Source organism: Heloderma suspectum, chromosome 4 (genome assembly GCF_057233095.1).
Source record: "Heloderma suspectum isolate Gila_16-S chromosome 4, 16-S_ref, whole genome shotgun sequence".
In the NCBI taxonomy this organism is placed as follows: Eukaryota; Metazoa; Chordata; class Lepidosauria; order Squamata; family Helodermatidae; genus Heloderma; species Heloderma suspectum.
The window spans coordinates 127,245,867-127,534,224 of NC_139461.1; the positions used below are offsets into that span (position 1 = coordinate 127,245,867).

The following is a 288,358-nucleotide window of genomic DNA, read 5'->3' on the forward strand; positions in this document are numbered from 1 at the left end:
GTGGCGGAACAGCCTCCCACCCCCGCCCCCCCACAGAATCCCCCCGGGATGAAGCTTATCTGGGGCAGATGTTCTGGCAGCAGCAGCTCTGGCGGCAGCTCCAGTGGCAGCAGCTGGTCTCTCGGTCAGCTGCTGCGGACTCAGATGGCGGCAACCATAGCAGCCGCCATTTGCGTCCGGCCAGGCTGCCGTGATAGGCTACCTAAGTATTTATATAGCCTATTCAGGCAAAGGCAGCTACGCAAATGGCGGCCACCACGCCATTTGCGTAGTTGCCTTTGCCGGGATAGGCTACGTAAATACTTACGTAGCCTATCACGGCAAGCTAAAAACAAACAAACAGCGTACGCAAATGGCGGTGGCTACAGTGGCCACCATTTGCATTCCTTTTTTCTCTGTTTTAGCCTACGTAAATATTTACGTAGGCTAAAACAGTGAAAAAAAGGGAACGCAAATGGCGGCTGCCGTAGCCACCGCCATTTGCTTAGGCTGTTTTTTTTTTCCCCAGAAGGCTGCCCAGCGTCCGGATGTCCAGGTGTGGGCGGCCCCAGCCAGAGGCTCTGCGGAATCTCCGCAGAGTGGAGCTGGCTGGATTAGGATTTCGGGGGGAGGTGCGGAGCGCCTCCCCCTCACCGCGAATCGCCCCGTTGAAAAGGTAAGTGACTTTCGTACATCCCTACTGAGAAGGCCCTCTTCCTGGTTGCAACCTTCCAAGCTTCCCTTGGAGTTGGCACATGGAAGAAGGCCTCAGGTGTTGATCATAGTGTTTGGGTAGGTTCAGGTCCGGAGAGGCGCTCCATGAGGTATTGTGGTCCTGAGCAAACGCAAGCCTTAATACAGCCGACAAGATTATCTTACTGGGCATATTCCTTGGGATATTGGAACATGTACTCCAGGGACATGCAATATCTTCTGAGCAGCTGTAGCATAAGAGTAAGGAAGAGTAGGGATGTACGAAAGTGACTTACCTTTCGTAGATTATGTTGATGGTGGGGGGGAGGCGTTCCGTCCCTCCACCCGGAATCCTGGCCAGGGGGGAGACGCTCCGTTCCTCCCCCCGGAATCCTTGAACGGCCGGCTGTGCTCCGCGGCAGCTCCGCGGAGCAGCCAGCCAGGCCTGGCCCGGCCAGGCCAGAGCCGTCTGCAGCTGGATTTCCGGCCGCGGAGGGCTCTGAGTAAAAAAACCCAACAACTGCATACGCAAATGGCGGCAGCTACGGCCACCGCCATTTGCGTTCCTTCTTTTTGGCCGTCTTAATCTACGTAAATATTTACATACACTATGACGACGAAAATCAAGGAGAACGCAAATAGCGTAGCGGGCGCTATTTGCATCCCTTTTTCATTCACCATTTTAGCCTATGTAAATCTTTACGTAGCTGCCACCATTTGCGTACACATTTTTTTTAAAACCCACCCCCAACCATGGTAGACTACGTAAAGATTTACGTAGCCTATCACATCTTTTTTTTTTTTTAACCTAGCCATGATAGGCTACGTAAATCTTTACATAGCCTATCATGTCTTTTTTTTTTTTTCACAAGCCTGGAAATGGCAGTGGCAGCAGCCGGTCAGAAGACTGCCCGCTGCTGCCGGAGCTGCCGCCGGAGCCGCTGCCACCGGAAGATCCGCCCCAGATAAGTCTTGTCCTGGGGGCGATCTGTGGGGGGGCGGGGGGGCAGGCCATTCCGCCACAGATTTCGGGTAGCCGAATGCACTGGCATTCGGCCTCACCAAGATCCGTGGCGGAATTCTCTGACATCCCTAAGGAAGAGGTACAGAAAGAGAAGAACACCCCTCTTGCTGGCTGTAGGTTCATAGGAAAGAAACTGCCTTATATTATATTATTTGGCTTTCTTCCCTGGTATGAGGAGTTGACAAATCCCTGTGTGGTCATGGAGAGAAAGGAGAGGTACAAAGCAGAGGTTATCAAGCTTCCAAGGCTGTCCTATTGCTGGAGAGCAATTCCAGAAACCGTGCAGAACTACCTGCTACAAGTGATGCCTTTTGGAATATGAAGAGTGGCCAAATGACCAAGACCTACAAACATTCCTGAGAAGGCCTCTTGAACTGAGAACATCTCCCTATGACTCAGTGGACCTCAAGGTGACACCCTAGAGCTGAGAGAAGTTGCTACACAGAGTCAAGACTACTGTGATGTCCTCACACTAGAGCAGATGGGAACATACTTCCATTTTGCTTGTTTGTTTTGTGTATGAGGTTCAGATTAGAGAGGGAATTCCTTGCAACTCTTTGTTAGGAACTTGTTGTGACCTTTTATAAACTCATATTCTACCCAGCTAAATAACTCAATGAATAGTGGCTAATGTGAAGCCCGAATCCCTATTTTGCAGACTCCTGTTTGAGCGCCATTTTAAAACCACTTAGCAGCCCCAAATGTTACCATAGATACGAAGCACTAAACCTAATGAGGTGGAAACCCCCAAGTTGTTTTTAAAGTGTTTTGCCTTACCACCAGTTTGCAGTCTTGTCTTCTTATTCATTTTTTAAATTATATAGTGTTGTAAGCTGCCTTGGAGGCCTGTTATAAGGCAGAAAGGTGGGATAGAAGTATAATGAATGAATGAATGAATGAATGAATGAATGAATGAATGAATCCCAGTACTGTCTGCTGTGACTGCAAGCGGCGCTCTCTCCAGTGTCTCAAGGCAGAGGTCTTTCACATTCTCTGCTACCTGACCATTTTAACTTGAGATGCCAGGAACTGAAACTGGGATCTTCAGTGTGCAAAGCATGTCTGCTTTACCACACACTGAGCTATAGATCCGCCCCCAGCCCCCGAACCCATATCCTTGGTATAATCAGCACCACATAACAATCATTCATTTGAGAATTATTTTGATAACCAGGTGAGATCCCCACATATCATAACTTTGAGGATTTATGTTTTTCACTAGTGGAAGGGAAAGGGTGGTGTTTGATGAGGGACAGTTTAGCTGAATTTAGTAGGATATCAATGTACTCTCCACCATTAAAAGCCAACACAAGCAGTGCAGTCTTACTTACTATACATTTTCATTAGCAGGGATATTGATCTCATCTGCCACTCCTCTTAGCATTCCTTGTTCCCTCTGAGCTTAGTGTAACCATTAATTGCATTAGATGGGGTAGTGGAGAGGAGTGGATTTTCTCAGCAACAATACTGCTGAGCTATCCCTGATAAGACAGTTTTATCTAACGGGTGGCATAGAAATGTAATATAAATAAATAAATAAATAAATAGTAATGTGAAGTATTTTGGGGTGGCCTAGTCTTGAATGGGCAATAAGGTACAATAGTTTTATAAAAGACCAGCTCCTGGTAGAGAAGAAAACTGCTTGAACTGGTTTGTTGATATGGATCAACATGGCTTCCTGCATTTTTGGCCTTTCTTTGGGGGCATGACTATAGAGAATGTCATGATGAGCACCTGCACTTCAAAATGTACCACTACGCCACTGGTTGTGATACAGCATAAGGCAATCTCTGAGATATATTGGGCCCAAACCACTACGGCCTTTATAATGTGATGTAACATTGCATTCTTCAACTTCCCCTTTTTCCATTTCCATTGGGTTTGCTAGTTGTATAGATTTGAATTATGTAGGGTGGATTGCTTTTGGAGACTGAGTTTGCAGTATATTGCTGTAACCTCACACTGTGTGTGTGTGTACATATATTTACACACACATACATACACACACACACACACACAGAGAGAGAGAGAGAGAGAGAGTTTTGTTGCAGAAAACTGTGTGACATATTTGTTTAGTAAGCATTCAAAGTGAGGTGCTACCTGTCATTCATAGCCTATCAGCATCTTTCTTGACACTCACCATATTTCAGATATTGGTAGAGATTGTAAATAAAGGTGAAGTATTTCATCTTTTTCTCTTCTACCTCAGCCCAAAACAATGAGGTGGGGGAGAAAGGCAGAAGTAGAACTTGTTTGGTTTATTTTACTGCATTTGCTGCCTTCACAAACCATGACACGTCTAAAACATACTGCTTTCAATGCATGAGATCAAGCTTCAAGGATGACATAGATATAGATTCTGAACCATGATACATTACTGAGATACACAGCATGCCTACCCCTAGGCCTGTCAAAATCAATGAAGTGTATCAAGAGTGCATTCAGCATAATGAGAAGTAACCAAATTCCAAAGTCAAGACCAAGCGCTACCTGACATTTAAGAAAATATGACCCACAATTGGTGTTCTAGAACAGGGGTGGGCAGAAGGTAGATCTCCAGTTGTTTTGGCCTTTAACTCTCAGGAACCCCTCCCAGCATGGCCAATGGTCAGGAATGCTGTGAGTTGAAGTCCTAACCATCTGGAGATCTACTTTCTGCCCACCCCTGGTCTAGAGACAAACAGGTGGTCAAGCAGGGATGGGCAATTTAAGAGCAGCTCATAAAGACACCTGGATCCCACTAATAGCATCCTCTGTTTGAGATCCCTGTCACCTTACAGTGTAAAAAATTTTCATTAGAGCTTTTACCACAAATGAAAAGCCTTAAGCTTCTGCAAGTGTTCTGAGCAAATGCTTGTAAAAGCTTGAGGACTATGTGAGTGTTCAGTGCAGATGCTTGGAAAGACTTGAAGGCACTGACAAGTACCCACCTCCACCACTGCCTCTCTCTTCCTTTGGCCCAAGGGAACAAAATTTACTTTTGAGGAAGATGAAGGCAATGGAGATGGTTGCAGATGCTCTCAGGGCCTCAGTGGAGTATCGTTTGCCAACAGAGACTGGGGTTGGAACTACACATCCCAGAGTCCCCAGCAGGAATCCCCAGCCTGTCATTTCCACCAAGGAGAAGCACCTGAGGCTCAAATGCTTTCAGCACTTCTATTCATGACTGATGTGCATTTGATTCTACTTCTGATCTCACAACTTATATTAATAGTCACTATGCTCTCACCAGTTCCCTTCTTCGTGCCAAGTCTGTCTCTACCGGATGACAGATACCATCCAAACTTGAAGTGTAGCTTCCTCCACAGATAAAATATTTGAAGATTACTGAGGGAAGCCAAATTAATTTTGATGAGGTCAGTAAAAATTCTCTGGGGGTTTCTGCAAGCCTCTACATTGTCATCAGATTACACCTGTAGTGAAATCTTAAGCCATTATGAAGAATAAAAGAGATTCCGAAGTAAGCCAACATAGTTTCATAAGAGTAGTGAAATTTATCAAGCAGGAATGGGGGGAAGGAGTGGTTTGAACATTGCTGCTGGGATAATAATGGGTAGGACATTTCGATTAAAAATGTGCCTCAGTGATCCATGAGCAAACCCCATTTTCTGAATGTGTGAACTGGCTTCATTTCAAAGCATTGTCTTTGAGGGGATTTGAGGGGATATGAGAGTTCTGTCTGTGGGGTTATACTTGTGACTGCTCCTTCACACCTGCAGTTAATTGTTTGATGTTCATACACATCTGTGTGTGATGAACATACACATCTGGAGAACCCTTATGTGGGATGAGGTGCTATGCTCTGTGTTATTTATTTACATGATGTCAAAATACCAGCACACCTATTCTTTGGAAAAGAAATAGTCACTGCAAGAGAGAGAGAGAGAGAGAGAGAGAGAGAGAGAGAGAGAGCTTGCTTTAATTCATAGGGCCCTCTAGGCAAAATACACTTTGGTGGCATTTCAACCACTGTCACTAAGTAAATGTTTTCTCTCTCTGTCTCGCAGGGAAGGAGGCTTTGCCATCTTGCATCAAAGAGTTAGTCATCAAGCCTAGTGTCTTGCCTCAGGCAAGAGCCAATACATGCTTCTTCAGATGAAAGTGCAAATAAGACATTAGTCATCTAGCCTGTTGACTGCAGATTCTGGGGTTCTATGCTGAGGACTTCTGTCAATCATTTTGCTGCCTGGTGCATAGATGTGAAGATCCTATTGCTAGCACTGCCTGGCCTATGAAAATCTTAGGGTACAATCCTATGCATGTTTAGGCAGAGAAAAGGCCCACATCTCCCAGCATTCCCCAGCCATGCTGGCTGGGGAATGCGGGGAGTTGTAGGCCTTTTCTCTGTCTAAACATGCATAGGATTGTGCCCTTAAAGAATTATATACTGCAAGACAAACATGAATACTGAGAAGTACATCCCACTGAGAGCACAACCCAGGGTGTCTCTATATTAATGGAAAATGCTGCAGCCCCACCAGAGCAACTTGCTTCTGTTTCTGTGCCGCAATGAGGATTGGCTCATTTAGACGACAAAGGTGATGTGGAATTGAAAATGCCCTTCCTCCGCAAACTTATCAGGTCGTCTTTCTATACTTTTAATGAAACAGTTCCATCTAGTGGCAGAATTATTGTGGTACACTGGGACGACACACTGCAGAAATGGTGGTTTTTTAAAAATATTCCAGCTTATCTCCAATCTTTTTTAAGGTGGGATAACCTGGAAAAACCATGGAAGATATCCTGGAGGTTGACAACATTGTGTAAAGGACCCTCAAACTTCTGTGAGTGGCCAATCACAAGTGCATGATAAATGCCCCGTGTAGAAGCAGCCTCAGTGATGCTGCTGAAAATTGCACCCATATGTAGGGATGGCAGAGAATTCTGCCACTGATTCCAGTGAGGCCGGATTCTTAGAATCTACCCCCCCGAGTCTGTGGCAGAACGGACCACCCCACCCCGCCACCCCGCGAAGTCCGATCTGGCTGGATCCTACCTGGCAGGCTGGCGCCACTGGCTCCGGCTCCGGCCGGGTCCGTCCACTGCCCCGTGCAGATGCAAAATGGCATCCAGCATAGCAGATGCCATTTGCATTCCTCCCTTTGACCGTGATAGGTTACGTAAAGATTTACGTAGCCTATCACGGCCAAAGGGAAGGATGCAAATGGTGTCCGCTATGCCATTTGCATGCCTCCCTTTTTGCCATGATAGGCTATGTAAATCTTTATGTAGCCTATCATGGCCAAAGGGAAGAATGCAAATGGTGTCCGCTATGCCGGACGCCATTTGCGTCTGTAGACCAGCTGCAGCCGGAAGTCCAGCAGCCGCCGGCCTTGGCCGGCGGCTCCACAGACTTGCCACGGAGCGGATCCGGCCAGGGAGGATTCCAGGGGGGAGGACCGGATCGCCTCCCCCCCTGCAGACCCCCCAGCAGACCCAGGTAGGTGAGGTCTGTACACTCCTACCCATATGTCAACTTCTCTTTGCCCTATGAAATCATTTAGCCCATGATTTGACATCATCATATTATGTGTTTCCCTGCCCCCATCGGTGGAATCCAATTATTTGGAATGGGAGCAAGAAAATGTGCTGTGTGTTGGTGTGATGTGACATCACACTAAAAGGCAGAGGAGGAGAACCTGGCACAGGGATCTTGGATGTTCCTGTGTTGCATGTAATGACTAGTTTCACACTTATCCTCTAAGAAGTGCACCTATGACCTCAGCTTTAGTTGATTAATGGTCTGCATTTCAGTACACATGCCTATTACTAGAAGCCTTTTGGAGATGCGGAAGGATGTGTAAGGTAACTTGCAGTTTAATAACACATTATTCAAAGAAAAGGCTACCTTTTTAATTGTCTCTTTTGTAATTCTCTCTGATGAAAGCATTCCACCATCAAAATAACTTCCAAAAATCAAACAAACATGCACTAACTCACAGCACCCCTGATTAGCATTTCCCTTCACCAGGTAATCAATAGAACCTTCAGTTAATTAATCTACTATATCTGCCAATTAAAGCTCACAGTGCTAATAAAGTTTTTTAGTTGTTATATATATATGTGTGTGTGTGTGTGTGTGTATGAATGATTCAGCCTTTGCTGGTTGTCCTGAAGGCAATATGAGTACAGCACTTTAACAGCATCATCTTTTAGGATCTTAAATAGCTCAGCTGGAAGGAAGACTGTCATCTCCGCTAGCTTTGTTGTTAGTAATGCTTCCTAAGACCCACTTGACTTCACTCTCTAGGATGTCCGGCTCAAGTTCAGTGACTGCACTATCATGGCTATCAGGGACATTAAGATCTTTCCTGGATAGTTCTTCTGTGTATTCTTGCCACCTCTTCTGGGTCAGCGGCCATTGTAGAACAGTGCATCCTAGAAAGGAAACTTTAAAACTATAAGTGTGTGTGTGTGTATTTCAAAAAAGCAGTTCAGAATTTATGGTTACTGCCTCTGAACTATTGCAAAGTTATATCTGATCCCTCCGTAGTTGTGGGCAAGTAGTCATGTGTAACAACACATGGTCCTGGATACTGACCAGGGTGGTTGCTTGGGAGGGATGATAGCTTTGCATGCAAATATTTGAAGTTCAATTCTGTTAAAAGAATCAGGAAGCAGGTGACATCACTGACATCACATGAACATTTCCTGCTTGAGACCTTAGAGAGCTGCTGCAAGTCATAGCAGAAAATACTCAGCTAGAAAGATAAATAGTCCAACCTCTTCTAAGACAGCTTCGTATGTTCTATGTCCTAATCCCTATTTCTTTTCATATTCAAAGAAGCATTCATCCAACTCAACAGGACAAGGATTAGAGGAAATTGCCTCTGAAAATTCTCCACCCAATTTGTGGGCAGAGAAATTGGGGTGCATGTGTGTCCAATTTCACAGAAATTCTTCAGTGGAAGGGGAAATTCTAGGGATGTATGAAACTCTTACCAGGCTTCGCGCCGGGCAATCCGCGAAGGGGGGAGGTGCTCTGTCCCTCCCCCTGGAATCTTCCCCAGCCGGCTCCACTCTGCAGCAACTCTGCGGAGCCACCGGCCGGGGCTGCCCACAGCCGGACATCAAGCCGCTGGGCTGCACAGGAATGCAAATGGCAGCCGCTGTAGCCGCCGCCATTTGCGTCCATGTCTTTAGCCGTGATAGGCTATGTAAATATATATATGTAGCCTATCACAGCTAAAGACAGGGGTGCAAATGGTGGCTGCTATGCCATTTATACCCCTGTCTTTTGCCTTGATAGGCTACATAAATATATACGTAGCCTATCACGGCTAAAGACACAGATGCAAATGGTAGCAGCTATGCCATTTGTGCCCCTGCCCTGAGCCATGATAGGCTACATAGATACTTATGTAGCCTATCATGGCTTGCCAGGGACCCAAATGGCGGCCAGCGTAATGGCCGCCATTTGCGGCCGCAGCCCGGCAGCAGCTGGAGCCGCCGGAGCCGCTGCCGGAGCCGCCGCCGGAGCCACCGCTGGAGCCGCAGCCAGGTAGGCTCCGTTTTGCAGGGCTTTCATGGGGTGGTGGGGTGGGTTGCTCCATTCTGCCACAGATTCCGGGGGACCAAATTCACTGGAATTCGGCCTCCCTGGGATCTGTGGCAGAATTTTCTAACATCCCTAGGGTCCCTCAGCAGTTTCTCACAGGCATGGCTCACCAGTGACAGGGATTGTAGCACACCTTTCTTTCTTTCTTTCTTTCTTTCTTTCTTTCTTTCATTCTTTCTTTCTTTCTTTCTTTTCCTAAGGGGTTTTGCTTTGTTTGTATTGCTACTGCAAGTTGCAACAGCATCAGCTGTGTTGGTGGCCTGGCTTTCAGTTTGCATCCACGATCCGCCACAATATAGGTGTGAGCACGACAATGTTGCATCCAGCCCCAGGGAAGAGTGCTTACCTAAAATCTGCCTTCCAATGTCCTGAACATTTTCTTCCCCCATGAAAGAGGTTTTCATTGTTCTTCCTCAATCTCAGGGTGTTCTATAATTTATTTTTGTGGTGTTTTTGAGCTTACTTAATCACTGCAAGGTGACCAAGGGTGTTGGGTGTGTTTTATCTTGCTAGCATACCTCTCTCCATTGCTCTGCAGCCTCCCGGGGTGCCTGTGAATCGTGATCTGAAAAAAAAAGCCCTATGGGAGGGATTACCCCCTGATGTCTTTCCCTGGGCTTTAATTGAAGTGTGGGAAGCCAAGGAGTAGGGATACATGAGTGCCCCCCATCCAAGTTCTCTGGGTGGCCACCCAGCTCCTGCCCACACTTGCACACCCCCGGACCCATGCTTGAGCCCCACGCCCACTCACCGAGCCACCTGCACTTACCCAGGCCCCATCTTCCTCCTCCTCCGTGATCGCCATGTTTTGAAAAAAACATGGCAATTCCAAAACTGCGCACATAGACTTATACATAACATGGTGCTGTGAATAGTGTGTATATGGGTGATTCACGGCACCATTTTGCATATAAGTCTATGTGTGCAGTATTCTGATCACCATGTTTTTTCACAACATGGTGATCATGGTGGAAGTGGACGGGGCCTGGGTAAATGTGGGTAGCTTGGCAAGCATGCAGGGAGGGGGTCTACCAGGGGCAGGGGCTCAGTGGGAGAAGCTTGGGGGCATGGGGGTCCACCAGACTCCTGGACCAAGACGGGTGCCCACACCATCCCTACCAAGGAGGCTACAGGCTGCCAGAGAGATGTTTGTACAATGACGACAGGACACTCATACACACTCCTCAACCACCTCCTAAGTAAGGTAAGCACAAGAACCCCAAACCCAACCCAGGAGAATTTTTCCAACATTTTCTTCTCCCTTGAATTTCTTTACAAAAGCAATTTATTTTCTATCAAATTGATAGAAAAAAATGTAGGAGAAATGTTCAGCACAGCACTAACTAGGATGAACAAATTAATCTATTTCCAGTCTGTGTCACTTTCGAATGTGTTTACCATAAGTCTATCCTGTCATGTTTAAATAAATCTGTGATTTCCCCCCTTAAAAACCCATGTAAATATTCACATTTAAATACATATTTTACATATATTTTCTCTCAAAATATTATTTTAAATATATTTCCTTTCAAAATACACATTAAAACACTTCTGTTAATAAATTTACACTGCCAAGAACTGTGTTGCAACATTCGGAGAAGTGTGAAATCTGGTGGTGAAGTTCTGAGTGACACATTCGTCAGAGAGGGTCAGATCAGGTCAGTTTTTAATGCAATTTGGAAATGCCCCTAGCATCCCTCAATGAGCATCATGATGTGGGTGGAAATGTGCATCCATGCTGCATATCAGCAATGTATGCAGAAGGCTGTTTACAAAAGTGGATCTCTCTTTCAGGATTGGCAGAAATTTTTATTATTTAACCACTGAATTTTCATTATGACCTGCACTTACAGTAGAATTAGCTTAATGCCCACATGATGGAGGGAATAAAGAGATGGTCCCTGCCACACCAAAATAGTGTGATTTAGGGTGCAATCCTATGGCCTCTAGACAGCTGCTAGATGGCCACAGGATTGTTTGGTTTTCTGGAACTTGGCACAGTGATACGTCATGGCAATGGCTGCTGGCCATATCGCCAGTGATGCAGAGCAGGCAGCCGGCTCCGCAGGATTGAAGCAGAGAGGGATCCGACCTGGATGGATTCTGGGGGGAGGCGGGGGGGAGTGCTCTGTTCCGCCACAGGCCCCAATGGGGCCAGATTCTTGGAATCCGGCCTCATTGGGGTCCTTGGAGGAATTCTCCCCCATCCCCACTCCCACGAAGGGAACCGCTGGCCTGCCCAATAGCAAAAGGCACTGTTTCATACATATGCACTCTGTTGCATCAGAGTAAGAAACTGGGTGGATAGTCATTATTCTTTATGAGTATTGTATTCAGAGTTCTCCATTTGCTGATCCTTCTGCTATGGGATCTATCTCTTTCTTGCATGATATCACATGAGGACAATAGAGCTTGTTCAGTGCTACAAAATGAAACCTGGTTATCTTTTTCTGTTCATGCTTTCTCTCAGGTTTCATTATTCTGTTCAAAACATGGGGAGAAATCTAAATTCTGTAAAAGAGGATCAGATTCTGTTCCATGTGTTGTTTAGCACCCAGATAAATCGGAAATACAAAGAAGGACAGACTGTGATTGTGTTTATTAAGGGAAATCTGCAATGATGCAAAAGAGTTGCGGAGCTGGTAAGAAAAGAGCATGCTCAGTCTCTCCCTCTGTAGGCAGTGCCATTACTCCATCCATACTTCTATTGGGGGTGGTGGAAGAGAACCCTTTATCCCAAAACAACAGCAGGAGTTAGGGGATGCCATGCATATGATTGGACTGTTACTGAATTCACCTGAGGAGAGGAGAGGGAGAGCTTTTTTACCTCACTATTTTAAGATTGTGCTGACAGTATGCCTGCAGTTGGGGGTGTAGAGGAAGTGTAAATACTCTTTGGTTTGGAACTTGGTAAATGCTGTAGTTTGGTGGATAGTTCTTACATAAGAGTTGGTACACAAGTATACCTTACCCTTTTGGAATTGTTTAGGTTTGCCCAGCCCCACACCACATATGGGAAGGGGGAAGGTTAATACATTCTCTTGGGGCACAATTCTATCCAGGTAGTCTGCAGCCTTTGAACTTGGAGATGCTAAGTAGTGCTGTGCCAAAAAAAATTCCCACATTTTTTCAACCATTCTCTCATTCAATTTGATAGAAGAAAAATGCTTTTGAAAAGAAATTCAATGTTGAAGAAATTTCAGAGAAATTCTTATGCATTGGGGTTGCATTTCTTGGGCTTACCTTACTTGTGAGGTGGCCAAGGAGTGAGTGCAGATATACCTGTTTTTCACTTAACAATCATCTCTCAGGCTGTTTGTAGCCTCCTCAGCTTCCTACACTTCAATTAAAGCCCAGTTTAAGGCACCATGAGGTAATTCCTCCCGTAGTACTTTTGTTCATTTCAGGACATGCAGGCAGCCTGAGAGGCTAGCTGTGATTAGGTAAGCTCAAAAACACCACACGGATAGATTATAAAACATCCCAAATGAGGCAGAACAATGGAAGCCTCTTTCATGGGTAGCGGGGAGAAAACTTTCAGGAAATTGGAGGACAGGTTCTGGTTTTGGCAGAGCACTAAGTCCACCTCATCCCTGGAGCTAAACAGAACACTGCCCCTGACTGCATTGCGGTGGATGCAAACTGGAGGTTGGCCTGCCAAGGCAGTTGATGCTGTTGCAGCACGAAGACCCCCAAAACCCTTACCAAAAAAGAAAGAAGCTGTGCTACAAGCCCTGCCAATGGGGAGCCCTACCTGTGAGACACTGTTGAGAATTTTCTCCTCCCCCTGGAGAATTCATTGAAATTGTCCCCCAAATTTCTCTGCCCACAAGCAAGGTGGAGAATTTCGAGAGGCCATTTTCACACAGCTCTACTACTGGACATCCAGTGTAGGGTGGGAGGAGAGCAGCAGCTCCACACTCCAGCCACCCTGCATTTCTGCTAGATGGGTGATTTTGCCTGTCTAGATGTAGTGCCTTGGACAGGGAGGGAAGGAGGCTGGGGTAGCCACAGGAAATGTTGTATGGCTGCTGCCCCAGGCTCCTCCCTCCCCGCCCCCAGGAATGGTCCCTTTTCCCTGCCTCCACACTTCATTTTCTAAGTGCAGAGATGTAGCTGGCATGGTTCTCTCCACTCCGGCTACAAGGGCGAGGGGCGGAGAGTGCAGTTTCCTGGCTCAGAGCCAGGAAATTGAACTATCCTATGCCCCCAGACGCTGTCTCATGGGCATAGGATTGCTGTCTTAGATACTGGAATTTGGTGGCCTGGCCATCATGGAACATTACTCCATCAGAATTGTTTGCATGTGCCCAGCCTCATGGATGATGACAAAAAGTAGGAAAATTGATGGCCAGAAAAAGGCCAGTATTGAAATATGACAGGGTAGAGATAAATGATGTTCATGGACCATCTGAAAGCATTAAAGAAATCTGGTAGGGTAAGGAAAAATGTTGTTACACCAGTACTAACATCTCTTCTTGACCACACAGTGGAAAGTGATGAGAGAGGGGGGCAAAAATTCTGCAGTTCTGTGATCTACATGCAGCCACAAGGAAAGCTCTCTCCTTGGCCCAACCAGTTGCACCTCTGCCATTGTTAGGTCATGGAGAAGGGCCTCCTCTTCATATCTTGAAGAGGGGGCAGGCTCATATGGGAGGGGACAGTCTCGCTTCAGCTGTTGTCCTTCCATTCTGGAAGTGGAGGCAGCATTAAACCTGATTAGATGTGTTTTGACGGCTTTGTTGAAAGTACAAAATACATCCTCAGAGCAAGGTAGGTGTGTGTGGGGGGGAGCACCATAGGGCAAAGTGTATAAGTGAGCAGTTTCTATGCAAGGTTCTTTATTGTGATGCTCTCTATTCTGGCCAATGTGTCTGGTTTCTTGTTATGAAGTTTTGATAAAATGAGGAGAGAATTTTGAGACAAGATTTCCAAGCTAGTGTTTGGTTGCTGAAGTGGACTAATGTTCTACACTTTGTTTGCTGGATATGTGAGTGTGTTTCTTGCAAGGAAATAAAGCTGCTGAAAATAAGAGGAATTCGGCTTGTGTCCCAATTTGCTGTTCATGGCAATTATGCAATTATAATCAGACAGCTAATAAATAGCTGGAGCTGAAACCATTGCTCGGTTAAATGTGACTAAGTCTAATTAATACTTAATCATAATGGCAGACATTGATACAAATTTACTGCTTTGCCTGGCTATAGAGAAGTTGAGTAGCAACAAACATGGGATAGATTACTGCTGATGTCAGCACAATATAGAATTTAACTCTTCTGAGGACAACACCTCAAGTCTTGAAATAACAAGCTAGCTAGGATTTAACTGTATAAAGTGATTATTGTTCTTAAGAACAGGGTCAGAACAAACTTCCATCTAGTCTACATCCTGTTTGTAACATTGGTCAGTCAGATGCCTCTGGGATGCCCACAGACCATGATATTCTTATTTTCCCCTTCACTTTTTAAAAGAATACTTGAGCCACAGTTAATATCATGGAATCTAGGGGAGGGCTATCATGATAGGAACTGGGGAAGGGTAACATAATCACAAAATGACATTTGCCTTGTGGATAGAGTTTGGGGGCTGGGTCTCATCAATATGCTGATGATGCCCAGCTCTATCTCTCTTTTTCAACAGATGCCAAGGAGGCTGTGGAAGTCCTAAATCAGTGTCTGAATATAGTGAGGTATTGGATGTAGGTGAACAAAATGAGGCTCCACCTCAGCAGGGGAAATGGGAAACTGGTTTTTAGCAACATCCAACTGGCAAACATAATGGGTAATCCAGCTGTCTGATATCAACATGAGCATGACAAAGAGAAAAAAAATCACCTTGTGGTTACTTGTCCACCCGAATAATCTGTAGACAGAGTTAATTACCCTACCACTAGTATCTCTCTCAAGGTGCAACTTGCGATAATCATGTCTGCAAGTTGACCGAGGGATGTCAGAGGAATTTGTTTAGGGGGTAGAGCTTGGTGGGTTTTCACCAGCTCGCCCCCCTGGACTCCGTCTTGCTCATCTATAAGCTAGCCCAACTTATCAGCTTGCAGTTTTAGGGTTTTTTTTAATTTGCGCAAAACATGGCTGCAAATATTTACAGAAATCACAATTTGCACAAAATTTACACCCACAATTTTGCACAATTTGTGCTATTTATGGCTGCAGTTTTTCATAAATCATGATTTCCATAAATATTTACAACCACAATTGTGCATGAATCACAACTCACATTTTCTTAAAAAAGCTGGCAAAGTTCCCAAATGACCCGCTGCTCAGCTTGCAAATGCAAGCCAAGTTGGAGGCACTGTGGGGATCCGTGAGGCCCCTCAAAAGGCCAGATTTCCCCACAAAGGACATCCCTAAGTTGACCAAGCTATATCCAGGACATGCCTAGATGAAACAGTAGGTTGCTTTACTCTTTTGGTTGACCAGAGCTTCCCTTTGGGGAGTATGTTTGGGTGGTGATAGGGCTCATGTGATTGTGTGGCTGACATCCTTGCTTCGGTAGTAGAGGTTCACAGCCAAACTTTGTCCCTACTATTGCTACATCACCTCATTTGACCTGACTTGTTGACTGCATGTAATGCTTGCAAACTCTGCAGTGAGAAGACCAAAGTGTTCCTTGATAGCAGGCATCATAAGTACATCTAAAAGTGCCCTTATGTTCTACCAAGAAATGGATCTAGGGCAGGCCTATGATTGTAGCAACTTGGGAAGGGCCATAGCTCAGTAGTAGAGTGCATGGTTTGTAAACAGAAGGTCCCAGGTTCAATCCCTGGCATCTCCAGGTAAGGCTGGTTAAACCCCATGTCTGAAACCATGGAGAGCTGCTGCCTGTTAATATAGATAATACTGGGCTACATGGACCAATGGTCTGACTTGGTTTAAGGAAGCTCCCTTTGATCATCTGGCTCACTGAATTCTATTGGGCAAAGTAAATCATCTGCAATTTGGGAAACAGTTGAGAAGGGGCCAAGGGAACCTGACCTGCACTCTGGATTCTAGGTTTGCTGGGATTAAGTGGTACATTTAGCCTTTCCACCCAAATGGTGTTTCTGAGTGCATCCTGTGACCATCCATCTATTTGAGAAAAGTAAAGTGCTGGACTTGGGAACAACACTGCAGTGGAAGATAAAACCTAACCTGCCCACTTCTCAAGAGGAGGTTCATTCTCCTTAAAGGGACCCTGTAGAACAGGTAAGGTAATACATTTCTATAGCTGGTGATCAATTGACCCTCTCCCCTGAATCCCTGCAATATATATCCTATCTATACAGACTCAGACACACAGTCCAACATTATTAACAGGTATTTGTGTAGTTGTACAGAGAGGAGCTCAGGGTGTGTGTGTGTGTGTGTGTGTGAGAGAGAGAGAGAGAGAGAGGTCTGTCTTTTTAAAATGACAAATCTTGCTCAACACATCTGTCTGAAATTGCCCCTTTGTCTGCAGCTCTGTCAGCCACCACATAGCACTCCATTATTGCCCGTCAATGCTTTTCAGTGCCACATCAATATGATCTTTTTCAACATCAGCTTCTTACAACCCTGTACGTAATGCTCCTGATCTTTATGCATCACCATATTAGGCAGCGGGAGTTTGCGTTGCATACCAGTGAATAAGGGAATGTGTCATCCACCTGTTTTAAGCTGAGGTGAGTCACCTCATCTGCTATATTTGGGTTGCACCACAACCATAAAACAAGCCTTTGTCATGTCTTCATTTCATAGATGGTGTCAGTCACAAAATTCTAACTTCTCCCCCTTCCGCCCCCCATTTTGCCACATTCTGCAAAAGCGTTTCCTCTGTTTACTTCACTCACATCAAGTGCAGCAGGTTAAAACCTTCTTGTTTATTTCTCCCAGGAGCCTGCTGCTATGAAAACAAAATGTGGGCTACGTTAAGTTCCTTGTGGTGACATTGTTTCAGTAACTAGCAATTCACAGTACAGGCCACAGTCAGTTTTGTTCCCTTCATCTGATTCTCTTCCTGGTTCCCTCCAGACAAAACATAGAGATCATTACCATATCTTCTGAGGTACTACCTGGTTTGATAGAGCTGTGAGTTCTCTGACAGATGTGCAATGTAACTTGTCAAATGTTTGCTTTATGGCTGCAGTGTAGCCCACTAATAGCAGCCTAGATTAGTATATAATGGAGAAGAAATTATTAGTGCTCTGACAAACATTTTGATTCTTCCATTTTTTGGCATTTCATGGGTGTGTGGGTGGGAAATGAAAACTCCGGTGGAAGAGGCTGGGAGAGGTGAGAATTTCAGAGAATTGTCTCCTTGGGAGGGGGACAGGGTTTCCACATGCCTTTTTAAGTGTAGGTGATTCTTGAGGAGTCTTCATTCTGTGGTTTTTTTTTTTTTTTAATGCCCCCTGCCCTTGCAGGAGCCCAGGACTCTTCTCCAGTGGCAGTTCTTCCTGAATGCCTATTCGAGAGGGAGAGGTCACATGGTTTCCTGGGAGTTCAGGAAGAACTGCCAGGCTGGAGAATGCAGGGTTGTTGTTTAAAATTAAAAAGAAAGAAAGAAAGAAGACCCCTCAAGAATTGCTGACACTCAGAAAGGTATATGGGAACCCATCCCCCTCCCCAAGGATAAAATTATCCAAAATTCTCCCCCCTCCCTGAAAAAGAGGCAGAAAATGCAATGCCTTTTTCACAGGGAGAGAAAATGTTCCCAAAAATAGGGGGCAGGGTTCAGCACAACATTGATTATTATTCCAAGGAAGGAGAAAATAGAGGTCATGCCCCAGTGACCCATATCTAGGTGAGACCTAAAATAAGGCATATAAGCTAGACACAGCCTACCTGGCATTTATAGCAGCCCACCAGGGGCTGGATCAGGCCTGACATCAGCACATTCTTGGGCAACTGTCAGGGCCCCACTCTCCACCCTCAGCAGGGCCTATTGCTGATGCCTGCCCTAAGCTCCCCTTTAAACCATTTCCTCCCTACATTCCAGTCAGTGCTGGGCTGCAGGGTCTGGGAGCTGCTTTTTCAATTCCTCCACCATGCCCTCAACATAGAGCCTTTCTACACAAGGCACTTATTGTGTGCTTGTGAATCCTTCGGTAGTTTGCGGGTGCTTTACACAATGTTGTCATCCTCCTGGGCCTCTCCCGTGCTTTGCAACCATTTTAATGTTCCTTTTTTAAGGAGGGAAGTCTTGTGTTTCTGTGAATGGTGAATTGTATTTCCACAATTCTGCTATACCACAGTGCCACCTAGTGGTTGTGTAATGGAATAGATAAAAAGGCAGAGAAAGAAAACCCCCAGAAAACAACAACAACAAAACCACAAACAAACATGCATAAAGGAACTGATCTTAATCCCACAAAGAATCCAGAAGTAGAAGCCTCAGTAAGTAGCAGGTTAAAAGCCTCATGTAGAAAAGCTCATAGTGTCATTCTGGGCCATTCTGGCAAGATAAAATGGCAGTCCCCCAATGAGGGTCTGGGAATCTTTCCTGTAGTGTCCTCGAGATAGTGACTCTAGGACATTGTGGACGGCACGTAGACTCAGCTTCCTGGTGCTAATCAGAACACTGCTGCTGCTTTCCCACACCATTCGGGCCTTAGTAATATAGGAACTGCCCCATAAAACCTGGAGCAGGCCCAGGGCTAGATAAAACTCCTGTGTGAGGGGAGCAGCATCAAACACTCAGCAGGCCTATGGGCTTGATCGGCTTCCTAGGTCACAAGTTGTGCAGGCCCATTTTAAGGATTAAAATCTGATGTTTGAGCTCAGTTCATCTCTAAAGGCATGGTGAGCCTTGAGGGCGGCTCAGGAAGTCTTCTGGGGTCAGCCTGCCTTGCAAGAAAGGTTTAGAGCTAATGAGGTTGAAGGGAGCATCATTGTCTTAACCCCCCCCCCTTAGTGTGCCTTTAATAATTGTATCCATGAAAAAATCCTGAGTGGTCTTGAGCAACTACTATGAATCTCTGAATGAGGATGGTTTCACCCTCAAAACAGGTACAATGCAAGAACAATGCTCTGCTTTGAGGGAAGAGGATTCCTGCCCTAGGGAAGCCGACATGAAATTAAATAAATGTTTGGGGTTTTCCCCCCTCCGCTCTGTAGATTTGTTGTTCAGTCGTTCAGTCGTGTCCGACTCTTCGTGACCCCATGGACCATAGCACGCCAGGCCTTCCTGTCCTGCGCTCTCTCCCGGAGTGTGCTCAAGTTCATATTCATTGCATCAGTGACGCTATCTAGCCATCTCATCCTCTGTCGTCCCCTTCTCCTTTTGCCTTCAGTCTTTCCCAGCATCAGGGTCTTTTCCAGAGAGTTTTCTCTTCGCATTAGGTGGCCAAAATATTTCAACTTCAGCTTCAGTATCTGTCCTTCCAATGAGCACTCAGGGTTGATTTCCTTTAGGATTGACTGATTTGACCTCCTTGCAGTCCAGGGCACTCGTAAGAGTCTTCTCCAGCACCACAGTTTGAAAGCATCAATTCTTCGGCGCTCAGCCTTCCTTATAGTCCAGCTCTCACAGCCATACATTACTACTGGGAAAACCATAGCTTTGATTAGATGGACCTTTGTCGGCAAGGTGATGTCTCTGCTTCTTACTATGCTGTCTAGGTTTGCCATAGCTTTCCTCCCAAGGAGCAAGCATCTTTCAATTTCATGGCTACAGTCACCGTCTGCAGTGATCTTGGAGCCCAAGAAAGTAAAATCTGTCACTGCTTCCATTTCTTCCCCTTCTATATGCCAGGAAGTGATGGGGCCAGATGCCATGATCTTTGTTTTTTTAATGTTGAGTTTCAAACCAGCTTTTGCACTCTCCTCTTTCACCCTCAACAAGAGGCTCTTGAGATCCTCTTCGCTTTCTGCCATTAGGGTGGTATCGTCTGCATTTCAGAGGTTGTTGATAATTCTCCCAGCAATCTTAATTCCAACCTGTGAATGATTCATCCAACCCGGCGTTTCTCATGATGTACTCTGCATGTAAGTTAAATAAGCAGGGTGACAATATGCAGCCTTGTCGTACTCCTTTCCCAATTTTGAACCACTCAGTTGTTCCATGTCTGGTTCTGACTGTTGCTTCTTGACCCTCGTACAGGTTTCTCAGGAGACAGGTAAGGTGGTCTGGTACTCCCATCACTTTAAGAATTTGCCACAGTTTGTTGTGATCCACACAATCAAAGGCTTTAGTGTAGTCAATGAAGCAGAAATAGACATTTTTCTGGAATTCTCTTGCTTTCTCCATGATCCAGCGAACATTGGCGATTTGGTCTCTAGTTCCTCTGCCTCTTCGAAACCCAGCTTGTACTTCCGGTAGTTCTCGGTTCGCATACTGCTGAAGCCTAGCTTGTAGGATTTTGAGCATCACCTTGCTGGCATGTGAAATGAGCGCAATTGTGCGGTAGTTTGAACACTCTTTGGCGTTGCCCTTCTTTGGAATTGGAATGTAAACTGACCTTTTCCAGTCTTGTGGCCACTGTTGAGTGTTCCAGATTTGTTGGCATATTGAATGCAGCACTTTAACAGCATCATCTTTTAGGATTTTAAATAGCTTGGCTGGAATACTGTCATCTCCGCTAGCTTTGTTGTTACTAATGCTTCCTAAGGCCCACTTGACTTCCCTCTCGAGGATGTCCAGCTCAAGTTCAGTGGCCGCACTATCATGGCTATCAAGGACATTAAGATCTTTCCTGTATAGTTCTTCTGTGTATTCTTGCCACCTCTTCTTAATCTCATCTGCTTCTGTTAGGTCCCTGCCTTCTTTGTCCTTTATCATGCCTGTCTTTGCACAAAACGTTCCCTTGAGATCTCCAATTTTCTTGAAGAAATCTCTAGTCTTTCCCATTCTGTTGTTTTCCTCGATTTCTTTGCATTGTTCATTTAAGAAGGCCTTCTTGTCTCTCCTTGCTATTCTCTGAAACTCTGCATTCAGTTGGATATATCTTCCCCTTTCTCCCTTGCTTTTCGCTTCCCTTGTTTCTTCAGCTACTTGTAAAGCCTCATCAGACAGCCACTTGGCTTCCTTGCATTTCTTTTTCTTTGGGATGGATTTCGTTGCTGCCTCCTTAACAATGTTACGGACCTCCATCCATAGTTCCTCAGGCACTCTGTCTATCAGGTCTAATCCCTGAAATCTATTCCTCACCTCCACTGTATATTCATAAGGGATATGATTGAGGTCATACCTGAATGGTTTTCCCTACGTTCTTCAATTTAGGCCAAAATTTTGCAAGAAGCAGCTCATGATCTGAGCCACAGTCAGCTCCAGGTCTTGTTTTTACTGACTGTATGGAGCTTCTCCATCTTTGTCTGCAAAGGACATAATCAATCTGATTTCGATATTGACCATCTGGTGATGTCCATGTGTAGAGTGGCCTCTTGTGCTGTTGGAAAAGAGTGTTTGCTATGATCAGCGTGTTCTCTTGGCAAAACTCTATTAGCCTTTGTCCTGCTTCATTTTGTGCACCAAGGCCATGCCTGCCTGTTATCCCAGTGATTTCTTGACTTCCTACTTTAGCATTCCAATCCCCTATGATGAAGAGGACATCTTTTTTGGGTGATAGTTCTAGAAGGTGTTGTAGGTCTTCATAGAACCGATCAACCTCAGCTTCTTCGGCATCAGTGGTTGGGGCATAGACTTGAATTACTGTGATGTTGAATGGTTTGCCTTGGATTCGTACTGAGATCATTCTATCATTTTTAAGATTGTACCCCAGTACTGCTTTTCCCACCCTTTTGTTGACTATGAGTGCTACTCCATTTCTTCTAAGGGATTCTTGCCCACAGTAGTAGATACGATGATCACCTGAATTGAATTTGCCCATGCTTGTCCATTTTAGTTCGGTGATTCCCAAGATGTCGATGTTCAATATTGCCATCTCATGTTTGACCACCTCCATCTTACCTTGATTCATTGATCTGACATTCCAGGTTCCTAAACAATATTGTTCTTTACAGCATCGGATTTTCTTTTCACCACACCAGACACATCCACAGCTGAGTGTCCTTTCGGCTTTGGCCCAGCCGCTTCACTCTTTCTGGCGCTATTTGGAAATACCCTCTGCTCTTCCCCAGTAGTATATTGGACACCTTCCGACCTGAGGGGCTCATCTTCCGGCGTCATATCTTTTAGCCTTGTGATATGTTCCATGGGGTTTTCTTGGCAAGGATACTGGAGTGGGTTGCCATTAGGGGTGGACGAAAGTCTCTTACCTTTCGCCGAAGCTTTTTCGTGGTGGGGGGGAGCGCTTCGCTGCTCCCCCCGCGAAGTTCAGGCCGGGGGGGGAGGCTTCCCGCCTCGCCCGGCCGAAATTCAGGCCGGGGGGGGAGGCTTCCCGCCTCGCCCGGCCGAAATTCAGGCCGGGGAGGAGGCTTCCCGCCTTGCCCGGCCGCGAACTCGAAAGTAAAAAAAAAACAAAACACGTCCCCTGATAGGCTACGTGACGATTCACGTAGCCTATCACGGCTAGATCTGGAAAGTCAGCCGTGATAGGCTACGTGAATCGTCACATAGCCTATCACGGGTGACTTTAAAAAAAAAAAAAGCGCGTACGCGAATGGCGGCCCCCATAGGGAGCCGCCATTCACGTTCCTTATTTAGTTGCTGTAGTCTACGTCAATGTTTACGTAGACTACGGCGAAAATAAGGGCAACGCAAATAGTGTTGCCCTTATTTTTGCCGTAGTCTATGTAAACATTGACGTAGACTACAGCGACCAAATAAGGAAGGGGAATGGTGGCTCCCTATGGGGGCCGCCATTATCCGTACACACTTTTTTTTTTTAAAGTCACCCGTGATAGGCTACGTGACGATTCATGTAGCCTATCATGACTGACTTTGCAAATCTTGCCGTGATAGGCTACGTGAATCGTCACGTAGCCTATCAGGGGACGTGTTTTTTTTTTTCTTTCATTGCAATGGCGGGGGCGGCAGCCGGTCGAAAGACCGGCTGCCGCTCCCACCCCGCTCGAACACCGGATGAACCGCCGGCCAGACCCGCCGCCAGGAGGGACATTCAGGGAAGGTAAGTCCCGTCCCGGGGGGGGGGCGGGGGGTGGGGGGGCAGAAGATTTCTCCCCGAAACTTGGTGGTGCTCGGCCCCCCGAACACGAAACACGTTGGTGCTCGGCCCCCCGAAGTTTCGGGGAGAAATTCTCCGCCATCCCTAGTTGCCATTTCCTTCTCCAGTGGACCACATTTTGTCAGAACTCTCCGCCATGATCTGTCTGTCTTGGGTGGCCCTGCACGGCATAGCTTATGGCTTCACTGAGTTACGCAAGCCCCTTCGCCACAACAAGGCAGTGATCCATGAAGGGGTCTCTGTAGATTATGGTATGCAATAAAGCTGTGGCTGTTATAGGATCTACGTTAGAGTCTGACCTCTTGAGCCTGGGCATTGTTCAGTCTAGCCTAGTGCTGCACCAAAACAGTGGGGGGAACAACTTTGTGAACATTTTCAACCCCCAAGAAATTGCATAAACTTCTCCCACCCTTTTTTGGTGGTGATGGTGGTGGTGGTAGGTATGAGGGGAAACAACGTCTGAAAAAGGATATAAAAATGTACAAAAATGTATTTTTCTGTAACAGTTGCAGGTAGCAGCAAAACCAGAACACATGAAAATTTGGTGCAGCACTAACATAGCCCAGTGATGTCTATTGAAATTGATACTGGCTCTCCGGGTGCTCAGGCAGGGGTCTTTTCTAGACCCGCTATCTGAGATCTAAAAACAAACAAACAAACAAACTAGTGCTGTGCTGAATCCTGCCCCTTCCTATTTTCAGGAACATTTTCTCTCCCTGCAAAAGAGGCATTGCTATTTCTGCCCTTTTTGGAGGGAGGGGGGGCAATTTTGGAGAATTTTCTCCTTGGAGAGGGGGACAGGGTTTCCACATACCTTTTTTTAAGTGTAGGCAGATCTTTTCTTTTCTTTTCTTTTCTTTTCTTTTTTTTTTAAAGAAAACTCCCCCTGCACTTGCAGGAGCCCAGAACTCTTCTCCAGCCCAACAGTTCTTTCTGAACTCACAGGAGACCATGTGACCTTGCCCTCTCCAACAGGCTTTTAGGAAGAATTCCTGGCTGGGGAAGATTCCTGGGCTCCTTCAAGTGCAGGGGGTGTTGTTGTTTTATAATAATAATAATAACAAAACAACAACAACAACAACAACAGAAAGAAGACCCCTCAAGAGTCACGTACACTTAAAAAGGTATGCGGAAACCCTGTCCTCCTCTGCAAGGAGACAAGTCTCTGGAATTCTCACCACTCCCAGCCTCTCTTTCGCCAGAGTTTTTGACCCCCCACCCCCGAATGCTGAAAATGGAAGAAACAAAATTTTCGGCACAGCACTAGTAAAAACACTGTGCAAGCTGTGTTATACCCAATCAAGCCATTGATTTACCTAGCTTCATGTTGTCTGCACTGACAGGTAGCAGTTCTCCAGAATTTGTTTCAGATAGGGGTATTTCCCAGCCTTACTTGGAGATGCCAGGGATTGAACCCAGGACCTTCTGCATGCAGAGCTTGTGCTCTACTGATGAGCTACAGCCCTCCTCTAACAAGCAACTCAAGAGATTGACCATTGGATGTTCCTTATAGATCTAAAGCACTAAGCCATGTGTTCTATTACTAAGCTATCTCCCCCATTCTCCAGCTCCTGTTTTTCTTCAAAATTGCTTACATTTTATTTTCCACTAAGCGCTGTATAACATTTTCCAGTGATATGACTTTTTTGCAATCACCTCATGATAGAGGATGCTGCAGATCCTGGACATAGGAATAGTTCAACACATAGTCCTATTTTGGAACAAGATACATGAAGCGGTTTTATTTTTTTAAGATCACAATCCATATGGATCACCATTAAGATGGCTGTAAAAGCACAATGGCTATTAGTGCACACCTACACATATTTATTAAGGCACCTACTTCTGAGTATGCACCCATAGGGTTGCACTGCAAAAGACTGAGATGGGAACCAGGGAGTCTTCTTTGCTTTAATTTCACCCATGCCACAAATTTTCATTTTTGAGGGATTCCCCCACCTGACTTCCTCTCTTCCAACATCATGTCAAGCAATATGCTACAGTGCAATATGCTGTATGTATGGATTGTGAAATCTCTGCCAGCTCACCTAAGACTGCAGCCCTAATCACATGTGCAGTGCAATCCTACGCAAGTCCCTCAGGTTCAGTGGTACTACTGAGATACGGAGCATCTCTGCACCAGCCTAAAATCCCACATTTAAAAGGGAGCTTTCTGCTTCCGTTTTATAGGCAGGATCACAAACGGACTCTCTTTGCACATGCTTCCTTTCCCCCCTCCCCCTTCCCCCCCTTCTCCCCCTTATCTGAGACTTCCATATAGGGATGTACGAAAGTCACTTACCTTTCGTGGATTATGTTGATGGGGGGGAGGCGCTCCGTCCCTCCCCCCAGAATCCTGGACAGGGGGGGAGGCGCTCCATTCCTCCCCACCCCCCCAGAATCCTGGCTGGCCGGCTGTGCTCTGCAGGAATTCTGCGGAGCCGCCGGCCGACTCTGCCAGCAGCCGGACATCCAGCTGCTGGCTAGCAGGGACGCAAATGGCAGCAGCCATAGCTGCCGCCATTTGTGTCCCTGCAGTCAGCCGTGATAGGCTACATAAATGTTTACATAGCCTATCACGGCTGAGTAAAAAAAACAAAACAAAAATGCACGTACGCAAATGGCGGCGCCCATGGGTGCTGCCATTTGAGTTCCTTATTTTGGCACGTGTTATGTAAACATTTACGTAGACTAAGATGGCGAAAATAAGGGGAACGCAAATAGTGTAGCGTCTACGCTATTTGCATTCCCCTTATTTTCGCTGTCTTAGTCTACATAAATGTTTACGTAGACTAAGACGTGCCAAAATAAGGAAAGCAAATGGTGGCGCCCATGGGCGCCGCCATTTGCGTACGCGCGTTTGTTTTTTACTCAGCCATGATAGGCTACGTAAACATTTACGTAGCCTATCACAGTGTTTTTTTAAAATCTAGTCGTGATAGGCTAAGTAAATCTTTACGTAGCCTATCACTTTTTTTGTTTGTTTGTTTTTAACTGGAAATGGTGGCGGCAGCAGCCGTTTGGAAGACCGGCCGCTGCAGCTGCTGCTGCCGAGCCGCCGCCGGAGCTGCCGCCGGAGCCGCTGCCGCCGCCGCCGCCAGGAAGATCCGCCCCAGGTAAGTCTTGTCCCGGGGGGGTGGGGTGGCAGACCGTTCCGCCACAGATTTCGGGAGCCGAATGTGCTGACATTCGTCCTCCCCAAGATCTGTGGTGGAATTCTCTGACATCCCTACTTTGAACTCCATACATACTATAATTTAAGCAGTATTATTAAAATGTGGTAGGAAGTGGATCCTATAATGCTACCAAATTCTATCATATTGTTACTACAATTCTTGTTAAACTATAACCTCTGAGTGGCTATATCAGAAAAACAAAGGTGATTATTTATTGAATGATAGTATTGGAGCAAATGTCTCCTTACATGTGATATTTAACTTCAGGTGATAACCTCAGGATACAGAGGAGGCAGCAAAAATGTATAGATCCAAATATAAAAATGACATGTACTTTACCATTTTCACATGTGCATGTTTTATTAGTTATTTAATGAAGGACTTTTACTGTGCCACATGATAGGTCACAATATTAAAACATATAACAACAAAAGCACAACATTGAACACTAAAACAGAAGAGCAGATTAAAATGGATAATCAGCATAAAATGAGCTGAGAACTATACCTTGGGTTAAAAAGATAATATAAACAGGCCCACAAATGCCTGACATAAATAACGTTAATGGTAAGTAGGCCACTGGTGTCCCTCCACTGACAGAAGGCATCCATCAACAGACTTGGGTGGGGGTGCAGTAATTTTCTCACCCCCTATCCCCTGTGCCACCTCCAATGTTGTTCCAAATGGTCCCCCAATTTGAGCAGATTTTGTGGACTGTGGGGGTTGTAGTGGGAATGGGGAGTAGTGGGAATCACCCCCTGTTCTGCTGATGGATGTCTTCTATCAATGAGGCTGGGGGATGGCCAACAACTGGACACTAACCAATAATAATACTAATCCTACTAATAAGTATTTAATATTACTAATCCTACTACTGCTGCTAATCATAATACTCAATGAAGTCTTAACCATTGTCCTAAAAGTAAGAACTGGCTGGGCTTAACTGATTTTTTAAGGGATGGCATTCCATAATGAGGGTATGTCAGTGCTGAAAAGGCACTGTCTGGCCTCAGCAAAAGAAAAGACTGTATCTGAAACAATGACTTAACTCAGTGCACTGGGCTGAGGCTGGGGGGGGGGGGTCTCACAGGAGAAAGTGCTCCCTATTCCAGATTTTTTGGCTCAAGAAAAGTGTCAGACTTAAGCAAGGTTCCAATGCAGATCCCACTAGAGTGAATGAAAGCCTCAATTCATTTATAATTGACTTTAACTGGAGCCAGTGTGGTGTAGTGGCTAGAGTGTTGGACTGGGAATCAGGAGATCTGGGTTCTAGTCCCCACTCAGCTATGGGAGCTCACTGGGTGACTTTGGGCCAGTCACAGACTCTCAGCCCAACCCAACTCACAGGGTTGTTGTTGTGAGGATAAAATGGAAGATGAGGAGGATTATGTATGCCACCTTGCGTTCCTTAAGGAGGAAAAAAGGCAAGATATAAACATAATAAATAATAATAACCATTGGTCAAGGAATGTGATGAAGGTGTGTGTTTGCTTTTTTAAGTGATAGAATGGAAAAGTGGCATAGTAGGATGAGAAAGTCAAGAAGTAAAGTTTTCTGTGGCTTATCAAGCATGCTCTCAGCCAAGAAATACTTCTCGATATCACACAAGTCTCACACTTGAATAATCAAGTCCTTGCCAAATTCAGTACACACAAGCAAAACTCCAGAGATCCAGTATTTCACACATTTAGCCCTGACAGCTGGAGTGTACATATAACTGTTCTCTATGCAAAGCCAACCATTATTCCCCACACACCTGGGATTCAGTCAAAGCTCCCCCCTCCCCCCACAAATCTTTTAGCATAGCCTCCATATTGATAGATCTGTGCTCCATCACTTTGGCTGTCTGGCTTATCTTCATATCTCCATATCTTTGACAAAGCTCCCAATCATGCACTGCTCTTCCAAAACTACTCTAGCCAATATAGATCCCTACGCAGACCACTAATTGCTTCTGCCATCGTGTTAACCATTTCTTAAGCATGCTGCCCTCCTGACACATCTCTTCCAGACCTAGTGGGAAAGGATGGCTCTCAGAGCTGGGAAGAAAACATGCTGACTCTCCATTGTTGAGAAAAGGAGAGGTTAAATGAGCAGTTTGTCTCCATAAATGGCCAGATTTGGTCTCCCACATCTAGGCAGCTGCTGTAAGAGCTAATGAACTGGCAATGATGCAGCTAATTAGGCCCCATCGGTCTGGCTCGCTCGAGGCAATATGATTACAAATGACATTGCAATTTTGAAACAGGACATATATTCACTCTCGATTTGACTATAATTATTTTTATACTTCTTACCATCCATGCTGTGGTTTTCAAGCTGTGCTTCATCGTTTTATTTATTAATATGCCACTTGTCTTCTGTCATGGAAGTCAAGGTGGCATGCATAAAGTCCCCCAGCAGTCTCCTATCCAGACACTGATCAGAGCCTCAGCAGTTTGGCCCATACCACAGATATGGAAGGGAGGGAGGCATATCCACACTGGCAAACAGTACACTTCTGAGAAGGGAAAGAAGGGGGGCTTCAAATGAACATTCAGGCCCTGGGCCTCTCAGGATCTTAAATAGATCCTGTCAGCATAGTTGCTGCAAAATGTGCCTGCCTTTTAGACCATGTCCTGGAATTCCAAGTTCCTTTGAACTTATCATTGAGAGAAGATCAGTAACGGTACATGAGCATCCTTAAAGGACAGCTTGCTCATAACTTCTCATCTTCCTGTGCAATGCACAGCTGCAGGGAAAATGTTGAATGTGTCATAGGATGTACTGTTGGTTCAGATGGAACGATAGTGTGGTCCAAAAGGTCTGGCTAACAGCACCCAACATAACCTGTGTGTGGCCTAGAAATTCCCCCGAAACCTTTCCATGATATTGAGGTTCTTCAGCAAAACTCGAATGGGTTCCCTGGAAAGAGAATAACCACTGATCTGAACATGCATTATTAAAACCACTTGTAAATAGCTGGCATGTTTTGGTTGTATCGGTCCACGATAGCTGACTGTAGATCTTGTCATCGGAGGCCATGCCAGACCATGGGAAATAGAGCATTCAAGGAGGATGCTCATGCAAGTAGGAGATGCTACACTGAAAGATGAAAAAGGAAACCTACATTTTCCTGAAATCTGTTTCTCAAAAATCTGTTGACCCTGTGAATATTACTAATTTGCATCATTATGTGATAGCCATTATAAGCCTGAAATTCAATTACTAATAGATGCACATAGCCTCAATGGCTGTACAGGCTAAATCTGCTTGCTATAATTGTACATGACCTGTGTTACAATCACTGATGTAATTCTCTGTCTACCTGCCAGAAGCAATAAACTTTGGCATGATCTGTGGATACTTAGCATTCTCCTTTACTGCTAGAAGGGGGGAGGAGTATCAAAATAAATAGGTCTGGAGCTTCTCAGGGCTGGATTTGTCAGCCGATGACATAAATATGAGTGCTGTGCCAAACATTTCTCCCACATGTTTTTTGACCATTCTCATTCAATTTGATAGAAAAGACATGACTTTCAAAAAGAAAATCAGTGGCGAAGAACCTTTTGGAAAAATCCTCATGGGTTGGGTTTGGGGTTCTTGTGCTTGCCTTACTTACGAGGTGGCTGAGGACTGTGTGCAAGTGTCCTATCTGTCATTGTACAGTCATCTCCGTGGCAGCCTGTAGCCTCCTTGGCTTCCCACACTTCAGTTAAAGCTCTCCCGGGGAAGACATCATGAGGTAATTGCTCCCATGGGGCTTTTTTGAATGACAGCTGGCCTGGGAGGCTGCAGAGCAATGGAAGGATATGTAACAGAGAGAGAAAACACACACAGTGCCCTCGGCCACCTCACAGTGATTAGGTAAGCTCAAAAACCAAAGTTCAAAGTTCTGCCTCAGAAAAGTGGAAGCCTCAAGACAATTGATAACAGTTGTCACTTACAGAAGTAGTGCAAGAAACCAAAAACAACTTAGGAAAAAAGAATCTGTGCTACAACCACTGCCGATAGTGAGCCCTCTCTGTGAGAAGCTGCTGGAGAATTTCTCTTCCCCTAGGAGATATTTGGTGGAATTGTCCCCACAATTTCTCTGCCAACAAATAGGCTGGATAATTTTACGAGGCCATTTTTGCACAGCTCCAATAATATACCGGTCCAGTTTTAGATAAATCCATCACTCAATCTGTCTGGGGAAATGTTTTTTGTTTGTTTTTTCCTGCCATATTGGCACTATAATTACATGTATCCTGATTATTATTTGGTAGTTTGCATATCTTGCTTGTCCTGCTTCTGTCTCCCAGACAAATGCCATTTTATAATGCAAAATCACATTTAGACAAGTGTGTGTGTGTGTGTGTGTGTGTGTAATTGAACTAGCAATTGAGATTAGTAATTGAGATTCCAGTGGGTCAGGCACCCTTACTTCCTTTCTTTTTGGTGTGTGTGTGTGGGGGGGAGACTGGTCAAACACATTGGAAACCCACATTTTGAGTGGAATTGTGCCTTTGTAGAACACAGCAGTATAACATAACATAAAATTAGTAACTGAATTTCAGGCTTATACATCATATATACTGTGTGTGTGTGTGTGTGTGTGTGTGTGCGTCTGTATATGTATGTGTGTGTGTATATATATATATATATATATGTGTGTGTGTGTGTGTTTGTATATATATGATGAAATGGAAAAATGGTGTAGTATAGTGGGGCAAAGCTGCAATCCTACACACACTTAACTCTAAATAACTCCCATTAAACTCAGACTTACTTCTGAATAGCATGTATAGGATTGCACCATTAGAGTGGGAGATGTGAGCCACAAAGTCCCTGGTTTAAATCTAACAGTCCTCAATTGTTAATGCAGTATGTTGCCTTAGGCAACAGCATCTCTCTGCCTTACTGCAATATGGAATAATACTGGCCTACCCTGCAGGAAGGTTGTAATAATTATTGGGTAGGTTCCAGGTTTTCCTCCCATGAGCAGGATCATGCTCTGGCTTCTGCTCAGGATACTCTGGCTGGCAGGAAATGGGAAAGAAATTCTTATCAATTCCTGTCCCGCTGCAGCCCCCAGTGCCACCACCCATTCTATTCTGGAGGGTCCACCAACAATCTGGAGCAGATTTTTCAAGGAGTATCATGGATTGAAGGGTAGAATTGGCAAAACAACAACAACTCTTCCCCCATTTCGCCAGAGAAGCAGGGATTCAAAGAAATTTAGTTTTCTCCAATCGAAAACTCTGCTCACTACACCACACTGCCTCTATCCCTTTGCAATGACAATACTTCTATAAAACTCTAGAAGGTGCCTCTATTCTATAAAGCTACCTCTATTTTATAATAGGTTTGCTACTCTGTTTGTTAATTCTATAAAGCTCACCTTAAGGATTTTAGTTTCATTTAGCTGTATATACGACTTCCTCATGAACATTTTCAGAACTTGTCTCTTCTTTGGCATAGGATATGTGAGCGTACAATTAAATTATATTTGTGTGTAAATTAACTGCCATAATTGTAGCATTTTTCAACTTTAAATCTGCAAGTCCTTGATGCATGGTTTCCTCCTTGGTTATAAAAATATTCTGAGTCTTTTCAATTTCCTTTTCAGGTAGTTCTGGAAATTGAAATGCATATTCTTGTGCCACCTGTGTACTATTTTTCTCCTTTTACAGAAGTTCTACATGTAAATCCTGTACATTTTTTTAAATTTCATGGTTCTATAGCCAGCCAGTTTTAAAACTGAATTTTATAATTCATTGCTTCAACCGGAATAGTCTGAGGACAGAGTAACAATCTGAATTATTGCTTAAAGATTATAGGGGGAAATGAGTTCTCCTAAAGATTTAAACTGTTCCTTCAGACAAGAAAATAATCAACATAAGAGAGAAAGGGAGGAGGAGGAGGAAGAAGAGGGCAATGACTTAGGTCAGAATTCTTGAAGGCACTGGGACATGTGACAGTAGGTGGAGTTGCTATGAAATTCGACAAAGGCACAATTCCACTCAAAATGTGGGTTTCCAATGGGTTAGACCAGTCTCCCCACACACAAAGAAAGAAAGAAAGAAAGAAAGAAAGAAAGAAAGAGAGTGCCCAACCCACTGAAATCTCAACGTTTGTTTCTGTCTATGAGACAAAGCTGTGTGGTCTAAAAGGGCTGGATTTTCTAATCTGTGGAGGTGGGAATGATAATCTCCTATTTAAAATAATCACATAACAGTATAACACTCATTTGGAATGGTAATGTGGAGGATAAATGCTAAAGATGCACATAAAAATGGATGCTTCTTAGTGGGGCTTCGCAGTGTTGCTACAGGATTGGAAAATTCCATATAAACTAAAGATTCAATAGGCCATTATGGAAATAGTAGGAGTAACACATGATCTACTGGTGATCTTGTTATGATGCTTGTGTAAAATTGGTAGCATTTCTCATGTAGAAGGATATATATATATATTTCTGTAGCCATGGTAGTTTTCACTTTCTATCTATGGTTATCCAAAGTGTGGGAAATGTTCTACTAAAGCCATTAATAGGATGGCTAACCTACCAAATTCTTTTCAAATGGATGAAGTTGTGGATTATTGAACCTCCCCCCCACTCCAAAAAAAGAGAGAGTATTTTGGCACAATCTCGCCACTGTCAATCCCATAGATACCCAAGGGAATGATTTACGCTCGTGCTTAATTCTCTCCAGGTAAAATCAATGGGATTTAAAAATGCTCCTCTGTTGCTATCATTCCTACAGGGGTTAATGAAGTGCATACTATTGAGATAGCAAGTTCATTCATGATTTAAGTCAGCCTTCCCAAATCTGATGCCCTCCAGATGTGTTGGATTACAACCTCCATCATAGCAAGCCACTCTGGTACAACCAGAATGCAATCAGGGTTGACTGACTTTGTAGATCCTATATTGTCCTTCCAGAAGACTCTGTTTGACTGGTTGGACCTGCTGGCTGGCAGTCCTAAATCACACGTACATACCCCACCACATCCTACATCCATCATCCATCATCCAATAGCTATTGTGGCCATGTGTTTCTGCATGCATCTCATAACATAAAAATAACCCTATATTGGGATTGTCTAGGGTTGCTAGTGAGTCTACCTGTACATGCTGTTAGATCTAGACCTTTTGTTTAGTGGCTATTCTTCCAAATCTTAGTGCACAACTGCTTTTCTCAAGTCATATAGCATGTTTTATGATAACAATGGTGAATTCATTACTGGATACCCTAGAATGGAGGTTCTGAATTTCTTGTGATAGCTGCCATTTGTAATATTGCATTGGACCAATCTCACTGTATTCCGCACAATTTTCTTTGTGAGGTGATTGATTACAAAAGTGATCTTGTGATGGCAGAAAATTGGTTGTGTGAGAATATGCTCTTACTTCACTCACTTAAGGGAGACATGCTTAGAGTAGATTGATGGCTGCTGACAATATGGTACATACCTAAATGTTGTTGTACCCATTAGAGATAAATGAGTAAGACATTTATAGCTGCCCTGATTCTGACCTCCCAACAGCTCATTTAAATACTCTATGAAGTGCAAAACATCCGTCTCTGTCTCTCCTCTCTCCTCTGCAATTCCAAAAAGTCTATATAAAACAGGACTTTATTGACTGCACCATCCTGGCAGTAACCCGCAAAAGCATTCCTGTACATTGCAGGTTATGGCACAGTTGAAGAGAATCCAAAAACAACACATGAATAGATTGCAGCTAACCTTTAGCTAGATACCATGCTAATATTGTCAAACCTTACATTCACTAGGGCCTTTAAAATAGTGTGGAGTAAACAACTGAAAAGCCCCTTTGCAGTCTGGAAAACTCATGCCTGTGGGGAAAGACAGAATTGCATTTTTAAAAGGATCTTGATATGCAGAAAGTTACCTTCCAGCCTGTGGTAAAAATTGCATGCTGGCTGACTTGCTTGGGATTCATGAATGCAGGCTGATGCTTTCTATGGCTAAGCCTCAATAAAAATCGATTGTCAACAGGTGTTATCATCTACTAGCTATATTTCTGCTGAAAGCCTACTGATACAAACTATGCAGTAGGTTTGAAATTAATTGCTTTTACCAGTATCGCGCCAAGCCCACCAATACTGAGCAAACATGCTATAGTTGGGAAGACAATCATCCTCTGCTATCCAACCTCTCGTTCTTCCCTTTTGGAAAACCACATCCCAACAAACAGAAAAATGCTTAAGGTTTTTCTTCGTCTTCCACATTTCCAGCTGTAATGTCTGTCAGCCAGCTTCCAGCTGTTGAGGTAGTTTGGTGTGTGAGAGAATCTGAAGCTGCACCAGCCTTGGTTTTAGCAATTGTTCAGCCTCTTGCCACAGGCTGGCTGGATGAGACAGTAGTGAAAGATTCTGGTAGACCTCACACTATGGGCTGATTCAAACAATCACAGAAAACTACAGAGAGCCTCAAGCTTTCATATTCCCCTTTCCCCTTTCACCTCCTTCACATAGAAAAGGGCAGTGAAGGGTGACTTATGGGCAGTGAAGGGTGACATATCCCAGTGATCCTGATACATATCTTCCTTTAGCTGCTGCTGCTGCTAGGAACGTATGAATCAGCAAAACTCGCGTTTGAAGAAGTTCTCCATGTCCCATCTTAATGTATGCATTGATTGTGCACATCTTTGGGATGCATGCATTCTTCTCCCATTGATTAAAACAAATTTGTGAGCATTTTTAAAAGTACTTATTTTTTTCACGTGCATTTTTCAAATGTACGCATTTTTTTCTTTGGTCCATGAATCGCATTGGGAGCTCGGAAATGTACAGACTTTGACCACCGATGGTGTCTGAGTTCATGTTAGATTCAGAGGGTGTGAACTTGGTAGATTATTCTGATAAAAAATGAACTGACACTAATTTATCCTATGTCCCTAGCTGCTACTAGGATAACTGGGGGAGAGATTGGAGAGAAAGCTAGGGATCAGCAGTGAGAGTCACTGTAACTACAGCAGTACAATCATGTGGGGTGGGGGATGCTGAAGGGGAGAGTGTCAGGGCACCCTGGAGGATGCATTTAAGGCCTTGGCAGGCTTCATCTACCTCACTCTTGTCTACACTGACCAGCAGTAGCTTTCCAGGGCTCCAGACAGGACTCCTTCCCAGCTTTACCTGGAGTTGCTGGGGCTTGAACCTGGGACTTTCTGCATTCAAAGTATGTGTTCGACCTCTAGTCCCGCACCTCTGATCTTGCTCTCACTGCAGCACTTTCAGCCATTTTATCTCAGAACAGCACAGGTGTCACACTCCTCAGCAATTATCCCTCCTTACCTCACAGTAAAGACCCCCAAGCATATCAGCTTCACACCTAAGCATGTCCCCCATTTGTTATATTTTTGTCTCTCCCTCACCCCCTAACCCCATCATCCTTTTCAGCTCCACTTCCCCAGCAGAAGATACAGAAGGAAAGAAGCCTCCTTGATCATACATTTCTGCTATATGTCCTGCTACTTCAGGGAGGGGCAACTGTGATGTTTGATTGAAGTTATTGTTTTGGTATCAGATTTGTTCAGTGGAACATCGTGTGTCATTGTTCCTTTACTTGCTATAACCTGCCTTGAGCCTTTTTCTTAAGTGGAAAGGTGGGAGATTATATATACATACATACAAGCTGAAAGGACGGCTAGCGGCCGACGGTGCTGGTGGTGAACGACGAATCCAATGTTCTAAAGATCAACACACCGTAGGAACCTGGAAGGTGACAGACTTGAGCTTGGGGGAGCTGGGGGTGGCGACAGCCAACAAGAAGTTCTGGCATGGGCTGGTCCATGACGTCACGAAGAGTCAGAAGCGACTGAACGAATAAACAACGACAACTATATATATATATATATATATATATATACACACACACACACACACACACACACACACTTTTGCACAGCAAGCCACCTCTTGTTGGGGCAAAACAGTAGCAGAGAAAACCCAGCTTCTTTTTGCTCATCCAGCATGCCCATCATGATCATGTTTGATACTTGCTGGCTACTCAAGGAACTGCTACCAGGCTGCTGAAGTTAGCAGTGTACTCAGCATTCTGAAATTCTCACATGTTGTGCATGAAATGAATGCAAAAGTAATTGTACTCTTATGGATTCCTTTCATTCTCATACATACATGAGGATTCTAAGATATTTGGCAACACAAATGATCTTGTTCCTCCCAGTTGTTGTTGTTTTTTTGTGGGGGGGGGGGATTGGGAGATGTCTCGATTTTTGTGTGTGTGAATATGAACTCTTAGATTTACCATTCTTCATGTTTCACTCCCCCCCACCCCGCCACACACACTTTCCTGGATATTTAGGAGTTCAGTCTGAGGGGGTGGGAAATTTATCTTGACTCTAGTGCAGGGGTGGCTAATTTGTGGTCCTCCTAATATTTTGGCCTACAACTCTCATCAGCCCTAGCCACATAACCAATAGTGAGGGTTGGTGGGAGTTGTGGCCTTCAAGATGGTTTGACCTGCAAGTTGCTTAGCTGTGCTCTAGTGTACCTGTATATAAACCCAGGCACATGGACATCAAATGCAAGTGTACTACTTCCCTTTTATCATAGAATCATAGAATAGTAGGGTTGGAAGGGGCCTATAAGACCATCAAGTCCAACCCCTTCAGTTGCCCCAATATCTGCCTATCCAGATAGATAGTAAATGTTTCTGAATGTGTTTTCAGTTGCAACTATTCTATACCCCGCCCCCCAGGAATGAATGAATATATATACGTGTGTGTGTGTGTGTGTGTGTGTGAGACTTTTGGGAGCACTGGATTTGAGGCCTTGCAAAAGGATAGAAAGAGTTCGTGGCACACCTGTTTCTACCACCTTGTTTTTCTAAGAGTGCAGCAATTTATCTATATCAGCAGGGGCGAAGGAAGCAGTTGTTCCAAGAGGGCCAGTGGAGCAATGTCTTCCACCAGAGATGGGACTACTAGTCCCCAAATCCTGGGTGAGAAAATTATGCCCTCAGGGCACCAAATTTTGGAGACAGGTGCTCCCCTCCCACCCCATGTTTTCCCTTTTACTCATGTGAAAGGAGAGGTCACACAGATTTGACCTTTCCAAGTGGGTGGGGGGAGAAGAAAAGGAAGGTGGAGAGGTTCATATACCTATAAAACTAATAGGATCCTAGAGAACATTTTAATAGATGGGAGCTTGGATCAAGGATGAGGTTTGTGTAGGAAGGAACCAGTTATGAAATCTGGGGCCATGCAGGGACCCTATTTGACAGGACATCATCTGTTGTCCACCATTGTAAGAGTTAGGAATCTTTTCTCCTTCCTGTTTTATGTGTTTTCAAACAGAATCATTATGAGAACAGGGAGTTGGTGGCTTCCCCCCCCCCATGTGACTACTGCCCATGTCGTCAATTCCAGATAATTTATCTTCTTACCATCTATCAGGAGACTCCCCCATTGTCTTTTCCTTGTTCAACAGAAATGTTCTGTCTCACTTTATCTTTCCTTTCTTATTCATACATGTGCTTCAGAGATTTAGGTATCCCAAGCATGCTGCGTTCCTTGATGTTACTGATGTTCATGACCCATATCTCACGAACAGGAAAGCTAATTAAATGCACACAAGCACCCTGCAGATGGGTAGGAGCACGTTGTTAACATTACGCCGTGAAACAAAATTGCTGGTCTGTCAATTCACATAACTGAAATAACCAAAGCACTGAAGTTTTCTGAAATCAGAGGTGGTTCCTGTACGTTGCTGAAGGCTGAAAACTGCCACCGTGTTCCCCACCCCCACCCTCTCTTCCCTCTTCATGAAGTCCTGTAGGATTTATCTTGTGTCATGTTCTGCATTTTTCCCCCACTCCTCCTCCTCCTCTGATGGTTGGAAGCAGGTAAACACAGAACATTTCAATGTTACAATGTGAAATAAGTCCCAGTAGATATTGTTCCAGCAGGGAGGAGAAAAATTGAGGCATGCTGGCTATTCTCAATGGCAGCCATGTCCTGAGTTACAATGGGGGCCTAGTTTCCCCCAAATAGCAAAACAGATAGTAGAACAACCATTTCTGGCACAGATGGGGAACTGTGTAATCAGATAGTTCCCCAATGAGAGGGGAGTAGGAATCATCCACATAAGAACTAGGGATGTTGGAGAATTCCTCCACGGACTCCAGTGAGGCTGGATTCTTTAGAATCCAGCCCCCAGAGTCCATGGCGGAATGGACTACCCCCCGCCACCCCCCAAAATCCCCAGAACGGACCTATCTGGCAGTGGCTCCGGCAGCAGTGGCTCCGGCAGCGGCTCCGGGTCGTCTTCCAGGCTGCTGCAGCTGCGATTGGCAGCCATTGTAATGGCCACCATTTGCATCCCTGCCAAGCCATGATAGGCTACATAAGTATCTACGTAGCCTATCACGGCAAAAGACAGGGACGCAAATGGCGTAGCAGCCGCCGTTTGCGTTCCTGCCTTTTGCCGTGATAGGCTATGTAGATACTTACATAGCCTATCACAGCCTGACAGGGACACAAATGGTGTTCCCTATACAGGACGCCATTTGCGTCCACAGCAGCCTGGCAGTGGACGGAGGCCCCGCTGAGGATCGACCTGGCCGGCGGCTCTGTGAACTCACAGCAGAGTGGAGCTAGCCGGGCAGGATTCCAGGTGGGAGGAACGGATCGCCTTCCCCCCATAGAGGATTCCAGGGGGAAGAATGGATTGCCTCCCCCCCCCCCCGGCCAACCCCCGGTGAAAGAAAGGTAAGGGGGATTCGTACATCCCTAATAACAACCTAGCATATTTGGGAGAAGACTAGTTGTGAGGAAAGGAATACGGTGAGACTTCATCCCATTTGGCCTCAGCTAGAGAGAACAGCTGGTCTGTTCAACAGGTCCCTAATCTTCCTGGCTCCCAATCTGACTACAAGGGGTCATAGAGCTCCTTCCTCAGCTTTCCCTGTACCATTTATACTTAAGAATGGACTAACCCGCCTGTGCCTAGCTTCCTGAGATGCTCATCGAGCTCCTGCCACTGCCCACCCCTGCTCATAGCACCAAGGGAGCTTCTAGATGGCTCAGAGAACACCCCAAAAAGCTGTGCAGTTGCCCACCTTCATAGCAAGCTGGCCAGAGTCCCCATCGCCACCTACCAACTGCCCGTTCTGCCCTCTTTGCATGGAGAGCAGAACAGGCAATTGCCTCAGAGGCACCGGATGCCTCTCAAGCCTTCATGGGTGCCTTCCTTGCAAGAAGCCTGTGAAGGCAGATGAAGGCAGGAGTCACCCACCAACTGTGCTCTCTCCCCTCCTTGCAAGGAGTGGAGGGTGCATGGTTGGAGGGCGACTCCTGCCTTCACTGTGTCAAGCCTTCATGGGTTTCTTCCTTGCAAGGAGCCCATGAAGACTTGAGTCAGGCGGCAGCAGTTCACAACAAGGGTGGGCTGCTCCTGGACTCTCACCGAGCCCTGGAGTGCTTGGCAACTAGGTTTGTCAGTGCCTCAGGGCTCGGGGAGCAGGGCCCAGGGGGTGGGGAAGACAGAGGAGAGTCCGCCAGGCTTTTGGACCTGCCCAGGTGCTCACAACATCCCTATTTATAATGCTATTACCATTTTTCCTTGTTCCTTTGCCTTGCTGATTAGAGATGGACGGACTCACTGCCATCCGGTTTTGCCGGGCGCTCGCTGAGCTGCTGCCACTGCTTGCTCCCCCAGACCCACTCACTGAGCTTCCATGCTCATGTGGTCCCACTCCCCAAGCAGCCACATGCCTGGCAAGCAGGACTGGCAGCCGCCCATCCTCTTAGCAAGCTGCCATTTTGCATAAAAATGGCAGCTCGAGATTTCTGGGAAACTATTGTTGCATAAACGGTGGCCATAGAGGGGCCATTTATGCAACATTTCAGGTGTGAATGGACCATTTGCACCTCTAATGTTGTGTAAATTGCCACTTTATGGCCACCATTTATATAACATTAGATTTATGGAATTCTCCAAGCTGCCATTTTCATGCAAAATAGTGGCTCACCAAGAGAATGGGTGGCTGCTGGACCGACTGACTGGGCATGTGGATGCTCGACGATCAAGTCCGGGTGAGCACAGGGGCTCAGTGAGCAGGTCTGTGGGGGCAAGCCGGGGGGAGTCTGCCAGACTCCACCCCCTTCCTGGACTCTTGTGATATCCCTATTGGTGATGAGTAGGCCTCTGCTTACAAGAAGGCCTCATTCTATGTCAGAGGAATTCTGAGCCCCCATAATGAGAGTGTCTGTTTCTCTTCTGGACCAATGTACAGGGGAAAATAGCTGCTGTTATCTCTACTCCAGGGTTGGTGCTTCCCCTGTGACTCCCCACTCCAGTCAGCCCTCCTCATCCCCTTTCTCTTCTCATGGGGCTGATCTACACTTATGTTTTTTTATGCTTCCAATGAGGTTTCATCCCCATCTTTCACATTACTCTGTCCCTGCTTCGTATTGGAACTGCAATTTCCCTAGGGATGTCAGAGAATTCTGCCACGGATCTCGGGGAGGCTGAATGCCAGCGCATTCAGCCCCCCGAAATCGGTGGTGGAATGGTTTGCCACCCCCCGCCACCCCCGGGATGGGACGTATTTTGGGCGGATCTTCCTGGCGGCAGCGGCGGCTCCGGCGGCGGTTTGGCGGCAGTTTGGCAGCAGCGGCTGCGGCGGCCAGTCTTCCAACCGGCTGCCGCCGCTGCCATTTCCAGTTAAAAAAAAAAAAAAGTGATAGGCTACGTAAAGATTTACACAGCCTATCATGGCTAGATTTTTAAAAAACACCGTGATAGGCTACGTAAATGTTTGCATAGCCTATCACGGCTGATTTAAAAACACACACATACATGTGCGTATGCAAATGGTGGAGCCCATGGGCGCTGCCATTTGCATTCCTTATTTTGGCATGTCTACGTAAACATTTACATAGACTAAGACGGCGAAAATAAGGGAAACGCAACTAGCATAGACTACACTATTTGTGTTCCCCTTATTTTCGCCGTCTTAGTCTACGTAAATGTTTACGTAGACTAAGACGTGCCAAAATAAGGAAAGCAAATGGCGGCGCCCATGGGCACCGCCTTTTACATACGTGCATTTTTTTCTTTTAAATCAGCCATGATAGGCTACGTAAACGTTTACGTAGCCTATCATGGCTGACTGCAGGGATGCAAATGGCGGCGGCTACGGCCGCTGCCATTTGCGTCCCTGGTAGCCAGCAGCCAGACGTCCAGCTGCTGGCGGAGCTGGCCGGCGGCTCCGCAGAATCCCTGCAGAGCGGAGCCAGCTGGCCAGGATTCCGGGGGGGAGGAATGGAGTGCCTCCCCCCCTGGCCAGAATTTCAGGGGGAGGGACGGAACGTCTCCCCCCCAGCATCAGCATAATCTGTGGAAAGGTAAGTCACTTTCGTACATCCCTAAATTTCCCGCTTCCCTGCTACCACTTTCAATTAGGGGTGCACGAAAGTCACTTACCTGGTCTCGCAGCTTGCTTGGCGGTGGGGGGGAGGCGCTTCGCTGCTCCCCCCGAAGTTCAGGCCGGGGGGGAGGCTTCCCTCCTTGCCCGGCCGAAATTCAGGCCGGGGGGGAGGCTTCCCGCCTCGCCCGGCCAAAATTCAGGCCGGGGAGGAGGCGCCTCGCCTCACCTGGCCGCGAAATAAAAAGTAAAAAAAAAAAACACGCCCCTGTGATAGGCTACGTGATGATTTACATAGCCTATCACGGCTGACTTTGCAAATCTAGCCGTGATAGGCTACGTTAATCGTCACATAGCCTATCACGGGGGCGTTTTTTTTTTTTTCCCTTGTAATGGCGGCGGCGGCAGCCGGTCAAAAGACCAGCTGCCACCCCCACCCCTGACGAAGACCTGCCGAACCGCCGCCGGGACCCGCCGCCGGGAGGGACGTTTGGGAAAGGTAAGTCCCATCCTGGGCGGGGGGCGGGGGGGCGGAGAATTTCTCCCCAAAACTACTTCGGGGGGCCGAATACATTGGCATTCAGCCCCCCGAAGTTTCGGGGAGAAATTCTCCCCCATCCCTACTTTCAATACCCTGATATTCTGGTATTTCCTATTCATGTGCTCTGCTCTTCCATGTTCGTCACCGTATAAGGTCGTAGTCCCCTCACATGCCTGCCCATATATGGTGGTGTTTGTATTTCCCTCCTGTCCAATCACAGCTCTCGATGTCCCCATGCAGTCTTCCAGCTACTGATTGCATAGCTTCCTCAGCTCTCAAAGTTTCATCAACAACAAGCTTAGGGCTGGATGTACACATGCTTGTCTGATCTCGGAAGCTCAGCAGGGTTAGCCCTAGCCAGTATTTGGATGGGAGACTGCCTGGGAATCAGTCTTCCTGCATTGAGCAGGGGGTTGCTCTATCCCTTCAAATGACACTAAGTTTTACCTCCTTCTATCCCCTGCTTTGGCTTTAAAAATAAATAAATAAGGCATTATCTTCACATCTTCAAAGAATCGTAGCTTTTCCAGCCCGATTTCTGTGCACACTTGACCGGGCAAGCACAGGCAAGCGTAATTTCTTCCACAGTCCCCTCCATGCTTGCAGATACACATATCCAGGCAGACAGTCATCACTATTCATGGACTAACATCTATAAAAATGTTAGTGGACAATTTTAACGTCATCTCTTGAGCAGCAGACAAAAATAGGGCAGTCTTCAAAGCTTCAAAGCTTCGAAGACACCAGCAGCCCCCCCAAAACCCGAGCACTGGGTGCCACTGCCCCTTTTCCTCAAACCAGGTGTCAAAGCCTGCCATGGGGAAAAGAGCATCGGGAGACACCCCCCCCCCAGCCTCTCGTCCTGGCCTCCAGCAGGTGGGGGAGGGAGAATAGGATAGGTGCCTCCTTCTTCCCTCCACCCCCACCTGCTACAGCAGTGGTGGCAAGGGACAAGCTGGTCATTTCCCCTAAGGCCAGGAGAACTTACGGAAAGTGACCAGCCACTCCTCCTGCACCACTGCCACTGTAGCAATGATGGGGGGAGGATGAGAGGTGCTGCCTTCTTCCCCTCTTCTTGCTGAGGTAACTGGTGTCTGAGCAGGGGGAGTGGCTACTTTTCACTGGGCTTCGAGCCCCAACAGGATATTCATGCCATCCCTACACACACACAGGGATAGAGGGATGGTGGGCAGGGAATCAGCAGAAACAGGAAGAGTTTCTGCTCCTCCAATGAGAGCCGCCTTCTTTAAGAGCAGGAAAACAGCACAGCACTCGAGTGTGAACCGTGCTTGTGCATTCGATGAAGTACTGGAATGGGGAAACAGGGTGAGTGTGAATAGTTACATATTAATGCAATGGCATTTAACTCACCAGTCTACTGAATTCAATTCGCTAGCAGACACAATGTAGATCCTCCCATGGACACCCTTCCTGACTTTGAGGACCTTGGCAAAATGGGGCTGCCTACTGAACCCATGCTCTAGGTTAGAATTGTTTTCCTTAACCTTTGCTTTTCTACATGCAGCGCAGTTAGCATTCCATCAAATCCACACACCCCACCCCCTGCCGCCTGTAATCTGATATTCTGTAGTCCAGAAAGAGTTTTTTTTCACCATCTGATCTTTGTGTGAACTAGGCCTCAGTAGCTTCTAAATTTTGGTTATGTGTGGATGATGCCCTCATTTCAAATTCCCATCATCCGAATAATAAATTATCAGCATTGCTGCTCCATTTTATAAATCTCAGTGGAGATTGATTAAGGGAAATTTACTTCTGTTGCCATTCAGGTCCTTGAAGGGTAAGTTCAAATTAAGCATTCCTTACTTTTATAATTAACATGCTCAAAAAGGCATGCTCCACATAAACTGGTGCATTAGTTGAGTTAAATAGTGTCGCACAGTGTAACAATAACAGTGGCAAAGTTTGCCAATTGTCTTCATCAAATTTCACTGTGTGTGCATAAGACATCCCTTTCTGGAGCAAAATTTCTTCCCGGGCATATGTTAAGGTTATTGGCATATGTTTGATGTACTAAAAATGCAAAGTAGGCATATAAATGACCAGTGCAACTCTCATCATGACAACTAAGCACACCTGCTCACCCTTCAAGTAAAAGTGCCTCTCCGTCTGAGATGAGCAGCACCCAGGTGATGCATAATGCGCTGTGACTGGTGAGTACCCTTTATTCAGAATGATTTTTGGAACAATTACGTAGATGGAAGCACAGGAAGTGCAGGTGCACTGAAAGTAAAAGAAATATGCTGCTAATTGTTTGATCCCCCCCCCCTGCTTTAAGGAATGCCCACCTTTAAAAAAGATAATTCCTCTTCTCTCAACATTTATCTGTGCCAAGGGTGATCTCCCAATCTGCAAATACTGAATAAAAATTAGGTTGCAATCTTGCTAAAGCATAGTTTGCAATCCTTTTATACGAAAGTTTTTGAAGCACAAAGAACTGGGAGGGAACAGAAAGGCATTATCAAACACTGCTGTTCCATTTATGCTATTGATATACCCAAGGCCAGGGATGTCTGTTGCCAGCAAATCTGACCCTTTGGGGGCTTGCTGGACTTCCGTGTCGCACTTGACCCGGCATGGTTTTGTGAGCCGAGCCGTGCAGTTTTTCCACATTCCAGGAACTTTTTATATCGTTTTCTTTTGTTTCTCAGCTATAATTTGCACAGATAGAGTTGCACAAATTACAGCCATGAATTGTGCACATTTGCCTGATTTGTACAAATTACGGCTGAAATTTGCATAATTTGCGCAAATAGTGGCCATCATTTAAACAAATTCAAACACCCTGAAAATCCGCTAGCTGGCCAAACTCTCTGCAGACTGGGTCAGGCCAGCTAGCGGAAGACAGAATGGAATCCAGGGGGCTGAGCCAATGAAAGCCCACTGAGTTCCATCCCCCAACTGGATTCCTCTGGCATCCTTACCCAGGACCAAGATATTTTGCTGCTTGATGCAGAACAGCAAATGGTCGTCTCCCCCACACACACGCACACACATAGTCATGGTGCATAAAATGTTAAATAAAATGTTAGGGCTAGTCTCAGTCTAAGGATATGTTTAGATAACTGAGGGGTCAGGGACACCTTCCCAGCTGAGTTTCTATAGTGATCATGGGGATGTTCCGGCAGGGGCGGGGGGGATCTGCATTTTCCCCAGGATCTTTCCTACCCTCCTTATGGTGTATTACAAAAGTTCTTGTCTGGCAGAGGTGCCACCTTTTTCTCTCACAATCCTCCTCTACTTTTTAACTACTATAAGAGGGGCAGAAATCAAACAAACACAGATTTCCCCAGCAAGGAAATGCAATGATGATGATGATGTAACAACAGTAATGATAATACATCAGCGGCCCTTCTCCGTGAGCCCCTGCCAAAGGAAGTGAGGCGGGTGGCTACTAGGAGGAGGGCTTTTTCTGTTGTGGCACCCCGGCTCTGGAATGAGCTCCCTAGTGAGGTTCGCCTGGCGCCTACATTGTACTCCTTTCGGCGCCAGGTGAAGACCTTTTTATTTTCCCAGGCATTTTAGCTTTCTAAATTTTTATCTTTGCTGTTTTAAATCTGTATTTTAAACTCCTGTACTGCTGCTAGGTTTTATTGTGGTTGTATTGTTATATTGTGGTTTTAATGTTCTATATATTTTAAATTGTTTTATTGTGTGTTGTTTGGTTTTAGTTTTTGTGAACCGCCCAGAGAGCTTTGGCTATTGGGCGGTATAGAAATGAAATAAATAAATAAATAAATAATACAAATAGTGTTGCAATCCTATACCCACTTACCTGGGACCAAGTCCCAAGGAAATCAGTAGGCTTTTCTTCTGAGTAGACATGCATAGGATTGTATTAGCAATTACAGTGGGGCACGGGAATACACTTGTGCATTACACAACCAGAAGCCCTATTTTTACGTCTGCTGTGCAGGAATATGTGCCTTTTAAAATATTTATTTGAAAGTCACATGGCAATCCACTTCAACAAAAGGTGGAAAGCTCCTTTTAGAAGATTTTTCCCAAACCTAATATATGAATGTGTTGAGAAAGGACAAAGGCAGAAGACAGGATGGAAGGCAAGATCCACTTCTCGTATACCCCAGGGGATAGATTCTTGCCTTTCCGCCCCCCCTTCCCTTCCCAGTCCAAAATATCAAGCTTTGAACCTGATAGTACAGCTATAATAGAATATACATTGGAAACAGTGTGTGTAGGGGGGAGGATCATGAGAAACACAGCAGGACAGAGAGACTACAGATAAGTGATTGTGAAGGTGCAGGGAAGAAAAATAAACATGAAAAACCTAGGATGGCTAGGAACTAAAGATTATGAAAACCAGGAATGCCGGAGAGATTGTACAAACAATAGAAGAGAGCCAGTGTGGTGTAGTGGCAAGAGTGTTGGACTAGGAGCTGGGAGATCCGGGTTCTAGTCCCCACTCGGCCATGGAAGCTCACTGGGTGACTTTGGGCCAGTCACACACTCTCAGCCCAACCCACCTCACAGGGTTGTTGTTGTGAGGATAAAATGGAGAGGAGGAGGATAATGTAAGCTGCCTTGGGTTCCTTGCAAGAGGAAAAAAGGCGGGATATAAATGCAATAAATAAATAAATAAATAAATAAATATTCAGAATTACATAACAGCAGTTGTTGTTGGTGGTGGTGGTGACTTTTAATATTGCATTGCCATGACTGCTGTGCTACTTATGTCTTTGTTTTTAATGGATATCTCACTGTGTCAACAAGTGCAGGTCATTTACTTGCAGTCTGGCTTCTTGCTCTCTGTTTGTGATGCTGGCAGCAATGGAGGCTAGTGGCCCCAGTTTTGGAGGGGCAGTGATTCCATTCTGGGTTTTAGTTACCACCAGCCAGGCCTCTAAAGGTGCTGTCTAAGGCACTGAACCCATTTGGGGGATAGGGTTCAGCACCTTGGATAGTACCTTTAGAGTCCTGGCTGGTTCTAAGTAAAACCCGGAATGCATTCCCCTCCACTCTAGAACTAGAGCCACCAGCCTCCCCTGGCTGGCAGCTGCTGTGCACCAACACCTACTTCCCCTTCCCTTCCCCTTGTTGGTGACATGCAGCCCTGGATCCTGAGCACAGTGAGGATTGAGCATATGTGGATGGGTGGGGGGATACAATGCTTGATGAGACAGGAGAGAACTGACTAGTGGAGGCTGGTGGCTCTGATTTTGAGGGGCTGTGAATCCAACTCTGGGTTTCAGTCAGAACTAGGGATGTACGAAAGTCACTTACCTGGTCTCGCAGCTTGCTTCGCGGTGGGGGGGAGGCGCTTCGCTTCTCCCCCGGAAGTTCAGGCCGGGGGGGGAGGCTTCCCGCCTCACCTGGCCGAAATTCAGGCCGGGAAGAAGCGCCCCGTCTCCCCGGCTGCGAACTTCAACAGAAAAGTAAAAACAAAACAAAACACCCCATGATAGGCTACGTGACGATTTACGTAGCCTATCACGGCTAGATCTGCGAAGTCAGCTGTGATAGGCTACGTTAATCGTCACAGAGCCTATCATGGGTGACTTAAAAAAAAAAAAAACCCGTACGCAAATGGCGGCCCCCATAGGGAGCCGTCATTCGTGTTCCTTATTTGGTCACTGTAGTCTACGTAAAGATTTACGTAGACCACGGCGAAAATAAGGGCAACGCAAATAGCCCTTACGTAATCTTTACGTAGACTACAGCAACCAAATAAGGAACGCGAATGGCGGCTCCCTATGGGGGCCGCCATTAGCCGTACGCACTTTTTTTTTTAAGTCACCCGTGATAGGCTATGTGACGATTTACGTAGCCTATCACGGCTGACTTTGCAAATCTAGCCGTGATAGGCTACATTAATCGTTATGTAGCCTATCACGGGGGCATTGCTTTTTTTTACTTTTCTTGGAATGGTGGCGGCGGCAGCCGGTCGAAAGACCGGCTGCCGCCCCCGCCCCTGTCGAAGCCCTGCTGAACCGCCGCTGCGGCCCGCCACCGGGAGCGACATTCGGGAAAGGTAAGTCCCATCCCGGGGGGGGGTGCGGGGTGCGGGGGGGTGAGGAGAATTTCTCCCTGAAACTACTTCGGGGGGCCGAATACATTGGCACCCGGCCCCCTGAAGTTTTGGCGAGAAATTCTCTGACACCCCTAGTCAGAACCAGCCTAAACTTGAAAGGAGCTATCGAAGATGCTGAACCTAATTTGGGCATAGGGTTCAGCACCTTGGATAGCTTCGTTAGAGTTCTGGCTGGTTCCGACTGAAACCGGAATGGATGAACAGCCCCACCAAAGTCAGAGTCATCAGCCTCCACTGGAACCAACCATCCAGATTCCTCACTCATTTGAGCAGGAGAGGCAGGTAGTGGCAAGAGAAGTGGTTGGTGCTGGGGATATCGACCCACAACTTGACTCAGTCAGCTCATCTTAGCCTGGGGGTGGCGACCTGGCACCAAGTCCTGCTGCTGAGAGAGAAAGAGAATGAGAGAGAGACAGTAAGGGTCAGAAAGACCAGGCTGCAGCCAGAATTAGGGATGTCAGAGAATTCCGCCACGGATCTTGGTGAGGCCGAATGCCAGTGCATTCGGCCCACCGAACTCCGTGGTGGAATGGCCTGCCCCCCCGCCCCCCCCCCGCGGATCCCCCCAGGGACGAGACTTACCTGGGGCAGATCTGGGTGGTGGTGGCTCTGGTGGCGGCTGCGGCGGTGGCAGCTGCAGCGGCTGGCCTTCTGACTGGCTGCCGCTGCCGCCATTTCCAGTCTTGTAAAAAAACAAACAAACGACGTGATAGGCTATGTAAAGATTTACGTAGGCTATCATGGCTGGGTTTAAAAAACAAAACAAAACCACATACGCAAATGGTGGCAGCTATGGCCACCGCCATTTGCGTTCCTTATTTTTGTCCGTCTTAGTCTACATAAATATTTACGTAGATTATGATGGCAAAAATAAAGGGGAACGCAAATAGCATAGTGGGCGCTATTTGCGTCCCTTTTTGATTTGCCGTTTTAGCCTACGTAAATCTTTACGTAGGCTAAAACGGAGAATCAAAAAGGGACGCAAATAGCGCCTTCTACGCTATTTGCGTTCCCCTTTTTTTCGCCATCATAGTCTACGTAAATATTTACATAGATTAAGACGGCCAAAAATAAGGAATGCAAATGGCGGCGGCCGTAGCCACTGCCATTTGCGTATGCGGTTCCCCCCCGCCTTCCCGGAGCCCTCCGCAGCCGGAAATCTGGCTGCGGACGGCTCTGGCCTGGCTGGGCCTGGCTGGCTGCTCCGCAGAGCTGCCACATAGCACAGTCAGCCGTCGAGGATTCCAGGGGTAGGAAGGTATCGCCTCCCCCCTGTAGAGGATTCTGGGGGGAGGGACGGAACGCCTCCCCCCCACCATCAATATAATCCTTGGAAAGGTAAGTGACTTTTGTACATCCCTAGCCAGAACAATAGCAAAGGAGAGAGAGATAGCCAAAGCCTGAAGTGAGAGCAGAGTCTGAAGGGTGAGCAGGAAGAAGCAGCTTGGAGAAGTCTAAGTACAGCTAGGGTAAAGGAACTTGCATTTTGCAAATTTTATTTTCTCTTAATGCCTTTTGTATCACTCAGGTCTATTGTGTAAATACCTTCAGTTGTGATTGCTTGATCTAAACATACCAGTAAATTGTTGTTGCTAAACCCTGTGTCTAGAGTGTCAGTCACCCCACGTCTACAGCCTAAACCCCATGTTACTGGGAAGGGGAAATTTAAAAAATGAAGGTGGGACTCTTAAGGAGGCAAGGGATCCTTATGGAATTGCTCAGGGGGTCCAGGTCATAAGGGGAACCCTGACGGGGGTACAGTACCATGGCTGAGGCAGGCAAGCCAAGAAGCATGAGTGGCTGCAGGCAGGAGAATGGCGTGATCCTACCCAACCCAACTTGCAGCAGCAGCAGCACTGCCAACCCAACCCAACCCAAGCAAAGAAGTGGCTGTGGGGGGCAGGAAGGCAGGGGGCACAATCTGCTGCCATTTCTGCTCTGCTACCTGAATCATTTGCTTCAGTCTGCCTAGTGGTAGGAATGGCCCTGGATGGACTGCCAGTGTAAGCAACCTCTAGTGGTACGCCAATAGCATAAGCTGGTGCGGCTGGTTTTCCAAGAAACCTGTTATGCCAGCATATGCTACTGGTGTACTGTGGTGGTCACTTACATTAGTAGTATGTCAATAATGTAAGCAAAGTGGCACTGTTGCATACTACCTGAATGCTACTATGTTTAACCCCGATGTCCCAATTCCACACCAATTGAGCATTCCCTTTGGCTGAAACTATGCATTTAGAAAGTTGACATGATATAGATTTCCTGGGACTGTATGCTTAAGAATCCAGGTTACCTTCCCAATATGGCATCTGCTGAAAATCCACTTCCATATAATTGGGGGCTATACATCATAGTGGTAACATGTGCAAGCACAAATCATTTGGGGTGTCTAGATCCGATAGTTCCCATGCCAGAATTATGCCTCCATCTGAAATTGCTGTCAAAGAAACCATGTAATCTGGGTTTTATTTCTATGATCAGGGAGCCACAAATAAACTGGAAACTGTTTTTGGGTGGCTACCACATTGGAAAACTAAAGTATGCCTCGGGTTTACATTTCATGAAAATATGAATGGATAGTATACCCATGTTTGTTTAAAAATGTATATAATATTGTATTAAATTTCATAGGGATTTAGAACAATAAAAATTCATATGGATACTGTACTTTTGTGTCAAATTGTTTTCCATAAGCAGACATGCTTCTTGTTTATGTCTTATTGCAGCATCATGGGGCATTGTAAGAAAACGTTTCAGTTGGGTTTCCTATTGTTTAGTATTTCCTGTGCCACACTGTGTTACTGATGATTTTACTTGATGGAATCTCTTATCTGATATTAACACTTAATAAATGTGCTGCTCTGTGTGTTCTGTGGATTTCATTAAATGTATCCGATGACAAATTGTACACTTGAAAATGCCATGGAAAGAGATTTATATAGCAACACTTTGGGCTCTGATGTTCTTTCCCATCAGCAGTGGGTAGCTATCCTGTTTTAGAAATGCATCTCTGCTTTGCCTGGTCCATGGCAGGTGAAATACTGGATGTATTAGCTTATTTGTTTTGCAGGCGCTTGAGATAAGAATAAGATAGATTGGCCTGGCTCATGTAAAACTGCATAGTGGAAAAAGTAACCCAAGAAATACTGGAAATGTAGCCTTTTCTCCTCAAAATGCAATGTTTGCAGAAGTTATAGTTGCTTTAGAGCACTGTTCATAGGCCATTCACCTAGTCAACTGCCTTTCCCTGTACATACCCAATTGACCCCTGAGATCTTTCAAGGAGGCTTACTTGGTCATCCCATAACCCAGAGTGTATTGCCAGGTAACAGCATGTTAACAGTCCTTCTTGATAGTGGCATCCACCCTCTGGAATGCTCTCCCAAATGTGGTCTTGGAGACAGAAACTGGGGTGAGCTTTGAATGCTTCTCGAAGATGTATCTGTTTACTCTGACTTGCCCTGACTTGTAATTGACCATGATACTGCTCAGTTCTGCTATTTTTGTTCCAGTGTTTTTAATCTATTTATTATTTTATACTGTTTTTTACATTTAAAAAATGGTGTATTATTTATTTATGTAAACAATTTAGAGATCTTAGGATATCAAGGAGGACAAAAGTAGTTTCAATTAATCAATCAATAATAGCGGGAGGGAAACGTCCCTCAATCTAAGGAAGAAAGAAAGGGGCAAGGCAATTTTCTACAAAAAGAGACACCTTTTTCGGGAAACAACCATCACACACAAAAACAATTTGTAGCCTAGTTCTGCTAGTTTCGAAAAAGCTGCATTTCCTTTGTGTATATACTAGGGATGGCGGAGAATTCCGCCACAGATTCCAGTGAGGCCGGATTCCCCCTGGAATCCATGGCAGAATGGCCTCCTGCCCCCTGCCCCTCCGCAGAATCCCCCTGGGACGGCACTTACCTGGGGCAGATTTGGCAGCGGTGGTGGCAGCAGCTGGTCTCCTGGCCGGCTGTGGCAGGGCTGCGGCTGCCGCCATTGCTGTCCTTGCACCGTGATAGGCTACGTAAGAATCTACATGGCCGATCACAGCTAACGTAAAAAGACAAACAAACATGCAGCGTACGCAAATGGCGGTGGCTACGGCGGACGCCATTTGCTTGGCCTATTTTTCGCCAACTTATCTTACATCAATATTTATGTAAGATAAAATGGCGAAAAAAAGGGGAACGTAAATAGCGTAGTGGACACTATTTGCGTTCCTTTATTTTTCGCCGTTCTAGCCAACGTAAATATTGATGTAAGGTAAGTCAGTAAAAAATAGGCCACACAAATGGCGGCCGCCGTAGCCGCTGCCATTTGTGTACGCTGCATGTTTGTTTGTTTACATTAGCTGTGATAGGCTACATAATTTCTTACGTAGTCTATCATGGCTGTCTAGCTGGACACAAATGTTGGCCGCTACGGCGGCCGCAATTTGCATCCACACCAGGCCATCCACAGCCGGAAATCCGGCTGCGGATGGCCCTGGCTGGCTAATCCGCAGCCTGGCTGCAGAGTGGAGCCAGCCATCAAGGATTCCAGGGGGGAGGACCAGGTCGCCTCCCCCCCCCGTCGAGGATTCCGCGAGGAGGGATGGAGCAAAGGTAAGTGAGTTTTGTACATCCCTAGTTTATACCACTAAGTTCTGATTTGCTCAGACTAGGGATGTACGAAAATCACTTACCTTTCGGGGATTATGCTGATGGTGCAGGGAGAGGCATTCCATCCTTCCCCCCGGAATCCTCGCCGGGGGGGGAGGCGCTCCGTTCCTCTCCCCCCAGAATCCTGGCCGGCCTGCTGTGCTCCGCAGCGATTCTGTGGAGCCGCTGGCCGGCTCCACCAGCAGCCGGACATCTGGCCCCTGGCTAGCAGGGACACAAATGGCGGCAGCCGTAGCCACCGCCGTTTGCATCCCTGCAGTCAGCCCTGATAGGCTACGTAAATGTTTATGTAGCCTATCACGGCTGATTAAAAAACAAAACAAAAATGTGCGTACGCAAATGCTGGCGACCATGGGCGCCACCATTTGTGTTCCTTATTTTGGCACGTCTTAGTCTATGTAAACATTTACTTAGACTAAGACGGCCAAAATAAGGGGAACGCAAATAGCGTAGGCGCTACGCTATTTGTGTTCCCCTTATTTTCGCTGTCTTAGTCTACGTAAATGTTTACATAGACTAAGATGTGCCAAAATAAGGAACGCAAATGGCGGCACCCATGGGCGCCGCCATTTGCGTACGCGCGTTTTTTTTTTAATCAGCCATGATAGGCTACGTAAACATTTACGTAGCCTATCACGGTGTTCTTTTAAAATCTAGCCATGATAGGCTACGCAAATCTTTACGTAGCCTATCACATTTTTTTTTTTTTAACTTGGAAATGGCGGCGGCAGCAGCCGGTCGGAAGACCGGCTGCTGCAGCTGCCGCTGCCGCACCACCGCACCGCCATTGCAGCCGCCGCGGCCAGGAAGATCCGCCTAAGGTAAGTCCCGTCCCGGGGGGGCGGGGGGTGGGGGGGGCATTCCACCATGGATTTTGGGGGGCCAAATGCGCTGGCATTCGGCCTCCCCGAGATCCATGGTGGAACTTCCGTACATCCCTAGCTCAGACTGAAACTGGAGGCAGTCTTCTAATGGCCTAGTTCTGTTTGAAGGACAAGATAAAAACCCACCATAAACTGCAATATCCCTGACTATGGCTGTTGTGAGCTGAGAGGGCAGCTTCTGCTCTTCAGGCCAGGCCACTGGTTTTAAAATCCTCAGTCTTGACCTGAAGCCTCCCCCCCTACACACACACACACTGAATAGGAGGAGAGTTCTAGGGCAGGAAGAGGTGGCATTCTCTGTAGTCTGCTGAAGCCTTTAGCTACTGCTAGTTGACTTCCTCAGAACTCAGGAGGCCCGGTTGAGTCCTGGGTCCAATGTACATGGCCGATTTAGTGCGGAGCAACAGCACATCAGGATCATTCACAACAGATGATGCTGTCACCACTAGGGGTGGACAAAAGTCACTTACCTTTCCTCGAAGGACGTTCGCGGTGGGGGGAGGCGCTTCGCTGGTCCCCCCGCAAAGTTCCGTCCTGGCGGGGAGGCTTCCCGCCTCACCCCGGCAGAAATTCAGGCCAGGGAGGAGGCTTCCCGCCTCGCCCGGCCGCGAACGCGAAAGTTAAAAAAAAAAAATCTGCAAAGTCAGCCGTGATAGGTTACGTCAATTGTCACGCAGCCTATCACGGGTGACTTTAAAAAAAAAAAGCGCGTACGCTAATGGCGGCCCCCATAGGGAGCTGCCATTCGCGTTCCTTATTTAGTTGCTGTAGTCTACATAAATGTTTACGTAGACTACGGCGAAAATAAGGGCAACGCAAATAGCGTTGCCCTTATTTTTGCCGTAGTCTACGTAAATCTTTACGTAGACTACAGCGACCAAATAAGGAATGGGAATGGCGGCTCCCTATGGGGGCCGCCATTATCCGTACACACTTTTTTTTTTTTTTAAGTCACCCGTGATAGACTATTTTTTTTAAGTCACCCGTGATGATTCATGTAGCCTATCATGGCTGACTTTGCAAATCTAGCCATGATAGGCTACGTTAATCATTACGTAGCCTATCAGGGGGCTTTTTTTTTTTCTTTCATTGCAATGGCGGCGGCGGCAGCTGGTCGAAAGACCAGCTGCCGCTCCCACCCCGCTCAAACACCCGCCGAACTGCCGGCCGGACCCGCCGCCGGGAGGGACATTCGGCGAAGGTAAGTCCCGTCCCGGGGGGGGGTGCGGGGGGGTGCGGAAGATTTTTCCCGAAACTTGTTCGGGGGGCCGAACATGTTGGCGCTCGGCCCCCCGAAGTTTCGGGGAGAAATTCTCCGCCAACCCTAGCTGAGCAGCACCTACAGGGTTGATGGTGTTCAGTTTTACTCCCTGGACTCTGCCCACCCAACCCTGAAGTTTCAAATGCTGTGCGACCCAGGGAAGAGGGTTTTTAGGTAGCGTATACTCCACTTTTCTTGCTTTGTGTGTGCCACTGACAGACCAAAGTGATTTCATGAAAATCCAGATATAACCAGAAAGCATTTGTCATCCTGTTTCCATGCAGATTAGACCACTATGGATCTCATTCATACCAAGGTCTTCGGCAAGTCAGGATTCAAGATTCAGTTGGATTCTGACCAAGCAGGAGTCAGGTTTCCCAGGGAGGCAAGAACAAGATAGCAGCACAGAGATTGCTGGGTGGAGCTGGGTAGGGATGGGCGGAATGCTTAGCTGCCATTCTGCAGGGGGATCCATGGGGGGGTGATCCTTTCCTCCCCCCAGGAATCCTCTTTGGCCGGCTCTGCTCCACGGTGATTCCACAGAGCTGCCGGCCGGCTCTGAAGTGCCAGTGATAACGGCCGCCATGCTGTATCACTGGTTGAAGGAAGGGAAGTGACTGTGGATGCAAATGGCATCCTGGACACCATTTGCATCCGTGCTTTTACTTAACGCAATAGGCTACACAAATATTTGCGTAGTCTATCAGGTTAAGTAAAAGCACGAATGCAAATGGCATCCAGGATGCCATTTGTGGCCGTAAGGGCCTTAGTTTAAGGTAAATGCAGCCATTTACGGCTGCATTTACCTTAAACTAAGGCCTTTACGTCCACAAATGGTGTCCTGGACTCCGTTTGCATCCACAGTCACTTCCCTTCAACCAGCGATACGGCATGGTGGCCGTATCGCTGGCAATCCGGAGTCAGAGGATCCAGCCAAAGAGGATTCCGCGCGGAGGCAGGGGTAAGTCTTCTGTTCTGCCAGGGACTCCGGGGCCCCGGATTCATTAGAATCCGGCCTCATTGGAGTCCATGGCGGAATTATCCCCCATCCCTAGAGCTGGGAGCCAGACAAGCTTGCCTGTATGTTGCTCCAACAAGCAGCAGGTTGTGACTGAAACTTAAGTATGGTTTTGGATTCCTTTAGGCTGGTTAGCCCTGCCTCTACACTGACTAAGGCCTTCTTTTTTAAAGGTGTATGGTCTGTTTAAACAGCCTCAGTCTGCAGCAACATAGGAGAGGCTGTGACAGAATGGTGTCTTCATGGCTGGATTCCTCAGAGTCGGTATGAGGATGGTAATGTGACCTGCTCTGGATGCAGGAAGGGCAAGTCACTGGGATGAGGTCCTAAGAAGGTGGAAGCCTCATCATGCTTTCTGTAACTGAGTCCTTTCCCAGGACCATTAACACAAGAGTCTCTTCTTCTGAGGATGGGGGTTTGGGCTCCTCAACCATTACACTGAGGTAGTCTCATGCTGGCCTGTTGATCAGATGAAAGGGGGCTGAAATATTGTCAGACCCGTTTTTTGTGGGGCCTTGCAAATTTCAAGCAAGTCTTTCAGCATCATTTGGCAAGGGCTATTCAATGCCTCATCATACTTAGCCTGACCTCTGTCAGCCAGGCCTGGGAGCTCAACCCATGCCCCCGGGGTACAGGGGTACTCCAAGTATCCACTGGCCATCCGTTTGGGAGCTGGAATTGATTTTTTCATGCTGTCCAGTTTGGCAGTTTTTGACTTCTCTGCATTATTGCCTTAGCCATATGTACATAAAATCATGCAGATTATACATGTCACAGCTTTGGCAGGCAGGTGAGAAAGGGCCCATTGAAGGTGAGCTTAGATGTGCCCATTACTGGAGGTACAGGGGTGGAGTGGACACCACCCAGCAGATTTGGGGCAACTCTTAGATCTGGAAAACACTCTTAGTCCCTGATATATGCCCCAACTTCTTTTCATGGCAGAAGGCTGAGGCTTGAGGTATCTTCCCCAAACCCCAAAAGCACTATGGACAGATAGGCTAGCTCCTCAGGCAAAGAAGGGTTGTGATAGTCATGGACTTCTGCCCCACCCCGTGGCCAAGTTATACCCCAAGACTCATGTCCACCTCTTTCTTGTCGATGACAAGCTAGTGCCAAATCCTTTGTGTTCTAGCGGCAAAGCACTGATTTTTAGGATCAGTCTCCATTTAACCATCTATTTGAGGTAAGTTCCGTTGCAGTGGGTATCTCTTATTTCACGTAACGTTTGAGGATAAGGTTGTGAGAAACATCTCTTGGGTTTTAAGTGCTTGCTCCCCCTCCCTTTTTCTAGGTTAACAGCATGAACTTCAAGATGTATTTTTAGTGCTTAGCTCAGCTTGGTGTTCACTGAACTGGAGAAAACTTCTGTAAAATGCAATTGAATTAAATGAATTTAAAAGTTAGAGTTTTTGTAAATTGGTTGTTTGTGAGTTTTGCAAATATAAGCGTTTACGAAACTTGCCTTTTTATTTCTGCAGTGTTTTCTGTTTTGCCTCCCCGGGCTCCAAAATACGCACAAATAGATCACAGAGTGTCTCAGATATCCTTGCATTTTCCAAATGCTTCTGCACATGTAGCGTTCTTGTCTCCCCCCCTCCCTGAAAAAGTGGTTTGACAAATGGATGCACATTACAGTAGCTGGCTGGTGAATACATGACAAATGCAAAAGCATGTGAAATATTGCTGGTTGTGCATCAGTTTCAGTTCCATTTTGGTGCCTTCCCTTGATGCATAAGCATATAAACAATATGAGAAGAGCTTAAGAGCAACATTGGATTTGTGGGCACGTGCACATAGGCTATCCTGAAAAGTGGTGCCAGCCACAGGCTCATAAGAGTGATTGTGCTGCCATGGGCATTCATATTTCTATTGAGAATAATGCAATGCTGGCAGACACCCCACCCCCAGCACATCCTGATGTGCACTCTGATGCACATTCAGCCTCTTTTCTCCCTCACCTAGCTTGCACAATAAGTTGCACATCCAGGAGCACCCCCTCACCCACCCAACCCCCACAAAAAGTCAGTTGGATAGGTTTGGACATAAGAAAGGTTCAGGACCATTGTTGATTTATTTATGTATTTATTTTATTTGTACCCTACCTTTTAACCAAAAAATGGCACTCAAAGCAGCTTACAGAACCAATTAAATTTGATTAAAACAATAAATTAAATAAAAACAAAACAACGGCAGAAAAAAATATTAAAAACAGCACCCAACCCATCATACCAACTTAAAGGCTAAAGTAGGGGTGCACGAAAGTCACTTACCTGGTCTCGCAGCTTTTCGTGGTGGGGGGGAGGCGCTTCGCTGCTCTCCCCCCGAAGTTCAGGCCGGGGAGGAGGCGCCTCGCCTCGCCCGGCCGCGAAATAAAAAGTTAAAAAAAAAACATGCCCCCGTGATAGGCTATGTGACGATTAACGTAGCCTATCACGGCTAGATCTGCAAAGTCAGCCATGATACGCTACGTAAATCATCACGTAGCCTATCACGGGTGACTTAAAAAAAAAAAGCGCGTACGGCTAATGGCGGCCACCATAGGGAGCCGCCATTCACGTTCCTTATTTGGTTGCTGTAGTCTACGTAAATCTTTACGTAGACTACGGCGAAAATAAGGGCAACGCAAATAGCGTTGCCCTTATTTTCGCCATAGTCTACGTAATCTTTATCACAGGGGCGTTTTTTTTTTTTTTAGTTTTATTGGAATGGCGGCAGCGGCAGCCGGTCGAAAGATCGGCTGCCGCCCCCGCCCCTGATGAAGACCCGATGAACCGCCACCGGGACCCGCCGCCGGGAGGGACATTTGGGAAAGGTAAGTCCCGTCCCGGGGGGGGTGCGGGGGGGGCGGAGAATTTCTCCCTGAAACTTGTTCGGGGGGCCGAACACGTTGGCGCTCGGCCCCCCGAAGTTTCGGGGAGAAATTCTCCACCAACCCTAGGCTAAAGGCTTTCTTAAATACAATGGTATTTGCTTGCCGGCGGAAGGACAGCAGGGAGCACAAACCTATCATCCCTTGGGAGGGAGTTCCACAGCCTGGGAGCAGCCACTGAAAAGGTCCTCTCTGAGTCTCCGCTGGGTTCCGCTGGTGGGAGGAGACAATCCATTCCTCCCCCCAGAATTCTCGATGGGGGGGAGGCGATCCATTCCTCCCCCCCAGAATCCTGCCTGGCTGGCTCTGCTCCTTGTCCAGGCCGTGGAGTTGCCGGCTGGGCCAACCCACAGCGGGGGCCCCAGCTGCTGCCAGGCTGCTGCAGATGCAAATAGCATCCTGTGTAGGGGACATAATTTGCATCCCTACGCCGGCCCGTGATAGGCTATGTAAATATTTACACCATTTGCGTCCCTGCTTTAGCCATGATAGGCTACGTAAATATTTACGTAGCCTATGATGGGCTACCATAGGGACGCAAATGGTGGCCGCTACGACAGCCGCCATTTGCGGCTGCAACAGCCTGGCAGAGGCCGGAACTGCTGCCGCCGCAGCCGCAGCCAGAGCCGGAGCCGCAGCCCCGTAGGCTTCGTTTCGCGGGGCTTTCGTGGGGTGGTGGGGCAGGGGGCTCCTTTCTGCCATGGATTCCGGGGGGCTGAATTCACTGGAATTCAGCCCTCCTGGGATCCGTGGCGGAATTCTCTAGCATCCCTAGACAGATATTTACGTAGACTAAGATGGCCAAAAATAAGGAACGCAAAAATAAGGAAGGCAAATACGTAACGATTTACGTAGCCTATCACGGCTGACTTTGGAAATCTAGCCGTGATAGGCCATGTAAATCATTACGTAGCCTATCATGGGTGGGGTTTTTTTCCACTTTTTTATTTCGCAGCCGGGGAGACGGGGCACTTCTCCCCAGCCTGAATTTCGGCCAGGCGAGGTGGGGCACCCCCCCCCGGCCTGAATTTCGGCCGGGCGAGGCGGGGCGCCTCTTCCCCCGGCCTGAACTTTGGGGGGAGAACCGAAGCGCCTCCCCCGCACTGCGAAGCAAGCTGCAGGACCAGGTAAGTGCCTTTTGTACATCCCTACTATACAGTGGAGTTCAAGAAGGAGTTCTTTGTTTTTAACAAAGGTCTTACCATTGCCTCCTTTAGGGAAGATGGAATCACAGCTTGCCATAAAGTGGCTTTCACCACTACTTTTACACACTCAGCCAGTGCCCTCCATCCCAACTGCTTTCATAAGCCAGGAAGGGAAAAGATCCAGCACACAAGTGGTAGGTCTCACCTCTCCAAGGATCCTAGGGATGTACGAAAGTCACTTACTGTTTCACGGATCTGGTTTGTGGTGGGGGGGGAGGCGCTCCATCCCTCCCCCCAGAATTCTCAATGGGGGGACGGCGCTCCGTCCGTCCCGCCGGAGTCCTGCCTGGCCAGCTCTGATCCGCGGGGATTCCGCAGAGCTGCTGGCCGGTTCCGCCCACAGCTGGACATCCGGCTGCTGGGCAGCAGGGACGCAAATGGCGGCAGATGATAGGCTACGTAAATATTTACGTAGCCTACTACGGCAAAGTAAAAAAAAAATGCATACACAAATAGCAGTGGCTACAGCGGCCGCCATTTGTATTTGCTATTTTTCACCGTTCTAGCCTATGTAAATATTTATGCAGGCTAGAATGGCGAAAAATAATGAACGCAAATGGCGGCTGCCGTAGCTGCCACCATTTGCATATGCTACGCCCAGCCGCGGCTGGCCAGGAGACCAGCCGCTGCTGCTGCGCCCACTGCCGCACCTGCCACCGCACCTGCCACAGCTGCACTCACCACCGCCCTGCCTCACCCGCCGCCACCACCGCCGCACCTCCTGCATCCGCCGCTGCACCTTCCCTCGCCGCCACCACCGCCACCGCCCCATTGCCACTGCCCCACTGCCCCCGCTGCCCCCCTGCTGCTGCCCCCGCCACCCCACCACCCCCATCGCTGCACCTGCCACCACACCCGCCACACCCACCACCCCACCGCCACCGCCCTGCCGTGGGGGAAAACAAAAACCCAAGAACCACCAGAAATTATCTGGATCCATCAGTCTCCTGAGGCTGACCATCTTAATTGGCCCCAACCTCAGCAGAGGGTTTGAATCCCATCAAGACTAAATCCCACCGGGTAGTGATCTGTCCACAACAAAGGAACTATAGCAAGTTCCTCCACCGCCAGATCACCATCATCACACCCTACATAGGCATGTGCCCTGATGAATGAGTGAGGCCAGATAGTAATTGAGCCAAAACCATGGTTGCCATGGAGGCCATGATGTCCTGAGCCACACTTGACAAGGTGGCCTCAGCACATATGTTGAACTCATCCAGAACAACAAGCTACAGAGATTCCAGAACCAGCCCTCAGATAGCTCAGGAAGTGAGACTGTTGAGCAGGAGAGCAGGCAGTACACCAACAGAACCCTTATTCTGTCCCAAACACCGACCTTCAGATACACGCATTCAACAATGGAAGACTCCAAGATTTGTTGAGGTTTCATTCTCGTCCTCTACTGTGGGGTTCAGGATAATTTGTTTGCATCAGCAGAACAGAAATATCTGTATCAGAAATTTAACCTGGCAAATTACGAGTATTTCTATCATGTGTAAAGAAGCACAGAAATAAAATAAGGAATTAATATACCAACTCAGGCATTTGATAGCATGGAGGGGACAGGAAGTGGAATGAAATATATATAACAGGATGCCTAATAGCTTGCTTCTTACTAAAGTCACCAAATTGCTAAAGTCACGAATTTACAATCAACCAGTTAAATATACACACATATATGCACAGGTTTAAGATTTTGAAAAGTCTAGAAGAAACATCTTGTAAAGCAGTTTTGTAATCATATCCAGAAATAAAGAAGTGAGACATATAATCTTGAGTAAACTAGGGATAGAGATGTGGAAATCAGCAAAACCCAAGCTGGTCAAAATCATGTGAAAATGCATATTTTTTGAAAAATGCACATTTCCAAATGCACATTTTAAAAAAATGTGAATTTTTCAACATGATCTAGGGATGGGGGAGAATTTCTCCCCGAAACTTCGGGGGGCCGAGTGCCAACGTGTTCGGCCCCCTGAAGTAGTTTCGGGGAGAAATTCTCTGCACCCCCCTGCACCCCGCACCCCCCCCCCGGGACGGGACTTACCTTTCCCAAATGTCCCTCCCGGCGGCGGGTCCCGGTGGCGGTTTGTCAGGTCTTCAACAGGGGCAGAGGCGGCAGCCGGTCTTTCGACCGGCTGCCGCCGCCGCCATTCCAATAAAACTAAAAAAAAAAAAACAATGCCCCCGTGATAGGCTACGTGACGATTAACGTAGCCTATCACAGCTAGATTTGCAAAGTCAGCCGTGATAGGCTACGTAAATCGTCACGTAGCCTATCACAGGTGACTTAAAAAAAAAAAAAGCACGTACAGCTAATGGCGGCCCCCATAGGGAGCCGCCATTCACGTTCCTTATTTGGTCGCTGTAGTCTACGTAAAGATTTACGTAGACTACAGCGACCAAATAAGGAACGCGAATGGCGGCTCCCTATGGGGGCCACCATTTGCATATGTGCTTTTTTTTTTTTTAAGTCACCCGTGATAGGCTACGTGATGATTAACGTAGCCTGTCACGGCTGACTTTGCAGATCTAGCCGTGATAGGCTACGTTAATCATCACGTAGCCTATCACGGGGGCATTTTTTTTTAACTTTTAATTTCGCGGCCGGGCGAGGCGAGGCGCCTCCTCCCTGGCCTGAATTTCGGCCGGGCAAGGCGGGAAGCCTCCCCCCGGCCTGAATTTTGGCTGGGCGAGGCGGGAAGCCTCCCCCCCCGGCCTGAACTTCAGGGGGAGCAGCGAAGTGCCTCCCCCCCACCGCAAAGCAAGCTGCGAGACCAGGTAAGTGGCTTTCGTGCACCCCTAACATGATCACAAGTTTGGAATGTGTGAACATTTTTTTTAAAAAAAACATGCTTCTGTTTGCACGCACATTCAGGGATGTGAATGGGACAAGTTCGGATGATTTGCTAACTGAAACACAATTCTCATAAATATACCCTTTATTTCCCAAAACACTCAAAGCAATTTACTAAATAAATAAAAGAAGAGGAGGAGGAGGAGGAATTCACACAGTATAAAACAAAAAACAAGCAGCACATAAAACTTCCAATTAAGATAAAACAGTAAGGGCGATATTAGTGAAATTAAAATCCTGTTTCTTTGAGGGTCTTTTTTGGGTGGGGGAGGTAAATTAGGTCCTCTGTCTTGCCCAGGGGCATTGCTAGGTTCTTAAAATATCTCGGACACAGCACAGGCCGATAACACAAATTTGCATATGTGTGTGTATACACACACACACACACATACGAGTTGAAGTGGGGGTCAGTGCACACTTCTAATACGTGTATGTGTGTGTGTATTGGCCCCAGGAGCATAGCCAAGTCATTTATAGTGTTAGAGAGGCCTAGAGATCCATAATGCTTGCTTAAGTTCACTATTGTTGCAATTCCCTTGCTAGTAAGCCTCTGACCATGTGAAGATGATTCAAAGGGCCAATAACAGCCTTTTCAGATCATTCCTTGCTAATGAGGAGAAAGCCTTATCAGGCTGTGCCTGAGAAGTGAAGCTGTGTGTTTATGCTGAGCTGCAGGTGGCTGTGCTGAGAACCAAGTGCTGTTAGTCTATGCTGGGAATGGATGCTAGGGGTGCTTGCTGCTGTTATGCTGCCTCATGGCTAACATGTATTGTATAAAACCCATTGTACCCAATGGCTCTGGGTTCCGAGAAGCTGTCTGATCCAGTCATTAGGTACGCCTGTGTGCTGTAAGTTACCCAATAAAGTCTCCTTGTAAGCAGACCTTTGATTCTGATTTATCACTATCTTGGCACTTCTAACCTAAGAGTTCAACGCCCATGGCCGGGGCGATACATTGTGTGTGTCTGTCCATCTACCTATCTATATGCACACACAGAGAGAGAGCGATTGAGAGATTACTGGCATGAACTGAGCATCCCCGCCCCTTCAACTCAGATCCCAATTCAGTTGTTTGGAAAACATTCTATTTCTGCTGCTCCTACCAATTTGGATTTGATCCACTTCAGCTCAGTACCAAACCTGAGTCAAGGTTCAGAAAACTGAGGCTTTGTGTTCCACATTGACTATCATAGGAAATTTAAAAACAACAACAAAACAACAACAACAACAAAACAACAACACTGCAACTTTTTTTCTCTTGGTCCAAATTGGATTATAATTGCAGGCATAGTAGCCCCTTAGGAGGGGATTACACTTGCCCAATGTCAGAAAAATAATTGCAGGGTTTTTTTGTGGTATGTACCTTTATAATTTGCCTTTTCATGGTATGTTCCTTTTAAAGGGAACTGCCAATAATGTTTTTATTCCTTGGAAGAATTAGATGAAAATGTCACAATTTCTTGCCCCATCCGAGGGGATCATGTCTGCCAAACTGCAAAATGATAGCCACAGGAGTTTTTGTGCAAGGGTAGCCTTGACATTTTTTAGGGTCTCCAAAAGAGGACATACTTATCTCTCTATGTTCCTTGTGGACCTTGTTCTGAAAATTACAGACACCCTAGATGTGTCCCTAAGTAAGAAACTAGCAAAGTTTTGGAAAGATAGGTGCAGCAGATCATGTGGAAGGGGAGCTCTCCAATTTGGAGGAGGGAGTGATTTGCTTCCCTTCACCCCCACTCCTGATTTTGGGGTAAATTTGTATAAAAATTCTCAAGTCACAGAAGTGTTCCCAGGTAAAGAACCTGCAAAGTTTCAGAAGGATAGGAGCAGGGGCTATGGAATTATGATGCTTGAAATCCAGTTTAAGGCTTTTCATAATGAAGTGTGCTGACATTGGAAGAATGGCCATCTCATGGTCTAATCCTTGCCCTCCCAGAAAGCACAGTGATGGGAGCCCATGGTAAAAATAAAAAGGATTAGAAAGTGGACATGCAAGTCACTGAAACATACTACCTCCCTCCTCCTGCAGCGTTTAGTGAAACAAAAAAAAAATATTTTATTTTGAACATAAAGACTGCCCAATTCTGCTTGGGCTTCAAACCTGATCTGGATTCAATGCACGTGTGTGTGTGTGTGTATGCACGCAAATTTAGAATTACTGGAATTTATTTACATTGCGCCAATGTTAGAAGCAGGGGAACATGGCTGGCTGGGTGGGTAATTTTGCACTCTTGTCCTGCTTATGGGTTTCCCATGGGCAGCTGGTCGGCCGCTGTGTGAACAAAATGCTGGACTAGATGGACCTTGGTCTGATGCAGCACAACTCTTCTTATATTATCAGAGTGCCTCTGAGTATATGCAGAATGCTTTTCTTTCACCCCTGAGCACTTACAGTTCCCCCCTACCCATTCTGTTCCCCTCCATACAACGATCCCTTCTCATTCTTCCATCCTCCAACAACCCTTCATAAAAACAAATGTTTTGCTTTGTTCAACTCTCCTCTACCTCCTCCATGTTGTGCACAAGCTCTCATTGTATCTTCCTCCTTGTAACTTTATTTGTGTCAAGACTTCATCAGGATTCAGCCAATGAGTCTGTTTTCAAAACCAGGTCTAAGTTATGGAGAAACTTTGAGCATGTACTATGTGTCTGTCCCTCACCAGTGAAACTAGAATCCATGCAAAATGTGTGTGTGTGTGGGGGGGGGGCACAAATGGAAACAGGCTTATGTCTGAGTAGGCATATACAGGATTGTATAAGTGAGCAGGATTTATCTCCCCTCCTCTTCAAAACATAATAATAATTAACTGCTATATTATTAAAGCTTTCTGTTCATAGAAACACAGGAAGCTGCCTTATACAGAGTCAAACCTCTGGTCTGTCTAGCCCAGTACTGTCAACATAGACTAGCAGTGGCTCTCCAGGGTTGAAGCAGGATTCTTTCTTATCTCTACCTGGAGATACCAGGGATTGAACCTGAGACCTTCTTCATGCCAAGCATGTGCTCAGCCATTGAGCTACAACCCTTCCTATTGCTGGATAATGGCAACATATTTGCCATTTGTTCCTCTGTAACACATGAACCCACTTTTCTCAGAGACCTGGGTGAGGAGGAGAATGAAAACAAACCCTCTTCTCTGATTGTATAACATCAAATACAGTTCAGAACTTCTCTTGCCCACCAAAGCAAATTATTATTTTTTTAAATTCCAAGATATGTTCTGGGTGGAATAAAGAAGAGAAAGAAAATCCAGGACAAGGAAATGAAGGGGAAAAGAAGAAAAGTAGAATGGTGATTGGAAATTGGGGGGGGGGAGAGAATTCCCCAAGCCAAGTGGTTTCTTTCAGAGAGGTAGCACTTCAGAGGAATTTAGGAGGCCGTGGAAGGTTGGTAAGGATTACATGTACTTAAAGTATCTTTATGAGGTGAGATGACTGAGGGCTTCTTCTTGCTTAAAAAAAACAAAACTGTTAAACCTATTTAAAAGCCCCAGCACTTTTTGGATTATGACATCACATAGTCCTAATCCTCCTTTTGGTATAATCTGAGGCCTGCAGCTATTTAGGAAAAACTAAAGTGGAGGGAGAGAAAGACGTTTGTGCAGGCTTCCTGAATCCATTGCTGTGCTGAAGCTACTGAACTTCTGCAGAAGCCAAAGGTTCCAGTTTGGGGCAGTAACAGTATGTGAAATACCACTATTTCACATGGAGTTCTTCCTGCCATACCTTCTCCCTCTTGAAAATTTCAGTGAAAGCAAGTTCCCAGAAGTCAGCATGTAAGAGCAAAAAAGTAGGGAGAGAAAACAACAGCAATAACAACAACGATCAGACTGTGGAAGGAAATATGAGAATCTTCCCTCTAGTTTAAAAAGCTGGTACATTCATGCTACACTCTCTATTAGTCTGCTAAGGGAGCATGTCCTAAGGGCTCCTAGTAACTGCAAGGCTTCTGAGCTCAGAGGTGAAAAGCAGGCTTCTATTAAGGCAGATGATGGCAATTGGGAGATCCAGTGCACAGCTCAGAAGATCCAGGGCACATGCCCAGGTGGGCATCATCCTCCAACAATGCTTATGGTCTTGCCCCATGCAAAGGACAGAATGCACATCTGTTTTAATTGATGTTGTTTAACTGATTGGCTGGTAGTGTTTACAGCTGATATTTGGGAATGGGAAATTCTCTCAGAAGGACAAGGTTTGGGGGAAAAATAGGATTCTGCTCTGTTTGTTTGATAAAGCAGTTTGCTATTACATCCCCCACTGTGGCAATTGTGGGATATGTGCATTGCCCTGAGGATCACCCAACTGCAGCTTTAAACAAATGTTTATTTGGCACATTTCTTTCCCAGAGCAGCTTATTATCATATTTCCCATTGAGGCAATTGTGGGATGTGTCAGTTGCCACACGTTTCTTACTGAACGCTTTAACAGGCTGCAATTTGAATTATTAATTCATATGGATGGAATGAATTCTACAACAGCAATTTGTGAATCAGCCAGTTAAGAGACAAGGGATGTACTTTTTAACACAGATATGAGCAAGCGCGCACACACACACAGATTAAAATAATTTTAATAGAAAAATAACTCCAGGGAATGATCACTTTCTTTGTATCCAGCTTAGCATCCCTAAGTGAAACAATTTACATTTACATCTATATTGCAGGAATCCAGTGAGGTTTACTTCTGAGTAAACATGCACTTGATTAGGTTGCATTGTTTTATATCGAAGGAGACCCAGGTGTAACACCAGTGTAGTTACAGCAAACCTGAGTGCTACGTAAAGTATTAAGTTTCTCTAAGGGAGAAATCCTATGGCTGCTAGTCAGTGACTAGACGGCCATAGGCTAGGGGTGTTCAAAACACTTACCCTGTTCCAGCTGGCAGTCTGTGTGTGGGGGAGGCGATTCGTCCCTCCCCCCCAGAATCCTCCCCGGCCGGCTCTGCTCCGCAGCAAGGCCGCAGAGCCACCATCCAGGGCCGGTCGCAGCAGGAATTCTGGCTGCTTCTGGGCTGTGGCCACAGATGGCGGCCACTATGCCAGCCATCATTTGCGTCCCTGCCAAGCCATGATAGGCTACATAAGTATCTACATAGCCTATCACAGCAAAAGGCAGCAATGCAAATGGCGGCTGTTACACCATTTGCGTCCCTGTCTTTTGACGTGATAGGCTATGTAGATACCTATGTAGCCTATTATGGCAAAGAGCAGTGGCGCCAATGGCGTAGCGGCCGCCATTCGCGTCCCTGCCTTTTGCTGTGATAGGCTATGTTGATACTTAGGTTAGGGATGGCAGAGAATTCTGCAATGGATCTCGGGGAGGCCGAATGCCAGTGCATTCAGCCCCCTGAAATCTGTGGCAGAACAGCCTGCCCCCCCTGCCCCCCCCCGTGGATACCCTCGGGACGAGACTTACCTGGGGCAGATCTTCCAGGCAGCAGTGGCTCCAGCAATGACTTCGGCGGCGGCGGCTGGTCTTCCGACCGGTTGCTGCCGCCGCCATTTGCAGGTGTTTGGGGTTTTTTTTTACACCCACGTAATAGGCTACGTAAGTTCTTACATGGCCTAAAACGTCTGGGTAAAAAAAAAAAAAAAGGCATACGCAAATGGCAGCAGCTATATCCGCCGCCATTTGTGTTCCTTATTTTGGGCCGTCTTAGTCTACGTAAATAATTACGTAGACTAAGACGGCGAAAATAAGGGGGACACAAATAGCGCCTGCTACGCTATTTGCGTTCCCCTTATTTTCGCCATCTTAATCTACATAAAAATTTACGTAGATTAAGATGTCAAAAATAAGGAACGCAAATGGCAGTGGCTGTAGCCGCCACCATTTGCATACGCGTTTTGTTTTGTTTTTCCCAGAGCCCTCTGCGGCCGGAAATCCGGCTGCGGATGGCTCTGGCCCGGCCGGGCCTGGCCGGCTGCTCTGCAGAGCTGCCGTGGAGCACAGCTGGCCAAGGAGGATTCCAGGGGGGGGAGGAACGGAGCGCCTCCCCCCCATCCAGGATTCTGGGGGGAGGGACGGAACGCCCCCCCCAAACATAATCCGTGAACAGGTAAGTGATTTTTGTACATCCCTAACTTATGTAGCCTATCATGGCTTGGCAGGGATGCAAATGGTGGCTGGCGTAGCGGCCGCCATTTGTGGCTGCAGCCTGGCAGTGGCCAGAAGATGACCCAGAGCTGCCACCAAGTAGGTCCATTCAGGGGGGATTTTGGGGGGTGGCGGGGGGTAGTTCATTCTGCCACAGACTCCGGACTTCTTTGGAATCCGGCCTCACTGGAGTCCATGGAGGAATTCTCCTACATCCCTACCATAGGATATCTGGTTTTCTGGGTACTGATCTCAGAGCCCACCCTTCGAGGTCAGTTCCCAGAGAACTGACCAACCCCCCTTCCGTGCTCCCTTGCAGGCAGTGCGGAACAGCCCCGTGCTCCAAAGAGGGGTACAGAGCGACCAAAATGGGGTGCTCTGGGGGGCGTTCCAGGGCAGGAAAGGCAGAAATGCTGGTATGACACACCCTATGTGTCATCCGGCAGCCTCCTCCTCTGCTCTGCCTTCCTGCAGCTAGGCAGCCAAAATGGGCTGTCTAGTTGTAAATGCAGGGCAGGAGAAGTGCTGATGGAATGGTCCCCTCTGTGCTTCTCCTGGCCTGCATTGGATAGGCAGTCGCCTCCAAGATCAGAGGCGACCACCTATCTCCATAGGATTGCACCCTAAGATTATCTTCAAACCAAGATAGTGTAAAGGGTTTTACTTCTGAGTGAGCATGCATACAATTGCAAATGCTGTGTGATGAGCAGAAGGATCACAGGATTGGCTCCAGAGGGTGGCAAGGTTGGGCATTTGATAATCTATTGGCATGAATTTTTTTTTTTTCCTTTTAAGCCCCCACATGGTGGGTGGTGAATTTAAAGAAAAAAAGTGAGTGAGTGGGAAGGTTTGACACCCCTCCCCACAATGCACATCATGATCCTGACCCAGATTGGGACTGTGTGCTTACATGAAAGTAAAATAAAAAGTTAGGATCACATATGTGGTGCACATTTAATGTAGTGTGTAGTTTAGCCCCATTGCTGATCTCTCAAAATCAGTATAATATCCTCCCTGTAGCTTACTGCCATTAACAAAGGTCTGCCATGTTCTGAATCAGCTGTAGTTTCTAAACAAAGTAGCTCCACGTAGGGCACATTGCATGGAGGTGACCAAGGCGTACATAATAGTGTCAAGTAGGGCTGTGCATGGACCATCCGCTTCACTTCAAATGCAACTTTGGACCCTCTGAATCATCCCTGCTTTGACTAGGACCAATTTGGCCCCCCTCCACTTTGACACGGTTCCAGATCTGAAGTGAGATTTGGATATCCAGATCACTAATTTTGGGAGTTTTCCCATTGACTTGCATGGAAAAACACAAATGGCTATAACATTTTCAGTTTTCATGATAAATACAAGAAACTTGGAGGCCTCCCTGCTGACATGGAGGGGATCTGACTTGCCAAATTTCAGACAGCTTGGCCCAGTATGTTTTGTGCTAGGTGCAGCTGAAAATTGTTTTTTTCCCCCAAAACTCTCAAAGCAAAGAGCTCTACCTCTCAGCCCCATGCTGCCACCGCCTCCTGTCAAGGACTGCTAGCCATCTCCTGTTCATGAGGAGGAGACAGCTAGCAAGTGGCGGGGGGTGCGCCGTGCCTTCTCCTCCTCCTGGCTGGGCGATTCACAGCACTTTTTGTGTATAAGTCTAGGTGCACATAGACTTCCAAGAGCTGTGTTTTTTTGTTTTTGTTTTAAAACAACAACATGGCAATCGCAGTGGAGGCAGAGGGACCGGCGAGTGGAGCAGGGGCTGGGCGAGGGGGGGAGGGCTTCTAGAGAACCAGGATGGGGGTGGGTTCTCACATCCCTAAGTACACCACCAGAATGATCTCTGTCTCTGAAACACAGCCATTTTTCTCCAGTCATTCAGTCTTCCCCACGCCTCCACCACTGTTACTGTTTGGAGATTGCTAGGTTATGTTCAGTCCTGATTTGGCAACTAGAGTTTCCATTTGCCAAAGCTCCCTCCCTCCTCCTCTTCTTCCTCCCCCTCCATTCCCCCTCCCTCCTCCTCAACCCCTCACTGGACTTTCTCAAGTTGATACTTTGGCTCCAAGCTGTCTGGGTTACTCAAGACGAATCACAGAGTCAGATGAGGCACTTTGTATACAAGCCATTTCACTTCAGGGCACCTCACTGCTATTTTGCTCTGTCTCATCTCACATGGAGGCACCTCCAAAGCAGCCTGCTTCGGCTCATTATTTGGGCTTCGGGCCAAAGTGGTGCACAGCCCTAGTGTCAAGTATTGTTCACAAAATGGATGCAAAGACCATTTTAGTAGGGATTCATTTTATCTGGAGATGTATCCATCAGGTACGTTAGGGATGAGGAACCTCTTTCAGCATGAGGAATGGATGCAGTTTTAAAGAAGCTTTTGAGGGCTGCATTCCAGTTAGGGATGTCCAAGCAATCCATTTGGGGGTGGTGGAGTTCTATGAGTGTTCCCAGGTTTGGCCCCTCAAACTTCATTCTGGTTTCTGCTCTCGCACCTGACTCGGTCTGGAGCAAGTCAGGACAGTTCGTGGATTTTCCAGGCATTTTGCACTTTTCTGTGTGTGTGTGTGTGTGTGTGTGTGGTGTTCTGCAATTTGCGCATATTTCTGAGCAATTTGTGCAAATCCCTCTTTCTAGGCTTAGTTACTGGGCAGTAAGAGCTTTAAGCTACAATATGCTGGTACTTCTTGTATTCTGGGTCCTCCCCACTTTGCCTTAGACCCCACCCACTACTGGAATTAGGGATATCTGTCACTGGGAAATCCTGTTCTTTGTTGGCTTGACAGAGTTCCGTGGCATGCATGACTCAATGTATGTTTATGAGTCCAGTTGTGGGCTATTCCCCAAACTCCAGGAACTATTTTTTGTACATTGCGGGGGTGGGCTGTCAAGACATAATCTGTGCAAATTGCATCTCGACACCAAAAACACACACAGATAGAAATGCAAACAACACAAAAAAAGTTCCTGGAGTTTGGGGAACAGCCTCTATGGGTGAGCATTCATCAAATATCAAACTTTGATGTAAGTGGAATTCATCCTTCCACTCAGACTTACTAGCCTTCTGCCACAGGTTCTTAAGCTTATTAACTATATCTCAGTTACCACAGATCTCTGAGACGTATGCTGTACTTTCTCCTCATTGCAAGGTTAGGACTACAGAGAAGCAGAAACGTAAGATACATGGTTACTATCCTTTGGCTGTATGTACTATCCTTTCTTCCACTCAGGCAAAAGTTGTGATTCGGGTCCAGTTGCATTTCTCTTGCTGTATTCAGCATGGGACATACAGTCAGAATAAATAGGCATGAACACAAGCCTGCCGGAGAAATTGTGCTAGCCTTAGCAAAATCATTTTTCTTTACTTTGGTGGGAGGAAGTGGGAGGGGCCATAGGTTAGTGGTAGAGCATATGCAGAAGAGCCCAGGTTCAATCCTCGATATCTCCAGGAAAAAGCCCCAGAGAGCCACTGCCAGTTGGCATTGACAGTCACAGTACTGGGCTAGATGTACTAACCGTCTGACTCAGTTTACAGTAACATATTCCTATGTTCCTCTCTCTCTCTCTCTCTCTCTCTCTCTCTCTCTCTCCCTCTCTCTCTCTCTCTTAGAGATGTCAGAGAAATCTGCAAGGGAACCAAATGAGTTTAGATTTTGATGAATCTGACCTACAGATTCTGCAACGGACCAGCTTTTCCCCTGTTGGGTGGATCCTGCCAACTTGCAGACCATTTTTCTAACTCTCCCGATTTTGTACACATTTCGTGGTTGAAAAATATGCCCCAAAATTAAAATAAATAAAATGGCCAAAAGTATGCATTTCCCCATAGCCTAAAATGTGAAAATGCATATTTGGGGGGATTTCATGCATTTGGGGAGCATTTGCCCATTTTTTCAAGTGCGCTATTGTGCAAATGCACATTTGCACAAATCTCAAAACTAAGAAAAATCCAATTTCATCATGGGTGGACTATGGAAAAAAAGGTGCCTGATAATCTGTGAAACTCAGATGGAACAGATTTTACACAGTCCATCCCTTCTCTCTTTCAGCTATATTTGTGCTGCTGCTAGCGATGGTGGTAGCAGCAGAGCACTTATTCTTGGCATCCAGAAGCTGGTGCCCACCATTTCCCTACCCACTAGAGTGCCCACAGAATCAGGAAGCATTTTGAGTTGGCTTCTGGGGTTAAAAAAAAAAGAGCAGATGTTAGCTGGAGGCTAAAAGCTCCACTATCATAGGGAGTGGCAAAAATAGAATGGCTAAAGTGGGGAGGGGTGAAGGGGAGAAACTGCCAGTGCTCACTACCACAATACCCCCCCCCCCATTAATTCTGCCAAAATCTTGGTCCTTCTGGGGGAAAAAAAAGACAACATCCTCCCCTGAACTTGCCACCTGTGAATGGGTTGGCACTAAGGGAAGGGAGATTTTTGTCTCAACCTTTATTTTTGTACATAGACATTTCAACTGCTTTGCTCTACTCCAGCAAGGGAGATCATGCTTGTTTGAGTTCCATTGAATTTTGGCTGAATGTTTTGCAATGGTAACAGGGATGCAAGCCTGCATCCATGGCTTTTAGTTGTTTTGACAAAGTAGTTATCTGTGACTAGATCTGGATAGGGCTATAACTACGGATGTACGAAAGTCACTTACCTTTTCAAAGGGTGACATTCGTGGGGGGGGAGGCGCTCCATCCCTCCCCCTGAAATTCTGGCCGGGGGGGGAGGCGCTCCGTCCCTCCCCCCCTAAATTCTGGCCGGCCGACTCTGCTCTGCAGGGATTCTGCGGAGCCGCCAGCCGGCTCCGCCAGTGGCCGGACATCCAGCTGCTGGCTAGCAGGGACGCAAATGGCAGCAGCCATAGCCGCCGCCGTTTGCGTCCCTGCAGTCAGCCATGATAGGCTACGTTAATGTTTACGTAGCCTATCACAGCTGATTTAAAAGAAAAAAAACATGCACGTATGCAAATGGCGGCACCCACAGGCGCAGCCATTTGCGTTCCTTATTTTGGCACGTCTTAGTCTACGTAAACATTTACGTAGACTAAGATGGTGAAAATAAGGGGAACGCAAATAGCGTAGTGTCTACGCTATTTGCGTTCCCCTTATTTTCGCTGTCTTAGTCTACGTAAATGTTTACGTAGACTAAGACATGCCAAAAAATAAGGAATGCAAATGGCGGCGCCCATGGGCACCGTCATTTGCCTACGTGCATTTTTTTCTTTTAAATCAGCTGTGATAGGCTACGTAAACATTTATGTAGCCTATCACAGTGTTTTTTTAAAAATCTAGCCATGATAGGCTACGTAAATCTTTACATAGCCTATCATGTTTTGTTGTTGTTGTTTTAACTGGAAATGGCAGCAGCGGCAGCTGGTCGGAAGACCAGCCGCCGCCGCCGAACCGCTGCTGGAGCCTCCACCGCCAGGAAGATCCACCCAAGGTAAGTCCCATCCCGGGGAGTGGCAGGGGGGTGGCAGACCGTTCCACCACCGATTTCAGGGGGCCGAATGCACTGGCATTCGGCCTCCCCGAGATTCGTGGTGAAACTTTCGTACATCCCTAGCTGTAACATGTATGAAACTGATTTAGGATTTACCATCAAATAATTAAGTGTGCTGACTTTCTTCTATCACCATCCAAAAAAATAATATGACATCTATAATCATTTGTGTGCCTCTCTCCTCATACTAAGCAACAGAATTTTAAACAAAACAGGAAAATAAGATCTTTTCTCAGTCTGGGTAAGGTTTTTGTTTTCAATTTCATCTTACTAAGTAATGAAGACCACACTCCTTAATCGTATAATCCTTCCTCACTTTCTTCTGCAATAAGTCTAGGATCTTAAAAGCGGGTTATTGTTTTGTCATGTCTAATTATCACAGATTTTCACAGAAAGGAATTATTGCAAACCTGTGCGCCTCTTGTAGGCACTGGATCATGTATTATTACGTGAGGGATCCTGCTATGTGTTGGTTGGCAGGCAGTTGAACTTAATTTGGTGGAGCCTTCTGTAAGATGGCATGTGTGCTGTAGGCAGTCCCAAAATCAGGGCTGGCCCTCAACAGAAAGATTATGTGCTAGCATTAATGCATGAAGGGCTGATATCAAGGGTCAGCATAGGCAAGCACTTGCCGAGGACCCACACTCCAGTTGGGGGTCCACAGACCAGAACCCCCTGGAGTTGCTCCTGGTCTTCAGCACTGCAAACTGCTTGTTCACCTACCTCTGATCCTGGCCCAGGCAGTGGTGGTGGTGAGAAGGGGAAACAGTAGACATCACTCCCTGCTTGCTCACAGGCTTTCTGCCTGGCAAAGAACATGGTGATAGGAATGATGAAGAAAAGGAGCAGGAGCAATTGGTGACAATGCTGGCGAAAGGGTAGACTCACCAAGGGGGGGGGGCATTAAAGGAGTCTTTCTGAAGGCACACAAAAATCTGGAGGTGGCAGTGAATGCATGCTTGAAGTTTTTGGCTAAAAGTATTAATTTGAGAGGTTTGTGGGTTTTTTTTTTTAACAAGAACAACAACAACACATGGAAGTCTGGGAACAACATCTCTCCAGGTGACTTTGTCTATAGGCATATCTCCTCTCTGTCTGCACAGAGGGTTTACCATCATGGACAATGGTCAGGGATGGTGGGAGTTGCAGTTAGGGGTGTCGCAGGTGCCAGACCGGGTCCAGGAATTCATCAGGCTCCCCCTGCCCGCGACACCCAGACTGTGCCTGCCACGATGCTGTTCTTGCTCGTCCCCCGGTCGCCACCCACTCGCGCCCACTCGCGCTCTCCAGGACTCACTGCGATCCCGTTCGGTGAGCGCCCACCATTTTCGCGCTGTTGATTTCTATGTAAAACAGGAAGTTATTTTTTTTAAAGCATATTTAAATATGCACAATTTGAGCTGGGAAAGCTAAATAAGCACAATATTAGAAGGATTATACCTCTAATATTGTGCTTATTTAGCTTTCCCAGCTCCAAACTGCGCATATTTAAATGTGCACATTTTTTTATTTCCTGTTTTACGTAGCAGTCCACAGCACAAAAATGGCAGGCGCTCACTGATTGGGATCACAGTGACCTCGGGGATCTCACTGAGCTTGTGGGCAGCCCAAACGTGGGTCCAGGGGGATCCAAGTGGGGGCGCCGCTTTGGTGAGCACCCGGAGAAACCGAGCTAGGGTGAGTCCTTACATCCCTAGTTGCAGTTTGACAACTTCTGGAGGGCTACAGGTAGGGATGCTAGAGAAATCCCCAAGAATCTGACCTCCGGAGTCTGCAGTGGATCCCCCACCTGATCTGTGTGTTCTCCAGATTTCATACTGGGCAGTCTTCCAACTTTAAGAAAGGCAAGGTACACTAACGGTGGCTGCCGTTAGTGTACCATGGGAAAATTACGGCTGTAATTTGCATATTTTATTGCATGTACAGCCATAAAGCACTTACTTCTGCATGAATTGCAGCCATACAGCACTTACTTCTACGTAAATTGTGGCCATAAAGCGCTGTACAGCCGCAATTTACATAGAAGTAAGCACCCTATGCTGCAATTTATGTAGAAGTAAGCGCCCTATGCTGCAATTTACATAGAAGTAAATGCTTTATGGCTGCAAATGGCATAAAATATGCAAATAAGATGCCCAATGCAATCCAACGGATGCACCAGGACTCTGGGGAAATCCACTAAGTTCCATGCAGCCCAGATTTCCCTGCAGCAGATTCCCCTCCCAGACCAGATGTCAGGGGGTTCACCCATCCCTGGCTACAGGTTCCCCACTCCTGGTTTACTGGGTAAGTCAAACCGGCCATCTCTGTATCACATATTGTGCATCCCAGTCTTATTATATATAGCTTAGGGCCAAAACAGACATTCCTTCATATCTGTGTCCAGCAGCATTAAGGGGTAGGGGTAGGGATATATGAGAATTTCATTTTTGCTCACAAAACGTGTGAGCATGCCCTATCTGAAGCCTGGAATGCAGCCGCAAGCATGGACCAACTGAAAATATTTGCAAAGTGCAGGGCGTGTGCTCGCATTCGATTTGCGCAACTTCCCCTGTTCAATTTTGTGCAAATGTCCTAATTTGTGGAAATTTCCCCCTGAAGACTGAAAGCCCTGCTTTAGGCTATAGAAGAAAATTGCACAAATTTCACATTTGATCGCTGCTCTATTTAAGCAAGTTTCCTGTTCGTGCAAAGCAAGAAACCATCAGAATGGGGCACAAGACAAGTGGTGAGACAATGTTCGCGGTAGGGATGGCGGAGAATTTCTCCACGAATCTCCGCGAGGCCGAATCCCAACGCATTCGGCCCCCCGTAATTGTTGGTGAAATTCTCCGCCAGCCCCCCGCCCCCCCCCCCGGGATGGGACTTACTTCGTGCAAATGTTCCTCTCGGCGGCGGGTCCCGGCGGCGGTTCGGCAGAGTTTCAGCGGGGGCAGCGGCGGCGGCCGGTCTTCTGACCAGCTGCCACTGCTGCCATTGCAAAATAAAAAAGGAAAGTAAAAAAAAAACAACAAAACACCAGTGATAGGCTACGTAACGATTTACGTAGCCTATCATGGCTGGATTTCCAAAGTCAGCTGTGATAGGCTACGTAAATCATCACGTAGCCTATCACGGGTGACTTTGAAAAAAAAAAAGTGCGTACACAAATGGTGGCACCCATGGGGCGCCGCCATTTGCATTCCTTAGTTTGGCATGTCTAGTCTACATAAAGATTTACGTAGACTACGGCGAAAATAAGGGCAAAGCAAATAGCATTCCCTTATTTTCGCCGTAGTCTACGTAAATCTTTACGTAGACTAGACGTGCTAAACTAAGGAACGCAAATGGCGGCGCCCCATGGGCACCACCATTTGCGTACGTGCTTTTTTTTTTTTTCAAAGTCACCCGTGATAGGCTGACTTTTGAAATCTAGCCGTGATAGGCTACGTAAATCGTTACGTAGCCTATCACAGGTGCGTGTGTGTGTTTTTTTACTTTACTTCTTTTTTCGCGGCCGGGTAGACGGGGCCCCGGCCTGAATTTTGGCAGCAAGGGATGGGGCACCTCCCCCCGGCCTGAATTCCGGCCAGGCGAGGCGGGACGCCTCCCCCCCTCGCCTGAACTTCGGGGGGAGAACCGAAGCGCCTCCCCCCCACCGCGAAGCAAGCTGCAGGACCAGGTAAGTCCCTTTCGTCCATCCCTAGTTCGCGGTATCCTCGCAATCTCAAAGATCTTTTCATCACCCGTCCCTAGGTAGGGGGACTTTTAAGACCTGAATCAGGGTCCCTGCATCTACTCTACAGTAGAAATGAAAATGATGGAGCTGCTGGACACAGATTTCAAGTAATGTCTGTTTGGGCCTTACCATGATGATCGGCATTTTAGCTTCCCTGCTACCACAAAAATCTCTGAAGTTCTCACTGTGGATACTCACTAGTGCAAGAACTCCAGCCATTTGGGGAGAAAATGGCTTTATGTATTTATTTATTGTATTTTTATCTCACTCCTCAGCCAGAAAAGGCTCCCAGCTTGGCTTACAACCAATGAATAAACAAGACAGTCCCTGCCCTCAGGCTTACAATCTAAAAAAAAAGACACAACACACAAGGAAAAGGTGATGGGGAGGGAAGAGGAAATTAATTAAGTAGACTGTCAGCAGGGCTGGTGGGATGGCCCTGCTCCTCCTCTCATCTCCCAAAGGAGGGACAATACAACTGGAGGAGGCCCAAATGTTCCCTTTGCCTGTTCCTGTCTCCCACATTCCTCTTCCTCCTCTTCCTCCTCTTCCTTCTCGTCCTACTTCCCCACAGGGCCATGAAAGTTAGTTAGCCCTGCAAAGGGGGGGAAGTCCAACTGGAGTAGACCCTGATCTTTCCTTTGCCTGATCCTGTCTCCCTTGCTCCTTCTTTCCCACAGGCAAATGGATGTCAGTTAGCCCAGCGGTGGAAGGGGGATTCCAAATGGAGCAGGCCCAGATGTTGCCTTTGCCTGCTCCTGTCTCCCATGCTCTGTCTACTTCTTCTTTTTCCCCACAGGGCCATGGCATTACCCTCCATCTCACTTGAAATGCAAAGGAATCAAGCAATTTGAGGGCTTTTTTTAGCTACTAACAAGGCTTGCAATGGCAGTCTTGCCTGACACAAGGATTAATTGCTGCTAACTTACCAACTAACCCTTCAAAAAAAAAAATCACACCTCCTGCTGCAAGCAAACAATGGAATTAGGCACTTGAATGGTGTTTTTTTTCTGTCAAACAGCATAATGTCCCACCTGGCAGTGCAGCTGGTACAGGGCATTGGCAGCTTGCCAACACATCTTATACTTGTCTTGCACTTCAGTGAGGGGAAAAAACAACACCATACTGGGCCGGGGAGATGGACAAAGAGGGTCTCTGTAATGAAACTTGATTTGTTAGGGTACCATGTATCTCTTTATAAACTTCAGCCCACTACTGATAAATCTTCTGCAATGAATTTTGATGTTAAATATGTTCATTTTGCTTTTCCATTCACCATGTTTCTGTGAGTCTTGAGTGTCTAATCTGTGCTTGTAATGTGAAATTACACTGGGGGGTGGGGGAAGAAGATGAAGAAGAATATAAGGGCACAATTCTATGCATGTTTAGACAGTGAAAAGGCCTACAACAAGGGATGGACGAAAGTCCCTTACCTGTTCTCGAAGCTTGCTTCGCGGTGGGGGGGGAGGCGCTTTGGTTCTCCCCCGAAGTTCAGGCGAGGGGGGGGAGGTGCCCCACCTCGCCCAGCCGAAATTCAGGCCAGGGGGGAGGCGCCCCATCCCTCGCCAGCGAAATTCAGGCCGGGTAGGAGCGCCCCATCTACCCGGCCGCAAAAAAAAAAGTAAAACAAAAACACAAAAACACACACACCCGTGATAGGCTACGTAACGATTTACGTAGCCTATCACGGCTAGATTTCCAAAGTCAGCCGTGATAGGCTACGTAAATCGTCACGTAGCCTATCATGGGTGACTTTGAAAAAAAAAAAGTGTGTACGCAAATGGCGGCTCCCATGGGGACCACCATTTGCGTTCCTTATTTTGGCACGTCTAGTCTACGTAAAGATTTACGTAGCATTCCCTTATTTTCGCCGTAGTCTATGTAAATCTTTACGTAGACTAGACATGCCAAAATAAGGAACGCAAATGGCGGCGCCCATGGGAGCCGCCATTTGCGTACACACTTTTTTTTTTTCAAAGTCACCCATGATAGGCTACGTGACGATTTACGTAGCCTATCATGGCTGACTTTGGAAATCTAGCCGTGATAGGCTATGTAAATCGTTACGTAGCCTATCACGGGTGTTTTTTTTTTTTTTTTACTTTACTTTTTTTTTTTTTGCAATGGCGGTGGCGGCAGCCAGTCGGAAGACCGGCCGCCGCCCCCGCCCACGCCGAACCGCCGCCGAACCACCGCCGGGACCCGCCGCTGAGAGGGACATTCGGCCATGGTAAGTCCCATCCCGGGGGGGGGCAGGGGGCTGGCAGAGAATTTCCCCACCAATTTCGGGGTGCCGAATGTGTTGGCATTCGGCCTCCCGAAGATTCGTGGAGAAATTCTCCCCCATCCCTACCTACAATTCCCAGCATCCCCCAGCCAGCATGGCTGGCTGGGGAATGCTGGGAGTTGTAGGCCTTTTCACTGTCTAAACTTGCATAGGATTGCGCCCTAAGTGAAGTAGGTCATACCATCTGAAGAAGAAAGTGGCTTGGGACCGCCTTCTACTTCATACATGGAAAGCACGGCAAACGTGCAGTATGCTGCATGTGATCCACTTGTTGACAGTGGTGATTACATGTGATCACATGTGATTCACTGTGGGAAACATATAGGCCTTGCAACTTCTGTCGTCTTTCAACAAGGGTTTAGTTCTGCACATCATTTTCACTCTGCTCTAGGCTGTATTTACAGTTGCCAACGAGCCCAGCCCATTACTGTGATTTTAATGACAGCCTGAGGTACAGAAATCATAACATGAAAGTTTACACATCATGGAGACTAGATTAGCTTTGTCCCTGGCTAATGCCTACACATAGGGATGTCAGAGAAAACTGCAACAGAATGAAATGAGTTCCGATTTTTATGAAGCTGACCTGTGGATTCCACAGCGAGCCAGCTTTCCCCTTGGCAGGCAGATTCCACAGACTTGTGGACCATTGTTCTAACCTTCAGGAATTTTGTGCAAATTTCATCCTAGAAAAATACTCCACCGCCACACACCATAGACTAAAGTGTGAAAATGCCCATGGGGGTGGGTTGCACATTTTGTGGGAATTTGCTCATTTTGCACGTGCAAATTTGCACAAATTCAGAAACTGAAAAACAATCCAGTTCCGTTGATGGGTGGATGATGGAACAAAAGGTGCCTGACAACCCCCGAAACACAGACAGAACAAATTTTATACAATCCATACGTCCCGACCTACACATCACACTGCTATTAAAGGCATAGCTAAAGAGTCTGGTTTCAAAGTTGGCAAATCCAGTTGTACTGCTACACACACACACACACATATACACACACACCTAGCAGCATGGAGTTGGTGGTTATGAGGACCCAGTATTGGCCTTGCTCATCTGGCACTGCAATGTCTTTTCATATTTTTTCATCTTTTTAAAAGATAGATATTATTTACAAAATTACAACTTGTGTTCCACTAAGACAGCTTTCCCCAACTTAGTGCCCTCCAGATATTTCAGATTATAATTCCCATCAGCCCCAGCCAGCCTGGCCAATGGGCAGGGATGATTGACACTGTAGTCTAAAACAACTGGAAGGAACCAGGTTGGGGAGGCTGCTGGGGGCCCATTTCTCTGACACTGGTTCCACCATCTCAGTCCACTGGTTCCACTGTAACCTGCCTATTATGACGATCTCCCTATCAACTCTTCCTTAACAGTAGGCACATTTGCTGATATTCCAGTGTTGAGAATAGACCATCTTAGCAGCCTGGAAGAAGATTTAGAGCAACAAATCTAGGGGGGAGTTGATAATTATCTTGAACATTATCTTAATGACACCCCAGCAGGTCTGACCTGGTAACAGCCTACATCTCTGAGACCAGTAAGTATGAGTACAGTTACAGACCCACCAGAGATTAATAAAACCTGTGACACTGCAGAGTCTGACTGAGTAGCCAACCTGTCCATTGCCCAAGCGAACTGTTGTTTTTTCTCTGTTGTGTCCCTGCACTCCCATTATCTCTGCTTATCACTTGTTTTGGGATACCTGCCCCAGTAAACCTCTGTCAATGGTGGTGCAAGAAATGACGGCTCCCTGCCAGGGCTGAAACTTCAAAACAACAACAAAGATGTTTCTGCATCATTCCTGCCTTCACTTGTCCCCCCTCATGTCACCTGAAGCAGGTTGCTCCATCCTTCTTCATCCTGGCCCCATCCCAATCTCTGTTCTTATGTTCCTTTTGGAGATATTACAGTGGTGAAGTTGCTGTTTTCGAGGTTTCAGCCCACTCTCCCAAGTTCCCAGGATTTTCAGATCATTGAGGTGATGGGGGCAGATGTCTTATGTATCTAATTAGCCTGCATGTAAATGCATGCACATGAGTCCTTATGCACCACATATGGCGGCAGATGTCCCCTTTCACACTAAACAGTCCTCTTTTTTTAACTTCAGTCTGCTTTGGCAGCCATAGGGACGTCGGAGAAACCCGCAACATATTCAGACGAATTCCAGTTTCCATTAGTTCAACCTGCAGATTCCGCAGCTGACTGGCTTTTTCCGAATTGTGTGGATTCCACAGACTTGTGGACCAGTTTTTACTTTGGGGTATGTGTGCAAATGCGTACTTGCGCAAGTGCACATTGGCACAAATGTGCACTTGCACAACTGCATATTAGCACAAATCTGCACTTGTTCAACTGCACTCCAGCACTAATGCACATTAGCACAAGTGCAGATTAGTGCAAGGGCACATTAGTGCAACTGCGTATTAGCACGAGTGCACAATTGCCGGTGAACAAAATTCCCATACAAGAAGTCGGGCTCTGTGAATGAGTGGATGATGTAACAAAAGACACCTGGCAATCCATGTAACATGGGTGGAATGGATTTAACAAAATCATACATCCCTAGACTTCTGTTAGCTTTTTTTGTCCATGATGTCAGCTGCTATGCGCTGTGTGGCTGTGAAGTGTGGGGTAAGGGTTTTTGCTCTGCACAGAGCTGGCTGGCTTTTTATTGGCAGCAGCTGTGCACACAAATGGTTATGAAGTGGGGAGGAGGAGGAACGGAAGGGGAGGAGGAGGCGCAAGCAAGCGGGCACCTCACTCAGCAAGGGCAAGGAGCAGGAGTCAGAGAAGAAGGCGTTGTCACAGACCTTTGAGCAAGGTTGGTGCTGTTCCAGCAGTTTTAGCCAACCTTTCTTTTGTCTCAGAGTTTGAGACAGCACAGCAGCAGCCTTTGCTTACTTCTCTTAAAAAACAAACACAGACCTGTCCCAGTCAGAGGTGCTTCCAGACTGGCTCATCGGTGTGATTGCCTGCCTAGTGACAAGGTGTATGTTTTACTTGGGGGATGGGGTATCCAGGAACTGGTAGAAGGTCGGGAAGCCTGAAGATGGCTATTGATTGATGATGATGATACAGACCTGGCTGACCTTTTTGATATTCTCTCTGGAATTGGGGAAGAGACCAGAGGGCAGCTGGAGCATCTAGTCTCCCTCCTCCACAAATACCATCTAGGAGTCTCTGAGGACTAAACTAAGGGCGCAATCCTATGCATGTTTAGACAGAAAAAGAAAAAAAAAAGAAATCCTACAACTCCCATCATCTCTCCAGCCAGCCATGCTGGATGGGGTATGCTGGGAACAGTAGGACTTTTATTCTGTCTGAACATGCATAGGATTGTGCCCTAAATGTTCTTATTTACTCCAGTGGTAACAATGGAGGATTTTTTGTTTGTTTGTTTGTTTGTTTTCATTTGTAATCCCTCATGGTCAGGGTGGGTGGGTTAAACCCACCTTCCCAGACTGCCATGGTCCAATTCTGAATTGGGGCTATGTATTCTTACACTGAAGTAAATAAATCAGTCACACCTATCGCTGCTGCGCATGATCTATAGAAGGTTCAGTTTGGCCCTGTGTCCATGCACTCAGAGTGATTCTTTCTTGTGTGTGTGTTTGCGTTTCTCTGTGTGTGAGTGTATTGGGTGCACCATTATTTATTTACTTATTTATCTATTTGTAGTATTCTTTTACTGCCTTTCCACAAGTGTCACCAACAAACCAGACAAAGCAACGATCAAAACCAGAAGAAACTGTCTAACACTGTTGCGTTTGCATCTGTGTGTCTGTTTGTGTGTAGATGATGGATGAATGGGGTGTGTGCTTGTGTGTGATAGAGAGACAGAGAAAGGGAGAATGTGGGGGAGAAAAGATGAAACTAAGGAAGGTTGTGGGAGAGGGAGTATGAAGAAACCCATAGAATAGACTGCAATTAAAGACAACTATTTATGTCTGATCCTACTTAAGTTACATAAATAGTTGTCTTTAATTGCAGACTATCTTGCCAAGAAAACCCTATGGAACGTATCACAAGGCTAAAAGATATAACTAGGGATGGACGAAAGGGACTTACCTTGTCCCACAGCTTGCTTCGCGGTGGGGGGGAGGCGCTTCGCTTCTCCCCCCGAAGTTCAGGTGAGGGGGGGGAGGCGCCCCGCCTCGCCCGGCCAAAATTCAGGCTGGGGGGGAGGCGCCCCATTCCTCGCCGGTGAAATTCAGGCCGGGTAGGAGCGCCCATCTACCCGGCCATGAAAAAAAAAGTAAAAAAAAAACAACCAACACACACACCCATGATAGGCTATGAAACGATTTACGTAGCCTATCACGGCTAGATTTCCAAAGTCAGCCATGATAGGCTATGCAAATCTTCATGTAGCCTATCACGGGTGACTTTGAGGGAAAAAAAAAGTGCGTACGCAAATGGCGGCTCCCATGGGGACCGCCATTTGCGTTCCTTATTTTGGCACGTCTAGTCTACATAAAGATTTATATAGACTACGGTGAAAATAAGGGCAACGCAAATTACGTAGACTAGACGTGCCAAAATAAGGAACGCAAATGGCGGTCCCCATGGGCACCGCCATTTGCGTATGCACTTCTTTTTTTTTTTCAAAGTCACCAGTGATAGGCTATGTGACAATTTACGTAGCCTATCATGGCTGACTTTGGAAATCTAGCTGTGATAGGCTACGTAAATCGTTACGTAGCCTATCACGGGTGTGTGTGTGTGTTTTTTACTTTACTTTTTTTTTTTTGCAATGGCAGCAGCGGCTGCCAGTCGGGAGACCAGCCCCCGCCCCCGCCGAACCGCCGCCGAACCGCCACCGGGACCCGCTGCCGGGGGGGACATTCGCTGAAGTTAAGTCCCATCCCGGGGGGGCAGGGGGCCAGCGGAGAATTTCCCCAACACTTTCGGTGGGCCGAAGGCGTCGGCCCTTGGCCTCCCAAAGATTCGTGGAGAAATTCTCCGCCAACCCTAGATATAACGCCAGAAGATGAGCCCCTCAGGTCGGAAGGTGTCCAATATACTACTGGGGAAGAGCAGAGGGAATTTCCAAGTAGTGCCAGAAAGAGTGAAGTGGCTGGGCCAAAGCCGAAAGACACTCAGCTGTGGATGTGTCTGGTGGTGAAAAGAAAATCCGATGCTGTAAAGAACAATATTGTTTAGGAACCTGGAATGTCAGATCAACGAATCAAGGTAAGCTGGAGGTGGTCAAACATGAGATGGCAAGACTGAACATCGACATCTTGGGAATCAGCCAACTAAAATGGACAAGCATGGGCGAATTTAATTCAGGTGACCATCATATCTACTACTGTGGGCAAGAATCCCTTAGAAGAAATGGAGTAGCACTCATAGTCAATAAAAGGGTGGGAAAACCAGTACTGGGGTACAATCTCAAAAATGATAGAATGATCTCAGTACGAATCCAAGGCAAACCATTCAACATCACAGTAATTCAAGTCTATGCCCCAACCACTGATGCCGAAAAAGCTGAGGTTGATCGGTTCTATGAAGACCTACAACACCTTCTAGAACTCACACCAATAAAAGATGTCCTCTTCATCATAGGGGATTGGAATGCTAAAGTAGGAAGTCAAGAAATCACCGGGATAACAGGCAAGCATGGCCTTGGTGTACAAAATGAGGCAGGACAAAGGCTAATAGAGTTTTGCCAAGAGAACATGCTGATCATAGCAAACACTCTTTTCCAACAGCACAAGAGGCGACTCTACACATGGACATCACCAGATGGTCAATATCGAAATCAGATTGATTATGTCCTTTGCAGCCAAAGATGGAGAAGCTCTATACAGTCAGTAAAAACAAGACCTGGAGCTGACTGTGGCTCAGATCATGAGCTTTTTATTGCAAAATTTCGGCTTAAATTGAAGAATGTAGGGAAAACCACTAAACCATTCAGGTATGACCTAAATCATAGGAATAGTTTTAAGGGATTAGACCTGATAGACAGAGTGCCTGAGGAACTATGGACAGAGTTCCGTAACATTGTTCAGGAGGCAGCAACTAAATCCAGCCCAAAGAAAAAGAAATGCAAGAAAGCAAAATGGCTGTCTGATGAGGCTTTACAAGTAGCTGAGGAAAGAAGGGAAGCAAAAAGCAAGGGAGAAAGGGGAAGATATACCCAACTGAATGCAGAGTTCCAGAGAATAGTAAGGGGAGACAAGAAGGCCTTCTTAAATGAACAATGCAAAGAAATTGAAGAAAACAATAGAATGGGAAAGACTAGAGATGTCTTCAAGATAATTGGAGATATCAAGGGAATGTTTTGTGCAAAGACAGGCATGATCAAGGACAAAGAAGGCAGGGACCTAACAGAAGCAGATGAGATGAAGAAGAGGTGGCAAGAATACACAGAAGAACTATACAGGAAAGATCTGAATGTCCCTGATAGCCATGATAGTGGGGTGACTGAACTTGAGCCAGACATCCTAGAGAGTGAAGTCAAGTGGGCCTTAGCAAGCATTACGAACAACAAAGCTAGCGGAGATGACAGTATTCCAGCTGAGCTATTTAAGATCCTAAAAGATGATGCTGTGAAAGTGCTGCACTCAATATGCCAACAATTTTGGAACACTCAGCAATGGCCACAAGACTGGAAAATGTCAGTTTACATTCCAATTCCAAAGAAAGGCAATGGCAAAGAGTGTTCAAACTACCGTACAATTGCGCTCATTTCACATGCCAGCAAGGTGATGTTCAAAATACTACAAGCTAGGCTTCAGCAGTATGAGAACCGAGAAGTACCAGAAGTACAAGCTGGGTTCCGAAGAGGCAGAGGAACTAGAGATCAAATCGCCAACGTTCGCTGGATCATGGAGAAAGCAAGAGAATTCCAGAAAAATGTTTATTTCTGCTTCATTGACTACACTAAAGCCTTTGATTGTGTGGATCACAACAAACTGTGGCAAATCCATAAAGAGATGGGAGTACCAGACCACCTTAACTGTCTCCTGAGAAACCTGTACGAGGGTCAAGAAGCAACAGTAAGAACCAGACATGGAACAACCGATTGGTTCAAAATTGGGAAAGGAGTATGACAAGGCTGCATATTGTCACCCTGCTTATTTAACTTATATGCAGAGTACATCATGAGAAATGCCAGGTTGGATGAATCACAGGTCGGAATTAAGATTGCCGGCAGAATTATCAACAACCTCCGATACGCAGACAATACCATCCTAATGGCAGAAAGCAAAGAGGATCTAAAGGGCCTCTTGTTGAGGGTGAAAGTGTAGCGTGCAAAAGCTGGTTTGAAACTCAACATTAAAAAAACTAAGATCATGGCATCTGGCCCCATCACTTCCTGGAATATAGAAGTGGGAGAAATGGAAGCAGTCACAGATTTTACTTTCTTCTTGGGCTCCAAGATCACCACAGATGGTGACTGTAGCCATGAAATTAAAAGACGCTTGCTCCTTGGGAGGAAAGCTATGGCAAACCTAGACAGCATAGTGAGAAGCAGAGACATCACTTTGCCGTCAAAGGTCAGTATAATCAAAGCTATGGTTTTCCCAGTAGCAACATATGGCTGTGAGAGCTAGACTATAAGGAAGGCTGAGCGCCGAAGAATCAATGCTTTCAAACTGTGGTGCTGGAGAAGACTCTTACGAGTCCCCTGGACTGCAAGGAGGTCAAATCAGTCCATCCTAAAGGAAATCAACCCTGAGTGCTCATTGGAAGGACAGATACTGAAGCTGAAGCTCAAATATTTTGGCCACCTAATGCAAAGAGAAAACTCCCTGGAAAAGACCCTGATGCTGGGGAAGATTGAAGGCAAAAGGAGAAGAGGACAGCAGAGGATGAGATGGCTGGATAGCATCACCAATGCAATGAATATGAACTGGAGCACACTCTGGAAGAGAGCGCAGGACAGGAAGGCCTGGCGTGCTATGGTCCATGGGGTCGTGAAGAGTCGGACATGACTGAACAACTGAACAACAACGACTTAAGTTAGTTTGGGTTTGGGGGCCAATATTTCTATTAAGTTATAGTGTTTCTTTCTAAAGTTGCATCTATACATATAAATTAGCGTATGAAAATTTGTGTCTCTCTTTTGTCCTCTTTTTGGTGATGAAAGCCCCTTTTTTTTTTTTGCTGATGGCTAAATGACGACCATGTGGTGTAAGGAAGGGATGGGTGAGCATTTCTTGTCAGGTCCATATTAATAAGAATTTCTGAAAATTGGCACTGGTCTCCATATTCGGGATAAAAAGAACATGAAGTTTAAAAAAAAAATGTGGGAGAAACTGAAATGGACAGACTTATCCATCCAGGCTCAGGGCTCTGAGTGCTTGCTCTTTAAATGTATGGGATGGAATTCCTTTGTATTCAACCGTATTAGTGCTGAATTGGGGTTGCCACATCTTTTTTTCTGGCAGGCTCCTCATCTTTAACTGCTTCATTGTGGGTAGGTATAACATCGTGCTTTCCATGGTGGGAATTGCTGAACCTACTGAATTTGGCTGGTGCAGAGATGGGTGAGATTTTTGTTTTAGTTCTTTGGGATAAGAATTTACTAAAATTCATAAAGTTCATTTTGGGAAGAGAAAACTTGAGGTTTTTTTTTAATGTAGGAAAAAGCAAAACTGACTAATTTGCCTATCCCTGGTATAAAGCCTGCAATTTTCAAGGCTCCAGTTGGTGTGGGTCATGTTGACATGGCTACTGGTCATGTTGGCTATATGTAGGGGTGGACGAAAGTCCCTTACCTTTCGCCGAAGCTTGTTCGCGGTGGGGGGGAGGCGCTTCGCTGCTCCCCCCGCGAAGTTCAGGCCAGGGGGGAGGCTTCCCGCCTCATCCCGGCTGAAATTCATGCCGGGGGGGAGGCTTCCCACCTTGCCCCGGCCGAAATTCAGGCTGGGGAGGAGGCTTCCCGCCTCACCCAGCCGCGAACTCGAAAGTTAAAAAAAAAAAAAACGCCCCCGTGATAGGCTACGTGACGATTAACGTAGCCTATCACGGCTAGATCTGCAAAGTCAGCCGTGATAGGCTACGTTAATCATCACGTAGCCTAACACGGGTGACTTAAAAAAAAAAGCGCGTACGCTAATGGCGGCCCCCATAAGGAACTGCCATTCTCGTTCCTTATTTGGTCCCCATAGTCTACATAAATCTTTACGTAGACTACAGTGACCAAATAAGGAACGGGTATGGCGGCTCCCTATGGGAGCCGCCATTAGCCATACGTGCTTTTTTTTTTTTTTACTTTAAAAAATAATACTTTACTTTATATATACTTTAAAAAAAAAAAAAGCGCGTACGGCTAATGGCGGCCCCCATACGGAGCCGCCATTCCCGTTCCTTATTTGGTCGCTGTAGTCTACGTAAAGATTATGTAGACTACGGCAAAAATAAGGGCAATGCTATTTGCGTTGCCCTTATTTTTGCAGTAGTCTACGTAAAGATTTACGTAGACTACAGGGACCAAATAAGGAACGCGAATGGCGGCTCCCTATGGGGGCCGCCATTTGCGTACACGCTTTTTTTTTTTTTAAGTCACCCGTGATAGGCTACGTGACGATTTACGTAGCCTATCATGGCTGGCTTTGGAGATCTAGCCATGATAGGCTACGTTAATCGTCACGTAGCCTATCACGGGGGCATTTTTTTTTTAACTTTTAATTTCGCGGCCGGGCGAGGCGAGGTGCCTCCTCCCCAGCCTGAATTTCGGCCGGGCGAGGCGGGAAGCCTCCTCCCCTGGCCTGAACTTTGGAGGGAGAGCAGCGAAGTACCTCCCCCCCACCGCGAAAAGCTGTGAGACCAGGTAAGTGGGTTTCGTGCACCCCTACTTGTGCCCCCCTTCTATTAGGGCAGCCTTCCCAACCTGTTGCCCTCTCGCTGTTTTGGATGACAACCCCCATCATTCATTGCTCATGCTGGCTGGTCCTGATGGGAGTTGAATCCAAAACATCTGGAGGGCATCAGGTTGAGGAAGTCTGTATTAGGGCCTAAGAGTGCTAAAAGTACCATTGTGCCAAGGAGGTGTATATCTGTCTTTCCTTAAAGCAGGGGTGGGCAGAAGGTAGATCTCCAGATGTTTGGGACTTCAACCCCCAGAAGCCCTGCCAGGATGACCGATGGCCAGGCATGCTGGGCATCCCAGACTTCTGGAGATCTGCGTTCTGCCCAGCCCTGCCTTAAAGTATACAAGGACAAGGCAAGCGAAGCAATCTTTTGTGTATATAGATTAGTCTGCTTGTAAAATGCCATTCTGTGTTAGCTATTTTGACAGAAGAAAATTAGTAACTTAACTGTAACATGGTTTGCTGACTTGTCATCTGTGTATCACATACTTAATTCAATTCCTGCCTTCCAGGCATTTTTAGTGTTAGCCCTTTGATCTCTCCTGCTCTTTTCTTATAGCAAGGTAATAATTCACTTTGATTGTAGGCTGTATTTTTTTTCCCCCATTACAAGGTTTAATGTGCTGGGGATTTGAGTTTTAATGGACATGTTATTGGCGCCTAGGACACTGCAAGACAACCCAGTCCCCACTAGCTGTAAACACAGAGGTAACATAAACCCTGACATTAGGGCCCTCGTAGCCTAAGCATCCATTTACCAGAGTGTATAATTGCAGTCGCTAATGTGGATTAGATTATAACTATGACTCCAGCATGCCCTGAAAGAGGGGAGTTTGTGCTGTTTGCCACACACATTCTAATCACACTGATACATATTGAGACAGAAACAAAGGGATTCTGTCTATAGCTGGGGCCAGCATTCTCAGAAAATAAGATTGTCTTATACGTTTTATGTCCTTTTTCAAGCTCCTCCTGAACTGTTGGAGAATTTCACTCCCCCTGCCCCACTGTCCCCTGGATAATATGCAGTTAAATGGCCTCACCAGTTCTGCTGTCCCCAAATAGGGTGATGAATTTGGGGTGCAATGGTAGATTTAGGGAGCAATCCTATGGGGATAGGTGGACGCCTCCAAACTTGGAGGCGACTGCCTATCCAATGCAGGGTGGGCAGAGCATGGAGGGGATCTTCGCATCCACAATCCGGCCACCCTGCATTTGTGGCTAGACAGCCAATTTCAGCTATCTTGCCACAGCACTTCAGAGCAGGGGAGGCAGCACAATGATGCATAGGAAACATTGTACCAGCCCTTCCGTGGTCTCCTCCCCGCTCTGGGAACACCCCCTTTCCTTCTGCTCTGCCCTGCTCAAACAAGCCCGGAGCCAGGGACAATCCATGCCACCTACGAGGCAGTGGGGGAGGGGGAAGGGAGGAGGTTTCGGGGAACTGAACTCGGAGCGTGGTCTCCGAGGTCAGTTCCTGAAAACCAACTAATGCTACAGCCATCCAGTTGCTGTCTAGTGCTTGTAGGATTGTGCCCTTAGTTTGAATATTGCTGAGTATTATTTTCATATGGTCTCGGCCCTTACTACTTCCAGTTCTCCTCTCTCCAGCTCCCCTTTATCCACTCCTTCATTCCATCCGCCTGTATGAACGACCTCACAATATGGTTTCATTCATTAACAGAGTCAAACATTTCTCAGAAGAGCATTGCTGGGAGAAGGGCTGGAGAGAAGGCCAGCAATCGGTGTGGGAGTTTGGCAGCAGGGGGTCAGGGCAACTATGGGGGCTGCAGTTAAGGCCTTAGGGAGTTGCACGCAGCCTGTGGACCACAGGTTGTGCACCCCTGCTTTAAAAAGAATCTTGATTTGAATGAAATTGGCAATGGCAGTCATAAATAATAGAAATGAAGCTACCTGCTGTCCTGCTCTTCGGCCATTTGAGTTCTAATCATGAAAGCTAATGACATATTTTATAGTTTTAAATGTTTTCCTAAAGGTTAATTTCCATATAAAAATGGGCAGTCTACCAAGTCTCGCATGATAGTCTCTCAGATAAACCTCGCTGGTGTGATCTGACAAGGCAGTTCTGATCATCATTGTTGTCATGTACCTGTTCAGCAGGCAACTCCTTCTTTTTCAGAGAAGCTTCAGAGAGCTTCGGCTATTGGGCGGTATTATAGAAATGAAATGAATGAAATGAATGAAGAATGAATGAATAAATAAATAAATTCTTAACATCTCCACTGCAGTTCCCCAGTACCTACATATTCTCCCATTTAAGAGCAAGAGTTAAGCTGGGAAATTCACATTCAACACTTGAACTGTTGGCACCTTTTGAACATGTGCAAAAATTGTAAATCAATTTTTCATGTATTGTTTCAGCTCTGGTTCATTTGCCTCTCCCCACTCAGGTATGTTCTCTGTACATGTGATGGGACACATGCAGCCTTACAATATGTAGAATGTCTGATGTGACTGTCACATCGGTAGATGCATCCCTATGCATAGATAACTGCCCCTCTCTTCTTCGTTTTTCATCCGACAGGCTGCATATATGAAGTGTGTCTAACATCACAATGCAGCTTGCAGATATAGGTTGGTTCACATTGTCAGGCTAGTGCTGTGGGTGGTTGTGCTTAAATCTAGACCTGGAGGGTGCGTTCTTCAGCTGAGACTCTCTGAAATCACTCACTGGAGCTGGAATGCTGAAGGTACTATTATGTTGACCAGGCAAGGATAGAAGACTATGCTTCTATTATTTATACTAGGCTTGGCCAATCCAGAGGGTTCATACTGCCTTCCAACTGCAGCAGCTAATATAGCATGCCTCTCTTCCCTTCTGTGCCTGAGTGGCTCTCTGAGGCCTGAATGCTTAGCCCCAGGAAGCTCTCTAGATGTGAGCATGCAGAGATGTGTCATGTGTAATTCCAGTCTCAATCCATGAAGTTTCTAACTCAAAACCCGAGTTCCTTGCACACAACCTAGAAAACACGTGAAACCACACACCATATTAAAACACACACACAAAGAAGAATTTATCTTTTCCTGCAAACCTAAAATTTATTTCAAAAGATTTGATCTTCCTGTTTTTGCACCTCACCTGATTTATGCTGTCTTCAATTATATATTACATATTTATTTGTTTATTATGCTGGGCGAAATTTTCATTGAGGGCTCTTCTATAGTGGCAGATCATCATTGCTTCAGGGCTATTCACCAAGAAGCCACCCACCTAATAAGTGACTTGTTAGAAAAGAAACACAGATGTTAGAGATGGCGTGGAAATTACAATATTAGATTTACTTCCCTGATGGTATGCCAGTCAGCCCCAGGCAGGAAAAATAGCAGGCATTATAATACTACATTTCAGCCTAGAGAAAATGCCAAGGGGAATTAATTAGTCCACCATTGACTGAGGTGCATGGGTGTTCCAGTTAGATAACATGTTAGCAATTTTATAAGCCCACCAGATAAAGGTTAATAAAGCTGCTGGACTGCAGTGACTTGCTTTATGGTTTGGAGGTGTGGGACACTGTTTTTCTGTACTCCAGAATTAATACACAGAAAATGAATGATTTCTATTAGTGGCAACTGCCTAAGGCTTTCAGAACTGGGGAGATTTTAAAAAAGCAAAAAGCAAAGCATGCTATTTCTTTCCAGGCGTGTGATTTCCCATCTTCCATTCTTTCACACAGCAAGCATTTCAGGAAAACAACTGAACAAAAACAACATGCTATGTTAAGAGTTCATGCCCTTCCCTTTCCTAGAAGAACCAGGGACGCTGAACTGAAAGGAACAGAACCAGGAAAGTATGCTCATCCTTACTAAAAGGAAGGCACTCAAACTACAGCTTCCCAAGATGTTAAACTATGGGAGGGATCATATGGGAGAAGGCACACAGAGCCGAGGGAATATCTCTTAGATGTGATTTGTAATGCTATAGGTATTGGTTACCAATGCATCAATACTTCTAAATTTTTATTATAATTATTATAATTACCAAAGTTAAACCAGCGGCATATGAAGTGCAATAGTATAATCATTACAAAGAAAGAAAACAGTAGGAGAGCAATCCTAGGGCCCCTAGAAAGCAGCTAAAGGCCCATAGAATGCAAGAGATCTCCCACTCTGAAGTGAGAGAGAGAGTTCCCACCTTGGATGAGAAGATCTGATGGGATCTCTCTCTCTCTCTCTTTCTCTCTCTCTCTCTCTCTCACACACACACACCTACCTACCTCTCAACTGCCACAGAAAGCTGTGTGGTAGCCCCCTTTCCCAGGTTTACGGCAATGACCTGGCAAAGGGAGGAAATGGGAGTGTAAGGGCAGAGAGGGGAGAGGCCATGGATCTGCTGGATCCAGTGGTCGATCAGCCCCTGTCCCTTCCCCCGGGAGAAAGAGCAGGTTAGATGGACTAAGAGGCTTGTCTAATGATATTTGTTGCAAAGGAGGATGAAAAGGCAAAAATAGCCCCCATCATTCCTCTTGCCCTCCCAGCAACAACTTGGCAGCCGTTGGACAGATGAAGGGCTCTGACATCAGTTTCCTCTGTCATTTTGGCTTCTAGCCCATAGGATTGCTCTTGTAAATATAAAAATATATAAACAAGTAAAGTTGAGAAACAGGTGGGGAAGGACACAAACAGGGAAAATGTACATATTTTATAACAGAAGGAAAAATATGGCTTCACCTTATTTTTTTTTTAAAAAAATTAAAAATGTATAAACAAAGACCATCTCTCAGTCTCAACAAATATGTCAACTTGATATTATCTTCTCACCAAATAGGGTAGTTTTGTCAATGAGGCAGTGTCCCATATTTGTTGGAACCGTTCTGAGGTATCTGTAGGATTTCCCAATAGTCTGTTATGGGACTGCCACTTAAGAATTAGTTCTAAGAGTACAATAAGTGGGAAAGAATAAAAAGATCAGCCGAGGAGCCACTGCGGCATCAGAAACTCTGCTGGCAGTGGCACAAGGAGGGAGATGGGGAGCAACTTCTCAATGTCCCCCACCTCAGTGGCTCTCCTGTTTCCCCTGCCCCTTTGTAGGGATGTATGAAAGTGACTTACCTGTTCGCAGATTATGTTTATGGTGGGGGGGAGGCATTCCATCCCTCCCCCCGAAATCCTTGACAGGGCGGAGGCACTAGGTTCCTCCCCCTGGAATCCTCGAACAGCCGGCTGTGCTCTGCGGCATCTCCGCAGAGCAGCCGGCCAGGCCCAGCCAGGCCAGAGCTGTCCGCAGCCGGATTTCCGGCCGCGGAGGGCTCTGGGTAAAAAAACACAAAAAACTGCGTACGTAAATGGTGGCTATGGCCGCCGCCATTTTCTTTCCTTCTTTTTGACCATCTTAATCTACGTAAATATTTACGTAGACTATGACAGCGAAAATAAAGGGGAATGCAAATAGCATAGCGGGCACTATTTGCGTCCCTTTTTGATTCCCCATTTTAGCCTACGTAAATCTTTACGTAGGCTAAAACAGCAAATCAAAAGGGGACACAAATAGCGCCCACTACGCTATTTGCATTCCTCTTTATTTTCGCCGTCATAGTCTACGTAAATATTTACGTAGACTAAGACGGCCAAAAAGAAGGAACGCAAATGGCGGCGGCCATAGCCGCCGCCATTTGCGTACGTAGGTTTGTTTTGTTTTTTAAACCCACCCAGCCATGATAGGCTACGTAAAGATTTACATAGCCTATCATGTCTTTTTTTTTTTAAGCCCACCCAGCCATGATAGGCTATGTAAAGATTTATGTAGCCTATCACATCTTTTTTTTTTTTTTTACCAAGACTGGAAATGGCAGTAGCAGCAGCTGGTCGGAAGACCAGCCGCCGCAGCCGCTGCCACTGGAGCCACCGCCGCCCAGAAGATCTACCCCAGGTAAGTCTCGTCCCGGGGGGATCCGCGGGGGGGGAGGGGGGTGGCAGGCCGTTCCGCCACAGATTTCAGGGGGCCGAATGCACTGGCATTCGGCCTCACCGAGATCCGTGGTGGAATTCTCTGACATCCCTGCCCCTTTGTCATGCTCCTCAGAGGAAGAGCTGGAGCACCAGAATCCATCAGATCTGTCTCAGATCTTTCTCCACCAGGGCTTGTGGATGGGAAAGAAGAGCATGAGGTGGCATAGATATTGGACTCTTGTCTCCACCATGGGCACCTTTAATATTTCATTGATTGGAAGGTTTACTGGCCAAAGGAGCATTCTTGGGACGATGCCAGGACTCTCCACCATTGTGGAGGGTGGGGGAACATGCAGGGGGGATAGTGTCATGCCCCCGCTGGAAGACTCTTCATAGGAGGAGGAGCTGGAGCACCAAGAACCACTTGCTACCAGCAATGCCCAAGGTCTGCCAGTAGACCAGGAGGAGTCCAGGCCCTCATGGATTATTACCATGGGGGCATGCATCACCTGTAGAGGACAGGGACTCTGCCTCAGAGTTGGAGGTAGAGAAACCCCCAAGCCCTCAGAAGACTGAGGGCTTGGGGCTTTCGCTTCCTGAAAAGGCAAGAACACAGAAGGAGTGCTAGGCTGAATCAGAGGCCTCCTTGTGAGAAATGGTCTACTTGCACACAGGAGGCTTGTTCACAAGGAAGACCTTCTCAGCTTTACTAATAGCTCACAGCTGAGGTTTGGGTGCTTCTGACAACCTCTGCATAAAAAAAAAACCAGCATCATAAGGCAAAGGGACTTGCTGAAAACAGTGTTAATCAGCCCTCCCTAAATCTAGCTTGTCTTGACTGATTCCTGGCATAAGTACTTCTAGACTGAACTCAGACTCTCCTTCTGCCTCCCCCTTGTCTGCTGTGTTGTCTTGGAACCTTGTTGCCTGCAACCTGGTCTGATGAGACCTTGCCTTTGTGTGATCCCTCTTTGTGGTGACTGCATTAGAACCCTTGGATCTGTCCACATGAAACTGCTAGGCTCAGACTTGGGAAATGTGACACCCTTCCCGCTGAAATCAATAACAGAGAAAATACTTGCATAGGTATGGAGCCCTATGTGTATAGGATTGCATCCTAATACTTTTTATTAAAAAAATACTCTCTTCACAAGCGGTTTCATGTTATAGGCAACACCCTAAGATGGTAAACAGTTGGAGTCAGTATAAGACCCCAGTGCAAATATCTGTTTAGTGTGTGTGTGCGCGAGTGCATGTAAATCTCTTTATCATTTCAGGCTGTTTCTTCCTAGAGTGTAAATATAGTTGCAAATACACTCAAATGCTGGCCATAAGATCTTTCCTAGTCTAGAATAATAGGCAAAATAAAATAAAATAAAATAATACAGTCCCAAACAAATAATTTCTCTGGCAGAACAATATTTTCTGCTTGGTTTCAGTTTTTCCTTATGAATATAAATAATATAATATTAGCCTGTTATCAAAACCTTCAAATTCCATCTTTATTCATTAAAATATGAGAAGAAAAGTAGTATTTTATGCTTCATTTCTATGGCAAATAGTATCCATTAGAATGTTTGGGGGCAGGCAAAGCACACAATTAATTCAAACTCAACTCTTGACATATCTTAATACAAAATTATCCTTATGGGTGATACATTGTACACAGCTCAGCATAAAGTCAGCGTGGAAACCTCCTAGAAACTGAGAGGCTTTTGCAGGGAAAGCAGGGTAATTATGAAAACATGAACACTTCAGCTGCATCTAGACATTATGGGAGTCACCTGGCTTCTCCCAAAAGCAACAGTCCCATGTCTTCTTGTCTCATCTCTTTAATGTCATGCTACCACATGATGGGCAGTATCCATCTGAGTCATTCCACTGGCACAAATGATGCTGTGCTAGTGGAAACAAGGTTCCAAACTATGCATGAGAGGATAATCCAAGTAAAGGTACATTTGCATGAATGCAGGTGTGCATTACGCTTGTGCAACCTGTTGCATGACTGTAATGTGCAACCGCTTGTGCAATGGAAACATTTGGCAGAGTTGTGCTAGCACTATTTGAGTTTGTAGAATGGTACCATTGGATATTACCCTGTGCTTGTCCCAGTCCCACCCCACTTCATTGGCTGCTATTTGCAGGCATGGTGAAACTCACAGTGCAGTGATGTCATGTCATACACATTTTGTGGTTCTAGGAATTACTGATGGGGAGGAAGAGACTCAGGGGTGCATTTCTGGTGATTCAGCAAAATAACAACTACAGGCAGTGATGCGTAGTGGTTATAGTGTCAGACTAGGACTGTGAAGATCCAAGTTTATTTATGTGTTTATCTGAAGCACTGTTTTTACTGCCCTTTATCAAATTCAGATTGTAGAGAGGTGTACAATTAATCATTAACACCAATACAGTAACCTAATAAGAGGTGGCAAATAAAACTACAAAAATGATGCAGAAGGGATTGACACTCTATAGACAGAGGACTCTAATCTCAGATCCCTCCATCTATCCTATGCTCCACTGGCCAGAGACAGGCAGAGCAGAAGGAGAGGCAGAGGCTTTTACAGTGTCCAGTTCCTCCATTTTGTGTTTTACATAACAACAACAACAAATCCAAAAGCAACAAAAAAAGGAGACCCAACTAGCTCACTTATTCATCTGGTGGTAGGACTAGGAGATGGGGAGGCTTATGGATGTGGCATATTCACATCTTCTCTGTTCCCTCCCCTTTCTGCCCACTGGTATTTTACCTTTTAACCCTTCCTGATCTCTTACAAGTGCTTTCCACTATGGCTGAACACAGTGGTGCGAGGAAATCCTCACTTGGATTTGCTTTCTGAGGTCTTAGCTGTGTCTACAGCAGGGCTAAGCAACAGGTTGCCTGTGTGCACCAATGTGCCCTCTGACACCTTACTTCGTGCCCGCCAAGGTGCCCTACTCTTCCCGCTATTTTTAATTAACAATGTTTCTTACTGGCAGCTGGGGAAAGTTACTGGCAAAGTGAGGTCCTCTAGCCACTGCCATCTTCATTTCCCAAGAATGCCTCTGGGCCTCAAATGGCACTCAGAGACATTCTTAGGAAATGAAGATGACAGGCAACTGTAAGCCAATACTTACAGTGCCTCCAGCCATCAAGAAAAAGAAGTGGAAGAAAGAAAAGAAAAAGGGACTGTTGTCACTTCTATCTGGCAAGTTGCTTCAAACTGGTAAGTCTATGGCCTCGGAAGGGGAAACCCACTATGTCCTATGGTCCTTAAGATGCTCTCGCAGGGAGCATAGCATTGACTCAAGTGATTAGTTCAAGGAACTTAGGGCACAATCCTATGGCCACTAGACAGCAGCTAGACAGGAATAGGATTTTTCAGTTTTGGGGAACTGACCTCGGGCCCATGGTCTGAGGTCGGTTTCCAGAAAATTTCCTCCCCGTCCCCACCCCACCCCACCTCGTAAGAGGTGCAGTTCATCCCGGGCTCCATGCTCATAAGAAAAAAGGGGGCACCCCTGGGGGTGGGGAGGGATGGGACAGCATCATTATGATGTTTCCTATGGACCACCCGGTCACACCCGCCCCTGCTCCCCCCACTCTGAAGCAATGCAGCTACAGACAAAATCACCCATATAGCTGCTAATGCAGGGTGGCTGGAGCGCAGAGGAGAAAATCACCTCTGCACTCCACCTGGGACCTGGCCTGCATTGGATAGGCAGTTGCCTTCAAGTTCAGAGGCAGCCACCCATGCCAATAAGATTGCACCCTTAACTCCTCTATTTTTAATTCAAACACAGCATAGTATATCCATATTGGATTGGTAATAAAGAAGGTACTTCTAGCCAATCCTTGGACAACTTAAAATAAAGCTGGTTAATAATGAGTGTGAATCATTTCAGGTTTTTTTCTCTGGCAAAGCATATAATGAATGTTCTTGAATCCTGTCAGGTTGATGAGTTGTGTTTAGGTCATGTTGTAACTCTGAACATTCACAAAAGCATCTAATTTAGAAATGCATCTCCAATCCCCCCCCCCCCCCGCTTCTCTAGCTTAGGTCACCGATCTCACGAATCCTGAACTGGAGAGCACCCCCCATGTGTCTTGATGCAGATGTAACTACTCTTGACAGGAACTTGTGCTTTTTTGATCTGCTTTAGGGGTGTGGTCCTCCTGTGTCTGTGCGACCCACCCATACTAGTATGGTCTGCTCACAATCTACTTAATAAAGGCTTTTAGTGTCAGAAGACCCCCAGCCTGCTGTGTTCCTTGGGAAGGTCTGAAAACGTTCCTCCTCAATAGTCTGCCAGGGGTGGACAGCACATGCAGCCCATGGGCCTTTTTTTACTGCCCTCCACTGCACCACCACTGCTGCTGAATTTGCTCTGCACTTTTTTAAAAGCAAAACTGTGTTCCCAGAAGCATGCATCCCAGGAGCCTGATTTTGCTTTAAAAGAATGTGTGCGCTCTCCATGTGCCTTGTTTTACAGCAAAAACACTGGGGGGGGGGCGCCTTTCAGTGGTAAATTTGGCAGTGGAATGGGAGGGGCAAAGATGTGGTCCCTGGTGGGTTCTGAGCCAAGGGAATTGCCCCCATTACACCCAGAAGGTGCCTGCCCTTGTCCTAGGGAATCGTTATCTTATTCTGTAAGTTAAAATAATCAAAATTCCTGTTTTAGAGATGGAGAAATAAGGCTGAGAAATATAGTAACTTACCAATGCTACCAAGCTGGTTGGGCTACCTACCCAGGGAGATCTGGGGTCATGCGTGCCCCCCCCTTCAAGTCAAGATTGATATCCAGGGGACAATACTGGTTCTCCGATAGTGATATACCCTATATTTCTTGCCTGTGAAATAATTTGTTTGCTAGCCCCGTACTGTTTGGGGCTTATTAACAACCAGCAGAGTGTGTTGCTGAATAGTTCAAGTTTGATGGTACATATTGAATAGCCAACTCAAATACCAATTGCCCACCAATCAGTTTAAAAACCACAGAAACCCACTCAACAGCCATACTTTTTTTCGCAGTCATGATGTGCAAGAAATCCCGTACCGGTTTCACAGGATGCCCAGGCGTGATAGCTTTTCATATGTTTCAGGTTGAAAGCTAAGTCATTCATTACTAGACTGAGCAATTTACTCCAGTTTTATCACTGCAAAGAAATTGGTCGTTAGAGCACAGTCAGCAGGGAGCTTTTTTTTTTTTTTTTAAAGCTCATTTATGCTACTAAACTTCCTAATAATAGTGTTTCTGATGAGTTATGCAAAATGATAAATAAATGGTTATTTCTAATAAGTAAATTCTACTTGGGGCTATTAGCAGCAGGAATACAAAATCTGTATTAATGAAGGGCTCTGCCATGGACTGATTACAGGTGATTGCAATGCATTAGATGTTTTCCCCCAATACCGATATTCATAGAATCATCTGAAAACTAACAAAATGCTTTTTAAATATAAAAAAGAATTGCTAGTTACACTGTCTATGCATTGCACTTTCAACATTAGGTTCAGATTCCGTGACATCAGAGAAACAGTGTTTCGCCATTTTGTTTCTGCATTAATCTGCATTTTTAAAAAGTTGGTGTGCAATTTTGCATTGAAATATGTATATAAATACATATTTTTAAACGTTCTCTCAAAATACTCATTTTGGTACATTTTTTTTCTTTTAGCTGAGACTCAAAACCTGCAAGAAGTGCAAAAGTATATTTGGTGGGCAAAAGCTGGTGGATAACTAATTCCCAGTCAATATATTAGTTCAGAAAGTGCTAGGGATGTCAGAGAATTCTGCCACGGATCTCGGTGAGGCTGAATGCCAGTGCATTCGGCCCCCCGAAAGCCATGGCAGAATGGCCTGCCATCACCACCCCCGCCCACGCGGATCCCCCCCGGGACAAGACTTACCTGGGCCGGATGTTCCGGACGGCAGTGGCTCCAGCGGCAGCTTTGGCAGCGTCAGCAGCAGCGGCTGGTCTTCCAACCGGCTGCCACCACCGCCATTTGCAGTCTGGTCACTTCTGTTTTTTTCTTTTTACATAGATGTGATAGGCTACATAAAGACTTGCGTAGCCTATCATGTCTGGGTTAAAAAAAAAAAAAGTACACAAATGGCGGCAGCTACGGCCGCTGACATTTGCGTTCCTTATTTTTGGCCGTCTTAGTCTACGTAAATATTTATGTAGACTAAGACAGTGAAAATAAAGGGGAACACAAATAGCACCTGCTATGCTATTTGCGTTCCCCCTTATTTTTGCCGTCTTAGTCTACGTAAACATTTACGTAGACTAAGACGGCCAAAAATAAGGAACGCAAGTGTTCCAATGTTCCAAATGTACCATTTGGGTACGCATTTGTTGTTTTTTTTAACCCAGACATGATAGGCTACGTACGTCTTTATGTAGCCTATCACGGCTGAATACAGGGACACAAATGGTGGCAGCTACGGCAGCCGCCATTTGCGTCCCTGCTAGCCAGCAGCCGGATGTCCGGCTGCTGGTGAAGCCGGCTGGTGGCTCCGCAGAATCTCCGCAGAGCGGAGCTGGCCGTCGAGGATTCCTGGGGGGAGGGATTGAGTGCCTCTCCCTCCAGCGGATGCCCCGACCAGAACAGGTAAGTGATTCGTACATCCCTAGAAAGTGTGGATTAGGTCAGTTCACATTGGAATTCACAAAGAACTAATTCCTGAAGCACCTCAATTTTGGCTGATTCTCCTTTCCCCAGCAGCCACCTGCCATATCCTGCATTGTTCAAGAGGGCATCCACTGGGGAGGACTGGGGGCGGGTGGGCAAGGTGGTACAGGAAGCAGGGGACATGAAACATTCCTTCTTTGAACTTACTTAGTATAGCTCCAACTTCCTCTAATTTTTTTCTAAGTTCACTTTTACATGTGTTACGTTATATGTTCTCTCTATATAGGGCAGCGGTCTTCAACCTTTGGGGGTTGATTGGCAAAATGGAATTTTGAAAAATTGTTGTAGACCTGCTCACAGAATGGCTGCTCTGGGGGTTGCCCATTCATAAAATGGCTGCCATGGTGGGCATGGCTGCTCACAAAAACACGCATTTCCCAGATGGCAAACTGATAAGACTAAGAGAAAAGTAATGTGTCCAAGAACCTAAGTACAAGGCAGAGGTGGGAGTCTGAGCTCCATAGCACAAAACCACTCTTTTGAACCCAAATAAACATGGTGCTGGAGGGTGGCTCTTCACTTTGCACTGTCCCAACCTCCCAGTTAAACAAAGTAATTAAAAGTAGGGATGCATGAAAGTCACTTACCTGGTCTCGCAGCTTGCTTCGCGGTGGGGGGGAGGCGCTTCGCTGCTCCCCCCGAAGTTCAGGCCGGGGGGGGAGGCTTCCCTCCTTGCCCGGCCGAAATTCAGGCCGGGGAGAAGTGCCCTGTCTCCCCGGCCGCGAACTTCAAAAGAAAAAACAAAACAAAAAACGCCCCTGTGATAAGCTACGTAACGATTAACGTAGCCTATCACGGCTAGATCTGCAAAGTCAGCCCTGATAGGCTACGTTAATCGTCATGTAGCCTATCACGGGTGACTTTGAAAAAAAAAAAAAGCACGTACGCAAATGGCGGCCCCCATAGGGAGCCACCATTTGCGTTCCTTATTTAGTCCCTGTAGTCTACATAAAGATTTACATAGACTACGGCAAAAATAAGGGCAATGCTATTTGCGTTGTCCTTATTTTCACCGTAGTCTACGTAAATCTTTACGTAGACTAAAGTGACCAAATAAGGAATGCGAATGGCGGCTCCCTATGGGGGCCGCCATTAGCCATACGTGCTTTTTTTTTTTTTTAAGTCACCCGTGATAGGCTACATGACGATTAACGTAGCCTATCACGGCTGACTTTGCAAATCTAGCCGTGATAGACTACGTTAATCGTTATGTAGCCTATCACAGGGGCGTTTTTCTTTTTTTTTACTTTTCTTGTAATGGCGGAGGTGGCAGCCGGTCGAAAGACCGGCTGCCGCCCCCGCCCCTGACGAAGACCTGCCGAACCGCTGCCGGGACCCGCCGCCGGGAGGGACATTCGTGAAAGGTAAGTCCCATCCTGGGGGGGGGCGGGGGGGCGGAGAATTTCTCCCAGAGCAACCTTCGGAGGACTGAATGCGTTGGCGCTCGGCCCCTTGAAGTTTCGGGGAGAAATTCTCCCCCATCCCTAATTAAAGGACTCTTAAGAAATAAAATAAAAATCAGGACTGACAGGGAGCCTGGCGACTGCCAAGTGACATGTATACAGTCATTTTCATGCCAATAAGCACAGTGATGGAGACCCCAGATATAGAAGGTAGGTTGAACTAGAAGCTGGCAGAGCTATACTTCAGTAACCCAGATATCTTCCTTTTAATACACAAGAAACCTGCTGTTCTTTAACTCGGTAGCTGATAGCACTTATTAATTCATGGGGTTATTTTAGCTTGGAATTAGCCCAATAGTAAAGCTGGAGTAATGAGATATCCATTCAACTTACTTAGGAAGCAATCTTATGGCTGTTAGACAGAGGCTAGACAGCCATAGGATACGTTGGTTTCCGGGAACCTCCTCCCCCCCATGCTGCCTCTCAGGCAGCTCGGAAAGGCCCTGCACTCCACGCTCAGAAGAGGAGTATGGAGCAGTGAAAACAGGGCATTCTGGGTGTGGCAGGAAAGGCAGAAATGCTGGTACGACACATCCTATGTGTCGTCCAGCAGCTCCTTCCCCCACTCTGTCTTCCTGCAGCTAGACAGCCGAAATCGACTGTCTAGTCACAAATGCAGGGTGGCTGAAGCACGGAGGGGATCATCCCTCCGTGCTTCTCCTGCCCTGCATTGGACAAGTGGTCACCTCCAAGTTCGGAGGCAGCCACCTATCCCCATAGGACTGTGCTGTTAGTGACCCATGGGGTGCCATTGTAAGGAGAGGGGTAAGTACTCTCTCAAGGCCCCAGGGATGTCATAGTCATCAAGAAGAGTTGAGGTTTAGCTTCTTTTTTGAAAAAAATAAAACCCAATGGCACGTTTAAAAAGCAAACTTTTAAAATGTTTTCCAGTTCTACCAGTCAAAATCAAATTTTGCCAAACTGCAAAATTGCACTGGCATTCGGCCTCACTGAGATCTGTGGCGGAATTCTCTGACATCCCTACATCTAGGGATGTCAGATAATTTCGCCATGAATCTCGGGGAGGCCGAATGCCAGCGCATTCAGCCCCCCGAAATCGGTGGCAAAACGGTCTGCCTCCACCCCCAGAACAGGACTTACCTTGGGCGAATCTCCTTGGCGGTGGAGGCTCCAGCGGTGGTTCGGCGGCGGTTCAGCAGCTGTGGCAGCTGGTCTTCCGACCGGCTGCCGCCGCTGTCATTTCCAAGTTTAAAAAAGAAGAAAAAAACATGGTAGGCTACGTAAAGATTTACGTAGCCTATCACGGCTAGTTTTTTTTAAAATACCATGATAGGCTACGTAAATGTTTACATAGCCTATCATGGCTGAGTTAAAAAAAAAAAAACCCGTGCGTACGCAAATGTCATTTGCGTTCCTTATTTTGGCACATCTAGTCTATGTAAACATTTACATAGACTACGGCAAAAATAAGGGGAATGCAGATAGCGTAGCATCTACGCTATTTGCGTTCCCCTTATTTTCGCCATAGTCTACGTAAATGTTTACGTAGACTAGACATGCCAAAATAAGGAATGCAAATGGCAACGCCCATGGGCACCGCCATTTGCGTACGTGCGGTTTTTTGTTGTTGTTTTTTAACTCAGCCATGATAGGCTATGTAAACATTTACGTAGCCTATCACGGCTGACTGCAGGGACGCAAATGGCGGCGGCTATGGCCACCGCCATTTGCAGACCGGGCCGGCCAGGATTCGCAGCGGGAGGGACAGGGCGCGTCCCCCCCGGCCAGAATTTCGGGGGGGGAGGGATGGGGCGCCTCCCCTCCGGCCAGAATTTCAGGGGGGAGGGACAGGATGCCTCCCCCCCTCCAGAATTTCAGGGGGAGGGACAGAGTGCCTCCCCCCCCACCACGAATCAAATTTCATAAAAGGTAAGTGACTTTCGTACATCCCTAAGTTTTGCTCTGCTGTTGCTGAATGGTGGGAAATTCAGGATGGACAAAAGGAATTGTTTCACATTGTGCATAACTAAACTATGGAATTCACTGCCTCAAGTTGTGGTGATGTTCAATGAGGATATTAGAGAAATTCATGGTGGATAAAGATATTAATGGCTACTAGCCAGGATACATTTAAGCCCACTTAAATTAATGGCTGCAGTGTCTTCCCAAAAGAATGTTTCTATTTTAAAAACATCCATTTTTGGCTAGAGCAGAATACTTACAATGATGTTCATATCTATTAAAGAGACAGCCAAGACTGGAAATGAGGGCTGAGCCAAAGGTTCTCCAGGTTCAATTTTTGCTTCAAAAGAATCAGTTTTATGGATCCATCTACTCTCCTGTCTTTGCTGCAAAAAGTCTAGCTCTGCCCCATAGTCATAGGCTAGAATCCAAAACAACAATGCAGTAATGGAAGTTTGGACCTGTTTTCCCTCAAAACCTCTACCACCTTGCAATACTACATAGCAAACAACTGTTAAAACTGTGGGGAGTTTTCAAAACAGTCTGTAATATAGCAGGGAGAATTACCCATTCAACTAAAAAGATAAATGGGTTTCTGGAAGCTATTAGGCACACCTGAACAGGTCCTGAAGGAGTTCTTTGGATTCCTGCTGCAGTATTTAGCATAGGTGATGGTGATTCCGTAATAGTTGGATGCTCTCCCTCATCTGCAAAGTGTGAAAATGTGGTTTCTATAGCTTTGGCTAGTGTTAACTAGTGAGCACACTGGCATAAATGTGTTAGCCAGAGGTGCCATCAGGACTGAGGTGGCCCTGGGAAAGCTTCATCTCCCTTCCCAGCTAGGGGTGTCAGAGGAATCCATCTGGGGGGTGAAGTTTGCTTACCCGGCATGCAGATTTGGGGGGTAAGGGTTCTTCTAAAAATTGCCATTTATGTAAATACCTACAATTTGCACAAAATTAAGCATATTATGGCCACAATTTGCACAAATTATTCAAGTTATGCCCAAAATGTGTGTAAATTGTGCAAATTGCAGCTCCAATTTGTGCAAATGACAATTTTAAGGAAGAAAAACAGCTGTGAAAGTTCCCGGATTTCTGGAAAAAGCCTGTGATTCAGCTTGCAAATGCAAGCTGAGCCAGGGGTGCTGGGGAAATCCAGTCAGCCAAAACTGAGCCAGATTTCCCTGCAATGGCCATCCTTACTCCCAGCCCTCTCCTTGTCCTTGCTTCCCTACCAGCCCTCCTTTTTTGTACCTTTCAGGCAGTTGTAGCAAAAGCAATGTCAGCTTGTCCGCCTCCTGCTTCAACTGCTCTGCTGCTGTCAGTGTCAAGCACCACAGTGGAGGCACCTTGCTGGCTGAGGCTGCAGCCCCGTAGTGCGCCATTTAAAATGAAATAATTTCCCTTTCCTAAACCTGTGTTTCAGTGAGCTGAACCACTCAGATGCTGCCTTTGGGGGTGCACAGCCAATGAGGGCACAGGAGTGGTGAGAAAACTTCCCCTTCACTGCTCTGGTTCCCTCATTGGCTGCGCCCCTGGAAAGGAAACATCTGATTGGTTCAGCTTGCTGCTGTTCAAACTTAGGAAAGGTGCATGTTTTAGTTTAAAATGGTGTGATGTGGGGCCACAGCTTCAACCAGCTAGCTACCTCCACTGCATTTCCCTTTGATGCAGTGTGACTTTCCCAGTTTATAGGGGTTCATTGGGCACTCAGACCTGGCCCCTATGGCCTGGTGCTAGTGGTGACACTGATGTGAGTTATTCCTTACTATAGTTCAATGTTTTCTTCTATAAGAAAAACATTTTCTATTAACAAGTTTTCCCTGTAAGCAGTTTTTTCCATTCCTCTCTCCAAGCTGTGCTTAAGTGTGCTTAGTGGAAGTAAGGGGAGAGAGATTCTGTCAGCCATCAGGGATTGGTTGTTCCCACCTGGCTTGACCTACCACCAGGAGCTGTCAAAAGGGAGCTGCTCCTACTTTTGGTGTGTGTGTGTGTGCGCTAGTGTTAGGGATGGCACGAGTGCCCAATCAGGTCCAGGAATCCAGAGGACACCTCCCTACCCACTGCCCTGAGCTGTGCCTGCTGAGTCCCCTGTATATCAGCCATTCAAAGCACCATTTTGCAGAAGAGTAAATGTGTGCATATCTGGTCCCACCATTTTTTTCTGCAAAATGGCGGGTGTGGGAATCTCTGGACAGGCCCGGGGTGAGTATGGGCAGCTTGACGAGTGGGGGGGGGTCAGGTGTGGGTCTGGCAGGCACCCAGAGAACCTGGACGCTGGGGTGTCCGTCCATGATCCCCAGTATGTGTGTACACACACACACACACACACACACACGTATACTTCTGCTGTGCTCCAGCAGACTATACCCTGAAGAGGACATCTGCCCAAGGAGAGACGTTTTCCATCTGGCCTCTCCCAGGGTGCTGCTGCCTAGAGATAGCCAGGTTGGAGTTGGAGTTGCCATGATGATGGGGGGGGGGGTCTTTGTTCAGGATATGGGATCCTAATGAGGAGGGTCTCTTTCTGTTGCTTTAGGGTGGACTGACTGAAGTGGCTTGTTATTTTCTTTTAATGTTCCTCTTTTTTGGCTGTGAGTGTGATGTGGGTGAGGTATCATACTGTTAGGTCACTTGAGAAGAATAGTTTAGGGCACAATCCTATCAAGATAGGCAGCCACCTCCCAACTCAGAGGCGACCACCTATCCTAAGCAAGGCAGGAGAGGCACCGGGGGGGGATTGTTCCCTCCCTGCCTCTCCTGCTCTGCTATTTTGCTCTAGACAGCCATTTGTGGCTGTCCAGCTGTGGGGGGGGGGTGACCGGGAGAGGAGGCTGCATGTATGACACATAGGATGTGTCATACATGCAGCCCTGGTCTCCCTGCCCCGGATGTGCCCCCCCCCCCGGAACGCCCCTTTTCAGCCGCTCCACACTCCTCTTGCGATGTCGGTTCCCGGAAAAGAGCATATCCTATGGCCCCCTAGACAGTTTCTAGTGATCATAGGATTGCTCCCTCCATGAATTTCTTAATGTGAGTATAATGTTGATATTGGTACTGGATATTGTTAAGTCACCTCTTGGCACGCCTTCTGCTTATTTAAACATCTCATCTGTTTTAAATGAACAGTAACTGAGTTAATGCTGTATCGTAATGTATTATAAATATGGTTACTGTGTTTCTTTCTTCTGCTTGAACTGCAATACGTTGTGGAAAATGTGGTGTTCAAAGACTATGACTAAGTAAGTTCCACTGATTCAAGGTGTTGGTTTTGACCTTTAAAACCGTATATGGTTCCGGCCCAGCCTATCTTAAGGAGCGCCTCCAGCAGCACCAGACAGGCCGCTTAACAAGATCAGCCTCGGATGGCCTTCTCTCTGTCCCATCAGCCAGGACAGCTAGACTGGTAGAGACGAGGAAGAGGGCCTTTTCTATGGTGGCCCTCACTCTGTGGAACTCCCTCCCTAGAGAACTCCACCATGCCCCCTCTTTAATGAGCTTCCGTCGTGCATTAAAAACGTGGTTGTTCAGGCAGGCATTTGGGGTGGGTTAGGGTATTTTAGAAAACGTTTTTAGTGTAGAATTGTATTGTTTTAAACTGTTTTATTATATGCTGTACATCGCCCAGAGTGGCTGGGTGGCCATCCAGATGGGCGATTAATAAATTTAATAAAATAAATAAATAAATAAATCTCAAGTAAAGGCTGTATTCTTATGTAAGTATACACAGGACTGCAGCCTCAGGGTGTTCTTTCTGAAAAAAATGCACCTTGATGATATCAGGAAAGCTGCAACTAGATCTGATCATATGAGTGTGAAAACCACTGAAAACCAACATCGTTATGATGTTCCCCCCTCCCACATAGTGACTACCTACCCATATTGACATGTTTTGTCATTATGCATTCCCTCGCTCCTGTTGGCTCCTGCTAGCAGAAAAATGCACAGTATTGTGCATAAAATGTGTTATTTTTACTGCTATTTAGATGATGATGATGATTTTGTATTTCTCTGTTGTTAGGCCTTGGTATGATTGTTTAACATTAATGGATTGTTTAATCTTACTGGGCAGCATCCATTACTGCCTCTCTGCTAGTTCTGTTGAACCTGCAGCACCTACCACACTTCTTAAACCAACCACATTAAAGCAAGACATGTTTCTGGAAATGCCCTACCCCATGTCTGGCTTGCCTGGTCACGGGGGGCGGGGGGGCGTTGCAGGTGTTAGGTGGAGAGGGAGACACGGGAGACTGCCATTGGCAGTCACTGTATGGTGCCACCAGCTTAGGGGAGGGTCCTGAGATGCGATTTAGCTCTCTGGGCCCCTCTCTCCTGCCTCTTTGAAGTGCAGCTCCCTCCCCCTTTCCCTGTACACAGTGTGGGTTTGCTGGTCCTCCTTTTGAGAGCCGAGCAGGAAAGTTTGGCTCCTAGTCTGATTGGCTGGGGACTGTGAGTCTTTTTGCCTACTTCACGCTGTGAATTGGGATGTATTGTTTATGGTTAGGTTAATTTGGTCAAATTCTGTTCCAGGTTGGCTGTTAGGGACAGGCACTGCTGTGGAGAACAGGGATGGTGAGTAGGGATGTACGGACTGCATAAAATCTGCTCTGTTGGTGTTCCGCAGATTGTCAGGGGCCTTTCGTTCCATCATCCACCCACAGACAGATGCGAATATATATATTTTGTCATGCAGAAAAAAATGGAAATAACTATGTCAATATTTACGTAAGTATTTATGAAAGTGTTTACATAATTTACCTCAGTACGTAACGTTTAGTGTATTGTCCCCCATTCCATTCAAGGTGCAAGCCACAGCATCCCAGTTACCTATGAGGGGGAGGATATCTGCCAGACTCCACCCCATTCCCGGGCTTCTTACACATCCCTAGCTCAGGGAATGTTATTTATGGATTAGTTAAGAAGTCATATTGGGCATGCTCCATAAACAGTTTAGAGTTCCATGCATATTTGGTTAGCCAAGTGATTGTTGTCAATTGAACTGTTACAAGTGTGGTGGGGCCAATCCTGCCCAAAACAGGATATGGGCTTAAATTGGTTTAACAGTAACTGAAATAGAGTTGCCAAGTAACTGAAATAAAGTTCTGTGACAACAGTATCTAATAGAATTCTCAGTGCCTCACTAAATTACAATTCCCAGAATGGTAGGGAAGCCATGATTTATATATATATATATATATATATATATATATATATATATATATATATTTAAGAGAGCTTGTATGTTTGTAGTATAGGTAGGGATCTCTGGAGGAAAAAAAAAAAATCTCATTGTACCCTAACCAGTGACTACGCCAGGTTGCATCCTCTGCGCACTTGAGAGTACCTTGAATGTTGACCTCATTGTTTAACTTGCATATCTGTGTGGTGGATAATAAATATCCTGAATAGCAATGGGCAAACTCTTCTTGGCTCAATTCAGAATCATCTCCATAATTACGATGAGGTTTCTTGGAAAGCGTTAGTGCACCACACTCACATGTGGCTGTTGTTATCACATTTGCATCCCATCTTTTCTCTAAGGAGGTAACAGTTGCATATAGGGGAATAGGAACCCTGTGAGGTGGATTAGGTCCATGGATAGAGTGAATGATATCACAGTCACTTTTACATTTGTTTGTGGTTAGTCTCTACTCAACAGCTGGCATCAACTGGGCCCTTTGAGGCTTCATTTTGAGCATTCAGCAGAAAGAGTTTTAGAGCATTCTGTAGGGATGCTCAAAAGGTCCAATTGATTTTTTGGGGTGGGTTCCATGCTGCTTACCTGGCCCTATTTTGTTCAAGAGATACTAACTAGTCCTAGATCACCCAGTGAGCTTTATGGCTGTGTGGGGATTTGAATCCAGTTCTCTCTGGTCTAAATCAATACTACTACATACAACATAGTGTCTCCCCGTGCCCTGCCCCCGTCTGAATCATTTCAGAAATTTGTGGCTAAATTTAGTTTTCACCACATTAGGATGCAGTCATATTTGCAAGTTAACATGAGGTGGGGGGTGATATGGTAAGGTTTCAGGTTAAGGTGAGCCTTCTTTGTTATTGCTTTTTAAATAGTGGGCTGAAATTGCCTTTCCTAACAGAATGCTAAACTTTCAGTCCTTGCCGTGTTTACTACTGCTGAAATACTATTGTTCCTAGTCTATTTGGTATCCTTCTTTACTATTAATGGTCCTTCAAAATGGTTCCCATATGATGACACCTTAGCAGATAACATTAGTGATACATGGTGAATAATATCACATTTGCTTTTACGCTTTAGTTTGTGGTTAAACTTCACTCAATAAATGTCACTAGCTACATATATATCTCCCAGTCTGCAGTGTTCATACATTAGAAATGTCTTCGGGTTGATTTTCTCCAATGAATAACTAGGCCCACAAATAACTAATGCAAAACCCGACTGGGTGGGTTGGAGCTAAGCTTCATTAAGATTTTTCTTCCTTTAAATAATGCCGCCTATTTTTGGTAAATAAAATAAATTAAATAAATTAGGGCCGCTGCAAATAGCTTGGGGGAATACTGAAATGTTTTTATTTATTATTATTATTATTTAGTATCCAGCACAGCACTACTAATAGTATTGTACCATTGTATGGAGTTTGAACTATTACTCTTGATGATAAATCATTGCAAACCTAACCAGAACGTTTCTCATGAGGTAGTCGCAATGATATCTAACAGGAATATGTGGGGCATGCCTAAGGAATTTTGTGTCTTACTAAAACTTTGCTTTCCTTGCCTTGAATGTTTAGATGTATCAGTGAATCAGCTTCACATTCACCTCAAAATTTAGCTTCAGATGAAATTCAGTGCAGCTATCATCTCTTATCACAAATGTAATGTGTATACATAGGGAAGTCTCCAGTGTGACACTGCTGCTAACTGAAATTACACTGCACTAGTGTAAACGAACTCTAGCACAACACCAATAGTGCTTGCTGGTGCAATAGGTTTTCCTGGAAAACCTAGAGGTCAATTATGGGAGTGCAGCATGATTTACCTTAGCAGTAGTGTCTCATTGGATGCTGCCCATGGTGTCTCTCTGAACATATGGAGGTTTGCTACATTCTTTTTCATGTATCCCTACTGCCATATATTAGTCCAAGGCAATATACTACTATCTTACATGTGGTTCCAATCTTAGAATGGGTGGTGACATTGATACAGTAGGGAATTCTTATTAGGAATGAATCAGTCTGTTCCAGTCCATTTCAGTTTTGCATGTGTTCATTCATAAGTTCATTAATCATTACATCCTGTTTCTGCATTAAACAAAAAACAAAAAACAGAATCTGCAAAAATGCATTTGAATGTTATTTAACAGTATTTTAACATATTTTCTCACAATACCCATTTCTAAAGGTATTTTCACTCAAAGTATGCTTTTCTAACCACATTCTATCTGAAAATATGCATTTTATATGCATTTTGGACTTATTTTGAGCTGTGAACCACATCACATAATTTGGGAGAGTGCAAAATCCGAAGAGTAATGACATTCCATTCCACATGTTAGTCTGGGAGGTGCAGATCAGCTCAGTTCACTTTGTATGTGGACTCAAGAAAATGCTCAGCCATCCCTAACTATTATCCGGGCAGAAGACTGCACAGGTTTCCACCATACTAACTGTGCAATTAATCCAGCTTTTTTATGAGACTACTATCCTTTATAGTTAATTCATTGCATTCTTGTTTTCCTGCATGCTGGGATGAAAGGCAGTTGGCATAAAATAGTGCCAATCACCAGAGATTATCACTGTCTGAATGATGTTCTTTTGCAGTGTCCAGTGGCTAGAACCATCTTAGGGCATAATCCTATGGCTGCTTGACAGTGGATAGACAGCCACAAGATTTTTCATTTTCTGGGAAACTAGCTCAGAGCCAGCGCTCTGAGGTCAGTTCCCAGAAAACTGTCTCCCCACCACCTGTCTCCCCACCACCATCATAGGTGGCCCAGTTTGCCCCTGGCTCCACACTTGGAAAAGCAGCATGGAGCAGGGGGAAAGCAGCCTTCCTGGGGGTGGGGAGGGGACAGTAGAAGCTTCATTATGATGCTTCCTATGCACCATCTGGCCTCCGTCCCTCCACAGCACCCCACCTAGACAGCCGGAATTGGCTGTCTAGCTGGGGTGGCCAGACCACAGAGGAGAAGATCCTCTCCACAGTCTGCCTGCCCTGCATTGTATAGTTGGTCACCTCTAAATTTGGAGGTCTATCCCCATAGGATTGTGCCCTTACAGCTTCTAGGCAGTTGTTAGGTGTGTTGAGTGTTCCACTCCTTTGCATGAATTCTCACATGCTGGCCTATTTAGTTCCAAAGGAACCCACTCCCTACTGTGCAATGCCCATCAGAATTTCAAGATCCAAAGAAAATATATAGTTGAGACTTTATCTAATAGTGTTTTGTTTTTTAAAAGAAATGGGCAAAGAATAGAGTAGCCACTGAACTTTATCTCAAGCAAAATTCAGGGCAAATTTGGAAATGCCTCAGTCAAAATATATATAGCAATTTTGAGAGAAGTATGAAGAATTTTTTTAAAAGGCTACCTAAATCCTCTTTAGAATGTGATGGGTGGGTTCACTTGCACATCTCTAATTTATTATTTCCTGATTCAAAATCTAAGGCAAATTGGTTGGGGAGGGTGGGGGGTCTGGCACAAAGGAAAGCGGAAGAAGGATGCTAAAAGACAGTTGACAAGTTACACAACAAAATGTTTTTTTGCGTGGGGGAGGGACATGTCTGAAACAGAATATTTTCACTGTGATCAGGGAAAGATGTGCCATGTACATTTCCAGAAACTACTTTTTTTCCCTTCCATGCCTGTTCTGTGATGGGTTTTGTGTGGATATGTATTTCTTTATTTGGACATAAATGCATATAGACTCTTGCGCATAACGTTTAAAACTGTGGATTTTTGTGCACATTTTTCAAATTACATGCATGCATCTACCATTGATGAAAATACACATTTTTGAAATGTACACATTTTTGAGGACTTTTCAAAAGTGTATGTTTTATTGGACACGTTCTTTTTAGTCCATGGAATGTGTGGCGAATACTTAGATGTACGGCTTTTCAGATGCAAAATGTGGCCAGTCCAGGCTGGTTTCCAGGGGTGCAGATTGAGGTTTTTTTTGTTTTTTTTTTTAAGATTTCTTCAATCAGTGTGGATTCCACACAGATCCCTAACAGTTGCAGATTTCTTACTCATAGAAATAATTGAAATTGCTAGCTTTTATTACTCTGCTGTGCTGTTTTCAATAAGCCCTTTTGCATTTGTTTTCACAGACCACCGTTACCAATTTCTTTTTATGACTTCGTGGTGTGAGGAGTTAAAGCTGCCGAGAACTTGGAGGATGTGGAATCGTATTCGCAGGTAGGAAAAAAAAAAAGTTAAATATTGCCTAGGGCCCAGAGACGTATATTAAGTGTTTCCAAAACGTTTTTGCTTACCTGGTGGGATTTAAGATTCCCCTCCTTTCAGCAGCAGGCCTCTCAACCTATACCGCACCAAATATATATTTTTTTAATGTCTTACAGTTTCAAAACTTATTTGTTGTGAATTGTGATGCATGGGGTGGGAAGGGGCTGCTATTTGTTCCACACAAGTCCAAAGCCTTTTCAGACATGGTCCTGGATGCATGTTTCTTTGGAATCCTAGCCATTCTCTTTTAAATAATAACAATTATATATTGAAAATGTATTTCCCCCAATATTCTCTAAAAAATGGGGAGGAATGTCAGAAAAGAAAAGAAACATTGGCTTGGTTCAGACATTGGGATAGCATCCTTCATATAACCAGAGCTGGGATTTAGTCTTTGGATCAGGCAGTCCTCACCCAGTGCAAATGTCACCTTGCATGAGCCAACAATGCCCATGCTATTTGTCGAATATGAATGATCCTTCCCATTCCCTATGGGAGTCAGAAGAAGGTCATAGAGATCAAGTTAATGGCATGTATATTTAGGAATGGACATATATGCCAGTTTCACTTTCTCCCATCTTTGTTAAAAACAAAACAAAAAACGCTCACGTGCTTTCCATCCTGTTCATGAAGAAATGTGCACATTTTGGCAAACCAAGCAGACAAAATCACACTCATCCCTAGATGCCATTTGCATGGTGTTAGAGATGAACGCTCCAGTGGTGATCATTGCATGAAGGATGTTACTGTGTGCCTAAAGGTTTGAACTAGGACAGTGTGCTTGGAGTAAAAGAAAACACCAAACCCACCAAACTGGATCTATAAGAGTGATTGATGTCTATGTGAAACAGGCTTACAGATGTTTTGGCCCCTTGCTATATTTTTCCAGACTGTTACATTGGTGGGACAGCTTGGAGGAAATGAGTTTCCATTTACAAGAAGTTACTGAAGGGTCAGAAATTCATTTATAAACATATGAAGCTGACATCTGTTGGGCCAGACCTTTGGGTTATTTAGGCCAGCCCAGCACTATCTACTCGGACTGGCAATGGATGGCTCTCTGAAGTCCCAGGCAGTGATCTTCCGACTTCCGTAGCCCTGCTGCTACACAAGGTCCTTTTAACTGGAAACCCCAGGGATTGATTCCGGGAACTTGTACGCACAAAGCATGCTCTTTGTCTCTGAGCTATGGCTTTCTCCTGGGAGCTCTCTCATGGTACATTTGCTGTCATAATTACAGTTACTGCTTTTGTCAAACGGGATGCATGTCCCCTTTCAAAGGCATACCTCAGAGTTTCCAAAGGAGCAAAAGACAGTCATATGCTCCCCAATGTTTATTAACAATGTGCTGTTTTTCTACTTGAATTGTCACTAACAGAATCCAACTGTAAGATGACTTGTGCTGTGTGTGGGTTGATGCTGGGGTGCAGAAACTGTTGACCATGTTCCATCTGCTCATTCTTTAGAGTCTGCAGAAGAAGGAAGGGTGCTTTAGGATAGCCATGTTTGTCATTTCTGCAGTGACAATGATCTTGCACTATGAGATTAAAGAGAAACAAATGTGGCGTCTGAAGCATAAGCTGAGGGATCCCACTCAAAAACATAGCTATTGGATCTGTTGAAAGAGTTGTAGGGGAAGGCAGGGTGAACAATCAACATTGCAATCCTGCAAGAGGCCTCTATGTTCTGAGCACTGCAGGTTTGCGCCTGAAAGAGGCATCCCTTTGTCAGGTTCTCTTTAGCTGTTCGCTTATTATATTCATATCCCACCTTTTTTCTTCTTGCAAGGAACCCATGTTCCTCCTCCTCTCTGTTTTTCCCCTCACAACAACCCTGTAGCTAGATTAGTCTAAGAGTCAGTCACTGGACCAAAGTCACCTGGTGAGTTTCATAGCCAAGTGAGAACTATTACCTAGATCTCCTGAGCCCCAGCTCAACACTTTCACCACAATACCACACTGGCTCTTTACCCCCGAACAGGAACACTTAACTTTTTATCATGTTGTCATCATGTTGCAGCTTTTCCCACCCATACTTTACAACATTCAGGGCCACTGCAGAGGCAATAATGTGGTAATGACACAATGCAGGGTAGGTGTTCCGGCACATTACAGGGAACAGAGGGAGAACATGACTCAGGGATGCCACTTTTGGCAGCATTCCCATGTCACCTCTAATTTGCACTTGTGCCTTCACATGCAAAAGGGCCCCTCTTCCCATTGATTCCCCACTTGATTAGGAACCATGCACACAGACCAGGTGTAACTGAGCATCTGAATACACATCCACATTAAGATGCACACCCAGATGCAACATAATCCCCTTTTGCAATGCACAGTTTCAATCTTTCACTGCAGATTATAATGTTAACTCCCCCTCGTTCATTGTTTTGAGCTACTAGTTATAATTCCTGGCAATTTTTCTAGTGTCTTCTAGAATTAGTCAGTAAAAAAAAAATAAAATCAGTTATGTGTTTTACATCACATGGACACAGAATAGAGTGCATAGTAATTAGGGCTGTGCACCACTTTGGCCCGAGTCCTGGGTCAAAGCGGGCTGCTTCATGTCACTTTCAGGCCCATCCGAGGTGAAGCGGAGGGGGCATGAAGTGACTCGAAGTGGGTTGGGGGCTCTCCAAACCACTTGGTGTGCTTTGGAGCTTCAGCACCCCCAGCCTAGCTGCGCCAGGTTCTTACCTTACCACATCTGCCGCTGCCTCGGTCGCTGCCGCCACTGCCGCCACCATCCTCGCTGCTGCCACCATCCTCGCCGCCTCCTCCTCTGCCATCCTCACCACTTTCTCCACTGCCATTCTCGCCGCCACCAACTCCTGAGGCCTGGACGCAGGGAGCTGCCATTTTTAAAATGGCAACCTCTTGGAAGTTCCTGTAAGTTGCCCCTTTTAAAATGGCGACTCCCCGTAATAAGGGTCGGCGTGCATGTCCAGGCCTCAGGAGTTGGTGGCAGCAAGGATGGTGGCGGCGGTGGAGGTGGTGGCGGCGAGGACAGTGGTGGCAGTGGTGGCAAAGACGGTGATGGTGGCGGTGGTGGCGTCGGAGGTGGCGGTAAGGGAAGGGGTTTGTGCAGGGGTGTCAGGGGGGACCTGAAACAGGGTTTGCCATCCAAATCCTGCTTCAGGTTCAGGGCTGAGGCAGGTTGTGCCCCCCCAAATCTGCGCGAGCTGAATCAGGTCCACCTCCAAAGCCATGAGGTGGCTTCCGAGTCAGATCGGGGGTTCCTGTCAGGAGCACCCTAGCTGCCTCTTACAGTCCCCTCCAATAGCCGACTCAAGACACAGCCGAAGAGGATTCTTTCCAAGGCTTTATTCCTTTACAACTTAATGACTCTTTCAGGTGCTAATCACCAGCAACTAAGCAAGGAACTGCATTGGGGTAGTTAGCAGAGTAGCCTAAGCTCCAGGTAAGGCAGTTGGTCCCCATTTGAGGGAGAAGAGAGGGAAGACTCTGAACTTATGGGCTATGGAGAGGTCCTCCCTCTTACCCTTGGGTCCTCGGGTCGCGACCGTTGTTTTAGCGCCAAGTGGGCAGAGCGCCTCCTCTCGGCACCCTCCATCTGGCACCGCTCCCTGCATCTGCTCCAAGCATCCAGCAAATCCCCTCCCCCGCTCTTTTGCTGCCAGGGTCAATATCTATCCCAGGAATGCTGGCAGGAGGAATCTCTGCCAGCTGCTGTGCTTGTGAGAGATGAGCGAGCTCCTCTCCCACGGATTGCTGTTCTTCCTCAGAATCAGAACTGCTCTGGGGCTCTATGGGCTCAGTTTCCACCCTGACACTAGGAGTGTTTCCAGATGGAGGGCTCCTAGCACACTCAATATAGTACATCCCTAGTCCAGAGGGGCGGCGATGCTGCCACACCACTCCTCAGGCTGTGTACGTTTTCACCCATTGTAGTGCCAGCTAGCAGCTGTCAGGAGTGCCCTAGCTGCCTCCTACAGTCCCCTCCAATAGCCAACACAGGACACAGATGATGAGGATTCTTTCCAAGGCTTTATTCCTTTATTTCTTTATGACTCTTACAGATACTAATCCCTAGCGCCAAAGCAAGGAACAGCACTGGGGAAAGATAGCAGAGTAGCCTAAGCTCCAGGTAAGGCAGTTGGTCCCCATTTGAAGGAGAATCACGAGAAGACCCTGAACTTATGGACTAGGGAGAGATCCTCCCTCTTTCCCTTGGGTCCTCGGGACGCGACCGTTGCTTGCGCGCCAGATGAGCGCTATGCCTCCTTTTGGCACCCTCCATCTGTTGTCGCTCCCTGCGTCTGCACCGAGCATCCAGCCAGCTCCCCTCCAGCACTCTCTCACTGCCAGGGTCACTATCTCTCCCAGGAATGCTGGCAGGAGGAATCTCTGCCAGCTGCTGTGCCTGTGAGTGATGAGCGAGCTCCTCTCCCATTGGTTGTTGCTCTTCCTCAGAATCAGAACTGCTCGGGGGCTCTATCGGCTCAGTTTCCACCCTGACAGTTCCCTGAACAGCCCTAGTAGTAGTGCATGATTGTGAGGGGTGTCTTTCCCTGCAATTGCATAGGCTGCCTTTACATTAAAGAAAAAATCGGCAGTCCTACCATTGTGAAACCTTTCCACTAGGGATGTCAGAGAATTCTGCAACGGATCTCAGTGAGGCCGAATGCCAGTGCATTCAGCCCTCCAAAATCCTTCATGGAACAAAGATCCCGCCCCCCCACCCCACGAAAGGCACGCGAAACAGAGCACTTACCTGCTCCCATCCACGCTGCTTTGCGAATGGCGGCCGTCCTGGCTGCCATTCACTTCCTCCTCTTCCTAGCCGTGATAGGCTATGTCCCTGCAGAGGCCATGTTAGGCTACGTAAGTATTTATGTAGCCTATCACGGCGGGGGGGGGGGAGGGAAACCCAGCATACACAAATGGCGGTGGCTACCGCCATTTGTGTACCCTGGGGTTTTTCTCCCTGCCGTGATAGGCTATGTAAATATTTACTTAGCCTATCATGGCTCAATACAGGGACGCAAATGGTGGCGGCTACGACAGCCACCATTTGCATCCCTGCAGGGCTGCCCAGTGGCCGGATGTCTGGCTGTGGGTGGCCGGAGCCAGCCAGGCAGGATTCCGGGGGGAGGGACGGAGTGCCTCCCCCCACCGCGGATGGCCCTGCGCGGAGCCAGGTAAGGGATTCGTACATCCCTACTTTCCACGTATACAGCAGGCTCCCAGACAATGACCATGTGATTGCTGAGCGGGGAAGTTTTTTAATTTCAAGGTTCCATAGAACTCAATGAAACAGCACCATCTAGTGGCTGTTTTAATAGTGCAACAATCCAATGTATTTTAATACTTCATTATTTCCGGATCTCTTTAACATGGAATAACCAGGACATACCTCTCTGGATGTGCCCTGGAAGTTGACGACATCATGAAAAGGACCCGCAAACTTCTTTGAGTGAGCAATCTCAATAGCAGGATAAAACCTCCATGTGAAGAAGCCCATAGTTTTGCTTTGTTGCATTGATAGGCATCTGGTGCATTTTAATATTGTTTTGCCCTGTTTTAACCAAGGTTTTTTTCTTCCCCGTTTGTACATGTTGTTGTTTTAATATATTATTGTATTCCTGTTTTAAATTATAAATTACTTTGAGGGCCCCAGTGGAGAAACAAGATTTATAAATACTTTTAAGGTAAAATCCTATGTGTGTTTGAACAGAAAAAAAGTCCTACAATTCTGGCTGGGGAATACTGGGAGTTGTAGGACCTTTTTCTGTCTAAACATTGCATCATTAATAAATTATAATTTCACAGTACTCATTCAACTTCTAATTGCTACCCCTTCTTCAGAGCAGTTTAACTGCCACCCCATCTAAGCTACTGATGAGGTCCATAACTGCTTAGCTGGGTCCATTCCCTGGGCCCCAGTCACACACCTTAAGCCTATCTTAAATGGGGCTGTGCCATCTAGCCTGGAAAAAAAATATGTATACTCCTCAAAATATTGAGCACAGGGTTTTATTATTGTAGGGGATGTGTGGCTTCGTTAATGTGTTGAGGGGAGGGGACTTTAAAAAACAAAAACAAACGAACAGTGCAACAGTTCCTTGAGTTCCAAGCTCAATTATCAGACACTTTGGAAGGCTGGATAGCAATATATGCATCTTATACCCAGTGCCTGCACAGTCCCTCCTTCCTGGTAATGGCCAGTTTACTCTGGTAATGTGCCAACTGTGTTTGTGTGTGTGTGTGTGGGGTGGGGGTAACAGATCTATGGTGATTCCTCGATGTCAGCCTTGCCCAACCAGGTGCCCTCCAGATGTTTTGGATTTCAACTCCCATCAGCCCCAGCCGGCATGACCAATGGTCAGGCTTCTGGGATCTGTAGTTCAAAACATCTGTAGGGCCCCAGATTGGGGAAGGCTGCTTAATGTATTTGTGCTGCACCCACGCTAGGCTGCAGGCCATGATGATGATGAAGAATTGGATTAATTGCATTTGAAAGTCAAACTACTATGCACTTTTTGACTTTGCTTTTACGCTGTGTTTTGGGGTAACAACAGAACCTAATTGTGACAGACAGATTACTAATCTAGGATAAGACAATATGATTAATATCTGATACTACTTGTACATCAGGCAAATCTTGCTTAACTTTTAATTACCCCGTCAGAAAGTAAGAGAGCTGGGTGTGTTCCAAAACAATAGAAGCTCATGTTTTCAGTGTGTTTGTTCTTCTTCTTGGGCTTGTACAGCTGCTGTCACAGTCATCTTGCTTTCAAGTAGGCATGACAAGTGATCATCCAGGGCATCATAATGCCACCCACTCTGACAGATATCACTCCTAGGGATGGCAGAGAATTCCACCACGGATCTCCGTGAGGACGAATGCCAGTGCATTCGGCCCCCTGAACTCCATGGTGGAACAGCCTGCCCCCCCTGTGGATCCCCCCGGGACAAGACGTACCTGGGGCAGATCTCCCGGGTGGCGGTGGCTCCGGTGGCGGCTTCAGCGGCGGCAGCGGTGGCTGGTCTTCCGACCGGCCGCCGCCGCTGCCATTTGCATTCTTGTCGTTTTTTTTTTTTTTTTTTACAAGACATGATAGGCTACGTAAAGATTTGAATAGCCTATCATGGCTGAGTAAAAAAAAAAAACAAAAACACGTACGCAAATGGCAGCGGCTACAGCCGCTGCTATTTGCGTTCCTTATTTTTGGCCGTCTTAGTCTGCGTAAATATTTACATAGACTATGATGGCGAAAATAAAAAGGGAACGCAAATAGCGTAGCAGGTGCTACTTGCATCCCTTTTTGATTCACCGTTTTAGCCTACGTCAATATTTACGTAGTGAATCAACAGCGAATCAAACAGCGAATCAAAACAGTGAATCAAAAAGGGACGCAAATAGCGCCCGCTACGCTATTTGCGTTCCCCTTTATTTTCGCCATCATAGTCGACATAAATATTTACGTAGATTAAGAAGGCCAAAATTAAGGAATGCAAATGGTGGCGGCCATAGCTGCTGCCATTTGCATACATGTTTCCCCACCCCCCAGAGCCCTCCGTGGCTGGAAATCCGGCTGCGGATGGCTCTGGCCTGGGCTGGGCCTGGCCAGCTGCTCCACGGACCTGCTGCGGAGCACAGCCAGCCGTGGAGGATTCCAGGGGGGAGGAACGGATCACCTCCCCCCACGTTGAGGATTCCAGGGGGAGGGACGGAACGCCTCCCCCCCACCATCAACATAATCTGCGGAAAGGTAAGTGACTTTTGTACATCCCTAATTCACTCCCCCACCCTAAACAACAACAGTAACAACAATAACCACCTTAATAGCCAAGCAGAGTCCCTTTGTTACATTCAGGGGCATGCTGCAGGAAGCATGAAGAAGCTCCATTGTTGTAGGACAACAATCCACAATTTATTTTACAGATGTCTCTGTAATTTAAGTGGCAGGCAGAACTACACAGTTGTAGATACTCTTGGATGCGGTGGGAAGCATACCTAGGGATGTCAGAGAATTCCGCCATGAATCTCGGGGAGGCTGAATGCCAGCACATTCGGCCCCCCAAAATTGGTGGCGGAACAGTCTGCCCCCCCACCCCCCCGGGATGGGACTTACCTTGGGCGGATCTTCCTGGTGGCGGCGGCTCTGGCGGCGGTTCAGCGGCTGTTCGGCGGCGGTTCGGCGGTTCGGCAGCAGCAGCTGCGGCGGCCAGTGTTCCAACCGGCTGCCACTGCCGCCATTTCCAGTTAAAAAAAAATTTTATAGGCTACGTAAAGATTTACATAGCCTATCACGGCTAGATTTTTTAAAAACACCGTGATAGGCTACGTAAATGTTTACGTAGCCTATCACGGCTGATTTAAAAGAAAAAAAAATGTGCATACACAAATGGCAGCGCCCATGGGCACCGCCATTTGCGTTCCTTATTTTGGCATGTCTTAGTCTATGTAAACATTTACGTAGACTAAGATGGCGAAAATAAGGGGAACACAAATAGCGTAGCGTCTATGCTATTTGTGTTCCCCTTATTTTTGCCATCTTAGTCTACGTAAATGTTTATGTAGACTAAGATGCGCCAAAATAAGGAACGCAAATGGCGGCGCCCATGGTGCCACCATTTGCGTAGGTTTTTTTTTTCTTTTAAATCAGCCGTGATAGGCTACGTAAACATTTACGTAGCCTATCATGGCTGACTGCAGGGACACAAACGGCGGCAGCTATGGCCGCCGCCATTTGCATCCCTGCTAGCCAGCGGCCAGATGTCCGGCCGCTGGCAGAGCCGGCCGGTGGCTCCGCAGAATCCCTGTGGAGCAGAGCCGGCCGGCCAGAATTTCGGGGGGGAGGGAGGGACTGCCTTCCCTCCCGGCCAGAATTTCGGGGGGAGGGACGGAGCGCCTCCCCACCACCGTGAATCACCCTGTCAAAAAAGTAAGTGACTTTCCTACATTCCTAACATACCCAGAGCCTCATAAATCATGGGGAGGATAAAAACAATGAACATTTACCTTCTTAACCCTGTAAAGCAAATGTTTCTCTCAATTGGCAGTGATGCATTACTGGCAGGGAAAGGGAAGAAAGAATATTGGAAATGAATTTGTTTAACACTCAGCAAAGACATTTTAAGGCTCAAACTAGATGTGATGTTAATTGTGCATCCAACACTGAAAATGGCAGCAATGTTCTCTACCTCTCCATTGCCTTCTGTAACATTTGTAGGACTTATCCATGCCACAGCATCAAGGTACTCCATGATTCTCTCTTATGGTGATCCTAAATCAATCAAGGTCTGTGTAAATTAAAAACCTCTGCCTATATGAGTCTACAATGTGTTGATCACTCCATGCAAGCACCATGTCTCTTAAGGTGCTAAACATCAATTGTGTATGATATTGATAACCACTCTTAAAGGAAGCAGGTAAGTGAAAGTCTGATTGGCAGAGGAACAAACATGGAGGAGGGGGAAACCACACACACCCTGTTGTGTGTAAAGGTGATCTAAGAAGTAACTGTTTTGTTGTTGTTGTTGTTGTTGTTGTTTTGACTTGGAGACTGGTAGTACTACAGAGAAGAGATTTCTAGCTATTATATTGTTTTGTCCACCCACCATTTTTGTTATTAGCTTTTTGCACTGACATGCAGATGACAATTTTACCACCCATTCTACTCCTCATTGGCAGCTGATGTGTGGCAAAATTCTCACTACCCTGGCAGGGTAATACAAACGTCTGAGCTACCTCGGGATGAGAGAGGTCACCATGGTATAGTTTGGTCACCAGTGGTTGTGAGTTGTGACTAGCGCTGTACAAGAATTTCATGTCTGTTTGCAAATTATGTGAACAAGCCCCATTCACAATCCCGAATGTGAGTATAGCCGATTCCCCCCGCTCCTGAGATGTTCTCAAATCCCCAAATTTGTGATTGTGTTGGAAAAAATGTTGGTGTGTGTGTGTGTGCATGCATGTGTGTGCAAATGTGCATGTTGACATGCACATTTAATCTTTTTTAAATGCATTTTCATACTTTAGTAAAGGATGTGTGTGCTCTTCTGAAAAAAAAAATATGCACAGGAAGGAACCCTTTTCCCCATTTGAAATGCACACTTTTCCTGTTCAGACATGCCAAAAAACAACAACAACACAGGTTGGAAATGAAACTGGGAGTGAGCTGAAACAAGCTTCAAAGTGTTGTTGTTTTTTGGAGAATTTCAGCAACCTGAAAAATCTCTGGTTCTCTGATCCCTAGTTATGACTGAACTTGAAAACATGACTTTACAGTCCCTATATAGTTAAAGATGAGGTGGTTGAGTGTTACTCCTTTATTTTTATTTACACACACACATACACACACACACACACTTTGCCACTGCTTTGCCACCTCAGCTATCTGGTGGCATTCCGTTGTCATTTGGGCAAAAATATAATGAACTATGCTTAAGTGGGCATCTCTCTTCCATTCTCTTTAGATTCCTCCATTTCCAAGGAGACAGGTCTGAAACCTGCCCTTCCTCAGCCGAGACTCCAACCTGGTTGTTTTCCTCAGAGAGTCTCCCAGACCGCTGCACTAAAGGCCCATTTTCCAAGGTCAACTCTTGCAGTTGGCAGGGAATATCAGACATCTCCACCCTGCTCCCCTCTAGGCTCCTACCCTCATTACATTCCAAAGCTTGGTCAGGCTTTAAATCAGCCTCCTCCAAATCTGAACTTGGCAACAGGGCCTGGGACAGGGAAAGGCATGACACTAGGTATGGTCACCCCTCCTGGTCTTACTGTTGTCCCCTTCATCCATGTAAATAGCATGGAACCATGGCACTCTGAATGGTACACGTATACTGTAGAGATCAAGTGGGCATCTGATCCACAAACTACAATTTATGAGGCCTGACAGACAGTTTATGGTCCAGACCATCAACACATCCTCTTCAAGTATAGCAAACTCAGTAAAGCAGATGGAGATATTATCCTTCTGGCATAGTAAATGATTATAACTATCTTGTACTTTCATTTTATAATACATTTGTCTCTGGCCATACAGATACTCAGACATGCCTCCTTATGGAGTTATTATTAGTTACTTATAAATGCTTAAGCTTTGTATGCTAACTTTGCAGACATGTTGCCCAAGGTGATTTACAGTAATATCAACAAGCAAAATAGACTACAAACAATAAAACCATAATACATCAACAGTCAGTATAATCAACATTTATATAGCGCTTCAGTGTATCTGAAGAAGGGATGGGAGAATCCATCTGGCTCCAGCTTATTGAGGTTCTCCATGTTCCACTTTGAAGTTCAGTTCACCTGGTTTCCTTTCCCAAATACTCGCTTTTTCGTGGTTGTTGTTTGGGCAGGAAACGTAATTACCCTTTTTCAAGCATGCACCCAAATGTGTACTTTCCCCCATTGGCTAAAGCATGAAAATATGACCCTCCCCCCAAAAAATGCATTCTAGGGATAGGGTTCAGCACCCTGGATAGATCCTTTAGAATTCTGCCTGGTTCTGACTGAAACTCAGAAGGGATTCACAGCCCCACCAAAATCAGAGCCACCAGCCTCCACTGTGCTCCACATATGTTATCTGATATGGAAACTTTGGATCATGCATGACTGTATATGGTCCAAAATCCGGGAATGCATCTCTGACAAAGTACACGGTTTCACTTGAGTCCTTAAAAAATATGGTTGTTTGTGCAGGTGGTTCAGCTATAAATAATCAGGCTTTCGTGTGACTTGACGGAACTTGAGTTGGAACTGATCACACATTTGCTGTGCATAGCGAGGTTAAATCTGGCAGCTAATTGGCAAAGTAATTGGCAAGGTTTATGCTTGTGTTACTAATATCTAGAAAGAAGAGGAAATTCACAAAATTATATTCAGCCTGGGAAGATCATCAATTAATGGACAAAATGTACTGAGGACTGGGTGTTGTTTGTTCAGTACTGTAGTGCTAGGTACAATAATCATATTCATTTGTTTGATTTGGTTTACTGTAAGCTTTGCACAGGCACTTCCTTTTAAATAATAAAATAGCCCTATATAATTGGGGACCAGAGGTATAGAACTCATTTAGGTCAGCCATAAACTGCCAGTAAACTCAGAACTGTAGACAAAGCTAGAAACTAAAACTGAAGCTTAAACAAACTATTGCTGTCCAGATGCTTATAGTGGTTTCTCAGGATCATTCCACACACACACACGCACACACACTTTGTTCAGAAAGTGGTTTGCCTCTGTGGCTGTCAGAGTTGGTGTCAAGGAAACTTTTTTTAAAAAAGGAGCACCATCTGTGTGCATAGCCCCTCATCCCGCGTCCCCACACCTGTGTTCCTAATTAGCTCTGTTTATATCACAGCCATTTTGGGTACTGCTGCTTCTATTCTTATCTGCACTCATTTTGTACTAGACCAAGTGCTAATCTGAACTATTTTGCAGATCCGGAATGTGCTAATTAACCCAGGTTTTAGGCATGCAAAAGTGCCACTGCAGTGTGCTCTGTTCTGAAGAAGCCCCCTGCACTTTGGGCTGGTTTTCCTCTAGTATTGAGCAAAAGAGCAGGCAGCTGCAGAGTGCAACTCTGGGGAGAAAAGCAGGAGCATTAAGCCTGACTGTATGCCACCGCTAGGGCCATGGGTCATTCTCCTGCTGACTAGATGTGCCATCAGTTCTTGTTGTTTTGTCACAGGTTGGCCACCTGTTATCTAATGCAGGGGTATCAGACTTCTTTTATCCAGAGGGCCAAATTCAATTTAGGGATGTATGAGAATTTTGTTTCAGTTTGTTTTTGATCAGGATTTAGCCAGTTCGTATCACCTAGGCCAAACATGGACACCAACATGATCTGCAATTATTAGGATTCAGACATGGGTTGAAATGGGCAGCCTCCAGATCAGTCTGAGCTCAAATGGGGTCTTGACCGAATCCTGGGGCTGGTGCACACCCTTATTTGGAACCATACCTTTTGGTCAGCATGATGTAGGGATGGCGGAGAATTTCTCCACAAATCTTCAGGAGGCTGAGTGCCGACGCATTTGGCCCCCCGAAATTGGTGGGGAAATTCCGCGCCGGCCCCCCGCCCCCCCAGGGATGGGACTTACCTTCGGTGAATGTCCCTCTCGGCGGCGGGTTCAGCGGCGGTTTGGCAGCGGTTCGGCGGGGGCGGGGGTGGCGGCCGGTCTCCCGACCGGCTGCTGCTGCCACCATTAAAAAAAAAAAAGTACAGTAAAAAAAACACACACACATGTGATAGGCTACGTGACGATTTAAGTAGCCTATCACGGCTAGATTTCCAAAGTCAGTTGTGATAGGCTACGTAAATTGTCACGTAGCCTATCACGGGTGACTTTGATAGGGATGGCGGAGAATTTCTCCACAAATCTTCGGGAGGCCGAGCACCAAGGCATTCGGCCCCCCGAAAGTGTTGGGGAAATTCTACACCGGCCCCCTGCCCCACCCCGGGATGGGACTTACCTTCAGCGAATGTCCCTCCTGGCGGCGATCCCAGAGGCGGTTCAGCGGCGGTTCGTCGGGGGCTGGGGTGGTGGCTGGTCTCCTGACCGGCTGCCGCCGCCGCCATGACAAAATAAAAAAGTAAAACACACACACACACACACACACCCATGATAGGCTACGTAGAGATTTACATAGCCTATCACGGCTAGATTTCCATAGTCAGCCGTAATAGGCTACGAAATCATCACGTAGCCTATCACAGGTGTGTGTGTTTGTTTTTTACTGTACTTTTTTTTTCGCGGCTGGGGAGACGGGGTGCTCCACCCCGGCCTGAATTTCGCTGGCGAGGGATGGGTCGCCTCCCCCCTGGCCTGAATTTCGGCCGGGCGAGGCAGGACGCCTCCCCCCCTCGCCTGAACTTCGGGGGGAGAACCGAAGCACCTCCCCCCCACCGCAAAGCAAGCTGCAGGACAAGGTAAGTCCCTTTCGTCCATCCCTAGCATGATGTAGTCACTTCAGTTTCTGAGACAGAACTCTTACAGATTCTAATATTGGAAATTCAGACAAGAGAACAAAGTCATATTATACTGCATAAGTCAACACTCAAGTCAGGCAAATATGAGTTTATGCAAATCGCCATATGTCTTGTGAAACAGGCACTAGCTAATAATATTTCACTGTCTTCTACTTTTGTGCCACATAAAAGTCAACAAGCCCATCTGATCACTATTTGGTATCATCATTTATGTAAAATGGAATGGAAGCGTCCTAGTGGCTGAAAGTGTTCCTCAAAGGCTATGATCAATACTAACACTAATTGGCACCTTCACTGATTCATCATTGTGTTTTTTTAAAAAAGTGTATATAAGAAAGTGCTTCAATTTGGAGGATTAAGGACAGCAATATCTACATGAATTTTTTCCTCTGACACAATAGGTTGAAAGTATTTCTATCTTTCTCTGCATTAGAAGAAGATTCCCAAAGGCTGGGAAGAATGTAGGGATGTACGAAAGTCACTTACCTTTTCGAAGGGTGACATTCACGGTGGGAGGGAGGCACTGTGTCCCTCTCCCCGAAATTCTCTCCGGCCGGCTCCACTCCACGGCCATTCCGTTGAGCCACCGGCTGGGGCCGCCCACAGCCAGACATCTGGCTGCTGGGCAGCCTGTAGGGATGGAAATGGTGGCGGCCGTAGCCGCCACGATTTGTGTCCCAATATTTTGCCGTGATAGGCTACGTAAATATTTACGTAGCCTATCACGGCAAAAAACAAAATAAAACAGCGAACGCAAATGTAGGGATGTATGAAAGTCACTTACCTTTTCGCAGATTCTGTTCATGGTGGGGGGGAGGTGTCCTGTCCCTCCCCGCAGAATCCTTGATGGCCGGCTGTGCTCTGTGGCGGCTTCGCAGAGCAGCCAGCCAGGCCCAGGCCAGGGCCGTCAGCAGCTGGATTTCTGGCCGCAGAAGGCTCTGGGTAAAAAAAAAAAAAGATGCGTACGCAAATGGCGGTGGCTATGGTCGCCGCCATTTGTGTTCCTTATTTTTTGCTGTCTTAGTCTATGTAAATATTTACGTAGACTAAGACGAAGAAAAGAAAGGGGAACGCAAACAGCGTACTGGGAGCTATTTGCGTTCCCCTTTCTTGTCTTCGTCTTAGTCTACGTAAATATTAACATAGACTAAGACGGCGAAAAATAAGGAACACAAATGGTGGCAGCCGTAGCCGCCACCATTTGCGTACTCTTTTCTTTGGCCATGATAGACTACGTAAATATTTACGTAGCCTATTACGGCAAAAGAGATGGGTGCAAATGGCAGCTACTACGCCATTTGTGCCCCTCTCTTTTGCCGTAATAGCCTACATAAATATTTATGTAGGCTATCACGGCCAAATAAAAAGGGAATGCAAATGGTTGGCTACGTAAATTATTATTACGTAATAGGCTACGTAAATAGTTACGTAGCCTATTACGGCAGCCTGGAAGGACACAAATGGCAGCCACTATGACTGCCACCATTTGCAGCTGCAGCAACCAGCCAAGAAACCAGCTGCTGCCACTGGACCCACCGCCAGAGCCGCCGCCACCTCCACCTCCACCCCAGGTAAGCTTTGTCCTGGGGGGATTCCGTGGGGTGGCGGGGGGGGAGGCCGTTCAGCCCCAGGTTTCGGGCATTAGGCCCCACTGAAATGCACTGGCATTCGGCCCCACTGAAATCTGTGGCAGGATTCTCCGCCATTTATAGAAGAATGTGTTCGGGCATAGCATGAAGAACTTTATCAGGAGGGCATTAAACTGAATGCTACGGGGAAGGGAGTCGTAAAGTTGTGGGTAACAATGGATGAAGGCTCATGCACCACAATGGAGAGAACAGCTCTAACATCACCCAATAATAGTCTTCAGAAACATGTAAGAAGAAAGCCAGACCATGAAGCACACGGTCTTCAATGTGTATCTACTAATGCCCAGAGTATGGGAAACAAACAGAACGAACTTGAACTCTTATTACAGGAGGGGAATTATGACTTGATAAGTATAACTTAGACTTGGTGGGATGACTCTCATGAAAGGAATACAGCAATTGAAGGATATAATTTGTTCAAAAATAACAGGAACAACAGAAAGGGAGGTGGGGTTGCACTATTTGTGAAAAATACCTATCTCTGAAATACAGGAGGATGAGCTTGGTAGCCCCATCCAGAGCATCTGGGTTAAAATAAATGGAGCAAGGAATAAAAGGAATATGTTGGTCAGAGTCTACTACTGGCCACCCAATCAAGTATAAGATGAGGATGAAACGTTTGAAAAGCAAATTGCCAAGGTTTCAAGGATACATGATGTAGTAGTAATGGGGGACTTCAATTTCCCCGATATTTGTTGGGAGACAAATTCTGCAAAACATGGCCCCTCCAGGAAATTCCTGACTTGTGTGGCAGATAACGTCCTCCTACAGAAAGTGGAGGAAGGAATTAGAGGATTGGCTATGCTTGACTTGATCCTAGGGGTGTACGAAACCCTGCTTTCCTGGCTCTGCCAGATTCCGCAGGTGGGGGAGGCGATCCATTCCTCCCCCTGGAATCCTTGATGGGGGGGAGGCAATCCGTTCCCCCCCCCCCGCAGAATCCTGCCCAGCTGGCTCCGCTCCATGGCCAGGCCATGGAGCTGCCAGCCAGGCCAACCCACAGCAGAGCCTCCAGCCGCTGCCAGGCTGGTGTGGAGGCAAATGGCATCCTGTGTAGGGGACACCATTTGCATCCCTACGCTGGCCCATGATAAATACCTAAATATTTACATAGCCTATCACGAAAAAAAAAACCCACAGCGAAGGCAGATGGTGGCGGCTATGGTGGCCGCCATTTGCGTTCCCTTTTTTTTTCCACCGTGATAGGCTACGTAAATATTTATGTAACCTATCATGGCTGAAAAAAAAGGGAACGCAAATGGCGGCTGCCGTAGCCACCGCCATTTGCGTTCACTGTGTTTTGTTTTGTTTTTCATGATAGGCTATGTAAATACTTACGTAGCCTATCACAGCTTCCACAGGGATGCAAATGGCATCCCTGTATCAGCCGTGATAGGCTACGTAAGTATTTACGTAGCCTATCTGGCTATATGGAAGAAGCGAATAAGCGAATATCTGGCTATATGGAAGAAGCGAATGGCGGCCGCAGATGCGGCCGCCATTTGCAATGCAGCATGCATGGCAGCAGGTAGGTTCTCTGCTCCAGTCCCATTTCATGGGGGGGGGGCAAGGGGCTTCGTTCCACCATGGATTTTGGGGGGCCGAATGCACTGGCATTCGGTCTCACCGAGATCCATGGCAGAATTCTCCGCCATGCCTACTTGATCCTAACCAACAGAGATGACATAGTGGATAAAGTAGCAGTTACAGGAACTCTGGGGGAAAGCAACCATGTTATACTTGAGTTCTTGGTTCTAAAGGAAGCAAAAGCCGAGTGTAGCCAAACGCATACCCCAGCTTTTAGGAAAGCCAATTTTAATAAAGTCAGAACAATGATAAGAAAGGTCCCATGGCAAGCAACTCTAATGAGAAGTAATCCAAGATGGGTGGGAGTTTTTAAAAAAGGAAATTCTCAAGGCACAATTACAAACAATTCCAACAAGAAAAACAGGTGGAAGACAACAGAAGAAGCCAATGTGGCTTCACAAAAAGCTTAGAGATGACCTGAAAACAAAAAAGGACACATATAGGAAGTGGAAGGAAGGACAAACAACAAAGAAAGAGTACAGGCAGATAGCACAGAATTGCAGGGATGGCGTCAGGAAGGCAAAAACTGAGAATGAGCTGAGGTTAGCAAGGGATGCTAAAAGCAACAAAAAGGCTTTCTTCAGCTACATGCATAGTAAAAGACAAGGGAAATAAATGGTGGTTCAGCTATTAAATAAGGATGGCAAAATGATAAGAGATGGCAAAGAAAAGGCAGAAGTGCTCAATTCCTACATTGGCTCAGTCTTCTCCCAAAAGAGGGTCTATGACCCCCCTGGCAAAAGCAAAATACAGGCTGAAGGGGCAGGATTGCAGCTTGAGATCGATAGGCATATGGTCAAGGAACACCTAATGACTTTGAATGAGTTCAAATCTCCAGGGCCAGATGAACTGCACCCTAGAGTAATAAAGGAACTGGCAGAAGAACTCTCAGAGCCACTGTCTATTATCTTTGAGCAATCATGGAGGACGGGGGAAGTGCCAGATGACTGGAGGGCTAATGTTGTAGGGATGGAAGAGAATTCCGCCACAGATCTCGGATCAGCTCCCTGAACTCCGTGGCGGAACGGCCCTCCCCCCCCACCCCCCACGGATGTCCCCCAGGACGAGACTTACCTGGGCGGATCTTCTGGGCGGCGGTGGCTTCGACAGCGGCTTCAGCGGCTTCAGCTGTGATGGCCGGTCTTTCGACTGGCAGCTGCCACCACCACTTCCAGTATTAAAAAAAAAAAAAAGACGTGATAGGTTATGTAAAGATTTACGTAGCCTATCATGGCTAGGTAAAAAAAAACAAAACCCGATGTGATAGGCTACATAAATCTTTACGTTGCCTATCACGTCTGACTTTAAAAAACAAACAAATGTGTGTACACAAATGGCGGTGGCTATGGCCGCCGCCATTTGCATTCCTTATTTTGGCCTGTCTTAGTCTATGTAAATATTTACGTAGACTAAGATGCCCAAAATAAGGAACGCAAATGGTGGCGGCTGTAGCCACCGCCATTTGCGTACGCGCATTTCTTGTTTTTTTTTTTTTTTAAAGTCAGACATGATAGGCTACGTAAAGATTTACGTAGCCTATCACAGCTGACTACAGGGACACAAACGGCGGCGGCTATGGCCGCCGCCATTTGCATCCCCGCTGGCCAGCGGCCGGATGTTTGGCTGCTGGCGGAGCCAGCTGGCGCCTCCGCGGAATCTCCGCGGAGCGGAGCTGGCCGGCCAGGATTCCGGGGGGGAGCCACAGAGTGCCTCCCTCCCACAGCGGAACCCGGCGGAGCCAGGTAAGGCCAATTTCATACATCCCTATAATGTTGTCCCTATCTTCAAAATGGGTAAAAAGGAGGAACCTGGGAACTATAGACCAGTCAGTCTGACATCAGTCCGTGGGAAAATTCTGGAGAAGATTATAAAGCAATCCATCTGTAAGTACCTAGAAAACAATGCAGTGATTACTCAAAGCCAACATGGATTTGTCCTTTGTGGACTGTAGGAATGTTGTGGACATAATATACCTCGACTTCAGCAAAGCTTTCGACAAAGTGCCCCATGATATTCTGATGAGTAAACTAGATCAAAGTGGGCTAGATGAAGCAATGATCTGGTGGATCCAGAGTTGGCTACAGAATCGGACTCAAAGAGTGCTTATCAATGGGATCTTCTCAAACTGGGGAGAGGTAACGAGCAGGGTACCACAGGGCTCAGTCCTGGGCCCAGTGCTCTTTAACAGTTTTATTAATGACTTGGAGGAGGAGGTGCAGAGAATGCTGATCACATTTACAGATGGCATAAAATTGGGCGGGATAGCTAATATTCTGGAAGACAGAAACAAAATTCAAAATAATCTTGATAGACTGTAGCACTGGGCAGAAAACAAAAGAATGACATTTAATGAGGATAAATGCCAGGTTCTGCATCTAGGAAAAAGAAACCAAATGCACAGTTATGAGATGAGGTATACGTGGCTCAACCACACTTCAAGTGAGAAGGATCTTGGAATTTTTGTCGATCACAAGCCGAATATGAGCCAACAATGTGATGTGGCTGCAAAAAAGGCAAATGCTATTTTGGGCTGCATTAATAGAAGCATTACGGATGTATGAAAGGCACTTACCTTTCGCAGATTATGTTTATGGTTGGGGGGGAGGCATTCCTTCCCTCCCCCCGGAATCCTCTCCGGGGGGGGAGGCGCTCTGTTCCTCCCCTCTCGGAATCATGGCCGGCCGGCTGTGCTCCACAGGGATTCTGTGGAGCCACCAGCCGGCTCCGCCAGCAGCCGGACATCCTGCCGCTGGCTAGCAGGGATGCAAATGACGGCGGCCATAGCCGCCGCTGTTTGCGTCCCTGCAGTCAGCTGTGATAGGCTAGGGATGGTGGAGAATTTCTCCCCGAATCTTCAGGAGGCCGAATGCCAATGCATTCGGCCCCCCGAAATTGGTGGGAAAATTCTCCGCCAGCCCCCCCCTGGGATGGGACTTACCTCCTGCAAATGTCCCTCTCAGTGGAGGGTCCCGGCGGCGGTTCGGCGGCGGTTCAGCGGGGGCCGGGGCCAGTCTCCCGACTGGCTGCCACTGCCGTCATTGCAAAAAAAAAAAAGTGCAGTAAAAAACACACACACACACCCGTGATAGGCTACGTAACGATTTACGTAGCCTATCACGGCTAGATTTCCAAAGTCAGCCGTGATAGGCCACGTAAATCGTCACGTAGCCTATCACGGGTGACTTTGGGGGGGTGGAAAAAAGCATAGACTACGCCGTAAAGTAGACTACGCCGTAAATCTTCACGTAGACTACTGGGACCAAATAAGGAACGCAAATGGCAGCGCCCATAGGCCGCCGCCATTTGCGTACGCGCTTTTTTTTTTCAAAGTCACCCGTGATAGGCTACGTAACTATTTACGTAGCCTATCACGGGATTTTGTTGTTTTGTTTCGCGGCCGGGGAGATGGGGTGCTTCTCCCCGGCCTGAATTTCAGCCGGGCGAGGCAGGAAGCCTCCCCTCCGCCTGAATTTCGGCAGGGCGAGGTGGGACGGCTCCCCCCCCCTCGCCTGAACTTCGGGCGGAGAAGTGAAGCACCTCCCCCCCACCGCGAAGCACCCCTGTGAAAAGGTAAGTGACTTTCGTACATCCCTACTTTTTACTCCTCTTCTGGAGGAGATGTGTGATTAAGAATTCAGTCCTACCAGAGTGACACTCTTTAGATGAAGGGCTCTGCCAGCAAGGTCCAGGCAGGGCCAGATGGATGATGGTGATTTTTTCACCTTCTGTTCCACCTTACAATCATTTTCGGCTAGTTGGGCCTTTCAGCCCATCTTGCTGACTTACCTTGCTTTGGGCAGGATGGGAGACAAAGAGTCTTGTAGTTCTAGCAGATCCACATCTCTCCTCTCCTCTCCGTTCTCTGTCCACTGGTAGAGGAAAATTCCCTGGGGCAAGAGGGAATTTCCACTCAGCTCCCCCCCTCCAGATGTGTTGGCAGCCTGGGGGACGTGGGATCCACACCTCCCATGGACCATAGGATTGCTCTGTTAGTGTAGCAAAATGGATGGTCATCTGTATCTACCCTCTGTCATTATTGCCTTTGAGATGTGGGGCTGAGATATTGCAAACTGCTCCTGGGATTTTTGCCAGCAAAACAGAAAGAAAATAGGCCCTCCACCCCTAAGGACTTGTAATCACCTCAGCTAGACTACTCAATCATAGCAACAAAATTTTTTATTTATTTATAATTGCATTTATATCCCGCCTTTATTCCTCTTGCAAGGAACCCAAGGTGGCTTACATTATCCTCCTCCTCTCCATTTTATCCTCACAACAACAACCCTTAGGTTGGGCTGAGAGTGTATGACTGGCCCAAAGTCACCCAGTGAGCTTCCATGGCCGAGTGGGGACTAGAACCCGGATCTCCCAGCTCCCAGTCCAACACTCTTGCCACTATACCATACTGGCAATGGTGAACCTTGTTACTATCTTAAATAGGGATGGAAGCATTCACCGTTCTTCATCAATATTTTCACAAGCATTAAAGAACATCTCTCCCCCATTACAACAGTTTTTAGCAATTACTTTGAAAGTGTCTGCTAATTTAGGAAATGTTCATTTTGATTTACTTAGGTATTTTTATACCACCTTGACAGAAGCCCTGTCAAAGTAGAACACACAGAAAATCCTAAAAAACTATCCAGCACATAAAACAACATCAAATATTAATAGTCCAATATTGCCCTCACTCCGAATAGATTTCATTTGCCCTCAATGTTGTAAACATGTAGCAGAATCTGATTGGCTGCATAATCCCAGTTTGTTAGGAATCACCAGCGTAAGTAATGCAGGAACGAAAATGAACCCTTAACCCAATGGTCTCTATGGGCACCAGTGTGCCCATAAACACCTCTCTTGGCACCCACAGGCTCCCTGCCCCTCCTGATTTTAATTTTATTTCTTAAGATGTTTTTAAATTTTTATTTTTAACTGGAAGGTTTCCATTCTACAAAGTAAAGGGATACCCTTCACTCCAGCACCATCTTTATTTGGGTTCCAAAGAGTGGTTTTGTGTTTTGGAGCTCAGGCCCACCTCTGCCTTGTACTTAGGTTCTTCAGTAAGTTACTTTTCTCTTAGTCTCACCAGTTTGCCTTCTCGGAAATAAATGTTTTGTGACTGGCCATGACCACCATGGTAGCCTTTTTATGAACAAGAAAGCCCCACCCCTTGCAGTCATTGAAGTCAACACTTCCTCAAAATGTCAAATGTGCCCACTATCGGGGACCCCTATCTTAACTAGGGATGGCAGAAGAATCAATTTGGGGGGTCAAATCTGCTGAGCTTTTGGCAGGGCCCAGGAGGGAGAAGAAGAGATTCATGCACAGCAACACCCCCACCCCTGCTGTGTGTGAGTTTGTCCTTCTTCCTCCTGGGGCCCAGGAGGGAGAAGGAGAGACTTGAGCACAGTGACACACTGAGGCTGGGAGTCCATGAGTTCCGGCAGGGAGCCAGGACTCCAGTGAAATCTGGCGGATTAAATAAGGGGGGTGGATTTCCCCATGCCAGACATCCCTAATCTTAACCCGAGTGAGAGAGGAATAGCACTGGAGCAGGCACCCACTGGGACAAACCATGGTACCAAATAGGCTCAGAGCAGGGGTAACTGTTCTCACCCTTAAATCATGATCTGAGACAAAAGTTATTATTTGAGAAATTTCAGCTCAGAAACTGGTGATGATGGGAAACTGGATGGTAGTTCTGGGTGGCGGAGTACTGCGATTTCTTAAGACCTTGCAGGACTTACTGGTGGGTCTCTTTACTAAAATTTCATCACCAGCAGCAATCCATTGCCTCATCTCATACTGAGTTATGTGTTAACGTATCGCACTGTGGGGTTTTCCACCTCTAGTCTACTCCCTTTCACCCCCACTCTGGTTCCTAGGAAATGCCATCTTCTGTATTGATTCTATGTTACAGTAACACAGCAAATCCACAAAAGCCTGGAACAAAATAAACATGGTACCCTTATTTCTGAGCCCTACTGATTAAAATTGGCCCACCATGATTAAGGCTGAAATCCTATGCACGCTTACCAGGGAGTAGGGATGTCAGGGATATCCACAATGGATTCAAAGGAGTTCAGATTTTGATGAATCTGACCCACAGATTCCACAGCACACCAGGTTTTTCTGAGTTGCATGGATTCTGCAGACTGGCGGACCTTTTTGTTTGTTTGTTTGTTTGTTTGTTTGTTTCCAATAATTGATTGCAAATTTAGTCATACAAAAAATAAATAGGAAACACACACACACACCCTAACCCAAAATGTACATTTTCCCCATAAGGCTAAGGCATGAAAATGCAGGTAGTGGTGGTAGTGGTGAAATATGCACATTTTTCTCCCTCCCCCACTTTTGGGGAGATGTGCTAACATTCACATCACCTAATGCACATTAGTGCTAATGTGCATTAGTATTAATGTGCATTGGTTAATGCAGATTAGCTCATTTGTGCACATGTGCACGTATGCATTAGCACACATGCAAATTAGCACAAGTAGAATGAATTTCTTGTAGAAAAAATCCAATTATGTCAGTGACAAATGATGATGGAATAAAACACACCTGACAATCCATGAAACACAGACAGAATGGATTTAACAATAGCTGTACATCCTGACCTGGGAATAAGCCCTGCTGAACATTGTGGGACATTTGAGAACACACAAAGGACTGTAAATCAATTAATGCTTTGATTGTAAATCGAATTAATACTTTGATATGTAGGAAGATTGTGTTAAGAAGTATTCTTTAATTTTCATGAACATGCATATTAGGTAAACCAAGCACACACATGAGGGATCTTCTGGCATTGAACTCTGGGTGCTAGGAAAACCTGACACCCCAAAAGGTGAGAGAGCCAGAAACCACAGCAAGGTCTGTGAAAGCAATTCTTTGTTTTATTAATGAAGAATTTAAAATGAATTAAAATTACAGATCAGGGGAATTAGAATCATACATCCAAAAGACATAAACACTGAGTAGGGATGTGCGAAAGTCACTTACCTTTTCAAAGGGGGTGATTCACAGTGGAGGGGAGGAACTCCGCACCTCCCCCTGAAATCCTAACCTGGCCAGCTCCGCTCCGCGGCAACTCCGCAGAGCCACCGGCCGGGTGCATTTGCAGGCGTGCGGAGCCTGTGGACGCAAATGGCGGTGGCTACGGTGGCCGCCATTTACGTTCCTGTTTTTTTGCCGTGGTAGGCTACGTAAATATTTATGTAGCCTATCACGGCCTCCGCAGGGATGCAAATGGTGTCCCTGCATTAGCCGTGATAGGCTACGTAAGTATTTACGTAGCCTATCATGGCAAAAATGGGGAAGCGAATGGCTGCTGCAGACGCGGCCACCATTCGCAAAGCAGCGCAAACAGCACCAGGTAAGTCCTCTGTTTCGCGTGCCTTTTGCAGGGTGGTGGGGCGGGGGGCTTCGTTCTGGCACAGATTTTGGGGTGCCGAATGCACTGGCATTCGGCCTCACTGAGATCCGTGGTGGAATTCTCTGATATCCCTAACACTGAGGCTGAATCTACACATAGCAGTTATACTGTTATCAAAACTATTGGCGCCCACTGGTATCATGTGCACCACCAATAGTTATGATAACGGTATGATAACAGTCTAACTGCTATGTGGAGATTCAGCATGAGAATGTTAAAATATAACACACATTAAAAAACAACAACACGGTAGTGAAGCTAGGAGCCATGGAAATTATGGAATGCATAGAAAATTGTGTGTGTGCGCGCGTGTGTATGCACATGCGCGCGTGTGCGTGCGTGTGTTCAAAAAGAGGTAGTGAAAGTGTTCCATTTTAAAGAGAACAATTTTAATTTGTAGCATGTTGTGTGTTTGTGCTTGTGTGTGTGTAGTTGATCATGGAGAAGAGGGAAGGGAAGGGAAGGGAAGGGAAGGGAAGGGAAGGGGGAAGGAAGAGAAAGGAGAAAGAAGAAAGAAAGAAGAAAGAAAGAAAGAAAGAAAGAAAGAAAGAAAGAAAGTAAGTTTTAGTCTAGGACCATTTGAATGAGGGAAACAAGCTGTTCTTGGAATTTTGAGTGTTTTGGTAGAGCAAATGCAGTGATTTTAGAAGAAAGTGGAAGAGAGGCTTAAAAGAGCAAAAGGGAGTCCCAAAGCCAAGAGTTTGGGGATGGGCTGGATTTTAGGAAAAAGAGAGAAAAGGAAAATAATTGGAGTATGGATCAATTAGAAGAAACATAGAAGTTAATGCAAGATTTACCTTACCATATCTGCCGACTTTTGAAGTGATGGAAGCTCTGTGGTACTCCTCCTAGACTAAGAAGGGAAACTAGAGAGAAGGAAGGGAGTTGCTCTTCCAAGCAGCAAGTATGAGGGGGTCTTCCTGGATGGAAAGAATCCTCTCCCAAATCTAGCAATTTGGGTTGCTCTTTTAATCATTCCTCTCACGATTTAATAATTGTAAAAACAAAATGAGTTCTCACTTTGAGATTGCTCACCAGATATTGGAAAATGGATTTTCAGGTGTCAGATATTGAGAGAAGAAAGAAGACAATGCCTTTCATTCTGCTTTGTGATGTGAGGAAAGGGGTGCATGGAGTTGATGGGTAATATCTTTGGCTCACACAGGTCTCCATGAGAAAGATAGCTAATTGTGAATGTCCTTAAAAAGGGGCTTCACTAAGGTATAAAAAGGAATCATGCAGGCATACTGGGGTTTCAGTGTGTCACAGCTTTAAAAGGTGCTGAATATTTAAAAGGTTAAACTAAGTAAACTGGCTGGTAATTTTCCCTTCCATCTGGCTTAAACACAAAGATTAGAAATCAGCATAAAATATTGATTTAATCTGTGGCTCTCACAGATTTGAAATTTGCATGTGTTAATACAGAAGGATAAAGAAACACAATGGGCTGGCAAAAAATTTGTTTGCAAGAGTTCTGCAGGTCCACCTGGGATATGCAGGGCATGAATATCCTAATACAACCTACTACTCTGCTTTTCTCCAAGAGCAAGAAAACTAGTCCCATTCCAGATACAGGCCACTTCTCCAAAACGTTAGGACTGGGGTGTGTGTGCGTGCATTGTAAGTAACAATACATAGTCCCAAATCAGCATATTTTATCCCTTAGTCAGAAACTAAATGTGTACTATGGTGTAGGGATGCTGGAGAAATTTGAAATGGACTAAAATGTGCTCAGATTTCTAAGAATCCCATCTGCAGAATCTGCTGCAGAGTGACCCCCTCAGGCTGCACAGAGTCTGTGGACTTTCGGATTTTTATTTTTATTTTTTTACTTTCCTGAAATTTACTCATATTTATGTGCAGGGAAATATCAAGTTTCTGCTGAGGAAACTTATTTAATATATCCTGAATAAGGCAGAAAAATGGAAGAGAATGGGGAGAGAAAACTTTCGGCAAATTGGAGGACAGATTTTGGCAGAGCAACTCCACCTCATCCCTGGAGCTAGACACAACACTGCCCCACCTGGTGGATGAAAACTGGGGGCCAGCATGCCAAGACAGTTGATGCTGTTGCAGCATGAAAACCCGGCAAAACCCTTACCAAAAAAGAAAGAAGTTGTGCTACAAGCCCTGCCAATAGGGAGCCCTACCTGGGAGAAACGGTTGAGAATTTATCCTCCCCCTGGAGAAATTCAGTGAAATTGTCTCCCAAATTTCTCTGCCCACAAGTAAGCAGGGATGGTGGAGAATTTCTCCACGAATCTTCGGGAGGCCAAGTGCCGACGCATTCGGCCCCCCGAAAGTGTTGGGGAAATCCTGCGCCGGCCTCCCGCTCCCCCCGGGATGGGACTTACCTTCGGTGAATGTCCCTCTCGGTGGCGGGTCCCAGCGGCGGTTCGGCGGCGGTTCGGCTGGGGCGGCGGCCAGTCTCCAGACCAGCTGCTGCCACCGCCATTACAAAATAAAAAAGTACAGTAAAAAAAAAACCACACACCCGTGATAGGCTACGTGACGATTTACATAGCCTATCACGGCTAGATTTCCAAAGTCAGCTGTGATAGGCTACGTAAATCATCACGTAGCCTATCACGGGTGACTTTGGGGGAAAAAAAAGAAGCGCATATGCAAATGGCGGTGCCCCATGGGCGCCGCCATTTGTTTTCCTTATTTGGACAGGGGTAGTCTACGTAAAGATTTATGTAGAGTATGGAGAAAATAAGGGCAACGCAAATAGCGTTCCCTTATTTTCGCCGTAGTCTACGTAAATCTTTACGTAGACTACACGTGCCAAAATAAGGAACGCAAATGGCTGTGCCCATGGGGTGCCGCCATTTACGTATGCGCTTTTTTATTTTTTCCCCCCAAAGTCACCCGTGATAGTATGTGACGATTTACATAGCCTATCACGGCTGACTTTGGAAATCTAGCCATGATAGGCTACGCAAATCGTTATGTAGCCTATCACGGGTGTGTGGTGTTTGTTTGTTTTTTACTTTTTTTTTCGCGGCTGGGGAGACGGGGTGCTCCTCCCCGGTCTGAATTTCGCCGGCGAGGGATGGGGCGCCTCCCCCCCTCGCCTGAACTTCGGGGGGAGAACCAAAGCGCCTCCCGCCCACCGCGAAGCAAGCTGCGGGACAAGGTAAGTCTCTTTCGTCCATCCCTACAAGTAAGGTGGAGAATTTTGAGGGGCCATTTGCACACAGTTCTAGTTTAAGCCTATCCTTCTAATCTTTATTCTAGATAAAGCAGAGCTTTCAGGCTTCCTCTTTCCTTTGTGTTAATTTACTTGTGTATGGGGCCAGGTTCTACATGTTCTGATTGTGGCTGAGGTAATTCAAGCAAAATTGCCTTATAACAAAAGCATATAAAATCACAGTGTTAACATTTAACAAGATTTGACACAAGTCTAATAGAGAGAGGTAGCAAAACCGACAGCAAAGTAAGTCTTCAAACAAATCCTGACACCCGCCATTGTCTACCTCCCTGCCCCCTCCAGTAATTCAGCAAACAATAAGAGCTTGAAGTCAGAAAAGCTTCAGATCACTAAGTTATGAGTGGTTTAGAAAAGATTGTTCCAGGGGAGGCTATACCTGGGTTCTTTTTGAAATCTAATGACTATACTCATCATAACAGTATTACTTTGTGTTAATTTTTTTTCATGTAAATGTTAGCAAGGCCAATATCCAACCACTTTGACTTTTTTTCTTTTCTTTTCTTTTCCTTTTTTTCTTTTTTGGCAGGGGCTGGGTGGTTAGAATGTGTTGGCTTCATGCAACCAAGTTGGAGGCCCAAGATACAAATTGGCTGTGCTTAAGAATGCCCCTGAAAAAGATCTTTGAAATGTGTAGGGCTCAATATTTCTATGCATCTGGAGGCTTCATCCCTTTGTCTGCCCAACATTATCCACTGGCAATCAAGGGGCAGTGCCCTGACTTTGGGGCAGATTTAAGGGCATGTGACCCAGCTGCCTGGTGTACCTGGTTTAGGAGATGACTATCATAGGCTACCTACCTATCATAGGCTACCTACTCAGTGTATCTACCCAAAAACTGAAATGAAAAGACCAAACATTTAACCTTAATATTTATTTGCCAATATTTATTTATCTATGGTCCATGGGGTCACGAAGAGTTGGACATGATTGACCGACTGAACAACAACAACAATTTATCACTTATATTAAAGACATTTCTAAGCAACATCAAAGGACAAGGTCACCTTCCTGGGAATGCCTGTTGAAAAAGGTATGTTTTTAGTAGGCACCGAAAACTCAGAAGGGTTGGTGTCTGCCTAATTTGTAGTGGTAGGGAGTTCCGGAGAGGGTGCTGTGACCTTATCTGAGATATCGTGGAGTGAACTTCTGAAATCTTTGGTACCATCATGACAGTATCTGCTGATTAGGGATGGTGCAGTTGTCTGGCTGGGGCTCAAAGCCTGGTGAGAAATCACCAACTCAGCCCCTGGATGCCAGCCCATGGACCCCAGCACTTGCCCAACTCAGTGCGTGCTGTGTCGGGCAAGCATTGGGCTGCCCACTCCCTCAGCAAGCTGCCTGTCACCACCACTGTAGCAGGGACATGAGGGGGAGAATGGAGCTCCTCTCCTTTCCTCCTCCCCTCCCTGCTATAGCAGTGGCGGTGGAGACAGCCCAGTCATTTTACATACATGTAAGAGACTTACATAAAAAGACTGGTCTGTCACCACTACCACTGCCACTCTAGAAGGGATGAGAGGGGGAAATGACCTGGTGCGCGGCTCAAGCAAGCCCGCCAATTGCTACTCCTGATGATTACAGCAACTGAGCAGGCTAGTAGGGAATGAGGCAATTTGTTAAATATCCTGGTCCTGAGTTTTTGAGGGCCTTGTAAAGAAGTACCCAAACCATAAACATGGCCCAGCTGTATATAGACAGCCAGTGCAGTTCCCTCAGCAGAGGTGCAATATGCTGGTAACAACCTACTCCTGTTAAGAACCTGGTGGTGGCATTTTGCACATTCATTCATCTTCACTTGTAAAGCTGGCAACACTACCCCGCCTAGCTAGCATTTTGTTTATGCTAGCATTTTGTTATGTTTACAACATCTTATATGTTCAGGAAAAGCCATGCATGCAAATTGTGCATCAGTGTTGTGAAATGAACTTCAAATGAAGTTAAAAAAAAAAAAAGTTAGACAAATGAGGGGGAACTGAAAACATTTCTTGTCTGGCACACTATTTCTTCTAGGGGTTATCCTGCCCTATTCCCTCTAGCAGGTTATTGATGATGCCCAATTCTGCAGCTTTCCCCAGGCCATAATGAACAGTACTAAGGCCTACACAGTTACTTGATACTAGTAGGAACAGTAGGGAGATTAAATGCTAAAAGCTAGTCTTCTTGAGCTGTGTGCAGACTCTTTGCAAAACCATTTATAGCATGAATGGGCTGAGACAAAATTACTTACCTTGTTTAATCTTTAATTCTCTGAGCATCATAAAGCACTGTCAAGAACAACGGGCTGGCTTTCTCCAGCAAGCCTATCCAGTTTTGTCAATGACATCATGCTGCTATGTGTGATATGATTATACACAAGACAATCATTAATGTGTGTGTGTGTTAGAGATGTACGAAAGTCACTTAGCTTTTCGCAGGTGTGATCTGCGATGGGGGGGAGGTGCTCTGTCCCTCCCCCCAGAATCCTTCCTGGCCGGCTCCGGTCTGCAGTGGCTCCTCAGAACCACCAGCCAGGGTCGTCCACAGCCAGAGTTCTGGCAGCGGCCGGGCTGCTGCGGCTGCAAATGGTGGCCACCGTAGCGGCCGCCATTTGCATCCTGCCAGGCTGCTGTGATAGGCTACGTAAGGATTTTTCGTAGCCTATCACGGCAAAGACTAGGAACACAAATGGAGGCCGCTATGCCATTTGCGCCACTGCTTTTTTCATGATAGGCTACGTAAGTATTATGTAGCCTATCACAGTAAAGGCAGCCACGCAAATGGTGTAGTGGCCACCATTTGCATGGCTGCCTTTACCGTGATAGGCTACGTAAATACTTACGTAGCCTATCATGGAAAGAGTAGTGGTGCAAACTGCATAGTGGCCGCCATTTGCGTCCCTGCTCTTTGCCATGATAGGCTACGTAAATATTTATGTAGCCTATCACGGCAGCCTGGCAGGACGCAAATGGTGGCCTCTATGGCGGCCACCATTTGCAGCCACAGCAGCTGGCCGAAAGACCAGCCGCCGCCGCCGGAGCCACTGCCGCCACCACCGCCACCTCCACCCCAGGTAAGTTTCATTCCGGGGGATTCTGCAGGGTGGCGGGGGGTGGGAGGCCGTTCTGCCATGGGTTTCAGGAGGCCAAATGCCAGTGCATTCGGCCTCACTGAAATCCATGGCAGAATTCTCCGCCATCCCTAGTGTGTGTGTGCGTGTATAATATGTAGTGTCAAGTTCCTTGTTCCTCTCTATTCGCAGTTACACTCTCCAAGGCACCAGGCTTCAGGCTCACTACTTTATTAGTTAGCTACCAGGTTCCTTCCAAATGCAAATACTCTGAGACTCTCAGGCTACAAAGGAAAACAGCTACTCCACACAATTACACATATCAGTAGAGGAGCCAAGTGGGAATCAGAGATGTTGCTGGCCGTTTGAATAAGAACTTGCCAGCCAGAATAACTTAGGGAGGATGCCCCTCCCTTACAGTTGTGGCCCCCTACGTAGGCTCTCACACATAGCCAAACAGGTGGAACATCTGAGCTCTGCCTATAACTTTTCTCGCTTCGCTCTACGCCGGACTCTAGCACCCTTCAGGTCACACCCTGTACTCTCCTCCTCCTCCTCCTCTGAGAACTGGGTTTTCACGTGGGAGGAAAGGGGGGGGGCTTCCAGTCGAGCCATCTGTGAGCCAAGTTCCTGAGAAGAACACCTATCCATACCTGAGCTCACTAGGGAGTAAACCTCCCCCATTTCTGGCTGTTCCCCTTCTGAGTCTCAGCTGCTAACTATCTCCACACACTCAGAATCATTCCTGATATGTAGGTCATCTCAACCAATTGGATTAATTAGCAAAGGTGTTCAAATGAGGCCACAGTGAAGGCAAAACAACATGACACTAATAAATGGAGCAGAAACAAAAGGGAATGGTGCCCCCTTGGTATAATGCAAATGCTTGAACAGGTGAGTATTTTACTTTGGGAAATTTGTTTGGCTATGTCCCATCTGCTGTTTTCAAAGAGAATATTGCTATAATCATGACACAGTAGCAACCCATCAGTCCCAAAGAGGACCTTTCTTCAAAAGAAAATTGCCCGGTATATAGGAAATACCATCGTGTAATTATACTTGAAAGTCACGGCTGTCATATATCAACCTGCTCAGCACCTATTTCTTAGGAAAACAGTTTTGCAGGAACCAGCAGCTGTGTGTGACTGTGAATATTAAGAATAATAGTCTTTGCAAAATCTGCAGAGCATTTTTATGAAAAAGTCAGAGACCACATTTTGTTCTGTCCATTGATAAACCTCCAGCTTAAAAAGAGATGCCATTACCTTACGATCAAAGCAGTGTTATTGACATATCTGAAAAGCCCAAACAGCCCTTTGTTGCAACAATGTGGCACCTAACCTATTCCATACTTTGTACACGCATTTCCATTTGCATGCATAAATAACACCATGGATTGCTTTGAAAAATGATCTAGTGCTATGGAAAATTATTCATAAATCTGAGAACTTGGGATCATTTATATTACAAAAATTCTACAGTGCTAAGGGAGAAGCAACCCTGGGGCTGGGTGGGATTTTTTTTAAGGTGTGTTTGAATGTTAAGCACAGAAGCACACAAAATAGTTAACATTTGCTTCCAGAGGTGCTGGATGATGGGATCCTCTGCCTTTATTTATTTATTTGAAATATTTTAATGTCGCTTCTCAGGCAACAAGACTCCCAGATAAGCTTACATTTAATCAATTAAACAAGACAGCCCCTGCCCACAGGCTTACAACCTAAAAATACATGACATGCAAGGACAAAAAGAATGGGGAGGGAAGGGGAGTAGGGTATTCTTTAGGAATGGAATGGCTCTGCTCTCCCTATCATTTATTTGTTTTATTTATTACATATCTATACTGCCCAATAGCCAAAGCTCTCATCTCCATCTGTACATTTAAGGTAGGAGAAGCCTTAATGAGGGAGGTCTCACTACAATAATTAATTGGTGCAATTGTTACAGTAATTAATTGGTGTAATACACTGGTGGAAAACAATGCTTGTTTATTGAATAGAGCCTTAACACCTGTACTATTTCCTGTCTAGTTACCAATTCAGCAATTGCACTGGTTGCCACAGATGACAAGGCCCCAGTCAGCTTTTCAGTGTTTGTTAAAACCATATGTTTTGTTCAATCTACTCTCCATTCTCTCCTGTCCCTAGCTAGGCATAACAATATTCTGGGACTTTGAATGACCATTATACTCCTGTTCTTGATGAAAGGAAATATATATGAAGGGGAGACACCAGTAACAGGGAGAGAAGGAGAGATGTCATCTCAAAGGTGCACTACAATGAACATTTAATAGCCCAACTCGTTTCCCAAATACCTTCCTCAAGGACACTTAAATGATAACACTATGTCTTCAACCATGCTCTGGAGCTAAAATGGCTGTTGTGCACCTTTGAGACTGCACCTCTGTTCCACTCTTATCTTGAGACACATGGATAAAGGGACAGAGTGAAGAGTTGAGACCATAGCCAAAATCCACTGCTACTGATGCACACGTGGGGCATTCAGTTCAGATGTTTGTCATGATCGCCCTGCAGAGGGGACTGAATGTCCCTCGGGACAGAGCCATGATGTGAGGGAAATAGCAACTGGGTTTGTGAGGGTGCAAATGGCTGAAGAAGGTATGATTGCACTCATGCCAATATCTGTGGCAAATGGCCATTGTAACTTGGGATATGCCAGGTCAGAGGTAAGCCATCTCCATTTGGCAGTGCTCCCAGCAATGTTGAGGTTGCTGTGTGTGCGCGTGCGTGTGTATGCATGTATGGTGGAAAGCAACACATTTCAACATCCACAGCAGAATGATTTCTTCTTCTTCAAATCAGTTCCTTCCTTTCAAGGGAATAGGGATCAGCAAGCCTTGAGTTTGTTGAGGTTCTCCAAGTTTTCCTTCAAAGCTCAGTCCACCTCATCCCTGTTCATGATTGTGAGCCCCCACCCTTGACTGGGGAAAAAGTATGCAGTTGGATGCACTTTTTTAAAATGCATGAACCCAAATGCATGGTTTCTGTTGACTAAAGCATGAAAATGCACATTTTCCCAAAATATACATTTTAAAGTGCACATTTTTTTTTTAAAGAATGCATTGTGCGGATGGGCATTGCAAGTGCAAAATGTAGGCATGGGTGAAGTCATCCAATCCCTCACCCCTTGCCAGACCCCCACTGGCCAGCCGACCCTACTCACTGCACCTGGAGAGTCACTGGGCAGTCTGTAGATGCCCAGCGAGTGGCACATGGACACCTCACTGAGCTGCCATTTTGCATAAAAATGGCAGTTTGGCATTTTTTGTAAATAATAGTAACGAAAAAGCTGTGCCACCATTTTGCAACTCAGCAAGAGATCGGGGATCTCTGCGCTTGCCAGACTTGGCTCATGTAGCATGGGATCTGCGGACTGGCATCCAGGAGGCTGAGCTGGCAATTTCTCGCTGGGTCTCAAGCCCCAGCTGGTAACCTGTTACATCCCCAAATCTTGCTGAAAGAACTTTCTGCCTCACTTACTTCTTCCCGGCAGACTCGTCGGAGTCTGTCATCACTTGGAATACAAAGGAATTGGAGGTAAGGAAAAGACACCAACAAAGCCAAAAATGATGGAATATATACAAGCCAAACAGTTTAAGGAATAAAGGCCAGCTTTCAAATCAAGAATAACACCAGCAGCATACCTGGGCACACCAAATATAGAGCAAAGAAAGTGGGACTGAACTCCTTCAGAATAAATTGTTGTGTTCTTTAGAGGAGAAAAGCATCTCCTAACTTTTAGAGCCAACCTCTGTGTTTGTTTCATTCCATTGTACTGGCTGTATAAAATTAAGCAAGCATGCTAGGGATGTCTGGCATGGGTAAATCCGGCCCTCTTGGCACTTGACACGTTTCCCTGAGCCCTTGGTTCAGCTTGCTTTAATGAGCAAGCTGAACCAGGACTCCCGCCACCGCCGGCACCACCTCCATGCGCAAACCCCTCATGCTCTCCTTGCTGACACCCACCGCCACTGGCACCACTGCCACCATGGGCAAATGGCTCCTTCTCCCCCTCCTGGGACCTGAGATGGGGAGAAGTAGCCATTTGGCCACAGTGGTGGGGTTGCTGTGTGTGAATCTCTCCTCCTTTCAGGGCCCAGGAGGAGAAAGAGAGACTTGTGCACAGTGATGCTGCTGTGTGCAAATGGACACCGGGAGGAAGGAGGAGACATTTACGCACAGCAACCCCACTGTGCACAAAATGGAGGATGAGAGGGGATGCGATGCTCCCCTCTAATCCTCCCACCCCCTGCTGCTCTGCTGCTATGCAAAGGCAGAAATTCTGCCAGGTGGCCCAATTTGGTGCGGGCCAAGTTGGGCCAGTTGGCAAATATCGGATCGGCATCCAGGGGCTCAAGCCAGTGAAAGCTCTCCAAGCTCCACCCCCTAAACAGATTCCTCTAACATCCCTAATGCAGGCCCAGCATCAACAGCCAGCATGGGTGGGCAGTTGCCAATGGGCCACATGCTCAGAAGATCCCATCTGCCCCTAAGGCTGCCACAGTTGCCACCATCCTCCTCCTTGCAGCCCCACTGGTGAAAGGAATCACCATGGTCAAGTCTGCAGGCCTTGTAATACCTAGGGGTGTATGGATTCCCCACTATCTGTTCCGGTGGGGAATCCGTGGGGTGGGAGGTGATCCATTCCTTCCCCCTGGAATCCTCCAGAGTGGTTCTGCTCCGCTTGGATTCGGGGGGGGGCTGGCTTGGGGGCACTTACTTTCACTCCTGCCAGCCATACGGATGTCAGAGAATTTCGCCACGAAGCTCGGGGAGGACAAATGCCAGCGCATTCGGCCCCCCGAAATCGGTGGCGAAATGGTCTGCCCCCCCCGCCCCCCACTGGGATGGGACTTACCTTGGGTGAATCTCCCTGGCGGCGGCGGTTCAGCGGCGGTTCGGCGGCGGTTTGGCAGTGGTTTGGCGGCGGCGGCTGCGGCGGCCAGTCTTCTGACCGGCTGCCGCCACCACCATTTCCAAGTTAAAAAACAAAAAACAAAAAAACGTGATAGGCTACGTAAAGATTTACATAGCCTATCACGGCTAGATTTAAAAAAAAAAATGCCGTGATAGTCTACGTAAATCTTTACATAGCCTATCACGGCTGAGTTAAAAAAAAATTTTAAAAGCGCGAACGCAAATAGCGTTCCCCTTATTTTTGCCGTAGTCTACGTAAATGTTTACATAGACTAGACATGCCAAAATAAGGAACGCAAATGGCGCTGCCATTTGTGTACCCGCTATTTGCGTTGCCCTTATTTTCGCCATTGTCTACGTAAATCTTTACGTAGACTACCCGTGCCCAAACAAGGAATGCAAATGGCGGCGCCCATGGGCGCTGCCATTTGTGTACGCACTTTTTTTTTTCAAAGTCACCCGTGATAGGCTACGTAACGATTTACGTAGCCTATCACGGCTGACTTTGAAAATCTAGCCGTGATAGTCTACGTAAATCATTACGTAGCCTATCACGTGTTTTTTGTTTGTTTTTTAAATTTACTTCTTTATTTCATGGCCGGGGAGACGGGGCGCTCCTCCCCGGCCTGAATTTCGGTGGCGAGGGATGGGGCGCCTCCCCCTCGGCCTGAATTTTGGCCGGGAGGGGTGGGGCACCTCCCCCCCGGCCTGAATTTCAGGGGGACAACCAGAGCGCCTCCCCCCCGACCGCAAAGCAAGCTGCGGGACCAGGTAAGGGACTTCTGTCCATCCTTCGTAATACCCATTAAATAACAACAACAAAACCTGAGCCAATGAAATGCTGTGTTTGCAAGCGTCACAGGGTGTCTTCTATGTTGCTCCAGTGCCCTCATTGGCCAAGTCCCTTCCCCACCCCCCTGAAAGGCAGTGTCTGATTGGTTCAGATTGCTGCTACTCAAAACATAGATGTTTAAAATAATAACATAACAATAACAATAACACCTTTACAAATTGTGCATAAGGCCCTCACTCAGCTGGCCAGGGGCTATGGAGCTTGGCCAGCAGGGCTGGCCAGGCTGGAAGAAGAGGAGTAGCCACTGACTACCACCTCTACCACCACCACCACCACCACCAGGTTTTGAGAAAATTGAGTTGGTGGGCAGGTGGGCAGGCTAAGGATGCAGGTGGGTGAGCTGCTCCAGCGAGTGGTTAGGCAGCAGGATGCATGGTGATGATGGGGGCCAATCAGGAGCACTATGCCAATGGAGCACTAAAGTCTGGTTTTAGCCCTGAAAGAAAGGGTACAGGCAACTTCACCGTATTGTGGATAGTTATGTTCAGTCAATGACTGAATTGTGTATATGCAGATTCCGACACTAGTCAATATAAATTGACAGCTCTGTACAAAATGAGGAGCTTATAGGCTGTTCAATAACACATGCAATTTGGAGCCACAATTGTGTGTGTGTGTGTGTGTGTGTGTGTGTCTATCATCTGTCTCTGTCTGTCTGTCTGTCTGTCTAAAAACAAACCTCCAATGGTTTTGGGAGTTCAGACCATGCACTCATGTCAATTTATGGCCTGTATATCTATTTGTGTGCCTGTTTGTATGTCTTTCAGATAGGATTATTTGTCGTACTTAAAAAAACAAAAAACAAAAACATTATGCCCATGACAAGTTGTATCGTTCACCAGAGGCACTCAGGAGTTTAATAACATTTTATATAATATCTTTTTTTTTTCTTCCATAAAGCTTTATTGCTATTTTTATAGGACACAATATGTACTCAATGGACCATAGCAAGCAGAATACCCATAATAGTCCATTATAGAAATGCCTATTTAAATAATTTCTAAAAGTGCATAGTGCACAATAATTGAAAGTCTATCAACTCTAATTCTGACACTCTTTTGCTGATTCACACAGGGAAAATAATGCATGAATTGGGTCCCCAGCCTCAGTAGTAAGAATTGCTGATGTAAGTATGAGTTTAACTGAGCTGAAAGCTTCAAGGCATCCTTTTTTATAAGTGCGTTTGCATTAATTTACATTCAGAAATCAATTTATAATTACCAATTAAAGGAGTAACAAAAATTAACTCAACACAAATTACAGTCACCCGTTATAATACTTTAATCTGAAATATGCTTTAATTTTACACCTTCCAGCAGCATGTCTCTGTGCTACTAATTCAGGGATCTGCTCTTATGCAATATGTCTTTATTGTGCACTTAAAATGGGGTGTCAATTAGGTGTGGCTGAATCAGTAAAAATCTGGTTTATGTCACTTTCCTTTGTGTTTGAAAGGAAGCATGTCCGGTCCCATTTCTGCATTAATGTGCAGTCACCCTGCCCCCACAAAGAAATCCTGCATGGTATTGTTCTTTTTAAAAATTACTTAGGAGGTGGTTTTACCTCCTCCTAAGTAATAGCTGTTCCACGTGGCCAGCAAGCACAGCTGATGGTGCACATGCATTGAAAATGGGTCCACAAATGCCCCTGGGAGCAGCAGTCTGTGATGACATGCTGTCCCTCCCAGCGACATTGTATGAGAACAGCCCATGGGGGCAGCCATTTTTCCCTCCTATAATGCCCCTGGGAGGGATGGCACATCATCATCACAGACTGCTGCTTCCAGGGGCATTGGCTGAGCCATTTTCTATGCCTGTGGTGGCAGCTGGTTTTCCAAGCTGTAAAAAAAGAAAAAGACAACCCTTGACCATGTCATAATATTGTGATTGTGGTGTGGATTCTGATGAACTATGTTTCAATCTACACATTAGTCCAGGAGGTGAATTTACTGCAGAGTGCACACCCAAATAATTCCTCGAGAATCTGTAGGTACAATATGAAAATACAAAAATGTATTTTCATATTGATGCAGCTGGATGCAGGCCAATAAAATGAAGCTGAATACTGGCAAGACAGAAGCCCTGTGTGTGAGTGGTTCCCAAGTCTGGGAGATAGGCTCATTGCCTGTTCTGGATGGGGTTGCACTCCCTCTGAAAGATCAGGTCTGTAGGTTGGGGGTACTCCTAGATCCATCACTGTCACTGGAGTCCCAAGTAGCCATGGCAGCTTGTAGTGCCTTTTACCAGCTTCAGCTGGTTTGCCAACTATGGCCTCTCCTGGACAGGGATAGCTTGGCCACAGTGGTACAAACATTAGTAACCTCAAGACTGGATTACTGCAATATGCTCTATGTGGGTCTGTCGTTAAGGCTGCTCCAGAAGCTGGAGCTAGTGCAGAACACAGCAGGTCGGCTGTTGTTGGGAGCTGCCCCTTTCCAGCACATAACTCCTTTGCTAAGGGAACTGCACTGGCTGCCTATTCACTACTGGGCCCGGTTTAAGGTTGTAGTACTCATGTGCAAAGCCCTAAACAACTTGGGACCAAGATACCTGAGAGTAGGGGTGGACGAAAGTCCCTTACCTGTCCTCGAAGGTTGTTCACGGTGGGGGGGAGGTGCTTCGCTGCTCCCCCCGTGAAGTTCAGGCCGGGGGGGGAGGCTTCCCGCCTCGCCCCAGCCGAAATTCAGGCCGGGGGGGAGGCTTCCCGCCTCGCCCGGCTGCAAACTCTAAAGTTAAAAAAAAAAAAAACACACCCCCTGATAGGCTACGTGACGATTAACGTAGCCTATCACGGCTAGATTTGCAAAGTCAGCCGTGATAGGCTACGTCAATCATCACGTAGCCTATCATGGGTGACTTTAAAAAAAAAAAAGCGTATGCTAATGCCGGCCCCCATAGGGAACCGTCATTCGCTTTCCTTATTTGGTCGCTGTAGTCTACGTAAATCTTTACGTAGACTACGGCAAAAATAAGGGCAACGCTATTTGCGTTGCCCTTATTTTTGCCGTAGTCTACATAAACCTTTACGTAGACTACAGCGACCAAATAAGGAATGGGAATGGCGGCTCCCTATGGGGGCCGCCATTATCCGTACGCGCTTTTTTTTTTAAGTCACCCATGATAGGCTACGTGACAATTGACGTAGCCTATTATGGCTGACTTTGCAAATCTAGCCATGATAGGCTACGTTAATCATCACGTAGCCTATCAGGGGGCGTTTTTTCTTTTCTTTTCTTGGAATGGCGGCGGCGGCAGCCGGTCAATGGCGGCGGCGGCAGCCGCTCCCGCCCCGCTCGAACACCCGCTGAACCGCCGGCTCGAACACCCGCTGAACCGCCGGCTCGAACACCCGCTGAACTGGTCACCTGTAGGCTCTTGCTGTGTGGTGGAATGAGTATGCTTTGCTTCCTTTCCGCAATTGTTGCATCTTCATCACATGCCAGCCTGCACGCACCAGCCTTCCTAACGTGGTGTCCTCCAGATGTGTTGGACGTCAACTCTCATAAGCCCCAGCAAGCATGGTCAATGGTGAGGGATGTTGGGAGTTGTAGTCCAAAACTTCTGGAAAGCAGCAGGCTGGGAAATGCTAGCCTACACCAATCATGATGGAATGTTCCTGGGATCAACCCATTGAGAGTGATGGACAACTGAGTGAATTTAAATGAAAACTTGGAAGAATATGCCATTATTACGTATAACTTACCTTGGTTTCAGTGGCATGTTTTTTGGCTGTTAGACTGATTTTTAAAAAGTTTTAGTTATAGAAAAAAAAATCACAGCAATGTACATAACTGGAAGTAACACTATAAAAATGAAAGAAGCTGGGGAGGGGGACTATTAAGAAATTGAAATCTTAACACACACACACACACACACTGTGAGGTGGTGGGTTGGCTGGGATCCAAACAGAGAGTGAGATCTGACCCATTCTGTTTGTGCTAATGTAGATCTGGGAAATGCAGTCTCTAGATCAAAGTTTCTCACATTTCTGACAGTGGAGAGAGCCCTTATTTCAGAATTAAAATTAGAGACACACTCTTGTTTTGGACCCCAGAAGTCTGGTGTGTGTGAAAGAGCATGAGCTATGTGCTCTCAGAACCCCCTTGCCCTATGTTTCTGCACCAGTCACACACTGTCCTAGGCAAGCCTCCTGATTTGAGAAGCAGTGACTCAGAAAGAGAAATAGCAAACAGACTCCTCAGCCAGGGCCTTGGATTAAGCAGGGAGGTGGCCAGTCTCCTCTGTGGATAGGTACCTTGGGTTTGCAGGAGACTTTACATAATTCATGAATATCTCATAGTGCATAGTTTGGGAATCATTGTCCTAGAGAATGCTGGCTCTTTCATACGAAAACTGCTTCAAGATTTGTTTTGAATGAGTTGTGGCATATAAATATTGTGAATTAATAAATATGTACAGAGACAGCTACAGGTTTCTGGGCCTTTGGGTTAGCTTAGGCTGCAGTCATATGCATACTTGCATGGGAGTAAATCCCATTGAACATCATGGGACTTTCTTCCAAGTAAACATGCATAGGATTGTGCTCCCAGTCCCCTCTTTTTCCTGTAGACTTGTGAAAAAGAACATGCTGTATCTGAGAACATATGGAGGGCTTTCCCTTACTACTGCACGAATACAGCTAGCATAAAAAATCAATGTTTTAAAGAAAGAAAAACCTTTTAAAATGACCATGCCGGTCCTGGAGTGGCAAGGTCATTTTAAAAGGTTTTTTCTTTCTTTAAAACAGCATTGCTTTAAACAAAGAGTTCATCGCTCAGGCACACCTAGGACAGCCTTCTTTTGGGAAGCCCCCAGGAAGAGGAAGTGTTTGGGCTGAAAGTAAATGGAGACAGAGGATTTCAATTTAAAAAGAACACCCACAAACAAGGTGGTGAGCACAATTCATTTTTTAAAAAGAACTTATTTATTATCAGATTATACTACACTGCATTTTTATTTATGGAAATTCTGCGACTCTTTGCAGACAACGAAAAAAAAAGCCTCATGACTGCTGGCTCCACAGGACCTCATTGTGCCATTCCACAGTGGATTCCGTAGCATGGACTGAAGGGAATTCAATCCCATTTCAGTCCATGGCGGAATTCTTTGACATCCCTAAATTTGATATGAACTTGGATCAGAATGAACTGACTTGGATTCCTGCATTGAGCAGGGGGTTGGACTCGATGGTCTTGTAGGGCCCTTCCAACCCTACTATTTTATGATTCTATGATTCTATGAAGTTTGAGAAGGAATTAGGAGAACTTTGGCAAGCTCAGGATTGCGGATTCACATCTCCCTAGGGGTCAGTGGTGGGCCAAAAACTGTCTGACCCCTGGCAAGTTCCTCTCTCTGCCCACTCTTGATGCCAGCTGTGAACATATGCCAGCTTTGATAAGACATCCATAGCTCACTGGGAGCTACAATCACAACTACTAATTGAACTATTTTCCCCTGGAAATTTGCCGAAAAGCATTTGGCAGTTTCCTCATCCCAAACTGTGGTCCTGCAAGTTATTGTTTGCTGTTTCATGCTGCTAGCACTAAACTGATGTGAATTCAGCTGTTGCATTATCAGCTTGAGTTCCAGATATTGAACAACGATGCAGATGCTATTAATCACAACCCATGATCTGTTGGATACACAGCTGAATGTAAATCCAGCACAGTTCTTCTTGGAAGCGTGGCCCAAGTAATTTCACACAGAGTTAATGTTCAGATTAGAACAAAGGAAATCCATTCATCGTCCTGCCATCACACATAATACCCCGGTTTTGCTAACACTAGATTATCCCATTTATGGGGTAAATCTTTAAGTAAGGATTTAGACCAATACTTGTATACATCCATATCCCATGGTTACCATGTATTAGTGGTAGAATATAGGTGATGACAGAGAATGCAATGTGTAAAATAGTATTTATTGCTTTCTGGTCTGCCTCCACTGTTTTTCTGCCTATGAACTTTTCTAACATCGCAAGTTTCCGAGGTCATTTTGATTTGACACCACTTGGGGCCAAGCATGTATTTTGCAAAGAAGATAGTGGTAGTTGTTTTGTTGTGCTTATATCCTGCTCTTCTTCCAGAAAAATCACATCAGTTTGGAACAGAGCAGCTTGCAAAAAGGTCCCAAGGTGCTCTGCCATCCAAGGACAGTTGAAAAGGCCAGACCAGCATCAAATTGCATCATGTGCCTTCAGACCATTCAGACCATTCAGACCAATGATATCAATGCAATAAACCAAGCATACAACTAGGTCTCATTGGCCCAGTCTGTACATCACAATGCCCCCACTTTTAATTGTGGGTTGCTGTGAACAAAGCACAGTACCCAATCCACTGAACAAACCACAGACCTTCCATCCATGGTATGTTTAGCATTATGTGCAGTAAAGCCATGCCTCCAAGCAGAGCCCCAATACTCAAGGAGCTGTTTTGATTCTTATCAACAAATCTGTTTTAGCAGTTTTCATCTCCACTAGGAGCAGGTCTTTTGTAACACTAATGGGTCTTAATTGCCCTCTCAAGACCAAGCCAACCAGAAATACTTTGCTTTATAACAGGGGATAATAAATTGTTCCTTGGAAAATGCATTTCCCCTAGCAACTGTGAGATCTGCAATTGCGTTAAGAGGAAACAGGCAAGTATGAGTGGCATGGCAGATGACATAATTGTATCTGCTGATCAAAAAGAGTTGACATGGCATCTACCAATGTACAGGTTTTGTTAAATCTGTTCTGTCTAGAATTTGAGGATTGTCATGCATCTTTCCTTCCATAATCAGTTCATTGATGGAAGCAGATTTCTTTTTACCAGAATGTAATTCTTGTGCTGGTGCTAGGGATGGGCAAACACTCAGGGTCTGGTCTGGGGGTGGGGTCCACCATGCGGAAATCTGGGCCACTTCACACTTACCATATGTCCTCTGAGCCCTGGTGCATCTGCCAGATTTCACTGTGCACCTTTCCAACAAAGAAGGTAGGGATGTACGAAAGTGACTTACCTGTTCGTGGAATTGATTCGCTGTGGGGGGGGAGGTGATCCGTCCCTCCCCCTCGAATCCTTGATGGAGGGGGAGGTGATCTGGTCCTCCCCCCCCCCGGAATCCTTCTGGCTGGCCAGCTCCACTCCATGGTGGCTCCGCTGAGCAGCCGGCCGGGGCCATCCACAGCCGGACTTCTGGCCATGGATGGGCTGCTGCGGAAGCAAATGGTGGCCAAGTATGTACAAGTATTTACAAGTATACTTGTACAATATGTACAAGTATTTACATAGCCTATCACGGCTACCCCCCAAAAAAAACCCCAATGTATGAAAATGGCTGCGGCTACGGTGGCCGCCATTTGCATTCCCTATTTTTCACCATTCTAGCCTACGTAAATATTTACATAAGCTAAAACAGCCAAAAATAGGGAATGCAAATGGCGGCTGCTGTAGCCGCCACCATTTGCATACGCTGATTTTTTGGGGGGAGGGGTTAGCCGTGATAGGCTATGTAAATACTTGTAGCCTATCACAGCTGCAAGGACACCAATGGTGGCTGCAGCAGCCCGGCCGCGGCCGGCCAGGAGACCAGCCGCCAGAGCCACCACCGTCGGAGCCACTGGCTTGTCTCTCCCCTGACCAGCCAGAGTCATAACCCAACAACAAACTATGGGTTATTGTGATGTGCAAACTGGGCCATTTTATGCTATGGAGAGTAGAGATGAATGAGCTCTTCCAAACTCAAATCAGTATTTGTGAGCAAAAGCAGCGAACTGTCAGGGGAAAAACAATCCCGGAATGCCCATTGCCACAAGCCGACTGCTCGCCATCTCCTCCTTGCAAGGAGGAGATGGCGAGCAGTTGGTGCACAGCAATGGGGACACTGTCTTGCAAGGTGACCAACAAAGCCGGAAATGGGTGAGTCCATCCATCCCTAACTTTAGATAATAGAATGTTACAGATAATCCTTGTGAGTTGTTGAATTGTATAACCATTTCCTTGAGTTACCACCACCACAGTTTCAGGACAATTTATTTACTTATTAAATATTATTTATAAGTCAGTTTTCTACCCACCAGAGAACTCAAGGTTGCATTCAATTTAAACAATAACAACAACGCTTAGAGCAACATTAAAATCCACTAAAAGCCGAGCAGAATAAAGCAGTTTTTCCTGCCTGATTAAAGCAAGGCAAAGATGAAATCACTGTAACCTCCCTTGGAAGGGTGCTCCTCCAATTGGAGGACTGCTACAGAAAAGGCCCTGTCTTGTTTACCTACCAACCTAACCTTTCTTGATGGTGAGACATAGAAAAGGCCCTCTGATGAAGACTGGAAATTTCAGGCAGGCTCACGTAGGAGAAGGTGGTCTTTCAGATATTCAGGGCCCCAGCCATTTAGGGCTTTGGAGGTAAGAACAAGAACCTTAAATTGGGATCAGTAACAAACTTGGAAGTCAGTGTAGTTGGTACTAACTGTAATTTCCAAACACTTTTCAAGGGTAGCCCTTGAATCTGTAGGCTCCACCTGAGGCAAAACATCTGAGAAAAAAAATGAGGGAAGCCAAAATAACTTCAATACAAGAAAAATATTGCAATTTTTCATAGTATAGGAGATTTTCATCAAAGTTTACCTAAAGTGAAATTGGGGGGGGGGGAATGGTTTGTTTTTTGATGGAACATCTGGGAAATTTCAAGGGAAGCCAAAAAAGTTTTGATGACTAGCAAAATTCCCTAGTGAGGTTCCATGTATTCAGTAACTGTTCCTACAAAGGCTCTGAGGAACATAGAGGAAAGCCTGTCTTTCTTTCTTTCTTTCTTTCTTTCTTTCTTTCTTTCTTTCTTTCTTGCCACCTGACTAGATGATATAGGACCAATAAAAACAGTTTAAATTCAATTGCTGCAGGAGAGTTTTCCCTGTAAATAGGTGCCATAAATTTTCAGTGCACAATAGAAATCATCATCTATACAGGTTTTCAATAGTTTTAATGAAGATTAGGACAACTCTTTACAACATAATGCAATTTGCTTATTTTTTCATTGCACTGATGTGCATATAGGCGACGATAAATGACACATACAAGTGGACAGATACAAAACCTCATGAAAAACATTCTTTTAAGTGACTGGAAAAAACCCTGTTTAGAATTAAAATGAAAATGTACTGGCTTTGATCAGAAGTCCTCAGATGTGCTCACTACTAGCAAGCACACTTTTTTATCTGATGAAACAAACTCAGTTCAATATCAGGGAGCATCCCCATCATTCTCCTAAGCCTAGAAAAAGATGGTGGATCTCCCTGACACTCAGAGACTGTGGAAGTGACTAAACATTTTACTGTTTTCTGAATGTCTACAAAGTTCATCCCAGCAACAAGGATGAATGATGCTTCTCAGCACATGGGGAAAACAGAAGAGGCCTGGCTAGGGAAAATAAGGCTGGCATTTAAACAAAAAAATCTGAGAAATACTGTATGGATGTTGGTATCCCTAGCAAAAGAATATAAGGCCCTGTTTGGCAACTTATTTTCAACACGTGGCATATCTTCAACTGAACAATGGCTGAAAGGCCTGCAACATTGGCTCCACTGGTTGATTCACTCTCAAAGGGACCAAGACAATAGTACTTTCTTCCTTCTTTAAATTTTTTCCCCAAGGTGAATAATTCCAGAACTATGTGGCAGGGTCCTTTCTTGAGGCACCTCAGCTTCTCACTTCTATTTCTATACCTTGGCTTGTTGTTGGGAGTGAGCGGCACAAAGGCATAATCAGGAGAGGGATCTGCTCAAGCCTCTCTTGCTATTCACATGACAAGTGAGGAGGTAAAGGACCCTTTTGTCCTCATCCTTATGTGTAAAAAATGGCTGATAGGCATAATAACATGGGGCTATGCTAGGGGCTGGATAGAGCACCCAGTTGGCTCAGTAGGGTAGTGGCAAATTCAGAAGTGTGGGGTCCCTTCATGACAGTCACAGCCACGCCCCCTCACAGCCATGCCCCCTTCTAAGATTATACAACCTTGTAAGTTATACAGCCTCCAAATGAGATCCAAAAACAGTGCAGCTGAGAATAAGGCAGTGGCATTTCAACTAGACATCTAAGAAAAAATGCAAGGGTACTCACTCACTCACTCACTCACAACATTTTAGGTCAAAATATGGTATTCTATGGAAGCATCACCCTCTCAACTCAGCCCTCAAGGACAGATCCCTTCTCATTTAAACAGCCCCCTTGCACCCTCCCTTAGTGCCCCAACATTACCCATTAGCCTTCCCTATGCTCCTTCATTATGTCTCCCCCTCCTGCTCCAACAGAAACATCAACATAACCAGCTGGATTGAACTACACACACACACACACACACACACACACACGTGTAGTGGTAAATTTGGAAATGCAGGAGCTCACTGTGACAGTCTCCAAGGGCAGTCCAAAAATTTCAGGCTGCTGTGTCGATCCATATCAACAAACCAGTTCTAGAAGTTTTCATCTCCACCAGGACCACATCTTTGGCAAAATGAATAGGTCTTAATTGCCCATTCCAGACCAAGTCATCCCAAATACTTTGCACTCCAACATGGAACAATATACTGTTGCTTGGAAAATTCATTCCCCTCACAGCTACAGTGAGGATCGCAGCTAAGCTCAGAGGGAAGGGAACAGGGAATTCTGTGAAGGGTGGCAGATGACATCAGAGTCCCTGCTAATGAAAAAGTGATGGGGCTGTGTCCCTGTGAGCCCTGCCTCCACAATACCACTGAGTTGGCTATCCATAGTATGAGAGAAGGCCACATGAAGAGTAGAGAAAGGAATCATCATACTAGGAGAATATGTGGAGGCAAGTTTCCTTTCCTTCAGCTTGGGGGGGGGGTTGTTTGTTTGTTTTTAAGTAGGAACAGTTTGGAGAGAGACCCACTTTGGAAATCTAAATCATATAATACTTAAGCACTGTCAAGATGTTTGGCACCTTAAAATTCCTAAGGAAGTGGTTTGATCTGGGTCAGAACTAATATAAAGTTGAGACAAAAAGGATTTCTATTTGTTTTACAGAATAACTGAATGGTTTCGCTGCCTTCTCCACTTTGTGCCTACAGAGGCTTTGTTGCTCAGAATCAGAATTTTTTTCTTCATTTCAGGTATCTGTTAATTACCCTTGATGGACTGATGACTAGAAGTCTCCATCTTGCCCCAAATTAACTCAGCTCTGCCATAGATCCTTGGCAATCCATTCTTCTTCCCATCTTTAGGTCATGTTCCACAGAGTTTCAGTGCATTGGCTTGTCAGTGTCAAATGTAAGATATATTTACAAAACCATTCAGTGGCTGCCCCAGAGCTCTGGAACTCCCTTCCTAGGGAGGCATGAGAGGCATCTTCCTTGATATGCTTTCACAGGCATGTCAAAACATTTTTGTTCCAGCAGGCCTTTCAGGATAGCTAGTCTGGACCTGTGAGAACATTATGGATGGACACTAGGGTTATATTTCTTGTTGTCCTTTAACATATTTATATTTTATACAATTTTAATGTTATTGATGATTTAATTATTTTTTTAACTTTTGTATACTTCTATTTATAGGTTTTAACTGTACAAGTTTTAATGTTGTAAAGCCACCTTGCGTCCAGTATTGGGGAAAAGGTGGGATATACATATGATGATGATGATGATGATGATGATGATATACTGTGGCTTTGAAGAATGACTCAAAAATACAATGCCCAGGGCCAGTAGCAGAGGTGAAATGGATGTGGTGGTACCAAGACTAATAATATTATTTGCCTTCACTCAGAGAGAGCTGAAGGTCAGCAACAGCTGAGCAGAGATAAGGGCAGGGGCAGCAGTGTGTGTGGGGGTACATCTTAGTGAAGAGGTAGTTCATGGTAGTCTACTTGAAAGACTACATATTGTAATATACTATTGGAAAACCAGAGATGTAAGATTAAATTCACTCAAACACAGAATGAAAGTGAAGTGTTTAGGGGCTGATTTTTGTTTGATGTAACTTGACATCCGTTTACTTTCTCTCATAGTTTCAGTTTTATATCCAATAGGTAATTGACAGAAAATAAAAGAAAAATACACATCTCTAAACACAGCTCATAGTTTCAGTTCCCTCAAGTGATTGTCAGTTGGGAAACAATGTTGGTTCTAAGTAACATTGGCTGGTTGCAATATTGGTTGCTATCATACTCAAACAACCTAAATAGGGATGGGAGAGAAATTTGACCTGAACCAATTTTGTACTTTTGATTTGAACCACTATGGGAACCAAAACCCAGTTATCCTTTGGAATTCGTAGTTCTCCAAATTTGGCAATGGAGTGGACCTCTGAAATAAAAAAATGCATACAAAAATGTGTATATTAGGGGAAATAATGATTAAATGAATTGCTTGCAAACTTATGTATATTAGGCAAAATGCATATAGAAATGCATGTATTACAAGAAATTTGCACAAAAATGCTTATGAATTTTATACAGACTTTAACAAACATCTCAAAGTTTGGGACAAACCATACATAAGACTGGATAAATTCTCAAATTTTGAAATGAACTGAATTTAAGATTGGAAAGCTGAGACTAAGAGAAACTGAGACTAAGAGATGTGTCCCTCCCTACTCCTATCCTGGGAAATTTTGCTAGTAGCTTCCCTCAACATTTCTTGGATGCTTTGACGGGGAAGAAACTTCCAAGTTCATCTCATAGTCAGTTTTAGCACTGACTAAATGAGAAATTCTGCTACTCTTTCCAGAGCTCCTTTGGCATCCTTTGAAATTCCTTAAGACATTTTTCTAGAATAGAAACTTGAATATTGGGCAGGATTTTGTGGCAACTCTAGACCAATTGACTTAGCTGTCACCTATTTTCTACTACATATTAGATGCACATATGCCCATTCATTTTAGTAGGCTTTAAAAAGCCTGACTCCATGGTAAATCATGACCACCATCTTTGATCCTCCTCTAATCAGGTGGGAATACAAAAGTCCCCCAATCGTACTTTATATTGCAGAATTTACACAGAAGCAAACTATCCTTGCAAGACAGTATTTTCTTCTGTTACCTGAAACAATGTCATGGCAGGACATTCTATTCCCAAATTTCATCTTGTTACCACTTGTTTTCTTTCTGGAAAAAAATTCCCAGTGGGGGACCCAAAATATCCCCAGAATATATTGATTTTGCCATTGGAGCATCTTTATGTCCCCAAAACAAAGTGATGTGACATATAAAATGTCCCCACGTTTTGTTTTTCCCAAATAAAATGTGTTTATAAAAGCAGGCTTTAATGCCCTGGGACTGGGCATCAGTAGGGATGGCCGTCATGGGGAAATCGTGTTCACTTTTGGCCCAGTGGATCCCCACAGTGCCCCGACTCAGTGAACGTTTGCAAGCTGAGTGGCTGGTCAGTTCCTGAAACTCACGAACTTTCCTGCCTGCTTTTTTTTTTTATCCACAAGTGATGATTTGTGCAACATCACAGGTATGAATATTTATGGAAATCATGATTTTCACAAAACGGTGACTGCAAATAGCACAATTTGTGCAAAATTGCAGGTGTAAATGACCATTTACACCTGCAATTTTGCACAAATAGCACTATTTATTACCCTGATCTGGGGCAAATTATGATTTCCATAAATATTCATACCCACAATTTGTGCAAATTTTAAAAAGTGGAAAAGTTGGTGCACACTGAGTCGGACCAGGTGAGAGATCTGTGAGCCAGAGTCGGGGGGGAGGCTGGCAAAAACTTGCCGAGTTCTACCCCCCAACCAGATTCCTCCAACATCCCTAGGTGGCCATAGGTTGGCCCAAACAATGGGATTCTATTGGGAAACAGTTACCTCACCAGAGGCGGATTTCTTATGGGGTTAGAGAAACACTGCACAAGACCAAAAAAGTTAGTTCTTAGTCATAATGCATTTTTACCTATTTTATCTTGACAATTTTGAGTTTAAAAATACCTCTTCTGACACCACATAATATGATAATACAGTTGTGTTTAGGGCATTTTGCTACCCCAGGATACATTGGAAAAATGGCTTGGGGTAGTTAAATGCCCTCAAACACATTTGTGCATATTTGTGTGAGAGTTGGATGAGGGTTTTAGAGAGAACAACCTCTTAAAATGCAGTTATATAAGATTCAAAAGAGATATTTTCCCCAAATGAAAATATCCACATAGTTATACAATCTGAACATATTCAGAAAATCTGAATATAATAATATGTAGGATCTTTTGTTCAATGAGCAGCATCCTTGAAAGATGATACTGTGGCTGTGCTACTAAAAGAATCCTGCTAATGAAGTCTCCCTGCAGATGAATCCACCAAAATCTACATTGTCTGCTTGTCCAATAGATCACATGGGATGAATGTGAGTGACTCCTTTAAATGAAGATTTTGGCAGGGGTCAAAAGGAAATTTTATGTATAGTATATGTATAGTACACTCTGGGAGAGAGTGGAGGACAGGAAGGCCTGGCGTCCTATGGTCCACGGGGTCACGAAGAGTCAGACACGACTGAACAACTGAACAACAACATAGTATATCCCCACCTCTGCAGCAGGACTTCTGAGGTGCCCTGTTCTGACTGCTCAGCAAGCTACTGATGAAACTAGGAACCCTTTTGTTGTTACCACAGCAGCATGGGAGCAGCTGAAGATCTTCTTCTTCCCATTCTGTTTCTGTAGTATGTCTAGGGATGGGGGACAATTTCTCCCCGAAACTTCAGGGGGCTGAGTGCTAACGCATTCGGTCCTCTGAAGGTTGTTAGGGGAGAAATTCTCCGCCCTCCCGCCCCCCCCGGGATGGGACTTACCTTTCACGAATGTCCCTCCCGGCAGCGGGTCCCGGCGGCGGTTCGGCAGGTCTTTGTCAGGGGCGGGGGCGGCAGCCGGTCTTTCGACCAGCTGCCGCCACCGCCATTACAAGAAAAGTAAAAAAAAAAAAACACCCCTGTGATAGGTTACGTAATGATTAACGTAGCCTATCACGGCTAGATTTGCAAAGTCAGCTGTGATAGGCTACATCAATCGTCACGTAGCCTATCACGGGTGACTTAAAAAAAAAAAAAAGCACGTACGGCTAATGGTGGCCCCCATAGGGAGCCGCCATTCGCATTCCTTATTTGGTCCCTGTAGTCTACTTAAAGATTTACGTAGACTACGGCGAAAATAAGGACAATGCAAATAGCGTTGCCCTTATTTTTGCCGTAGTCTACGTAAATCTTTACGTAGACTACAGGGACCAAATAAGGAACGCGAATGGCGGCTCCCTATGGGGGCCGCCATTTGCGTACGTGGTTGTTTTTTTTTAAGTCACCCGTGATAGGCTACGTGACGATTAACGTAGCCTATCACAGCTGACTTTGCAAATCTATCCGTGATAGGCTACGTTAATCGTTACGTAGCCTATCACAGGGGCGTTTTTGTTTTTGTTTTCCTTTTGAAGTTCGCGGCCAGGGAGATGGGGCACTTCTCCCCGGCCTGAATTTTGGCCGGGCGAGGCGGGAAGCCTCCCCCCCGGTCTGAACTTCGGGAGGAGCAGCGAAGCGCCTCCCCCCCACCGCGAAGCAAGCTGCGAGACCAGGTAAGTGACTTTCGTGCATCCCTAATATGTCCAAAGCCCTACTCTGCAAGGGAGGCATTTTGCTTTTGGCAGAGTTGAAGTTGGTATAGAAAAGTGACACTTTGCTGGCTCCTCTCACGTGCTATTGGAACGCCCAACTTTAATGAAACAATGCAGGAAGGAAGCATCCTGCTCGGATAACTTCACAAGGGACCCTTAGGAAAATTTGGGAAGGGTAGTCAATAAAAATTCCTCTAGTCCACGCATGGAAGCGATTGCACATTACCAGAGTGCTCTTTGGATCTTGATCATTAATTGGAATAGTAACAGGGCTTTAACAGGAATAGCAATGTTTAGTATGTATGTATTATTTCTTTCTAAGCACTTATTGTCTTATAGCATTTTGCACACAAGCTCTGACTAATCCCTGAAAGAACTCCATTCTCCCCCTCATGTCCTTGATACAGTGGTGGCAGTGAAAGGCTGCTTGCTGAGGGACCAGGCAGGCACCCACACACCTGCCCAACTCTGCATGCGCCGAGTCAGGCAAGTGCTGGGGACTGTGGACTGGCATCTGGGGGGCTCAGCTGGTGATTTCTCACCAGGCTTCAAGCTCCAATTGGACACTCACACCATCCCTATTAGCAACGAATGTGTGTGACAGTGGACTAGGGATGGTGTGGGCACCGAATTCAGTCTGGGAACTTGGTGGAACCACCCCTGCCCGCACTCCCGAGCCCCGCTCACTGAGCCCCTGCCCCTGCTCACCCCTTGCCCACGCTTGACGAATGGCCTGCACTCACTCTCGAGAGCCTCTTCGAGCTTCGTAGTTGCCATTTTTTGAGAAATAAAATGGCAATCGCGAAAATGCGCATATTTGTGCATACGCAAAAAATGCTCATTTTGCGAATGCTCATTTTGTGAATGGCCATATTCGCGTATGCGCAAAAATGTACATGTTTCATGCAATACGCATTTTGACACACACAGAAATATGCACCTTCACAAAAATGTGCATTTCACACATGAGAATATGTGCATTCGCAAAATGCACATTTTCATGCATGCAAAGACATGCACATTTTTGCTATCGCCATTTAAAAAAATGGTGAACATGGAGCTTGACGAGGCTGCTGGGATGAGTGCAGGCTGCTCACTTAGTGCGGGAGGAGATCAAGTGTGGTCCAGGGATCCATAAGCAGGGGCTTGGCGGGCATCTGGAGAACCTGGGCCGGGGTGAGTTTGCACATCCCTACAGTAGACTATATTTTGAGCTAAACATTAGACACATGCATAGGGAGACAATGAAGTTTATGAGCATATCCATCTGGAAGCAAGTACTGTGTGTGTGTGTGTGTGTGTGTGTGTACGTGTGCAATGCCCCTTATAGCATTTTCCTGCCTGAAGAGAATTCTAAATTGTCTCCCCACCCCCCAACTTTGGCTGACACTAAAAAGTCTTCTTGAACCACTGAGACACCAATTCCTCTATCCCTTCCTCATGGTGCCACCTGAGCAGGACAGTGTGCCTGCTGTGTGTGATAGTGTCAAGGGCTCCTTGGAGACCTCTCTCAGTCTAATCCAGTAGCCAAGTCCAGATACAGACAAAGGGATTCCTTTCAAAGCTGTATTCTTCTTTTACAACTTAACAACTCTACAGGTAGCAACTAGATATGAGCAGCAGAGTACCTATGCCCTTAGTTGAAACAGTTGGTCCCCATTTGAAAGGGAATTACTGTCAGACCCCTGAACTTAAGGACTAGGGAGAGTCCCTACCCTTTTCCCTTGGAGCCTCTGGGCACAGCCATTGTTTGCGCGCCAACCTGGCACTTCGCCTCCTTTCCGCGCCCTCCATCTGGCGCCGCTCTCTGCATCTGTGTCGCGCATCCACCAAGTCTGCTATCTCTGCTCGGTCACTCCCTGGACTGCTTTCTAATCTAGGAATGCTGGTGGGAGGAATCTCCATCAGCTGTGGGCCCTGGGAAAGCGGAGCGCGCTCCTCTCCCAGGAGCGACTGCTCTTCCTCAGAATCAGAACTACTCTGGGATTCTATGGGCTCAGTGTCCACCCTGACAGACAGCCCCCCTAGGGATGGCAGAGGATTTCTCCACGAATCTTCGGGAGGCCGAGCGCCAAGGCATTTGGCCCCCTGAAAGTGTTGGGGAAATTCTCTGCCGGCCCCCTGCCCCCCCGGGATGGGACTTACCATGGCCGAATGTCCCTCTCGGCGGTGGGTCCCGGCGGCGGTTTGGCGGCAGTTCGGTGGGGGCGGGGACGGCGGCCGGTCTCCCGACCGGCTGCCGCCGCTGCCATTACAAAATAAAAAAGTAAAAACAAAAACAAAAACACACACCCGTGATAGGCTACGTGACGATTTATGTAGCCTATCACAGCTAGATTTCCAAAGTCAAAAAAAAGTTCAAAAAAAAAGCGTGTACGCAAGTGGTGGTGGCCCATGGGTCCGCCGTTTGCATTCCTTATTTTGGCACGTCTAGTCTACGTAAAGATTTACGTAGACTACGGAGAAAATAAGGGCAACGCAAATAGCGTGCCCTTATTTTCACCGTAGTCTACGTAAATCTTTACGTAGACTAGACGTGCCAAAATAAGGAACACAAATGGCGGCGCCCAAGGGCCGCCGCCATTTGCGTACGTGCTTTTTTTCCCCCCCAAAGTCACCCGTGATAGGCTTAGGGATGGCGGAGAATTTCTCCCCGAAACTTTGGGGGGCCGAGCGCCAACGTGTTCGGCCCCCTGAACAAGTTTCGGGGAGAAATCCTCTGAACCCCCGCCCCCGCCCCCCGCACGCCCCCCGGGACGGGACTTACCTTCACCAAATGTCCCTCCCGGCGGCGGGTCCTGCCGGCGGTTCGGCGGGTGTTCGAGCAGGGCGGGAGCGGCAGCCGGTCTTTCGACCGGCTGCCGCTGCCGCCATTGCAATAAAAGAAAAAAAAAACCCTGATAGGCTACGTGACGATTAACGTAGCCTATCATGGCTAGATTTGCAAAGTCAGCCATGATAGCCTACGTCTATCGTCACGTAGCCTATCACGGGTGACTTTTTTTTAAAAAAAAAGCGCGTACGGATAACGGCGGCCCCCATAGGGAGCCGCCATTCCCGTTCCTTATTTGGTCGCTGTAGTCTACGTAAATCTGTACGTAGACTACAGCGACCAAATAAGGAACACGAATGGCGGCTCCCTATCGGGGCCGCCATTAGCATACGCGCTTTTTTTTTTTTAAAGTCACCCGTGATAGGCTACGTGACGATTGACGTAGGCTATCATGGCTGACTTTGCAAATCTAGCCATGATAGGCTACGTTAATCGTCACGTAGCCTATCAGGGGGCGTTTGTTTGTTTTTTTTTAACTTCCGCGTTCGCGGGCGGGCGAGGCGGGAAGCCTCCTCCCCAGTCTGAATTTCAGCCCGGGCGAGGCGGGAAGCCTCCCCCCCGGCCTGAATTTCAGCCGGGGCAAGGCGGGAAGCCTCCCCCCCTGGCCTGAACTTCGCGGGGGGAGCAGCGAAGCGCCTCCCCCTCACCGCGAACAAGCTTCGGCGAAAGGTAAGGGACTTTCGTCCACCCCTAGATTTACATAGACTACAGCGACCAAATAAGGAACGCGAATGGCGGCTCCCTATGGGGGCCGCCATTTGTGTACGCGCTTTTTTTTTTTTTTTAAGTCACCCCTGATAGGCTACGTGACGATTTACATAGCCTATCACGGCTGACTTTGCAGTTCTAGCCGTGATAGGCTATGTTAATCGTCACGTAGCCTATCACGGGGTCGTTTTTGTTTTTGTTTTACTTTTAATTTCGCGGCCGGGAGAGGTGAGGTGCCTCCTCCCCGGCCTGAATTTCGCCGGGCGAGGTGGGAAGCCTCCCCCCCCCAGGCCTGAACTTCGCAGGGAGAGCAGCGAAGCGCCTTCCCCCCACTGCGAAAAGCTGCGAGACCAGGTAAGTGACTTTCGTGCACCCCTAGATAGTCTACGTGACGATTTACATAGCTTATCACAGCTGACTTTGGAAATCTAGCTGTGATAGGCTACGTTAATCATTATGTAGCCTATCACGGTTTTTTTTTTTCACTTTTTCTTTCGTGGCCGGGGAGACGGGGCGCTTCTCCCGGCCTGAATTTCGGCCGGGCGAGGTGGGGCGCCTCCCCCCCCGGCCTGAATTTTGGCCGAGCGAGGCAGGGTGCCTCCCCCCCCTCGCCTGAACTTCGGGGGGAGAAGCAAAGTGCCTCCCCCCCACTGCGAAGCAAGCTGCAGGACAAGGTAAGTCCCTTTCGTACATCCCTAAGCCCCCCTCACACACAGTCTCACAGCAACCTGGAAGTATTTCCTCATAGTGGAAGTCTCACAACGTTATGGTGGGGTCTTTGTCACCTGATCATTGCCCTCTCCTCTAGTGAGATGCTAGTGGGCTGAGCTCCTGTTCTGCTCTGTCTGGGGTTCCATTGTCTGCTCTGGGCAACAGCTCAAACAAGGAGGAATGATGTGGATAGGTGACGGGAATACGGGCAGTTTTAGTAGCATGGCCAGCAGCATCAATCACAGGCATCTGCCCTGGACTTGGAGAGATTTTAGCTTTTTAGGACCACAAAAATGCAGTCCTGGAGTTAAAGTACTGATAAGTTAGCTCTGAGCAACTGGCAGGGATTTATAGTCAGGCCAGGAGAGTCTTTCTGGAAACCATATCTGGCTGTTATAGGGTCAGCATCCTTTTTCTGTAGGCATTGGCTTCTCCTGGAGCATGGAAGCTGGAAGAGTGAGGAGCTAGTTGGGGGCTGCTCTTCAGTGTCTCCCTATTCACTAGAGGGGAGTCTGAGGACTACTCCTCAAAGTCAAGGGGCAGTGGTACCTCATGGGGGGGGGTGTCATGTGGATACAATATTAGATCTGAGGCAGTGGGCCCCATTTCAGAAGGACCAGGACTTGTTCTAGGGCTTCCTTGGAGCCACTGTCACTGGAAGCTTTAGGATCTGAAGCCTCCTGGTCCTGGCCCATGACACCTCCACCCACATGGTTTTGTTATTAACATGCACACACTCGCCCGTGGCATGGAATCATATGGTAGGGAAACTGCTCCCAAGTTGCTTGCCATCTCTCTCTCTCTCCCCCCCTCCCTCCCCCCCCTCTGTATGTGTGCAAGGGGGGTGAGGGAGAGGGAGAGATGGAAGTAGTAGGCCATGGAGAGCATGAGAACAAGATGATTCATTTAGAAAACACCATTTCTTCCTGGGACACCAGTCAATACATGATGAAAAATGATTAAGGCAGTGAAGAAAAGGGGGCATTATTAGGTAGGAGTGTCATTTCATCATAGGCTATTAAGTGCTATGTGCTTTATTACCTTAATTGATAAGGCATTACACATGGTACTTAGGGTGAGCTCCTTCCAATTACCACTGAGAGTCTCCAGTTTCATTTTAAATGCCTCTATCTTCTGAATATTTTACTCCACCATTTCTTTTAAACATCCTTATAAATTCTACCTTTATGTTCCTGCTTTATGTTTCCACCTAAAAATGTCTGCTTAAAATGATACATTGTCACTATGAGATACGAACTCATAAAGATTCTGGATATTCTGGACTTCCTTGCTTAAGCCCATTTTGCTTTCAGTCACCATTCCTCCAGGCAATGGATACTTTCCCACAGTATCAATATTGTGCCTGAACTTATAGGCAGAAATGAAAAGGAATTGAACCCATTTGCAAGGACTGTGTGAAACATGGTTCTGAATTTTCAGTATTCTTAGTTTTTTTTTCTTTTCTTTACTTCCTTCAATCTTCCCTTTAAAAAAATGTCTAAGAAGGAATTTCAAATCTTAAAATGCTTACAATTTTACTTTAGATGAAATCTGGTGACAGCCTAAGGATCTGCAGATGCCCCATGAAAAATAGGCTTAGCAACAGTGTTGGGCTTTCCTCAAAATTCCTCAGACATTTCACCTGAGGAAGGGTCTCCATACTTTGAATTCTGCTCAGGCCAAAATATTGGTGGCAGCTCTACAACCCAACCATCTTTTTGAGATTTGGATTGGGTGGATCGGTATTATCATTGCTTTAAAGGCTTAGTCATATGACCCCTTCAGTATTCAGCTGTTCCCAGAATACTCAGCATGCATAATATCCCAGGCTCATAAACACTTTGTTGTTGTTGTTGTTGTTGTTGTTGTTGTTCAGTCGTTCAGTCGTGTCCGACTCTTCGTGACCCCATGGACCATAGCACGCCAGGCCTTCCTCATAAACACTTACCTGAGGGGTATAGAGCGCTCTGTGTATCCCTCCTCCTTTTTAGCATGGCTCATCTTTTAGCACTTTTAGCACTACCGATGACAGACATGATTGGGTCTTTGTGGCATCAGACTAAAAGCCATGGTGTGTGTGTGTGTGTGTGTGTGTGTGTCCGTGTGTACAGCAGCAGCTATTCATGAGGGCTGTGAATGTTTTCTCAATGTTGTGGCTGGCCATTTTATGGTGAGAAAGGAAAAGTATACATTGAATGAATAAATTGTAGCTGTCCATGTTTTGAAGCAGTCAATTACTTCACATTCAGAACTGTTGCAGTTTTACAAATTGATGTGGTTTATACTGCAGGCTGGGTATTATAAGGTGAAGCAATGACAGGATCACTTGAGCGTGTGCCAGGCTGTGTGGAGTAGACCCACTCAACCCACTTCTCTGCAGGTCAGCTTTGTTGTGTGGATTGGTCTTCTGGACAATGAGAAGTCCCACTCTTTAGCAGCATGCAGAATGCAGCAGCTGCCTCAGGCAACAGAAGATGGGTGGTGTGGGGAGGGCAGCAGTCACAGCTAGGGATGTACGAAAGTCACTTACCTGGTCTCGCAGCTTGCTTCGCGGTGGGGGGGAGGCGCTTTGCTTCTCCCCCCGAAGTTCAGGCCGGGGGGGGGAGGCTTCCCACCTCGCCCGGCCGAAATTCAGGCCGGGGGGGAGGCTTCCCGCCTCGCCCAGCTGAAATTCAGGCCGGGGAGAAGCGCCCCATCTCCCTGGCCGCGAACTTCAAAAGAAAAAAAAAGAAAAGCCCGTGATAGGCTACATAACGATTTACGTAGCCTATCACGGATAGATTTGCAAAGTCAACCGTGATAGGCTACGTTAATCGTCACTTAGCCTATCACAGGGGCGTTTGTTTTTTACTTTTCTTGTAATGGCGGTGGCGCCAGCCGGTTGAAAGACCGGCTGCCGCCCCCGCCCCTGACGAAGACCTGCCAAACCGCCACCAGGACCCGCCGCTGGGAGCAACATTCGTAAAAGGTAAGTCCCACCCTGGGGGGGGGCGGAGAATTTCTCCCCGAACCTTCGGAGGACTGGCACTCGGCCCCCCGAAGTTTCAGGGAGAAATTCTCCCCCATCCCTAGTCACAGCCCCCGTGTCATTCCCTTCTGTTGGAGGACAGAGTATCCTCATGCTCTGCCCTGCATCCCATTCCCACCCCCAAGAAACCCTGCTGTCTCTTAGGTGAGATAGAGGATGCTGCCCTACCCCCAGTGTAAGACTCAACTGTAGGGTGGAAATGTGAGAGGGCCATCTTCTCCTTTGACTCAGGCAGCGAAATATCTTAAGCTGGTTGTGATTTCTAAAATGAAAGATTTGGGAGAGATGTCAAGGTTGCCTGAAAATCACACCCTTTAACTCAGACGTTCTTTGTGCTACTGAAAGATATGTAGCACAACCAAAAGCACTTGGGAACAGGCAGACGGAAACTAAATGGTGATCGTAGTTTATTCTTAGTTTATTCTAAGATCAAAACCTATAGCATTAGTCAAAGGTGTCCATGTTGTGTTTTGGGCTACTACAGTGAAGAAGGAAAGCAGTTTTTGCTTTCAAATGTGGAGCCTAACTGACTGACGTAAGTTTGATGGTCTTGGATGATTCTGACAGTTCCTCTCCATGCCTTTTTGCTATTGGTGGTTGTAAAGCCATCAGGATAGATATGATCAACATGTTTTGCCTTGCCTTGCTCTGTACTAGTGGCATTCTAAATTGGAACCCTGTACACTGTGGGATAAACTGCCATGGCATTGAACTGCTTCATTGCAATTGATTGGAGTTGGTGCTGAGATACATAATTAGATGGAGCACATTTCATCATGCTAGGCTATACCCATCCGAACTGCAGGTCAAGGATCACATGACTACATGCTCCCCCATACTAAGAAAGAAAATACACTATTCCAGTCAAGTAGAAGACTAGTGTGGCAGGGGACAGCATATTGTTTCATTTAACAATTGATTCAGAGGCTTGCAATTTAAAACTCTTTCTGAAGGGAGCTTACTTATTTTGATTTAATTGATATTACTGTGTTTTATTATCTGCTCATCTTTAGATACAGCTTTGGGAACTTCTGGGCCAAAAAGTGGTTTGAAAAGTTTTAATTCCATCCTTACTTGCCAAGATAAACTCCAGGGTGAAGTATCAAAATATATTTATGAATTTTCTTTATTTATTACATTTCTATACCTCCCAGAGCTCTCTGGGCAGTTCACAACAATTAAAAACACAAAATGCAACATAATAAATAAAATAAAGGAATTTAAAAGCTCAGATACATAAGAACAGTTCTGGAGAAACACTAATACCAAATGAAACTTTATCACTGTTCTCATCATTTACTGGGGGGAGAATGAGGGATTGTGTTATAAAGAATTGTTGGTGATGCTTGTAGGAGCTGCGAGAATTGAGATTGCTAGAACTTCGAAAAATGCCCAAGGACTTTCATTCTGGAAATACCTTGATAGAATATGGTGGGTTGTGCTTGTGGAGAAATTAACCAGCCATTTTCATGTGGCTAGAGGAGAAATAAAGGAAGATACCTTTGTGGAAACCTGGTACCCATTCTTAATGTTTTCCCTACAACTTAATGTTGAAGAAGGAAGATGGACCTCCAACTAATCAGTTGGAATTTTGGCATAGCAGATTCTAATCTGGCATAGAAACAGAGCAATTAACAATAGATACAATATTTTAATTGCATTATCTACAGGTGTATTGAGAATGTATCTGTGTGACTGTATTTGACATATTGTTATAATTGTTTATGAATTTGTGGGATTGAGAGGGAGAGATTGATTAAAAAAATGAATAAGGTCAGTTCTGATCAGAGACCCCTAAAATTGCTTCACCTCCAATAGGATTAAAGACAAAGTAGTTTCCTCAGGGGAATATCTGAGATAATTTTGCCTTCCAGCTCTTCCTCTCATCCACTGCCATGTTTGTTTCTCTACAGTGCACATTTTTTAAAAAGGCACACAAATAGGAACATTAAAAATTGAATTCATATTGGAGCATGGCATTTTTTGTGATTTTTGGATTTTGTGATATTGGTGTTTTTGTGATTTTTAAAAATAACATATTTTAACAAAAATCACTGTTTGCCACTCAGATGAACCATGCCTGTCACCTCCTGGGCATGAATTAAGAAGATCACTGAAGAAAAAGGATTAACTTTCTTCTTAGATTTCATTTGATTTTAGCTCATATATTTTAGCTCTCTTTTTTTTTGCCCCTGGCAGGCATAATCCATACATTCACACTTCAGATATTTCCTTTAATAAAGCTTGAGAAATGGCAAGCTTGTAGGAAACAGCAAGCTTGAAAAAACAATAAAGAAAAATCCATTAATGTATTTCGATATGTGATTTGGTCCCCTTCTTATTTAATATGCAGAGTCAAGCAATGAAGAAAAGCTATATATTTGATATTCCATGCATATCACTGCAACATATTTTTTTGACACACAAATCTTATGGGGACCTAAAGATCTTCTGATTAAAAGATCATCAGGCTCCTGTGTTGTTAAAGCCTCATGCCCTGAACATGGAGAATAGGGTGGTTGACACCTCATTATAATGCAGACACCAGATGTATCATTTCAGAAAGCCAATATGGTATAGTGTTTAAAATGTCAGACTAGAACTGGGGAAACCCAAGTTCAAATCCCCACTTGGTCATGAAGCTCACTAGGTGAACATAGGACAGTCATTCTCTATCAGCCTGATCTCTCTCACAGGATGGTTGTGAAGATAAAATTGTTGTGGGGAAACTTGATGTTCTTGGAGGAAAGTTGGGATATAAATGTAGTTAATAAATAAAATAAAGAGGCAACTAAGGTTCTTATCACTCATTCACTTTGTGGACCTATCATCCACATTCTTCCCCACTTGCTATGTGTCCTGCTTGTCACAACCAATGAGGGTGGAGGCAGACAATAGATGGCAGCCTTACCACAAGCCTTTCAGTTGGTGCTCTCCATATCTGGCCAACATGCTTTTCTCTAGAGATGAGTGGACATTTCTCAGAAAAGCTGTTTTGGAGAAAAATTCTGAGAATGTTCTTTCTTAGGCCTCCTCCAAAAAAAGAGGGCCATTTTGTTGAGTAGTATTTTCCAAATATTCTCTGTTGATGCAAATACAATGGTGAGTCCCTCCCCCCCACCCACTATCATAAAAAGCTGTAGGAGAATTTCTCCCCACTGCCCTGGAAAATATTTGGCAAATCTCCACCTGCTCTATTCACCACCCATTCTCACTGAGCTGTTCTGTGTCAGGGAGAATGCAGTTGGGATTGTGTTGCTCATGGAAGATTCCGAATTGAGCTGGTGACTAAACTTGCAATCCTAAACAGATAACAATATAGAGCAAGACAAATAAAATTCAGAGAAATCTACTTGAGCGTAAGGATGGATGAATTTGACAATTCTGGTTACTCTCAGTTTCTAATTTCTCATCTTAAGTTCAGAGTGTCCTGAACTTTGAGAATGTTTCTGCTCTTCACTTCAGTTTGTCCAAAGCTTTGAGAATTTTTTTTTTAAGGTTGCATGAAAATTTGAATGCATTTTTGTGCGTATTTTTTCTGAATAGCTGCACTGTTATATGCATTTTTGCCTAACATATTGTTCCTGATATAATGCATTTTAATGCTATTTTCATTAATATATGTATTAATATTGTGTGCACTTTCCCCCAATATATATTAATTTTTTTACACATTTTTTCATTGGCAAACTCCATTTCAAAATTTGGAAAACTGCGAATTTCATAGGATAGCTGCGTTTCATTTCATATATTCATTCAAAAGTGTGAAATTAGGTAAATTTACATTACATGTATAGTGTGGGGTATATGCATTAACCTACCCTTTGCCTCATCCCTCTCCCTTCTCCCTGACCAAGCTGCCCAAAGCTTGAACCTTGAAATTTTTTAAGTTTCAAAATTTTCTGCACATCAACACTACTCAGGCTTCAATAATTAAAAAAAGAGCAAAATCGGTCTGGCAGATCTCTAGTAATAAGCTTTAGACTGCCATATCCTTATATAAGATTCCGGAAAGACTGCCATATTTATTTATTTATTTTGCTAGCTCAGTTATTGTCACTTTTAACAACAGCCTCACATGATGAATTAAGGAGGTGAAGCTTTGTTGTTATGGGCACAAGAGCAGGGTCAGGGAGAAGAAAAGGTGGCAACTAGGGACATATGGATTGTGTAAAATCCATTCCATCTGTGTTTTGTGGATTGTCAGGCACCTTTTGTTATGGTGTCCATTCACAGATACTTGGTTTTTTTAAAAAAAAATCATTATGCAGAAAAATATACAAATAGTTATGTAAGAGGGTTCTCAACAATTACATAATTCACCTTAGAATGTAACGTTTAGTGTTATCATCCCCATTCCATTCAACATTTCCCCCTGTATATTTACCAATCTCAGCAAAAACTTTCATATTTTTCCTACAAACAAATATACATGAATTTCAGGAAAGTCTTTTTTTAAAAAAGATCAAAAAGTCCATGGACTCTGCACAGCCTGAGGAGGTCAGTCTGCAGCGGATTCTGCAGGACAGAGTCTTAGAAATCCAAGCTCATTTTAGCCCATCTCAAATTTCTCCAGCATCCCTAGTGACAACCGTAGACTCCTCTGTCTGAACCACTCCTGTGTAGTCAGTGTGACCTATGTCACCTATGCTAAAAGGAGTCCATTAAAAGACAAACACCTAAGCCATTGATATATTTCACACTGATATATTTAGAGAATGAACAACACAAACAGCAGCCTCACATTAGGTAGTTGCTGTTCGACTTCCCTAATCACAGCTAGCCTCTCAGGTTGCATGTCCTGATCTGAAAAAGCCCCATGGGTAGGGATGGCGGAGAATTTCTCCCCGAAACTTCGGGGGGCCGAGCGCCAACGTGTTCGGCCCCCCGAACAAGTTTCGGGGAGAAATCCTCCTCACCCCCCCACCCCCCACATCCCCCCCCCCCGGGATGGGACTTACCTTCCCTGAATGTCCCTCCCAGCTGCGGGTCCAGCTGGCTGTTCGTCGGGTGTTCGAGCGGGGCGGGAGTGGCAGCCGGTCTTTCGACCGGCTGCCGCCCCCGCCATTGCAATAAAAGAAAAAAAAACAAAACGTCCCCTGATAGGCTACGTGACGATTCACGTAGTCTATCATGGCTAGATTTGCAAAGTCAGCCGTGATAGGCTACGTCAATCGTCACGTAGCCTATCACGGGTGACTTAAAAAAAAAAAAAAGTGTGTACGGATAATGGCGGCCCCCATAGGGAGCCGCCATTCCCGTTCCTTATTTGGTCGCTGTAGTCTACGTAAATGTTTACGTAGACTACGGCGAAAATAAGGGCAACGCTATTTGCGTTGCCCTTATTTTCGCCGTAGTCTACGTAAACATTTACGTAGACTACAGCAACTAAATAAGGAACGCGAATGGCGGCTCCCTATGGGGGCCGCCTTTCGCGTACGCGCTTTTTTTTTTTAAGTCACCTGTGATAGGCTACGTGACGATTCACGTAGCCTATCACGGCTGACTTTGCAAATCTAGCCGTGATAGGCTACGTGAATCGTCACGTAGCCTATCAGGGGGCGTTTTGTGTGTTTTTTTTTAACTTTTGCGTTCACGGCCGGGCAAGGCGGCAAGCCTCCTCCCCGGCCTGAATTTCGGCCGGGCGAGGCGGGAAGCCTCCCCCCCGGCCTGAGTTTCGGCCGGGCGAGGCGGGAAGCCTCCCCCCCCGGCCTGAACTTCACGGGGGGAGCAGCAAAGTGCTCCCCCCCACCGCGAACAAGCTGCGAGAAAAGGTAAGTGACTTTCGTCCACCCCTATGCGGGGCAGGAGCGGCAGCCGGTCTTTTCACCGGCTGCCGCTGCCACCACCATTCCAATCAAAGAAAAAAAAAATGCCCCTGTGATAGGCTACGTGACGATTAACGTAGCCTATCATGGCTAGATTTGCAAAGTCAGCCGTGATAGGCTACGTAAATCGTCACGTAGCCTATCATGGGTGACTTTTTTTTTTAAAAAAAAGCGCGTACGAATAATGGCGGCCCCCATAGGGACCCGCCATTCCCGTTCCTTATTTGGTCGCTGTAGTCTACGTAAAGATTTACGTAGACTACAGCGACCAAATAAGGAACGTGAATGGCGGCTCCCTATGGGGGCCGCCATTAGCGTACGCGCTTTTTTTTTTTAAAGTCACCCGTGATAGGCTGCGTGATGATTAACGTAGCCTATCATGGCTGACTTTGCAGATCTAGCCGTGATAGGCTACGTTAATCGTCACGTAGCCTATCACGGGGGCGTTTTTTTTTTTTTTTAAAAAGCTTTTTATTTCGCGGTTGGGCGAGGCGAGGCACCTCCCCCCAGCCTGAATTTCGGCTGGGCGAGGCGGGAAGCCTCCCCCCCCGGCCTGAACTTCGCGGGGGGAGCAGCGAAGCACCTCCCCCCCACCGTGAATAGCTTCGAGGACAGGTAAGTGACTTTCGTCCACCCCTACCCATGGGAGGAATTACCTCATGGTGCCTTAAACTGGGCTTTAACTGAAGTGCAGGAAGCTGAGGAGGCTACAGGCTGCCAAAGAGATGTTTGCAACTTTGCATAATGAAAAACAGGACACTTGTGCTCACTCCTCAGTCACCTCCTAAGTGAGGTAAGCCCAAGAAACCCAAACCCAACTCATGGGAATGTCTCTGAAATTTCTTCACCATTGAATTTCTTTTCAGAAGCCATTTCTCTTCTATCAGATTGAATGAGAATAGTTGAAAAAAAATGTGGGATAAATTTTCTGCACAGCACTACTTTTAATTCTGATCAGCTTTTGCACAGTCCCCCCCCCCCATTCTACATGGTTGAAATACCTCTCCTAAGGCTTAGTTACTGATAATAAGAACTTTACACTAAAACATGTTGGTATTTTTTGTATTTTGGCCCTGCCCCCTTTTGATTTTGGCCCCGCCCCTTACCTTCGGCCCCACCCACCACTGGAATGCAGCCCCCAAGAGCTTCCCTGAAATGAAATTTGGCCCTAAGGCTGAAAGAAGTCCTGCACCCCTCTGCATTAAGGGGTAGGTGAAGGGAATTGCGATGAGCGGAATGGGAGGGCCAGTCTTGGCTTGTCAGAAAGCAAACCCAGCACAAGCTAATATTCTATTCAGTGATTTTTATTTATTTTTAAAGGATATTTATTTATTTTTAAACTACCCAGGTAGTTTAAGACCAGAGTTAAGGCTATCTCATAAGAGCAGAAGAACATAGGAAGAGACATGCTGGATCAGACCAAGGGTCAATCTAATCCAGTATTCTGTTCACACAGTGGCCAATCAGCTGTTGACCAGGGCATGAGTGCAACAGCACCTTCCCACCCATGTTCCCCAGCAACTGGTGTACATAGGCTCACTGCCCCTGGTTCTGGAGGTAGCACATAGCCATCAGGACTAGTAGCCATGAATAACCTTTTCCTCCAGGAATTTGTCTAACCCCCTTTTAAAGCCATCCAAATTGGTGGCCATCACTACATCCTGTGGTAGTGAATTCCATAGTTTACCTATGTGCTGTGTGAAGAAGTCCTTCCTTTTCTCTGTCCTGAATCTCCCACCAGTCGGCTTCATAGGATAACCCCAGGTTCTAGTATTTTGAGAGAGGGAGAAAAATGTCTCTCTATCTTGGCTCTCATCTTGGCTCAAGCTCCACAAAGCCAGGATATTGGTAGCTAAGTCTGATGGGTTAACAGACCTGCCCTATGATCAGGTGTGCTGTGCCTTGTGACAAATTATGCTTGCTTACCACTTACCCTCCATGCACCCACACTTTTCCTTAGCCTTTCAGGTCCAAATTGAAATGGGCAAGATGCCTTTGCCCGGGACCAGCAAAGATGCCCCAGGTTGTCTTGGTCTTGTATTGCTTTATGCAGCATCTGAACCATACTCTATTGCTAGAGGAATCCTCCTGCGAAATGGCCTGTGCCTGTTCGTTGCTTGTAAGTTACCACAATTTATGACATTGCACAACATTATTATTGATCACAGGGCAAATCTGTTAAGTATCAGCCTTAGCTCCCAATTTCCTGGCTTTGTGGAGTTTGATCCAACATGATATAGCCTTAACTCTGATCTTAAACCAGCAGGGTTGTTGTTGTTGTTGTTTTTAATCACTGAATTTCCTTGGTTTTAAAAAGAAAAGTTATTATTACAGTGTTCTGAAAAACACCAAAACACAAACTAAAAAACCAAAGACAAACAAGTAATTAACTGAGTAGATGTGTAAAAATAAATAGATATGTCCCTGTATGTTCAGAATAGCTTACTTCTGAGTAAGCTTGCACAGGATGCCAGCATTGTTTGTTTGTTTGTTTTTGTCTTTTTATTCCCTCTCATTATTGGCAATTGAATCCCTCATTCTTATTTCAGTTGACATTTTCCAGATACCCCTCCCCCACCATTAGAATGCTGACAGGAACAGTGGGATTCAAAACACAGGAATACTGGCAGTGTTCTAGCTTCAGGGTGAAACTGAGCATGCCCAACATAACTTTGCCAGCAGTTGCTTCCCTAAGCTTTCAAGGGGGAGAAAAACCTTGATAATTTTAAACTGCTGTTCAGAATTTCACCAAATCAATGAAAGGTATACTTCCTCAACAAGCCTGAATAAAGTACATCAGTACTTTTCCCCAGAATTTGAAAGAAATATATGATATGTTGAACCACAACTTGAGTGAAAAGTACAAACATATCCATTTTCAGCACTATTAAGATTACTGTATCTGTGGCAATGTGTTTCGGATGGGTTTGAAATTTTGCATGATTGTAGAACACATAAGGTAGATTACAGATGCCAAGTTTCAAGTTATTAGCTCTACAAGTGTCATTATAAGCAGTCACATGTTGAGGTTTATACTGGAGGAACCTGTGTGTATGTGTGTGTGTGACTCACCTTAACTAAAGGGGCAGTCATACGGCATTTGAATAGTCACAAAAGACTGTCACTTGTTTTGGTAGTAATCTCCTCTCTACTATTAGGAAAAGAATTTATGTTCCAAAGCAATGTAGAAGGCAATGGTGAAAACTATACAAGACCTATTTTTACAGGATGGTATTCTTCCACATAGCCCAGAAGTAGGATTGTACAGTAAAAGAGTGCATGAATGGTTGCAGTATGATGTTTTGAATATGAAGGGGCTGATCTCTCCAGTGGAATATTCTCTTCCCATCATAATATAATAGATTTCCTGACATGTCCAGTTTGTGCCTCTGGGGAAAACAATGTTTTCCACAGTATTCTTTTATTTTCATATTGGCTTGTGGGCAATAGTTATCAATGTCACAACCTGTAAGCCATATTGCTATAGCATACTGTCCTCCCCCAGATAGCAGCCCCTGTGACAGATGGAAGCCTGAATCTAATAATGCTGGCATTTATATTGTGTGGCCTATATGAACGTTTGAACTATGAAAAATGCATAATATGTAATATACCATTTATTGAAGGTAGCCTGGGATTACAAACACTGTCTGGCTATTTATAAAGGATAAGAATGGGTAGAGGTGAGTGTGGTTAAAAGATATTAAATGCCACAGCATTTGGATTTTCAGTATGATCATCACATTTAGGTGTACATAGAAGGATCATAAATGAATGGATTCTAATATGACAGAATTAAAAAAAACAACAACAGCAACAACACAGAGGATTACTTCTGCAAGTAATTCCCATTAACAGATGGAAACGTGTTATGGGAATGGTTCATGCATGTGATCTCTCCCTCAGTTCTGTGATCTTCAGCTGGGATTCAGTTATTATCAAGAAGCATATTTCATGTTGGAGCCATTCACAGAGCATGCTTTCATGTATATCCAGTGAGGGGAATCACTTCTGGGAATCAGTTTCACATTCCCCCCCCCCAAGAGTAAATAAAATAACTGATCATCTATGAGAACTATTTTTCTTACAGTATCCTGCTTGTTTGCCTCTCTCCCATTTGTCATCTTGTCTAAAAATCTAGCCAGCACTCCCAGCTTCAGAGAAAGGCCTCTTTTCCTTTAAATACCTTCAGCATTTTGATGGGCAGGGGTGGAAGAGATAAAGATTTTAATTCAATTTGCTGAGGTACAGTTTAACATCAGGTGATAATTAAAGCAATAAAGTTAATGAACTTGATTGTGTTCAGGCGAAGACACTGTAAAATGAAGCAAACCACTGCATAGATATACTCCTGATAATCCAAACAGTAGAGTTTCCTTATCTAGGGATGGGTGAATCTGTCAAGCTCCATCTCACAGGGATGGTGGAGAATTTCACCACAGATTCCAGGGAGGCTGAATGCCAGTGCATTTGGCCCCCCAGAATCTGTGGCAGAGCAAAGCCCCCCACCTCCCACACTGCAAAATGTGTGCGGAATGGAGCTTACCTGCTGCCGTTCGCCGGTGCTTTGCGAATGCATTTGCCTCCCCATGAATGCTGTGATAGGCTATCACGGCTAATGTGGGGACACCATTTGCGTCCCTGCAGAGGCCGTGATAGGCTACATAAATACTTAAGTAGCCTATCATGGCAAAAGGCAGGAACGCAAATGGCTGCCACTACACCATTTGCGTCCCTGCCTTTTGCTGTGATAGGCTACATATTTACATAGCCTATCATGGCAAAGGCAGGGATGCAAATGGCGGCAGCTACGGCGGCCGCCATTTGCGCCTCCCTCTGCACATCCCAGCAGTGGCTGGATGTCGCTGTGGGCAGCCCTGGCCGGCGGCTCTGCAGAGGCATTGTGGAGTTGAGCCGGCCGGTGAGGATTTCGGGGGGAGGGATGGAACGCCTCCCCCCCCCACCGTGGATGCCACGTAACGAAACAGTGACATCACAGTAAGCCGTGATAGGCTACATAAATACTTATGTAGCCTATCACGGCAAAAGGCAGCCACGCAAATGGTGGCTGCTTCGCCATTTGCGTGGCTGCCTTTTGCCGTGATAGGCTATGTAAATACTTACGTAGCCTATCACGGCTTACTGCAAGGACGCAAATGGCAGCCACTACGATGGCCGCCATTTGCGGCTGCATCAGCCCAGAAGCAGCTGGAACTCTGGCTGTGGCCGGCCCTGGCCGCCGGCTCTGTGGAGCCGGCCGGTCAGGATTCCAGGGGGAGGGACAGAGCTCCTCTCCCCAACCGCAGATTGACCAGCACGGAGCCAGGTAGGGATTTCATGCATCCCTAGTTTCAAATACATTAATAGATTAAATAATACATGAGATCAAGTTTTACATATCTTCCAACACCAATGATTTAAAAAGTAGCAAAACAAGAACATATATTAATTTCTATGCCATGCTTATTTTCATAAAATTCAAGAAAAGGTTTCCATTCCTCTGCAGTGGATTTACAACATATATGATTTACCATCTTCACATTTGGTTTGTAAAATCTATGACTCTATCTATAGAAGCATGCTTGTTAACATTCTCAAGGAACTCTAAGAAGCCATGTTGATTCTTCTTTCACAACATGAGATCAGCAATTTCACATTTGAGTTCATTATGAACTGTTGGATAGATACCATCTGGACTCAGTGATTTGTTTGTTTTCAGTTTGTCAGTAAGGTCTAGAAATTCATCTCTTGTCACCACAATTTGTCTCAGTTCCTCAAATGCCTTTCCTGAAAGGAGCATTCAGGCACAGATATCTGCCTTACATCTTCTGCAGGGAAGACAGATGCAAATAATTCAGTTAGCTTCTCCGAAGTCTCCTGAACTTATCTTCTCTGCAGTCTTCTTATCATATTTAGTACTCCTCTAATTCCCTTGCCATCCAATGGTCCAAATGTCTCCTTCGCCCATTTCCTGCTTCTGAATATATTTTAAGAATATGTTTGTATTGTTTTTTAATGTTATTGGCAAGTTGCTCCTCAAAATGTTTTTTCCCCCCATCCCTGATTGGGTTATTTATTTATTTATTTATGAACTTTCTATATCACCCAATAGCTGAAGCTCTTTATTTTATGACATTCCTTTTGTACAAGTTTGTGCTTCTTTTTCTCCTCATTAGGAAAGACTTCCATTTTCTGAAGAAATCCTTCTTTCTCTAAAAGCTCCCTTGAGACTGCTTATTAACCATACTGATGATATCTTGGACTTTGTGGTAACTATTTTTATCTGTGGTAAACATTCTAGCTGAGCTTCTAATTAATGTGTTTTTGAGTAACCCCCAAGCATTCTGGGGAGATTTTACTCCCTTGACTTTTCCTTTCTATTTCCTTTACTAGACTTGCTGCATACCAGAGCTATGTTCCTCTCTCTTGGCCTGCAGGAAAAGAAACATGCAAAGCATATTTATTTAAGTGTGTTTTGCTTGGCAAATTAATTCAAGATTGTTTTGCTAGACAAACATGCTCCTCTTTCTATTTTTATTGAGTTGACTGCATTTGATGTTATGACATTAAAAGCCTTAATTTTAATATTTTCATTGAATTGTTTTATTAGTGGTTGTTAACTCCCTTCAGCACTTGAGGACGTGTCACATAATTATATATATATACACGCATACACACACACACACACACACACATACATACATATATATATATATATATATAATGTCCTATCAAATCATCCCCATACCATGAAAAGTGAGCTCTACTAAATTTCTGCACAACAGGCTGTACACGGCCAGTAAATCGTTGACATTATTATAACCCTAAATACGACAGGTGAGGCTGTGTGTGTGATTTTCTTTCTTCATTTTATTTTCAATATTATCTTACATGGATGTGGTTCCATCTTTACTGTCATAAGACTGGATTCTTCAGGCTATAAAGCATTATTCATTATCCCATTCATTCACTCTGTTGAATTCTTTAGAGAAATGGTATTGTAAGGTAAAAGAGATGACTTGGCCTCTAAATAATAATAAAAGAAACTGACTAAAGCTGCTGCATGGATCACAAATAGTTACTATGCAGCTGGGATGGAGGAGAGTGTTGTGCTGAGGCAAAAAATAAAAGACTATTCCCAGTTTGTACATTAAAAAAAGCTAACTTTGTCATCATATATTCATAATTTAATCCCTAATATATTTTACAGCCACTCTTCCAAAAAACAACAGCAGCAATGTTAAAACCCAGCAAGGTGCATGTTCGAAGACAATGCAATTGTAGCAGGATTTGAAATACCACTGAACAGATACCCTTAAGCTTTGAAACAGCCTCGTAATAAACAACCGGCAATACGATCAATAACAGTAACAGATGTAGGTACGGAAAGGGATTATTCATTGTGCATTCAACTGAAATCTTAAGAAATGCTGAACGTGCTCATGTTTTGTTTTTTCTTTCCATTGTGTTAAAAATCATCTGAAGTAATTAGCTGCAACAAAGTGAGTGCAAAGCAGGGCAGTTTTCCCTCTGTGATAAGTGCTTGCTTGTGAAATGTGGTATCACAATAGCTCCGTTCTTTAAATGAGAGCTAGACTTATGCACCATCTGGTGGTTGATAAAGAATGTGATGGTGCTAGACTCTTCAGTCCTGAACAAAACAGAACTCTCACAGCAGCACCAAATTCACCCATTTTGATTCTGTTCACTTTTTAAAAGCTCGTTTGCTTCCATTGTTTTCTGTCTCCGCTGCACTTTGTGGGTTGTCGTTGTTGCTGCTGCTGCTGTTTTAAAAAGCTTCCTTCTTCTTCCTAGAGTGGTCCCAGTCAATGAGGGATCACATACTGAATGTGATGTCACAGTGCTAAATAGGCAATCAGACTTGGCTACACAGCAAAATCACAGAGGGCAAATGACTCTATTATGAGTGAGGGCAGTGCTACTTGAATAACTGAGATAGGTGATTGCTGTAGAATCACTGATTGCCCTCACAATGTACAGTCTGTACTTCCATCCCCTTTCAGCATAATCCAGGGGGTGGGGTGGGGGATAACTGAGGGGTGGTACCATTCAGAACTATCAAAAATGTTTGTAAAAGCATCTCCTTTCAACTCAGCCTTTCAACCATTATTTTTCTCCATCTTTGATCTCTCTAACATTTTAGCCTACAACTAAAACAGAGAGGGAGGGAGGGAGGGAGGGAGGGAGGGAGGGAGGGAGGGAGACTGAGAGAAAGAGAGCGCAATGGTTTGCATGATTATTTTATATGCCATGGAACTATTCTCAGCTAAAGTCACCAGGAGCGCTATCCGACTGTATCATTCTGCAAGTGCAAATGATGTTGTGCTACCAGAATGTAGGTTCCGAAAAATGTGCAAGAGGAGAATCTAACTAAAGTTACATTTGCACAAGTGTGGTTATGCGTACTGCTGCACAGTCTGTTGTGCAAGTGGTTGTGCATTACGATTGCACAGTCCACTGTGCAATAGGTTGCACATTACACTTGCTCAACCAGCTGTGTATTAGCCTTGAGCAACCAGCTGTGCATTAGTCTTGTGCAACGAGTTGTGCAAGAGGTTGTGCAACCATTTGCACAATGGGATGTACAAACACTTGCACAATGGAAAGAGTTCGCAGAGGTCCGCTAGCACTTTTTTAGTTTGTGGATTGGCACCATTGGATCCTGGCCCATGTCCTCTGGCTCAGGCCCTGAGATTCTCATCTCACCACCTCATCTTTAAAAGTAAAACCTCCCTCACCTGAAAGTTCTTTAACCCCCTAAAAGTTACTAACCCCCCCCCCCACAATATCAAGAACTAATACTCATGTGAAGGGGGGGATTGCAGCCCTACCTGAGTAATAGTAGATGATCAAAAGTAAATAAAGTTTAGGAAACCAAACAGAGAGCACCTGCAGAGCAGGCATGGCCCACCTATGATACATCCATTGTAACAAACTTATATACCTGCTTCTGTAGTATCACTTCTGCTGCTTCTGCAAAGGGAACATTTGGTGAGCATATCAAATGTGTATCTACCACACAGACCTATGACACTATTGCAATAAATAGCATAAAAATAGGAGATGAGCCTAGGAAGTTTCCTGGATGATGATTTGGAAAATCTATGGGAAATGAATTTGAAGGAGGAAGGAACACAGCTTGTAATCAATGATGTCTAGATTATTCCATGGCCTTTTTATTGCCTGTTGGCATGTCCAGGATAAATTAAGTGTGCTGCAGCAACTGACTCCATTCTCTTTTTATTGGTGCTGGGCATGGACTTCTCAGACATTAGGTTCTTTATTATCAGGTGTGAGTTTTATGTGGAAGCCAGCTTGGAAAGGTTTTAAAGGAATATCCTAATGCATCTGGTACTGGTTTGTGAAAAATATCCTGATGTCAGATGCACTGCTCGTTCATTTGTTAAAAAAAAATAAATTAAAAAATAGTACACATGGATGGGTAGGAAACGATACGTTTTAATTCACAGCATGACACCTGATATGCCCCCACATTCTCTGCTTGACATGCCAGAGTGTTTCCAAATAAGGATCTAAAACTACTTTATAACCTGTGTACAGATTTCCCCCCTAGTAAAGTATTGGGAGAGTTGCTGGGAAGAACTGTGCAAAATTATCTGATGCTGAGCACATTTATGATATGTGTTGTATGCAAAACATAAAATTTTAGATAATCCTGGCTCAGATAAGAGGCATGTAAACCTTGCATACTGTGTCTCTTAAAAATTAAGTGCTTGTCAAATTGGTAGCCTTTGGAAATGAAGGAGCTTGGCACATACAATCTTTCTGTAAATAAATCTTCAATCGGAGGGCTGGTAGAGAGGATTGGTTCAGACATAATGCTACTAACCTTGCTTAGGTAACCAGGACCATCTGCCAGGTGCAGACTTTCTTCCTGCTCCATCCTATTACCTTCACTCTTCTTAAATAGAGATTTCCCCCCCCCCCTCACTCTCTCTCTCTCCTTTTTTGGAGCTATCTAGCTATGATTACCCCTTCATGGATCACTGCCTTGTTGTGGCAAAGGGGCTTGCGTAACTCAGTGAAGCCATAAGCTATGCCGTGCAGGGCCACCCAAGACGGACAGGTCATGGCAGAGAGTTCTGACAAAATGTGGTCCACTGGAGAAGGAAATGGCAACCCACTCCAGTATTCTTGCCAAGAAAACCCCATGGAACGTATCACAAGGCTAAAAGAGATGACGCCGGAAGATGAGCCCCTCAGGTCGGAAGGTGTCCAATATACTACTGGGGAAGAGCAGAGGGTATTTCCAAGTAGTGCCAGAAAGAGTGAAGCGGTTGGGCCAAAGCCGAAAGGACACTCAGCTGTGGATGTGTCTGGTGGTGAAAAGAAAATCCGATGCTGTAAAGAACAATATTGTTTAGGAACCTGGAATGTTAGATCAATGAATCAAGGTAAGCTGGAGGTGGTCAAACATGAGATGGCAAGATTGAACATCGACATCTTGGGAATCAGCGATCTAAAATGGACAGGCATGGGCGAATTTAATTCAGGTGACCATCATATCTACTATTGTGGCCAAGAATCCCTTAGAAGAAATGGAGTAGCACTCATAGTCAACAAAAGGGTGGGAAAAGCAGTACTGGGGTACAATCTTAAAAATGATAGAATGATCTCAGTACGAATCCAAGGCAAACCATTCAACATCACAGTAATTCAAGTCTATGCCCCAACCACTGATGCCGAAGAAGCTGAGGTTGATCGGTTCTATGAAGACCTCGAACACCTCCTAGAACTAACACCAAAAAAAGATGTCCTCTTCATCATAGGGGACTGGAATGCTAAAGTAGGAAGTCAAGAAATCACCGGGATAACAGGCAGGCATGGCCTTGGTGTACAAAATGAAGCAGGACAAAGGCTAATAGAGTTTTGCCAAGAGAACATGCTGATCATAGCAAACACTCTTTTCCAACAGCACAAGAGACGACTCTACACATGGACATCACCAGATGGTCAATATCAAAATCAGATTGATTATGTCCTTTGCAGCCAAAGATGGAGAAGCTCCATACAGTCAGTAAAAACAAGACCTGGAGCTGACTGTAACTCAGATCATGAGCTGCTTCTAGCAAAATTTCGGCTGAAATTGAAGAACGTAGGGAAAACCACTAAACCATTCAGGTATGACCTCAATCATATCCCTTATGAATATACAGTGGAGGTGAGGAATAGATTTCAGGGATTAGACCTGATAGACAGAGTGCCTGAGGAACTATGGACGGAGATCCGTAACATTGTTCAGGAGGCAGCAACTCAATCCATCCCAAAGAAAAAGAAATGCAAGAAAGCCAAGTGGCTGTCTGATGAGGCTTTACAAGTAGCTGAGGAAAGAAGGGAAGCAAAAAGCAAGGGAGAAAGGGGGAGATATATCCAACTGAATGCAGAGTTCCAGAGAATAGCAAGGAGAGACAAGAAGGCCTTCTTAAATGAACAATGCAAGGAAATTGAGGAAAACAACAGAATGGGAAAGACTAGAGATCTCTTCAAGAAAATTGGAGATCTCAAGGGAACATGTTGTGCAAAGACGGGCATGATAAAGGACAAAGAAGGCAGGGACCTCACAGAAGCAGATGAGATTAAGAAGAGGTGGCAAGAATACACAGAAGAACTATACAGGAAAGATCTTAATGTCCTTGATAGCCATGATAGTAATGTCCTTGATAGCCATGATAGTGCGGTCACTGAACTTGAGCCAGACATCCTCGAGAGTGAAGTCAAGTGGGCCTTAGGAAGCATTAGTAACAACAAAGCTAGCGGAGATGACAGTATTCCAGCTGAGCTATTTAAAATCCTAAAAGATGATGCTGTTAAAGTGCTGCATTCAATATGCCAACAAATTTGGAACACTCAGCAGTGGCCGCAAGACTGGAAAAGGTCAGTTTACATTCCAATTCCAAAGAAGGGCAACGCCAAAGAGTGTTCAAACTACCGCACAATTGCGCTCATTTCACATGCCAGCAAGGTGATGCTCAAAATCCTACAAGCTAGGCTTCAGCAGTATGCGAACCGAGAACTACCGGAAGTACAAGCTGGGTTTCGAAGAGGCAGAGGAACTAGAGATCAAATCGCCAACATTCGCTGCATCATGGAGAAAGCAAGAGAATTCCAGAAAAACGTCTATTTCTGCTTCATTGACTACGCTAAAGCCTTTGATTGTGTGGATCACAACAAACTGTGGCAAATTCTTCAAGTGATGGGAGTACCAGACCACCTTACTTGTCTCCTGAGAAACCTGTACGAGGGTCAAGAAGCAACAGTAAGAACCGGACATGGAACAACCGAGTGGTTCAAAATTGGGAAAGGAGTACGACAAGGCTGCATATTGTCACCCTGCTTATTTAACTTATATGCAGAGTACATCATGAGAAATGCCGGGTTGGATGAATCAGAGGTCAGAATTAAGATTGCCGGGAGAATTATCAACAACCTCCGATATGCAGACGATACCACCCTAATGGCAGAAAGTGAAGAGGATCTAAAGAGCCTCTTGTTAAGGTTGAAAGAGGAGAGTGCAAAAGCTGGTTTGAAACTCAACATTAAAAAAACGAAGATCATGGCATCTGGCCCTATCACTTCCTGGCATATAGAAGGGGAAGAAATGGAAGCAGTGACAGATTTTACTTTCTTGGGCTCCAAGATTACTGCAGACGGTGACTGTAGCCATGAAATTAAAAGACGCTTGCTCCTTGGGAGGAAAGCTCTGGCAAACCTAGACAGCATAGTAAGAAGCAGAGACATCACCTTGCCAACAAAGGTCCGTCTAATCAAAGCTATGGTTTTCCCAGTAGTAATGTATGGCTGTGAGAGCTGGACTATAAGGAAGGTTGAGCGCCGAAGAATTGATGCTTTCGAACTGTGGTGCTGGAGAAGACTCTTACGAGTCCCCTGGACTGCAAGGAGGTCAAATCAGTCCATCCTAAAGGAAATCAACCCTGAGTGCTCATTGGAAGGACAGATACTGAAGCTGAAGCTCAAGTATTTTGGCCACCTAATGCGAAGAGAAAACTCTCTGGAAAAGACCCTGATGCTGGGAAGGACTGAAGGCAAAAGGAGAAGGGGACGGCAGAGGATGAGATGGCTAGATAGCATCACCGATGCAATGAATATGAACCTGAGCACACTCCGGGAGAGTGCGCAGGACAGGAAGGCCTGGCGTGCTATGGTCCATGGGGTCACGAAGAGTCAGACACGACTGAACGACTGAACAACAAAAGCTATGATTAACATTGCATCTTCATTCGTATTAACAATAACCATTTAAAGCTCCAAACTGATTTGAAAACATGGTTAGAAAGGGGTTCGAAAACTGTGGTGTGAGCTAAACAAATGCAGCAAAAACTGGGATGCAGATGTCACACTAACCACAGTCAGCTCTGATAATTTAAGGGAAGGGAAAAGAAGACAGGAGCCCAAGGTGCTTCAGCTAGCGTCTCCTGGTGACCCCAACCTTCATAAAGGCAATTAATTTTACTTTACATTTCAGGCTGCAATCCTAAAACACTTGAGTGCCATTTAACTTAGTGAGGTTGACCTCTGATTAAACATGCTCAGGATTGCATTACACAAACAGTAGCCATGCTACTTCATTGTGACAAAAAGAACAGAATCCTGGACTATCTTGAAGATGTTTGTGAGAAGCAAACGCCACCACTTTCCAGGAAATTGACACGGTTTCGACCTTGTTAAATATCAATTTCTGCCCTCATCCCTATCCCTGACATATAATTTTCTATATGCAGGGACTTCTATTATACAAAATAACATTTATTCATGTGAACTCCTAGTAGCAATCTGAAGTGGTACAGCCCAGACACAGATTTTATTACCTCAACTAATGTTTGTAAGAACTAAGCTCCTGATCACCCCATTTTCCAGGACACTGTCATGAGTTCCTTGTTAAATATCTGTTTCTGTTGCTCTTCCCACAGATACAAGATCGTTAGATGCTGTGAACCTAAATTGCAAGAACTCCCCTCAATTTATTATGAGAATTAGTATTGCTGCTGAATTTCACCTAAAGAGAACTAATTTGGTGCACTTACGCATCTGTAGAACTCTTGAGGGAATATAAAGTTATTTCTGCTATAATTTCCAACAATTCTCCATTTTTTTCGCTCTCCCCCCCACCCATTTTTTTTCACACTGCCCTTGAGATTTTCAAGTGCAACCTGTAGTAAACTGGACATCTTCCTCAAAGGCTTGTAAGATTCTTTCTGGGAAGGAAAAAATTAAAAAGAAGCTAATTTTAACGAATTTTCTGGAAGAGTAGGGGCAGAGGCTGTGTATCTCTAAAGAACTGATTCCAATGACTGTTTTTGGATTTTGTGGATACTCTAATTTGATAGATAGCAGCACATTTTTTTCACATTAGAGGATGATACTGCAAGGTGGGAAATGTGATTTCTTCATAATCAAAATAGTTGAAGTGGCCAAGTGGGGAAAATAGGTTGCATCACAGAGATCTCATGACTGGAGTTCTGGTCACGGAATGCTCCTGCTTATGGAGGTGTATGTAGTGTGTGTGGGGAGGGGGGGGAGAGGAGGTTTACACCAATGTCCCCATTCCCCCTGCACCTCCATACATTCACTCTGGCAGGTTGGACGAGCCCCAGAAGAGTATGGGTGGTGATGTAGGAAACTACAAGAGGAAGGGGAAATTGGTGAAACTCACCTCTCCTCCACTTTCTGGGCAGAATCCAACAGTGTCCTTGTGCACGCAGCCATCCCACCAATTCTGGTCCGTGTGCAACCAGCCCTGCCATTTCTGGTCCGCAAGTGGTCCCTACCATTTTCAGAATGGTGACATAGCACTTCTGGGGTCAAGCCCCGAAACAAGGGAATATGCTTATTTTTGGAAAGGATCCTAAGCTGGATCTCAGCCCCTTCCATGAAGACAAGAAGCCCTTGATAAACCAACATATTTAGAAGTCCCAATATTTACAATAGGGGTGCTCAACCTTTTTGGCCCCATGGGCCACATGTGGTGTCAGCTTGTGGGCCGGGGCGATACATGTGTGTTCACCTCCCTCCTGCATACCTCAGTGCATAGGGATGGGGTGGTTTAAAGATTCCCTCCCTGCCCACTGAGATATAAGGATCACTGACTGGAGTGGACGGGGGATGGAGGTGAAAACTTTTCCCACCCCCCAGCAATCGCCACCAAGATTGTTGTTTCTACACCACTATTAGGAGAAGCCAGGGGACAGCAGATTTTGTTTCCCCCTCTGGGAGAAGTGGGTGGGGTCCTGCCACCTTTCGGGGCTTTACAAGGAGTGGCTAAGGGCCACAAGGGCCTCAGGGCTGCAGGTTGTGCACCCCTGATTTACAAGGCCTAATACTGAGAAAGAAAGACAGGAACACTTGAAAACTTTATATATCTTTAGCTGTATAATAAATGCCAATTACTCATTTTCTGAAGTAAACAATTAACTCTCTTTTTCACTATGCAACCATCCTGTCCTTGATAGGATGACAGGAATTTAAAACAGCTTACTTTTCACTTCATAATGGAAAAGCTTTCTATAAACTGCTTGCATTTTCCTATATAATCAGAGTATGCAAATACAAATATGATTATGTGGTACTGTTCAGGTATGTTTCTACTACTTGCCAGATAACATGCAATGTTGTACTTATAGTTTATGTGATTTTGAGATACCTGTTCAAGCTGAAGCATGATTCATATTTTTCTCAAGTGACCTATGTTTTACTTGCCATTCTTTTGAAGAACGTTCATTGGTTTTAGGTATAGACAAATGAGAATATTGAGATGAGAGTAACAAATATAACCAACAGATTTATAATGCAAGACAGAAAAAAAGCTGAATTGGGAGAATAAGTTTAGCCTTAAAAGTAGTAACAGTGCAACCCTATCCATATCTGCTCAGAAACAAGCCTCATTATGTTAAATGGAACTTACCCCCGCATAAATATGTGTAGGAATGACAGGTTCTTTGATTTATGAACATTTCCAAAATTCATATTACTGTAATGCCTTTATAAGGCCAACTTAAAGTTCCCAAAATACTGTGCAAGCTTTTGGGTTCTCCAGAATGTTTCATCGGGCAAGATGCTAAACCAGGCAAAAGTATGGAGGGGGGAGCAGAGGATAACAGTCTGATGTTCATGCTATGGAGTCTGACTTTAATTACAGTCTTAAGATGGATAGTGGGAGTAGACTACAGATATTTGTTTTAGGTTTTATCAGATACTGAGGTGGTTTCATGTTCTATCTGGGATCCTCCCAAGGGCTGGTGAGAAGAAACAAATATCACCCATTTCTGAAAATATAAAATCGAGCTGTTACTCATAACAGTCTCCATTCTTATGCAAACACACGGGTTCCATGGTAGGGAAGTAGAGAGAAACTGGACAAACTGGTGTTTGTTTGTTTTTACATTTACGAAGGGGGAGATAATTTTAGATGGTGTACTAGGTAAAAAAGAAGAAGACCCTAATTCTGTCGCATGGCTTTGTTTATTTTGGCCAATGTGGCTACCTTCGCTTTTTGTTTGACCTATGAAATATTGTCAAGGCTGGGTATACAATTACACAGAGTCTAGAGACTGGTCAGCTATGCTTGGTTTTGCTGCACATGCGTAAAGGTCTCCAGCACATGGCTGGGTCAATAATATCATCAACTTACTCAAGCCATGGAAGTATAAGTGGTTAAGGGCACAATCCTATTAGGATTCCCATCAGCATCTGAACTCGGAAGCCAATGGGGATCCTATGTAGCATGGGAGGAGCATGGAGGCAATCTTTGCCTGTGCAAACCTCCTGCTCTGTATTTCACGTAGACAGGTATTTTCACCCATCTAGCTGAGGCATCGGGGTAGGAGGGAAGGAGGCTGGGGAAAGCTGGGAATAGCTTGTTTCCCTGCTTCCACAGTCCCCTCCCCTGCCTGCCCACAGGAACATCCCCTTTCTGTCTTCTCCAATGTTTGTTTGTTTGTTTATTTCATTTCATTTAATTTCATTTCATTTCTATACCACCCAATAGCCGAAGCTCTCTTGCCTTTGCTACCTCAGAGAGGCAGCCGGTGCAGTTCTCTCCATGCCAGCTGCGACGGGGAGGGGGAGGGGCAGGGAGCTCAGACTCTTATGTTCGAGGTTGAAGCACTGTCTCTTACCTCAGATACAGGAATCTAAGGTATCATATCCCACCCACCCACCCCGACTCTGTCTAGGGAGCATAGGATTGCTCTCTAACATGATTAAAGGGCTAGTGAAATATGATGTTGCCTTCAAGTTGTAAGTGCTCCAGACTAGGGATGGCAGGGAATTTCTCCACGAATCTCAGGGAGGCCGAATGCCAACGCATTCAGCCCCCCGAAATTGGTGGTGAAATTCTCCGCCACCCCCCCCCCCCAGGATGGGACTTACCTCCCTCGAATGTCCCTCTCGGCAGCGAGTCCCGGAGGCGGTTCGGCAGCGTTTTGGCGGGGACGGGGGCGGCGGCCAGTCTTCCGACCGGCTGCCGCCACCGCCATTACAAAGTAAATGTAAAAACAAAACAAAACACACACACGTGATGGGCTACGTAACGATTTACATTGCCTATCACGGCTAGATTTCCAAAGTCAGCCGTGATAGGCTACATAAATCATTACGTAGCCTATCACGGGTGACTTTGAAAAAAAAAAGTACGTACGCAAATGGCGGCGCCCATGGGCCCACGGGTGCCGCCATTTGCGTACGCACTTTTTTTTTTCTTCCAAAGTCACCCGTGATAGGCTACGTAACGATTTACGTAGCCTATCACGGCTGACTTTGGAAATCTAGCTGTGATAGGCTACGTAAATCGTTACGTAGCCTATCACGTGTGTGTGTGTGTGTGTGTGCTTTTTACATTTACTTTTTTATTTCGCGGCCGGGGAGATGGGGCGCTTCTCCCCGGCCTGAATTTCGGCCGGGCAAGGTGGGGTGTCTCCCCCCCAGCCTGAATTTTGGCTGGGCGAGGCAGGGCGCCTCCCCCCCCGGCCTGAACTTCGGCAGGAGAACCGAAGCGCCTCCCCCCAACCACGAAGCAAGCTGCGGGACTAGGTAAGGGACTTTCGTCCATCCCTACTCCAGACACTACATCCTATTACTGTGTCCTCAGTTGCAAGTTCACACACACACACACACACACACACACGACAGTTACAGGAACACCAGAATACTAAGCAGAGGCATGGTGGACATATGGCTGATTATGCTAGATTACAACAGGGAAATTTGCTCACACATGCTAACAAAGAGAGGGCTTACATCACCACAAATATTTACAGAAAGAAAGGTGATGCCATCAAATGTTCATGTTCAGGAACCCTGGACCTAGTCTGGATAATGTGTCCACAAAATACAAGCCATGCTGCTTTTGTGAAGGAAATGGAAAGGCACATATGGGGTATGCAAACTGCTAGAGTTGTATGCGAATGGCTTCTTGAAATTCTCCACCTTATTTGTGGGCAGAGAAATTGTGGAAAAGATTTCACTGATTTTCTCCAGGGGGAGGAAAAATTCTCCCACATTTTCTCTGGGGCGAGGATCACCCTTAGCAGTGGCAGTGGCACAAGGTTTTTTCTTTCTTTCCCCAGCTGCAAGTGGCAGCAGCAGCAACTGTGTTGGCAGCCTGACCACCATTTTGCCCCAGACATAGCACTGTGTGGAGATGGAATGCCTCTCCCAGAATGAATCAACCCATGTATGACACTCTGCATCCAAGGACCTCCACTGGGTGCCTCCTCTGAGGGAGGCTCAGGGGGTGGCAACAAGGGCAAGGGCCTTCTTGGTGGTAGCACCCCATTTCTGGAATGATCTCCCTAAGGAGGCTCTCTTGGTGCCCACATTGTCATTTTTTTCGGTGCCAGGTTAAAATTGCCCTCTTCTCTCAAGCATTTGGCAGCATATAACAAGATAGATAGATGGATGGATGGATAGATAGATAGATAGATAGATAGATTTATTTATTTTGTCAACTCCTAGATTGTCTCTGGCTGATTGTTTTAAATTGTTTTATATATGTGCTGTTGTGTGTGCTATTAGTTTTATATCGTTATGTGAATGGGGTTTTTTATGTACTTTATATAATGCATTTTAATAGTTTTAATTTTTTGTGAACCACCCAGAGAGCTTCAGCTATGGGGCAATATAGAAATACAATAAATGAAATGAGAGGGAATGGCAGCTACCACCCCAAAATGGTGGAGAGCATTTGGAGAAAATTCTGTAATGCGTGCTACTTTTTTCTGAGATGGGCAGCTGGTGAAAAAAAAACACATATCTCAGGACTTTTCTCAGAAAAAAAAAAGTTTTCTGAGAAATGTCTGCTCAGCTCTAACTGATACTTTACACATCTTGCACAAAAGCACACCTCACATATGGAATAAACGGAGCAGACACTGTCATGCTTATGCATCTGGCAGCCACAGACATTTGGAAATCCTGAGAGTCAAGGCTGCTTATGGACTGAAATAAATGAAATCTATTTCAGGATTGGCTTCACTAAAGATAGGATGCTACCAGACTCATGTTAGGAAATACACTGCAATGTCTGCAGACTGGTTATGGCTATACCCACATTGGTAATTCACCCCCTGAAGGATTTTTAATTAGCAAAATAATAAATGTACAATCTCTTTTTGGCATGCTCCTTTAGAATCCTAGAGCAGTCTTTTTCTTCAGATAGTATACTGATTTTATCAGATGCATCCTGCATTTCCTGAAGGAGAGTCTACCACTGTAAATTCTCCAGTTACTATTCTTGGTCTACAGATATCTTTCAATGCAAAATATTTTTTTTTCTTTTGTAAAAATACAGAGAAACATCAACAAGTTCAGACCCCCTGCCCCCAGTAATCCATCTTTTTAAAAAGTAACTAATATTGGGAATTGCTTCTACACATGGTAATAGGCACCAAATACTTTTGGTCAGAGTGTCATGACCCAGGAGTTCAGCAGTGACATGCCCTTGGAGGCTGAAGAACCAGTGGTGCCAACAGACAAAACTCCAGGCCTAAGCACCACAACAGAGCTTGAGACCCTTGAGCCAAAACTGCCAGAGTCCCCTTAGCCTGATACGCCCGAGCCTAGCTCCAGCCCTGTACCAGAATCCCCCTCTTACAAGAGCTCTGTGTTCCATAGAGCTAATGTGCCAATGTTGGCATCACGCCAGGCATGAGCTGTTGGAGAGACAGAGGAGTGCTAGGTTACAGGGCAGAGGCCTAACCTGGCCTTTAAGCCTTCCATTTTGTAGGATAGGTTGCAGTCTGGGACTGTAGCATAGAAGGCATTGGCTTGGACTCAGACCTTGTCCGAGCAAGTTGCTTACTGGGAGCTCTCCTGGGTGCTGCAACTTCTTGCCTGACTTGTCTTAGTGGGTTGCTGCCTTGCACTGAGCCCCATGGGCTCCTGCTCAGACCAGAACTGGGCATAAAGGGCCATTAAGAAGATGGTGGTGGAGGTTAATGTGATGCTACATCCTCTGGAAATAATGTAGGGATGTTTTACTTGTTTTTCCCCAATAAATCAGAAATGCCTTCTTTTCCTTTGTTTTATTAATAAATGCTTCCCCTGGCTGTTTCTTTTTCTTCCCCCCTTTTTTTAGGGACGGCGGAGAATTCTGCCATGGACCCCAATGAGGCTGGATTCTAAAGAATCCCCCCCCCGAGCCCGTGGCAGAACGGAGCACTTACCTCTGCCTCCCTCCAGAATCCTCTTTGGCCGGATCCTGCTTGTGTCAATCCTACGGAGCCACCGGCCGGCTCTGGAGCACCAGTGATACGGCTGCCATTGACGTATTGCTGGCTGAGGGGGACTGTCTCCAGATGCAAATGGTGTCCAGTTTGCCATTTGCGGCCATAAAGGTCTTAGATTAAGGTAAATGTATCCGTAAATGGCTGCATTTAGCTTAAACTAAGACCTTTACGGCCGCAAATGGCATACTGGACGCGATTTGCGTCTCTGCTTTTTTTTCACGCAATAGGCTATGCAAATATTTCTAATTGCCAGGGTGTTGCAACCACAAGGAGAGGAGCAAAAGAGGGAGATAATCTATCCCTTTGCCATCTCTCTTATCTGTTCTTTTGTACTGTTGACACTGAGAATGGTATTGTAATAAGAGTTGGGGAGGCATTATTTGTGATTCCTCCTTCCCCCTGCAGCTCCCTGAGCCTCCTAAAAAGTTGTATTGGAGAGCTGGAGGGGGAGATCTCATGAGAGATGATTCAGGGAGCTGCAGGAGGAAGGGGAATTGGCAAAGATTGCCCCCTTCTCCAGTGGGGAGCCTCTGCTGGATCCCAGTGCATTCTGTGAATGGAAGGAGCCCTTTCATTTGCAGAACTGCCAATCTGGATCCAACCCAGTAATTCTGGTAGACCATTAAGTAGTTGCACAGTTGACACCTTAAATACTGATGGTGTATTTAGTACACGAGACAGTAATATTACAGAGGTAGTTATGCTATTTCTGTTCTTCTATGTTGTCACCTATGCTAGAAAGTAGGGGAAATAATATGTAAAGAGCCAGCTCTGCCCAGACCAGCAACAAGCATTTCCTACCCAGATGCTTGTTGCCATTTTTTGCAGCTTCTTATCTATCTGGTGTCTTCAAAAGCATTTTTACTTTTCTCAGCAGAATGTCAGTGCTTGCTATAGGAGGCATTCATAAGAAAGAATAAGGTCTTTTGATATCAAGCTTTATTTTCAAATTACTTACCAATTATCTTTCCTCAAGTCTTTTCTGCTTTCATTCCCCATCAGACATTTCGGTCTGAATCTTTCTTCAAGCAATTCCAGCCGGGTTTTCCCCACTCTCCTCTTTCTTCTTAAACAACAGCAAAAAAGGCCTCTTCTGTGAAGCAATATACCCTTTCAACCCTTAGAGACACTGTGCAAATGGAGACCAGCATGGCAAAGTAAAGAGTCACATTTCCTTTTGGAGACTCACGCTATCTTCAGAGGAAAGCACAGTAGTTAATCAAATTAAAAATATGAATGAAAAGACCCATGCCTGGTATATCATCATCCCAATCTAACCTTTAAGCAACCTCTCTTATCAATGGCCTGCACTACTGCAGGATGAAATGAGCAAGGCTTTTGAGAAGAGCCCCTGGCTTAAACCGTACCACTGCGATATCCATTAAAGCTGCACAGCTGTCCCCCATTAGAAGCAAGATTAGCAAAATTAAAGTTGGCCACTGCTGCAGAATACCAAGGCATGATTTATGTTTTTGAGTCACCTTGTGCATCCTGAACCCCTGGAAGGCAATAGAAGAAGAAATCGGGGGAATATTACTAGCAGTATATCTGCACAGTAGTTTTCTGCACTCTGGTGCTTCACCATGCTCTGGGAATTATAAATCTATGACTAGGGATGTATGAGAACTCCGTTAAAGTTCACAAATCACGCAACATGCCACAATCATAACCCCAAATGTACGTATGTTTTCCAAAAATGCTTGCAAATTCCAGACCTTCTGCTAAAGCTTGAAAAAATGCATTTTTAAAGTGTCTTTTTATGCTTTACTCTATGGGTGTGCGTGTGTATTTTTGGTATGCTGTCTTAAAAATGCACTTTTTTTCCTATTTGAAATTCACACTTTAACTATTCAACCAAAATGGTGGGGGGGGGGGAGTGAAAATGGATGTGGGAAAGAAGGCGAGACCTGGCTGCTTCAAATCAGTTTTTGGAGAGTCTGGGCAATAGCAAAAATTGTTTGTTTGTCCATTCCTATCTCTGACTCTAGAATAAAAATCTATGGCACAGCCACATTTGGAATACTGCATACAGTTCAATCACACACACACACACACAAAAGGATTTTGTATTGCCTACACCCCATGGGATCTCAAATTGTGCCTTTTGATGGAAATCACTGGCACTTCTGAATTATAGTATGTGTTAAAAACATTTCTGAAAGATGCTCAAAGTCAGGCTTTATGTGAGTAGTCATGGGTTACCAAGAATGTCTCTGTACATACACTTAGTGCCTGAGACCTCCTGCATACATATATGATACTGGCCACTGTCAATGTCAGTGTCGTGGCACACTTCTGCACCATGTGAATGGAGCTTGTACTGCAGCACCCAAGGATGTGTGAGAACTGAAGTCTGCTCCCTTGGAATTTTTTTTTTTTTAACAGACTTCTCTAATGCTCATCACCTGAACATGGATGTGGACTGCACACATTTTGCATTCGGAGAGCCCTATATTTCTGGACTTGCAATGAGTTCCACGGGGGGGGGGGGGTGTCTGATGAAATGAACACATTTGGAAAGTGTCCAAAGAAAAATGGACACTTGAAATGGAATAAATGAAATGGAATGGAATAAAGCAAACATGCTTTATTCAATGGGTGAATGTGTAAAAAAATGTGTACAATTTGAAAAAAAAATGCACAGAAATGCACCATTAAATAAAAATCCATATGGATTTATTTCCATTTTAAAGCAAAAGGTCTGCATTGGACTGGCATGGAACAGTCTTGGAGGTGGTGAATGGAGGAAGTCCATGGAACCAGACCTATTGCCCATCACTAGCAGCAGCTTTCCATACCAGCATCACTCCAGGTTCTTCTAGGAAGAGGGGCACTCTAAAGAGTCCCAAATCTTCTCATGTTAACCCTTCATGCAAAAAGAAGCCATGTTGCAGCGGCTCACACACCATAAGAGCAATGTAAGAAGCTGACTATACTATTTGGATGGGCTTGTTAAGAGGGTGCTTTCAGGTGATTATGAATTCCATAATGGGGGATGGGAGAGAAGATGATATTTGAAACATGATAGGCCTATGCAAGGTAAATTTATATAGATAGATCTAGTTCTTTCATTTCATCTCGGGGTGAAGGCTAAGAGGTTAGGCCAAAGGCTGCATGAGGAAGTGAGTTTTGTGAAGCCCTTTTGAAAAGGTCATGATGAATAATGCTCTAGGGATGGATGAGAGTTGTTTTTTGATTAATTTTTAACTCATATTTGCCCCATTCATAACCCTGAACACAAACAGGAGGACAGTTTTGGGGGAAAACTCACACATCCCTGAACTTGTGTTTGCAAAATTTGTACTTTAGAAAAATGGGCATTTAAAAAAAAGTGCATTTTTTTAAAGCCATTTCATGCTTTAGTCTATGGAGGGTGTGTGTGTGTGCACATTTGGGTGTGCATTTTGAAAAAAATACATACCAAAATGTGCACTTTTCCTGTTTGAATGAAAGGAAAAACAGATCACAATTGAAACCTGGAGTGAGGCAGTCCGAACTTCAAGGTGGAGCTCAGAGTATTTTAGTGAGCACAAGCATCACTGATTCCCCATCCTGTTTTTGGTCTGTGTGGGTCTGTGAGCAAACATCTCTCTGCCATCCATACAAGCTAAACACAAGATCCCTTTCTGCTTCAGGAGATTACAGCAACATTCACTGCTGTAAGAAATGTGGAACTCTTGATTCTTTACCTGCTTTAGATCACATAAAAGAACAGAAGCCCTCTTCTGGGCAATACTGATAATCTCAGAAGTTATTTGCCCATATCTTCAAACATCCTGATTCCTGAAGCTTGATTCTTGACCCTGAAAGTGGGCTGGTTCACATGACCAAACAGCCCACCATGGCTTATTTAAGCTACAACGAGTGGTGGGGTGTGTGCGTCTCCATTCTGAATATTCAACACCCGGCCGCAGCTTCACATGTCATGCAAACCTGGGGACAATAGGTTATGCGAGGGTTAACCAAACCTTGCATGACCCATGCCTGTTCATGGGTTATGATGGGGTTTTCAACCATCACATAACCCACAGCCCCTGGGTTTGCATGACGAGACAAGCCGCACCAAGTTGTTGAATACACAAATCAGCCCACCATGGCTTAAACATCCCATGGTGGTTGTTTTGATTCTGCAAATGTGTATTGTGTATTGTTCGGTGGAGGAATTGGCATTTGTGGTTGGTCTGCAAAGGAGGTAGGCACACAAAGGACAGCATGCCAATGGGGCTAGAGCTTACAGGGCCATTTAAGCCAGTGCTGCCTCTTCCGCGCTGCAGTTGAGTTTTCATTGGCACACGACTTCCTGACGTAGGGTAGGATTCAGGGTCGGTGATCCTGGTCTGAGAAGGATTTTTCTTTGTGTTTGGGATTTTTATCTTCTCTATGGAACCACCCATGGAACCACCAGGGCAATTGGTTAATAGACACTGGTGGTGCCATTAATTTGGGAGGAACCATTCACAACTATGGTGGGCAGTGTGCGTAGAGCACATATGGATGAGTTATGATCACTGAGCACCTTTAAGATGATGGGGGTTTTAAGATGAAAAGGGAGTTCTCAAGACCTGCCAGCAGCCACCTTGGTTTGTTTGTGGACCTCAGAACAGGGAAAAGAGGAACCCCCTTTGGGGCCTAATTGGCTCACACACTTACAGTTGAGGACTGGAGGGGTTAGGACTTAGCACTGCAGCCCTCCAACCCTTACAGGTGCAGCCAGAGGGTGGGGACTGACATTGTATTGTTTCTGAACTTGAGGCCTGGTCAGGCTCACCTATATTAAGCAAAGATATTAAGGCCTGCACCCTGTTACTGTTGCAGATTTCTTGTTACTCTTAAATCAGTATAGTTGTGGCACTAGTTTATCCAGCCCTCCAATCAGGTCTTGCCTCTCCATTTCTGGGTGTGGTAAACCTGGGGTTTGCCAAGGCTAGAAATGTATGAGCATTTCTTTTTTGCTGCAGAGCATGTGACCATGCCCTGTTCAAACCTCTGAGTGCAAGTGCAAGAACTTGTCCACTGAAAATATTCACAAATTGCCAGACACATGCTCCTAACTTGCACAAATTTCCTCCGAAGACTGAATCAACCTCGCTGTACTATATGGAGGAAATTTGTGCAAATTTGGGGGGATTTGTGCAAATTTGGGGAGATTTGTAGAAATCTCCCATTTGATTGCTGCTCAATTTACACGAGTTTCCATTTGCACAAAGCGAGCAGCCATCACAAATGTGAATGGGAAGTGGGAACTGGGCATGAGACCAGCGGTGAGATGACGTTTGGAGAATCCTAGTGAACTCAAACATCACTTGTTTGCTCAGGCTTTAATCCCTCATCTAGCAAGCAGTGGTGTTGGCACAGATTGGGGTGGGGCTTCACCTTCTGATCTTTTTTTTTTTTTCTAGGGATGGACAGAATCACTTCCATCCAGGGACACTGGTCACTTGCCAAGCTGCCACCGCTGCCCGTGTCTGCTTGTTGTATTGCACGAGTCCCTAAACAGCTCAGCAAGTGACCCGCAACTGCTACAGGGCTGCCTGCTCCTTCCCTGAGCTGCCTGTCATTGTTATGCAAAATTGCAGCTCAGGCTCTTCTGGGAAGGGAATGTTGCATAGATTGTGGCTGCAATGAGGCCATCTACACAGCATTACAGACATAAATGGGCCATCCACACTTGTAATGTTGCGTAGATGGCTCCTTTATGGCCACAGTCTACACAACATTAGTTTTCTGGAAAGACCGGAGATGCCAGTTTGCATAGCAATGGCAGCTCGGGGAAGGAGTGGGCAGCTGACCCCTATTCGCGGACTGCATGGCACTCGATAAACAGGTCCAGTAAGTGTTGCATGGTCCACAAACTGGAGTCCAGGAGGCCAAGTGGGGGGGGGAGTCTATTGGACTCCACCCCTGTATCAGGAACTCATGGCATCCCTACTTATTTCTATACCACCTTTCTGAGACCCTTTCATGCAGTGTACAAAAAAGTAAAAATAAAAACAATAATCAGATAACAACACCATAAAACAATAAAAGCACCATTGCACATTACACCCTTTGAGCTCCAGTTTGGAAGGGCTTTTGCATGAGGAGAAAAAAGCCATACTGAGTCATCAAACGATAGCTGGCTATAACAATTTCACACAGCATTGTTATCAAGTGATACGTACAATCACATGAATCCCAAAAAAGGCAAAGCTGTATTTATCCAACTTGTTCTTATCTCATTTTGTTGAGAAAACTTCACCATCTAGGATTATAATGAATGGGGAGAATTTTAATATAGACTTCTTCCTTTTCTCTGCAATATCTCAGCAATTGTCAAATATGGATGGAATCTTGTGAAACAAAAACAAATACTTATGGTTTAAAATGCCTTCTGATAGTAAATCTATGTAAACTTAGTCATCTGTCATTTCTTTGATAGAAGTCACCAGAGACAGTTTAATATCCACTATTTTGCAAGTGATCCATTAAGCTCAGCCTTCATGATGACTCCTGAGACTGAGTTCATTTTTATCATAGCTATTTACTCACTCAAATCTTTTTCTTTCCCCTGCTGGGAATCCAGTGCAGTATAGATGCTTGCATGCAGTGAAAAGCTGCCCTTGACGAGGTTGAGATGTTTGTTGTTTTGCTCTCCAATGTCTCCATCTGTGGAATGCACAGAAATTCTTTGATTTTCCTTCCGAATATGATCAGTACTGATAACTGATACTTCAGGAGAAAATAAGGGGAAATGGAAATGAACATGAACAGCACTATGTAGCCACCATTAAGCACTTTTAAGTCCCATTCATTTCAGAGGGAGCATTAAGCATATGCTTAAGTCATCCCCATTGAAATCAGTGGAAGTTAGATGTGCTTAACTTTAATTGGATTGTGCAGTATTTTATTACCTTGGAGAAAAAATGAGATACCTGTGAACTCAGGGAACTATACATGGCTTTCCCCTATTTTATATTCAGGATATCCCTGTGAACTAGGTTAGGGGAGAGATAGTGATGGCCCAATGTTACCCAATGAGATTCATGGCTGAGCAGGAATTCAAGCCCAGTCTCCTGTCAAATTCTATTTTATTCACTACACCACAGAGGCTCTCCAGTGAACACAATCAAATGTAATTTGAATATAATTTTTATCACCATTTTTATTGTTTCAGTAGTATTAGTATTTTAATGAAGTAGGTTTGTTCCCAAAAGATCAGCTTAAAAAACACCCTCCTTTTCATGTTGTGTACCGCCCATTTGGGAACTGCAGATTCAAACCAGTGGTGACCCCTTAGTTGTATTGGAGTAATTATACATATTGGTCAAAGTCTTAGTTTGGGCAGTATCCACATGTGTTTTACATTTGTATTTGACCAGTTGGTCAAAATTTCACTTTGAGCAGTATCCATATGTGCACCATTAGCACAAATGATGTTGCTCTAGAGGAAACTCAGTTCTGAACTATGCACAAGAGAAAAATCCAACTAAAGTTATGTTTGCACAAGAACATTTGTGCAAGCAGTTGTGAACGATGCTTGTGCAAACCGTTGTGCATAACTCTTGTTCAACCCATTGTGCAACTCATTGTGCATAACTCCTGTGCAACCCATTGTGTGACCTGTTGTGCAACTGCTTGCACAACTGGTTGCACAAGTGTATTGGGTAACAACATGCCCAACAGTGGCGCTCCAGTAGGGCTGTTTCAGTTCGCAGAGTGACACCACTGAATACTGCCCTTTGTCATTAACACAGGGGTGGAGATTAAGGATGGACGAAAGTCCTTTACCTGGTCCCGCAGCTGTGTTCGGTGGGGGGGGAGGCGCTCCATTTCTCCCCCTGAAATTCTTGGCGGGGGGGAGGCGCCCCGCCCCTCCTGACCGAAATTCAGGCCAGGGGGGAGGTGCCCCATCCCTCGCTGCCAAAATTCAGGCCGGGGGGGGAGCGCCCCGTCTCCCCGGCCGCGAAATAAAAAAAGTAAATTGAAAAAAAAAAGTGATAGGCTACGTAACAATTTATGTAGCCTATCACGGCTAGATTTTCAAAGTCAGCCGTGATAGGCTACGTAAAACTTTACATAGCCTATCACGTTTGTTTTGTTTGTTTTTTTTACTTCACGGGGAAATGGCGGCGGCAGCAGCTGGTTGGAAGACCGGCCGCCACCCCCACCGAAACGCCGCCAAAACGCCGCCGGGACCCGCCGCCGAGAGGGACATTCGACAGAGGTAAGTCACATCCCGGGGGGGGGGTGGCGGAGCATTTCCCCACCAATTTCGGGGGGCTAAATGCATTGGCATTCGGCCTCCCAGAGATTCGTGGAGAAATTCTCCGCCATCCCTAGCGGAGATAATATTTTGGCATGAATTGGCTATGCTAAAGGATGTCACCGTGACGCAGTCTGCATGCCATCAGTGCATGGGGCCACAGCCCAAAGTGGGTAGGGGCACCCTAATGCTGGCATGTGCCCCAGACACACTTGCTCTCCACATACATACTAACTCACATACAAAAATACATACACAGACACATACACACACGCATTCACATGCATACACATGCCCTGGTCTCCTCTCGTCTAGACTACTGTAATGTGTTCTACATGGGGTTACCCTTGAAGATGGTTTGGAAGCTGCAGCTGGTGCAGAATGCGGTGACTTGCCTGATTAAAGTAGGGGTATATGAAACCCCACTTACCTGGCTCTGCTGAGGTCCACAAGTGGGGGGAGGCAATCCGTTCCTCCCCCAGGAATCCTTGACGGGGGGGGGAGGCAATCCATTCCTCCCTCCTGGAATCCTGCCTGGCCGGCTCTGCTCCATGGCCAGTCTGCCGAGCCGCCGGCCACGGCCAGGCCAATCCATAGCAAGGCCTCCACCTGCTGCTGGGCTGCTGCGGACGCAAATGGCATCCTGCATAGGGGACGCCATTTGCATCCCTACCCTAGCCCGTGATAGGCTATGTAAATGTTTACGTAGCCTATCACAGGCAAGCGTAGGGACGTAAATGGCAGTCACTATGGCGGCCGCCATTTGCGGCCACAGCAGCCCGGCAGCGGCCAGAGACGTCCCTGCTGCCGCCACTTCATCTGCCGCTGCCGCCACCAGAGCTGCCACCACCACATCCTCCACCAGGTAGGTCCGTCCCAGGGGGATTTCGTGGGGTGGGGGGGCGTTCTGCCACTGCAGTCTGTGGCGGAATTCTCTGGCATCACTAAATACTTACGTAGCCTATCACAGCTTGACAGCCATGCAAATTCCCACACACACACAGACAATGGACTGGGGTGAGGGTATAAAAAAAAATAGTCTCCATCGGAATCAATAGAGACTTCTTTTTTAACTGGAATTTCAAGATGAAAATGGGAGGGGGAAACCTTAAATCTGTCAGGGCTGAGCCCAGGGCCATTGAGATTTCTGGGGACTCTGATTCTGAATCAAAGCTAGAACAGCTATTTTATTTATCATTTATCATTTATTATTTATTTATTCGATTTATAACCTGCCTGTATATAAATACTCTAGGTGGCGTACAAAGTTAAACACAATTTAACAAAAATTCCAACGATAAAAACAACATAGCATAAAAACAGTATATAACAGTCAACCAAGAGGAACAAGAGTTCTGCAAAGACAAGGCCTGCCGGAATAATAGAGTCTTTAATTCCTGCTTAAAAACCTTCAAAGAGGTCAGCAGGTGCATTTCAACTGGCAGGTCGTCCCACAGCTGAGGGGCAGCAAAGGAAAAAGGTCCTCTTGAATGTGGCTGCCAATCTCACATTTAGGCAGCTGCAGCAGATAACCCTCAGAGGACTGAGGTGGCGGACTGGGACATGGGGGAGAAGGCGGTCCCTAAGGTACCTTGGACCTAGACCATGTAAAGCCTTAAAGGTAAGAACCAGCACTTTATATTTTGCCTGGAAACAAAATGGCAGCCACTGTACAGATTTTAAAACCAGTGTGATGTGGTCCCCATAGGCTGTCCCAGAGACCAATCTGGCTGACATATTTTGTACCAGTTGAAGTTTCTGCACTAGATATACAGGCAGCTAGATCACAGAATTTCCCCCAGAGCCCCTAGATATTGGGAGAGAATCTTCCCAAAGCCTTGACAAATAGATGGCCCAGGGCGAGTTGCCGCCTCCCCCTCCACTTCAGGAAGTAGAGGGGCACAACTTGAGAGATGCCAGAACGCATTGCAAGTCAAAGGAGGCAGAGTTGGGGATGGGGCTAAGTAGGGATGGAGGAGAATTTCTCCCCGAAACTTCGGGGGGCCGAGCGCCAACGTGTTCGGCCCCCCGAACAAGTTTTGGGGAGAAATTCTCTGCACCCCCCCCGCCCCCGGGACGGGACTTACCTTTGCCGAATGTCCCTCCCGGCGGTGGGTCCGGCCGGCAGTTCGGCAGGTGTTCGTGCAGGGTGGGAGCAGCAGCCGGTCTTTTGACCGGCTGCCGCCACCGCCATTGCAATAAAAGAAAAAAAAAAACGCCCCCGTGATAGGCTACGTGACAATTAACATAGCCTATCACGGCCAGATCTGCAAAGTCAGCCGTGATAGGCTACGTAAATCGTCACGTAGCCTATCACGGGTGACTTAAAAAAAAAAAAAAGCGCGTATGGATAATGGCGGCCCCCATAGGGAGCCGCCATTCCCGTTCCTTATTTGGTCGCTGTAGTCTACGTGAATCTTTACGTAGACTACAGCGACCAAATAAGGAACGCGAATGGCGGCTCCCTATGGGGGCCGCCATTTGTGTACGCGCTTTTTTTTTTTAAGTCACCCGTGACGATTAACGTAGCCTATCATGGCTGACTTTGCAGATCTAGCTGTGATAGGCTACGTTAATCGTCACGTAGCCTATCATGGGGGCGTTTTTTTTTTAAAAAAAAAAACTTTGGAGTTCGCGGCCGGGCGAGGCGGGAAGCCTCCTCCCCGGCCTGAATTTCGGCCGGGCGAAGCGGGAAGCCTCCCCCCCAGCCTGAATTTCGGCCGGGTGAGGCGGGAAGCCTCCCCCCCGGCCTGAACTTTCCGGGGGGAGCAGCGAAGCGCCTCCCCCCCACCGCGAACAAGCTTCGAGGACAGGTAAGTGACTTTCGTCCACCCCTAGGGCTAAGACACTCTGCCAGAATAGCCACTCTTAGAAGCCAATGTAGAAGGGAGCCGATCTAAGGGAGAGGCATCACCATTTGGCAGGTTTGACTGTCCATAGGTAAACTGTCAGCAACTTCACTACCCTGCGGATTGTCTTCTCTAACCAACTCTTAGAATAGTTGTTTAGAGCCTGGGGCAGTTTGGGAGCATCCTTGAATCTGCATTGTGGAAAAGCTTGCTTTTAGCATAATGAAGCCATAATAGCTTAAACTACTAGTCTCTGTTTTGTTGATTGCAAAGGGGGAGGATGATCAAACATGACCAAATCTCCCCTTCCCAAAGCAATATGGTCCTGATCCAAATCTCTGCTATGCGTGATTTGACAAAAGTGTAGTTTGGCCCTCACATCCTATAGTAATGATGATTTCAAAAACTGCAGTTTGTGTTTACCTCAAGTTTGTTACATTCTAGCAAGTGTATCTGCTTTGCAGGTAAATGTCCTCTTTGTTGCATATGAGCCTGCCTGGGTTTTAAGACCTTCGGGGGAGGACCATCTCTCAGTACTGCTGTCATCAGATGTGCATTTGGTGAGGGTGCAAGAGACGGCCTTCTCAGTGGCTGCTCCTGTGATCTTGTCTCAACTACTGAGGGAGTCCATATTGACTCACTGTTTGTTGTCCTTGCACCATCAGGGAAATTTTTTTTTTCCTTCAGGCATATAAACTGGTCTATTGCTAAAGGCAGGTTTAAATAGTTGGTGCTGTTTATTTCTTTTATGTTTTTAATTGAGTTTTTCATCCATGTGTTTATGCTGTGATTTAATTAAGATCTCATTAATCTGAATTTTTTTCTTGGCTACCTTCAGCACCATTTTTTGGGTGGAAAGCTGGGATAGAAATTAAATAAAGAAGGAAAGAAAGAAAGAAAGAAAGAAAGAAAGAAAGAAAACCACTATTCTGCAAATCTACATGTGTTTTAATTTTATACTTCATCCCTCACTCTGCAACCACAGTAAATGCAGTAAAAAAAAGTGTCCAAAGCTGGCTTTGACTCTGCAGTTAAATATATGGGCATTATTTCCATGTAAAACAAAGGAAGCTTGTGGAACAACACATCTCAGTTCACAGAAAGGCTATGGACACACTGACAAATGTATTAAGAGAGCAATACTATGGCCGCTAGACACTGTCTAGAGGGCCATAGGATATGTTCATTTCTGGGAACCGACCTCGGAGCCCATGCTTCGTGGTCGGTTCCCAGAAAACCGACCACCCCCCTCGTCTGTGTCACCTCGGATGTAGTGCGGAGAAGCCCCGTCCTCCATGCTCGTAAGAGGAGTGCAGAGCGACTGAAAAGGGGTGGGGCTGGGGGGCATTCTGGGTCAGGGAGAGTGGAGCTGAGCATACGACACATCCTATTTGTCGTACGTCAGCTTCCTCTCCTGGTCGGCCTCTTGCCGCTAAACAGCTATCTAGAGAAAAATGGCAAGGAGAAGAGGCATGGAGGGAACGATCCCCCTGTGCCTCTCCTGCCTTGCTTTGGATAGGTGGTCACCTCCGAGTTTGGAGGCAGCCGCCTATCTAGTTAGGATTATGCCCTAAGTCTGGTTCCCTTTGTCCATGTACCCTCCTTTCTATCAGCAAGTGATTGTAGGTGATGGAAACGGGGGAGCTGGTCTCCACACATATAGCTGATCTGGGACGAATAAGATTTACTTTGTTAGTTATATGGGGAAATGTAACCATTGAAGCAAGAAAAAGAACTTGAACTGAGAAAGGAAGAGGAAACCATCCTTGTTGTGTTCTTTGGATCTATTGTGGTGATAGATGGCTCTATAAAACCTCTAGATAGATGAGTAGATGATTGCACTCATTATTAATTTATATTTGCAGGGCTATTAATGGACACTTAACACTAAATGCTGCCCCTGTGCAAGGCCCGTTGAGATTAATGGAAGCTGGTACTTGATAGGTTGTTTCCAAGTGTTAAAAGAATTGCTGCATCAGAACCCATATGATCCAGATTGCAATCTAAAATGGCAGAGATTTAATTTGGACGGCTATATAAATTGTGTACTTAACATTCATGATGACGTTGTCAAATAAAGCAGGAGCTATTTTTCTTCCTTCCCACAAGAGACTTGCAGCACCGCTGCCGACATATTCTTCTGCTGTAATGCTTCCTGTTGGCATACAGAACAACTTAACCCTGAATACTCGGATGGAGGGAGAAAGTATTTTTAGTTCACCTCTATCCCTTAACGTAAGAAGGTCAATCTGTGGTCTCTTCTGGCAAAGTTTCCACGGCATCTGTAGGTTTCAAATACATTCAGCTACAATAACGGAAAATGATGATTGGAGAGAAGTGTATTAGAGAACAATAAATGCATAAAATGAAAAGCAAAGCCATTCTGTTATTGGCATATAAGCAGGAAATAAGCACTGCTGTCTGGTTTTGTTTTGTTTTTTAGCAGATCGGTCCAGAGATACTCTGTATACAAAAGAAAATGATGCACAGTAAGTACCACTCCTAGCCCCAGTTCATATGCTACCTGTGCCTTTACATGGTAGGGGTGCAGAACAAGTTGATGGTACATTCTGACAACCCAATTTGCTGAGCCAAATTCTGTCCCACACTACTTTTATACTTCTACCTCAAAAAGAGGAGGCAGATTAATAGATTATATGGCCCAGGTGTCTGTACTGTTGGGTATTGGATATGGAGTGCTTAGCTCATATGTGATTACATTTATGGTGTGTGTGTGTGTGTGGGGTGTACCTGCTGGATAGCATATGATCTGTAACAAAGTAATTTGATGTGTACTCATTCATCCCTGCTTTGCATGCAGTTGACAAACTGAAGAGCAAAGTCACTATTTACACTACATCACCTTAGTACCCATCTCCACATGCACAGCTCTTTGCACATTGGGAAATGGATCAGCAATTTTGTATGATATTGCTTCACCAAGCGCAACAGAGTTTCCATGTGCAAAAGGCAGAGCTGTCATTTTTATTGTGTGGCACAACCCCATTAGTCTATTTTTCAGCTGGTCATTTGTGAGAAAGGTGATCTATCACTTGGGTATGATTTTACTTAAGATGGGTTGCAGTAGCAGTGCTGGATCCTATTTCGGAGAGGGGGCAGGAAAGAGGGAGGGAGAAAGGTGCATGTGTACATGTGAAAGAGAGGGGGGAGGAGTGATGGTAGAAAAGAGTGGATAGAAAAGGAGAGAGTTAAGAATAGATCGACATAGATCTAAATAAATAAATATAGTGAATGTATGTATGTATGTATGTATGTATTAATGTAAATGTATATGTATATGTATGAAAAAAACTAAAAAGTTTGATCCAGGTTAGGGTTAGGGGTGGACGAAAGTCACTTACCTTTTCTCGCAGCTTGTTCGCGGTGGGGGGGAGCGCTTCGCTGCTCCCCCCGCGAAGTTCAGGCCGGGGGGGGAGGCTTCCTGCCTCGCCCGGCCAAAATTCAGGCCGGGGGGGAGGCTTCCCGCCTCGCCCGGCCGAAATTCAGGCCGGGGAGGAGGCTTCCCCCCTCGCCCGGCCGCGAACACGAAAGTTAAAAAAAAAAAAAAAGTCCCCTGATAGGCTACATGACGATTCACGTAGCCTATCATGGCTAGATCTGGAAAGTCAGCCGTGATAGGCTACGTGAATCGTCACGTAGCCTATCACGGGTGACTTAAAAAAAAAAAAAGCGCGTACGCGAATGGCGGCCCCCATAGGGAGCCGCCATTTGCGTTCCTTATTTAGTTGCTGTAGTCTACGTAAATGTTTACGTAGACTACGGCGAAAATAAGGGCAACGCAAATAGCGTTGCCCTTATTTTCGCCGTAGTCTACGTAAAGATTTACGTAGACTACAGCGACCAAATAAGGAAGGGGAATGGCGGCTCCCTATGGGGGCCGCCATTATCCGTACACACTTTTTTTTTTTTTGTCACCCGTGATAGGCTATGTGACGATTCACGTAGCCTATCACGGCTGACTTTGCAAATCTAGCCGTGATAGGCTACGTGAATCGTCACGTAGCCTATCAGGGGACTTTTTTTTTATTTATTTATTTGATTGCAATGGCGGGGGCGGCAGCCGGTCGAAAGACCGGCTGCCACTCCCGCCCCGCTCGAACACCGGACGAACCGCCAGCCGGACCCGCCGCCGGGAGGGACATTCAGGGAAGGTAAGTCCCGTCCTGGGGGGGGGGGCGGGGGGCGGGGAGGATTTCTCCCCGAAACTTGTTCGGGGGGCCGAACACGTTGGCGCTCGGCCCCCCGAAGTTTCAGGGAGAAATTCTCTGCCATCCCTAGTTAGGGTTCAAGATAGGTTCTGAGTATGAAAAATGTAAAGCCCACTTCCACAGAGTGTAACACACATGGAACAGCTCTTCCAGCTGCATAATGTCCCCTCTTACTGTAAGTGGAACGAAATTACTGCACTATGGCCAATATAGGGAACAACTGTCTTTGCCAGTGATTTAGTCCTGTGTTAGGCTCCCTATCTGGTTGTAGTTTTGATGCAGCACCAGGCACCCATCCCTGACTATTCCACTTAAGGTAACTGGCATGACTTCATTGGTAATAGTCCATACATTGATATTTAGATTAGTGTTTCATGACGACTGAGTGATTCAAATGATTAGAAGACACAGTGTAGCTTCTTGGAAGCTTACTATATGGTAATTGTAACCATGTGGGGAAGTAGTCGTCTCTAATCCCTGACTGTGCAAGTAATTTCAGTGTTACCATCCTACTACTGTCCATAGAATTCCAGGTGTGAGTGTGTGTATGTGTGTGTGTGTATGCTTGGCTTAACCATGTGGAAGAAGCTGTAGATGATCATGTCCTTATGTGATATATGTTTGTGATATGATACACATTTAAGAGACTTTCACACAATGCTCCGAATCCGATACCTAACTTGCTTGTGACCTCATTACTAAGGATGTGCAAAACCTCCTCTTTTATTTTTGCAGCTATTTATTTTCACATTATCAAAAGTGTCATTTTGATAATAGCATTATTCTGCATTGTTCCTTAATTTAAAGACACAAGAACCTCTCTCTCTCTCTCTCTCAGCAGAATTTCTTGTGCATTTATACACATCCTTGACAAAAAAATATTAACTAAAAGGCTGTTCTATATGGTAGTAGTGGTTTAACTGTGCATTGTTTCCCAGTTAACCTACTGTCCAATTCACTATTGCTCATATAATTCCCCGTTCAAATTTGTCACTGACTTGGTAGTTTTTTATAGGTTGCCATTTCCAACTGCTTAGCTGTTGTAAAAGGTACTGCTCTGTTGCTATAGCTCTGTAGGCCTTACTTAAATGTGAAATGTCTTCTGCAACAAGACACCAACTTCATGAAAATTGATTTACAAGCCTATACTGCTATATTCAGTACTCTAATCCACAGTAAATATCCCATTTTAATTTCCAAAAATTAAAATCAGAGATCACCGGTGCTGCTGGCATAATTCAGTACTTGCAGCAAAGAAGTGATTGGCAGTCATGTTTTCTATCGCCAATGGAAGACCACAGTGCTATCTATAAAACAAAAACAAAACACACATACGAAGAACTACTGCTGTTACACTTATGTAAATTTATGCAAATTTTATGCAAATGTAATTGATTGACTAAACTCCACATGATTAATTGACTGATATTTCTGAATCGAGTGACAGCTCTAATCATAAGACTGGAGAGTAAGTCACTATATTAAAAAAATAAGACGCTTTCATCATAGTTTTAGTTCATCAGACTATCAGCTCTCTGTCACTTCATTAAGGTTTTGGCTAAATCTCACAATTGGAAAGTATTGCCATACTCCAGTGGTAGATTCCCTTACATATGAAACTGCTTCCTGAAGTGGCCTTTTTCATTCATACATTTTCAAAACATTTTAACTAAAAGTGGTTTTTTTTTTGTTTACTAATGATACGAAATTTGGGGAGAAAGCAACACAAATTGCAGATGGGAATATTAGAAGCTCCTCTAAAGATAGAGAAAATATAATGTTTACCACATATGTGGTTGTGATTGGCTCAGAGTCCAGCTGGCCTAATGGGAAAAAAAATAATATGTGCATGCAAAAGCCAACTAATTAGATGTAGTTAAATATCCTTTCATTTTTGCTAGTAATAAGAACATGAGCAAGATATTTCAATTAAATCCATGGTTGAAATGCAACATATTTTTTTAAATATTAATTTCACTCAGTACTAAACTTCTGTAAGCACTATATGAATCTGTGAAGGTTGGTCTAATTTACAGTGCTCTTCAAAAGTTATTTGAAAATTCATAAATCAAAGATACAGATCCTAAATAATAATAATGATAATAATTATTATTATTATCTAAAAAACTCTCTCTGATATAGAATTACCATAAGAAAGGCCCTACTGAAAAACCTGGTGACCATTCTGGACTTGGCTCCCCATAGACTGTCAGCCTGTAGTCCACTTTAGGGATGTACGAAAGTCACTTACCTTCTCACGAAATTGATTCGAGGTGGGGGGGAGGTGCTCCATCCCTCCCCCCGAAATTCTGGCCGGGGGGGAGGCGCTCCGTCCCTCCCCCCCCCGAATCCTGGCTGGCCGGGTGCGCAAATGGCGGCGGCTGTAGCCGCCGCCGTTTGCGTCCCTGAAGTCAGCCGTGATAGGCTACGTAAATGTTTATGTAGCCTATCACGGCTGAGTAAAAGAACAACAACAACAACCGCGCGTACGCAAAGGGGAACGCAAATAGCATAGACACTAGGGATGGCGGAGAATTTCTCCCCGAAACTTCGTGGGGCCGAGCGCCAACGTGTTCGGCCCCCCAAACAAGTTTCGGGGAGAAATCCTCCGAACCCCCCCCGCCCCCCCCCCGGGATGGGACTTAACTTCGCCGAATGTCCCTCCCGGCGGCGGGTCCGGCCGGCAGTTCGGCGGGTGTTCCAGCGGGGCGGGAGCGGCAGCCGGTCTTTCGACCAGCTGCCACCGCCGCCATTCCAACAAAAGAAAAAAAATGCCCCCTGATAGGCTACGTGACGATTAACGTAGCCTATCATGGCTAGATTTGCAAAGTCAGCTGTGAGAGGCTACGTCAATCGTCACGTAGCCTATCACGGGTGACTTAAAAAAAAAAAAGTGCGTATGGATAATGGCGGCCCCCCTAGGGAGCCGCCATTCCCGTTCCTTATTTGGTCGCTGTAGTCTACGTAAAGATTTACGTAGACTACGGCGAAAATAAGGGCAACGCAAATAGCCTCCCCTCCACCGCGAACGTCCTTCGAGGACAGGTAAGGGACTTTCGTCCACCCCTAATAGACACTACGCTATTTGCGTTCCCCTTATTTTCGCCGTAGTCTACGTAAATGTCTACGTAGACTAGACGTGCCAAAATAAGGAATGCAAATGGTGGCACCCATGGGCGCCGCCATTTGCGTATGCGCGGTTTTTTGTTTCTGTTTTTACTCAGCCGTGATAGGCTATGTAAACATTTACATAGGTTATCATGGTATTTTTTAAAAATCTAGCCATGATAGGCTACGTAAATCTTTACATAGCCTATCACGTTTTTTTGTTTTTGTTTTACTGGAAATGGTGGCGGTGGCAGCCGGTCGGAAGACCGGCCACCACAGCTGCCGCCGCCGAACCGCCGCCGGAGCCGCCACCACCAGGAGGATTCGCCCAAGGTAAGTCCCATCCTGGGGGGGCGAGGGGGTGGCAGAATGCGAGGGCATTCGGCCTCCCTGAGATTCGTGGTGAAATTCTCTGACATCCTTAGTCTACTTCTGGTGTTGTCTTCAGTGTTCTCAGAAGCCAGATCTATCTACTGTTAGCTAGTGCCAGTAAGGATTGAAAGTGACTTAGATTCTAATTTTGTGTTGTTTTAGTTTCCAAGACAAGATCTCAAGAACTGTATTCAATATACCCTAATGTTGGATTCCTGTCAGTTGATAAAGAGAGTGGGCCAGACCATAGGAAGAAGTGATACTTACTCCATGCTTGTGTGTTTCAGGCAGAGCTGTGCACAAACAGCCCCTCAAAATTCTCCAGCCTATATTTGTGGGCAAAGAAATTGGGGGGACAATTTCACCGAATTTATCCTAGAGGAGGAGAAATTCTCCAACCGTTTATCACAGATAGAACTCACTATTGGCAGGGGTTGCAGCTTCTTTCTTTATCCCTAAGGGTTTTTGGTTTATTGCACTGCTCCTGCAAGTGGCAACTGCATCCACTATGTTGAGGCTTCCACTTTTCTGAGGCAGAATTTTGAATTGCTTTTGGTTTTTGAGATTATTATTATTATTATTATTATTATTATTATATTTATTTATATCCTGCCTTTTTCCCAATACTGGGACTCAAGGCGGCCTTGAGTCCCTTTAGCTTACCTCATCCCTGCGAGGTGGTCGAAGGTGCTGTGTGTGTTTTCTGTCTTTCCATTGCTCTGCAACCTCCCAGGCCACCTGCACTTCCTGAACTGAAAAACCCCATGGGAGGAATTACCTCATGATGTCTTCCTCATGATGGGTTTAACTGAAGTGTGAGCAGCTGAGGAGGCTGCAGGATGCCACAGAGATTATTGTACAGTACACTCCATGGCCACTTCATAAGTAAATAAAATTACATTGCCACCTCATAAGTAAAGTAAGCACAAGCACCCCAAACCCAACCCATGAGAATTTCTCTGAAATTTCTTCTCCTTTGAATTTCTTTTTGAAAGGAATTTATTTTCCATCCGATTGAATAAGAATGGTCGAAAAAATGTGTGAGGAATTTTTGGCGCATCACTAGTTTCAGGTACTCACACAGAGATTTTTAATATTCACCAGCTGCTTACAAGGGGATGGCTAAAGCCCACAGCCATTTCCATCACTGCAGATGTCCTTATCCAAGCCACTGAAAAATGACCAAAATGGAAGGAGCTAATAGCTATTGCTGTCTAAAGCAGGTGGCTAATTCTTCACGTTGAGGCCACAAACCCTCATAGTACACAAACAGTACTTTGTGCAGAGTAGCCCAGAGATTGGGATCAAATGAACATTTCCTATCATGACTGCATATGGCTCTATGACAATCAAGCTTCTTCACTGCCTATCCCTCATTTTCAGAAAAATGGCATTGGATTTTCCCTCATTCCTTAATGGATATCAGTATGAAGACTGAGAAAACAAAGATATCAAAGAATGTCATTGCTATAATTTCTTTCAGAGCAGCTTTATTATATGGTCTCTGAGATTTGTTATCTAGTGTTTTTAAAGCTCTTTTGCTTTTTGGAGTTCTGGTGTTGGATCTAGAATCTGCCTTCTGAGAGAGGAATGAACTTTCCTCTGCTTGTATAAGGTCCCTCCACCTGATTTTTGGGGATCTCCCCTTCTACACAGAGTACATTTCACCTCATTCACCAGGGTCTTCTGGGTCTCTGACCCAGTTTGCATCTAATGGCAAGTGGCAGTTAACCCATGATTTCCCACAGTGCATGCCAGGAACGTGTCGCTGTCTCTTTAAATATGCAACCTTTGATCATGACATCCAAAACCAGACACTATGGGTTAATCATGGGCTAAACAACCAAAGTTTAACCTACAATTAGTTGTTAGGTTAACTCTGGGTTGTTTAACACACAACTTCCGGGCTGATCAGAGGTTGCATATTCAAAATGGCAGCACCACACACGTTTAACCCACAATTTGCCATTACATCTGAACAGGTCCAATGTGTAGTGTTTTCAGGGGGCTGGAGGAGCTGAAGTGGGAACGAAGGGACAGGGAAGTCCACTTCTGCCAGTGCAGTTGATCCAGCATAAATCTGGATACATTGTAATATGTCAAATGTTTTAGTCATATATCTTCTATGTCTTTTAAACTCAATAGTTCTCTACTATATTGCAGTTTACTAGGTTGGCATGCTTAGTTTTACCAGCTGAGAAAAAAAAAATTGGATCATCTTCCCTTTTGGGTCAATGCAAGATATTGGCCAGGATCTAAAGGGCTGATTGTGGAGTTCAGTTCAAGTGACCAGCTCTTGCTTCACATCCTAGTCCAACACAAATGTTAAAAAGCAGCTCCCAAAGGATCCTCTGAAGCAGTATCCAATAAAACATAAGGGGTCTGCAGTTGGAAATTATCCAAAGTTCCCACATGAGGATGTAAGCTCTTTAGGTGTGTAAGCTCTTTAGGATGTAGTGTTCTTCAGGATCTTGGGTATTTTCTTTTACAGTTATGTCTTTGATCTTAGTAGGGATGTCAGAGAATTCCACCATGGATCTCGGTGAGGCCGAATGCCAGTGCATTCGGCCCCCGAAATCCGTGGCGGAACGAAGCCCCCCCCCACAAAAGGCGCACGAAATGGAGCACTTACCTGCTGCTGTCCGTGCTGACTTGTGAATGGCGGCCGCCCTGCAGCTGCCATTCACTTCATCTTCATAGCCGTGATAGGCTACGTAAGCTATTACGGCGGGAAAAAAAGGAACGCAAATAGTGCCCACTACGCTAGGCTAAACAGCTAAAAATACGGAACGCAAATGGCAGCCGCCATAGCCGCCGCCATTTGTGTATGCTGTTTTTTTTTTTGGCTTGCCGTGATAGGCTACGTAAATACTTACGTAGCCTATAAAGGCTATGAAGACGAAGCGAATGGCGGCCACAGGGCAAGTCAGCGCAGACAGCAGCAGGTAAGTGCTCCATTTCGCATGCCTTTCGTGGGGGGGCGTGGGCTTTGTTCCGCCACGGATTTCGGGGGGACGAATGCACTGGCATTCGGCCTCACCGAGATCCGGGGCGGAATTCTCTGACATCCCTACTAAGATCAAAGACATAACTGTAAAAGAAAATACCCAAGATCCTGAAGAACACTACATCCTAAAGAGCTTACACATCTAAAGAGCCATAGCTGCCGCCATCTGCATATGCTGTTTTGTTTTTTTTTAGCTTGCCGTGATAGGCTACATAAATACTTACATAGCCTATCACGGCAAAGAGCAGGACGCAAATGGTGGCTGTGGCAGCTGGTCGAAAGACCAGCCGCCGCTGCCGGAGCCGCCACCGCCGGAGCCCCAGGTAAGTTTCGTTCCGGGGCTATTCCGCGAGGTGGCGGGGGGTGGGAGGCTGTTCTGCCATGGGTTTCGGGGGGCTGAATGCCAGTGCATTCGGCCTCACTGAAATCTGTGGCGGAATTCTCCGCCATTCCTACTGCTTTCCAAAAGTTGGACCTTGGAAAACAGAGAGGGCATTCACACACCACGTAATAACTCAAGGCCTTATATGCACATCTTCCACTTATTGATCTGCATGGGTGAGCAATGCCTGCCTTTCTCTTCAGCAAAAAGCAATCAAAATTCTGTCATTGATGGGTTCCACATTTAGATTGGGAATGTTGCTAGAAATGTAGAATGGCTAATGCATTGTCTTGGAGTGTAAACAGGAATTAAACTTTGACATATTGAACATGCTAATCATTATTCAAAACAGTGTTGTCACAGTAATGGAATGGGAAAGGGCTAGAAAAAGAGAGGCCCATCTACCATTAAAGTGGTTATTGACTGAAGGTTAATGTTGTGTGTCTAAGAGATCACTCTGCATCCCTCTGATAATCAAATAAGTGCAGAATTGAATGACTGGCTAAACTGCATGGGCGGATATCCATTGGATTCAATAGAGGATATCAGCATTGATTGTATAAACAAGTACCATAGAGTCTGAAAGGTTTTGACTCTTCAGCCCTCAAAACTACTGGTTGACTGGAAACGATCATATGCACACCAAATGGAAAATCCAATTTGCCTATATGTGCTCATTTTCAAGCTATATTTCTATTTATTATTAACACTTGAACATAGTTTACCCCTGTCTCTTGTTTTGGTTATTACAAAATAGACAGCCACGCTATTTTGTTCCACCAGTCTGGTTCATGGATAGGAACATAACATAAAAGCCCTACTGCACCAGACCAAAGGCCTGTCCAATATCTCGTTTCTCATGGTGGCCAGAATCGCCGGATAGCTATGGGAATCCCCAAAGCAGGGCCTGAATACAATATCTATCTCCTTCTGTTGTTCCCCAGCAACTGGTATTACGAGCAGGAATGTAGTTCTCAGGAATTTTTCACCATTTCCTAAACTCGTGTTTGTGTTTGATAGTGTTCACTAGTGCAAGTGTGCACTTCCAAAATGTACAGTTATGGATATTAGTACATGCATAAATGTGCATCCCTCCCCATCCCAGTCTGCATTTTCATGCTTTAACCTGAGGGGGGAGGGTTCAGTCACCCCAAACCTTTCTTTAAAATGCTTTTTTCCCCAAAGGGGAAAAACACAAATTAAAAAATGCAATTTTTACTCTATTGAAAATGCACATTTTTTTCTGATAGCGGGGGTGGAGATGTGAAATGAGCTTCAAGGAAGATTTTGGAGAACCTCAGCACGGGTGACAATGCAATATTCAACCTCATTAAGGTTCTTCAGATTCTTCCTCGTTCACATACCCAAATGCTAGAATTTCTTTTTCCTGAATCAGGAAAAATGTGTTTTTCACATATTCACCCATCCATAATTCAGAGGAATATTGCCAACATTATCTCAGAGTGAATATCCAAAATTTGTTAAATGTTTACAGCCATAAATGAATGCTAACAATCCAAGATGAGTTGCATTAATGTGTGTGTGTTTGTATGTGTGTGTGTGTATATATATATAATTCCAGAGATTATATATATATATATATATGTATGTATATATATATATATATAAATAATATCCCAGATATTTGAACATAACACCAGTTAATGTTGACAATCTTAATTGGGTGACTCTCAATAATCAGCGTATGACTGCATTCAGATGGCCTGTCCTTCTTCTCTTCCAGGCCAGTTGTGAGGAGAGGATTGGAAGCTTTTGCTTCCAGTTTTAACTAACTGCAGTTTACTGTTAAGAAGATAATAACATAAGAAGAGCCATGCTGGGTCAGACCAAGGATCCATCTCATCCAACATTCTGTTCACATAGTGGCCAACCAGCTGTTGACCAGGAAACCGCAAGCAGAACACGAGTGCAACAGCACCCTCCCACCCATGTTCCCCAGTGACTGGTGTACTCTGGTACTGGAGGTAGCACATAGCCATCAAGCCTCGTAGCCATTGATCGACTTCTCCCGCTTCTCAGTGTTATGCCTAAACCTGGAGAAACTGTGGTTAATCTTAACTATGATGTACTGAAACATCATAAACCGCCCAGAGAGCTTCGGCTATTGGGCGGTATAGAAATGAAATAATAAATAAATAAATAAACAAGTCAACTTCAAACCATGGTTTATGAAGTTGGCCTGTTTTAATAAACCATAATTAAGATTAAAAACAGCTTAGGAACTGGATGTAATGCTAAACTGTAGTTAATTGAAAATGGAAGCATAACGTCTGATCTTGCAGCCACACTTGGAGAGGGCGGGGGGAGTGCACAAGCCTAAGGCTAGTGCAGGTAATACTAAACCACTGTTTAGCATGAGGTCCAAACCAGGCCTTTATCTGTCAATAGTCCCTCTCCAAATGTCAGATATCCACTGTAACATACATAAACTCACCATAACTTTTTACTAGAGCCTGCCCTAATTTTTGCAGTTGCCAGTTATCTCTGAAAAGAATGAAGATCAGACTGAAATGCTCATGCAAAACACTTGTGTCAGGGAAAACTCAGGATGGTATCTTGAAGTGCTGAAAATCTAAACTGATTATTTTGGCCATTGTAATAACACAGTATTGGCTGGCCAATAGAAGCCAACATAAGTACTTACATCTAATAAATGTTATTATTCCACTCAACTAAAAGTTTGATGCCTCTTTTTATGATTTTGCCTTCTGACTAAAGTAGCATACAGCCTGCCCACAGAAGATCAAAGAATGTAGGGGGAAAAGGTACTTTTTATCTCAGAAGAGAAGCAAAAGATGAAAGGAAGATCATATTCTTGTTTTTTGTCTCTTCTGTTCTCTATGACTGACAAAGAAAATCAACAGCTTTTCCGCTTCCCTTCAGATTATGGACCAGAGGGAGCTCAATCTTGCACTGACCCAGTTTTATTAACATGAAATGTGTTCCTGGAGCGCTCAACCTCAGTCATGCATCTCGCCCTTTAAAAATTCTGAATTGGGGTCGAAATTTGCCTCTCTGTGCAATTCACACATCATGCAACCCTATGCCTGTTTACTCAAAAGTAAGTCCCATTGAGATCAATGGGTTTTGCTCATAGACTTAGAGTCTGACAGTGCAATCATATGCATGTCTCCTCAGGACCAGGGATGGATGTATCGTTCTATTTCTGGTCCATGTCAATTTTGCATGTGTTCATAAGTTCATTCCATCCCATCCCATTTCTGTATTAAATTTACTTTTTTAAAACAAATAATAATAAAAAAGCTTCACAAAATTGTTCTTATATTTTCTAGCAAAATTTACATTTTTAAGGGTTTAATCCTATGCATGTTTAGACAGTAAGAAGTCATATAACCCCAGCATTGCATAGCCAGCCATGGCTGGCTGGGAAATGCTAGAAGTTGTAGGACTTTTTTCTGTCTAAACATGTATAGGATTGTGCCCTTGGTATCATTTTACACAGCAGGAATTACTTCTGAGTAGGGATGATTGAAGAAAACGTTCTTTCAGAATTCTGTTATGAGCTGGCTGACCTGCACTTCCTGGGCTAATGTGCAGATTTAAATAAAGTTATCCTTCAGATTTTGCAGAATTCCAAATTCTGTGATGTACATAAATCTCAGCTCAAAACAACAACAGCAGCAGCAACAACATGTGTATAATAGCATCTGTTTTAGGATAAAATACATTTAGGGAGCAATATATGGCCACTAGACAGTGTCTAGATGACCATAGGATTTTTTGGATTCTGGGAACCGAGTTTGGGACCAGGGCTCTGAGCTCAGTTCTCAGAAACCTCACTGCCCTCCCCGTCCCCCACCGCCTTGTAGGCAGTGCAGTTCGTCCCTGGCTCTGTGCTCATAAGAGCACCATGGAGCAGGTGAAAAGGGGGTGTTCCTGGGGAGGGGGGGGAGACCACGGAAGTGTTGTTACCATGCTTCCAGTGCACCGTCTGACCTCCCCCCCGGGCCTGCTCTGACACGCCCCGGCTAGACAGCTAAAATCGGCTGTCTGGCTGCAAATGCAGAGCATCCGGAGCACAGAGGTGAAGATCCCCTCCGTGCTTTGCCCACCCAGCACTGGATAGTCAGCCACCTCTGACTTCAGAGGTGGCCAACTATCCCCATAGGACTGTGCCCCTAGGGTACAATACTATGCATGTTTAGACAGAAAAACGTCCTACATCCTGGCAGGGGAACGTTGGGAGTTGTAGAACTTTTCCCTATGCTAAAAGGTTGAACTGCCTCTCTTAAGGCTTAGCTACTGTAAGAGCTTTATGCTAAAACATGCTGGTGTTTTGCTTTGTTTTTTGTATTTTTACCCCCTCCCCCTTTGCCTTTGGTCTTGCCCGCTACTGGAATGCGACCCCCAAGACATTCTCTGAAGTGGAATTCATCCCTCAGACTGAAAGGGGTTCAACACCCCTGCCTTAGTAGTATCTCTGTTTAATATAGAGCTGGCCATGGACAGACATTATCAAGCACTGCAGTCACGAGTGCCAGCACCCCATAGCAAAAGCCAACATGCACACTGTTAGCTTTCTCACTCCAGTCTCTTGGCAGGTATATCAGAGGTGTCTAATGTGCCTGATATGAATTGCTTTAGCTTCATACATTTTGATGAGTTTAATATTTAGTGTTCTATAAATTACCCTGGATAACAATTAGCTTGTCTAAAACAAAGAGTCGATTTCCATTTTTATGCTAATGAAACGTTCTTTGAAAGAGGTGCTGAAGACAATCAACAAGCAAATGATATATTGTGCATGACCTGGGCATATATGTCACTCATATCATATAGATCAATTATTGCTGAAGGAAAAGTAGAGGGAGAACTTTAACTGAATATAAACATCTCAGCCTAAAGCAAGGAAAAGTGAAAACTGTTCTGAAGAAAGTTATATTTTTCATTTCAATAACATAATAGAATTCAAACTAATGTATGTATCAATTGGTGCCGGGATAATTATTTTTGCTCTCCATATATGAACATTCCCTTCAGCAGCAGCTCATAATTTCACTCTTTGACCCCCAAAATATTCTCTTACAGTGCAGCCCTATGCATATCACCCCAGAAGTAAGTCCTATTTAATTCAATGGGCTTATTCCCAGGAAAATGGGCATATGACTTAGGCTGAAATCCTATACGTATATGGTTATGTGAGAGTAAATCCCATAGGACTCAATGGGCCTTATGTCTGAGGAAACATGCATAGGATTGCACTGTTAGTGTACGTTTCCCCCTAAGTATAAGATTAAATTTTTGTTGTCACTTGACTTACTCCACATTTTGAACATTTATACTGTTCAAAACTTACTTGGAGCCAACCAAGGCTGCCAGAGCAGCAGACTAAGATGTGAAGCAATACAATAAAACCAGCAACAGATAAGAGTTAAAATAAAATGCTTTACCACATTTCATGTTCCCTTTTTTTTCTGATAAAGTGTATCCCAGTTTTCTGTCATTTTCAGACCTAGTTCCAAACACTTTTGATGCTGTTGTTGATTTGATGCTGTTTTTCTCTGTGTCATTTTTGCTTTCTTGTTCTCACAGTCCTTGGCTTCATTTGGCAATGCAGTCATTTAATCTTATTGGCTGTGGCTGGTGGCAAGCCACGTGATTATGTTGATAACACTATGCTGAATGACACAGACTGCCATTCAGATTAAGCGGTGCTGTGGGCAAAAGAAGCCAAGGGCTGTGATGGCAAAGAAGACGGAATATGGCACCAGCTAGGAGAGGAAATGGTTCCTGCCCATCCTCTAATTCTTCTTCATGGTCCCATGGCCAAATATGTGTCATGGCATAATGTCACCATGCTGCAATTACCTCAGGATGAAGCCCTTGTTTTATTTATTTTTATTTTAAATGGCACCAAAACCGTGCATAAGAGAAAGAAGCATCTTTGAACAGGCAGCAAAGAGTGCATGACAAAGTAACCAAATAGGGGTTTGGGCAGGGGGAGGGGGGAATCTCCTCAAACACCCCTGAAAATGTTATTGTGGGGGGAAATGGTTCAGCCTTAGTCTCTGATAACATTTCAAAGGCAGTCTCACAATGAAAATGTTCTAATCAGTAGATAGGTCCCTGACACATGGCTTTTCTTTTTTTCTTTTTCTTTTTTTACAGTTTTTGCAGTAACTCCATACTTATCTGGTTAGAGACACAGAAAAGTTTAATACATGTTTCATTTTGCCAAGTCTCAAAAATGGGGTGGCACCTCATCCTTGAAATGTTCTCCTGTGGAAGGTTCACCTAGTGCCTACTCTAATGTAATTGCAGGCCAGACAAGACCTAATTATTTTCCTGGCTGCTTTAACATTCATTATTTTTAAGCTGCTTAGTTTTAACTTCGTGATGATTTATACTGTGGTGTCAGTCGCTAATTTAATTTGATGCTTTATCTTTAATCTTTAATTGTTTTATTGAACTCATATAAGCCAAACTCGAAATACAGTGTATTAAAGGGTCAAAGAGAAATTATTTCACTAAATAAATCAAGTTGCTAAACTATGCATAAGATTCTTCTTCCTCATCCCAGTTCTAGGGTCATAGTATGTCAATTTTGTTTCAGTTTGCAAAGCAAATCATCCAAACTTGTGTCTTTTGCAATCCTGAACACAAACATGAACAGAAGTACATTGTTTTGAGAACTATTTGCACATTCCCAAACTTGTGATAATGTAAAGAAAAAAGAAAAGTACATTTTAAATAAAATATGCATTTTCACACTTTAGTCAAGGAAGGGGGAGTGTCCAATTTTGAAAAATGGACACAGAAATGTGCACTTTTCCTGTTCAATATGTGCATCTTTCTGGTTTGAATGAACAACAACAACAACAACAACAACAACAAAACAGGTCACAAAGGAAAATGGGAGCAAGTCAAACTGAGCTATGAAGAGAAGTTCAGAGAATTTCAGCAAGCTTGAACATCCCTGGTTCTCCCATCCTTACCCAGTTCAGTGTTGCAGATGGGGATGAAGAGAAATTTCTCAGATCTTGAATTTCAACGGTGCCTCCTGCATCACACTATATCCACATGCCATGTATGGAGGTGATGTCTGCAATGGCCTCCATGTAGTGAAGACCTTGGAGCAGATGAGGTGAATCACACCTTAGACTGAAGGGCAATGGTGTAATGGCAAGTTTTGAAATGCAGGTGCTCATCATGACAGCTATGCCCCCATGGAGAGTCCAGATTTCAGACAGCTGCATTGATGCATATCAACAAACCAAATCTAGCAGTTTCCACCTCCAGCAGAAGAAGGTATTTTATAAAGCTGATGGGTCTGAATTGCCCCTTCAGAAGCAAGCCACCACAACATAATTTGCATCACAACAGGCTATGATATATTGTTGCTGGGAAAAATCATTTCTCCCCAGCAACTGTGAGGACTGCAGCTAAGCTCAGAGGGAAATAGGAATGCTGAAAGGGGGGGCGGGGTACCAGATGATATTGGTGTTCCTGGTAATCAAAAGGTGCTGGAGCTGAATTCCTACATGCCTTGGCCTCACTACTACTCAACTGCTGAAGGGCATCCCTTGGCTAACTAGAACTAATTGCATCTGCTCTAATGCCTCCAACACATCAGGAGATGTGTTGCCAGTGCCACCTGCTTAACACAGAGAAAATCCTGGAGCATATGGAAGGGTTTGCACAGCCTGAGGATCTCCCTGGGTTATGTTAGGTCTCCTCTCATCAACTCTAACATCTTGAGGCATTCAGCAAGAGGCTTAGATGCCACAATCCACTCCACGTAAGGCAGATGTATTCTGCTCTGGACCAAAACTTTTGCTCATTCCCAACCGATACCAGGCCTGCTGAGCAAGGATGAGTTTGGAGAAAGGCAGGTTAGAATTCATCAAATGATCTTTGTGCTTTAAAAAGAGGAGACAAAATTAAGCAAGGAGATAATAAATGAACTGTACAACCATCAATGATAGTAGAGAGGGCAGAGAAACAGCTAATGGTCTCCCCATTTCTCATTATAAAAAGAAATATTCTGTGAAATACTGAATCAAAAATCAATTTTCTCCTGTCAAAGAACATGTAATGAAGGGCACAGTCCTATGGCCACTAGGAAGTGGCTAGACAGCCATAGGGTTCTTAAGTTCCCAGAAAACTGCCTCCCCACCCCCTTCCACACTGCCTCGTAGGCAGCATGGATCATCCCCATACTCCGTGCTCAGAAGAGCAGTGTGAAGCAGGGCAAAAGGGGACATTCCTGAGGGTGGGGGAAGGGCAGATAGTGTGGAAGTGCTGGTACAACACTTCCTACGTGTCATCCGGCCTCCCCCACTGCTCTGAAGTCCTGTGGCTAGATAGCCAAAATCGACTGTCTAGCTGTGAATGCAGGGCGGCTGGAATGCAGAGGAGAAGATCCCCTCCATGCTCTGCCCACCCTGCATTGAATAGGTGGTTGCCTCTGAGTTCAGAGGTGGCAACCTATCCCAATAGGATTGTGCCCTCCATTATTTTGCCAAGGTGATACTAAGGATAAAGTTTAAATATAAAATGTAGGTATAAAATTTGTGAGAAGGAGAGATATAATTTATACATTTTTCCGACGTAAAGAAAAATAGCAACAAAAAAGATGCAATTATAATGACCAAATAATATAAATATGCAGAGAGAGAGAGAGAGAGAGCGCTGTTACAGAAACCTGTCACAAACCACCAAGAGGTTGCAATTATTCAGAACTTATTTAGGCTGCAATCCTAAAGCCAAGCAAAGATAGCTGAGGAAGTTTTAGGGCACAGCAACCTGGCACTAACTTACTTACTTACTTATTTCTGGAGTCCCCTCACCCCACACACCCCTAGTGGAAAGCTTGGTGGACTTAGATGTCATGCCAACAGTGTTCCACTCTGAGGGTGGGGTGAAATGGGGCACTGAGTGGATTATTGGGGGTGTTTCAGGAGTGTAGGATTCTGCAGGACACCCTCAAATGCCACTGGAGCTGAGTTAGTTAATTCCCTTCCATTGACCACAGTGGGAGGGGAGAAAGGAAGAATGGCAAGGAAAAGCTGCACCTCTGTCTCCTACCCTGGCCGCCAAAAGCCAGCACAGCTTAGGAAGTGGCGGCGGCTCTGCTATATTATCTCCCCCTCTCCACAAACAGGATTGCTCTGCCCCATAACATATTCCACCTTCAAGTCTATATTTACAAAGCCATATTTATGCCAAAATAAAATAAATGGACACCCTGTGCAATAAATACATTCAAATGCAATCTTAATTCTGTCCTTTGGATAAGGTTATATGAATTGGTTCTGGTCTTGTATGACCTCCTTACTGGTTCTTTTAAGAACAGGACAGTATCAATCCAGTGTCCATCAAGATAATTTTGACATGAGATACAAAGTCATTGATTTTATTTTGCTAGCATATTACCTCCTAGGGATCTACAAATAAGCAAAACTTAAGCTTACTGAGGTTCTCCAGATTCTACCTCAAAGCTCATTCTGACTTGTGCCTGTATCAGATTGAGAGTTTTTGGGGGGTTGTTTCTTTTTTTCCCCCTTTTCACATGAAAATTTGTGTGTATTTTTGTCTGCATTTGATTTTTCAGAGTATGCATCAGTTGTGCACATTTTTGAAATGTACGCATTTTCTTTATTGATGAAAGTACATTTGTGTGCATTTTTCAAAAGTACACATATTTTCATGCACATGAAAAAATGTACACATTTTTGAAATTCATTTTTTCTTCTTCCATGAAATCCATTGCAAGCTCAGAAATGGATGGACGTCAACTGCAGATTGTGTTGAGGTCCATGGTTGGTTCTGAGAGGTGCAAACCGGGTAAAATCTGGTCAAAAACAAACTGAAATGGATTTATCATACTTCCCTATTACATCCATCATGCATGGGTGTGATATGGGAATTCTTGGGGCACTATGGTAAATGAGAACTCAAAGATCCTTTGGTCTAACACGGGACTTTTAAAAGAGGGGAAGGGAGAAAGAGGGAGGGCTGGAAACAGATACTTTAGAATAGGGTGCAGAAGCATTGACAAAGTAAAGGGAGCATGAAAGCTAGCAACTCGATTATTCATTATAAAAGTTTGGAGGAACCCTAGAGCAGATTTGGGGGATGCACGGGAAGAAGAGGAGGGGAAGTCCCATTGTGCAAGTGGAAGTCTACTCACATGACCTTGGAATTCAGCCTCTGTGCTTTGGAATGTACCACCTTTCCATTAACACCCCCTCAATATTTTATTCAAAGGCCCCAATTTCTCCCTACTTTACATTAAGGTTCTATACTTTTTGAAAGCAAGTCCTATCTTCTATGTAGGAATTTTGGAACTGGTATCCAGTGGAGCCTCCTCTCTGGAGAAATGGGTAGGGTGTCAGGTTTTGTGGCTTCCTTCTTTCCCCTGTAACCCCCAGCACCACCACACACATTGTTCTGGAGGGTCACCCACCCTTCACAAGCAGTTTGGGGGGCATGGGGGTTACAGGGGGTTGGTGAGGCTTGGTGGAAATTCCTCCCCCACTTTCCACCCATGGCATCACCTGGTTCATAGAGTTCTGCTCTGTGCAATTCTGAATCCAACCCAATTATTTATCTGGAAGAATTGACAAAAAGGTGGCTGTATGTCAAAATTCATGTTAAACATTATTTAATTGACCAGACCACCTTACCTGTCTCCTGAAAAACCTGTACGAGGGTCAAGAAGCAACAGTAAGAACCGGACATGGAACAACCGATTGGTTCAAAATTGGGAAAGGAGTACGACAAGGCTGCATATTGTCACCCTGCTTATTTAACTTATATGCAGAGTACATCATGAGAAATGCCGGGTAGGATGAATCAGAGGTCGGAATTAAGATTGCTGGGAGAATTATCAACAGCCTCCAATATGCAGACGATACCACCCTAATGGCAGAAAGTGAAGAGGATCTAAAGAGCCTCTTGTTGAGGGTGAAAGAGGAGAGTGCAAAAGCTGGTTTGAAACTCAACATTAAAAAAACAAAGATCATGGCATCTGGCCCTATCACTTCCTGGCATATAGAAGGGGAAGAAATGGAAGCTGTGACAGATTTTACTTTCTTGGGCTCCAAGATCACCGCAGACGGTGACTGTAGCCATGAAATTAAAAGACGCTTGCTCCTTGGGAGGAAAGCTATGGCAAACCTAGACAGCATAGTAAGAAGCAGAGACATCACCTTGCCAACAAAGGTCCGTCTAATCAAAGCTATGGTTTTCCCAGTAGTAATGTATGGCTGTGAGAGCTGGACTATAAGGAAGGCTGAGCGCCGAAGAATTGATGCTTTCGAACTGTGGTGCTGGAGAAGACTCTTACGAGTCCCCTGGACTGCAAGGAGGTCAAATCAGTCCATCCTAAAGGAAATCAACCCTGAGTGCTCATTGGAAGGACAGATACTGAAGCTGAAGCTCCAATATTTTGGCCACCTAATGCGAAGAGAAAACTCTCTGGAAAAGACCCTGATGCTGGGAAAGACTGAAGGCAAAAGGAGAAGGGGACGGCAGAGGATGAGATGGCTAGATAGCATCACCGATGCAATGAATATGAACCTGAGCACACTCCAGGAGAGTGCGCAGGACAGGAAGGCCTGGTGTGCTATGGTCCATGGGGTCACGAAGAGTCGGACACGACTGAACAACTGAACAACAACAACAAACTTTATGGTTATTTTTACATGATTATGTATTGCTTATATTTTGGTCTTTATCAAGTGTGAATGGTTGTTATTTTTGCAGGCAGGAGTGGTTTGTTTGTGTGCTTACTGTTTTTGGATAAATTCTGGAATATAGATCGGTTTATCCTTCATTTGTAAAAAAACAAAACAAAAAACACTTTATAAATACATATAAAATTAAATTGAAATGAGATGAATGTGATATATTCATTTCCAGTTTCATCCAGTGGTATGTCATCATAGCTAGCAAAGGATCCAATGTTATTATTTATTCATTTCATTTCGTTTCATTTCTATACTGCCCAATAGCCAAAGCTCTCTGGGTGGTTCACAAAAATTAAAACCAAAAAACACAGGAAAAAACAACAACAATATAAAATATAAAAGCATTAAAACCACAATATAACAATACAACCAGAATAAAACCTAGCATCAATCATTAAATACAGATTTAAAACAGCAAAGCTAAAAGACTAGGAAGCTAAAATGCCTGGGAGAATAAAAAGGTCTTCACCTGATGCTGGAAGGCATATCTGTGGTGTGGGAGATCCTTAAACCTAAGCACTGACCATTTCTGCCTTTAAAAAATAAAATTTAAAAAAATCTCGTTAGAGCTAAATTTTTCACGAACAGCCGAAAAGTTTTGTCCTAGTCCTGCTCCAGAGTTGAGTATGTGGACGCATCTTCACAAAGCAGTAATTTGTGCCAATCTGCTAACATCAGGGTCTCTTCCCTTCATGAACAGCTAATATGTGCTGTTTCACAAAAAGAACTCCATGTACACAGCTCTGTGAGTTGGAGGGAAACTGTGTACACAGCATCTGATTGTGCGTGTGGTGCCTCATCCATCAGGAACAAACCCAGCTAGCTGCATCCAGGTGATTAGGCATGGGGCCACAGCAGATTTAGGGATGCTAGTTGTTGTCAGCCAAAACCTTTCAGAGTAGTTGTGTGTGTGTGTGTGTGTGTCTGTATGCGTCATTTAAACTTTGCTCTACTACCATATATTTATTCCACGCTGTGTACCCAACCATAATCAGGAACCCCAAGCATAGACGTTTTAACACAGAAGTCTTCCACCCGTGCATTTTTAACACAATGATACTTACAGTGTTCATTTCTCAAGATACTGTAGTCTATAATATATCAAGCTAAGGGCTTAGTCATTACTTTGATTCATGAGATTCATTTTACTTGTAGCAAATGATGTGGCTGTTATGGTAGTATGAATCAAATATATACTTTAGAAGGAACAAGAACATAAAAGTACGGTTCTTGTAACAGTACTTTCACTGTGCTCTTGAACACAGTTTCTAACAATGCATGAAATAACAAGGAGTGTGTGTGTGTGTGTGTGTGTGTGTGTGTATAAGGTGCAGATCCCTCTCTTCTAAGGGCCAATCTGCATGCAAAGATTGGGGAACCCCAGCTGCCCGTACTCCATTGTAAAATAGCAGTGAGTGGTGGGGAGGGGGTAGCATTTCCCATGGAAGTGGGGTGGGCTTTCCTTCTCCAATTCCCCCTCCACACACACACAGCAGTGAGCACAGCAGATTTGCACATGGAAACCCTGTAAGAGGAAGAGTGTGTATGTGTGTGGGGGGGGAGATGGCATGGAAAGAGCAGCAGGCAAGGCAAGAGTTATAAGCACACCCACTCACTGTTTCCTCCCTGCATGTGTGTGACTGCTTGCTTCCAAATATGTAGATGGGTCCTAAATATTGTAGAGATGCATCTTCCCCTCCCCACCTCCACCCTCAGCATTGGTTTCATTGTCTTTAGAGACCCTCTTTAGTTGCACTTCCTTTTTTTTTTCTATTTCACACCCATCTATTGCAGAGACACCACTAGTTTGGGGGTGGGGGGGCAAGTAGGGGTGTTGGAGAGATCTGCAATGGATTCAAATGAGTTCAGATTTCTATGAATCTGACCTGCGGATTCCACAGTGGACTGGCTTTTTTCCAAGTTGAATGGATTCTGTGGACTGTTTATCTTTTAAACTTGGGGGATGGGGGATTTGCACATTTGCACAAGTGCCCATCAGCACTAATCTACATTAATGCAAGTGTTCATTTGCAAATGAATTAGAACAAGTGTGCATTTGTGCACTAATCCACACTTGTATAAGTATGCATGTGTGCACTAATTTGTGGACCAATGCACATTAGTGCAAGTGTGCATTTGCAAAGGAATGAAATTCTCATACAAAAAAAAAATCTGATCCCCACAATGAGTGGATGACAGAATGAAAGCTGCCTAACAATCCATGAAACAGAGATAGAACAGATTTAATAAATCTATACATCCCTACCCCCATGCAAGTTGCTTTCCCCTTCCCCCTCCACATTCACAACAGTTTCCACCCTGCCAGTCAGCCCTCTCTTTTTTTCTTTTCCTTATTTTACCTGGGGTGGTGGTGGTGGTGACAACTCCTCTTCCTTTTCCCCCTCCTAGACCACTGTTGACCCATCACTGTAAGTAGGTAGAATGTTTGAGAACATTTCATGACATCTGTGAAGGTTTGAGGCCTACGGGGGGGGGGGGGAGGAGGTCAGGCATAGAGGCCTGGAGTTTTCTGTTGGGAGGGGGTAACCTTGACAGGAGTGGTTTCATTTCTCCAGTTAAGTGTCAGTTTCATTTCTCCATTGAAGTTTCATTTCTTCAGATTTGAAGCTGTGCTTTCAGTTTTGCAGAAGGAGGGTATATAAAGAGAGGAAGAGAGCCAGTAAGACCAGGGTGCTGCCAAGCAGAGAAATAGCCAGAGCCTGAAGTGAGAGGAGAGTCTGAAGAGTGAGCAGGAAGAAGCAGTTCAGAATAGTCTAAGGACAGCTAGGGTAATGGAACTTTCATTTTGCAATTTTTATTTTCTTGTAATGCCTTTTGTATCACTCAGCGCTGTTGTATAAATAACTTCAGTTATAATTTGTTTGCTTTAATTTACCAGTAAACTGTTGTGGTTAACCCTGTGTCTAGAATGTCAGTCACCCCACGTCTACAGTCTAAACCCCACATTACTGGAAAGGGGAGCGTAAAAGAAGGAAGGTGAGACTCTTAAGGAGACAAGAGACCCTTGAGGAGTTGGTCAAGGGATTCAGGTCATAAGGGGAAACTTGACAACATCACAGCAACTCTGCCAATGGTGAAGGGAGACCTGCAGAGAGACTACTACAGGTAAGGCAACCATTCTGGACTGTAGGCACATTTGGCAATTTGAGAAACTGTCCTGGGAACCACCACAAAATGGCTGACATGGGAGGCATGGTAAAAGACAAGTAACCTGGCCAAATGACTGAATACAAGGCAGAGGTGGGGTCTGAGCCCTAAGACACCAAAAAAACTGCTTTGAACCCAGTTTTCAGCACCAGCAGAAACCTGTTTCCCAGCATTCCCAGCTGCTGGTAAGGAAAGTCTTTGTGTGTGTTTTAAGTGAGAGAGGTGGGGAATCTTGGTAAGTGCCAAGAAAGGTGTTGAGGGCACATTGGTTACTTGTCTGTAGGCTAGCACCATCAATATACATGGTGTTTACTGAGTGATATAAGCAGGATAGGCCTCTGCTGTTTGGAGTTTACAATCTGGCTGCCCCAGTGGTTATCGTGGAGGCAGCAGCAGGAACAGTGCCATTCTATGTAGCTTCATTCCAGGGACACTCGAGGTGAGGCAATGACAGTTCCAGTTCTCAGACACCCAGAAGAGTGTTCCTAGTGGTATAGTTTTTGTTTGGCTAAATCCTGAACTGAATTGGTATAGGCTAATTTTGACAGATTTGGCAGATGTCTGAATCAAAGTAGGGCTCCTCTGAAGTGGACCAGAGTCAAATCTGAATCCTCCTGAAGTTTTGTTAGCAATTTAGATTCAGTGGGGCAGAAACCCAGACAGTGTACCTGCAACAATGGATACATCCCCCCCCCCCGTGTTTCATATGAGAAAAACACAGGGCTGGGGAGAAGAGGGGAGGGAAGATGGGTGTTGTTTTCTCACTGAAATCTCTAGCTCCTAATCAGAGTAGATAGTTTGATCAGGCCTGTCCAATCCCAGTGGTTTAAGACCAGGTTGCTGAAGTAATTTATCACAGGACTGTTTCTGTTTTCAGTGCTCTTTGCTCATTTCCTCCTCCAGGAGCAGGAATTTTAAAAGAGTTTTTGTGGAGTCTGTAGGACCTGGGAGACTGCAGCATTGGGTGCTTGCTTGAAAAATGCTGGATGTTCAACCCTTCATGTCTCTGCCACTATATGCTCCACATCCATCATCCGCCTCTGTCCTATTGCACTTTCTGTGCCTTCAGTACCAATTGAACAGAAAACAAACAAACAAAAAGCCTTAAACTGGTTTTCATTCACCATAACTCCTTTGCCCCTGCCCTTATCTTTCTGAAATTTTGCATGTTTTCCATGTAGGGACATCTCTATGAGGTGAGCCATTTTCATACAAATCGCCAAAAACCAAACAACCAAACCACAGAGTGGTTAAGGGCACAATCCTATTGAGAAAGTCTGTTGCCTCTGACCTCCTCTGAAGTTAGAGGCAACTGACTATCCAAGGCAGGGTGGCTGAAGTACAGAGGAGAGGAAGATTCCCTCCATGATTTGGCTGCCCTGTAGTTTGCTTTAGACTCCCAATCTTGGGTGTCTAAGCACAGTTTCGGGGAGGGAGTGGGAAGGGGCTAGAGACCACATAGGAAGCTGTCTAAAACAGCTTCTACTGTCTCCTCCCCTCCCTGCCTGTCATGTTCTCTTGGCGCCCTCCTTCCTCATGCACACACACAAGAAGATAGGCTGCAGTTTCATGCCTTTAATTCGCTATCAACAGGTTCATTACAGATGCAAATCCCCAAAGACTCTCAGGCTACAAAGGAATAACAGCAGGGGATCCAAATGGGAGCTACGATGTTGCCAGCAGTTGGAACAGGGACTTGCTGGCTAGAGTAACTTAGGGAAGGAAACCCCTCCCAGTGATGCTCCCCTATGTTGACCTTCACGCATCGCCAACCGGGTCAACTGTCTGTGCTCCACCTCTGACTTTTCCCACTTGGCTCTGCGCCGCAGTCTAGCATCTCTCAGGTCATGCCCCGCACTCTGCTCCTCCTTCTCCTGGATTCTCATGGGGGGGGGGGCTTCAGGCCCAACCACCTGGGTGTTAGCATCCTGAGAAGCATGCCTATCCATATCTGAACTCACTCAGGAAGATGCCTCCCCCGGTTCTGGCTGTTCCTCCTCTGAATCTGAACTGCTAACTTTCTCCATATGCTCAGAATCAGTCCTGACACTGCCCCTGGGAACTCCCCATTTTTGCCCTCTCCATGCTCCGTGGTATGAGCACAGGGAGGCATGGAGGGAGAGCCAACATGGTTCTCTCCATACCAACTATGAGGGGGAGGGGAGTGCAGTTTCCCAGCTCTGAGTCTGTAGTGCTGTCTACAAGCTTGGAGCCAGGAAACCGAAAAATCCTATCTCCCCTAGATGCTGTCTAGGGGACATAGGATTGCTCTCTAAGGGAAAATGAATCACTCTTCCCAATTTGAAGCCTCCCATTCCACAAAAACAGCTCCACTTATTCTTCCAAATTTAATTTTCCAGGTTTCTAAGCTAGATCCACCTCTTTGCTTTTATGCCAGATTTTCCTAGCAACTGCCCACAATGAACGTAGGGTTGTCAGCACATTCAGACAGACAGACAATCAAATCAAAAGTAAATGCTGTTCTTGCACACATACACACACACACACACACCATCCTGAACCTCTTCATCCGAAATTCGTTATGTTTGATCCCCTCAGAAGGAGGAACAATGTCTGGAAATTACCTCTAATTTTGCAAAGAAAAAATAATTAAAAAGTTATTGGCAGTTTTCTTTAAAAATAAATAAAAACAATTTAAAGGAGTCTGGGGAGGACCCTCCCCAAAAAGCTGTTTGTCTGAAATGTAGCAGGTCAGCAGGTGCTATTGACACACCAGGGGCTACTATGCCTCCAAAAGCCATCCAGTTCTGTCAAACACCAAAAAGATTATAAACATTTGTTGATTCCAGTGATAGTCAATGGGAGGCACAAAGCTTTGGATGTCTGAATCAAGATTAAGATTCTCCCTGAGTTGAATGACACAGCTTCAGAATCAGTTCAAGGTGAATTGGGCTATTTTCCACATTCTTGAATCAGAGTCCATACAGAATCTTATGGTCAGTCAGTGCATAACTGTAACAGTAAATGCTACTTGTGCCGATTGTAAAGGAGATCCCAACTTCAAAGGTGGTATACTTAGAAAGACTTTCCTCTACTGCAATTTCCCCTTCTCTCCCCCCCCCCAATTATTTAATTTACATGATTTCCTTACATCCATTTTCAAAAAAGAAATTTGTAGGCAGCTGAGATCTTCCCCTTTTTGGCCAGCTTAATTAAAAAAAAAAATCTTCCCCAAAGGTTATCAGCCCCCTAATTTGATTATATTGGGATTTTTCTAGCACAAAAAGTCTCATTGGAAAAACTGAAATTGAGGCATTCTCTGCCAATGCTCATCAGTGGAAAGATCTTGATAATAAATAACCTGTTCATTATTCCACCAATTTAATTTGAACTAATTTAAAATTAAACTAATCTAGACAGATTTCCCATTGGATGATTAAATAAAATCTTTAATATATAAACCCCATGCCAAATGAGAGATAGGAGGGGCTAGTGTATGTCTGACTCTTCTTCATATGTTTAGGACTACATTGCAGTCATTTCTGAAGACCTCCATACATATTCTTTTTTTAATATATTTTTATTTATTTTATATGAATGAAATAAACAGTACCAAAATTACCAACAACCTTGTCAATGCTTCAATTTCCCAGCAATACAATATTCTGATGAGGACACCACAATAACAAAAAGAGAAGAAAAAAGAAAGAAAAAAAGATAAAGGGAAAAGGGAGGAGGAAAGGAAGCAAAGAAAAAAGAAAATTCCTTCCTCCTCACTCCCCCCTCCCTCTCCCTCCCCCCTAACGAATTGAATTTAAGCTTCAACACCCCCTGGTCTCCAATGTTGTTCTATTTTAAACACTATATAACCTTAACCATCTTACAATTTAGTATACAACCTTACATTTCTATATCATATCATCAATCTTATATCAAAAAAGAGGTCTAGAATTCATTCCCAAAAGCATAGTATTATTAGTAATATGTATGTATGTATGTATATACATGTATATATATAATATATTCTCAACACTTTTGACACAGAAGGTTCAGGCGGAGTAGATGCAAACTCCTTTCTTCTCCTCGGCACAGACATGTTTCTCTCAAGCAGGTCTTACAGGTCCTCAGATGTTCTCAAATATTGTTAAAATCATCCCTCAAAGGTTGTTGATATTTTTTGAAGCATATATTACATGGGACACATCAGCCCTGTTTTCTCCTATAAAATAGGAGTCCCAGAACAGCTTTTTGCATTGGTAAAGCTCTGGGGAGATAATCCTGGCATCTATTTTTGTGCCCTTTTTTTTTTTTTTTTTCAAATTGTACATATTTCTTATGTATCCACCCATTGATGAAAGAATATCTGTGGACATTTTTGAAATATATTATATGATTCTTCACACACTTTTCCCATGTGTGCATTTCACTGGACACATTTTTTTTTTTCTGTTCCCTGGAAAACATCACAAGTCTGGAAGTGAACGGATTTACAAATACAAAATGCATCAAGTCCACATCAATTTCTGGGTGTTGTGGAATGGAAAAACCCATACTAAAAATCAAATGGAGCAGATTTCTTACACATCCTTAGTGGGGATGCTAACAAAGTCAGACCTTCTTGGCTCATGGACCTTATTCTCCATGGACAGAGACAGAGATTCTCCACTATAATCTATGGCCCAGGGACTGTAGATTACCAAAAAATGTAATTGCCTAGTAGAACAACATGCTTCAATATTAGGTAGACCTAATCCTTTCTTTCTGGAGTTTCATTAGCATCTCATTACTTATTGTACCTAGGATATTTATCTGACTATACCTATGTCATCATTAATTGCTCACATCCTTCAAGTTTGGCTAGAGGAATGCACAGTGGTATTTTTTTATTGTTTGTAAACATATTTGGTGGAAAATACATTTTCATCAAAACTATTCTGCCTAAGCAAGAATAAATGCACACCTGTGTCCATTTAACTAATTCCTTCTTTAGTTCCTCCTCTAGAAATCCATAGGTAACCACAGAAAAGCTATCACAAATTAAGATTGGCCTTCATTCCCAAATATTTGACTGGCATGCTTGGAAAACCATGCTCATAAGGTCTCACATTTAGCCATTTTGAATGCCAAACCCAGAATCTATTACAGAGACCCATCCCTTACAATTTCCACCTGGCCATGCTAAGGAGGCTCAGACAAAGATAATGGATACAGAGGACACTAGTCTCAAATGCTCCAGTGTGTAGCATTAAACAAATGGACATTAGTTTGAAGCTTAAAAGAGCCCCATGGAGCCTTTGCGGGTAAAAAACAAAACCTGGCTATAAATTGAAAAGCAACCTTGTTTGCCCTCTGGCTGTCTTTAAAATGATTTGGCAGGGGTGGGAGGAGGAAGCCATTTAAATGATTGCCATTTGTTTAAATTCCAGCTGTGATTCTGTGTCATGTGTGCATACTCCTCCTGCCCACAGTATAAAAGATGAATCTAAGCCCTCTGGCTACAATGTTTTCACAGCAAGTCATCCATGTTTCTCCAGTCCCCAATACAAACTAATTTATTTTGTAGCAGAGATAGCTGGAGAAATGATTAAATAGGATACTAATAAATAAGCGTGCAAAAGCAGTGAGAGAATGGATATTATTTTGGGTGCTTTGATTCTTTCCTTAATGTACATTCCTGCCGCAGTATTGCCCTCATGAAGAGTATGCCTGGCTTTTAAGAGCAACCTGGTTATGTAAAGTGAAGGCGAAATACAGTGTTGAACTTGTATGCAATATAATGAAATGATGCAAATTCAAGACAGCGTGATTTTGTAAGGGGAAGTAACAAGGAGCAATGTTCCCTCCAGTGAGTGATGACTTGGATTGATTTGCACGACCTGTGATCCATCTACATACATTATGGAAATCCCCCCACCCACCCACACACATACACACACACGCAAGTTATCTAATGGTACCTGACAGGCCAATAGATATAGATAAAGCTGTAGATATGGATATAGGTACATAGGTGCGTGTGTGTGTGTGTGTGTGTGTGAGAGAGAGAGAGAGAGAGCGAGAGAGAGAGAGAGAGAGAAGTCACAAGTTCTGCAGGGCTATAGTATAATGAAAGGAGGCTCTACAGGTATGTAAAACAAAAGTTACAAAAGAAGCCTGAATAAACCAATGCAACCTGGGTTGCCTTTCTTTAATCTCTAAAATTATGTCAGCAATCAGCATACAGCAGTCAAAACTGTGTGGCTGAATAAACATTTGAATTATTATTATTACTGCTGTTGCTGCTATTAATTAAAAATGCTTGAGAAGTTTGATCTTTATGAATTCTTATTTATTTATTCTTATTTTTAAATGACCTGATCTGCATCTCTCTGACTATTTGCTGGTCAAAATTTAGTTCTCCTCTGGATTTTGCACTTCTTCAGATATTGTGATACAGTTCTCAGCTTTTTTAAATGTATCGAGATACTTACTCTGGGAGAAAATGCACTGTTAAATATATATTCTGAGAGGATGGGGGGATGGGGGAGAGATTACTATAGAAGAAAATGGAATTAAGGGTAAAAGTATGTAAGAGTGTGGGACACAGACTGGAAATACACAGATGTCCCCACCGCTAATACTTCTAGTAACAGCAGTAGTAATAATAATAACAACCATTTGTTTAAATGAGGTGTGGATAGAAAGTAGGCCTCCAAATATTTTGGACCAACTCCCAGCATTGACCATGCTGGCAGGGGCTTCTGGGAGTTGAACTCCCAAACATTGAGAGATCTAGCTTCTCCCCACTCCTGGTTTAAACGATCCAAACCAGAGCACAGCCCTACTACCATTAGGGACAGTGAGGGAACTGCCTCAGGGGGCAGTTGCTGGGGGCAGCAGCAGCAGCTCCATGGCCATCCTCCTGAGCTCCCCAGCCATTATCTTGTGTTGGAGGACAGAGCCGTGTATGTGCTACAGCCTACATGGCTTTTCCTAGTCCCCTAAACTAGCCTGCTGTCCTCACACCAGTGTTGAAGTAGAATTCAACTCCCTGTCCACGTCACCCCTGTACATGGAAAAGGGGTCACCATCTTGCCCTTTGCCTCAGGCAGCAAACATCTTGGGCTAGCCTTGAGTTTAAAAGACAAGGTGCATTTGTACTATACCTCCAAGGGAAAATGGTTTGGCTGTTGCTTGGGCCTTTCAAACCCCAGCCACCTATATACTGTGTCTGGCTACCAATAGAACTAGAGAGATTCTGGAAGAAATGGGAGATACTACTAGTACATTTCTCTAGGGCTGTGCACAGACATCCCCCCCCCCCCCCCGCTTCAGAGGCTGATTCGGAGCTTCCAAATCGGCCCTGAACTGCCTTGGCCCAATTCGGACACAATCTGACCCGCTTCGGACTCTGGATTAGAAATAGCCTACTGAGCTGCACGAGCCCCCTGCTCCTTTCCTGGACCTATTGTAAGCACCCATAGCTGTTGGCCTCTTCAAGAGAGTCCCCATTTTCTTTTAAAATGGTGACTCATCTATTTCTGTATATCAAATGTTGTGCAAATGGTGGCTGTAAGGCAGTCACTTATGCAACATTACAGGCATAAATGGGCCATTGGGCGCATCCTGGGGAGGGGGACAAGCGGGGGCAGCTGCTTAGTGGGCACCCAGGAAAGCCAGGCATGAGGTCTGGGCTTCGGTATCATCTGGATCAGACCAAAGTGATTTGGATTGATCGACCCAATTTGGACAGCTTCAGAACAATCCTGACTTGCTTTGGATCCAAACCAATTTGAGCCAAATCATTCCATGTCAGCTTGGAATTTGGATCTAGATCTGAAGTGGTGCACAGCCCTACATTTCATTAAATAGACAGTGCCTTCTACACTTCAAGGTGGTTGTTTCTCTAAGCACATTGAATTTCAGTACTGATATCTATCAAAATGGTCAAGTATTACAATAGGTTGTAAAGGTTCAGATGTAAGCTGTGACTACATAAGATTAGCAATATTTCACAGTTTTATTTAATTTAATAGTTTACCTCAGCATGGTTGCAGAAGAGTTTCAGGTTAATCACCTTTTTCTAGCTATATGTCTGTTTTAATTAGATACAAATTATATGAATAGTTTTATAAAAAGATAAACATAGGGTGAAGAGGAAAGTATGTATAACTCAACTCTTAATCTCTGAAATGTATCAGTGCTTTTACTAACTGGTAACCATTTGCTGTGAATGGCAATCAATGAGAATGCTGTTTATAATATCCACTCTGAGCTGTAGGAAAAAATGAATGTACATCAAGATGTTCAATATATGGACAATACACTATAATATGATGGGTTTAGATACAAACAAACAAACAGGAACAAGATTCTCTGAACAAGTAACAAAGCTGGGATGGCTACTCTCCATTTCCAGAAAGAAAGAAAAAATCAAGGGCAGCTGTACATATTTCTCTGTAATTCTGCTCTATGTCAGGTCAGGAGCCTGTGTTGGTCCAGCCAAGTCAAGAGTAGATCTGAGGCCTTTATGTTTTCAGAAATGGAGAACAGCCATTTCTTCTCTCTCCCAGAGACTGGGTCTAAAACAGTAGACCTCATGGCCTCAACATCTGGCCAAATTTATGGACTGAGAGGCAGTATGCCTGTGTACACCAGTATGCCTGAGAGGCAGTATGCCTGTGTACACACAGTATGCCTATGTACACCAGTTGCTGGGGAACATGCATGGGACTATTTCACTCTTGTGGGTTTCCCACAGGCAGCTGTTTGATCAATGTGTGAAGAGAACGCTGGACTAGATGGACCTTTGGTCTGATCCAACATGACTTGTCTTATTTTCTTACCACCTAGCCTGTTGAAGAGCTCTGGAGAACTCAGAACCTCGCACAGAGTTGTGGGATTTTGGTTAGTCCTAATAAAACTATTGCTCATCTATGGATTTTGCTTTTTCTGATGGGGCATTTCTACACCAGCCTAAAATCCTGCATTTAAAATAGGGCTTTCTGCTTCCATTTTAAATGCAGGATCACTGTATAGGGATGTACAAATCCCTTACCTTGCTCCGCTGAGGGGCATCTGTGGGTGGGGAGGCGCTCCGTCCCTCCCTGCAGAATCCTGCCTGGCCGGCTCCACGGCCAAGCCGCAGAGCCGCCGGCTGGCTCTGGCCACCCGCAGCCAGACATCCAGCTGCTGGGCAGCCCTGCAGGGACGCAAATGGCGGCTGTCATAGCTGCCGCCATTTGCGTCCCTGTATTGAGCAGTGATAGGCTGTGTAAGTATTCACATAGCCTATCATGGCAGGGGGAAAAAAAAAATTCCCCGTGCCGTGATAGGCTATGTAAATACTTACGTAGCCGATCACGACAGGGGGAAAAAAAAAACACCAGCGTACGCAAATGGCAGTAGCCGCCACCATTTGCATACGCTGGGTTTTTTCCCTCCTCCCTGCCGTGATAGGCTACGTAAATACTTACGTAGCCTATCATGGCTTGAAGAGGAGGAAGCGAATGGCAGCTGCAGGATGGCCGCCATTCGCAAAGCAGCGCGGACGGGAGCAGGTGAGTGCTCCGTTTCGCACGCCTTTCGTGGGGTGGGGGCAGCAGGGACTTCGTCCCGCGTGCCTTTCATGGGGTGGGGGGTTCCGCGATGTTCCGCGATGGATTTTGGGGGGCCGAATGCACTGGCATTCTCCCTCACTGAGATCTGTTGCGGAATTCTCTGACATCCCTAGGATCACAATGCCTTCCTTTCCCTCAATCCCTTCACCCTCCTTCTCCCCGTATCTGAGTCTTCCCTTATCTTTCATTGATCTCACTCCTCTTCTTGCCACTTTAACTCTTTTCATGGAGGAAACTGAAGTGGAACACAGCAGGGTAATTTGATATCTGCGATCTATTTAAAAATGGGACAAAGGGCATTTAGTGCAGAAGATGCCCGGGAGGATCATGGCATCATGTAAAGAGCCCGCAAACTTTCGTTAAGGAGCCATCTCAATTGCAGGATAAAAGCTCCATGTGAAGGAGCCAATGGACCAGCACTGTTATCCTTGTTATTTTTTTATGTACTGAAAATTAGATACTCCATTGCTTCATACATGTGATTCCAGCTCTGGTACCTCTTTGAACCAACTCATCGTTCAGCAGCAGACATGACCTGAGTTTCAAGGCAAGTTGTGACTTTAAAAAAATTGGTTGCTGTTATTTATTTATTTATTTATTTATTTCAGGGAAAAGGTACCCACTCACACATTCAGCTGTGATTGGTATTTGAACCTTATGGAGGATCAAATTAATGTTTTATTCCAGAAGTGTTACATTACAGTATCTAGATCAATTGCATCTTATTCCCTTAGGCACAAAGAAAATAAAAACCTCTGCATATACTCACCATTACTCTTTATTATCCAGAGTGTGGGCTGGGAGAAAGGGAAGAGCAGAGAATGAAGAGAGAAATACAGGGCTGAATTATGGCTTCATATCCTAAAGTGCCTGTTATGTAATACATACTGAATTTCATTTGCATCCTTTATGAATATATTTATTGTACTAAGACCAAGTTTTCTAAGTCTTTTGAGGCACTTAGTCAGAGCCTTCCAAAGTTTGCAAGCATATTGCTTCTGACAGTCAGGAGAACATTAATTACCCTGTATACATTAAAAATCAGCTTTATGACATGTGTGCTTTTCTAGTGTACATATTTCTGTAGTTGGTGTAATTACTTTGTAATTTCAAAAGACGCACTGTGGCGCCTAATTCAATTTAGCAGGATGCCACTATGTTCCCACCACAACACATATCATAAACGTTGACGTATTTGATAGTTAAGCCATAACAAGCTGCTGGTTCTCCTAACCATACCAGCGGGGGCTTGTGAAACATGGCTCCTGTCACACAATGATTCCTCTTTATCACACAGGAAAATGACTGTGCTTACTACTTCATCTAAAACAGAAAATATGGAAATGGCTATCGAGCACTGCTCATAATCCACCAGAATATCAAATGCAAGGACTGGCGGGAGTGTATTCCTTTCTCACTCCCAGTGGAGGCCGGTGGCTCTGTTTTCGGTGGGGCTGTGAATCCATTCCGGGTTTCAGTCAGAACCAGTCAGGATCTAAAGGAGCTATCCAAGGTTATGAACCCATTTGGGGGATAAGGTTCAGCACTTTGGATAGCTCCTTTAGAGTTCTGGCTGGTTTTGACTGAAACCCGGAATGGATCACAGCCCCACCAAAATCTGCGCCACCAGCCTCCACTGCCCACTCCTATCATTCTAGTCTTCCTCTGGCACTTTTTACTTGGACTTCCAACAAAGGCTGTGGCAACCTATTCTAGCCCTCCATCTCGCCTAGTTGTTTATCATATCTGACAAGTGGTGACGGCATAATCATTTTCCTGTAATTCTGCACCAATTTCCTGAAGGTATAAATGCACAAAGCACTTAAAACATTAGAACTCACAGATTCCTTCATTGATCTGAGGTTCACTGACCTCTACATAAGTACCAATGTGAGTGCCGTTTTCTTCTCTTTCACATATACATCCTATGGTCCATGAAAGAATGGTAGATCAATGGGAAAATTATTTGTACATTCACATTTAAAATCTTTCTGTGCGTTTGAGAATATTATCTGACTAGTATTCAAGCCCCTCTACAGAAAGGCTGCTTCTGTACATTGACCAGGATGACTAGTTAATGCAAAGCCCCAGCATCTGTGACTTTAAAAAGTAACCCCTTGTGTTAGCATTTCAAGGATCAGCTGGAATGAAGCACTGCCAACTATAAGCACTCGGGATTGTTATGCTTTTGCCTGGTATTCAACTTCCTTGAAGTCTACTCGGTGTAATTGTGTGTTATGGTTTAGCACTTATTACCCCACATCATGTAGAGTGGGAGGCAGAGGCATGGTTTATAAAATTACCAGGCTGTCAACTCCTTATGGGTGTGCACCTCTCCACCACGAGTCTTCCATAACGTGCACCCTGCGGGCTTCACGACACATACTACGATATGTGCAATGGCCCAGTTCATGTAATCATCCCCTCTTTTCCATGGGATAAAGATCAAAACAAATGGGCAGCACTGTCTCCAGGTTTTCGAGGGTCCTTGGGCAGGACACCCTGAGTGGGCCCTACCCTCAGTGAGTCTCACTGCCATTGTCACCGGTTGCTCTTGCCCCTCCTCCTTCTCCTCATTGCTACCACTTCTTTGCTTGACAAGGAAGAGCAAGTGAGCAGGTAGGCAGTGGCATCTGCTGCTCCTCTTTCTCACCACCACCATTGTCTGGGCCAGAGCGAGAGTCGGGTGAACAAGCAGGTCGCAATGGTGAAGAGGAGGAGCAACTCCAGGAGGCTTTTGTCACTGGCCCCCTGGTGGGGTATGTGTCTTCAGCAGGTGCCAACCATGCCTGCTTTTGGCAACATCCTTGGAACTAGGGATAGCACGGGCACCTGATTCCGTCTGGGAATCTGGCAGAACCCCCCATGCCCGCACACCCAAGCCCCACTTGACAAGCCCCTGCCCCCACTCCTCACTTCCCCCCACTCAGCAAGTGGCCCACACTCACCTTGGCAGCCTCATTGAGCTCCGCTGTTGCCATTTTTCGTAAAATAAAATGGCAATTGAAAAAATGTGCATATTTGCATATGCGAAAATGCGCATTTTTGCGAATGTGCGTATTTGCAGATGTGCAAAAATGCATACTTTTGCATATGCAAAAATGTGCGTTTGCAACATTGTGCATTTTTGCACAAACACAAATATGCAGATTTGCAAACATGCACATTCTCGCGCATATGCAAATATGTGCATTTCTGCAATTGCCATTTTAAAAATGGTGACTACGGAGCTCGATGAGGCCACTGAGGTAAGTGCAGGCTGCTTGCCAAGTGTGTGTGGGGGGGCTCAAGTGTGGTCTGGGGCCTGGCGAGAAGGGGCAAGGGCTGGGCAGGCAGCCAGAGAATCCGGACAGGGTGGTTTCACACATCCCTACCTGGAACTGGGCTATTATGCACCTGGAGCCCTTGTATCACCTCTGCTAGCCTTCTTTCACTAGGCTGTTTTATGAAAGGGGGAATAGTCCTACAGGCTCCCCCAGCCACAAGTCTCCCCCCAGTTTGGTCTTTCTGAGATTTCTCAGAGAACTCTTAGAAAGATCCCAAACTTTCCTCAAGAATTCTTCTAGAAAATTCTGCTCAACCAAGCTGTTTACTGGGCAAGCCAAGATGGAGTTCACCCATTGCTAATTCCCATATATTCATCACCATCTAAACCAAATAACATTGCATACATATGTGAATGTAAGTGTTTCTAGGCCAGCCGTATTAATTCATTTGATGTATCTCTGTAGGGTAACATATATGAACTTTTGGAATGAGAAAAGGTCCTTCATCTTGTTTCCTTTCAGTACATTAATATATTTTCATCCTGCATTAAATAACTTCCTTGAACATTATTGTGTTCAGTGTGAGCACATTTTGGCTGAATATTACACACTGCAACTTGGACCATATTTCCAGGAATTGCATGGTTAAATACCAATTCTCTTGATAAAAAAAAATAATTCAGAATTAAAGCACTTTTCATGTATGACTGGCCTTGAGAAAATCAAACTGCAAGTTTCATTAATCTTGGATGTCAGCTCTGTTCAACCTTAAGAAAAGTGACTACCTGAAGGGAAGGGAGAAAAAATTGCACAGAGAGGGTGAGAAAAGACTCCATGCTCTGAAGTTGGCTCACAACTGGAAATACTGGCATTGAATTAGTAATCTGATACTGGCTCTTATTAAATTTCTAGATGCTATTGACTTCCTATTGCTCATGCATCAAAGCAAGCCTCCACATAAGGGACGAAGAAAAAATAAAGCTAATGCCATTTAGGAATGGTGGAATTTTATATGCACCATTTTCTAACTGTTGATTGATTAAAGCAGTCTTTGAATGCTTGAATGTATTGTATATGTAATACTGTTTCAGCGTGTGCTCGTTGTAAGCTGTAGTGATTTAAAGACAGATCTTCAAATGGCATGACATTGCCAACATTTTATAGTTGATTGGTGAAATGTTACTAAGAGAGGGAACAGGCAGACCTCTCCCCCGCCCCCAAATGCAGGTCTGCAAAATTTGAGACCCACCAAGCCTAATGAAGGAGATCAGCCATGTTTGGTAGCTTCAGCTTGTTTTGTAATGTGACTGGCAGTTACAAGAACCTCCTGCAGAATGCTCAGGAAAATAATTTATTTTTTTCTTGGAGTTCTAAATTGACTCACAATGCTGGCTACGCTGCATCATATTGCCTTAAACGTTCATTTACTTTTGGTCCAAGCTCTGGACAGTAATAGCTGCTGAGAGAGAGAGAGAGAGAGAGCCAAAAACACTATTCAACAGTGATTTTTTTAAGCCTCCAGGTAACTGTGGGCAAAGCACAGGAAGGTTTTTTCCTCCCATGAGCCTCAGCATTAAACACATGTGCTGTAATTTGCATTTAATAACAACAAGGGGTATATCATTCAATCTCCATTGCATCCAAATACTACTAGCTGGGACAATTTGTTTTCTGAACCAGGCACGTCCAGCGTTCCACAACATCACTAATGGTGGTCCACCAAGGACTTGTTGGTTCTGCCTGTCTCTGACCTCAGGCACATGGCAGGCCACAACAAATGGTGAATGGGCTGTCCCACAAAGACAGACCCATGTAAAGTGCATTGCAGTAGTCTGAATGTAACCAGAACGTGAGTAACTCAGGCAAGATCTATCACATCTGGACCCTGTCGGAGAATTTCTCCACGAATCTCCAGGAGGCCGAATGCCAATGCATTCAGCCCCCCGAAATTGGTGGAGAAATGGTCCGCCCCCCCCCCGGGATGGGACTTACCTTTGCCGAATGTCCCTGGCGCTGGTGGCTCCCGGCGGCGGTTCGGTGGCATTGCGGCGGTGGCTGGTCTTCCGACTGGCAGCCGCCTCCGCCATTTCCAAGTAAAACAAAAACAAATAAGCAAACGTGATAGGCTACGTAAAGATTTACGTAGCCTGTCATGGCTAGATTTTCAAAAAACACCGTGATAGGCTACGTAAATCCTTACGTAGCCTATCACGGCTGACTTTGGGTGGGGAAGTACGTACGCAAATGGCGGCACCCATGGGCGCCGCCATTTGCGTATGCACTTCCCCCCCCCCAAAGTCAGCCGTGATAGGCTACATAAGGATTTACGTAGCCTATCGCGGCTGACTGCAGGGACGCAAACGGTGGCAGTTACGGTCGCCACCATTTGCGTCCCGGCCGGCCAGGAGGATTCACGGCCGGAGGGACGGGGCGCCTCCCCCCCGGCCAGAATTTCGGCTGGAGGGATGGGGCGCCTCCCCCCCGGCCGAATTTCGGCGGAGAAACGGAGCGCCTCCCCCCCACCGCGAAGCAAGCTGCAGGACCAGGTAAGTGACTTTCGTCCGTCCCTAAGTCCCTAAGCCCAGAAAGACACTGGCCATTCCACTCCAGGGAGGACTCTTATCCTTGGACCCAAGGACTCAATCCTCCCATCAACTCCAACCTCCAAGAATGGTTCTCCCAATGCCTCTGAGGCCCCCCAGCCACCTAGGCATGTAAGGCTATATAAATTAGCATGGGGCCTTTATGTTGCAGTCAATGCACAGTGGGAGGTGGTGCTTCTGAGAGACCTGAACTGATTGGCCTACTTAAGCCTTCAGTGAATGCTAGTCTCTTACCAGAACGACAACTCATTTCATGACCCAGCCTAGCAGCTCCTGCTGCATAGTGCTGCTGCCGATGGTGCTGTTAGTTGTCACCATACTGTTCTCTGACTCCTGTTAACTGGTATACTGCTGCTACCTGAGCCTTCTTGGGCACCCAACTGACTGACTGCTTCCCCCAGGGCCCAATCCAAGCCAGGAAACAGATAGTATTACAGCTTGTGCAGCAATCAAAAGGACCTCCTGGTTACTACACCACTCTGTGCTTTCACAGATAGCCCTGAATGCAGAAGAGCCACCCCAAACTGCAAACCTAGACGTTCAAAGGGAGTGCAAGTTCATCTAGAACCGGTTGGAACCTCTGTCTGGATCGTCTGGCTTTCCTACCCACAGTACTTGCATCTTGTTGAGATTAGGTTTTAGTTTGTTGACCCTCATCCATCCCAAAATGGCCTCATCCATCCCAAAACTAATTCCATAGCCTCCCCAGGATCAGTAAATGGGAATGTGAGGTACAAACCTTTCAGACGACTTCCCCCAGAAGCTCAAGTATTAAAAAGCATAGGGGACAGAACATAACCTTGTGATTCCCCCATAGGCTAAAGACCACAAGGCAGAACAGCACACCCCCAGCGCACCAACTGAGTACAGCCAGCTAGCAAAGACTGGATCCAGCTTAACATGAAGCCACCCTGGCTAGGTGACCCAGAGGCATGCCATGATCAATGGAACCAAAGACTGCTGAGGGCTGGTGGTGCAGTGCATCTACAAGGGAAACCAAGGTGGTTTATATGCAATGACTGGGCTGGAAGCCAGATTGGAACAGACCTAAATAATCAGCATCAACCAATACTGCCTGTAGTTGAGCTAGCACCACCCTCTCCAGGAACTTGTTCAAGAATGGAACATTAGACACTGGGCAGTAACTAACCAGGACCATAGGGCAAGTTCTCCTTCCCACTGCCATAACACAGTCTACCTTATATATGTATTACATCATTTGTATACAGCCCCAATTATCAGTGTCCTCCTGGGAGTTAACAATAAAAGAGCTTGAGCTGTATTTGGTGCAGTTTCCTTGCGTTATTAAAGAAGGCAAGATTAGACTCTGGGGAAGCTTTGCTGAAGTCAGCCACATGGACTAGAACTCAGTTGTTTTCAAAATTACTTAGATTTACCCTACCTGTATACATTTGTATTACATATAACTAATGTATAACTAACAAGGAACAATTAATAATTTGATCAAAAATAATGTGTAATTAATACATCAAAATATGCTACAAACAGCAACTTTCTAAAGGCAGCACCCAAATAAAATGGATCAACAAATGTTAAACTTTCTGGTGTCAGTGATCCACAGGCCTGTAGCCAGCCCAAGAGTTCGGCAGGGGTGGGGAGTGGGGCAATCTGTGTGCCTTTTAACAACAAAATTGTAAACTGTTTTTCAATTATTTGTTTGCTTAAAAAAATGGAGGGGCAGAGAAAAGATAGTGGGAGCAGCCTACCCCCACCTACCCCTGGCTGCAGGCCTGGTGAGCCACTCTGGGGAGAAATGTCTGTCTCCCCATTAGCCATCTGCCACACCTCAGATGGCAGGAAAACCTGGAAGAATAGTAGAGCTATAAATTTTAGAAACATTAATGTCAGGCAGGCCCTATCGGATAGGATTGTTAATAGATACGAATTCATTATCTCCTGAAGTTCCAGGATGTCTGGAAGACAATCTCATTATTATTCTGTAGATTTTTGGCCAGTTTGTGATGCCCCCCCCATGATTTTCATGTTCCCCACCAATTCCGTTATCCAAGCAAGCCCCACTGCTTGAGCAATGGCAATTTCCCACTTCCAGGGCAACCTGAAACAAGCAGAAATGCTCAGTTCTGGAAGAAAGCAGGTTGGGGGGGGGTGCATAGGGGGGACTCCACCGACCTGCCTTCTTCCTGAAATGAGTGTTTCCACTCATTCTGAGGCTTCTTTTAGGAAGTGCTAAACCTCCCTTGAGTATGCAGTGGATCCCACTTGTGCAATGGAATTGGCAGGTCCCATTGCTTGTGGAAAGGAATTGGCATGGCAGAAGGGAACCAGCAGTGGTGGAAGCATCCTGTTGGATATATGACCATTCATATGCAAGCCTAGAACAGAGAATGGCCCTTTTCTCCTCTAGCAACTTCTGTTGGCTCTTGAGCCTAACCCCAAGCTTCAAGATCAGCCAGCTTTACCAAAGGATAATCTAACAGCTGGTGTCACTGGTTCATGGACATCTTACTAGGGATGTGTGAATCAGCAAAACCCAAGGTTGTCAAGGTTCTTGGAATTCCACCTCAAAGTTCTGTTTGTGTCAGATTATGAGAGCTCTGGCTCCCCCCCCCTTCTTTTTGCACAAAAATCCATGCACATTTTCATAAATGGTGCATATTTTTTTGAAATGCACACATTTTCTATTGATTAAAATGTATCTGTGCACATTTTCCAAACGTACGTATTTTTAGCACTTTGTGAATTGCATCACAAGCTCAGAAATGTACCGACTTTGACCACAGATTATGTTTGGGTCCACATTTGGTTCTAGAAGGTAGAAACAATGTAAATTCTGGTCAAAAACAAGCAAAACTAATTTCTAGGGATGATTCAAGAGTCCACGGGGGGGGGGAGTCCGACTAACTCCCCCTCACCTGTGCATCTGGACCCCACATGCTGAACCACGGGTGCTTGTGGAACCACTTGATGAGCACCCCATGGCTCAGCAAGCCCCCAGCAGCTGCCTGTTCTCCCTCGCAAGCCACCATTGTGCGCAACAATGACGACTCGGGCACTTCCGGTAGTCTTGCATACTTGGCAGCCATAAAGTCCCCATTCATGCAACATAAATGGAGCATTCACACCAGCAATGTTGTGTAGAAGGGGCCTTTATGGCTGCCAAGTGTGCAACATTACATACCCAGAAGTGTCTGAGCTGCCATTGATGCACACAACGGTGGCTCACTAGGGAGGATGGGTGACCCCATGGTTTCATCAGGAGCTCTGCTCGTCACAGTTTTGCGAGGGGGGGGCAGTGGCGGCTCAGCAAAAGCTCGACAAAGCTGGGCGTTGGCGCGTCCATACATCCCTACTGATTCCTCATACATCCCTACACTTACACTGTCTGTAGCATTGCCATCATTAATGGTAGTGTTTGTCATGGTGGTTGCCAGGGCTCATCCCTGGTTAAATCCATGGGGCTTGATTTTCTGAGCTGCAAGCCACACCACATAGGATCTGGCACCTATCTTTTTTCCTTCTTTTGAAAATGGGCTGACCTATCTACTTCTTGGTACTTTCAGATTATGTTCTCTTTCCAACTTTAACTGAAACATCACGGGAAACTTCGATCTAAAATCTCAGTTGCTGCATTTACCTGCCAGACTCTCTGCAGAAATAAACAATAGCAGTAGCATGTCTCTGCTCTGCATTTTTACATATGTCAAGGGGGTGGGGGGTGTTGTTCTTGTTCCTCCAGAGGAGGTTAGTTCCGGGTTCGTGTAAATTAGCAAGAATGTCTGTTTTGTTTCAAGTGGATGCCGTTAACACAGATTCTTTGCTCTGATTTCCTTAAGTTTGACCCCCTTCTTTTGCATCCCAGGGCACTCATTTGCTTAACAGGCTGTGCAAAATGATTCTTCTGGGGCTCAGACGTTATCGTAGATTAGCATATTGTCACTTCACTGGCTTTGCAGACCTGCATTTTGCATATGGCCTTTGTTTCTTTCTGTGAAGAGTTAAACTGGTTTCGCTGAAGAAGAAGAATGTTCCTGTATTAATTGCACTGAATGCCAGCTTTATTTAGCCTCCTTATTTCTCTCTGTGACAATATTCTGAGAACTATTTCATACATCACATGTCCACCTTGGAGAATTATGTCTGTCTCTTCACAGAAAACATGGTGATGTTTGGAGAAAAGTCATGTGAATGAGAACAGATAATAAACCCAGGAGGTACCCAGGAGTCTTGGGATGCTTCTAATGGGGGGCTATTGCTAACAGTTAAAAGCCTTTGTGCAGCTTTTCCATCTTTTCTTCCTTAATTAGTTTGTTGTTTTCTGGTAAGAAAAAAGACAGAATCAGCAGTGGGAAAAGATGAGGGGGGGCTACAAATTGAAAATGACAATGCCATCCCCCCCCCCAATAAAATTCAATGAATGATGCAGTGTGATAATAAAACAATAAAAGCCTTCTCTGGAAGCACCTTTGACTAATCACTACCTCTGGGCATCTTTACTATATTTTCAGACCACCACCACCCTGACACACACACACCTACACACACACTACATGCACTACAGTGGTTAGTGCTGCTGGGTAAAATACACAATGGCCAAAAATGAATTTATATCTTTTGTAATGTATGAGACAAAAATGTTTACCCATCTGTCCAGTCACGGAGGTCATCAGAGGGCATGCTCCTGGTGGTTCCACATGGACCTATGGCCCAATTAGAGTCCACCAGGATAAGAGCCTTCAGTGTGGCGGCCCCCTTTCTTGGGAATTCCCTGCCTGTGAAGGCAGGGATGCTGGAGAAATTCAAGACAGACTAAAATGAATGAGCTTGGATTTCACATGCTGAATCCGCTGGGGTGCGACCTCGTCAGGTTGCTCAGAGTTCGTGGACTTTTGAATGATTTCTTTTTTAGCTTTCCTGACATTTACGCACATTTATTCGTAGGAAAAATGTGTGTGTGTGTGTGTGTGTGTGCGAGTGTTATCCTTCAGACTGTCCACTTCTCCAGTTTTTGTGATGCAGTTCTCAGCTCAAAACAACAACAAAAAAGCATACAAAACATGCATTTTAGGGGAAAGTGTGTGTGTGCGTGCACACACACACATACATATACATGTATGTGTGTGTATGTGGGGGGAGAGTACAAAAAACATATTTTTAAGGGAAAACACATATAATTCATTTTTTTCCCTGTTAAGCATCTCATTTCATTGTTACATTCTTCTAGCAAGAAAAAAAGGGTATTCTTTACATAGTTTTATTAGCTGGTGGTGTCGTCAACTGTCGCAAGGCGAACCACGGGTTTCTGAACTTGGGTCTTGGCAGAGAAAAAAGTGTTTCATCTAGCACTTATTAAATTAACCTTAACAGAATAGGATCACATAACCGCTGAAAAGGTCGAATGGGGGTCTCATCCTCTTTCTTAAAATAAAGTTCAAGTGTTAATGTCTTCTTCTCAAGAGTGTCTAACATATAAAGCCAAATCAGACAAACTGGAAAGAAAAATTATATAGGCAGAGAGAAAGGGGGACTGAAGGAAGATGGAGACTGATAGAGAAAGAGAGCATGGGGATGAATGCTAAATTTAAAAATAGCACTTGCAATGAATGAGAGCATGTATAGCAGGGATGGGGAAATATGGCCCTCCAGATGTTGTTAGACTGCACCTCTCATAATCCCTCACCAACCAATATGCTGGCTAGGGCTGTGTCACGCACCTGCTGAAGGAATCTTCCTCTGGGGAGGAGCTAGAGCTTACAGAGACAGACAATGCCAAGGAGCCACCCATGTCAGGAGATTTGGGGGAGCCTGGGCCCTCAGAGGACATCACCGCTAGTCCATGCAAACACTCAGGGCTGGATGCACCTGATCTCGCCTGATCTCCAAAGCTAAGCAGAGTCAGCCCTGGTTAGTACTTGGATGGGAGACTGCCTGGGAATCAGGCTTCCTGCTTTGAGCAGGGGGTTGGACTCAATGGTCTTGTAGGCCCCTTCCAACTCTATGATTCTGTGATTCATCCCTCAGGAGGAGGGGAGTTCCACCTCTGAGGCAGAGGCTGGACAACCACCTCTAGCCCCAGAGAGCATCACCACCCCAAGAAGCAGGCCAATAGGACTCCTCTGAGAAGGAGTGTTCAGCTACAAAGGAGGACTCCTTGGGAGCAAGGACTTCCTCCCAAGTAGGACTTTTTGCCAGAGGGCCTGTAATGCACTGCAGTTGAGCCCTGGGTGGGGCTCAGAAAGATCTGGCCAAATACGCCTTCAGTTTTAGCCTAGCTAATGCTGGAGCAACATTGTTCAGCTGTCCCTGTGTGCCTTGCTTTCTGGATCTTGCCTTGACTGATTTTCTGTGTTACTGGCCCTTGGGCTCCTGTTTGACTCTGCTATGCTTCTGGACTGTGTGTGGTAACTTACTATTTACTGTGCTTTGACCTTTGCTTGTATGTGGCCGGCTCCTTCCTTTGCCTGATCCCATACTGGGCTGGACTGTGCATGACCATTTGCCTGTACTAGGGGTGGACGAAAGTCCCTTACCTGTCGTCGAAGGACGTTCGCGGTGGGGGGGAGGCGCTTCGCTGCTCCCCCCGTGAAGTTCAGGCCGGGGGGGGAGGCTTCCCGCCTCGCCCCGGCCGAAATTCAGGCCGGGGGGAAGGCTTCCCGCCTTGCCCAGGCCAAAATTCAGGCTGGGGAGGAGGTTTCCCACCTCACCCGGCCGCGAACGCGAAGGTTTTTTTTTTTTAAACGCCCCCTGATAGGCTACGTGACGATTCACGTAGCCTATCACGGCTCGATCTGCAAAGTCCGCCGTGATAGGCTACGTGAATCGTCACGTAGCCTATCAGGGGGCGTTTTTTTTTTCTTTGATTGCAATGGCGGCGGAGGCAGCCGGTCAAAAGACCGGCTGCCGCTCCCGTCCCGCTCGAACACCCGCCGAACCGCCGTCCGGACCCGCCACTGGGAGGGACATTCAGTGAAGGTAAGTCCCGTCCCGGGGGGGGGGGTGCGGGGTGCGGGGGGGTTCGGAGGATTTCTCCCCGAAACTTGTTCGGGGGGCCGAACACGTTGGCGCTCGGCCCCCCGAAGTTTCGGGGAGAAATTCTCCGCCATCCCTAGCCTGCACTGTTGCCTTGCCTTTTGGATTGCTCCATAATTTGCTCTGATGTTGAGTCTGATTCAGCCATAGCAGGACATATGGGAGTTGCATACATTCCCCACCCCTGATGTATAGTCAAGGGTGTTGCATTTTAAACCTGGACCTGGCCTGGGCAGTCTTGGGCAAGTGACCCCAAGTCTCGGTTTTCTATGAGTAAAATGGGTAAAGGAGTGGTTTAATTACCTAACATTGCTCTTCTGAGGGTAAATGTCTAGGTTTGCATATTTAAAACAGGGGTCCCCAACCTTTTTTGGGTTGGTTGGCACATTTCACATTTTGAGAGTGTCATGAGCACTCTGACAAAATGGCTGCTATGGGGGATTGTCATTCATAAAATAGCTTCCATAGATGATCATAAAAAATTCTTTTCTCAAAGGGGTACTAGTGAGACTAAGGAAAAGTAACTTGCACAAGAATCTAAATACATGGTAGAGGTGGGATCTGAGTTCCAAAACACAACCACTCTTTTAAAACTCAAAGATGGTGCTGGAGGGCAGCACTTAGCTTTGCAGCATGGCAACCTGCCTGTGTGTGTGTGTGTGAGAGAGAGAGAGAGAGAGAGAGAGAAGAAGAAGAAGAAATACAGTAAAAATCACAAGGGGCAGGGGACCTGGTGGGGACCAAGAGAGATATCTGCAGGCACACTGGAGACCACAGATTTTTAAATTGACAGCATACACCATTGAGTAAATGAACTGCAATACCATGCAAATGAATGGCCAGTTTAGATCAGTCCTCTGGAACCCATGTGCCACCAATAACACAACCCTATGTATCATGAATTGCCAAGTGCTCAGCATTTTTTTGTTTGGCAATCTCAGGCAGATAGGAGATTGAGGTTGAGACTGAGAGAGAGAGAAGTTTGATGAAGTCCTAGGCAGCCTGCCATACCCATATGTGGGTTGTGGCCTGTGTTTGACTTGATAGGTCATAGGTTGTGCAGGCCCAATTTAGGCCCTTGTCTCAAATGACCCATACTGACACTGTGCCAATGCCTGGTGTCGCTAGGATTTGCTACTGTGTTGAGAGCTTATGCAACTGCTGGAATTTGTTTGCCCAGACAGATTCAGTGAGGTGATTCTAAGCGACTTCTCATCCGGATTAGGGATGTACGAAAGTCACTTACCTGGTCCCGCAGCTTGCTTCGCAGTGGGGGGGAGGTGCTTCGGTTCTTCCCCCGAAATTCAGGCCGGGGGGGAGGCGCCCCGCCTCGCCTGGCCGAAATTCAGGCTAGGGAGAAGCGCCCCGTCTCCCCGGCCGCAAAATAAAAAAGTGAATGTAAAAAAAACCCCACACACACACGTGATAGGCTACGTAACGATTTACGTAGCCTATCACGGCTAGATTTCCAAAGTCAGCTGTGATAGGCTACGTAAATCATTACGTAGCCTATCACGGGTGACTTTGAAAAAGAAAAAAAAAGTGTGTATGCAAATGGCGGCGCCCATGGGCACCGCCATTTGAGTACACGCTTTTTTTTTTCCAAAGTCACCCGTGATAGGCTACATAACGATTTACATAGCCTATCACAGCTGACTTTGGAAATCTAGCCGTGATAGGCTATATAAATCGTTATGTAGCCTATCACTTGTGTGTGTGTTGTTGTTTTTTTACATTCACTTTGTAATGGTGGCAGCGGCGGCCGGTCAGAAGACCAGCCGCCGCCAAAACGCCACCGAACCACCGCCGAACCGCCGCCGGGACTCACCGCCGAGAGGGACATTTGAGGGAGGTAAGTCCCATCCCGGGGGGGGCAGGGGGGCGGAGAATTTCACCGCCAATTTTGGGGGGCCGAATGTGTTGGCATTCGGCCTCCCCGAGATTCGTGGAGAAATTCTCCGCCATCCCTTAACTTGATCACAAACACTGATGATGTTTTCTCATTTCCTTGGGATTCACGTTTGCCATGGTATTCTTCTCTTTATTGTAGTACTCCTACCTGACACTCACACCAAAATATGCTACTAAATTAGATGGCTTCAAAGGAAGCCAGTATTATGTCTGTGGCAGCCCACAGCAGAATGAGATATTTTACAGTTCCATACATTTTGTGCTTACATGTTAAGACCTCCTGGATACAATGTTGTGTTTCAACATTATTCTGTGGATGTATTTGGAAATCAGGTAGCTAGCTGCTCTTTGCTCAGCTGGGAGGGAAGAGTGGGAGCGAACCCCCACAGTATGTTTCCTAACCATTTCCACGAAGGGCCCAGGTTCTCGTCTCTTTCCTGTCTCCACCGGGAAATGACAGAAATCATCTGTATTCAGTTGCAACAGTTCCTAGGATTTGGTGGGGTGGGAGCAGGGGGAGAAGGGCAGCATTACTCCTTGAAGCTCTTGAACATACATACTTCCCCAGCCTGGTACCCTCCGGATGGTTTTTGGACTACAACTCTGAGCATTCTTGACCACCAGTCATGTTAGCTAGGACTGATGGGAGTTGATGGGCAAAACATCTAGAAGGTTGGGGCAGCCTGTTCTAGACCATTCCAGGTTTTGCAGGTGCCAGACTGCCTGCTGGAGGACCACAGCAGAGGTGGTGAGAAGGCTGCACTTGAATAGGGTTGTTCATTATGTAGCATATTAGAAGTAATTCTAACTTTCTAGTTCTAACTTCAGTTCCCTGCTCTTTTCTCCAACAAGTTGCAGGGGAGGAGGGGAAGACATGGAGGGTGGGGGGATGACAGTTAAGGACACAGTTACAATCCTTGTATTTGGTGCCAGGATATATTGCATTATAATTATGGCCATCATTTTATTTATTTATTTATTTATTTATATACCACCCAATAGCCAAAACACTCTGGGCAGTTCACAAAAATTAAAACCAAAGACCGCACAATAAAACAATACAAAATATATAAAACATTAAAACCGCAGTAAACACTACAACCAGAATAAAACCTAACAGTAGTGCAGGGATTTAAAATACAGATTTAAAACAGAAAAGCTAGAAGTCTAAAGAGCTAAAGAGCTAAAATGCTAAAATGCCTGGGAAAATAAGAAGGTCTTCACCTGGCGCTGAAAAGAATACAGTGTAGGTACCAGGCGAACCTCACTAGGGAGCTCATTCCACAGCTGGGGTGCCACAGCAGAAAAAGTCCTCCTCCTAGTAGCCACCTCCCTCACTTCCTTTGGCAGGGGCTCGCAGAGAAGGGCCACTCAGGATGATCTTAAGGTCTGGCAGGCACATATGGGAGGAGGCGATCCTTCAGATAACCTGGCCCCAAGCTGTTAAGGGCTTGAATGTTAATACCAGCACTTTGAATCCGGCCTGGAAATGGACTGGCAGCCAGTGCAGCTGGAAAAGTACTGGCGTAATATGAGCTCATTTTGGTCAGTCCCTGTTAACAGTCTTGCTGCCCTGTTTTGGACCAGCTGAGTTTTCCAGACTGGTTTCAAAGGCAGCCCTACATGTCACACATTGCAGTAATCCAAATGGGAGGTTCCCAGAGAATGGATAACTGTAGCTAGGCTATCTCTATCCAGATAAGGGCGTAGTTGGTATACCAGCCTAAGCTGATAAAAAGTGCTCTGTGCCACTGAGTTCAGCTGTGCCTCAAGTGACAGTTCTGGATCCTGGAGCACACTCCCAAACTACGAATGTGATCCTTTAGGGGCAGTGCAACCCCCTCCAGAACAGGTTGACTATCACCTAGCCGGGCAGATGAACCACCCACTAACAGCACCTCTGTCTTGTCTGGCTTGAGTTTCAGTTTATTGGCCCTCATCCAGTCCATTACTGTGCCCGGGCCCTGATACAGAACAGCCACTGCCTCACCTGGGTTTGATGAGAAAGAGAGGTAGAGCTGGGTGTCATCCTCATATTGATTATACCTCAGCTCACACCTCCGGATAACCTCCCCCAGTGGTTTCATGTTAAACAGCATGGGGGATAAAATAGAGCCCTGTGGAACCCCATGGCATAATTGCCTTGGCACAGAGCAATAATCCCCCAGCACCATCTTCTGGAGTCTGCCATCCAAGTAGGAGGAGCAGAACCACTGCAGTGCAGTGCCTTCAACTCCCAACCCAGTCAACCTATCCAGAAGAATACCATCTTCGATGGTATCAAAAGACGCTGAGAGGTCCAGGAGAATCAGCAAGGTCACGCTCCCCCTGTCCCTCTCTCGGCAGAGGTCATCACACAGGGTGACCAAGGCAGTTTCTGTTCCAAAACCAGGCCTGAAGCCTGATTGAAATGGATCTAGATAATCTGCTTCATTCAAGAGTGCCTGGAGTAGGGATGTACGAAAGTGACTTACATCTGTCCGTTTGTCATGGTCAGATCACTTCCTGATGAGGTTTAGACTCCTGGCAGCCTTCCCCCTCTGCAAGGGTGGGGGACCTACTAAAATGGTCCGCCCCCGGAGGCTAATGGATTCCGATGGATTCCAGAGGGCTCTGGGGGATTGTCCTGCTGGTATGGCTGGTGCTCCTGTCGAAGCCCAGGTCACTCTGTGGAATGCAGAGATGACTTGGGTGGTTGTAGGGATGTACAAAAGTCACTTACCTTTCCGCGGATTATGTTGATGGTGGTGGGGGGGAGGCGTTCCGTCCCTCCCACCAGAATCCTGGCCGGGGGGGGAGGTGCTCCGTTCCTCCCCCCGGAATCCTCGAATGGCCGGCTGTGCTCCGCGGCAGCTCTGCGGAGCAGCTGGCCCGGCCAGGCCAGAGCCTCCCGCAACCGGATTTGCAGCCGCGGAGGGCTCTGGGTAAAACAACAACAACAACAGCACTGCATACGCATACGCATAAGATCTTTTTACCATCTTAATCTACGTAAATATTTACGTAGACTATGATGGCAAAAATCAAGGGGAATGCAAATAGCGTGGCGGGCGCCATTTGCGTCCCCTTTTGATTCCCCGTTTTAGCCTACGTAAAGATTTACGTAGGCTAAAACGGTGAATGAAAAAGGGACGCAAATAGCGCCCACAATGCTATTTACATTCCCCTTGATTTTTGCCATCATAGTCTACGTAAATATTTACGTGGATTAAGACGGCCAAATAGAAGGAACACAAATGACGGCGGCCATAGCCGCCGCCATTTGCGTACGTGTTTGTTGTTTTTTTAAACCCACCCCCAACCATGATAGGCTACGTAAAGATTTATATAGCCTATCAAGTCTTTTTTTTTCTTCTCACAAGCCTGGAAATGGCAGCGGCGGCTGCCGGTCGGAAGACCGGCCGCCACCGTTGCATTCGCCGGAGCTGCTGCCGCCCGGAAGATCCGCCCCAGGTAAGTCTCGTCCCAGGGGGGATCCGCGGGGGGGTGGCGGGAGGTGGCAGGCCATTCCACCACAGATTTCAGGGGGCCGAATGCACTGGCATTCGGCCTCACCGAGATCCGTGGCGGAATTCTCTGACATCCCTAGCCTGGAGCTGTTCTGCAACCACCCACTCAACCACATTGCCCAGGAAGGGGATACTGGCCAGTGGCCTATAATTGTTAACATCCTCCTGGTCCAGGTTAGGCTGTTTCAGGAGTGGTCTGAGTAAGTGCCCAGCACCACTCCCTGTCTCAAGGAGGAATTTACAACCTCCTGGACCCAGCCACACATCCCCTCCTTGTTTGATTTAATAAGCCATGAAGGGCAAGGGTCAAGCACACAAGTGGTCAATCAGACCTGGCCAAGAACCTTGTCTGCATCCTCCGGCCTCAAAAACTCATCCAATAGAACTGGACCAGACAGTGCTCCAGAGGCCTCTACCAATGGAACTGCATTAATCGTGGTGTCCAATTCATGGTGAATCTGAGCGACATTGTCTTCAAAGTGCCATGCAAACTCATCACAGCGTGCAACCGAGGAATCCAGTCTCTCTGTCTGGTCCAGAATGTAACAAGCCATGAACCACTTGGAAAAGCTCCGCTGGACGACACTGAGAAGATGCAATGCTGGTGGAAAAGAACTGTCTCTTTGCCACCCTCACTGCCACAGAGTAGGCTTGATAGCGAGCTCTTACCTGTGTTCAGTTAGACTCAGCACGAGTTTTCCTCCACCTGAGTTCTAGCTGTCTCCCCTCTTAGTTCATTGCCCTCAGCTCAGTTGTATACCAAGGAGCTGGCTCGGCTCTGCTCAGAGGGAGAGGGCACTTGGGCGCAATCGTGTCAACCACCTAGGGATGGCAGAGAATTCCACCACGGATCTCGGTGAGGCCGAATGCCAGCACATTCGGCCCCCCGAAATCTGTGGTGGAATGGCCTGCCACCCCCACGGATCCCCCCCCCCCGGGACGAGACTTACCTGGGTCAGATCTTCCGGGCGGCGGCAGCTCCCGCGGTGGCTGGTCTTCCGACCGGCTGACGCCACCGCCATTTGCAGTCTTGTAAACAACAACAACAACAACAACAACGTGATAGGCTACGTAAAGATTTACGTAGCCAATCATGGCTGGGTATAAAAAAAACCCAAAACGACGTGATAGGCTACGTAAAGATTTACATAGCCTATCATGGCTGGGTTAAAAAAACAAACAAACTGCGTACGCAAATGGTGGCTATGGCTGCCACCATTTGCGTTCCTTAGTTTTGGCCATCTTAGTCTACGTAAATATTTACGTAGACTATGATGGCGAAAATAAAGTGGAATGCAAATAGCGTAGTGGGCGCTATTTGCATCCCTTTTTGATTCACCGTTTTAGCCTATGTAAACATTTACGTAGGCTAAAACAGTGAATCAAAAAGGGACGCAAATAGCGCCCACTACCCTATTTGTGTTCCCCTTTATTTTTGCCATCGTAGTCTACATAAATATTTACGTAGATTAAGATGGCCAAAAATAAGGAATGCAAGTGGTAGTGGCTGTAGCCGCCGCCACTTGCATATGTGGTTGTTGTTGTTTTTTCCCAGAGCCCTCTGTGGAAATCTGGCTGCGGATGGCTCTGGCCTGGCTAGGCCTGGCCGGCTGCTCTGCAGAGCTGCCGCAGAGCATAGCCGGCCATGGAGGATTCCGGGGGGGAGGAACGGATCGCCTCCCCCCCCGTTGAGGATTCCGGTGGGAGGGATGGAACGCCTCCCCCCCCACCATCAACATAATCCGCAGAAAGGTAAGTGACTTTCGTACATCCCTACAACCACCCAAGTCATCTCTGCATTCCACAGAGCGACCTGGGCTTCGACAGGAGCACCAGCCATACCCACAGGACAATCCCCCAGAGCCCTCTAGAATCCATCGGAATCCATTAGCCTCCAGCGGCAGACCATTTTAATAGGTCCGCCACCCTTGTAGAGGGGGAAGGCTGCCGAGAGTCTAAACCTCAACAGGAAGTGTTCTGTCCATGACAGAGGGACAGATGTTAATTCCTCCACTTTCAGATCACCATCCTCCTGCCCAGTCGGGAAAACCAGATCAAGCATGTGTTCTTTTACATGCATTGATGACATGTTGGGACAGCCCCATGGTTGTCATGGTGGCCATGAAGTCCTGAGCTGCCCCGGATACAGCGGCCTCGGCATGAAAGTTGAGATCCCCCAGGACCATCATCCTAGGGGTCCTCAACACCAAGTCTGAGACCACCTCCGTCAGCTCAGGCAGGGAGTCTGATGGGCAGTGGGGTGGGCGGTATACCAACAGAATCCCTAATCTGTCCCAGCTACCCAACACAAGGTTCAAGCACTCAAGATCTGCACTCAAATGAGCAGGAAGCCTGGAAAGAGGGACTGAATTCCTATATACCACGGCAACCTGCCCTCCCCAACGCTCAAGTCGGTGTTGGTGCTGCACTGAGTACCAAGGAGGGCACAGCTGGGAGAGAGTGACACCTCCCAGTTCCCCCACCCAGGTCTCCGTAATACATACCAGGTCAGCCCCCTCATCCACAATCAAATCATGGATGAGGGAGATTTTATTTTGGGCCGACCTGGCATTCAGCAGCAGCACCACCAGACCCAAGGGCAAGCTGGTAAGGCTGCCAGGAACCACCTGGTTGGGGGAAGAACCAGAAGAGGGGACAGCTGTAAGGTGCCAAGCCCTTCTTCTCCTCAGCTGGCCTGTTAATCCCCCAATGCCATACCTCCCCCTACCTGTGACCACAGTTATGGTCACTGTTAACCCCCAATGCCATTCCTGACCCCCTGAGTTGCTTGAAGGACTTCCCAGGCACATATTAAAATGTTAAGATGTAAAATATAAAACAGTATAAAAATATTTAAAAGAGAGAAGCAGCTAAAAAGGAGCAGGTAGAATCTGTGTTTGCCCCTATCTTTCTGGTCTTTAACGCTGCTGCCCTCTGCTTCTGCTATTTGCTGCTAGTATCTCTGGCTGCTGATGTCTTTGGAGTAGGGATGCATGAAAGCCTTACCTGGCTCTTTGCTGGGCAATCCGTGACTGGGGGAGGCGCTCTGTCCCTCCCCCTGGAATCCTCCCCAGCCAGCTCCGCTCCGCAGCAGCTCCGTGGAGCCGCTGGCCAGGGCCTGCCACAGCCAGAGTTCTGGCCATGGCCGGGCTGCTGCAGCCACGAATGGCACCTTGCAGTAAGCCATGATAGGCTACGTAAGTATTTATGTAGCCTATCACGGCAAAAGGCAGGGATGTAAATGGCGGCCACTACACCATTTGTGTGGCTGCCTTTTGGCGTGATAGGCTATGTAAATACTATAGAATCCAGCCTCGCTGGAGTCCATGGTGGAATTCTCTGACATCCCTATTCTGGAGAGGCAGTGGGTAGATCTTCATATGCTCTTCCATGTGTCTCCAAGTAGCATCGCACTTGGTGCGATGCTGAGGTGCACGCTGAGGTGCTGCCTCTGGAAGCCCTGCCTAAGTACCTGTTTATTTGTTTGTTTATTTGGCAAGGGCAGAAACAGGCTCAGGATCCACCTGCTGCAGCTGGCTGGTCCTCCTTCCCCATAGCTCATATTTGTTTGTTTGTCAACACCACTTTGAGTACAATTTATTGTGGAAAATTAGGGATGGCACAGATGCCCAACTGGGCCTGAAAGTCAATCAGGCTCCCTCCACCCCTCCGAACCATGCCCACTGAGTCCCTGGCCTCGCTCGCGCCCTCCCAGGCCCTCCCCACACCTGTCCATGAGTGCCTGCCATTTTGCCAAGCTTGCTTTTACAGGGAAAAAAGGAGGTAATTAAAAATGTGCATATTTAAATATGTGCACATTCCAGCTGGGAAAGCTTGATCTATGCTGTATTAGAGGCACAATGCCTCCAATATTGCGTAGATCAAGATTTCCCAGCCCGAATGTGCGCATATTTAAATATGTGCATTTTGAATTAGCTCTTTTTTTTGTTTTTAAAAAAAATTCTTGGAAAAATGGCAGGCACTCATGGATGGGACCCAGGATGCATGTGGGTGGCTCGTCGAGCTGAGGGGGGCTCAAGCACAGGTACGGGGGGGGCTCGAGTAGGGGCAGTGCTTCAGCAGGCCCCCACCGATCCTGGGCAGGGATGGGCTTGCACATCCCTAATGTCAATTTATTTGTAAACCACTACGAGTAGGAGGGTGGAGTGAGTCCTGATTAGACACAAATACAAACCATTTCCTTAGCTGTTCACAAGCTCAAGTTGAGCAGCTTTCCCCATGTTAATGTTTTTGCCTCAATCTGCTTTTTGAACGCTGGATCATGTCTTATAAGTATGATGGGAGTGCTACATCACAGTTTTCTGCCATTGAAAGGAGGTGAGACCATAGTTATGTATGCAAGACTGAAGAGCCAGCAGGGTGTAATGGTTAGAGAGTGGGACTTAGATTGGGAAGACCTGGGCTCACATCCCTACTCTGTGACCATTGCTCAGCCTATCCTATCTCACAGGGTTGTTGTGAGGATAAAGGTGAAGAAGGAACATGTACGTTGCCTGGGCTGTTTGAGGGAAGGACAGGTAAATAAAAGTCAGTGTGTTGACTTTTACACCAACAGTGAAAGACGTTGCTTGTCATACTGATGGATATACTTCTGTTACCTTCTATAATAGAAGGTATCTTCTATTAAACCTTCTAGATGATTTGTACAATTAAAAGAAACTTCTGTTACCCTTTCACCAAGCTCAAGCCTCCACAGCAGGAGTGGGCAACTTGTGGTTCTCCAGATGTTATGGCCTATAACTCCCATCAGCCCTAGCCAGCATAGCTAATGGGGATGGATGATGGGAGTTGCCCCCAAGACATTCCTCAGGAGCCCCGTAGGGCTTTCGCCTATCTTAGGGGAAAAATTGTGTGTCCTGCATCCTCTAAATTAGGCTGCTTTCCTCAGGTGTTCTGGAGGACACAATCTCATTGCCAGTGTTAAAGTAAATTTCTGTTGCCAGTCCAGTTGGCTTCTGAATGTGAAATGGAGTGGGGAGGGGCTGCCATCTTGTCCTTTGCTGCAGGCCGCAAAAGGTCTTGAGCTGGCCCTCCAGATGGTGTGGGCGTCTGGCTGGAGCTCGAAGCCCGGTGAGAAATCGCTGCTTTGGCCCCCTCGACACCAGTCTACAGACTTGAGCTCTTGCCCAACTCACTGTGTACTGAGTTGGGCAAGCACATGTGCACTCGGTCCCTCAGCAAGCTGCTTGTCACTGAGGGGGAAAGGAGGGAGGACCTCTCCCCCCACCTTGCTACAGCAGTGGCAGCTCAGGAGGACAGGCTGGTCATTTATGTAAGTCTCCTACATTTACATAAAATAACCAGCCTGTCCCTCGCTGTAGTGAGCCTGTAGTGTGTGTGTGTGTGGGGGGGGGAGAGGTGCTGCCTTCACCCCTCTTATCTCTGCTATAGTCATGGTGGTGGTGGCAGCGGCAAGGGACAGGCTGGTCATTTTATGTAAATGTAAGAGACTTATGTAAAATGACCAGCTTGTCCCTTGCTGCCTCCGCTATAGCAGGTGGGGGTGGAGGGAAGAAGGAAACACCTGTCCTCTTCTTCTCTACCTCCCCCCCCCCACTACAGTGACAGCAGTGGTGGAGCGAGGGACAGGCTGGTCATTTTATTTACATAAAACGGCCAGCCTGACCCTCACCGTTGCCATGGCTGTAGCAGGGATGGGGGGAGAAGAAGGGAGCACCTATCCTCTCCTCCCACCCTGCTACAGTGGCAGCAGCAGCAGTGGGGACACCCCTGCAGTCACCCATGCCTCTATGCAAGCTGCCATCCTGCATAAAAATGGTGGTTCACATCAAGGAGGGAGAGTGCGGGGCGTTCTGGGACTGCTTGCCGAGCCCTCCAGGGCTCGTGCAGCCCAGGTTGCGGGGGCGGGCGGCAGCAGGGACCCTGCTACTGCCTGCGCTTGGCAGGCACAAGCAAGTTCGTACCTCCCTAGCTGGCCCTAACCACAACCCCCAATCCCTCCCATTGCTTTCTGTCAGATATACATTTGAAGGTGACCTGGAAGCCTTGATCTGTAGGTCTCAGTGATTGGGCAGATAGATAAGGGAGAGCACACTACATGTAGAAATGCTTCTTTTGAGAGAAAACACATTTCAAAATATGCATTTAATATGTATTTAAATGCAGATTTTTTGCAGACATTAAAAAAGTGTATATTGCAGATTAATGCAGAAACAGAGGGAACAAACTAATGAGTGAACACATGTGAAGTGATACAGACCAAAAATAGACTGATTCACCCATCCGTACCTTGACATACATGTTCTGCCATATGCTGCTTCAACATGATGCAGTCCCATAGTATACTTGGGGTCATCACTGATGTGGTGGTTTGTGACATCAGCAGTTGGAAATCAAGCCACTGAGAGAACCCAGCCCGCTTCTAACTTCATAGCCTGGGCATTTTCTCTTGGTTGTACAAAGTGTGTCAGACCATTGTGAAATGTGTGTGTGAGTGTGTTTACAGTGGTCTTCACTGTTAGTGCAGCCAAGAGAGAGAGACTGGAAAAATGGATCGGATGTGTCCTCATGAAGAAAATAGCTCTGTCTGTATTGTTTGTTCTTCATTTTCCCTGTGATTTTCTTCCATGGGGTCCATTATTGTTTTGATTTATACACCTGCTTTCGTTCATTTACTGTTCTTTCTTCTATTTGCCTCCTTTTTGAAGGGGGGTGGGCAAGAGCAGTTTAATAGACTGGTGGCGAAAATAATTACAAGAGCTCTAATTGGTAATATATAATCCCACTTTTGTTGTACCAATACACTATGTTGCAATTATAATCTCTTCTCTACAGGGAGGACAAAACACCATTAGTTGAAGCAAAACATAATAATACAGTTGATAATGATGTATGGTATTATACAAAATACAGTGGCCAAAGCACACTCTGATAAAGTCACCATAATAAGGCATAATGCAATAATAAGGTATAATATAGGATGTGAACAGGGGACTAGAAATTAAGCATCACACTTCTCCTGTGGTGTTCTGAGAGGTATTTGGTGAATTGCCTGACCTTTCTCTGTCTATGTTTACCATCTGGTAGAGCCAATACATCACTCTCATAATTTACAAGAGGTTCATGATGTCTGTAAATCACGTTGACATCATTAGATACAAGCGGGTGAGAAAATGTCATTTCTGTCCTGTGACAAAAATTGTAAATCTTCCAAATTCCTCTTTTGGGATGCACAGTGAATATTACATACTCAAATGGCACAGGAATTGCCCTTTGTTATCTATGGATAGTTTGAACTGTGCTGGGCCTCACCAGTCTTTCTTAGGGCCTTTTTAGAAGAAAGGATGTTTACCCTTACTAGGTGAGCTGGCTGTAAGGGTCCATCAGAGTTCAAGCCTCAATGAGTCTGGATTCCAGGTCTGACTGACAGTGGGATTTGGAGAGCTGTCTGTCAGTCCAAAGGGGTGTTTGTGCGTTTTATAGTCTTCAGCAGTTCAGCCTGCAAAGCTTATGATAGAAACACAGCCAAACTCCAGAACAGGGTTTGGCATGTGTGGCCCTTCAGATGTTTTGGCCTACAACTCCCATCAACCCTAGCCAGCATGGCCAATGGTGAAGGATCATGGGAGTTGTAGGCCAAAACATCTGGAGAGGGCCACAGTTTTCCCAGCCCTGCTCTAGAGTCTAGTCACTGGAAGCCAGAGGGTTCAATCCATACATAATATGGTTCCTTAGTATGGGTAATGAAGAGATCTTAATGTTATAGTTCAACTTCTGCTCCCTTGACTTGTCAGCTATTAGGGTCCTGGGATATGTTCCCTACTATTTGGAATGGGTGAATCTGTCAAGCTCGATTTCACCCAGGTTCTCATTTTCCTACTTCTAAGTTCATTCTGTTCCATTTCTGCATTGGATTGTGGTTTTCTTTTTAGTCCACATGAAAATATGTAAGTATTTTCATATGCATTTTTTTTTCCAGAAGATACACATTGTCATGTGAATTTTTCAAATGTATGCATTTTCGCAAATGATTTTTTCCCCTGGTAAAGCATTTTTGTGAGCATTTTTTTCTAAATATGCACAATTGTTGTATGCACTGTTTCAAATGTACACATTATTGTGCAAGTTTGGGAAGTGTGAATTTGGTAAGTTCACACTGAGATGCAAACAAAACAAATTTCTCAGCCATCCCTACCTACATACTGTAACACACTTGCCAGATGGCAGGTATGATCTCAGTTCATTTTTCCAACCATGACAATCTAGCGGTCAGAGAAAGTTGTTAGTTTTTGGAACAAAGTGACGTTAGCCCCAAGAACTATCAAAGCTATCACCTCGATAGGATTTGATCTGGATTCTTAGCTGGCCAGAGGAATCCCAAGCCCTTTCCAATGAAAATCATGATTACAAACCACAATGTGGTAATAGTATATAGAACAGTGCTGGGCTGAAAATTTCTCCCACATTTTTTTTTTTACCATTTTCATTCAATTTGACAGAAAATAAATTGCTTTCGAAAAAGAAATTCAAAGGAGAAGAAATTTCTGCTTTGGGGTTCTTGAGCTTACTTTACTTAAGAGGTGGCCATGGACCTTAACTGACTTATGAGGTGGCCATGGACTATATGGAGATTCATTGTACAATAATCTCTGTGGTAGCCTGTAGCCTCCTCAGCTTCCCACACTTCAGTTACAGCCATCATGAGGTAGATAGGAGGCAATTCCTTCCATGGGGCTTTTTCAGTTCAGGAAGTGCAGGTGGCCTGGAAGGTTACAGAGAGCAATGGAAAGATGTGTGATAGAGAGAAAACACACACAGCACCCTCGGCCACCTCGTAGGGATTAGAGAAGCTCAAAAATACCACCAAAGCAATTCAAAATTCTTCCTCAAAAAAGTAGAAGCCTCAACACAGCTGATGCTGTTGCCTCTTCCAGAAGCAATTCAGTAAACCAAAAAACCCTTAGGAGGAAAAAAAAGAACCTGAGCTACAACCCCTGCCAACAGTGAGCCCTGCCTGTGAGAAACTGTTGGAGAATTTCTCCTCCCATAGGAGAAATTTGGTGAAAGTGCCCCCCCTTCTCTGCCCACAAATAGGCTGAGAGGCCATTTTTGAGAGGCCATTTGTGCACAACTCTAATATAGAATGCATAGCTAGCACTGCACAATGTAAACACTGAAATTACAAAGAGAGATACAGTCCATACTTTGGTGCTGCGTCAAAATGAAACATTACAGAGCAATCCTATGGCCAGCAGATAGTGTCTTAAGTGCCATAGGATCTTCTGGATCCCCTCCTCTCTGAGGTCGTACAGAGCTCAGACCTCAGAGGAGAAGATCTGATTGTGGATCCCTCTTTCTTCCCCAACTCCTTCCGGCTATTGAGGAAAGTTGCACAGCAGCTCCTCACCCGAAGTCAGAGCTCCAACCTCAGGACACAGATGGGGAGTAAGGGGGAATGCTGGTGGATCGAAGAGACTGAGGATCCTCGGGATCGGGATCCAGTGGAACCTCAGGATCCCTTCACATAATCAGAGGCCCATCTAGCAATGACAAGGTTTGGGGAGGGGAGGAGAGGGGAGGGGAGGGGAAAATTGCTTCTGTAGCTCCTCCTGCCCTGCCAGCAACAGCCCAGTAGGGCATCAGATTCTTATAAGCTTCCGATCTTAGAGGCTTCCATCATCTGGACAATAGGGTTGTGCCCTGAATATATCCAGCTGCAAGTATCATTTCACTATCTAATAAAAATATAAAATGTATGCAATGAAATAGATTTATAATATGTAAGTTTAGAAGCTGATGTTGTAAAAGTGTGTGTGCAGATACACACATACAGACACAATGTATGTTGGGATCCTTGAGAAGTATAATTATTAAACACATATTGCAGGATGTGTGTTGTTGTTGTTGTTGTTGTTGTTGTTGTTGCCTGTCATACTATATTGAAATACAATAAATGTGAAATACAAATCATTCTTAACCTATGTGAGTTATAAAGGTAAAACATAATAGAGAAGGTCATTGGAGACTTTGCCATTGTTGTTTCTCTACTTCTTTTGGATTTATCTCCCTCCACCTGTGATTCAGTATTAAAAGAGCAGCCAAATGAAAACTTCATGAAAACAAAGATGGCTAAAGTGCAAGGCCAACATGAAGGCCCATGTAGGAAAATTCATAACCCCCATCCATGTCAAGATGAGAAAAATATTATTTGTTAGGCAACATTTTTAAAGGCTTAGCATTGGTTGGAAATAAAAATGTGTGCCAAGGTTGTGATTGGTGTATTTATTTATTTTTCAGTAAAATTGCATTGTGTGTTGTATGAACAAATTTTATTTCTATCTTGGTTTGATTCCTCTGTGCAAGGCATATATTTTTTGTGCAAGATGAATATTAGAAAGTTGCACATGTGTGGAGTGGAAGCTAGAAAAGGCATCACCCATGTTAAGATGATACCTTTTATTGAATCAATTCAAAGCAAACATGAAGCTCAATCCAGCCAAAGTTAATCTGTGTTAGGTCCCACTGATTTCAGAAGGAGATTTAGGGTTTTTCTACAGAAGGCATTTATCATGTGCTCATCATTCCCTACTCATAGTTATTTACAGGTTTCTTCAGATGATGTCATGACCCTGCAGTTTTGTTTCTGTGTCTAAAGAGCACTTTTAGCAAAGGGGAAGTGCAGTATTTAATTGTTAAAGTGAAAGAAAATGCTTGTTTTACTTGTGTATTTGTGCTAGTCTGCTATACCACAGTGCCACCTAGACATTATGTAGTGCAAAATTAGGAAAATAAGTGCTTGGATCTCAATTTTGGGATAAAACTAAAAGTATATGCAGTAGATTAACAGCTGACCAACAGCCGCATGTAGGACAGCTCTTCAGGACATGCTTAAATCTCTCCCCTTGAAATCAGTGGCACTTAACGTTTATTTATTTAGGGCATTAACCTATGGACACTAGTCAGCAGCTAGACAGCCATAGGATTGGTCAGTTTCTGGGAACCAGCCTCAAAGCCGGTTCCTGGAGAATCGCCTCCCCGACCCTCCCCCACTGCCTTGTAAGCAGCGTGAATCATCCCTGGGCTCTACACACATAAAAGCAGTGCAGAGCGGTGCAGAAAGGGTGGTCCTGGGGTGGCGGGGGAGTGCGTAAGTGCCGGCACGACATTTTCTATGAGGCCTCCCCACACGGCCTCTGATGTCCTGCGGCTAGATAGCAAAAATTGGCCATCTAGCCCCAAGTGCAGGGTGGCTGGAGAGCAGAGGAGACTTGCCCCTCCACAATCCTCCCGCTGTGCATTGGATAGGCAGTCACCTCTTAGTTTGGAGGCGGCCGCCTCTCCACATAGGATTGCACCATTATTTATTTATTTTATTTACAATATTTCTATACCGTTCCACATCAAAGATTTTGGTGAAAAACAAGATAAAAGAATGAAACACCATTAAAAAAAAAAACATTTTAAAAGAAGCAGATTCTGAACTTAATAAACCACAGCTGGTCACTCAAGGAAGGACTCTTGAAATAGCAATGTTTTCAGGAGGTGCCAAAAGCAACACAACATTGGCACCTGCCTGACCTCCAAAGCAGAAAATTCCACAGGAAGGGGGGCACCACACTGAAGGCTCTTTTCCTGGTGAACTCCAGCCAGGCCATGATGGGTCCATGTGGAACCACCAGGAACATGCCTTCTGATGACCTCAGTGACCAGGAAAGGAAAGGAAAGGTTCCTCCTGTGCAAGCACCGGGTCATTACTGACCCCTACAGGGATGCTGCTTACACTGACGTTTTCATGGTGGACTATAGCGGGCTGGTTTGCCATTGCCTTCCCCAGTTGTGACTACCTTTTTCCCCAGCAAGCTGGGTACTCATTTTACCGACCTCAAAAGGATGGAAGGCTGAGTTGACCTGAGCCGGCTACCTGGGACTCAGCTTCCGCTGGGAAGGCACTTTCTCAGGTATCCTGGTTCATTACTCTGGCATGATTGTGCCTTCTGCTTTCACATTTCACAACCCATACTGACCTAAAATGGTAAGAGCAGATGACAAAATCCCAGACAGCCTTTGCTTAACCAACATCTCAACATGAATGTTGCCTTGAGCAGCATTTGGTGGAAAGGTGGGAGACAAATTTAAGAAATAAATGGAATGGGGTGAAGGAGAAGGTTGGAAACAAGAAGTGGGACCTGCAGCATAACCAGCTAGCCATGCCCAATCCCAGGACAGTGTCCTCCATAAATAAATAAATAAATTCCCCAGTTCTTCCCACCTTCAAGCATAGGTGAGATGTTTGTGCCTGCTGAGCATGCTCAATCTTCACTGGGATGTTTTGGAAATGTTCCCTGCCCCTTAGGACTTTTCCCCCTAAATATTTTCTGTACATCTGCAAATTGTCAGGTTCCCTCAGGCCTGCTGATACCTCCCCCTTGTGCTTGGATGGTGTTGTTTTTGCTACATAAAGATTCATGCTTGGAGAAAGAACTTCTTATTGGTATATAGCAGCCAGATTGATGACAGAGACCAGAAGGTCATCATATATAAGTTCGACTCTAGCCCGCTTTCACTAGCTGCCTATATGCTTCTGAGCTCAATTCAAGGTGCTGGTTTTAACCTATAAAGCCCTACATGGCTTGGGACCACATACCTGATGGCACACCACTCCCGAAATGAACCTACACATACTCTACATTCAATACCTTCTCTGAGGGGAGCTCAGAAGGTGGCAATGAGGGAGAGGCCCTTCTCAGTAGTGGCCCCCCATCTGTGGAACAAGCTCCCCAATGAGGTCTGCCTGGCACCAACATTGTTATCTTTTTGGCGCCAGGTTAAGACCTATCACTTTTCCCATGCATTTGGCAGCACATGATGCTTTTCAATCAATCTTGGATGTGTCTTTAGTTATGACTGACTGTTCAAAGTTGTTTTTAGTTGTATGTTGTTTGTGTATATTGTCTGTGTGCTTTTATGCAAATAGCTTTTAAACTCTTTGTTATTGTTGTTCAGTCGTTCAGTCGTATCCGACTCTTCGTGACCCCATGGACCATAGCATGCCAGGCCGTCCTGTCCTGAGCTCTCTCCCGGAGTGTGCTCAAGTCCATATTCATTGCATCGGTGATGCTATCTAGCCATCTCATCCTCTGCCATCCCCTTCTCCTTTTGCCTTCAATCTTTCCCAGCATCAGGTCTTTTCCAGGGACTTTTCTCTTCGCCAAAATATTTCAGCTTCAGCTTTGGTATCTGTCCTTCCAATGAGCAGTCAGGGTTGATTTCCTTTAAAATTGACTGATTTGACCTCCTTGCAGTCCAGGGGACTCGTAAGAATCTTCTCCAGCACCACAGTTCGAAAGCATCAATTCTTCGGCGGTCAGCCTTCCTGATAGTCCAGCTCTCACAGCCATATGTTGCTAACCATAGATTTGATTATATGAACCTTTGTCGGCAAGGTGATGTCTCTGCTTCTGACTATGCTGTCTAGGTTTGCCATAGCTTTCCTCCCAAGGAGCAAGTGTCTTTTAATGTCATGGCTGCAGTCACCGTCTGTGGTGATCTTGGAGCCCAAGAAAATAAAATCTGTCACTGCTTCCATTTCTTCCCCTTCTATATGCCAGGAAGTGATGGGGCCAGATGCCATGATTTTAGTTTTCTTAATGTTGAGTTTCAAACCAGCTTTTGCACTCTCCACTTTCATCCTCAACAAGAGGCTCTTTACACCCTCTTAGCTTTCTGCCATTAGGGTGGTGTCATCTGAGTATCTGAAGTTGTTGATAATTCTCCCGGGATTCTTAATTCCGACCTGTGATTCATCCAACCCGGCGTTTCTCATGACGTACTCTGCATATAAGTTAAATAAGCAGGGTGACAATATGCAGCCTTGTCGTACTCCTTTCCCAATTTTGAACCAATCGGTTGTTCCATGTCTGGTTCTTACTCTTGCTTCTTGACCCTCGTACAGGTTTCTCAGGAGACAGGTAAGGTGGTCTGGTACTAGGGGGGGACGAAAGTCACTTACCTTTTCTCGCAGCTTGTTCGCGGTGGGGGGGAGCGCTTCGCTGCTCCCCCCGCGAAGTTCAGGCCAGGGGGGGAGGCTTCCCGCCTCGCCCGGCCAAAATTCAGGCCGGGGGGGGAGGCTTCCCGCCTCGCCTGGCCAAAATTCAGGCCGGGGAGGAGGCTTCCTGCCTCGCCCGGCCGCGAACATGAAAGTAAAAATAAAAAAACAACAACGTCCCCTAGATCTGGAAAGTCAGCCGTGATAGGCTACGTGAATCGTCACGTAGCCTATCACGGGTGACTTAAAAAAAAAAAGCGCGTACGCGAATGGAGGCCCCCATAGGGAGCCGCCATTCGCGTTCCTTATTTGGTCGCTGTAGTCTACGTAAATGTTTATGTAGACTACGGCGAAAATAAGGGCAACGCAAATAGCTTTATAGCAAATAGTTAATACCAAATAAGGAACGCAAATAGCAAATAGTTAATACCAAATAAGGAACGCGAATGGCGGCTCCCTATGGGGGCCGCCACTATCCGTACACACTTTTTTTTTTTTTTAAGTCACCCGTGATAGGCTATGTGACGATTCATGTAGCCTATCACAGCTGACTTTGCAAATCTAGCCGTGATAGGCTACGTGAATCGTCACGTAGCCTATCAGGGGACGGTTTTTTTTTTCTTCTTTCATTGCCCCGCTCGAACACCGGACAAACCGCCAGCCGGACCCGCCGCTGGGAGGGACATTCAGGGAAGGTAAGTCCCGTCCCGGGGGGGGGGTGCGGGGTGCGGGGGGGGTGCGGAGGATTTCTCCCCGAAACTTGTTCGGGGGGCCGAACACGTTGGCGCTCGGCCCCCCGAAGTTTCGGGGAGAAATTCTCCGCCATCCCTATCTGGTACTCCCATCACTTTAAGAATTTGCCACAGTTTGTTGTGATCCACACAATCAAAGGCTTTAGCGTAGTCAATGAAACAGAAATAGATGTTTTTCTGGAATTCGCTTGCTTTCTCCATGATCCTAGGAATGTTGGTGATTTGATCTCTAGTTCCTCTGCCTCTTCGAAACCCAGCTTGTACTTCCGTTAGTTCTCGGTTTACATACTGTTGAAGCCTAGCTTGTAGGATTTTGAGCATAACCTTGCTGGCATGTGAAATGAGCACAATTGTACGGTAGTTTGAACACTCTTTGGCATTGCCCTTCTTTGGAATTGGAATGAAAACTGACCTTTCCAGTCTTGTGGCCATTGCTGAGTGTTCCAAATTTGTTGGCATATTGAATGCAGCACTTTAACAGCATCATCTTTTAGGATCTTAAATAGCTCAGCTGGAATACTGTCATCTCCGCTAGCTTTGTTGTTAGTAATGCTTCCTAAGGCCCACTTGACTTCACTCTCTAGGATGTCTGGCTCAAGTTCAGTGAACGCACTATCATGGCTATCAGGGGCATTCAGATCTTTCCTGTATAGTTCCTCTGTGTATTCTTTCCACCTCTTCTTAATCTCATCTGCTTCTGTTAGGTCCCTGCCTTCTTTGTCCTTTATCATGCCCATCATTGTACAAAACGATCCCTTGATATCTCCGATTTTCTTGAAAAGATCTCTAGTCTTTCCCATTCTATTATTTTCCTCGATTTCTTTGCATTGTTCATTTAAGAAGGCCTTCTTGTCTCTCCTTGCTATTCTCTGGAAATCTGCATTCAGTTGGGTATATCTTCCCCTTTCTCCCTTGCTTTTCGCTTCCCTTCTTTCATGAGCTACTTGTAAAGCCTCATCAGACAGCCACTTGGCTTTCTTGCATTTCTTTTTCTTTGGGCTGGATTGAGTTGCTGCCTCCTGAACAATGTTACAGACCTCTGGCCATAGTTCCTCAGGCACTCTGTCTATCAGGTCTAATCCCTTAAATCTATTCCTCACCTCCACTGTATATTCATAAGGGATATGATTGAGGTCATACCTGAATGGTTTAGTGGTTTTCCCTATGTTCTTCACTTTCAGCTGAAATTTTGCAATAAGAAGCTCATGATCTGAGCCACAGTCAGCTCCAGGTCTTGTTTTTACTGACTGTATAGAGCTTCTCCATCTTTGGCTGCAAAGGACATAATCAATCTGATTTCTAGGGATGGATGAAAGTCCCTTACCTGATCCCAACGCTTGCTTCGTGGTGGGGGGGAAGACGCTCCATCCTGGCCAGGGGGGAGGCGCCCCGTCCCTCCCCGCCAAAATTCTGGCTGGGGGAGAGGTGCCCCATCCCTCCCCACCAAAATTCTGGGCGGGGGGGAGGCACCCCGTCCCTCCAGCCGCGAAACCTCGTCATCTGCCAGGACACAAATGGCGGCGGCCATAGCCACCACCGTTTGTGTCCCTGCAGTCAACTGTGATAGGCTATGTAAATGTTTACGTAGCCTATCACGGCTGACTTTGGGGGGGGGAAGCCTGTACGCAAATGGCGGCACCCATGGGCGCCACCATTTGCATTCCTTATTTTGGCATGTGTAGTCTACGTAAACATTTACATAGACTACGGCAAAAATAAGGGCAACACTATTTGCATATGCGCTTTTTCTTTTTCAAAGTCAGCCGTGATAGGCTACGTAAACATTTACATAGCCTTTCACTGTGTTTTTTTTTCAAAGTCAGCCGTTTAGGGATGGGGGAGAATTTCTCCCCGAAACTTCGGGGGGCCAAGTGCCAACGCATTCGGTCCTCCGAAGGTTCGGGGAGAAATTCTCCATCACCCCCCCGTCCCCCCACCCGTGGTGGGACTTACCTTTTACGAATGTTGCTCCTGGCGGCGGGTCCCGGGGGTGGTTCGGCAGGTCTTCGTCAGGCGTGGGGGCGGCAGCCGGTCTTTCGACCGGCTGCCACCACCGCCGTTACAAGAAAAGTAAAAAAAAAAAAACGCCCCTGTGATAGGCTAGGTAACGATTAATGTAGACTATCACGGCTAGATTTGCAAAGTCAGCCGTGATAAGCTACGTTAATCATCACGTAGCCTACCACGGGTGACTTTAAAAAAAAAAAAAGTGCGTATGCTAATGGCGGCCCCGATAGGAAGCTGCCATTCACGTTCCTTATTTGGTCCCTGTAGTCTACATAAAGATTTACGTAGACTACGGTGAAAATAAGGGCAACGCAAATAGCACGGCTGACTTTGGGGGGGGGGAAGTGCATACGCAAATGGCGGCGCCCATAGTCTACATAAACATTTACGTAGACTATGGCAAAAATAAGGGCAACGCTATTTGCATATGCGCTTTTTCTTTTTCTTTTTTCAAAGTCAGCCGTGATAGGCTACGTAAACATTTACATAGCCTATCACGGTGTTTTTTTTCAAAGTCAGCCGTGAATTAGGGATGGGGGAGAATTTCTCCCCGAAACTTCGGGGGGCCGAGTGCCAATGCATTCGGTCCTCTGAAGGTTCGGGGAGAAATTCTCCGCTACTGCCAAACCGCCACCGCTGACAAACCGCTGCCGACCCGCCGCCGGACCGCTGCTGGAGCCGCCGCCGCCAGGGACATTCAAGCATGGTAAGTCCCATCCTGGGGGGGGTGGGCGGGGGGGCAGACCGTTTCTCCACTGAGATTCGTGGAGAAATTCTCTGACATCCCTACATTTTTCGATATTTACCATCTGGTGATGTCCATGTGTAGAGTCGCCTCTTGTGCTGTTGGAAAAGAGTGTTTGCTATGATCAGCGTGTTCTCTTGGCAAAACTCTATTAGCCTTTATCCTGCTTCATTTTGTACACCATGGCCATGCTTGCCTGTTATCCCAGGTATTTCTTGACTTCCTACTTTAGCATTCCAATCCCCTATGATGAAGAGGACATCTTTTTTTGGTGTTAGTTCTAGAAGGTGTTATTGGTCTTCATAAAACCAATCAACCTCAGCTTCTTCGGCCTCAGTGGTTGGGGCATAGACTTGAATTACTGTGATGTTGAATGGTTTGCCTTGGATTCATACTGAGATCATTCTATCATTTTTGATATTTTACCCCAGTACTGCTTTTCCCACCCTTTTGTTGACTATGAGTGCTACTCCATTTCTTCTAAGGGATTCTTGCCCAGAGTAGTAGATATAATGGTCACCTGAAGTAGTAGATATAATGGTCACACGCCCATGCTTGTCCATTCTAGTTCTCTGATTCCCAAGATGTCGATGTTCAATCTTGCCATCTCATGTTTGACCACCTCCAGCTTACCTTGATTCATTGATCTGACATTCCAGGTTCCTAAACAATATTGTTCTTTACAGCATCGGACTTTCTTTTCACCACCAGACACATCCACAGCTCAGTGTCCTTTCGGCTTTGGCCCAGCTGCTTCAGTCTTTCTGGCAAATTTCTACTTGGAAATTCCCTCTGCTCTTCCCCAGTAGTATATTGGACACCTTCCGACCTGAGGGGCTCATCTTCCAGCATCATATCTTTTAGCCTTGTGATATGTTCCATGGGGTTTTCTTGGCAAGAATACTGGAGTGGGTTGCCATTTCCTTCTCCAATGGACCACATTTTGTCAGAACTCTCCGCCATGACCTGTCCGTCTTGGGTGGCCCTGCACTGAGTTACGCAAGCCCCTTCGCCACAACAAGGCAGTGATCCATGAAGGGGTTTAAACTCTTTATATTGTATTTAATGTTTTAACTTCTGTAAACCGCATAGAGAGCTTCAGCTATGGGTAGGGATGGCAGAGAATTCCGCCACGGATCTCGGTGAGGCCGAATGCCAATGCATTCGGCCCCCCGAAATCTGTAGCGGAACGGCCTGCCACCCCCCCCGCCTCCCCGCGGATCCCCCCTGGGATGACACTTATCTGGGGCGGATCTTCCAGGCGGCGGCGGCTCCAGCAGTGGCGGCTGTGGTGGCTGGTCTTCCGACCGGCTGCTGCCACCGCCATTTGCAGTCTTGTCGCTTTGTTGTTTGTTTGTTTTTTACAAGATGTGATAGGCTACATAAAGACTTATGCAGCGTATCATGTCTGGCTTAAAAACAAACAAACAAACGTGTATGCAAATGGCGGCGGCTACAGCCGCCGCCATTTGCGTTCCTTATTTTTGGCCGTCTTAGTCTACTTAAATATTTACGTAGACTAAGACGGTGAAAATAAAGGGAACGCAGATAGCATAGCGGATGCTATTTGCGTTCCCCCTTATTTTCGCCATCATAGTCTATGTAAATATTTATGTAGACTAAGATGGCCAAAAATAAGGAACGCAAATGGCGGTGGCCATAGCCGCCACCATTTGGATACGCTTTTTTTTTTAAGCCAGATGTGATAGGCTACATAAGTCTTTATGTAGCCTATCACGGCTGACTACAGGGATGCAAACGGCGGCGGCTACGGCTGCCGCCGTTTGCGTCCCTGCTAGCCAGCAGCCGGATGTCTGGCTGCTGGCGGAGCTGGCCGGCGGCTCCGCGGAATCCCGGTGGAGCAGAGCCGGCCGGCCAGGATTCTGGTAGGGAGGGGCGAAGTGCCTCCCCCCCCCCGCGGAACCCGTCAGAGCCAGGTAAGGGGGGGGTTGTACATCTGCATTTTGACCATCCTCTGAGGAACTGCATAACAATGTCACTGGTGAGAATGAGGCAATCCCCTCTGGCATGTAGTTCTGTGTAAGCATTGGAATAGCTGTGTTTGCACTAGAAATGATGGACTGGGATGGTAGGGTGCAGTCCAGAACATATTAAAGGATATTTTTTGAACCATTGACATCAATAGGACTTAAGTCTGGAAAGCTTATGTTTGAAATGTCTTAATGTATCACTGTGATATAGCAGAATAGCACAAATACACAAGTTAGTTGTTGCTGTTGTTTTAAAATACTTCAACTTTTCCAATTAAATACCACACTTTCCCTGCACTAAAAGTTCTCTTTAGACAGCTCAATGGAGATCTAGCATGCTTAGTGGACACAAAATCCTCACTTACTCCTGATTTTGAGGGAGGTGAGAACTGAAAACTGAACTATTGCATTTCTATATGACTGGCTAAGTAAGAGCATTAGGGATGTGTAGGAATTATCTGTGGGTATCTGATGTGGGATAGATAGATGGTTTGCTGCCTTGTAGGAGTGCTAGGGATGTCTGAGAAATTTGTTTCAGTTGATTTTTTTTTACCAGAATTTACTCAGTTTGCACCCCCTCAAAACAAGCCCAGACCTGAATACAATCTTCTGTCAAAGTCCATACTTTGACAACTTTGTTATACAAAAGGAAATGCATTCAAAGATGTGCACATTTGAAAAATATGCATGAAAACACTTATACTTTTGAAAAATGTGCACTGACATGTTTTATTCAATGGGGAAAACTGTGTACGTTTCAAAAATGAATGCAATTGTGTGTATTTGGGGGTGGGGACACACTTTCATGCAAAAAGGGGGGAGGGAGCTAGCAATCTGATACAGGCACATGCCGGAACACACTTTGAGATGGAATACGGACAACCTCAACAAGCTCAGGTTTTGCTGAAACATGCATCCCCAAGGATTGCCTGCTCTTTGCCTCCACTTATGCTGTGCTTGTATATTTTCCAATAAAACACATTATTACAAAAACACCATAAGTCCCCAATTTGCTCTTATCCAAAGGAAACCAAACCTAGCTAGTGCTGTCCCTAGGACTTCTCACCTCTCTAGAAAGTGAGGAGCCCACAATGATCGCATAGATCAGAGTCTCCCAAATTCCATCCAGAGTGGTAGAGGGTGAAGAGGTTCTGTTTTTTGACACAGTAATCATGAACAGCATGCAGAACTTTATTTTATTTGTTTACTTGGTGGATGGGAAACAGTGCGACAGTGTGATTTATAATGTCATCAGCAGCGCTGCCTCCATTTCTCTCTCATCTGTATTCTTCGCAGATCCTATAAACATGGGCTGTCAGCCAGCTCATCCTGTCAGAATTCCACATCTTTCCTCCTCCCCCAGCCCTGTCTTTTACTTCTGCTGCCCCCCCCCCCCGAATTCTACATGCTGCAACCTCGGGACGGTTCTCATCATCATACCTCGTTCATCACTGTGACACCAAACACTGCACAACTTCTTAGAAAAAAAAAAGGGTCAGGGATATGAAAGGGAAAGGAGAAATAAACAACTTCCCAAACAGAAGCAGCTGTGCTACAAGAAACTGTGGGAGGTAAGATTGGAGCCAATTTCTCTGCCAG

The 288,358-nt window shown here is 45.5% G+C and overlaps 1 long non-coding RNA gene across 1 annotated transcript; it reads left to right on the top strand.

Moving 5' to 3' along the window:
* The first annotated feature begins 63,002 nt into the window (after nucleotides 1–63,002).
* On the top strand, nucleotides 63,003–227,169 carry LOC146347386 (uncharacterized). The gene is made up of 3 exons (XR_014789869.1): nucleotides 63,003–63,163; nucleotides 115,961–116,048; nucleotides 226,223–227,169. It is a non-coding gene; the product is annotated as an uncharacterized LOC146347386 (long non-coding RNA).
* The last annotated feature ends 61,189 nt before the right edge of the window (nucleotides 227,170–288,358 follow it).